The 288,358-nt window shown below is 42.7% G+C and overlaps 2 protein-coding genes across 3 annotated transcripts; one reads left to right on the top strand and one right to left on the bottom strand.

Moving 5' to 3' along the window:
• Positions 1-47,276: 47,276 nt before the first annotated feature.
• On the bottom strand, positions 47,277-284,038 carry SCFD2 (sec1 family domain containing 2). 2 transcript variants are annotated; one of them, XM_058192242.1, is made up of 9 exons: positions 282,521-284,038; positions 277,366-277,534; positions 245,357-245,484; positions 237,976-238,151; positions 190,546-190,795; positions 110,560-110,708; positions 103,121-103,255; positions 78,706-78,825; positions 47,277-47,633 (listed from the first exon to the last, which is right to left on the bottom strand). In XM_058192242.1, exons 1-9 carry the CDS (start codon positions 283,368-283,370, stop codon positions 47,577-47,579), a joined length of 2,034 nt encoding a protein of 677 aa, XP_058048225.1. In that variant the 5' UTR covers positions 283,371-284,038; the 3' UTR covers positions 47,277-47,576. The 2 variants fall into 2 exon arrangements, with proteins under 2 accessions (XP_058048225.1, XP_058048224.1); XM_058192241.1 differs by lacking the exon at positions 47,277-47,633 and adding an exon at positions 67,374-70,401 and having other exon boundaries at positions 282,521-284,037.
• RASL11B (RAS like family 11 member B) lies at positions 59,700-66,591 on the top strand. Its single transcript, XM_058192256.1, has 4 exons — positions 59,700-59,923; positions 62,738-62,794; positions 64,675-64,751; positions 65,678-66,591. The coding sequence occupies exons 1-4, from the start codon at positions 59,806-59,808 to the stop codon at positions 66,143-66,145; spliced, it is 720 nt and encodes a 239-aa protein (XP_058048239.1). The 5' UTR covers positions 59,700-59,805; the 3' UTR covers positions 66,146-66,591.
• Positions 284,039-288,358: the final 4,320 nt, after the last annotated feature.

Below are 288,358 nucleotides of genomic sequence, written 5' to 3'. Positions count from 1 at the left end.
ACAGCTCCGTAGGCTGCTGACAGGCCACAACACAAGTCTTACTCCTTTGTATATGATGCACACACAGAAGGGGCCAGGTCACCCATCTCCACTGCCTTGCTGATTGTGACCCCACTCTAAGCGGTTTACAGAATCAGCCTATTGCCCCAGGAGTGGGTTCTACTTACCTTTACTACTGGTTCGCATCGTGCACTGAAGATGGTCAAGAAAAGATTGGACAGCCATTTGTCCAGAATGGTACAAGGTCTCCTGCTTGATTAAGGAGTTGGATTAGAACAGGGGTCTTCATCCTTAGCAACTTTAAGACTTGTGGACTTCAACTTGGGTTGAAGTATACAAGTCTTAAAGTTGCCAAGGTTGGAGACCCCTGGACTAGAAGACCTCCAAGGTCCTTTCCAACCCTAATATACTATCTTCTATCTATCTTCACGTTTCAACCCCATTGCAATGAAAATAATTTTCAGTGGCTTACACCGAATATAAATAGAATGCAGTAAATGAAAATGTTCACAGTCACATAATGTTTATTTCCTTTCCTAATGATCTCCGATATGCAATTTGCCTTTTTTTCATGACAGCTACACACCAAGCTGACACTTTCAATCAAATTACCCAGAAGGGACCAGGAGACTCCTTCTATTTTTCCTGGTAGCTCAGAATGCTAACTAGGACATAAATGAGGATTCATTTGGAAGGCAAGTCATAGCTTCAGATGAGACAGGCAATTTATGTCTAGAAAGAACAGTGAGGGGAGTTGGAATCAGGAGAGGCAGAATTAGAAGGAGAAGAATTCCCAGCCAGCCATTTGAGGCATCTTCAGGTTTCAACAGCTGTGTTGTCCAAGCTTAGGGTCTGCCTAAGAGAGTTCACACCCACCCTGCAGACAGACCAATCAATTAGAATAGAGCTGGAAGGGACCTTGGAGGTCTTCTAGTCTGACCCCCTGCTCAAGCAGGAGACCCTATACCAGTGATGGCTAACCCTTTTCTCTTTGTGTGTCAAAAGCATGCACATGCGTGACAGCAATGGGCAGCCTGTTCATGCACATACGACCCCTCCACAACCCCCGCACATGTGCACATAATCTGCCCGCCCCCCCTGTGCATGCACACACAACCCCTCGCGCCTACTCAGCCTCCTGCGCCATGGCGGCGGGGGGGGCGTTTTTACGATTTACGGGCTCATTTCCGGATTTCCAGAACTACCAGCAGGGCAGGCCCATTTTTCACCCTCCCCAGGCTCTGGAGGCTTCCCTTAAGCCTGAAGGAGGTTGAAAACAGCCTCCCCTGGGCTCCAGAGGCCCTCCAGAGGCCAGAAATGGGCTTGTTTCTGGACTTCTGGAAATTCCAGAAGGCCTGTTTTTCGCCCTCCCAGGCTCCGCGTGGGGCCTGCACTTACCTGGTATCCAAAATGGGCTGCGTGGAGACTCCTAGGAGCCTCCTGGACCCAAAAACAGACTGTCAGGGAGCGCATTGCTCCCCCCGTGCTCCGGTCCTGCGCATGTGCACATGACCCCCCCCACCCCTGTGCATGCACGTGTGACCCTGCGCATGGGCATGTGACTCCCCCATGCATGCATCTGCCTCTCCCACATACACCCCACCCCCTGCGCGTCCCAAAAATCAGCTGGCTGGCAGAAGGCGTGTGCACGCCTGCGCAGTGGAGCAGAGCTGAGTGATGGCTCGCGTGCCCACAGAGAAGGCTCTGCATGCCAGCTGTGGCACGTGTGCCATAGGTTCGCCATCACAGCCCTATACCATTTCAGACAAGTGACTGTCCAGTCTCTTCTTAAAAAGTGATGAAGCACCCACAACTTCTGAAGGCAAAGCTGTTCCACTGGTTAATTGTCTTGACTGTTGAAGTTTCTCCTTAATTCCAGGTTGCTTCTCTCCTTGATTAGTTTCTATCCATTGTTTCTTGTCTTGCCCTCTGGTGCTTTGGAAAATAGATGGAAACTGCCCCCCTCTCTTCTTTCTGGCAGCTCCTCAAATACAGGAACATTGCTATCAGGTCCCCCGTAGTCCTTCTCCTCTCTAGACTAGCCATACCCAATTCCTGCAACCATTCCTCATATGTTTTTGTCTTCAGGCCCTTAATCATCTTAGTTGCTCTTCCCTGCACTTTTTTTAAAAAAAGTCTTAACATCTTTTTTGTAACGTGGTGACCAAAACTGGATCCAGCATTCCAGGTGTGGCCTTACTAAGGATTTTCAAAGTGATACTAATTTATAAAGAGGTCTATCTCTAGTCACATCTCTCCACTAAGAAAAGATCAGGGGTGAAATGCTCCAGGTTTGGACTGGATTGCCCGATCTGGTAGCGATGGTGGTGGGTGGTTCAGAGAACTGGTAGCAAAAATTCCTGCCCACCCCCCCATGCACAGCTAAGCCGTGCGATCATCAGAGGGTGTTTTTTTTTACTTTTAAAAGCATTTTTTCTTCAGCTGAAAAATGCTTTTAAAAGGCTCTGACAATCCCAGCTGAGTTGCCTGATCTTCAGAACCTTCGGTAGAAAAAATGCTTTTAAAAGGCTCTGACAATCCCAGCTGAGTTGCCTGATCGTCAGAACCTTCGGTAGAAAAAATGCTTTTAAAAGGCCCTGACAATCCCAGCTGAGTTGCCTGATTGTCAGAGGCTTTTTTTTTCTTTTAAGGGCAAAAAAATGCTTTTAAAAGAAAAGAAAAGCCTCTGACAATCAGGCAACTCAGCTGGGATTGTCAGAGGAGCCTTTCACAAGCATTTTTTCTACAACCTCTTCAGCCAAAGAGGTTGTAGAAAAAAAATGCTTTTAAAAGTTAAAAAAAAAAAGTTGGCCATGCCCACCCAGTCACATTACACCCCCACCAAGCCACACCCACAGAATTGGTAGTAACAAATTTTACATTTCACCACTGGATAAGATGCATTGATGCTATTTAGAATAGCACTGAATAATTTGCATCTATACATACCCATGGCCATGTGGACATTTTATGGCATTGTTGCCTTCCTTTTTGGCTTACGGGGGTCACTAAACCCACCGCCACCCTCCAACCAGATGCAGCTGGTTCCTGCAAGCATCTTCGACGGCTGCCTCCCTTCCTTTGAAAGGCATGACTTTGCATTTCTCTTGGAATGCTTGTTGGCTTATGACTTCATCCAGTCATTCCTTAGTCAGGAAATTTCTAGACACTACCGCTTTGGCCTGATGTTAGCCAATAAAGAAGATTTATTAACGAGCATCCAAATGCTGGCAATTTGAGAGGAGATTGCAACTCTGCCCTTCATGGTCTTATATAAAACCCGAGGTAAGCATAATCAAGTACTAGATTTAGAAAAAAAACAAATGCGGTAAGCTCAGAGAAATATTCAGTAGAAATGTAGTCAGATATATAGTATTAATGGGAAAGGTTTTCAAGATGGATAAAGATAGTCCAAAAAGTATAATTAAAAGGACAATCTGTATCTATCATCTGTATATCTATCTATCTATCTATCTATCTATCTATCTATCTATCTATCTATCTATCTATCTATCTATCTATCTATCTATCTATCTATCTATCCATCCAGATAGACGGATAGATGGATAGATGGATAGACAGATAAGAGATAGATATTGTTATGTATTCATGTATGTACCTTTAAATATTTGGGCGGGAAATCAGCACGTTGCTGATTGGACGAAGCCACCAGTAGAACTGTATAAAAGGAGAGGTTTTCCCCCAGCCTGTTGCTGGGTTCACCCTATATTAAAGAGCTGTTGTCACTACCCTGGTCTCCAGCCTCGTTACTTCCAGAACTTAACACTGGCGACGAAGGTGGGATCTCGAGGCTAAGGAGAACCAGAACCGAGCTGAAGCACGATAGACCCGAACCGAGAAACGCGACAAAGAGAACCGAGACGAATGCGGAAGCTGCGGAGGTCAACACCAGCGCCAACGCTGTAAGTTTAAGGACGCAACATGTTGGCGGTGCGGAAAGAAAGGGCACCTAGCTCAGGTTTGTCGAGCAGCCCAACCTTCCCGCCGAAAATTCAAATCGGCCAATCAGAGCGGGGAATCGGCAAGGCGACCCGCGATTGGCTCAAACAAAAAAGGCGCGGATTCAAACCAAACGACTGTGGTCATAGGCCGCGCCTCGACCTGAGTGGAGAAGAAGATCTTCACCAAACCCAAAATAGAAGGAGTACGGTGCCGGCTCAAAGTAGACACGGGATCAGCGATCACCATCATGTCCTGGGACACTTTGGCGAAGTCGCTGCCGTCAGTCGCGAAGCGCCACCTGCAAGCACAACGGCTACGAGTCCACGACTACCAAGGGAATCGCATCCCTGTTCGAGGGACCACCTCCGTCCAAGTCGAGTACGGACCACACAAGAAGACCCTACCCATCACGATCGTCGAAGGGACCCTGCCCAGTTTGTTGGGACTAGACTGGTTTCGTGCCCTGGGCATGGGAGTGACTGGCATCTACCGAAGTGACTGTAACCTGAAAGACATTCTCTTGAACGAGTTTGAAGATGTCTTCAAGGACTGCCTGGGCAAGTACAAGGGGACCCCTATTTCCTTCAACTTAGACCCCCAGGTTGCTCTCATTAAGCTAAAGGCGAGGAGAGTCCCTTTTGCCCTTAAACCAAAAATTGACAAGGAGCTAGATAAGCTCATAAATCAGGGAATTTTGGTACCAGTCGATCACGCAAAGTGGGAGACGCCAATCGTCACCCCAATAAAACCAGACGGGTCAATTAGAATTTGCGCTGACTACAAGGCGACGCTAAACAAAGCCTTACAGAAAAGCGCTTACCCGGTTCCCGTGGTGCAACACTTGCTGCACTCTTTGGGGCGAGGGCAAGTCTTTGCAAAGTCGGAAAATAGGGCTTTGAAGCAGTAAAGAACCTGCTCTCGAGTGACAGCCTGCTCATACAATATCATAACTCATTGCCCCTAGTGTTGGTTTGCGATGCCTCCCCTTACGGGGTGGGGGCTGTACTCAGCCATAGACTTCCAAACGGCACAGAAGCCCCTATAGCCTTTTACTCTAGAACGATGTCCTCCCCAGAGAGGAACTACAGCCAATTAGATAAGGAAGCACTAGCCATTGTGTCAGGGGTGAAAAAATTCCACGAATATGTTTTTGGGCGGGATTTTGAAATTGTGACTGACCACAGACCGCTACTAGGGATACTGGCTGGCGACCGCCCAACGCCTGTGGCACTTTCGCCACGTTTGACCCGATGGACTATTTTCTTAGCCGCTTATTCGTACAAGCTGCAGCATCGACCAGGAAAAGAAGTGGGGCATGCGGACGCGTTAAGCAGATGCCCACTACCAGGGGCCATCGAAGACCCCACGCCGGGGACGCCCATCCTGCTTATTGACTCTTTGGACTCTGGCCCAGTCACATCTAAGGAAGTGGCTCGGGCATCATACCGGGACATTATGTTAAGGACTGTACTCGGTTGGGTACAAAGAGGGTGGCCCGCTGCGCCGGGCGAACGGTTTAAGGAATTTGTTAAAAAACGTGATGAGCTCTCGGCTCAAGGGGGGTGCCTGTTATGGGGTGATCGTGTGGTAATCCCGGATAAATTAAGGGGAAAGGTACTGGACCTCCTCCACGAGGGCCACCCAGGGATCGTCAGGATGAAGGGGCTAGCGAGAAGCTATGTGTGGTGGCCACTCATGGACTCAGAGATTGCTGAGAGGGTAGGGAAATGCCAGGCTTGCCAGAGTCCAGACCCCTACCCCCAACGGCCCCAGTCAGGGAATGGGAAAAACCCCAAGGGCCATGGTCAAGAATCCACATTGATTTTGCTGGCCCTTTCCATGGCCAAACTTTCCTAGTGGTTGTCGACGCATTCTCTAAATGGTTGGAGATCATACTCATGAAATCCACTACGGCCGAGGCAGTAATCGCAGCCCTCGCCACCTATTCGCAACCCACGGGTTGCCTGACACTCTGGTGTCCGACAACGCCCGCAATTCACGGCAGCCCAGTTCGAAGAATACTTGGCAGAGGAGGGCATCCGACATGCCCTCTCTGCGCCTTTCCACCCTCGTCGAATGGCCTTGCAGGCGTTCCGTCCGGGCGCTAAGGAGGCGTGTCAGGCTCAAGCCAGGTGACTGGCAAACAAAGATAGACTTCTTTCTGGCCGTTCAGCACAGAACCCCAAGCACTGCTACAGGCAGAAGCCCAGCCGAATTGTTGATGGGACGGAAACTCCGGTGCCCACTTGACCGTTTGAGTCCCCATTACACACCAGAGGGTTACAAGGGGGAAATAGACAAAACAAGGGAATTGGGCATAGGCGACCGAGTGTGGGCCCGCAACTATGGGGACGGCCCTAGTTGGCTCGCAGGGGAAATCATAAAAGCAACCGGTCCAAAGTCATACTTGGTCGAATTACAAGACAACCGAGTATGGAGGCGCCACATAGATCAGATAAGGAGACGAATAACTGAACAAACCGAGCCACATGAAACAAATCAGGACCACTCCTTGTTTGAACCCACAGCTGACCATGACCCGGGGGAGGCGCAAGACTTAGCTGAGGTCCCGGAGGTCCAGCGACGCCATCAGGTTCCCGAGGGAAACGACAGGGAAAATTACAAAAGTAATCCAAGGCCGGATGGCCAAGAAAAAGAGCCTGCAAATAATCCAGGGCCCGATGGCCTAGAGAAAGAGCTGGGAGGAGAAAACAGACCCTCCGAACAGCTCAAAACACCACCCAGGACTGAACCGCGCAGGTCTGAAAGAATTAGGAGACGCCCAGGTTATTTGCGTGACTACGTCGAAAAATAACATGTAAATAATATGTAAATAGAGGCAAAGTGTTTTCTGGGAGGGGAGGAGTGTTATGTATTCATGTATGTACCTTTAAATATTTGGGCGGGAAATCAGCACGTTGCTGATTGGACGAAGCCACCAGTAGAACTGTATAAAAGGAGAGGTTTTCCCCCAGCCTGTTGCTGGGTTCACCCTATATTAAAGAGCTGTTGTCACTACCCTGGTCTCCAGCCTCGTTACTTCCAGAACTTAACAGATATGAATAAAGATATAGATGATATATAGATATATAGATATGTAGATAGATATAGATATAGATTATGACTTAATTTGACTAGATGTTGGGGTGAAATTCAGCAGGTTCTGACAGGTTCTGGAGAACTGGTAGTGGAAATTTTGAGTATTTCGGAGAATCGGCAAATACCACCTCTGGCTGGCCCCAGAGGTTTTTTTTTTTGGTTTTTTTTAAATTTGCATTTATATCCCGCCCTTCTCCAAAGACTCAGGGCGGCTTACACTATGTTAAGCAATAGTCTTCATCCATTTGTATATTATATACAAAGTCAACTTTTATTGCCCCCAACAATCTGGGTCCTCATTTTACCTACCTTATAAAGGATGGAAGGCTGAGTCAACCTTGGGCCTGGTGGGACTTGAACTTGCAGTAATTGCAAGCAGCTGTGTTAATAACAGACTGTCTTAGTCTGTTAAGCCACCAGAGGCCCTCCAGAATGGGGTGGGAATGGAGATTTTGCAATATCCTTCCTCCAGGAGTAGGGAGGGAATGGGAGGGAATGGGAATTTTGCAGTATCCTTCCCCTGCCACGCCCACCAAGCCACGCCCCCAGTAAAATAATTTGAATTCAATCACTGCTAGATATGACTTGATTTAAAAACCTCCAGGAAAGACAAAGTGGTAGATCAGAAAGTTCAACTAAGGTTGAAAAGTTGCCAATAGTATTTTTTGCCATCAATTTCTCTGGCATAGTAGTAGTAATAATCTGATCAGGAATGGTAAGGAATCAACAATATTAATAAAATAAACATTAATGTTGGTTTCACAGACATAGACTACTTGCGTCTTAAAACACAGAACTTAGAATCATTAGCAGATATTTTTTTTTTACATTCTTTTGCAAAATTCCTGGAAAACGTATGATGCCAGAAGAAGGGAGAGATGGAAAAACAGCACAGCCTCATCTTCAGAAATAAGGAAGAAAAGATAAGAAGATCGAGTAACCAAACAAGCAATGTTTACATTTCCTAGCACAAATGCCCCAGTTGGTTAACTAAACGAGAGAAAATTGTCCTGTTTCTGCGAGAGATTTTAAAAGCAAAGAGGGTGTTTACATTTTTTCTTAAGAGATAGCAGTAGTCCTCGAGTTACAACCACCATTCAGCCTCAAATTTCTGTTGCAATGTGAGGCGTTTGTTCAGGGAATTTTGTCCCATGTTACATCCTTTCCTGCCACAATCGTTAAGTGAATCACTGCACTTATTCAATTAGTAACCCGATTGTTAAGTGAATTTGGCTTCCTCATTGACTTTGCTTGTCAGATGGTGGCAAAAGGGGATGACAAGACCCTGGGATACTGCAATCGATATTTTTTATTTATTTATTTGTTTGCATTTATATCCCGCCCTTCTCCGAAGACTCAGGGCGGCTTACACTATGTTAGCAATAGTCTTCATCCTATTTCGCCGCGAACTTAAAACCTATTTGTTTCATCTTGCTGGACTGGCTTAACTTTTAAAAACTTTTAAATGGATTTATTGGGGTTTTTAAATTTTAGTGATTTTATAGGGTGTAATTGTATTTTAGCTTGGCCAATTGAATAAGTTTTTTAGGGGTAGTTTTTAATTATTGTATGGGTTTGTTTTGTATTTTAACTGGCTGTTCACCGCCCTGAGTCCTTCGGGAGAAGGGCGGTCTATAAATTAAAATATTATTATTATTAGTAGTAGTAGTAGTAGTATTAGTATTAGTATATTTATATACAAAGTCAACTTTTATTGCCCCCAACAATCTGGGTCCTCATTTTACCTACCTTATAAAGGATGGAAGGCTGAGTCAACCTTGGGCCTGGTGGGACTAGAACCTGCAGTAATTGTAAGCAGCTGCTGCTAATAACAGACTGTCTTAGCAGTCTGTTATGTGAGTCAGTTGTCAAGCATTCAAATCAGTGGTGAAATCTGAACCGGTTTCCTACCGGTTTGCTGGCTGCGCATGCGCTCAGCTCGCCAAATGCACGCTGTGCGCATGCAAGCACAGTGCGCACCACACGCCAAATGCGAGGTGCGCATGCGCAGTGCACACCGAAAGGAGGGCATAGGGTAAGTAGAACAGCACGAGGGGGTGTGTGATCAGCTGTGGCGCGCAATCTTTTTTTTTTACTTTTAAAAGCATTTTTTACAAGCTATTCGGCGGAAAAAAACATTTGTAAAAAAATGCTTTTAAAAGTGAAAAAAAAGGCTCTGACGATCGCATGGCTCAGCTGTGGTTGTCAGAGCCTTTCTTTTACCTTTTAAAAGCATTTTTTTACAACCTATTCCTACCATTCGGGCAGAAAAAGCGAGCGAGTCGGAAAGAAGCGGCAAGCAGGCAAGCGGGCGACCGGGCAATTCGGTGGGCATGGGCCGGGGGGGGGGAGGGATTTTTGCTACTGGTTCTCCAAACCACCCGCCACCATTGCTACCGGATTGTCCAAAACCGGGAGCAGATGACGTGTCCCACTCTTCCTCTGACGGCCGGGTCTGGGAAGTCTGTATCAAGCGTGGCCACGAAGCTTCTGCAGCTTTGCCAAATTTCTGTCAGTTCTCAGGGCAGGCAGGAATCCAAGGTGTGACTTCAGCAACCAGATGAGACTTTGCCTGACTCAAGGAGTGCCAAAAAGCAGATCCTTTATATAGGCCATGGGGTGTGGCTCCATGACTCAGCACTTATCCAGGCCTGCCCCTCCCTTCCTTTTGCTGACGTCTCCTCTCCATTCTCCGGAAGCGGGGATCTGTCCACGTTTTGTCCTCCCGCTCAGCTGCCAGCAATTCTAGCTCGTGGCTGGCTTCTTGCTCACACGCTGTAGGAGGGAGGTTTGTTTGCTCATTCTGTCCGGGTATGGTGCCAGGGCCGGGTGCTGGAGGCATGCCAGACCATTCTTCTTCACTATCAGTCTCTGGCTCAGATAGCAGGAGACGGGAGGGGCCCGGCTGAGGAGAGGAGGGCGGGCGAGGCACAACAGCATTTCACCCCGATTCGAATGTTAAAAAAATCACATGACCATGTGAAAAACGGTCATAAGTTACCTTTTTCAGTTCCGTTGTAACTTTGAATGGTCACTAAATGAACTGTTGTAAATTGAGGATTACCTGTATTTGTTGTATAGCTAATCCTCAGTGGTCTCTCCAACCAATAGTCTTCTTAATCCACACAAAGTCTCACAGCCACCTGCGTCTCGTGCCACCACCCACTGGAATGGTTTCTATTCTTTTGCATAACAAACTTTCTAATTAATAATTGTGCCTGTATCGCTAGATATACAGTAAAGATAAAACGGCTTTCTCTGCAATAATCAGTTTAGCAAAGCTTCTATGAATGAATTCTGATAACAGAAAGTAAATATTGTAATTAGCTTTCTGTATAAAACAGATTTTCCTGTCTATGGGTTCCCCAGACTCCAGGACTGGCCCAAGTTCCTCCCCAATCTCTTCACTGTCTGAATCTGCTGCCAGCTCTGCTCGACCGCTGGTGGCCCACAATACTGTTTTCCTTTTCTATGGATGATACCCAAAGAGAAAATTCCACGTTTGCAGAACATTAGTTCCCTTGTGAATGTCTATTAGGTTTAAACTGGTGCAAAAAATACTTGGTAGAATACAGTACAGGTGAAAGAGCTAAAGCAACTTTTAAATATCCTTTATTTCACAATATAGCTAAGTTACAAAAGCTTTACCAGTAACATTTTTTTCTTCTGCTGAAAGAATTATTGCCCTTTGGCAAACATAATAGGACCTCTTATTAAGTCATGGGTTTTCCTGGTGGCTCAGGGGCTAGGACATTGAGCTTGTCGATCGAAAGGTCGGCAGCTCAGTGGTTCGAATCCCTACTGCTACCATGTAACGGGGTGAGCTCCCGTTACTTGTCCCAGCTTCTGCCAACCTAGCAGTTTCGAAAGCACATAAAAATGCAAGTAGAAAAAATAGGGACCACCTTTGGTGGGAAGGTAACAGCGTTCTGTGCACCTTTGGCATTTAGTCATGCCGGCCACATGACCACAGAGACGTCTTCGGACAGCGCTGGCTCTTCGGCTTTGAAACGGAGATGAGCACCGCCCCCTAGAGTCGGCAACGACTAGCACGTATGTGCGAGGGGAACCTTTACCTTTTTACCTTTCCTGCCAAAAGCTCATCTGGTGGTGGAGCTTTCTCCATGTAGAATTTTTTATTTTCTCATATTGCATCAAACTTTCTTCCTAATGTACTTTTTAGAATACAGTACAGGTGAAAGTTGGACCACAAGGAAGGCTGAGCGCCAAAGAATTGAGGCCTTTGAACTCTGGTGCTGGAGAAGACTCCTGCGAGTCCCTTGGACTGCAAGGCGATCAAACCGGTCAGTCCTAGAGGAGATCAACCCTGACTACTCTTTAGAAGGCCAGATCCTGAAGATGAAACTGAAATACTTTGGCCACCTAATGAGAAGGAAGGACTCCCTGGAGAAGAGCCTAATGCTGGGAAAGATTGAGGGCAAAAGAAGAAAGGGACGACAGAGAACGAGGTGGCTGGATGGAGTCATTGAAGCAGTTGGCATGAGCTTAAATGGACTCCAGAGGATGGTAGAGGACAGGAAGGCCCTGGAGGAACGTTGTCCGTGGGGTCGCAATGGGTCGGACACGACTTGGCAACTAACAACAACAACAGTTGAATGAGTTAAAACTTCTTTTAAATGTCCCTTATTTCACAATATAGCTAAGTTACACAAACTATTTTGCACCAACCATTTGAATGGTTGCATTTTGCAACAAAAATAATTTGCTGTTTTATTTCTCTGTTTCAGGCCAACTGGTGGTCATGTGAAACATAGCAACTCAGATATGATAACCTTATATGAAGTCAAGCTTATGAAGCATATCCTCAATGGGCTCTTTTGGTATGATGTCAGCTCTTTGAGGTAGAACCAGGCTCAGAAATAACTCCACAAGTGGCTAATGTCAGGCCTGGAAACCATACTAGACTTTAGGGTTCCAGACGCTGCCACATTTTTCCCCTGAGGGGAAGAAGGGGGGCTGAGGGGTATGGTAACATTCTTCAAGCGGTCAAGGTCGGATGGTGTTCACATCTGCAGGAAGAGTGGCGGGAAGATATTCGAATGAACTGGGAGAACGTGGGACCATGTGACCATCAAAGGGGTCAGGGGGGTGGGAATCTTGGGGTTTGTATAACTGGGAAAAGAATCCGGAAGTTCAGTTTTGGAATTTCACTCATCGTGTGCCAGTTTCCTCATGCTAGTAAAGAACTCTGAAAAAACAATGGCTTCTGAGTTTTTTATGCAGAAGAGGTTTTTCTGGAACCTTGACAGCTAAAATATTACAACAGAATCTTGCAAGCTTGATTGTATTGTACCTCATCCTTCTTCTAATGCTAGTTCAACCAATTAGGGAAGTGCTTGTCTGAGCCTCTTCCAAATACTACGTGTTTTTTTTGGGGGGGGGGCGCCATAGTGGCGCAGTGGTTAGAATGGAATATTGCAGGCTAATTCACTGTTCACTCCAGGAGTTCGATTCTGAGCACCTGAAGGTCGACTCAGCCTTCCATCCTTCCAAGGTCGGTAAAAATGAGGACCCAAATTGTTGGGGGCAAATATGCTGACCACTTAGAGAAGGCTGTAAAGCAATGTGAAGTGGTATATAAGTCTAAGGGCTATTGCTATTGCTATTAACAAAATCCTTACTAGCTGACATTTCCCCCCCCCTTCTGCTGAAAGAATTATTACCTTTTGGCAAAAAATAATATGACCTCTTATTCAGTCATGCTTTTTCCCGCCAAAGGCTCAGCTGGTGGATCTTTCTCCATGTGGAGTTTTTCTTCTGTATTGTAGCAGACTTTCTTCCCTTCTATGGAACTCCCACAGAGGAAAATATTGACAATTCAACAAAACTTCTTAGAATGCAAAACAATTAGATCCACGTCAGTGGTGGGTTGCCCCCAGTTTGGACTGGTTCAGAAGAACCGATAGTAAAACCGGAGGGAGGCTCTGCCCACTGACCCGGACGTCATCAGGAAGCTTCTACGGCATGCGGCCCCGTTGTGAACCGGTAGTAAAAATAAGTAGAACCCACCCCTGATCCATGTTCAACCCAAGTTTAAGTCCAAGTGAAGAAAACGCACACAAAACAGCAATTCTGAGACAACATACGAAGGCGGAAGACTCTCCGCTCTTGAGTTTTTAAAGAACATTTCCATGCTCGTTAAGGTACTATTTAATAATTGTGTGAGGTGAAGCAAGCATCGGTTTCTAGACGTGCATCTCCCAAGCATGGTAACTGAAAGGTTTCCATTCCGAGCCAACGGTGCTATTTGCAAAAACCTCCTATCCAAAAATAACTTAACAGAGGTCTCGCTGTGAAATGACCTGCAGGCTGCAATCTTTTAAACAAGTTAACGCTGGATTGGATCAGCAGGGACCTCATAAACATTTGAGGACTTCACATTATAGGAGTTGTAACATTTCAAAGGGATACTGGCTGCCTGGAAATTGCTGCACAGTTGGAACCACGTAGGGGCCACCCTGTTCTAATGAAGGTACATGCGGTCTCGTTTCCAAAGTTCTCTTGCCTATCTATTTATTTTTCTATCAGGACACACTTAACTCTGAGGACAGAATTTATACATGATGTGGGAAGATAATGGTATGTCCTTGCTAATGGACAAAAAAGCAGGACGTACCGTATTTTTCAAACTATAAGACGCACCGATGTATAAGACGCGTCAAGATTTCAAAGAGGTAAGTAAGAAAAAAATAGTTTTTGCCCTCCCTGGCCCTCAGGAGCACTGCAGGCCTCCCAAACCCTCTGCGCACACCGTTTTTTGCAAAAATAGGGGCGTTTTTGCCCTCCCCCAGCCCCCAGGAGCGCTCTGCAGGCCTCCCAAATCCTCTGTCCACCTCATTTTTCACAAAACAGGCCCGTTTTTGCAAAAAATGAGGTGCGCAGAGGATTTGGGAGGCCTGCAGAGTGCTCCTGGGGGCTGTGGGAGGGCAGAAATGCCCCCATTTATGTGAAAATTGGACGAAAAATGGGCCCGTTTTTTGCAAAAATGGAACAAGCAGGGCAGGACTTCGGGAGGCAAAAAATGGCTGTTTTCAGAGTATAAGAGGCACCAACATTTCCACCTTCTTTTAGGGGGGAAAAAGATGCATCTTATACTCCGAAAAATACGGTATTTTCCATCATGGAAGAAAGGTGGTTCGGGGAAAAAAATAGAGGTTAGGGGTCCCCATCACCACAAACTTTTTAAATACTGAGTTTATTTTCCCTTATCTTTATAGATTTGCATCTTACTGTATTTTTATTTTATTTTATTTTATTGCATTTATATCCTGCCATTCTCCGAAGACTCAGGGCGGCTTACACTGTGTTAAGCAATAGTCTTCATCCATTTGTATATTATATACAAAGTCAACTTATTGCCCCCCCAACAATCTGGGTCCTCCTTTTACCTACCTTATAAAGGATGGAAGGCTGAGTCAACCTTGGGCCTGGTGGGACTAGAACTTGCAGTAATTGCAAGCAGCTGTGTTAATAACAGACTGTCTTAGCAGTCTGAGCCACAAGAGGCCCCTGGTGTTAGTCAGTCACTCTTGTTGGACAATCTTAGTCTGCTCTCTGCCCTTCCCTCTTACATGTTCTCAGAAGGTAACTCAAAATCAGTGTCGTACAAAGTACCCCTAGATCTTGCTGCCCAAAAGGCGCCTACAAGGCCACTCAGGTAGTCATCAAGTTACAACGGTTTATTTAGTGACCATTCCAAGTTACAACAGCACTGAAAAAAGTAAGTTCGGATCCTTTTCCACACGCGGCATACCCATGGTCAGAGGTGGGTTTCAGCAGGTTCTGACCAGTTCTGGAGAACTGGTAGCGGAAATTTTGAGTAGTTCAGAGAACCGGTAGTAAAAATCCTGACTGGCCCCGCCCCCATCGATTCTCTGCCTCCCAATTCCCAACTGATCGGGAGGAAATGGGGATTTTGCAGTATCCTTTCCCTGGAGTGGGGTGGGAATGGAGATTTTACAGTATCCTTCCCCTGCCACGCCCACCAATCCACGCCCACAGACCCATTAGTAAAAATTTTTGAAACCCACCACTGCCCATGGTCACATGATCACAATGCAGAGGCTCGGCAACTGACTCATATATTTATGACGGTTGTAGTGTCCCGAGGTCATGTGATCACTTTTTGCGACCTTCTGACAAGCAAAGTCAGTGGGAAAGCCAAATTCACTTAACAACTATGTTATTAAGTGTTTTTCCGGTGAAACCGGTCTAGCAGGGCAGTCCGGTTTCACCGGAAAAACATTTAATCTCTCCCCTGGTATAGCTGACAAAGCAAGGAGAGCCCATGGCTTAGAGGTTAATACATCTACCTAATATGCAAAGTAGCCTGGATTCAAATCCCAGAAAGGATATGGCTAGCTGATGAGAGCTAAATAGATCTATACATTTGTTGTTGTTAATTGCGAAGCTGTGTCTGACCCATCGCGACCCCATGGACAATGTTCCTCCAGGTCTTCGTATCCTCTGCCATCCTCTGGAGTCCATTTAAGCTCACGTTGACTTCGTGCTCTGTCGTCCTATTCTTCTTTTGCCCTCAATCTTTCCCAGCATTAGGCTCTTCTCCAGTGAGTCCTTCCTTCTCATTAGATGGCCAAAGTATTTCAGTTTCATCTTCAGGATTGGGCCTTCTAAAGAGCAGTCAGGGTTGATCTCCTCTAGGACTGACCGGTTTGATCGCCTTGCAGTCCAAGGGACTCGCAGGAGTCTTCTCCAGCACCAGAGTTCAAAGGCTTCGATTCTTTGGTGCTCAGCCTTTCTTATGGTCCAACCTTCACAGCCATACATTGCAACTGGGAAAACCATAGCTTTGACCATACGTACTTTTGTTGGCAGGGTGATGTCTCTGCTTTTTTGTAAGCTATCTAGATTTGCCATAGCTTTCCTCCCCAGGAGCAAGCATCTTTTAATTTCTTGGCTGCAGTCCCCATCTGCGGTGATCTTGGAGCCCAGGAAAATAAAATCTGATCTATACTAGCCTCCCTTTATTTTTTTGTCGGTAAAATATAAATTCAACAACTATGTTATTAACTTAATTTAACTGCAGTGATTCACTTAAACAACTGTGGCAAGAAAAGTCGTAAAAACTTAACAAATGTCTCAATTAGCAACAGAAATTTTGGGCTCAATTGAGGACTATTTGTATGGATGTGTTCCATTTCCTGAAGTTCTATAAATATTAACAGTCTATTCTGTTTCTCTTCGCCTACCCATTCTAATGTACCAACATGAGTTTTTAAAAATAAAAGTGCAATGGAACCAGGGGTGAAATCCAGCAGGTTCTGATAGGTTCTGGAGAACTGGTAGCGGAAATTTCGAGCAGTTTGGAGAACTGGCGAATACCACCTCTGGCTGGCCCCAGAGTAGGGTGGGAATGGAGATTTTGCAATATCCTTCCCCCAGGAGTGGGGAGGGAATGGGGATTTTGCAGGATCCTTCCCCTGGAGTTGGCTGGGAATGGGGATTTTGCAGGATCCTTCCCCTGCCACGCCCACCAAGCCACACCCATAGAACCGGTAGTAAAAAGATGTGGATTTCATCATTGAATGTAACATATCACACACGCCTCCTATTACAATATTTACATTGTAATAAATCTTAGGGGTGCCTTTCCTAGCTGAAAAGCTTACAAGTAGGTAAAAGAATTTCAGAGGAGCGTGAGACTGAAGTGACATGACATCTTCTTGATCTGAGACACTCAGAGGTGAGGCCCAGGTCACCATCAACTCTAGGAATGTGGATGGTGCGCTCCCCATATCGTGCGTGGAAAGCCGATAGACTTTGATAGCTCCCATCTGTAAGTAATAATGTCTCGAAATGCCAAGACCCGAGGATGGGGACTGGAAGACGGACTGTCTCAATTTTCTAGGTTCTCACATTTTATCAGAAAAGCTTGCAGGTGATTGGCTGCTGCAGAACTTGGGAATTCTGAAAACAAAAGCCAAATTCCTGCCTAGAGTCATAAAGGAAAAGAAAACAGGTAGGAGAGAAAGTTCTTTTTCTCATAATTTGCCCTCTTGACGCCTGCATGAAGTAGGTCTTCCTGTAAATTGGACGGAATGGGGAACATAACAGGGCTGAGCAATCTCCCAGTGTCCCATGGATTCAAATAGGCTTCTTCACACACTGAATCACTCTGCTAAACAAATAATTCCCTCAATACTGTCGAACTAATTACTAAATGTGCACTACTATTAATCTTCTCATCGTTCCCGTCACCCGGTCTCATGACTGTATGACTGTGACCTTGTTGCTTGTATCCTTACGATTTATATTGATATTGTTTCCTGATTGCTTATTTGTACCCTATGACTATCATTAAGTGTTGTACCTTACGATTCTTGTTGAATGTATCTTTTCTTTCATGCACACTGAGAGCATATGTACCAAGACAAATCCCTTGTGTGTCTAATCCCACTTGGCCAATTAAAAAAATCTATTCTATTCTATTCTATTCTATTCTATTCTATTCTATTCTATTCTATTCTATTCTATTCCATTCCATTCCATTCTATTTTCATTCATCCTTTCCATATTTATCCTTCCGCAATAGAATAGGGGTTTCTCAATAGTTATATCCGAAAACATGAACAGTTGTAGTGAAGGGAAACATGTCTCGTATCAAGATATTCTTCATGAATCATACAAATTCACCCATCGAAACATTGGCTTAAGGCTCTGCATTGTGAAATGCATTGAAACAATTTTGAGATTCCAGTATAATTTAAGGCAATGCTGTCCCAGGTACCAGATGTTGGGAAAGTTCAATACCAAAACCGTTGTTTTCATAATATGGGAATTTTTTTTTTAAGGGAAAGATCTGAATAACCATGGAACTAGAATTGTGTGCAGCCAGGGCCAGCAGGGCAAGGAGACATGGACTGGGCACGTGGAAAGCAGGAAGTCCTCACATTAGTAATGACCATAATGGCCATATTAAATTTCTTTTAAACTGGTAACAGCTAAGACGTTACACGAAATGTGTTAAGCAAAGTGATTGCTGAGTGAAACTACAATTACGTTTATAACCTTTCGCTTTGCTTTACTGACCTGTGAAGGTCGAAAACATGAGGATTGATGGCAAAGCGATTTTTTCCTCACCTTCCTAATCGCAACTATCATTAAATGAGGCAGTCACTGAATGAGGACTATATGTAATACCGGTGGAATGCTGATATTGTGCAATCTAAAGCAAAAAGTTCACAGCCTGAAAACTCGGCTACAATGTTCAGAGATCCTCAAAGGTAGATAAAAATGAATAACAAATGAATAATAATGAATAATGAATATTCATTTTCATTGTGATCGAAAATACAATGGACAAAGACTGATGCGACACACTAATAGGAGCATTTTAAAGACCTCTAGGCTTTCTTTTCTCTAGATTAGGTAAAGGTAAAGGTTCCCCTCGCACATACGTGCTAGTCGTTGCCGACTCTAGGGGGCGGTGCTCATCTCCGTTTCAAAGCCGAAGAGCCAGCGCTGTCCGAAGACGTCTCTGTGGTCATGTGGCCGGCATGACTCAACGCCAAAGGCGCACGGAATGCTGTTACCTTCCCACCAAAGGTGGCCCCTATTTTTTCTACTTGCATTTTTATGTGCTTTTGAAACTGCTAGGTTGGCAGAAGCTGGGACAAGTAACAGGAGCTCACCCCATTACATGGCAGCACTAGGGATTCGAACCGCTGAGCTGCCAACCTTTCGATCGACAAGCTCAACGCCCTAGCCCCTGAGCCACCCAAATCCTGCAACAGTTCTTCATATATTTTAGTCTCCAGGCCTTTAATCATCATCACACACACACACACACAAACGCACACACGCACACACATATATACATAGCATATGTACACACTGTGTATCAAAGATCAGCCCTTATTCCCATGGCAATCTTCTCTGAGTAATGTTAATTTAAGTACTTGGAACATCAGTGCATGTAGCTTTCCAAGAAATGTAAGTGCTGCCTTTAGTCTTCATAATGTAATCTAGGCTAAGATGGGAGTTTCCAAATTTCAGAATACAGTTCAGGGAAGAAAAATAATCTATGCCCAATATTACATTATGTACTTCCTGAGTCAATTTTGAAATCACCAGCTTTTTTTTTTCATTTCTAGCCTTATTGTGATGATGCTTGTTTGCTTATCTTCCCTTTCTTGATAACTATTTCCTAATAGTTAATCAGCCACAAGTTACCCAAGAGCCTTTCAATCTATGTTAATTAAACAAATAAATAGAATTTAGAATCCCTTTTCCCTTGTAATATTCCCTGACAATATCACACTTCTAACAATGATCTTAAAACATTTCGCATACTGAGGCTTATTAGAACACTAGTTGCTGCAACTTTGCTTGGAATTAACTGCTTATCTGTATTTATTATACAGATAAGCAGGGTAGAATGCACAGGTACCGTATATGTGGTACCTTGCTCAATAGTAGTAACTGTGAGAGGGATCTTGGAGTCCTAGTGGACAACCATTTAGATATGAGCCAGCGGTGTGCTGCACTGACGAAACAGCCAACACAGCTGCATTAACAGAGGGATAGAATCAAGATCACCTGAAATGTTAATACCTCTTTATAATGCCTTGGTAAGGCCACACTTGGAATATTGCATTCAGTTTGGTCACCACCATGTAAAGAAAGACATTGAGACTCTAGAAAGAGTGCAGAGAAGAGCAACGAAGATGATTAGGGGACTGGAGGCTAAAACATATGAAGAACGGTTGCAGGAACTCGGTATGCCTAGTTTAATGAAAAGAAGGACTAGGGGAGACATGATAGCAGTGTTCCAATATCTCAGGGTTGCCACAAAGAAGAGGGAGTCAAACTATTCTCCAAAGCACCTGAGGGTAGAACAAGAAGCAATGGGTGGAAACTAATCAAGGAGAGAAGCAACTTAGAACTAAGGAGAAATTTCCTGACAGTTAGAACAATTAATCAGTGGAACAACTTGCCTGCAGAAGTTGTGAATGCTCCAACACTGGAAATTTTTAAGAAAATGTTGGATAGCCATTTGTCTGAAATGGTGTAGGGTTTCCTGCCTGGGCAGGGGGTTGGACTAGAAGACCTCCAAGGTCCCTTCCAACTCTGATATTATTATTGTTGTTGTTGTTGTTGTTGATTATTATTATTATTATTATTATTATTATTATTATTATTATTATTATTATTATTATTATTATTATTATTATTATTATATTTAGAATTTATCCAAAAAATGTAAGTTCCTCAGATAAGCACCTCTGAGTGTGCAACGTTGACATGGCCGAGGGAAGAGCTGTGACTCTTGGCACCCTCTGTGGTGCCATAACGCCCGCTGATTGTGTGTCATGGCTGCTGCTACAGCTATTGATGTAATCGGTAGCGGAGCACAGAGCAGGAAATAGGTATAAAAATACATAGCAGAATTAATTTTTGGCAACAATGATGAGGAAAGATCAATATTCTGATGGCTAAAGGCTCCATTTAAAACACTTATGCAGGGATGTGGAGCCAAGACAATTCACCATGGCCAATTCCCCACAGCCAACTTGTTGTGGCCAACTCACCATAAAACGACTCACTGCAGGACAAGAGTTACACTAATCTCAAAGAAATAGTGGACTAGAATGTGAATGACAAAAAAATTTAAAAGTATTTTAAAAGTATTTTAAATTATTAAACTGAATTATTGAAATGTCCTGCAGAGTTGGCCTATGGCGAGTTGGCCATGGAGAATTGGCCGTGTAAGTTGACCATGGTGGATTGCCTGCAGTGAGTTGCTACATTCCCGATAAAGAGTGATATCCTAGAAGTTAACAAATACTGGAAATTCCAGAGCCAGAGGCAGGTGGAATATCTATCTTCGTTTTTCCAGGATTTCGTATAGAAATGTGGTGTGGTATGCAGGGTTTGTGGGTTTATCAATCACTTATAATAATAACATCAGAGTTGGAAGGGACCTTGGAGGCCTTCAAGTCCAACCCTCTGCCCAGGCAGGAAACCCTACACCATCTCAGACAGATGGTTATCCAACATTTTCTTAAAAATTTCCAGTGTTGGAGCATTCACAACTTCTGCAGGCAAGTCGTTCCACTTATTAATTGTTCTAACTGTCAGGAAATTTCTCCTTAGTTCTAAGTTGCTTCTTTCTTTGATCAGTTTCCACCCATTGCTTCTTGTTCTACCCTCAGGTGCTTTGGAGAACAGCCCGACTCCCTCTTCTTTGTGACAACCCCTGAGATATTGGAACACTGTTATCATGTCTCCTCTGATCCTTCTCTTTATTAACTAGACATACCCAGTTATTCTGGGGTCCAGTCCAAGTCACCCTAAATTCAAGATTGTCTTTCTTCCTGCTACATGCGGTGTCTAACTTGTTTTGATTCCTCAAAACATTTGCTAGGAAAACCAGCATCACTTCCCCTAAAACGTTCAGCATGCCATTCCAAGATATCTTCCCCCACCTCCCCCTGTTCCTTTTGTCTGCCAAACTAATTTGAAATGTTTGATGATTAAGCTACCTTTATTCTCTCCCCCACCCCAGTGCGCTGAATTTTTCCTAGGCCTCAAATCTGTCCATTAGTTCTGCCCCACCAGAAGGCTCCTGGTATGTCGGCTCTTTCCTCACAAAGGACGGCGAAGGCAGGCAGACTTGGCAGGCAAACAAAGGCCATTTGGAAATTATAAGGCCTTTTTGGAATGTTAACTCTAATTCAGACTGCAACCCTTAAAATATTCCAGCAGCTCTCCTGCTGAGAACAGCGTAATACCCACGAGTCTTTGCTGTGTAATTTTACAAAGCAACCTTATGGAATAGACTACAGTTCCTGCTAGGCCCAGTTACCAAAATTCTATTCTATTCTATTCTATTCTATTCTATTCTATTCTATTCTATTCTATTCTATTCTATTCTATTCTATTCTAGAATTTTTAGAATTTTTTATTGGCCAAGTGTGATTGGACACACAAGGAATTTGTCTTGGTGCATATGCTCTCAGTGTACATAAAAGAAAAGCTACGTTCATCAAGGTACAACATTTACAACACAATTGATGGTCAATATATCAATATAAATCATAAGGATTGCCAGCAACAAAGTTACAGTCATACAGTCATAAGTGGAAAGAGATTGGTGATGGGAACGATGAGAAGATTAATAGTAGTGCAGATTTAGTAAATAGTTTGACAGTGTTGAGGGAATTATTTGTTTAGCAGAGTGATGGCCTTCGGGAAAAAACTGTTCTTGTGTCTAGTTGTTCTGGTGTGCAGTGCTCTATAACGTTGTTTTGAGGGTATTCTATTCTATTCTATTCTATTCTATTCTATTCTATTCTATTCTATTCTATTCTATTCTATTCTATTCTACTGGGGATGGTGGAAACTGTAGCCCCAAAAACATAAGGCATAGATATAGCCCTATATATGCAGGGCGTACCAACCCATGTTGTGTTAGGTCTTGTAAAAGTTGTAGTGGATGAAAACATTTTAGCAATATCTGAAATAACTTAAGGGGCTCTTCCAAAACAACACAACAAGGATCAGAAATAAATGAAAGGAAACATTAGGATAGGAACGGTAGGCACTTTTGTGCTCTTATGCACGCCCCTTATAGTCCTCTTAGGAATGGGATGAGGTCAATGGTAGACAGTTTTTGGTTAAAGCTTTTGGGAGTTTGAGAAGAGACCACAGAGTCAGGCAGTGTGTTCCAAGCGTTGACAACTTTGTTACAAAAATCATATTTTCTGCAATCAAGAGTGAAGCGGTTAACATTACGTTTGAATCTATTGTTTGCTCTTGTATTATTGCGATTGAAGCTGAAGAAGTCTTTAACAGGAAGGACATTGCAATAGATGATTCTGTGTGTTAAACACAGGTCTTGTCGGAGTCGGCGGAGTTCTAAATTTTCTAATCCCAGGATTTTAAGTCTGGTGGTGTAAGGTATTTTGTTGTTTTCAGACTTAAAGACTTGATCGGTTCAATGTGTTAAGCCAGTGTCGACGAACCTACGGCACGCATGCTGGAAGAGACACACGAAACCATCCTGCGAAGAATGCGCGGCCTCGCTGGCTCCTATTCTGCGTTCCTGTGATCACACATGTGCTGGTCAGGCAGGAGTGGTGGAACCCAGAAGAGCGGCGTTTTGGCACACATGCGCAGGCCGGCACCCGACCTTCTGGGTTGGCATTGTGCGCATGTGCAATGGCCAGCTGTTTGTTGGGTGCGCTTCCATGCCGGTATCTGGGTGTTTGGGTGCCAGCTCGTGCATGCGCGATGGACCACCGCTCTTCCGGGTATCGGCGCTCCTGTGCGTGCGAAGGCCAGCAGGGCTGTGCATACCTCACGGGATGATTTCACGTACCATTTCTGGCATGCAGGCTGGCATGCGGGCACATCAAAGGTTCGCCATCATGCTGTTAAGCAAACAGCACAACACAAAAGGTGTTTATTTTTGGCCCTTCTTCCCTGTAGGCTTTCTATCCTCATGCTCCAAAGAGATAAATCCAACCAGCCAACCAAGACATTCATACTTATCGAAGTGTTTGCAACTGTGGCAACAATCTTCCCCAAGCCTAAGCCAAAAAAATAACAACTCAATAATAGGTGACAACTAAGTGGCTCAGATGTGTCAGTCCTTTTTTTTAAGGACACTATTAACAAAATGATTTTTAAGCATAAAAAAGAATAAAGAAAGAACTCCAAACAAATTAAAATTCAAACTAAAAAAGAAAAAAGAAGAGAAAATCATCTTATTTTTTATATTTATCAATACTTGCTAGTTTACCAGTAAATACCCTGATACGAACAATACAAAATATGATTGTAAAGTACGACAGACTCTCTGCCATAGTGTAATACAAATTGCTGGAGCCATTAAATGGTAGAAAATGTTGTCTTTTCCATAATAAATCATTCACACATTTCCAACAACTAATCCTTGGCATCTTGAATGATATTAGACTTCCAGTTTCTCAATATGATTCTTTTTGCCATTTCCTATGCTGGATGCAATCATAAGTCATGATAAGCAGTCAAATTCCAAAGTGTTGGTATATAGTCCAAGAAATAGGCCAGTCTTGTGTAATCACATTTCCCTGTTTATATTTCCAGTATATATCCCAATTGTTACTAAATAAAGCTTTTAAAGAATCTAGAGATACAAACCCTAACTTATCATGCAGATGCAGATGGCAGATAACAGATTAACAGAGTTGGAAGGACCTTGTAGGTCATCTAGTCCAATCCCCGCCCAAGCAGGAGACCCTACACTATTTCTGACAGATGGCAGTTCAGTCTCTTCATGAAAGCTTCCAGTGATGAAGTTCCCATGACTTCTGAGGGCCACTTCTGTTCCATGGGTTGATTGTTCTCACTGTCAGAAAATGTCTCCTTATTTTTAGGTTGATCAGTTGCCATCCATTATTCCTTGTCTGGCCTTCAGGTGCCTTGGAAAATAGCTTGACCCCTTCCTCTCTGTGGCAGCCCCTCAAATCTTGGAACACTGCTATCAAGTCTTCCCTGGTCCTTCTCTTCACTCGACTAGCCATGCCCAGTTCCTGTAACCATTCTTCATATAAGGGGCATGTGTAAGAGCACCAGCGTGCCTACCGTTCCTGTCCTAACGTTCCCTTTGATTGTATCAAATTCGTATGGTTATTTCATGCTTATACTTATATATATTGTTGTGTTTGACAAATAAATAAATAAATAAATAATTTTTTTAAATTTGCATTTATATCCCGCCCTTCTCCGAAGACTCAGGGCGGCTTACACTATGTCAAGCAATAGTCTTCATCCATTTGTATATTATATACAAAGTCAACTTATTGCCCCCAACAATCTGGGTCCTCACTTTACCTACCTTATAAAGGATGGAAGGCTGAGTCAACCTTGGGCCTGGTGGGGCTTGAACCTGCATTAATTGCAAGCAGCTGCTGTTAATAACAGACTGTCTTAGCAGTCTGAGCCACCAGAGGCCCAGTCTGAGCCACCAAAATAAATATGTTTTAGTCTCCAGTCCCCTAATCATCTTGGTTGCTCTTCTCTGCACTTTTTCTAGAGTCTCAACAACTGTTGCCTAACATTATATATGCCCCTTAGTGCGAGTGGGCAACATAGTACCCTACTACTATGATTTTCAACTACAGTTCCCTTACCATTAGCCAAGATAACTGGGAAGTCCAGCTTAGGGCTCTAGGCTCTAGGATCCCTACTCTTAATTGTTGGAAGAAATATCCATCTGGGTTCAGTTCCAAGTGGGGACAAAGACATTGGAAACATGGAGGCTGCTTGGAAAGATGGTTTAATGGTGGTCAGGATCACATGGCTTGAGATCCTGAACAGAAAAGGGCTGAGATCCTGTGTGCTCCCTGGTTTTATGCTTTTTCTGAGCTTTGAACTTTCTGGGGCACAGGAAGAGTATCCTGATTGGTTGTCAAACTCCCAGGTGGTCTAGGGGTCTTAGCTAATGTTGTAGGTTGTCTCAAGCTTGCTTGAGCCTTGCCATGTGGTAAGATTCTGTTGCTAGATGGGTAGGGGCTAATCCTATCTTTGTCATGTAGACAATGGACTGGCTCAGGCCTTAATGGCCCATTGACAAAGGTGGGGGGAATGAGTGAGCTTAGCTGAGGCTTTTAATGGCCCATTGACAAAGGTGGGGGGGAGTCAGGAAGCTGCTTTGTCTTTAAAACATGTTTCTCCATTTCTCATCCAGGGAAATATATTCTGCCTTTTAAATATTTTCTAAAATATTTCATTCTTCTAGGAGGGGGGTGGGTGCTAAATTCCTACATAATGATATAGTATAACTGCTTAAATAGTTTTCTGGTTACTTGATTCAGAGAGCCAAGCAATCCTAGCACCAAGTTTATTTAATGGGAGCCAGTTGTGAGTATATTCCTTTTGCACTTAATGCCAGTAACTGCAAGAGGGAGCTTGGCAGCAACCAAAAAAGCCAATGCAATCCTAGGCTGCATTAATAGAGAGATAGAATCAAGAACACTTGAAATTCTAGTACCGCTTTACAAAGCCTTAATAAGACTACATTTGGAATACTGCGCCAGTTCTGGTCACCACAATACGAAAAAGATGTTGAAAGTCTGGGAAGAGTTCAGAGAAGAGCAACACAAATGATTAGGGGACTGGAGAATAAAACATATGAACAGTTGTAGAAATTGGGTATGTCTAGTCTATTATTATTATTATTTATTAAATTTTTATACCACCCTTCTCCCGAAGGACTCAGGGCGGTGTACAGCCAAGGGTAAAAAACAAAATATATACAATTAAGATAACAATTAAAACAAAGCAAATTATAAAGGCTGATAGTTAAAAATTAGATTTAAAATTTTAAAATAGTAAGAAAACCCAATTAAAATCCAACACTAGTTATGCCAGTCCCGCTTGAATGAATAAATGTGTTTTGAGCTCACAACGGAAGGTCCAAAGATCAGGCACTTGACGCAGGCCAGGGGAAAGTTCGTTCCAGAGCATCACTGCCCCCACAGAGAAGGCCCTACTCCTGGGGGCCGCCAGCCGACACTGTTTGGCGGACGGCACCCTGAGAAGACCCTCTCTGTGAGAGCGTACGGGTCGGTGGGAGGCAAAGGGTAACAGCAGGCGGTCTTGTAAGTACCCGGGTCCTAAGCCATGGAGCGCTTTAAAGAAGGTAACCAAAATCTTGAAGCGCACCCGAAAAACCACAGGAAGCCAGTGCAGACTACGGAGCAGCGATGAGTCTAATGAAAGAAGGACTAGGGGTGGCATTTTAGCGGGTCTTCCAATTGTTGAGGAGCTCCTAAAAGACAATACAGTCAAACTATTTTCCAAAGCACCCAAAGGCAAGACAAGAACAATGGTTGAAAATTATCCAAGGAGAGAAGAGCAACCTAGAACAAAGGAGAAATTTCCTAACGGTGAGAGCAATCAACCAATGAAAGGGCTTGCCTTCAGAAGTTGTGGGTACTCCATCACGGGAGGCTTTCGAAAGGAGACTCGACAACCATTTGTCCGAAATGGTATGGAGTCTCCTGCTTGAGCAGGGGGTTGGATTAGAAAATCTCCGAGGTCCCTTCCAACTCTATTATTCTATGTTCTTATGTTTTCTTCTGTTCAAACATGTCCAGTGCTCAGAAGTTGCCTGGACAAGTTTCTTGGCAAGGTTTTTCAGAAGTGACTTGCCATTGCCTCCTTCTAGGGCTGAGAGAAAGTGACCGACCTAAATGGCTTTGTACCAGGGGCGAAATCTAAAATTTTTCCCTACCGGTTCAGTGGGTGTGGCTCAATTGGTGGGTGTGGCCAATAACAATAAATAATAAAAATAATAAACAAAGTACACAAAACAATAAGAGGTACCAAAAACCAACTTTCACACTTTACACACACACACATATACACACACATCACAACACAACTGACTCACACACAATGTAAAAGCAGCCACATTTCACCCAAAATGGCTCCTGCAACAAGCAGGAACCTCACGCAGCCACAAAAAGCCCAAAAACCAACTTTCACACTTTACACACACACACAACACAACATAACTGACTTACACACACACACAAAATGCCACATACAGCTTTGTGAGATTTTATGTGTTTGTGTAGTTAGAGTGAAACACTACAAAAACACACAAAATCTCAGAAGGCTGCACAAATATTTTATTATTTTATTTTATTTATATTTTTGGATAAAAGCAGCTAAATTTAAAACTTCCTTAACTTTAAATTCAAATTTAAATTTAAATTTAAACTCACTGGAGAAGAGCCTAATGCTGGGAAAGATTGAGGGCAAAAGAAGAACGGGGACAACAGAGAACGAAGTGGCTGGCTGGAGTCACTGAAGCAGTCAGCGGGAGCTTAAATGGACTCCAGAGGATGGTAGAGGACAGGAAGGCCTGGAGCAACGTTGTCCATGGAGTCGCGATGGGTCGGACACGACTTCGCAACTAACAACAACAACTTTAAATTTCTTTTAAAAAAAAAACTAAAAAAAAAACTTCAATTAACTATTTTTTTAAAGCTCCCCCCCGAAAAAACCCCAGTTACTTACCTAATTCAAGGGACAAGGCAGGCAGATTGAGTTGCTCCCTATGAGATGGATTGCAGGCAGGCAGATTGAGTTGCTAGCTGATGCAATTGATTGCAGCAGCCGAAGCAAGGCAGGAGCGAGCCCAAAAGAAGCAGCTAGCTGCCAAGTTGGCAAGTGGGGACCTGGCGATTGGGTGGGCGTGGGCAGGGGGGGTTGGCCAGGGATTTTTGCTACCGGTTCTCCGAACTACCCACCCCCATTGCTACTGGATTGCCCGATCTGGTCCGAACCAGGAGCATTTCACCCTTGTAGCAAAGACAGGACTTGAACTCTTTATATCCCAGTTTCTAACCTGATACCTTAACTTGCTCCACCAAACTGGCTCTCCAAGCGTGTAGCATTTAAGCAGCTTTGAAACAAAAACCAATGCTTTGGCTGACTTCTGATTCATTCATCTAAACTCTTACGTTCTGGCATAGCAACAACAAATAAACAGTGGTATAAATTATATTCCAGGAAGCAAGGCTCTGAGAAAGCATAATTTAGCTCTCCCAATTGGTGTCTTTCAGGTGTGTAATAACAAAATAAGAAACAATGCTTCATTGACCCCGTTAACTTAAATTGTAACTATAATGACTTTTTTAAATTTTATTTTATTTAAAAAAAGTTTTTTACAGAAGCAAAATCAGACTTCTTTCTACTGGATATCATAGAGGGCAAATACAACAAGAGCGCAATTTACCTAACAGTTTTTCCCCGAACGCCATCACTCTGCTAAACAAATAATTCCTTCAACACTGTCAAACTATTTACTAAATCTGCACTACTATTAATCTTCTCATCGTTCCCATCACCCATCTCCTTCCACTTATGACTGTATGACTGTAACTTTGTTGCTGGTAATTCTTATGATTTATATTGATATTGATTGTTTCCTGATTGCTTATTTGTAGCCTACGACTATCATTAAGTGTTGTACCTTGATGAAGGTATCTTTTCTTTTCTTTTATGTACACTGAGAGCGTATGCACCAAGACAAATTCCTTGTGTGTCCAATCACACTTGGCCAATAAAAATTCTATTCTATTCTATTCTATGTTACATATTCTAACAGCACCAAGATTAGCTTTTGCACAAAAATGGAAAAACAAAGAGAATGAATCAGAGTATTATGAAATCTGGAACAAATTTTATTATTGGCTGGAAAGGAGGACAAATACTGGGATATAGGACCATTGACGAGTAAAATGTTTGGAAGTTTTTTATGCTAATTTGTTATGGTAGATACGATTGAATTAGATATTGATATAACCTATCTGGATGAAAGAATATACGTATTTGAAGTGTGATAATTAGTGTAAATATGTATAGAGATAAGGAAGTGTATCAATTATATTAAAAAAGTTGATGAAAATGTTTAAACTGGAGATGTCATGCTAGGTCCATTGTTTTTAATTTGTATAATAATTTATTTTGAAAACTTTCCAGTCTCAGATTAGAAAACGTTTTTGTTATGTTCGGGTATTGACGAGGCAGGAGACCAGGTTAGTGACAACAGCTCTTTAATATAGTGTGACCCAGCAAAACTCTGGAGAAAAACCTCTCCTTATATACACTTCAGCCTGAGGCTGCAACCAATCAGGAACGAGATATTTCCCGCCTAAAACTCCCGCCAAAACTTACAGTAATACATTACACTCCTTCCCTCCCAGAAGGCACTTTGCCAATATTTGCATATTACTTCTCTACGTAGTCCTGCAGGTACGTGCGTCTCCTGACTCTCCCGGACCTCGCAGTTCACTGGAGTTGAGTCGAGCTTGCGGAGGGACTTTTCGTTCCTCTGAGCTCCTCCTCCCGCCATCCGCCCTGGATTATTCGCTGGCTCGGATCTGCTGTCCTCTCGAGGGGCCTGAGGGTGTCGCTGGACCTCGCCTGGCTCAGATAAGTCTCTGTTTGGTTCTATGCTTTCTGTTTGTTCTCGGTTCCAGTCAGCTGTGGGGTTAATTAAATCATAGTCAGGGCTCGTCTCGCCTAATTCTGCCTTATCGCTCAATCTGTTTCTTAATTGATCTATGTGGCGCCTCCAAACTCTGCCATCGTCTATTTCCACTAGATAAGATTTGGGGCCCGTTTGTCTATGACTATCCCCTCTTCCAGTTTGGGCCGTCGCTGTAATTATGGGCCCACACTGAGTCTCCTATGTTTAATTCCCGGATTCTATCTGGTTTTGTTTTGAACCCGTCCTGCACGTAGTTCGGTGTAGCCGGTCTAGCGGGCACCTTAGCTTCCGCCCCATTAATAGCTCGGCTGGGCTGCGGCGGTGGCCACACAGGGGTCCTGTGTTGGACGGTTAGGAATCGTCGATTTGTGCCTGCCAGTCTCCGGGGCTGCCGTGATAGCGCTTCTTCGCACTCCGAACAAAGCGTTCAGCAAGGCCGTTCGGCGCAGGGTGGAACGGCGCTGAGAGGCATGTCGGATGCCCTCTTCAGCCAGGTACCCTTCAAATAATGCTGCGGTGAACTGTGGGCGTTATCGGACACGAGGGTGTCCGGTAGCCCGTGCGTGGCGAAAAGGTGTTTAGTGCTGAAATGACAGCTCCGCGGTTGTGGATTTCATTAGGATGATCTCCAGCCATTTGGAGAATGCATCCACCACAATTAGAAATGTTTGGCCGTGGAAGGGCGGCAAAATCAATGTGTATGCGGGACCAAGGGCCTTGGGGTTTCTCCACTCCAACACTGGGGCCGTGGGTGGTAGTGGTCTGGATTCCTGACATACCTGGCATCGGCCAACCCTGTCACCGATTTCCCTGTCCATTAGGGGCCACCAGACATAGCTCCTGGCTAGCCCTTCATCCTTACAATTCCTGGGTGACCCTCATGCAGTAGTTCCAGGACTTTTTCTCAGCTTCTCTGGAACTACCACCCTATCCCCCAGAGCAGGCACCCCTTGCACAGACAATTCCCTCTTTTCTTTACAAATTCTCTAAAACGGTCGCCCGCACAGCGGGCCATCCCTTTGAACCCAACCGATTACAGTTCTTAAAACAATGTCCCGGTAGGAGGCCGAGCCACTTCCTGCGATGTGACTGGCCCAGAGTCCCAAGAGTCAATTAGTAGAGCAGGGGTGCCGGAGTAGGGTCCTCGATTTCCCGGGCAATGGGCATCTGCTCAGTGCGTCCGCATGCCCCAGCTCTTTCCAGGTCGATGCTGTAGTTTGTAGAGTAGGCGGCCAAAAAATAGTCCATCTGGTCAGCCGGGGTGAGAGTGCCACTGGCGTTGGGCGGTCGCCAGCCAGTAATCCCAATAGCGGTCTGTGGTCAGTGATAATTTCAAAGTCTCTCCCAAAAGCGTATTCGTGAAATTTTTCACCCTGACACTATTGCGAGAGCCTCCTATCTAGCTGGCTGTAATTCCTCTCAGCCGGGACATCGTTCGTGAATAGAACGCTATAGGGCTTCAGTGCCGTTTGGGAGTCTGTGGCTAAGTACAGCTCCTACTCCATAGGGGACGATCACAAACCAATACTAACGGCAGCCTGTTGTTGTATTGTATTAACAGGCTATCGCTTGATAGCAAACTTTTACTGCCTCAAATGCCCTATTCTCTGACTTCCCCACGACCAAACTGTGTTTTTCCAAGCAATTTATGCAACGGTTCAGCAACGGTTGCCTTGTCTTTTAAAAACACGGCGTAAAGTTTACCAGACCCAGGAAAGCCTGGAGTTCTGTCTTGTTTTTGGGTGCTGGGGCTCTCTTTATCGCCTTGACTTTGCTCTCAGTGGGGTGAATCCCTTTTTTGTCTATTCTATAGCCCAAAAATTCAACAGATTCGACCCCTATCTGACACTTGCTTGCTTTAACTTTTAATCCTGCCGACCTAAAAATGGCCAAAACTTTCCTTAATCGCTTCCCTAGTTCTCTTAAATCTTCCCCTGATACCAACACATCATCGAAATAGGGCGACTCCGGTAACCCTTGTAGAGTCGCTCCATCAAATTTTGGAATAGCCCGGGCCACACTCACCCCAAACTGTAACGGGTGCACTTAAAGGCACCCCGGTGCGTTACAATGGTCTGGGCTTCAGCTGTGCTAGCATCTACGGGTAGCTGTTGGTACGCTTGTGCCAAGTCTAATTTGGCGAAAACTTGTCCGTGCCCTAGTGAGTGCAATAAGTGTTGCACTACTGGAACTGGGTAGGCGCTCTTTTGCAATGCTTTGTTCAAGGTAGCCTTGTAATCAGCACAAATTCTTATGGACCTGTCTGGTTTTATAGGGGTGACGATTGGCGTCTCCCATTTGGCATGGTCAACTGGCACTAGTATCCCCTGGCTGACTAATTTATCTAACTCTTTGTCGATTTTAGGTTTGAGTGCAAAAGGAACCCTCCTTGCCTTTAACCTAATGGGAGCTATTTGGGGGTCTAAATTGAAGGATATAGGGGTCCCTTGTACTTGCCTAAACGGTCCTCGAATCGTCTGCAATTCCTCCATTAGGGCGTTTGCAGGTTGCATCCGCTCCGGTGGGCGCCAGTCACCCCATTCCCAACGCCCGGAACCAGTCTAGCCCCAGCAAGCTTGGCAAGGTTCCCTCGACTAACGTGATGGGCAGGGTCTTTTCGTATGTTCCCGTACTTGACCTCGACAGTCGTTGTCCCTCGAACAGGGATGCGGTTGCCCTGGTAATCCTGCACCCGGGCCGTTGTTTCTGTAGCTTGCGCTTTGCGATGTGCGGCAAGGCTTTCACAAAAGTGTCCCAGGACATGATTGTGATAGCTGATCCTGTGTCTACTTCCAGTCGGCACGGTACGCCTTCAATTGTCGGGTTTGTGAAGATCTTTTCTTCGATGCGGGTAGCTGCGTGGTCTATGGTAAGTCATTCGGTTTGACTTCGCTCTTTCTTTCCTGGCCAATCGCGGGTCGCCTTGCCGATCTCGCGCTCTGATTGGCTGGTTTGAAATTCGGCGGAATGTGGGGTTTGCATCTCTGACTCAGAGCCGCTCTGATTGGCCGATTTGAATTTCGGGCGGGAAGGTTGGGGTGCTCGGCAGACTTGAGCCAGGTGCCCTTCCTTTCACACCGCCGGCAAATGGCGTCCCTGAACTTACATCTTTGGCGCTGATGTCGCCCCCCGCAACTTCCGCATTCCTCCGGGTCTTCCTTGTCGATTTTCCGGTGTAGTGGACTTCTTCCTCCTCTTCGCTGGTTGACTCACGATAGGTTTCTTCGTGGTGGACTGTGCTCGGCTTTGCGCCCGCCATCGGCGTGAGTCGCTTTTGTAAGGTGTCTGCTGCATGGTTGGACATCTCATGGGCTCTGGCTTCGTCCAGAGCGTTTGCCAATGTCAGGTTGCTCTTGGCTAGCAACCGTCTCCTCAAACGGATGTCTCTGACCCCCCGTATAAGTTGTTCCAGCAGCTCTTCGTCCAGATCGCGGTACTCGCAATGCTTGGAGGCTTGTCTCAGGGCTGCCATGTAGTCGCTGATAGACTCGCCTTCTTGTTGCCTGCGCCCCAAACTCGTACCGTCGAGCGTATTTGGACGGGCTGGTGCGTAGTGATTCTTCAGGAGGTCTGAAGGGTCTGCCACGATACGGAGTGTAGCGGTGTTGGCTCCGCTAGGGCTTCTCTGACGGCGATGACTGCGGACCCACAGTGGCTTATGAAGTAAGCCCGTTCACGGTTGTCGGAGACTCCTGTAGCACGTTTGCCTCCAGGAAACTCTCGAAACGGGTCATATATATTCCCCATGTCTCCTGGGCCGGGTCAAACGGAGTGGGTGGCGTGTAGCCGGTCATCGCTGCATTCGCCGTCACCTTGCTGGGTTTGATTCTCGTAGTGAGTTCAGCTCTGTTCTGGTGCTCTGCCTCAAGATCCCACCTTCGTCGCCAATGTTATGTTTGGGTATTGACGAGGCAGGAGACCAGGTTAGTGACAACAGCTCTTTAATATAGTGTGACCCAGCAAAACTCTGGAGAAAAACCTCTCCTTATATACACTTCAGCCAGAGGCTGTATCCAATCAGCAACGAGATACTTCCCGCCTAAAACTCCCGCCAAAACTTACAGTAATACATTACAGAGAGAATGCTAACTTTTCTTCCTCCATTCACAATGGAACTGCTGCTCCCTTTATGGTTCCCTCCTGGCCCCCTCCCTCCTGGGGACTACCTTAAAGGGACAGGCTGGAGCAGCTCCATTCTGAATGGAGGGAGAAAAGTTAGCATTTCTTTGCTGCATTGAATTTTATGGAATATGGAGTGACCAGAAGAGGTGAGCAGTGACCGGCCAGGTGTGGGTTGGGCCAAGGAGGGGTAATGTCTACCAGTTCAGTGAACATGCCCATAATCCCTAGCAGTTTGCCCGAACCGGTCCAAATTGGTAGGATTTCACCCCTGGTGCATGGGTAGCTGTTTGTTATACCCCACTCTAGAATAAGTGCAGAGAAGAACAAAAAAGATGATTAGAGGACTGGAGGCTAAAACATGAAAAACGGTTGCAGGAACTGGGTGTGCCTAGTTTAATGAAAAGAAGGACTAGGGAAGACATGATAGCAGTGTTCCAATATCTCAGGGGCTGCCACAAAGAAGAGGGAGTGAAACTATTCTCCAAAGCACCTGAGGCAGGACAATAAGCAATGGATGGAAACTAATCAAGGAGAGAAGCAACCTAGAACTAAGGAGACATTTCCTGACAATGAGAACTATTAATCAGTGGAACAACTTGCCTGCAGAAGTTGTGAATGCTCCAACACTGGAAGTTTTTAAGAAGATGTTGGATAACCATTTGTTTGAAGTGGTGTAGGGTTTCCTGCCTAAGCAGGGGGTTGGACTAGAAGACCTCCAAGGTCCCTTCCAGCTCTGTTATTCTATTCTATTCTATTCTATTCTATTCTATTCTAACCTTGAGTAGGAGCTAGGGGGAGGGGTTTTGCATGATTGGTCCACCCCAGAATGGCCAGTGAGAGGGACCAGTTGGGACAGAGGAGAATGTGCTTGTTATGGGTTTTTGGAAATAACTTTTCAGTTATCTTCATTTTTTCCCCTTAGTAACACATTTTGACCCAAGTAAATCAAAGTATCTTATACATTTTGTTTTCTTTCCTGGATCTTTAACTCCTAACTTCACTAATAGTCCATCCATGCACATTTCATAATGAAGGCCATATTCATTTATCTCGGATTGCTTTTTAGATTATTTCTTCAGTATAGAGAAAAGTCTTCTGAACACCAGTATGAAACTGAGCAATCCAGAAGACCAGCAGGGAGGTGAACCACTTTTGTGAATTTATGTCTTGAAAACAATTTTCTCCAGTTTATTCAAGGGTCTATTCATAGTGACTGTTATTGATTTTCTTTCTGATATGGTGATCAGATGCAGAGATCTAAATTTCCCACTGGCAGCTAAGGACTTTAAAGTGGGGGGAGAGAATTCAAGGAAAGCATCAATTTTATAGTGGGGGATTTGACAATATGGAAATAAAAGTGATAAAAGTGTATACAGAATCCACTCTTGAGAGTGGAAAACATTGCAATGATATGCAACAAATCACATCATGATGTAGCTTTCTCCAGGAGAAAAAATTATACATATGTCTAGGGGCTTCGGCCTTATTGAGCAGTACTTTCATAAAGAATTTTAAAACCCTAGAATAATGTTCTGCAATATGAAACTAGGGCTAGACTTGCAAAACTATTTCTGTCAATAGATTTCCTAGCTAATACATAAGAAAATGTATTGAACCAATAATCTTCCTACCACAAGCTTCAAATAGTCTCAGCTGTTGCAGGATCCAATCTGGATCAGTCACCAGAACCAAACTTTCACCAGAAGTTCCCTGAGGATGGGCTCCAGCAGGAGTCCAAAAGCTCAGAAGACCAGACCTCTGGTCCCAGTGACTGACCCAGATTGGATTCTGCAACATTATTCTGGGTCATATATATCTGTCTGTCTCCAATGTGGTTATTTTTCTGCTCATATATTGACCCAATAAGTCTTCAATATTAATGATAATTTAGAGCAGCCAAAGCATTGGCCGAAGTGGGTACAGGTGTAGCTCTGAATATAAATCACAGTTGTTGTTGTTGTTGTTGTTGTTGTTGTTAGTTGTGAAGTTGTGTCACGATCCCATGGACAATGTTCCTCCAGGCCTTCCTGTCCTCTATAATCCTCTGGAGTCCATTTAAGCTCATGCCTACTCTTAGATTCGGGCAATAAAGAGGCAGGAGACCAGTGAGTGACAACAGCTCTTTAGTTTATAGTGAACCCAGCAAAAAACATCCGGCAAAACCCCTCTTTATATACAGTTCTGGCTGAGGCTTCAACCAATCAGCAACGTGCTTGTTCCTTAAATTCCTCCAAAACTTTTAAAGATACATTACACTCCTTCCCTCCCAGAGCATTGTACCCATATTTACATAAAATTAGCATATTATTTTCTCGTAGTCACGCAGGTGACAGGGCGTCTCCTAACTCTTCGGACCTGCAATTCATTCTCTGGGAGTGAGTCGAGCTGGTCGGAGGGACTGTTGTTCCTCCAGCTCCTCCTCTAGCCATCCGCCCTGGATTATTGGCAGAGTCGTCCTGCTGTCTTCAGGAGGAACTGGTTGGTGTCGCTGGACTTCATCGGACTCAGATAAGTCCCCCGTTGCCGGGTTTGAGTCAGCTGTGAATTCAAACATTTGGTAGTCAGGGCCTGGCTGATTTGTTTCTGTTTTACTTGATATTCGTTTTCTTATTTGGTCTATGTGGCGTCTAAACCCGGCCATCCTCCATGTCTACTACATATGATTTGGGGTTATTCCAAGAATTGTTCCTTTTAACCATGTTGGACCTCGCTATAGTTGTGTGCCCACACTGGGTCACCACTGTCATTTCCTAGTTTTCCGTGTGCCCCTTGTACCCATCTGGGGTGTAGGTTGGGTTTAGTCGGTCTAACGGGCACCTGAGCTTCCTGCCCATCAATAGTTCCGCCGGGCTGCGGCCAGTTGTCACACAGGGGGTTCTATGTTGGACCGCTAGAAAGGTATCGATTTTTGTTTGCCAATCGCCTGGCCTTATCCTAGATAGCGCTTCCTTGGCACTCCGAACGAAACGTTCTGCAAGTCCGTTCGTCGCCGGGTGGAAAGGCGCCGAGAGGACATGTCTGATGCCCTCCTCCGCCAAGTACCCCTCAAACTGGGTTGCCGTGAATTACGGGCCGTTGTCGGAAACTAGGGTGTCGGGCAAACCATGGGTTACAAATAGGTGCCTCAGGACTGAGATGACTGCCTCGGCCGTCATGGATCTCATGAGGATGATTTCTAACCATTTGAGTAGGCATCTACTACAATTAAAGGTTTGCCCATGGAATGGGCCGGCAAAATCTATGTGAATCCTGGACCATGGCCCTGGGGTTTCTCCCACTCTCTAATTGGGGCCGTAGGGGTAGTGGCCTTGACTCTTGGCAGGATTGGCATTTCCCTACCCTGTCGCTAATTTCCTTGTCCATTAGGGCCACCACACATAACTCCTCGCTAAACTCTTCATCCTCCACGATCCCGGGTGGCCCACATGCAATAGTTCAATACATTTTTCGTAATTTCTCGGGATAACCACCTATCCCCCATAACAGACACCCCTTGAACCGATAGTTCCGCTCGTTTTTTACAAAGTCTTTGAAATGCTTGCCCGCGTAGCGGCCATCCCTTGTCCTTATTGTAATGTCCTTGTAAGATGCCTAGCCACTTCCTTGGATGTGACTGGGCCAGAGTCCAAAGAGTCAATTAGCAGGACGGGTGTCCCGGGTTGGGTCTTCAATAGTCTCTGGTAAGGCATCTACTCAGGCGTCACATGCCCCAGTTCTTTTCCGGGCGGTGGAGCAATTTGTAAGAGTATGCCGCCAGGAAGATAGTCCATCGGGTCAGCCTGGGTGAAAGTGCAGCAGGTGTTGGGCGGTCACCGCTAAGAGTCCCAGTAGGGGTCTATGGTCCGTGACTATCTCGAAATCTCGTCCGAATACATTGTGAAATTTCTTTACCCGGAGACTATAGCCAATGCCTCCTATCAGCTGGCTGTAAGTTCCTTTCGGCCGAGGACATTGTTCGGGAATAATACGCTATAGGGGCTTCTGTTCCATTCGGTAACCTATGGCTGAGCACAGCCCCACCCGTGGAGATGCATCACAGACTAGTACTAATGGCAGCGTGCCATTGTATTGAATAAGGAGGCTATCACTGGACAAAGGTTTTTACCCTTCAAATGCCTTAGCTTCCACTTTCCCCAGGACCAAACAGCTTTCTTTGCTAGTAATTTGTAGCGGTTCGGCTATTGTTGCCTTGTTCTTTAAGAATACCATAGAAGTTGACAAGACCTAAGAATGCCTGTAACTCCGTTTTATTTTTTGGGAGCTGGGGCCTTCCTGATGGCCCGTACCTTGCTCTCAGTGGGGTGAATCCCTTCCCTGTCTATTCGGTAGCCCAGGAATTCTCTGGACCCTACCCGATTTGGCATTTGTTCAGCTTAACTTTAAGCCCGGCAGACCTGAAAATGCCCAAAACCTTCCTTAGTCGTACCCCCAGTTCCTCTAAGTTTTCGGCTGATACCAATACATCGTCGAAATAAGGTACCACCCAGGTAGACCCTGCAATAGTCGCTCCATTAGGTTCTGAAATAAGCCCTGGGCCACACTAACTCGAACTGGAGCGAGTGCATTTAAAAGCACCCGGTGCGTGACAATTGTCTGCGCCTCGGCTGTGCTGCTATCTGGGTAACTGCTGATAGGCTTGAGCCAAATCGAGTTTGGCGAAAACCTGTCCTTGTCCTAACGAGTGCAGCAAGTGTTGCACTACTGGGACGGGGTATGCACTCTTCTGCAATGCTTTGTTGAGCGTTGCCTTGTAGTCAGCGCAAATCCGGACCGATCCGTCCGGTTTGACTGGGGTAACTATAGGTGTCTCCCATTTTGCATGGTCAACGGGCACTAGTATTCCCTGGCTTACTAGTTTGTCCAATTCCCAGTCAATCTTGGGCTTTAGGGCGAATGGAACCCTCCTAGCCTTTAACCTGATAGGGGCAACTTGTGGGTCTAGATTGAAAGAAATAGGGGTCCCCTCGTACTTGCCCAGGCAATCTTTGAAAACGTCCTCGAACTCCTTCAGCAGTTCATCTTGAGGTCGACTTCATTTCTGAAGACCCGGTCACTCCATGCCCAAAGCTCGGAACCAGTCCAGTCCTAGCAAACTCGGTAGTTCCATCTACTATGGTGATTGGCAGGGTTTTCTTGAACTGTCCATACTTGACTTGGACTGACGTTACCCCTCGAACAGGGATTCGATTTCCTTGGTAGTCCTGCACTCTCAGCTTCTGGGTTTGTAGCTGGCGCTTGCGATGGCTGGCAAGTCTCTCGAGGTGTCCCAGGACATAATTGTGATTGATGAGCCAGTGTCCACTTCCATTCGCACGGCACCCCTTCAATGTATGTCTTGGTAAAAATCTTTTTCTAGTCGGCGTCGATCGAGGCCCACTCACAGTGGTCTGGTTTAACCAGCGCCCTTTTGAATGGACCAATCCGGGCCGCTTCTGCTCCCCGCTCTGATTGGTCGGTTTGAATTTTGGCGGGAAGGTTGGGGGCTCGACAGGCCTGCGCTATGTGACCTTTCTTTTCGCACCACCGACAAATAGCGTCCTTAAACTTGCAGTGTTGTCGTTGGTGTTGGCCCCGCAACTCACGCATTCGCTCGGTCCCTCTCTCCGGCCTCCCGGTGTGGAAAACCTCTTCCTCTTCCTCACCTTCCGACTCGGCCTGGACTTCCTCATTGTGGACCGGTGTTGTTTCGCTCCGGCCCTGTGCGTTCGGCTTTTGCAAGGTTTCTGCCGCTTTGGTAGACATCTCGTGAGCCCTGGCTCGTCCAGGGCTATTGCCAAAGTCAGGTTGCTCTTAGACAGCAGCCGCCTTTGCATCGGATGTCCCTGACCCCACAAATGAGTTGTTCGAGTAAGGAGTCCTCCAAATCTCTGTACTCACAGTGGTTGCGGCTTTCTCAACGCGCCATGTACACGCTTATCGATTCGCCTCGCTGTACCCGCTGCCTCAACTCGAACCGTTGGGAACTTTGAGGGTACCGGTGCGTGCGTCTGTGCCATTTGTAGTGTTTGCCACGGTACCGATTGTACCGGCGTTGGCTCTGAAAGTGACTCCGCGGTATCGAAAACCTCTGGACCGCAGTGGCTCAGGAAGTACGCTCGCTTCCTATTATCCGAAACTCCTTGTAGTTCGTTTGCTTTGAGGAAACACTCGAAACGAGCCATGTATGACCCCCATTTCTCTTTTGCTGGGCCAAATGGCGCTGGTGGTGTGTAGCTGGACATCGCTAACTATCCGCCCTTGAACTGGCTGGGTTCGCGTCTTCCCCTTGCTCCTTCAGCTCTTTTTTCCGATCTCACCGCTTCAGGATCCCACCTTCGTCGCCAATGTTAGATTCGGGCAATAAAGAGGCAGGAGACCAGTGAGTGACAACAGCTCTTTAGTTTATAGTGAACCCAGCAAAGCCATCCGGCAAAACCCCCTCTTTATATACAGTTTTGGCTGAGGCTTCAACCAATCAGCAATGTGCTTGTTCCCGCCCAAATTTCCTCCAAAACTTTTAAAGATACATTACAGAAAGCATTAAAAGTAATAACAGATATTTAATGGATTAACAGAATTGGAAGGGACCTTGTAGGCCATCTAGTTCAACCCCCTGCCCAAGCAAGAGACTCTACACCATTTCTGACAGATGGCAGTCCAGTCTATTCTTGAAAGCCTCCAGTGATGAAGCTCCCACAACTTCCAAAGTCAACTTCTGTTTCATTGGTTGATTGTTCACACTGTCAGAAAATTTCTCTTTATTTCCAGATTGAATCTCTCCTCGATCAATTTCCATCCATTATTCCTTGTCCGGTCTTCAAGTGCTTTGAACAATAGCTTAGCCCCCTCCTCTCTTTGGCAGCCTCTCAAATATTGGAAGATTGCTATCATGTCTTCCCTGGTCCTTAATAATCAATCCAAACTTTCCTGTTTAAGACATAATGTCTTGAGATTATAATGCAAGCTGTTTGAACTCAATCAATCTAAAAACAAAGGAAGAATTTTATGAGGTTTTGACCATTTAAAGCATCTTTCAGGGAAAAGCTAATTGCAACAGTTTCTGATAAAGTTTGAAGTGAATGTTGGGGCCAATTTGTAATTTTTTTAAAACACATAATACTTTGGGACAAGTTACACATTTTTCGATAACCACTGTATTAGAAGTCTTGCAGCATTCTTAAACTTGCCAACTTTTAAGTCTTCAGCTCCCAAAATTCCCCAGCCAACCTTCATGAAATTGAAACTATGCAGTCTCAACTACTTGGAAATCTAATATATAATATGACATGGTTTTATCAACAAGCTTGCATTAATGATTTGTCTGGGGTTGTTTGCTGATTATATGCCTTACTTTTATTGTTCTGTGTTGTTATACAGGTTTTTAATTGATGTTAGCCACCCAGAGTCATGAATCTAGGATGGGTAGCCATGCATATGGAAAAAGGAATAAATGAAATATTTTTCACCATATTAAACATCAGCTTCCATATTTTTCAAAGATGAAGTCTCTTTCAGAATGCACACACATATAGGTAGTCCTTGACTTATGACCACCATAGAATCCAAAATTTCCATTCTGAAGCTAGGCAAAGACTTATAAAGCCCATGGCTGTCTTGCATCTATTAATTTTTAAGGTCATTTTTTAAAAAAACGGTGAAGCATTTAGGAAATACTCCATGGGATTAAATGCGTGAATTTTAATTTTTGTTCTTATTATGAAAGAGAGGACGAAATATTTGCTGGTGCATTTGTGAGCAGCCCAATTAAAAATATTTTCTTATTATACAAAGTCCAGCTTTATACTCTCATTATTTTCAATTTGCTGAATATTTAATCTCCATTCTTTCCAGTGGTTTAATAATGCATCTCAGCTGAAATTGTACCAGACCTCTCACAGATTTCTCAGGTCAACCCAGATTAAAATATCCTGTAGTAATGAAAGCGTATATTAATTCATTTAAAACGTATTAATAACACATTCCATCCAGGTCTTGGATTCTTAGATGTCGCCTTCCTATTGGTCAGTACCAAGCCAATTTATTTTATTTCTGAGTTTATGTTTTTTTAAAATCCGTGTTCAGTAATTTTAACCGTAATACTGATGGCATTATTCTTAGATTTCTCATGCAAAAAAGCAATTTTGCAAATCTAAAGTGAGGTGAGTGATTTACCAGGACCTTAAAAGGCCTATTATTCCAGGACTAATAATTTGGAAGTAAATATGAGTGATTCTCTCAAAGATTTTGGCTTGTATCAGTCTTTATTTCTGCAAATCTGTCAAGTTTGGTTTCTTGCACTTGATGAGTAAGTTAAAAGAATATTAAGACAATTATTAAAATGTGGGCGGAACTAGGAATCTTTACGAGAACATACAGCAAAGAAATAAAATATCTGATCTTACACATTATAACAGCTGCACGACTAACATAGGCACAAAATTGGAAACAGGAAAAGATACCAACAGATGAAGAAGTGATATGGAAAGGTTTAGACTAGAGTGTGCCAAAATGGACAAGTTAACAAAAGAAATTAAAGAGAAAGAAGAGACAGATTATTATATAATCTGGAATAAAAGGTATGAATGGCTTGAGTCTAGAAATAAAGGATAAAAATAAAGGGGAGAAATTAGAATGTACAGAATGTATTTGAAATGTATATATGTAAATAATAAATATATAAGATATAAATTTATATATATAAATATATAAGATATATAAGAAATATATAAGAAGTGTATATATGTATGTAGGAATTTAGCACCCACCCCCCTCCTAGAAGAATGAAATATTTTAGAAAATATTTAAAAGGCAGAATATATTTCCCTGGATGAGAAATGGAGAAACATGTTTTAAAGACAAAGCAGCTCCCTGCAACTTCCTGCCACCCCCCACCTTTGTCAATGGGCCATTAAAGCCTCAACCAAGCTCACTCATTTCCCCCCACCTTTGTCAATGGGTCAGAGGTAGAAATTCAATCCCCCCACCTTTATTAATGGACCATCATTTGCAACACAATAGAACAGAAACTCACCACATGGCAAGGCTCAGACAAGCTTGAGGGACAACTTACAACCTACCCCTAGACCACCTGGGAGTTTGACAACCAATCAGGGCACTCTTCCTGTGCCCCAGAAAGTTCAAAGCTCAGAAAAAGCATAAAACCAGAGAGCACACAGAATCTCGGCCCTTTTCTGTTCAGGAACTCAAGCCATGTGATCCTGACCACCATTAAACCATCTTTCCAAGCAGCCTCCATGTTTCCAGTGTCTTTGTCCCCACTTGGAACTGAACCCAGATGGATATTTCTTTCAACATGTAAATAATAAATATATAAGAATCTAGAAAAGTAAAGCAATTAGTATTAGGCAATTTAATGCAAACAAAGAAAAGGGGATAAGAAAGAAAATAAAATAACAAATGTGATATGGGGGGAAAGGTATAAAAGCGAAAGAAGACCACTAAGAAACGCTGTTTAGAAATAGGAAATATTTATATGTTCTATGTTGTTTGTTTGTCAGATTGTGTATCACATTAAAACAATAAAAAATAAAAAAAATAAAAATAAAATGTGGGTGGAGGGAAGAAAAAGGAAAACAAAGCAAAGGAAAATCGTGTACTTTAAAAAAAAAATTATTTACATTTATATCCCGCCCTTCTCCGAAGACTCAGGGCGGCTTACAGTGCGTAAGGCAATAGTCTCATCCTATTTGTATATTTACAAAGTCAACTTATTCCGCCCCCAACAATCTGGGTCCTCATTTTACCTACCTTATAAAGGATGGAAGGTTGAGTCAACCTTGGACCGGGCTTGAACCTGCAGTAATTGCAGGCTGCTGTGTTTTTTAATATCAGGCTTCTTACAGCCTGAGCTACCACGGCCCTTTTTAACTTTCATATAGAGAAGCAGAGCTTCTGATTTCTCTCTGGCTGTAGAGACAGGTCTTCCAGAAGCTCTTAGCAGATGCTTTTGTAGGCACTTTTCACATTTCAATGGTTTACCACAACAAGTATCTGCTTGAAAGTTAAATGCCGGCCTCCTTCAGATCGTCCTAGGGATTGTCCGAGTTGAAAATGAAGGATGTTCCCTACCAAATATCCTGGTACAAAGCTATTTAGGATTATATACTGTAAAAAAGAGAGAAAAAAGCGTGGTGCAGTAGGCAGTTAGCAATAGCACTTAGATTTATATCCCGCTTCACAGTACTTTACAGCCTTTTCTAAGCGGTTTACAGAGACGACATATTACCTCCAACAATCTGGGTCCTCATTTTACCGACCTCGGAAGGATGAAAGGCTAAGGAGTCAACCAGGGATGAAATGCTCCCGGTTCAGACGATCCGGTAGCAATGGTGGTGGGTAGTTCGGAGAACCAGTAGCAAAAATCCCTGCCCCCCCCCATGCCCAGCTGAGCCACACAATCATCAGAGGTTTTTTGGTTTTTTTTAACTTTTAAAAGCATTTTTTCTTTGGCCGAAAAAATGCTTTTAAAAGTAAAAAAAAAAAAAGGCTCTGATGATCGCGCAGCTCAGCTGAGATCATCAGAGGCTTTTAAAAGCATTTTTTCTATAACCTCTTCGGCCGAAGAGGTTGTAAAAAAATGCTTTTAAAAATAATAATAAGAAAAGTTTGCCACGCCCAGTTACATTACCGCACCCCCACCAAGCCCCCACAGAACCGGTAGTAACAAATTTTACATTTCACCACTGATTTGAACTACAGGTAATCCTCTAGTTATGGCAGTTCATTTAGTGACTGTTTGAAATTACATGATAACTGCCCAAGTATTTACGACACAGACCTGAAATTATGCATGTTGCAGCACCATGGCAGTTGTTCACCCTTAAGAACGACTGCAGAGGCATTGCAACATTCATCCTGCCATTCCCTCCCCACAACTCCCCACAATTGTTCCCCCCCCCCCACCATCCTGCCACACCGGACTCACTTACCATGTGAAGATCTGTCTCCTCTCTGCCAAGGTTTCGCTTCCAGCATCCAATTGGCTTGCAGATGCTTTTCAGGTGCCAAAATGTTCTGGGGGCCGTGATCGTGCACGACTTCAGGGCACCATTCTCTGCAAAAGCGGATGTTGTGGTACGTCAGCAGCTTACGGAGCTGGCAACGGAGTTGGACAGCGATGAGGCTGAGGTGAGGCCAGGGCCGTCGGGAAGTGAGGTGTGGACTCCAGAGTCTCCAGAGACTGAGGAAAACAATGTTGGTATCTTCGTCTTCTGCTTCATCTTTTGCTTCAGCTACGTCTTGCATTTATTTTTGTGACTTTTGAACGTTTGCCAAGAAAGGCCTTTGGCAGTTTGCCTAATTGGACCAAGGTTTACGATAGGACTGAGGAATTTGTGTTGGGAGGCATTTGTTTTAATTTGAGTTGAACGATGCTGGGAATGAAGTAATTCTCAGCTGTTCGAATAAAGTTTTTGTTTTTTCAGAGACTGGGTTTCCTACTACTTACTTGGGCCTGGGTCACAACAGCAGATGGGTGCCTGAATTGACACAGAACCTTTCACTATCAGCATGAAAAGCATTTGCAAGCTGATTGGGTGCGGGAAGCAAAATTGCGTTGCTTCCGGCATCCAGTTGGCTTGCAAAATGTTTTTCGTGTGCCGAGAGTGACAGGTTCTGGGGACTGTGATCTCACGTGACTTCAGGCACCCATATTCTGCAGAAGCAGGTTCCCCCCTGTGAGATACCTCATGTGCTTAACGACCCGCTCATTCGATTGGCGAATGCATGGGCGAAAGCAGGGAGTTCTCATGTTCACTTTACGCGATTCATTCCGTTACATTCGTAACTCGAGGATTACCTGTACAGACTGTCAACTGTGCTTGGTGGAATGGGCAGCCCATAGATTAGTGACCTCTATTCTGCAAAAAAGATTACAAAAAATAAAATAAAAGGGACGCGGTAGGTCAGGGGCTAGGACGTTGAGCTTGTCGATTGAAAGGTCGGCAGCTCAGCGGTTCGAATCCCTAGTGCTGCCGTGTAACGGGGTGAGGTCCCGTTACTTGTCCCAGCTTCTGCCAACCTAGCAGTTTCGAAAGCACATAAAAATGCAAGTAGAAAAAATAGGGACCACCTTTGGTGGGAAGGTAACAGCGTTCCGTGCGCCTTTGGCGTTGAGTCATGCCGGCCACATGACCATGGAGTCGTCCTCGGACAGTGCTGGCTCTTCGGCTTTGAAACAGAGATGAGCACTATCCCCTAGAGTCAGCAATGACTAGCACGTATGTGCGAGGGGAACCTTTACCTTTTATTCCGCAAAATGACTTCTGCAGGCATAAACCTGGTTTACGCATTCAGATTTCCCTTTGGAGACGGATGGTTTAATGATATCTCTTTGCTGATTGGATTTTCCTATGCGCAAAACAACATCTCTAGTTAATTATACCCTGGCTCTTCTTTTGACAGTGTCTTGATACTTGTAAAAGCTTCCAGTGCTTTTATGTTCCTGTAAATAATTCAGGCTTGCAAGACCACATGACTGGAAAGTGCCTGTTCACCTATTTAATTTATAATTACATTCAAATGCAAGGCCTGGTTTTTTTTTAAACTCTTTTTAACGTGTTGTATTAACACACTTGCATATTCATTAGTGCAGCCTGTGGAATTTGTGTCAAGGCAGCACAAATTCTCAGAGCCTTCCGCGAGAAAATCCTGAACTTACTAAGAAGAGAAGAGAAAGACCAGAAAACTAGCCAACTTAGGAATGCCTTAAAATGTGGTTAAGATTGCTTAAGTTTACATTCCAGATGCCATGCGTCTTCACACTATACTCTCTGCAGAAATGACCCTACATTCCAACCTTTGTTGTTTGGGAATTTGCAGGTCCTCTAGAAGCAGAATTCTTTTTAAGCGTTACTTCTATTTTTGGATATGATCTGTTCTTTATATAGAAAACGAGTGCTTCCCCCCCACCCTCCAAGTTGTAGGCGACTGTATGACTCATGTTGTTATCTGAAACCATTATATTCCTCTCTATGTAATCGGGGCAAGATAAAACTGAGAAAGAATATATAGGGCAGAAGTATTTTGATGTAATGCCTTCTCATTAAGTACACATGTTGCTTAGTTTGTCTGCTTCCCGTTCGGGTGTGGACTGCAGTTTCTTAGGCTTGGCCATGAAAGAGGGCCATGGATCTGCATTATATGTATGGAACTGTATGAACAATAGTTATCAGGGGGGACACAAATTCAGTGATAATAAAGGCCAAGGGTTGGGTTTGTTTGTTTTTTTGTCTGTGTGTGTGGCTTCTTTTAATCCCTACAGATTTGGTTCCTTTCAGAGTTTTGTCAGTTCAGGCACTGCCAGCTCTTATTGCCAGGAAGTCAGAGGGAATAGAATGCATTATGTTTATATTTAATGCATTTATGTTCCAGTGTTTGGCGATTTTTCTCCAGGGCAGCTTGCATCTTTTTTGGAATCCTGTCATTACAAAAAAAGAAATAGCGTTTAGAAGTTTAATAATAATCGGCTCACCTCTCAATGTACGGATCTTGTGAGATGTCAAGTGAGAATACTGTGAGATTTCACATATAAATATATATATATATATGGTAAAGGTTCCCCTTGCACTTCCTGACTCTAGGGGGCAGTGCTCATTTCCGTTTCAAAGCCAAAGAGCCAACGCTGTCCGAAGACATCTCCGTGATCATGTGGCCAGCATGACTAATCGCCAAAGGCGCACAGAACACTGTTACCTTCCCACCAAAGGTGGTCCCTATTTTTCTACTTGCATTTTTTACATGCTTTCGAACTGCTAGGTTGGCAGAAGCCGGGACAAGGAACGGGAGCTGACGTGACACTAGGGATTCAAACTGCTGAACTGCCAACCTTTTGATCCACAAGTTCAGTGTCTTAGCCACTGAGCCACCGGGTCATTCATATGTGTGTGTGTGTGTGTGTGTGTGTGTGTGTGTGTGTGTGGTTTAGTACCACAAAAGCATAAATAATCAACATTAAAAGACCACGTCAATATAAGTTTGCCTGAAACTGAAGACGCACTTACGTAGTGAACTATTTTGAGAGGATGTGCAAGATGCAGAGAACCACTGAAAAAAACCCACTAATTGCACTTATAAAGTTTTCACATAGGTGAAGTTCAAGGGTTTCTTCAGATACTGTGGGAGATCAGCATTTGTTAGATTAAAATGGCTGAGTTGCCTCAGCATTCTCTTAGGTCCACTGCCCCATTCAATAAGGACACAATTCAGGAAGTCTCCAATGTCCTTACGAAGGTTGTGGAATCTGGTCAAGCACACATATCGTATCACAACCTTCCATTCTTCGACCTTGTGATACATTATATAGTGCCACGGATGTATCTACAAGATATAGTAAAGAAGAAGTAAGATGGCAGCCACCCTGATGGGATTGAACCTCTCTTTTTTTATGTGCAATACGATCTTGGTTTTTTAAAAAATCCATAGACACCCCTGAATGTAAATTTAAGCAATTGTAAACCACATTTTATGTCAGTCCTATGTTTGCTAGATTTATCATTACCAGACATAAACATAAGAAACTGCAGCAATGAATGTGTAACTGTGTTAAGTAAACAAGTTGGGGAAAAAACCAAAACCAAAACAGGGCATTACATTTGGATGTAATGCTCCAATGAATAACTAAATAAGATGCCTAGGGATTATGCTAATTGTTTTCTGGGATGAAAACATAGATACAAACACAAAACAGGTTTGGATGTAAATGTAAATTACTGACGATCCTCTCATAGTTGTAGTATGTATTTGTTTATCAGATTTCTACCCTGCCCATCTCACCTAAGTGTGTCTGGACAGTTTACAATAAAAGAATAATATCTTCAGGACTTGGATCTGAATGGTGGGTTGTAGGAACCAGAGAAGAACAATGCTAGAGAGAAAGTGTAGGAGGCGCACTCAGAAAGAACTTGGGCAGGAGTTGGAGAACGGAATTTAGACCCCATGGACATCCATATGAATATTTTGTTATGATCTGTATCCCTTCCTTTACTATTAGAACAAAGAAAACTCATTTGGTCTGAAGCCGATTCCTTTTCAATAATCAGATAATCTGGAGCTTCTAGTCACAAGGGCCCAGATTATCTGGAAAGATGCACGAGTGCAAATACTGAACATGCACAAATCCTGCTCTTGTAAACAGTATGTTTTGAAGAACGCAGCAACAGATGGCTTCTGCACATATTCATAGAGCAAAATAGTAGGGCAACTGACCTGCCCAGCCTCAAAGCCTCTCAACCAAGAAATGATTAATGGTTTAGTCTCTCTCTCTCCCTCTCCCTCTCCCTCTCTCCTGCTCTATGGAGTAAATTTGGTGAAACTCGGCATAAATTCTTTTATAAAAGCTTTTCAACTTTCTATCTGCTGGTCTTCTTGAACCAGGTGCGTATGTCAAAAAAGTCCACAATTGAATCCCTGCCCCTTTTTACATGGGTTTTGACCGTCATCTTGATTATTTTTTAACCAGACGGAGTCACAGGGTGGGAAGTGGGTGAGGTAAAGGGTCCAAATGATGAAATCAATATTCATCTGTAAGCTGCACCCCTATAGACACAAGGAGCTGAACTTGGGTCACAACAGCCCAAATATACTTTCATTATTTCTGATGAAAATCTTTTTAGATATCTAAACCAGGGTTTCCCAACCTTGGCAACTTTAAGACATTTATAGACGCCAACTCCCAGAATTCTTGAATATGAAGTCCATGTTGTTGTGGTCCACCAGCAGTCTGCGGAGCTGACAGCGGAGTCAGACAGTGATGAGGCTGAGGAAGAACATGGGCCAGTCCTGGAGGCTGGGGAGGGCCCGGATGAGGGCTCTGCGTCAGAGGCAGAGATGGGGCCAGGGCCATTGGGGAATGATATGTGGACTCCAGAGCCTCCAGAGGCTGACAGTAGTGAGGCAGAGGAACAGGAGAACCCTGTTCCTAGTGCACCCATGAAAAGAGCTGCCAGAAGGCAAGAGCAGCTAAAGCAAAAAGGACGACTCGGGAGTAGGGCCAAGAGATATTTGACCCTCCCATAAGGCTTAAAAAAAGACAAGCAACAGTGTTTGGGCTTTGCCAGAAAACAATGTTGATAGAGTTGTTCCTTGTCATGCTGCATTTATTTTTTGTCGGCGTCTTCTGCTTCTGAACTTTTGCCAAGAAAAGCATTTGGCGGTTTGCCTAATTAGATCAAGGCTGGTGATAAGACTGAAGAATTGTGTTATGAAGAATTTGTTTTGATTTAGTTTGGACTACGCTGAGAATGAGTTAATTCTCAGCTGTTTTAATAAAGTCTGTTTGTTTTTGAACTGATTGCATCTAATACTACCTACTTGGGCCTGGGTCACAACACATGCATGTAAAAGTAGCTTAGGGTGAGAAACTTTGAACTAAACCCGCAGTTTAAGCAAACAAAAAATTTTAAGAAAGCATGATGACATCCCTCATCCAGAGGGATGAGCTGAGAGGCTCAACATTATCCAATGTTGACCTTTCATAGCCGAGGGTGGACTTGAACTGAATCGCCTCAATTTTAGTCCAACCCTTTAAAAACATGAAAGGGTGGCAAAATGATTGTTATTTAGTTTACTACTGGTACATTTTTAAGCCTGGGAGAAGATGCTGTAGCTTGAATCGATCTGGGTTCTCCAGATCCATTCAATCTCCAAGATTGTGATTGAATTCCAATAACTCGATTCCTGGTGTGATTTCATTGACCTTGTATGACCATGCCTTGCTGTGCTGTCTCCTTCTCCTCCATAACCATGTTGACGAATGCCTTCTGCATGTGACAGCGCTGAAAATCCCAGCAACTTGTAGCGTGGAAGGACAAAACCGCCATTTGAACTGATTTTCAGAGTGGAATAGCAGGAGCTAAATAAATATTGTACTTCAGAGCAATTAAACAAGGATGTCCTCACTGTCCTGGTTTTTCACAGCTTTTCTCTGGACTGGCATTTAATTAGGGCCAATGAGGAGGGCTGTTTTCCCCAAATACAGTATCAATTATTACTTTAGGATTTATTAGACTGACATCTGAATTTTTCTTCAGGAATTACAGATGGCATCCATGACGGCCCTTCCTTTCATTTCCACCACCAAACAACAGCCCCGTCCAGAGGGATGAGCTGAGAGGCTCAACATTATCCAATGTTGACCTTTCATAGCCGAAGGGTGGACTTGAACTGAATCGCCTCAATTTTAGTCCAACCCTTTAAAAACATGAAAGGGTGGCAAAATGATTGTTATTTAGTTTACTACTGGTACATTTTTAAGCCTGGGAGAAGATGCTGTAGCATATTCTGCCTCAGGTGTTAAAATAATTACGTAACTTTGTGTTTGTGCAGCTTTGAAAATAATAAAACAAGTTATGATTTCTGTCCATCTTTCCATTGTGTGTGTGTGTGTGTGTGTGTGTGTGTGTATAATTATATGACCATAATGATGGAAAAATCTTATATTTACAAGGATTTCCCCTCAGAAAAAAAGATTATAATAAATAGATGCAATTATGCAGAGAAAAAACATGTTTAATATTTGCTTGGCACGTGCTAGCAGAAAGCAATATTTTCTTTAAACATTTCCTGAGAGAGAGAGAGAGAATAAGCCTTAATATCTTAATGCTTGGAGGAGGTTTTTTAATATATATTTTTTTTTTTGGCATTTTAAAGCAATTTTTAAAACCTGTTGCCTTGGATTCCTTCCCTCAAACTTCCTTAAATTCTTATATAGAAAATGATGGTTCTAAGCAATCCTGCTAGTAAAACAAGCACAGGAATAACATATATATTAGGAAATTTACCTCACAGGATTGTTGTGGAGAAAATGAAAAGAGGAAGGAGTATGAAGTATGTTCACCACCTTGAATCTATATACATAAAAGCGAAAACTACTCACGCTGTAATCACAAAATCTCCAGAACCGTAAAGCCTAAAAACTTGAAATTTGCCACATATGTTCCTCTTGGCTTCTAGGTGCTCACTAAGAAAGGATTTTTCAAAATGACCATCAGAGCATTAGTATTTCCTATATTATGATTAACATGCTCTGATGCTAAGGAGTTCTACTCCCCCTCCCCACCTGAAAGGAAATCTGTTCCAAATGCAAAACACAAGCAGAGGAGAGGAGTTTCAGTTTCAGTTTTACTTTCACAGCAGCAAGCAGGGGATAGGATAGGGGAGGCTTCTGTGGGGCAAGGCTGAGGGAGAGAAGGGGATAGGATAGGGAAGGTTTCTGTGGGGCAAGGCTGAGGGAGAGAAGGGGATAGGATGGGGAGGCTTCTGTGGGGCAAGGCTGAGCGAGAGAAGGGGATAGGATAGGGAAGGCTTCTGTGGGGCAAGGCTGAGGGAGAGAAGGGGATAGGTGCTTCTGTGGGGCAAGGCTGAATGAGACAAGGGGATAGGATAGGGAGGCTTCTGTGGGGCAAGGCTGAGGGAGACAAGGGGATAGGATAGGGAAGGCTTCTGTGGGGCAAGGCTGAGGGAGACAAGGGGATAAGATAGGGGAGGCTTCTGTGGGGCAAGCCTGAAGGAGAGAAGGGGATAGGATAGGGAAGGCTTCTGTGGGGCAAGGCTGAGGGAGAGAAGGGGATAAGATAGGGGAGGCTTCTGTGGGGCAAGCCTGAAGGAGAGAAGGGGGATAGGATAGGCATCTGTGGGGCAAGGCTGAGGGAGAAAAGGGGAAAGGAGAGGCTGATTGTAACTACTCATTAATTTTCAAGCTGTAAGTGTCGATTTATCAAGCCCCATCATATAGTTTTGCAGCGAAGCATGGGTATCCAGCTAGTTATTTATAAAAACATTAAAGGTGGGATAAAGAATGTTCCTCTAACTAACCTTATGGATAGTTGCAATTTGTCAGGGAGGAGATTTTAGGTAGGAAAACCACAAAACCAGATATCTGGATATCTGTCAGAAATAATCAACACCACAAAGGCAATTTTAGATGTGATGAAACTAAATGAATGCATTTGAGTTGCTTTCCTGCTCCGGTGGATGAAAATCAACTGAAATAAAAACATAGGGCATATCTCAAGAGCCAGTTTGGAGTAGTGGCTAGGAGTACACACTAGGAGACTGTGAGTTCTAGGTTTCCTTCAGACATGACAGCGGGCTCGTTGACGTTGGGCCAATCACTTTCTCTTAGGCCAATCTACCTCAGAAGGTTGTTGTTGTGTGGAAAATAGGAGATGGAAGCACTAAGTATGTACAGCGTCTTGAGTTGATCAAAATAAAAATGGGTTAAATCAATCAATCAATCAAACAAACAAACAATCAAACAAGAACTAGCTGCTTTTAAAGTGTATATGTTGCAGCACTGCATGCTAATTCCCAGCAGCAATCTAACCCGGTAGTCTGAGCCATAAAAAGGATTTTAGATTTGTGATTACAGTATTGAAGGTTACATGAACTGAGCCCCATGAAAATGGTAATAATAATTTTATAGCAAATTGGACTTTTTGGTCCACCCTAAAGTCCTTTCCTTCCCTTTCCCCTTCCTTCCTTCCTCCCTCCCTCCCCCCTCCCTCCCCCTCCCTCTCCCCTCTCCTTCTTTCTAAAATCAGACTTGGATATCTGCTTGTTGTTCTGCCTCCAAAAGCCACAGTAAAGTAAGGCCTGTATCGAGGGGTGAAATGCTCCCGGTTCGGACCTGATCGCCCGATTCGGTAGCGATGGCGGTGGGTGGTTTGGAGAACTGGTAGCAAAAATCCCTGCCCGCCCCCCTGCCCAGCTGAGCCGCACGATCATCAGTGGTTTTTTTTTTTACTTTTAAAAGCATTTTTTCTTCAGCCGAAAAAATGCTTTTAAAAATAAAAAAAAGGCCTCTGATGATCGCGCGGCTTAGCTGGATCGTCAGAAGCTTTTAAAAGCATCTTTTCTATAACCTCTTCGGCCGAAGAGGCTAAAAAAATGCTTTTAAAAGGCTCCTCTGACGATCCCAGCTGAGTTGCCTGATCGTCAGAGGCTTTTCTTTTCTTTTAAAAGCAGTTTTTCTGTTGCCTTTAAAAGAAAAAAAACTCAGCTGGGATCGTCAGAGGAGCCTTTTAAAAGCATTTTTTTACAACCTCTTCAGCCAAAGAGGTTGTAGAAAAAATGCTTTTTAAAAGTAAAAAAGAAGTTGGCCACGCCCACCCAGTCACATTACCCTCAAGCCACGCCCACAGAACCGGTAGTAACAAATTTACCATTTCACCATTGCCTGTATCCCATTCTGGGTTTCTGTGACTGAGAAGGGTGGCTGGACGGAGTGTACCTTCGCCCCTCTCTGGCCCAACAGATACACATTGCATAAAGAAGAAAACTGGGACGGTGAAAACGCGCAAGCTACAAAAGCTTGCAAAAGTGATAAAAATCTTAATGTAGTTGCAGAGCATTAGTCAGCCTTTTTCTGTGGAAAGCAGAAGAAAATAAGGCCGCCTTCAGACTGCCTTAAAAGCCACGCGGCTTTCGTGAGTGCCTGTTTTGCTGAGTTCTCTCCGTCCTCCGCCTCCTCATAAACCAAGATCCTATCTCACACAATAAGCTTCAGCCCTGCCTGCCAACCAGCCAATCTACCCCGAGTACAAAGCAAAGTTGACTTCCTTTGTATTTAATTTCTTTTCAGTCCTGGCTCTCATCCTCCTTTGTCCCACGGTTGTTTGAATGAAGCAGCTTTCTGCTAACCACAGCAACTATATAGAGTGGATTTTCTCTCTGGTTTCTGATCTGGCTCAGCTTGGAGAAAGATGCCAGAAAATCCTCATGCTGCTACAACGGTGGACTTTTTTTTTGGGGGGGTGGGGCAAATTATTTACAGGTTGTGAAGAAGCCTCTCCCCACACCCTCTCCAGCAAATGACACAGGAGGAATTGGCCCGTGTGGTGGGTTCAAATCAGTGGTGGGTTTACCCCGGTTCCGACCAGTTCGCACGAACCGGTAATAAAACTGACAGAAGGCTCTGCCTACTGACCCGAACGTCATCAGGAAACTTCTGTGCATGCACACAAGCGCGCGCGTGGCCCCATTGCGAACCGGTAGTGAAGGTAAATAGAACCCACCCCTGGTTCGTATGGCTTCTCCATTAAAACAGAGGTTCAGTGTTCAACGGCAAAGTGCTCGGAAGTGACTCTGAAGAACAACAAGGTCGTTTTTTAATTTTTGCTTATCTTCCAGAAGGTAAGCTCCAGATAGAAATCCTTATCAGATAAATGCAGAAAGCTTAGGACAGCTCAGGACAAATCGTTAAGAGGTGAGTATTAGAATAACATTATGACTAAGTGGGAACCAGGCTTGCCCATATTTAGAGACGGGACTTTACAATTAGAGAAAGAGTTCTCTGTTGTTCCTTATTAAAAGTGTACAGAGTTCACTAGGTGATCGGCTGCAAACACAGCCAGTTACATACAACTGAGCTCCTGCTTTCAGGGTAGTTTGCTTTATGCCAGGGATCTCCAACCTTGGCAACTTTAAGCCTGGCGGACTTCAACTCCCAGAATTCCCCAGCCAGCTTTTGCTGGGGAAGTCCGCCAGGCTTAAAGTTGCCAAGGTTGGAGACCCTTGTTTTATGCCACAGTGATGAAGGACAGCATCCACCTGTAGACACCTGTAGACAGCATCCACCTGTAGACAGCATCCACCTGTAGACAGCATCCACCTGTAGACATGCAGGCTGTTAAACGGAGGATTCCGGTTGCACGGTCCAGCAGTCACCTTAATCTCAGGCAAACTTTGGAGGCCACCTAAACACACACTGAAAATTCAGAAAGCAGGAGGTGAATGCGTCTATGCAACCTAGCTCCCGATTCATGTCATTGGAGCCGATGCAGAAAAACCACCGATTTGTGTCATGAGCATATTAACTGAATTTAGCTTCTTTGCTAACATGCAAAATGCACAGGACACAGCCCTGTGAACATTTATTGGCAGCTCACTTCCATCTATCCAGGACATAGCACCATAAGCGATGCTTAGTCAAGGTCTGTAGGATTATCCGGTACGATACACATCCTCTTCGTGACCCGGTTTCCTTGTTACCTTCTGGAAGCTTCCTGATATCTGAAGCAGAACATCCAGGTCACAGTTTTGTTCCATATAGAATGAACCAGGGGTGAAATGCTCCCGGTTCGGACCAGATCGTGCGATCCGGTAGCAATAGGAGCAGGTAATTCAGAGAACCGGTAGCAAGAATCCCTGCCCCCCCCGCCCCACTTCCCACACCTCACTGTTCCTCTTCTCTATCCCTGAAGCTCTCGGTGGTGATACAGCTGCAAATGGCCTAAAATGACTGCCGCAGCACTTCAAAGGGCCGCAATACAGCTGATCAGCGCTGTAGGCAGCTAGTAGACCGGTGCCTGCCAAAAAAAGGCACTTGGTAGACCAGTGCCTCTCAGTAAAACTCACTTGGTAGACCAGGGCCTCTATTTTTAAAGAAGGTAGACCGGTGCCTCCCAAGTTTTGTATACTTTATTATTTTTATTATTTATTATTATTGACCATGCCCATTCAGTCACCTGACCACCAAGCCACACCCACCAATTAAGCCACGCCCACAGAACCGGTAGGGAAATTTTTTAGATTTCACCCCTGGACTGAACCTTGTGAATATAGCAGCTTCCTCTTTCCGATATGTATTCAAGATGGACAGTGAGATATACATACATACATACATATGTAGGTCTTTGGTTATTCGGGTTTTCTCCCACATAAAATTGGAAGTGTCTTGGCGACGTTTCGACGAAGTCTCATTCGTCATCTTCAGGCTTCAGCTTCGTGCTTCTGGGAGCTGAAGCCTGAAGATGACGAATGGGACTTCGTCGGAACGTCGCCAAGACACTTCCCATTTTACGCGGGAGAAAACCCAATAACAAACAAATACATACATATATATGTGTGTGTGTATGTGTATGATATATGTATGTATGTAGAATAGAATAGAATTTTTATTGGCCAAGTGATTGGACACACAAGGAATTTATCTTGGTGCATACGCTCTCAGTGTACATAAAGGAAAAGATAGGTTCATCAATAATTTATGGTGGCATATCAGTTTCCCTTGCACCTGGAGGAAACTGTCTATCTAGACCCGTTCCAGTCCGGTTTCCGGCCCGGTTACAGCACTGAGACGGCTTTGGTCGCGTTGGTGGATGATCTCTGGAGGGCCAGGGATAGGGGTTGTTCCTCTGCCCTGGTCCTATTAGACCTCTCAGCGGCTTTCGATACCATCGACCATGGTATCCTGCTGCGCCGGTTGGAGGGATTGGGAGTGGGAGGCACCGTTTATCGGTGGTTCTCCTCCTATCTCTCCGATCGATGCATGAGCGGTGTTGACAGGGGGGCAGAGGTCGGCTCCGAGGCGCCTCACTTGTGGGGTGCCGCAGGGGTCGATCCTCTCGCCCCTTCTGTTCAACATCTATATGAAGCCGCTGGGTGAGATCATCAGTGGCTTCGGTGTGAGGTACCAGCTGTACGCTGATGACACCCAGCTGTACTTTTCCACACCGGGCCACCCCAACGAAGCTATCGAAGTGCTGTCCCGGTGTTTGGAGGCCGTGCGGGTCTGGATGGGGAGAAACAGGCTCAAGCTCAATCCCTCCAAGACAGAGTGGCTGTGGATGCCGGCATCCCGGTACAGTCAGCTGAGTCCACGGCTGACTGTCGGGGGCGAGTCACTGGCCCCGATGGAGAGGGTGCGCAACTTGGGCGTCCTCCTGGATGAACGGCTGTCTTTTGAAGATCATTTGTGGCCGTCTCCAGGAGAGCTTTTACCAGGTTCGCCTGGTGCGCCAGTTCGCCTTTCTGAACCGGGATGCCCTGTGCACGGTCACTCACGCCCTCGTGACGTCTCGCCTGGATTATTGCAATGCTCTCTACATGGGGCTCCCCTTGAAGGGCATCCGGAGACTGCAGTTAGTTCAGAATGCGGCTGCGGGTTATAGAGGAGCCCCTCGTGGCTCCGTATGACACCTATCCTGCGCAGACTGCACTGGCTACCTGTGGCCTTCCGGTGCGCTTCAAGGTTCTGGTAACCACCTTTAAAGCGCTCCATGGCATAGGGCCGGGTTACTTACGGGACCGTCTACTGCTACGGATACCTCTCACCGGCCCGTGCGCTCTCACAGAGGGACTCCTCAGGGTGCCGTCAGCTAGACAGTGTCGTCTGGCGGCGCCCAGGAAGGGCCTTCTCTGTGGGGCTCCCACCTCTGGAACGAACTCCCCCCAGGACTCCGTCAACTTCCAGACCTCCGAACCTTCCGTCGCGAGCTTAAAACACACCTATTTATCTGCGCGGGACTGGACTAGTTTTTTAAATTTTCTAAATTTTAAATTTTTAAATTTTATAGGGGTTTTAATTGGTTTTAATATTTATATTATTTTTAATAATTAGGCTTTCTGAATATGTTTTCTTAATGGTTTTCTTAATTTGTATATATATGTTGTTTTATCTGCCTGTGAACCGCCCTGAGTCCTTCGGGAGATAGGGCGGTATATAAATTTGAATAAATAAATAAATAAATAAATAATTCTAAGAAACAACACTTAGTCATAGGGAACAAATAAGCAATCAGAAAACAATCAATATCAATAGTAAGGATACAAACAACAAAGTTACAGTCATACAGTCATAAGTGGAAGGAGATGGGTAATACACATATATAGCACGTGTATGTGTGTTATGTATGTGTACACTTGAGAGCAGGCAACAGAATTTCATTTTTGACACGTGCCGACTGTATAAAATGACAAGGAAAGGTTGTCTATCTATTTAGGATTGATAAAATGTACTAAATTTCTACTCAAGGTGCGGAAGAGAGATGAACTCTTTCTGTGAGGGCAGGAACTTTCTTTAACGTCCCCTAGGCAAGAATTTGAGAATCCGGTCACCCTTTTAAAGCTGCGTTGTAAAACGCCTTGAAACCCAATCAGAAGATACCCGGTTGAACACGCGTCCCCACAGCCAAGACCGGGTCAAACTTTCCCCGCCCACGTGTGTGTGTGTGTGTGTGTGGGAAAAAACAATGATTCACGTTGCCCACGGCAGAAACAGGTCGCGCTGTTCTTTACGGACCCTCCCACCCTGCGCTGAAGGGACTTCTGCCTCTCGCCGAACCGCCTGTCCGTCCATCGGGGCCAAAGGGATCGGGTTCAAATCCGGCCACAGGTCCCACTCCACGGGCGCGGAGGTGGGGAGGGCTTACGAGGGGCAGCGGGAAGAATTAAAAAAAAAGAAAAAGAAAAAGAAAGGGAAGCCGTCGTGCGTGGGGAGCCGCGCTTCCCACCCTCCATGGAGCGGAGGGCACCCAGGCGCTTGCAGCAAAACCTCCCCAGGAACGTGAGCTCGGGAGAAGCTGAGAGGCGGGGCCAAGAGTGGGTGTGACGGTGGGCGGGGCGACCGGGGTAGTGCGGCTGAGACCCTATTGGTGGAAAAGGAAAGAGGCGGGGCGGACCTTTTCCCGGGAAACTGGGGAGGGGGGAGGAGAGGGGCGGAGCCAAGGCGAAGGGGAGAAAAAGGTGTCGGGAGAGGCGAGGCTGGGCATTGGAGCGGCTGAGCTGAGCTGGAGGCGGCGGCGGGCGCTGCTTTCGGCTTCTTCCCGCATCCCTGCCCGGCATCTCTGCCCGCAGCAGCAGCAGCAGCTGCCATGCGCCTGATCCAGAACATGGGGACCATCGCCGAGTATCCCCAGGCGGAGAACGCCACCAGCGGAGGTCGGCTCATCAAGATCGCGGTGGTGGGAGCCAGCGGGGTGGGCAAGACCGGTGAGTATTGAGGACGGATGGGGAGGGGGGACGGGGGTGGGTGCGGGGAGAAGGGGCGCTTGGCTGGAGAAGGGAGTCCTTCTTCTTCTTCTTCTTCTCCTCCTCCTCCTCTCCTCCTCCTCTTCTTGTCCTCCTGTTTCTTTTCCTCTCCTTCTCTTCCTTTTCCTCCTCTTCTTCTCCCTCTTCCTCCTCTTCTCTTCCTCCTCTTCCTTTTCCTCCTCCTCCTCCTCCTCTTCTTGTCCTCCTGTTCCTTTTCCTCCTCTTCTTCTTCTCCCTCTTCCTCCTCTTCTCTTCCTCCTCTTCCTTTTCCTCCTCCTCCTCCTCCTCTTCTTGTCCTCCTGTTCCTTTTCCTCTTCTTCTCCTCTTCCTCCTCTTCTCCTCCTCCTCCTCCTCTTCCTTTTCCTTCTCTTCCTCCTCCTCCTCCTCCTCCTCCTCCTCCTCCTCCTGTTCCTTTTCCTCCTCTTCTTCTTCTCCCTCTTCCTCCTCTTCCTTTTTCTCCTCCTCCTCCTTTTCCTCCTATTCTTCTTCTTCTCTTCCTTTTCCTCTTCTTCTTCTCCCTCTTCCTCCTCTTCTTCTCCTCCTCCTCCCTCCTCTTCCTTTTCCTCCTCCTCCTTCTTTTCTCCTATTCTTCTTCTCTTTCTTTTCTCCTCCTCTCTTCTTCTCCTCCCTCTTCTTCCTCTTTTTCTTCTCCTTCTCCTCTTCCTGTTCCTCCTCCTCTTCTTCTTCTCCTTTTCCTCCTCCTCCTCCTCCTCTCCCCTCCTTCCTTTTCTCTTCTTCCCTCCCCTCCCTCTTCTTCTCCCTCTTCTTCCTTCCCCTCCTTCTCCCTCTTCCTCTCCCTCTTCTTCTCCTCCCTCCTCCTCTTCTTCCTCCTCTTCCTTCTCCATCATCATCTTTTCATCCTTCCTGTTTCACCCAAAGGAAATTCCTCCTCCCGCAGAAAACGCCTTTCAAACTTCAAAGGGAACAAACAGACACTCCCACTTTGTATTTGATTCCCCCACACACACACACAAAAAGGGGAGGCAGAATGTAGCCATTTGAATTAACATTAAACTGATAAGGCAGCTCTGGCTTGTCCTACCCATGTTCCCCATGCACCTGCTGCCGGATTTGGGGTGGACATAGTCAAGAGAGAGAGAGAGAGAGATCACACGATATTGAGACCCCACCCCAGCATAAAAGGATGATAGGTTCATATTTATTAGATTTTTTGGGCTGATTCCCACTGGGTTTTTAAGAGTGGGCACCCCAGTCACCTAAACCTACAGGTTTAAGGTGACAGAAAGCTAGAAAAAAATTAGGAATTTAACTTTGTTGCTTGTTTCCTTACAATTTATATTGATATTCATATATACTGTTGTGACAAAATAAATAAATAAAAATAAATAAAAATAAATAAATTGTTTTCTGATTTCTTATTTGTACCCTATGACAATCATTAAGTGTTGTACCTTAGAATTCTTGATGAACGTATCTTTTCTTTTATGTACACCAAGAGCATATGCACCAAGACAAATTCCTTGTGTGTCCAATCACATTTGGCTAATAAAAAATTCTATTCTATTCTATTCTATTCTATTCTATTCTATTCTACTCTATTCTACTCTATTCTACTCCATTCTACTCTAGTCTAGTCTATTCCATTCCATTCCATTCCATTCCATTCCATTCCATTCCATTCCATTCTATCTTTTATATATTCCATGCACCAAGACAAATTCCTTGTGTGTCCAATCACACTTGGCCAATTGAAAAATTCTATTCTATTCTATTCTATTCTACTCTACTCTACTCTACTCTACTCCACTCCATTCTATCTTTTATGTATTCCATGCACCAAGACAAATTCCTTGTGTGTCCAATCACACTTGGCTAATCGAAAAATTCTATTCTATTCTATTCTATTCTATTCTATTCTATTCTATTCTATTCTATTCTATTCTATTCTATTCTACTCTACTCTACTCTACTCTATTCTATTCCATTCTTTTCCATGCACCAAGATAAATTCCTTGTGTGTCCAATCACACTTGGCCAATAAAAAAATCTATTCTATTCTATTCTATTCTATTCTATTCTATTCTATTCTATTCTATTCTATTCTATTCTATTCTACTCCATTCTACTCTAGTCTAGTCTATTCCATTCCATTCCATTCTATCTTTTATGTATTCCATGCACCAAGACAAATTCCTTGTGTGTCCAATCACACTTGGCCAATTGAAAAATTCTATTCTATTCTATTCTATTCTACTCTACTCCTACTCTACTCTACTCTACTCCACTCCATTCTATCTTTTATGTATTCCATGCACCAAGACAAATTCCTTGTGTGTCCAATCACACTTGGCCAATCGAAAAATTCTATTCTATTCTATTCTATTCTATTCTATTCTATTCCGTTCCATTCCATTCCATTCCATTCCATTCCATTCCATTCCATTCTACTCTACTCTACTCTACTCTACTCTATTCTATTCCATTCTTTTCCATGCACCAAGATAAATTCCTTGTGTGTCCAATCACACTTGGCCAATAAAAAATTCTATTCTATTCTATTTAAATTTACCTGAACCTTCACACCACTCTTAATTATTCTACAGCCAGTTGCCCTGGCTTCCTGGAGTTTTTCCTTGAAGGACTAAATTCCTTTGGCTCCAAAGCTTATCTTCCACTTGCCTGGGTGCATATGGGTGGGGAGGGGTGGGGGGCAGTGGACAGCAGTGGGTTTTTAATAAGCCTTAAAATAGTGATGACTTTTTCTCTCCCCTCTGGATAAATGACATCTTTTTTTTCATTTTTGGTTAATTACAGCCCTGGTAGTCAGGTTTCTCACAAAGCGATTCATTGGAGACTACGAACGTAATGCAGGTAAGAAAGGATTCTGAAATACTAGCTTTCCCTTCTTTAGGCAGTGCATTCCCATGCATTTTCATCCATGGGAGAAAAGGGGTGAGGGTTGTGGGGGGGAGCATTCATCATTATAGCAAGAGGATAAAGATTTTTATTTTGCACCCTTGCTTTTTTGGGGGGAAAAAAGGGGGTTTACTTCACTCAAGCTGGGATGCCTGACTTCTGACATATTTTCCTTGGCTTCTGCCACCCACATACATCAGGCGGTAATGAAATGCATTCCAAGCTAAAAGATGTGGCTTTAAGCTCCGTCACTTAGTTCCGCTCCTATCTTTATGTGTAATCAAGGTATTTATGCAAATAGGCTTTGGACTGAACTTTAAAGTGCTTTTTGTTAGGCAAGCAAAGGCAGCGGTTCTGAGGAACTGCAGGGAATTAAATATTGGCAGGTGTGGAGAGGGTTGGGGAGGAAGTCTCTCTGAGGCAGATTAAACCAAATTGGGAAAAAAAAAAAAACTCCAAAACAACCGAGCAGCTTTTTCAATAGATGGTGGAGGCGGGAACAATATTTCCGATGAAATCTCCAATCCAGGTTTGGCGACCGCGAATGCATAGCTAACTTCATCCCTGGAAATGCAGATGAATGAGCATACATGGGTATCCAGAAGATAAGGTCAGGGATGTCGAGGTATCGGCTTCAACTGTATGACTGAAACTCTGCTGGCAAAACAGGTGGAGCTTCTATTATACTCTTGGGGCACCCACCTTGACTTTTGATCACGCCCTGTGGGCACCGCTGGTAGTTTTCATTCACTTAAGGATGCCCACTGGCTTATCCCATAAATCTTCGATCCAATAGTGCCAACAAGCTAAAAATTCTAAAAAACAGGGAAAACAGATCAACTATGAGCGAAATGTGTTTTGCCTTATCACTGGATTTCTACTTGCAAAGTGCTAAAAAGGCAGAGATGTGACTTCCCACACTTTCTGGCAAATAACACAACAATGTAAACTTCATTGAAACGTCTAAAAATCCAAAGTAACTGACCCGGTCCAAAGTTTTTGTCAAAATGCTGCAAAAAAATCCTGAGGTGTGTCCACAGGTAGGGTGCCATGGCAACATTGTGATGACTATAACAAAATAAGCTTCCTGGGCTGCCAAAGGAAAGGAAGAACAACATTTGATACAGATGAGAAATCAATGAAACCGAATCTTTTCTTACAAAAGGCTGATGGGCTGAACGAGAAACCTTCATCATCCAAGTAAAAACATGGCAATCAAAATGCAGCACATCACAATTATTTATTCTTGTGGCAGAAAATGTAAACACATTTTATTCTCCTGGTACAGTGTAATTGTTCCATAAATTTCCTGTTAATTGCCAAGGTGTGCTGTTCCCCTATACTAATGTTTTTCAACCTTGACAACCCAGAAATTGGAGGATTCTGGGAGTTGAAGTCTACATGTCTTAAAGTTGTCAAGATTGAGACACACTGCCCTGTACAAAAAGGCCCAGACAGCTAATAAATTGTTTTGCACCTGGCTCTAGCAGTAACATACATAAAGTTAAGTTTTATAAGAAAGCATGTGTAAAATCATCTGACAATGTCAGCTAATTTTACGAGGGCTTCTGTTGTTTGTTTAGCTCTCCGTAGTTATTCATTTAGGCTGCAATCTTATACATACTTACCTGCAATTTAGTCCCATCGAATGGCTAAATAAGATTGGTGCTAATTATTTTCTCTGATGGAAGCATGTGTCTAATAAAGTTAGAATGGTTTTCCCCACCCCGGTTTCAAAGTACGACATGGCAATTGTATTCACGGCCAATTTTTTAAGAAGTGTCTTCAGTTTTGGTAATCCTTTCTTAAAATTCTGTCTTTATTTCTATTGCCAGGTAATCTGTACAGCAGACAGATTGAAATTGATGGAGAGATGTTTGCAATTCAAGTGCAAGATACACCTGGAGTACAGGTGAGTGCTTTCTTTTGCATTCCAAAATTTAAAAGGCAGCCTCATTGTTGCTGAGCTTCAAGAGTAGGGTTGTAGATATTGGCTGAGAAGCAGGTCGGCTTTAGGCAATGGAGTCACTGCAAATTCTTTTTGTTGCTAGGAATGACTGTAAACAGCCAATGCCAGATAAATGGTCTGTATATAATCTCCTGACAGTAAAAGAAAACAACCCACCATTTCAATTCAATGTTTGCCCACTTGAAAACACAGCACTCGTTTTAAGGAGGCGACCTTTCTAAATAAAACCAGAATTGCTGTTATAATGGGTAAAGAGCTGTTTCTTGGAAAACTGAAACATTTCGTTTTTGTTTCCTGGCAAAATGTACCAGAAATATTTTCATATTTTACTGCCCGCGGCCCAATCAAGTGTCGTTTAATAAACACATAATTGAAACAACTCAACGGTACCAGCAGCTGTACTCATTAAAATTACTTCGGAGTGGATTTTGTATTGTGGAAAGCTTAAACGGATAGACATGTGTAAGGTCAAAATTTGCCTTTTTGAACTGGGCAAGGCTCCAACTCTAAACGTTTCCAGCTCATACCTTTGTTCTCCTCCCCCCCCCCCACCTCCATTCCCCACTGACTGTCTAGCCAGTTAATTTCCCATTCTTTGGCACCACAAATTATTTTACTTTACAGAAAGTGAGGTGGGTCACTTTTCCACTTGAATGCAGCAGACTTCAGAATAACCCAGTTTAGCCTGAGTTTTTTGTTTGTTTAAGCAACAGGAAAGGAGAGAGGAGATTAAACTCCTTGAACCAGGACAGTGTTAACTCATATATGTAAAATGGAATAGAAGCTGTAGCTGTAGCTTTCATTTCGACCTTTGCAGCCGAAATAATTTTCTTATCTCGCCCTTTTTTTAAAAAAACAAAACAAAACAGATGCACAGACACAGCCCGGATTGTCATGAACAGCTGAACAAGTGTCTCCGTTGGGCGGATGCAGTTGTAATCGTCTTTTCGATTACCGATCATAAAAGTTATGAACTCCTTGGCCATTTCCACCAGCATATACGGCAGGTCCATCCCGGCAATCGAGTTCCCGTCGTTATCGTAGCGAACAAAGCAGACCTGCTCCATATTAAAGAGGTCGAACCTCAGCATGGACTTCAGCTGGCCGGCATGCTGGGCTGTAATTTCTACGAAGTCTCCGTCAGTGAGAACTACAAAGAGGTCTTCTGTGCCTTCCACAGCTTGTGCAAAGAAGTCAGTAAGCAAAAACCCGCCGGCACGCCGGAGAAGCGGAGGACTTCCCTCATCTCAAGGCCCAAGTCACCCAACATGCAAGACCTGAAGAGAAGGTTTAAGCAAGCTTTGTCGGCCAAAGTGAGAACCGTGACCTCTGTCTGAAAGGTTGATTGACCTGGATGGAAAAAGAATCTCCACGCTTCCTCTTCTCAGCGAAGAGTCCATTGGTTCGAAGTCGGGGAACGTTTTTGCTGGCACCAAGGCAACCAAGCAAGAGCGGAGAGAGAGAAAGTGTACGTGTTCCTATGATACTGGACTAGGGAGCATAAAGCATTATGCAAAGGAGAAACTCCACCAAAACTTGAATAAGTTCCTAAAGAAGGGAACTTTGCGTGCTTTTATGCTGAAAGCAGGATGTTTTGAATGCATTCAAAACATTGTCATATTCTGTGATGGAGGTTCGGCTAGCTCGGTATTTACTATCCTGTTAACTTTAATTGTAGAAGAAGATGGGAGAAAATACTCAGAATGCCATTTCTTTCATTGGAAACAGATATCCTTATGCTATTGAATTAGGGCTGGTTTCCTTTATAACTCTCACTAGGGCAGGGGTCTCCAATCTTGGTCCCTTTAAGACTTGGGGACTTCAGCTTTGCTGGCTGAGGGACTCTGGGAGTTGAAGTCCCCAAGTCTTAAAGGGACCAAGGTTGGAGACCCCTGCCCTAGAGACCTTTGATGATTATTTTTTTTTTTACTCCAGTTCATGAAATACAAGCATTTCTGTTCCAATAGAGCTGTAACAGTGTTTGGTGTAAAAATTCTGGGCATTATTAAGGGGTTATATTTGATTATAAGTGTAATTTTTACAACTACATAATGTTCTCAAGATTTTAAGATATTCTGAAGATTGTCGGTCATCTGATGCAGTGTTGAATTTTTTTTTCAGATAAATCCAAATTAACTGATCTAAATATGGATTGAAAGTCACTCTGTTTCGGTTCATGTCACTTTTTTGCCAGATGTGGAGCAGGTCTTTCATAGCCGAGCCATATCTCGAGTTGAGGCAGAAGGGGCATTCCACTGTTATATCAATGATCTGCCTTTTTTGATTTAACTAGCCAAATGCTGGGCCATGAGGCTTGTCCCATAAAGCAGAACACGTTTAAAATAAGATAGGCAAACAAAACGTCGATGCCGTTTAACAAAAGGCAACACTGTTCTTTCCCCTTAAGCGGTAACTTATTTATTTTATGTTTCAGAAACATTACCAGGATACAACTTCTTTTATTCTGTGTCATCATTAAATTAAGCAATGTTTTCTCAAGAATTCGTTGTATTTTTCTAACCAGTTGCTAGGCAATGTACATAGAAAAAAAAATGAGGCTGTGTTAGTAAGATTTCTACTGGCTGTGAAGTAAGGAAAAAAAATGTATTACTGGTCGTGTGAAACAAATCATTCATGGGCACAGGTCCGTTGGTTTTTGAGAATGCTACACACCCACCAGCAATTCTCTCGCAAGTATAGATTTCTATACCACAACAGTTGTATAGCTGCTATACAAAGCTACATGCTTCTCAAATGCTTTTCTAACTACACGGTGGCCACTCCCATTATTCAAGAGCTTCTGCTAAAAACCCCATGGACATTACCACTTGGCCACAACTCCCCCAAAAGTCTACCTAGCACAACATATCAAAAACACCAAAGCAGCTGTGGTACCAAGGGCACAGGAGCATCCGTTTGTGTCTGGGTCAAATAAGGCAAGATTAGCAGGCATGACTACCTGGGCAAAGCCTCTCATTTTTAAACATTCCTTGCATGTGGGAAGGAAGAAGGTGTCCATTTTGTTTTTTTCTGGCACCTTCCTCTACTATGGACCATTCCGAATTAGAGGCCAAAACTGTTCTCTACTGGTCAAGGCAATAAAAGATTGTAAGAAGAAACTCTGTGGAATTTTGCATGAACGGAGTGCAGTGCAACCTTACACGAAGTCCCGTATAACTCGGGTCTCCGCAGCCCCCATTTTCGGCCCGTGTTCCAATGCAGTTGTGTACCTGACAAAAGTTGGCCCATGGGGGAATCCTTCATTTAATAAGAGAATTTAGCCTATTAGTTCAATATGACAGATCTGGCCTGGTAACCATGGGGACTGTGTTACCCTTTTCTCTAAGCGCATCAATTAAGTAGTTTTATAGCTCACGCTGGCTTGCCAGCTCATCCACTGATTATGGTCATGAGTAAAATGCTCAAAAGTTGGCCCTTTTCCTCTGAGGCATGTCTCACAAAGTGGCCGTTTCATTTGCTGCAGCCCAATTTAAATCATCTTCAACGGGGGGGGGGCATGAAAAGTCTTTTAAAAAGGGCAGTTTTGCAACAAGCAAAACTGCTGGATTTGGCGACGCTGAAGTCTACTTCAGCTATAGTCTACTGCACTATAAAACGGAAATCAAAAGTTGCTGAAGGCAAATCAACTGTGCAATAGCAATATGAAAAGAAAACCATGTCACAAATCGGCTTGGCCGATGAGGCGCTGCTGCCTAATCTTAAATCATGCCACTTTTTATTCAGAAAATGAACTGCATGGCTCTTTGCTTTGAACATGTAAATACACACTCTCTATACATAAACACACTCTGTGTGTGTGATGTTTAAAGAAATGGATAACAATTTTCCCTCTGTGGATATTTCTCTGAATATCCTATATGGCAGGGTTCTCCAACCTTGGCAACTTTAAGTCTGGAGGACTTCAACTCCCAGAATTCTGAGAGTTGAAGTCCTCCAGGCTTAAACATTTCTAAGGTTGGAGACCCCTGCTATATGGGATAGGCTCCATCCACTAAATACCATCAGACTCTCTTCATACTGAAAACACGCATGTCAGAAACATCAGGCAAACATTTTCTCCCAGACAACAAGAGATTTATGCGAAACACTGGATCTGAAGATGGAAGAGCTAGGAGATGCAGTACCATGAATAAGGACGGTCTTCCCACTTGCAAAGTTAGAATCCTGGGCTTTCATAACAATGCGACGTTCTCTTTAGATTATTTCTGAAGAAACTTCACACATTATTATTATTATTTTTGGGCGAGGCATATTCTGGCCAGGGGTAACTTTGGATTGAACAACATCCGTTACCCACCAAAGAGTCTGGGTTTGTTTTTATTGGAGTATCAAGTTTTAAATAAGGGTTAGGGTATCTGCAGCGCTTCAGAGAAATTTGGAGTGTTGTCTGAGATGACTGGTGGATGGACGCCAGAGCGCATGCTAGATTTTTCTGTTTAAACCAGAGGTCTCCAACCTTGGCAACTTTAAGACTTGTGGACTTCAACCCCCAGAATACCTCAGCCAGCAAAGCTGGCTGAGGAATTCTGGGAGTTGAAGTCCACAAGTCTTAAAGTTGTCAAGTTGGAGACCCCTGATTTAAACAGGGGACTGGTTTTCTCTTTGAAGAATGGAAACTGGGGCTCTTGGGGAAAACCAATTAGCTTCAAACTCTTGCCAATTAACTCTTCCCACAGGGGTGTCTCCTGCCTTGTAACGCGGCTACTAATACGTAATCTAGATGGTGATGACGTGAATAAAAAAAAAAAGGCAAGACCGCAGTAACAACATCACCACAATTGAAACCCCAACCTTTTCAGACTTGTGCACTCACAAAAGGGCAATGCTTGCAATTTCACAACCATCAGTTTTGCTTATTTTGACCCACCCTGTGGATGCTGCTGAATCTTGGCTAGTCTTGGCATTGGCTTCCCCCTCCCCATTCCTATTATTTGTCCAGAAGGGTACATTATCTCACGAGATCATAAAGATATTTCCGATCAAATTTGCCAGTCACACATTTTTGTGTGTGTGTGTGCGTGGCGGGAGCTTTTATCTACCTTGCTAAAGAAAATTCGTGAATAATGGTGTTCAAAGCAAATGTAGCAGAAGCTTTGTCTAAAAATGAAGGCCTGGGTTGCTCTCTTCCATGCTTTTACAATGTTCTTTGAATCTTTACAATGCTCTGATACAGTAATGTCCTGCAACCATCATCGCTGCTAATAAGCTGGAGAGAAAAGGATTTTCAGCTAAAAGCAACCTTTCTGCAAGGACAGGGAGCTCAGCGTGACATCCCTCAAAAACGGCTTTGAAGTAACGACTAAAGTAGGTACTTTTCTTCGCGGACATTGAGCTCATCGCTTTTTCCCCGTCTGAAAAATTTCTCATGTTACGGGCAGTTTCAGAGCATCTCTGTTTTAAAGGAATGTTCCTGAAAGGCAGAAGGCAAGAATTTGGTGCGTTTCCCAGAGGTTGGGCCAGATGCCCGCTTTTGGCCACTTCAGATACCAATGTCTGGCTTGAGACGGTCTGTTGCAAAAAGCCGCTCCAGAATATTATGTGGTGTCAGAAGAGTTGTCGAGAGAACAGTTACCTAGAAAGCAAAAGATATATGCATATATGGATAGGATGACCAGCTTTTGCTGCCTCTGTCAGTGATGGAAACCTTCAGTGATGAGGAGTTGTGGTCCTATGAGCAAATAAACTAATATTGCCTGAGGATACAATTCATAGGCAAACTTTCAATTATCGGAATTGAAAGACTGAAAGAATTTCAATCGTCCTAATTGCTGCAATTCACTAAGTTAGTGGTAGGAAGTTGGACATTACTATTATTATTACTATTATTACTACTATTTACTGTTATCTCTTTTATTCATTAAACATGAAACTCAGTCAACTGATCATTTAAAAATGTGTCACAAATACCATTGATACGGGTTGCTGCCGGCGTCCTAGGTATCAACCAAGTATCCCTTTAAAATATATTACTACTATTATTATTATTTGCACAGTCAGCCAAATGTTCAGACTGTGTTTGGCATTTTTGTCTACCTATCGAGTGCTTACCAAAAACCTGGGATAGGCAGATTTGGATGTTTGATGGTGTTACACATATCATCGCAGGATGGAAGCTGTTCCAAGTAAAGCTGCATTCTGCAATTGACTGATGGCAAATTTGTCAATGCCTATGTTGTTGTTGTTGTTATTATTATTTTTAATGAATTTCACTTACAGTTTCCCCCCATCATGTGCTCAGTGGATGGGAGCCAAGGCTGGCCTTTTCCTATTTGAGTGGAAGCTAATGTTGCTTACTGAATGTGCGTCCAGTGTTGTACAATCTGAATGAAAAAGTACTACTACTACATTCACGTCTGGAGAACTAAAGCGCTTCTGGATTGAAAGGCTTGAACAGTGACCTCACCATTGCCTGGGGGATGCCCAGTTGGGGGCTCCTTACCTGTCCCCATTAAATTGCCAACCAAAGTGGTACCCATTTATCTACTCGCAACTGCCCGTTTTCAAACTGCTGGCTTGGCAGTTGCTGGAGTATGTGATGAGAGCTCACCCCATCCCATGGCAACAACCGGGTCTCGAACGTAAGCCTGCTGATCATCAGCCCGGGGTCCTAACCTTGAGAGCCACCGCATGCCTTGAAAAATTTAACATGTGATTTTCTATGCCAACCTTCCTACTGTTCCAAAAAGGAAATTCCAGGGGAATGATTGCCAATTTGATGTCTTCCTAATGAGCCGACACAAGAATGAAAGATGATGCAAGGGAAGTGCATGACAGAAAGTATGAAATTTGCATAAGTTGTGACAAGAGAGAGACAAAATCCATTGCCGAGGCACTGAACAAATAAACCAGACTTAAAGCCGTACAATGGCAGAGATTTACAAAAATGCCTAAGACAGGTGCCCTTCTAATTTGCATGTATTTAAGAGGGAGAAGGAGACACATCCAGACCAGGGGTGGTATTCACTTACCTTCAGTGGTGGGTTGCCCCCGGTTCGGACTGGTTCTATAGAATTGGTAGTAAACTGGCAGGAGGCTCCACCCATTGATCCAAACGTCATCAAAACTTTTCTGTGTATGTGCGGGCATGATGCGAACTGGTAGTAAAGGTAAGTAGAATCCACCCCTGCTTACCTTCCCTACTGGTTTGCAAACGTGCACGCGCGCGAGCCTCAAAAACATGCACATGCGCAGAGCCTCAAAAGCGTGGAAAAATGGGACGTCATGACGTCAGTGCGGGACATCCTGCAGTCACCCTTACCGGTTTGTCCGAACCGGATAGAACCGGCTGAATACCACCACTGATCCAGACTCGGTTATTATAGCCATTCCAATAAAAGTAATTTTAGTCCTAGGCAGTGTTTGTTTCTTGATTGGGTCAACCGTATAGGGAAGGGCTGTCAAACTCAAGGCCTTTTTGCTTGCAGAGGGCTGCAGGAAGCTGTCGCGGCCAAAAATGGGGCCCGGGAAGTCACGCGTGGCCCTCCCTGAGCTCTGTTTTCACTGGCAGAGGGCTAGCAAAACAAACTAAAAACAAAACAAAAGAAGAAATGTTTGCATTTAAGCATGCAAGAAGGGACCGGAAAGGAGAAAGGGGAAGAGGAAAGACAAAGGAAAAGAAAGGAAGATGGGAAGAGAGCAAGGAAGGAAACACAAGGAAAGAGGGGAAAGAAGAAGAATGGAGAAGGAAGAAGGAAGGAAAAAGAAGGAAAGGAAGGAAGGGGAGGGGATGGGGAATGAAGAAGGGAAGGTGGGTGGAAGGGAGGGAAGAAACGAAAGAAGGAAGGAAGGAAGATTATAACGAGAGGGAGGGTCTGAGGAAAGTCCTGCTTTAGCACTTGGCCACCACAGGTGCTCCCCGACACTAGTGATGTCGAGCTGGCCACGCCCACCCTGGCCACGCCCAGCCAGCCCCCCTGTTGTGGCCCTCAATGAAATCGAATTTGAAACCCCTGGTGTAGGGCTATCAGTGACCAACATAATGGAAGAGACTATCACGGCTAATATCAGATAGTGTTGTGGTCCGTCAGCAGCCTGCGGACTTTGCAATGGAGCCAGAGAGCAATGAGGCTGTGGAAGAGCATGGGCCAGTTCTGGAGGCTGGGGAAGGCCCGGATGAGGGCTCTGCGTCGGAGGCTGAGGTGGGGCCAGGGCCATCGGGGAGTGAGGTGTGGACTCCAGAGCCTCCACAGGCTGACAGTAGTGAGGCAGAGGAACAGGAGAAGCCTGTCCCTACTGCACGCATGAGAAGAACTGCCAGAAGGCAAGAGCAGCTCAAGCAAAGAGGACGACTCGGGAGTAGGGCCAAGAGACGATTGGCCCCTCCCATAAGGCTTAAAAGACCAGCAACAGCATTTGGGCTCTTTGCCGGAAAACAACATTGATAGCTTTGTCTTGTTACATTTTTTCGTATTGGTGTCTTCTCAATTTTTGCCAAGAAAGGTCTTTGGCAGTTTGCCTAATTGGGCCAAGGTTGGTGAAAGGACTGAAGAATTGTGTTGGGAGGAATTTGTTTTAATTTAATTTGGACTTACTCTGAGAATGAGTTAATTCTCAGCTGTTCTAATAAAGTTTGTTTGTTTTTACACTGACTTGAGTTTCCTACTACCTACTTGGGCCTGGGTCACAACAGTTATATGCTTATGTATGTTGAGACTAGACATCTCTTAATTATCATCTAGCCTAACCTACAGAGATACAGAGATACTGTACTACAGACTTCTGATGGTCCCAGACAGTTTTTGCTTCTCTTCAGCGCCAATCTGTTCCATTATTTAGTCAATTCACTGATGAGAATCATCATTCTCTTCCATCCAGGCCCTCGGGGAGGGGGGAGGGGATCTGTCACAGGGTGAGGCTTGCATTGGTGTTTCTCCTTTGACAAGTGTTATCAAGAAATACTTTACATGCAGCTCAAATATTCATGATCAAGATTTTGTTTAGGAAGGCTGCCAGGCTACTAAGTACTTTAGTTGATTAAAGCCCTTTTTAATTGATTAAATTTTATACGTTACCAAATCTCAGTATAAGTCCCTCTTGCGATGTGCATGAATTAATAATCAAAAGTTCCCATTCGCTACTAGAAAGTAAAGCCATATCTAATATTTTTCATCGCAGCGATATACGAAATGGCACAGTAGAATGAAATACTAAAAAATGAAAATGTACTTTGATCTTTCTGATTAAAATTTGCCATGCCGACTGACCCATTAACATTTTCACTGAACAAACTGATTAGAATTTTAACATTAATATGAATTAATATTTCATCTAAGGCACAACTGATACATATGTTCTTAATTATTTATAACTCAGTACCGTTATTACTACAATATTCATAGTCATCATTTCGTCTTTGCAGGATCTTCTGTCTCTGAAATACCAACAACAATTGGGCTCACCCCTTTAAAAAGTTGTATCATAAACATTTACGTTATCAGCATGAATCTGGACCTGATCACTATAATGTGAATTACTGTTTGTTCTACATCTCTATAACCAGTTAAAGTTGGTTCTATTTCAGTCACATTTTGGAAGTAAACTATATCTATCAACAACTGTTTCAGTTCTTGCTAAAAAATACTCCAGAGTTACATATTTAATTTAATTTCTGTTTAAAGCAACATTAGTTAATGGTGGATCCAAATCTTCTTAGCTTTCTGGAGGGCTGTGAAAATCATTTGCCAGGTTATTAGATGAATCGCCATGCAGGCATAGTTTGTATGGTCGGTTCTGTTATATAGTGCCTTGCAGTGGTGGGTTTCAAATTTTTTTACTACCGGTTCTGTGGGTGTGGCATGGCTTGGTGGGCATGACTTGGTGGGCGTGGCTTGGTGGGCATGGCAGGGGAAGGATACTGTAAAATCTCCATTTCCTCCACAATCCAGGAGAAGGTTACTGCAAAATCCCAATTTCCTCCTGATCAGCTGGGATTTGGGAGGCAGAAAATAGATGGGGGCAGAGCCAGTCAGAATTCTTACTACCGGTTCTCCGAACCACTCAAAATTTCCGCTACCGGTTCTCTAGAACTGGTCAGAACATGCTGAAACCCACCTTTGGTGCCTTGCCTATATACAATATCTATATCAATATTAAACTGTTTGCTTAATTGTTTAAAACAGTGGTCACCAACCAGTGGTCCATGGATCACTGGTGGTCCGTGAGAAAATTTTAGTGGTCCACAGGAAAATTATTTGCATTTTTTATATTGCACTAAATACTATTTTTCTTTTTAAAAAATCCATATTAGTGGTCCACAGGATTTAAAATTATGAATTTAGTGGTGACCCCTGGTTTAAAACATCTAGCTATCTAGAAACATCATTTAGCACAGGGAGCAAATATTCGGAGACCTAGAGAAATGCAGCTTTAAATGCAGCGACTTTGAAATAGTTTTGCACGAAAGGCCCATATTTATTTATTTTTGTTTGAATTCTCTCCCCCCCCCACCTCCCATTCAAAGCTCTTAAGCCTCTAGTGCGGCGTTTCTCAATCTTTGCTGATTTGTGGATTTCAAAATTTAAGAATTTCCCAGCCGGCCACGCTGGGGATCCACACTTCTTCAAGTCGCCAAGGGTAAGAAACACAACTGCTCTAATGTGTAACATTAGAGGGTAAAAGCCTCCAAATTCTTTCTCCCACAAGCTGACCCATCACTGGGCAGGGTCAATCCCAAGCAAAGCAACTGTCTGTTCAGTGCCATTCTTTTGTCAAACCTCAATCCCGCTCAACTAGGAATCCCAAAACTTGGCTACGGCCATTTTCTCTCTCATCACCCATTAGACCTCGGCTTATCTTTCGAGCAGGAGTAATACATTGGGAGTTTGGATTAACTTGTCCATCATTCCGCCACAAATTCAAGACCTGCCTTAGACAGCGAAGAAGTTGATTCACTACTCTAAGGAGATAATTGGGAGGTTAAGTGCAAAACACACACACACACACCAAAAGACATGTTATCAGATGAAAATGTGTTTCTAGAGAAGTATTTAAATCTCAGGGACAATTAAATGAGCTCTGAAGTCAAGAATGCCATTAAGAGAGAGGAGGCACTTAATCCAGGCCTGCAGGTACTCGGTGGGCCCTCCTACAATAGCTCCATTATTAACAAACGTGTGGCCAGCGTGCTTTACGATACATTCCATATGTAAAGCGTATTTCCTTTAGGATATAAGGGAGCTTAGGTGGAAAGGAAGGATGGTATCTGTCTGAATTCCTGTTGGCAGCACCGGATTTGGAAGAAAAATGATGGGAAACTATTAGTATCTTTCCATAAGGGAGAAAAAGTTTAGTTGGAACCATTGATTTATGCAGAAAACCTATATATGCAATGAAGTCTTTACAAATATAGAATATTGTAGAACAGAACAGAGTGAGCTGGAAGGGACCTTGGAGGTCTTCTAATCCATCCCCCTGCTCAAGCAGGAGAACCTGTACCAGTGATGCTAACCTTTTTGCCGTTGTGTGCCAAAAGTGGGGAGAGTATGGGGGGGGGGTGTCACGCACACGTGTGCCCACACCCATAATTCAATGCACCCCGCCCCCCCTCGCGCATGCGCGCATGACCCCCCTGCGCTCCCCCCGCTTTTGGCACACGATGGCCTGGTGGGCCCGGTAGGCCCGTTTTCCCCCCTCCCCAGGCTCCAGAGACTTTCTTGGAGCCTGGGAGGTGAACGATATCCCGACCCCGCGGAAGCCAGAAACGGCCTGTTTGCTGACTTCTGGTGGGCCTGGAAGGCCCGAAAATCAGCTGGAGCTGAACTAGGGCAACGCTGGCATGCCCACCGATATGGCTCCGCATGCCACCTGTGGCACACATGCCATAGGTTCGCCATCACGGACCTATACCATTTTAGATTCTAGATTCTTTTTAAAAACATCCAGTGATAGAGCACCCATGGTTTCTGGAGGCAAGCTGTTCCACTGGTTAATTGTCCTCACTGTTAGGAAGTTTCTCCTTAATTCCAGTTTCCAACCATTGTTTCTTGTCCTGCCCTCTGGTGCTTTGGAGAATAATTTGACCCCCTCTTCTTTTGTGGCAGCCCTTCAAATACTGGAATACTGCTATCATGTCACCCCTATTTCTTCTTTTCTTTAGACTAGCCAAACCCAAATCCTGCTTATCCGTTCTTCCTATGTTTTTAGTGTTGTGTCTTGCTCGCTCCCCCTGCTGCAGCCGGGCCCCTCTTATCTCCTGCCGGACGCTGATAGTTCGGAAGAATGTCCTGGCATGCCTCCAGGCCCCAGCCCTGGCACCATGCCCGGACAGGCCGAGCAAGACGAAGGGCCTGACGTGCCTTCAGCCCCCAGTCCTGGCACCATGCCCAGGCAAACGGAGCAACTAAACCCCTCCCCCACAGCATGTGAGCCTGAAGAATGTGAGGCCAGTCATGAGCTAGGATTGCCAACAGCTGGAGGCTGGAGAGATCCTCGCTTCCGGAGAGTTGAGAGGCGACGTCAGCAAAAGGAAGGGAGGGCAGGCCTGGATAAGTGCTGAGTCATGGAGCCACACCCCATGGCCTATATAAAGGATCTGCTTTCTGGCATTCTCTGAGTCAGGCAAAGTCTAACTTGGATTGCTGAAGTCACTTCCTGGTCTCCTGCCTGCCTTGAGAACTCTGATAGGCAGAGCTGCAGAGGCACGCTTGATACGGACTTCCCCGACCCGGCCGTCAGCGGAGGAGTGGGACACGACATTTAGTCTCCGGGCCTTTGGTCATCTTAGATGCTCTTTTCTGAACTTTTCCCAAAGTCTCAACCCCTTTTTTGTAGTATGGTGACCAAAATTGGGGGCAGTATTCCAGGTGCGGTCTTACTAGGGGTTTTATAAAGTGGTACTAGTATTTCTCGTGATGTTGATTCTATGCCTGTTTATACAACCCAGGACTCTATTAGCTCTTTTGGCTGCTTATATACTTACATCTAAGTATATAAGATATATGAGAAAAATGGTGGACAATCCACACCCAGAAGCTTGAAAGACAGCCCCACAATGCTGACTCCAAATTCTCCAGAAATTATCCAGCTCACAAGTCCCTGAGGGCAGATGAATAACTTCCAAAGAGTTCAAAAGCCTTAATGTACTTTGATGACTTTAGACTCTTCCCTTCAGGAGGTTTCATGAATTACTTGGCTTCCAAATCTGACAACCCGTGACTTCCTATATTAATCTTAGAGGATTCTGAACTTCTGCTGTGAAGGTTTGCTTCAAAAAACGTCCCACAAGGAAGCTGAACTGCATTACAGACTTTCCAGTATTACTGAAAAAACTTTCCTTCTGATCTCATTACCCATCCGAATGAAGTGGGCATTTCTTAATCCCTTCAATCTTCCTCTATCTGGCAACAGTACAACTGGATTGTCTAGAGCAGGGATCTCCAACCTTGGCACCACCTTTAAAGCGCTCCATGGCTTAGGACCCGGGTACTTACAAGACCGCCTGCTGTTACCTTATGCCTCCCACCGACCCGTACGCTCTCACAGAGAGGGTCTCCTCAGGGTGCCGTCCGCCAAACAGTGTCGGCTGGCGGCCCCCAGGAGCAGGGCCTTCTCTGTGGGGGCACCGACGCTCTGGAATGAACTTCCCCCTGGCTTACGTCAAGTGCCTGATCTTCGGACCTTCCGTCGTGAGCTCAAAACACACCTATTTATTCAAGCGGGACTGGCATAATAGTGTTAAATTTTAATTCGGGGTTTTATTAATATTTTTAAAACTTTAGAACTAAATTTTAATTATCAGCCTTTTTGTAATTTGCTAGGTTTTAAATGTTTTAAATCTATATATATTTCGTGTTTTATCTTGGCTGTACACCGCCCTGAGTCCTTCGGGAGAAGGGCGGTATAAAAATTTAATAAAATAAATAAATAAAATAAATAATACCTCTACTCCAGGCTTGTGCGCTGCGACAAGATCCTTTATCATTCGGACTTCAGATACTGTTACACCACCAACCATGAAGATAACCAGGATAGGATGATCGCTTGGGTGGGGTCGGCTCACCTGATCAAGAAAGAGAATAAACGTTTATGGAATCTGATCTTTAACCCTACAGAAGCATCTTCTCTGGGCTGGTGAGGTACTCCAAAAAAAGAACTGAAAGCAACATATCTCCTTTAAAACAGCCTGCGGGGCAGAGGAGACGAACTAAGGACTTCATCCCATCACTACCGCCATGTTCCTCTCTGTTCAAGATAATGCCTTCCTGCTATAATTACTAGGCACGAATTTCAGAACAAGGCTATTCTGTTAATAGCACAAAATGTTTCTTTCTTTTTTTTCTTTCCCTCATCTTTTATTAAGAGTTCCCAGAGTTAGCAATGTATCTTCTTTAACCTTGATCAAACAAACCAACTTTAAATTCCCTGTTTTTAGCAATCTTAATATATATTTTTTTCTCATTGCTAATTTTGCAGCCTTCGTCCTAAGATTGCGGGCCAGGTCTAAAGAAGAACGATGCTATTCTTCATAGTTAACTCGTTTTAATTCTTCTCCAGCATGGTGAGGAAAAGTAAATAACACAAGTAAGCAAATGTGGTTTGCTTGTTGACCTGTTTCCTTGTTCAACTTTCTTCAGTGAAAAATATGATGTTTATCAAAAGACTTTCTGATTTCTATACAGTATAATACTTCTGCATTACAGCTACTGTAAAATATTGATTTTTTTTAAAAAAAGAACATTAATATTGTCTTGCTATAAAGCTACAGAGCAAACTAAAGCTAAATACACCTAATAATCATCTTGTTGCCTGTTACTAATAATACTGCCTAATATTATTCATTTTGCTGCTAACATTTCCATGATGTAATAAATAAATAGGTTTGATCTTGTAGTTTGGACTGCTTTGTCTCAGATTTTGACAGCTAACGCTAAACTCATGGGAGCGGAATCAGAATCTTAATAAAGTTATGTACCAGAACTAAAATGGCTTCAGAGGACAATTATGTTAGAACCGGCTGCAGGAAACCAGATCAGATATAGATTTGTTGCATGTTCCTGATAAGATGATAAACAACAACTGCTCTCATTTCTAAAGTGGGAATAACTGTGACCTATTTACAAGGTTTATTAAAAGATGGTAATGTGCTAAAACACACCGGTTAAAATCCAATGCAGACCTACATGCATGTCAGTTTATTGATTTTAAAGGGCTTGTCTGTGCAAAAAGTGTGACAAAGAGAAAAATATAATTACAGTTTTTTTTATTTGAATTTATATCCCGCCCTTCTCCGAAGACTCAGGGCGGCTTACATTGTGTAAGGCAATAGTCTCATCCTATTTGTATATTTATATACAAAGTCAACTTATTGCCCCCCCAACAATCTGGGTCCTCATTTTACCTACCTTATAAAGGATGGAAGGCTGAGTCAACCTTGGGCCTGGTGGGACTAGAACCTGCAGTAATTGCAGGCAGCTGTGTGTTAATAACAGGCTGCATTAGCCTGGTGAGCCACTTCCCAGCCACTTCCCATTAGCTTGGTGAGCCACTTCCCAGTCAAGGTGGGTTTTTGTTTGTTTGTAGCAGACTGTTGATATTTCAAGAATGTGGCAATTAACCCATTTTACAGATGAGATCGTTTTATTCTGGCATTGTTGAGCCTTTCCAGGCCAAGTGGGAAAAAAATTCCTCTTGAAACCTTCTCGTAAGCTCAAGATTCAGAAAAAAAGGCAAAATGATAAAAAAATCCTTGCCTTTGCAGCAAAATAATCCCTTATTTTGAGGATAAATGCCTATATTTTAAGAACTCTCAGTCATTCCCCTCAGAATGATACACATCAGACCTATTTGACACTGAGGTATCGGTTTGAAGTTGGTGTCGCCTCCTTTCTTATCCCTTATCTATTCTTTCCTTCTTTCTCTTGGGCGTTCAGGAGATGATGAATAATTAGGCATTTGAACGATAGACTGTATGAACAGATAACACGTCACTTATTTCTCTTGAAAGAAATCAATCGACAACATCTTTCCTTCCCTCTGTTTAATCATAAAGCGACTGTCAAAAGGGTTTACACGCAGCTACTAGAAATGGCTGCATATATCCATAAGACCACCAATAGAGAGAGAGACCAAACATCTAAAACTACCATATGGTGGTCATCTGGAGCAGGGCTCTCCAACCTTGGCAACTTGAAGACTTGTGGACTTCAACTCCCAGAGTCCCTCAGCCAGCAAAGCTGGCTGAGGAACTCTGGGAGTTGAAGTCCACAAGTCTTCAAGTTGCCACGGTTGGAGACCCCTGATCTGGAGTATGGCCACCAGATTTGGTAGCCCAAAATTATATCTCCCACCCTTTTTACTCTGTACAAGATTCTACTGCATCTCTAAATTGTCTGCCTCCACACATTCTCTTAGCTTTTTGGACTCCTTCCTCATAAGGAAATGGGAGGTTAATCCTTGATTTGCATTCTAACCAAACAACAAATGTGTCTCATCACATCCTCGTGCTTGCCTCTATGATACTGCTAGAGACCTAATGCACACATAATTTGGAACACACATTCCAAAGCACCAGAAGGTAAGACAAATGTTGTGACCCAGGCCCAAGTAGGTAGTAGGAAACTCAATCAGTGTAAAAACATACAAACTTTATTCGAACAGCTGAGAATTACTTCATTCAAGTTCAACTAGATTTAGTTCAACTAAATTAAAGCAAATTCCTCCCAACACAAATTCCTCAGTCTTATCACCAACCTTGGTCCAATTAGGCAAACTGCCAAAGGCCTTTCTTTCAAAAGACAAAATAAATACAAAATATGATACAAAATAAATGCAAGAAGACGAAGCTATCAACGTTGTTTTCCGGCAAAGAGCCCAAACGCCGTTGCTGGTCTTTTAAGCCTTATGAGAGGGGCCAATCATCTCTTGGCCCTACTCCCGAGTCGTCCTCTTTGCTTGAGCTGCTCTTGCCTTCTGGCAGCTCTTCTCACGCGTGCACTAGGAACAGGCTCCTCCTGTGACTCTGCCTCACTACTGTCAGCCTCTGGAGGCTCTGGAGTCCACACCTCACTCCCGAGCCTCCAGGACTGACCTACGCTCTTCCTCAGCCTCATCGCTGTCTGATTCCGTTGCCAGCTCTGCAGGCTGCTGGTGGACCACAACAACAAGAAACAATGGATGGAAACTGATCAAGGAGACAAGCAACCTGGAGTTAAGGAGAAACTTCCTAACAGTGAGGACAATTAACCAGTGGAACGGCTTGCCACCAGAAATTGTGGGTGATCCAACACTGGAGATTTTAAAAAAGAGATTGGACAACCGTTATCAACTTTGCTGTTTTTCTCTGTACACTTTCTAGGGTCTCAGCTTGCCTTCAAATGTTGTAGGGGCTTCACCACTGGAGGTTTTTAAGAAAAGAATGGACAGCCACCTTTCTGAAATGCTATAGGGCTGGGATGGCGAACCTATGGCATGGAGCCCTCTCTGCGGGCACGCGAGCCGTTGCCCAGCTCAGCTCCACTGTGCATGCGTGTATGCTTCCCGCCGGCCAGCTGATTTTAGGATCTCTGCCCTACAAGCGGGAGATGAGCGGACATGCGCGGCAGGAGAAGGTTCTGAATACTTATGCCAATGTGCTATTCCAGTTTCTTTTTTTTCTTTTTAATAAATTTACAGATCTTTGTAAAAGTCTGTTTTCACTTTGTCATTATGGGGTACAGAGTGTAGACTAATGAGAAAAAATGAACTGTAGAATCAGGCTGCAGCATGACAAAATTGACAAAAGTGAAGGGGTCTGAATACTTTCTGAATATATTGTAAATGTATTAGAAACATACATGACTATGTTTGCATTAGATATGTATATGTATATGTATATATTTGTTTTCGTAAGTTTTCACGGGTATAGGTATGTAGGTCTTGGCATATTCGGGTCTTTTCCCGTGTAAGGTTGAGAGTATCTTGGCGATGTTTTGATGAGGTCTCACTCATCATCTTCAGGCTGGTGCTTTCGGCTTTGTGCTTGTGCGGGCAAAGCATGGTCGGAGCTGCTGTCTCTCTATAGCCAACTAATCTGCAAACACCCACTCTATCTACCAATCAAAATGCAACCACACAGTCAACCAACCCGCTTACAGCAACACTCCCCACCTCCCCACCAATATTTATAGAGAGACGGCAGCTCCGACCATGCTTTGCTCGCATAAGCATGAAGCCGAAAGCACCAGCCTGAAGATGATGAGTGAGACCTCGGGTTCTGGAGAACCGGTAACAGAAATTTTGATTAGTTCGGAGAACCGGCAAATACCACCTTTGGCTGGTGGGAACGGAGATTTTGCAATATCCTTCCCCCAGGAGTGAGGAGGGAATGGAGATATTGCAGTATCCTTCCCCTGCCACGCCCACCACATCCACCAAGCCACGCCCACAGAACCGTTAGTAAAAAATGTGAATTTCACCACTGTTTGTGTGTATGTATGTATGTATGTATGTATGTATTTGTACACACACACACACACACACACACACACAAAAATGACAATGTGTTTTGTTGTATTTTTTTACTTTTTTATTAGAGCACTTTTTTCTTCTTTTTGACAATGTATCACTATCGTTTTTATGTTTTGTGTTTCTTTTCTTTTTGTTATTGATTAAAAATCAATTAAAGATAAATAAAAATGCATCCAAGTTAGTTTATGTATGAAGAATCCCCAAGACAATACATCTTTTTTAGACTATGTTCCAATTCGGTCTGCACTGGAAAATGCAATGTTATCAGAGGGTTACATCAACTGAGTTGACCACACAATGGTTTTACTTCACCCCGTAATGACACAATTACAAAAGGCCGCACTACTTGGATCCATACATATAATGCATCGCAACATCTGCTTCTGTGCTGAGTACGCATGAAATAAAGATACCTATAATTGGGATAATATTAATACTTGTAGACTAGTACCACTACATGATAGCTCAGGCTGTTAGAAGCCTGTTATTAGAACACAGCAGCCTGCAATTACTGCAGGTTCAAGCCCAGCCCAGGGTTGACTCAGCCTTCCATCCTTTATAAAGTAGGTAAAATGAGGACCCAGATTGTTGGGGGGGCAATAAGTTGACTTTGTAAAAATATACAAATAGAATGAGACTATTGCCTTATACACTGTAAGCCGCCCTGAGTCTTCGGAGAAGGGCGGGGTATAAATGTAAATAATAAAAAAAAAACTTTTGAGATTTTGTACTCTTAATAGGATTTTGTACTCTTATAAGAGCCGAGGTGGCGCAGTGGTTAGAGTGCAGCATTGCAGGCTACTTCAATTGATTGCTAGATGCAATTCGGCAGTTCCAATCTCACAGGCTCAAGGTTGACTCAGCCTTCCATCCTTCTGAGGTCGGTAAATTGAGGACCCAGATTGCTGGGGGGCAATAGGCTGACTCTGTAAACTGCTTAGAGAGAGCTGTAAAAGCACTATGAAGCAGTATATAAGTCTAAGTGCTATTGCTATTATTACCATTGTTTATCTGGAGAGTAAATCACAAAAAAAAAACCCCAAAATCCAATCTCTAGAGGTGCATTTGAAGTTAATATCAAATATGACAAGGATGTAACTATTTAAATCTTATTTTCTTTTAAATAACTTTCCGGATTATATGCCCAGCTGCAGATGTATGTTCCAAACCTAACAAACTCAGAAACATGTCCTAGTTAGATTAATGAATTGCTCTTAATTTAGATCCAGGATTCCTCTATTAACACACTAACAAAATTTATCTAGCAGACTGTCTTGAGAGAATACACATAGTTTTTGACCTACATACTAAATGGAAGTTAGAGCCTTCTGAATTCAAACAAAGATTCTGGATTTTTTTTTTTACTTGGGTCATTCCCCACCAATGGCATATAGTATTTTCTTAAATTGCCAATCTTCACTGTTCAAAATTACATTGGGAGGAAATGGGAGGTACTTAGCTACCTACCTTTATAGAAAGTAAGATTCTTCCCCAGTCTAACGAGAATTTCTGAGGACAGAAATATCCTCAACCAAAGGATAACTCAATTAAGTTGCCTTTTTAAATCCTTAGAGTCCAATTCAGCTCCCAGGTTCTTAAAATGAAGTCTTTCTGAATCTTTTACTCATGGTCCCTATGGGAACTGATGATGAGGCTGTCTTAACTAATACAAGAGGAATGTCCAGAGGTCAGGATGTGGATTTCTCTCATACTATTACGTTAGGTTTCATATCACGCTAATGATGGCTGGCTTGTGGTATGAAGATGCTGCAGGTATTTAATGAGGTGAAGGCCTTAGTTATACACAGCTGTACAGGAACTGTTGTGGCTGCTATTATTGGTAGATCTTGGAGAGACTTCAAAAAGTCCCTCAAGAAATCTCAGATATCAACTTCTGGAAAATCATGTTGTGTAAGCATATTAATAAACCACATTGAATGCAATGAGGATCTCTTTTAAATACATTTTCCTTTTTAAAATAAATATGAATTTATAAATTACTAAATTCATAATTCATTCGTTATTAAATTCAAATTCGTTCATAAAGGCTACCGCAGCAGATTGCATTAGACATCCCAACAGTGATATTTATATATGGTTAAAAGGGGGGGAGGGTTAGGTTACCAAATGAAAAGGCAGGAATGCATATATTATTTAATTGACTGATGGATGGTCATACTAGCATAGCATAGCATAGCATAGCATAGCATAGCATAGCATAGCATAGCATAGCATAGCATAGCATAGCATAGCATAGCATAGCATAGAATTGAATTTTTATTGGTCAAGTGTGATTGGACACACAAGGAATTTGTCTTGGTGCATATGCTCTCAGTGTACATAAAAGAAAAGATACGTTCATCAAGAATCGTAAGTTACAACACTTAATGATAGTCATAGGGTACAAATAAACAATCAGGAAACAATCAATATCAATATAAATCGTAAGGATACAAGCAGCAAAGTTACAATCATACAGTCCTACGTGGAAGGAGATGGGTGATGGGAATGATGAGAAGATTAATAGTAGTGCAGACGTAGTAAATAATTTGACAGTGTTGAGGGAATTATTTGTTTAGCTGAGTGATGGCGTTCGGGGAAAAACTGTTCTTGTGTCTAGTTGTTCTGGTGTGCAGTGCTCTGTAGCGTCGTTTTGAGAGTAGGAGTTGAAACAGTTTATGTCCCGGATGTGAGGGGTAAATATTTTCCCAGCCCTCTTTTTGACTCGTGCAGTATACAGGTCCTCAATGGAAGGCAGGTTGGTAGCCATTGTTTTTCCTGCAGTTCTAATTATCCTCTGATGTCTGTGTCTGTGTCTGTCTTGTTGGGTTGCAGAACTAAACCAGACAGTTATAGAGGTGCATAGAAGCTAGTTTAACACTAAAATAGGTTTGCATCTAAATGTATTACCCAAGTCTTCCTCCTTCTCCATGTGTACAATGCAGAAGTTTCCATGCAGAGCAGTGAAATCAGTTTTTCAGTGGCAATAGCAATAGCAACTAGGCTTATATATTGCCCCAAAGTGCTTTACAACATTCACCGGGCAGTTTATGTCAACAGAATATAAAAATTTAATAAATAAATAAATAAATAAATAAATAAAGAATGCCCTCAACAGTCTGGATCCTCATTTTACTGACCTTGGAAGGATGAAAGGCTGAGTCAACTTGGAGCCAGTCAGAATCGAACTCCTGGCAGTGAGCAAACAATACACAGACGCATGTGTGGAGATGTCAGTACCGATTTTGGGTTCGGTTCCTTAGAGAAAGGTCAGAATTAAAACACAGCGAATCTGGAAATAGAAGTGTGGCTACAAGCTTCGATGCAGAACAGAAAGCTCTGCAGCTTTAGAACAGACTTGTCCGATCATACCCAATTCTACCTAAATTCTGTTCACAACCGTGGCTTTAGTGATAGTATTGGACATTCACTACTGCTCATTGTTGCAGTTACATCATTTAAGGTTGAGTTTCCATTTGACACTTGTCATAAATATCTTTAATGATGTGATTCTTCTTCTTCTTCCTCTTCCTCCTCTTCTTCTTCCTCTTCCTCCTCTTCTTCCTCTTCCTCTTCTTCTTCTTCTCCTTCTTCCTCCTCCTCCTCCTCCTTCTCCTCCTCCTCCTCTGTTGTTTTTGCATTCCAAATTAACCCATTGACGTATGAAGGCTCCTTCCTTGGTTATGGTTTCTAATCTACCAAGCTGGTCCTGTGGGCTGATAAATTATCAACTGGCTTCTGTGCAACATTCTTATTATCCTGAATCAATAAACTGCAGGATGAAGCTCTCATCGTTAAAAATTATGGGCTACAATCTACCATGGCTGGTGTAATGTGAGATGGTAAAATGGATAGAATATGTACATGTATATGTTTGCATAAAGCAATAGGAATAGCACTTAAGACTTATATACCGCTTCACAGTCCTTTACAGCCCTCTCTAAGCGGTTTACAGAGTCAGCCTATTGCCCCCAACAGTCTGGGTTCTCATTTTACCAACCTGGGAAGAATGGAAGGCTGAGTCAACCTTGAGTCTGGTGAGAGTCTAACTGGCAAATTGCAGGCAGCCGGCAGTCAGCAGAAGTAGCCTGCACTACTGCATTTTAACCACTGCGCCACTGTGACTCTTATATATATATATAATATATTATGTATAATGTATATTATATATGATTTATATTGATATTGATTGTTCCTGATTGCTTATTTGTACCCTATGCTTATCATTAAGTGTTGTATTAAGCCTTGTGTGCAACCAAAACAATCTGGAACTGAACACACTCAAAACCGTAGAAATGGTGGTAGACTTTAGGAGAAACCCTTCCATACTCCCACCTCTCACAATACTAGACAACACAGTATCAACAGTAGAAACCTTCAAATTTCTAGGTTCTATCATATTGCAAGATCTAAAATGGACAGCTAACATCAAAAACATCATTAAAAAAGGACAACAAAGAAGGTTCTTTCTGGGCCAACTCAGTAAGCTCAAACTGCCCAAGGAGCTGCTGATTCAGTTCTACAGAGGAATTATTGAGTCTGTCATTTGCACCTCTATAACTGTCTGGTTCGGTTCTGCAACCCAACAAGAAAAACACAGACTTCAGAGGATAATTAGAACTGCAGAAAAAATAATTGCTACCAACCTGCCTTCCATTGAGGACCTGTATACTGCACGAATCAAGAAGAGGGCCGTGAAAATATTTGCAGATCCCTCGCATCCTGGACATAAACTGTTTCAACTCCTACCCTCAAAACGACGCTATAGAGCACTGCACACCAGAACAACTAGACACAAGAACAGTTTTTCCCCGAAGGCCATCACTCTGCTAAACAAATAATTCCATCAACACTGTCAAACTATTTACTGAATCTGCACTACTATTAATCGTCTCATAGTTCCCATCACCAATCTCTTTCCACTTATGACTGTATGACTATAACTTGTTGCTGGCAATCCTTATGATTTATATTGATATATTGACCATCAATTGTGTTGTAAATATTGTACCTTGATGAACGTATCTTTTCTTTTATGTACACTGAGAGCATATGCACCAAGACAAATTCCTTGTGTGTCCAATCACACTTGGCCAATAAAAATTCTATTCTATTCTATTCTATCATTAAGTGTTAAATTGTATCCTATGACCATCATTTGTGTTGTAAATGTTGTACCTTGATGAAGGTATCTTTTGTTTTTCTTTATGTACACTGAGAGTATATGTACCAAGACAAATTCCTTGTGTGTCCAATCACACTTGGCCAATAAAAATTCTATTCTATTCTATTCTATTCTATTCTATTCTATTCTATTCTATTCTATTCTATTCTATAAATAATAATAATAATAATAATAATAATAATAATAATAATAATAATAATAATAATATCAGAGTTGGAAGGGACCTTGGAGGTCTTCTAGTCCAACCCCCTGCCCAGGCAGGAAACCCTACACCATTTCAGACAAATGTCTATCCAACATTTTCTTAAAAATTTCCAGTGTTGCAGCGTTCACAACTTCTGGAGACAAGTTGTTCCACTTATTAATTGTTTTAACTGTCAGGCAATTTCTCCTTAGTTCTAAGTTGCTTCTCTCCTTGATCAGTTTCCACCCATTGCTTCTTGTTCTACCCTCAGGTGCTTTGGAGAATAGCTTGGCTCCCTCTTCTTTGTGGCAGCCCCTGAGATATTGGAACACTGCTATCATGTCTGCCCTCGTCCTTCTTTTCATTAAACTAGGCATACCGAGTTCCTGCAACCGTTCTTCATATGTTTTATCCTCCAGTCCCCTAATCATCTTTGTTGCTCTTCTCTGCACTACACACACACACACACACACACATACACACACACACATATGCAATCCCCTGAAAGTTTCTTCCTGATGAATTTTCTTCCAGCACAAGAAATGATATAGCAGATATAGCATTCAGTCATTTTAATGGGGCATACTACCAAATAATATGTGTTTCTTGTTTCTAGCATTATGCTCAAAAGCTGTCTACACATATGTTCTGTTCTACTCTATGCTAAAATAAATATTTGATTGATTGATTAATTGATTAATACAGTTATAATCCCCACCACTGAATTAGAAAATCTCATGATTCAACATTATCTTGTTAGTTGTGAAAATATGCATAAGAAATTAGATTTCCTTTAAAACCAAGTGAAAAGAGAAATGTAGGCAGATGCCATCTAGAATAAGTTACTGAAGCAACTTCATTTCCCGATATAGTGAGTTTTGGGATTATGCATTTTCCCCATCTTTTCTTCTGACATTACTATGAGAGAGTTTGTGTGTGCGTGTATGCGTATGTGCGCATGTGTGCACATGTGTAACAAGAGACTGGATAGCCATTTGTCCAGAATGGTATAATCTCTCCTGCTTGTGCAAGAGATCCATGACTTCCAACTCTGTTATTTTGTTTTTGTTATGTTAAAATACCCTCTTATTTCCATCCATAGATGGATGGATGATAGGTAGGTAGGTAGGTAGATAGATAGATGATAGATAGATAGATAGATAGATAGATAGATAGATAGATAGATAGATAGGTAGATGATAGATAGATAGGTAGATGATAGATAGGTAGATGATAGATAGATAAATAGATAGATATAGATAGATAGATAGATAGATAGATAGATAGATAGATAGATAGATAGATAGATAGATAGATAGACAGACAGATATGGATGGATGATAGGTAGGTAGGTAGGGAGAGAGAGAGAGAGAAAGAGAGAGAGAGAGAGAGAGGGATGGATGATAGGTAGGTAGGTAGATGGATGGATGATAGGTAGGTAGGTAGGTAGATAGATGATAGAGATAGATAGATGGATGGATGGATGGATGATAGGTAGGTAGAGAGAGAAAGATAGATAGATAAATAGATAGATAGGTAGATGATAGATAAATAGATAGATAGAGATAGATAGATAGATAGATAGATAGATAGATAGATAGATAGATAGATAGATAGATAGATAGATAGACAGACAGATATGGATGGATGATAGGTAGGTAGGTAGGGAGAGAGAGAGAGAAAGAGAGAGAGAGAGAGAGGGATGGATGATAGGTAGGTAGGTAGATGGATGGATGATAGGTAGGTAGGTAGGTAGATAGATGATAGAGATAGATAGATAGATGGATGGATGGATGGATTAAGTAGGTAGGGAGAGAAAGAGAGTGAGTGAGTGAAAAGGATGGATGGCTGGATGGATGATAGGTAGGTAGTTAGTTAGATAGGTAGATGATAGATATAGATAGATAGAGACAGATAGATAGATAGATATACAGACAGACAGAAAGACAGACATCATAGATACCAATTTTGAATGTCATGTGGGCTTGATTTAGGAAAGTATGTGCCTCGTAATGGGAAAAATATTTCTGCAAATCCATTATAAGACTACAAAATTTACATAGCAAGCCTGTGTGGTTCAAACACAGGAATGACGTTTTGTGCTGAAGTTTTTATACACATTAGCAATTCCTGAGTAATTCAAGCTGTTTCACATGTGATGGCTGGCAATGATAGTAACTAAGGAAGAAGGGAGAGGTTAAAGAAAAAAAAAAAGGAATTTTTTCTCCCTCTGCAGCATCTTACATTGGATAAGGAGCATGACTGAGTGCTCCCCACTGTGAGAGCGAAGGGACCACGAAAAAGATTTTATACACCAGCTAGGTTCGCACGTTGCATTAAGCCAGGTGTTGTGACCCAGGCCCAAGTAAGTAGTAGAAAACTCAGTCAGTGAAAAAACAAACAAACTTTATTAGAATAGCTAAGAATTAACTCATTCTCAGCGTAGTCCAACTAAATTAAAGCAAATTCCTCCCAACACAAATTCCTCAGTCCTATCACCAACCTTGGTCCAATTAGGCAAACTGCCAAAGACCTTTCTTGGCAAAAGTTCACAAGACACCGATACAAAACAAATGCAACAAGACAAAGCTATCAACATTGTTTTCCAGCAGAGAGCCCAAACGCCGTTGCTGGTCTTTTAAGCCTTATGGGAGGGACCAATCATCTCTTGGCCCTACTCTTGAGACGTCCTCTTTGCTTGAGCTGCTCTTGCCTTCTGGCAGCTCTTCTCATGCGTGCATTAGGAAGAGGCTCCTCCTGTTCCTCTGCCTCACTACTGCCAGCCTCTGGAGGCTCTGGAGTCCACACATCACTCTCCGATGGCCCTGGCCCCACCTCAGCCTCTGATGCAGAGCCCTCATCCGGACCTTCCCCAGCCTCCAGGACTGGCCCATATTCTTCCTCAGCCTCATCGCTGTCTGACTCCATTGCCAGCTCCGCAGGCTGCTGGCGGACCACAGCACCAGGGTTTGGCAACTCACTGCCCAATGAGGTATTGCAAAGAGTCATTCTTGCAATTCTCAAAACAGCCTTGGATCACGCTACTAAAATCCAACGTTGAATTTTTGATCGCTTTTAGGGTCATGGTTTTTATATACATCTGGCCCAAATCAGAAGGAGAGCATTAAGCCACTGCTGGCTTTCCGCCATGAATTTCGCCCCTTAAAAAAAACTCCCCACCTTTCCTGAAAAAGGGTCGAAGAGAAATTGTGGCATGACTTCAGCATTACGAGTCTAAGCACAAAAAGTGTTTGCTTCGCTTCGGGTTTAACGTGTGTATGAATTGTCCAACTGCTTTATGGCTGGAAGAAGCCAATGAAGAGTTGGGTTTGCCTTGCATCCCTTCCCCCTTAAGCTGCAGAGCGGTCTCTCAAAAACATTTTCCTTCTGGCAACACAAGCTGCATTTTCAAGGCTGCCCTCACCACGGAGCCTGTCTGCCCTTCACCAGGGAACTCTTGAGTCAGAACCTGGCTATTCCCTTCTTGGCTAGCTTGCAAAGAGGAGAGGGCCAGTGGTGGGATTCAGCCGGTTCGGGCGAACCGGTAGTTAAATTGCTGGCTGGCCCCTCCCCTCCCTGCCTCTTCCAGGAGTCCTCATGTGCCCCATTTTGGCTTCTGGGTAAATGCAGGGAGGCCTACTAGGCACAAAATGGGGTGTGGGAGTGCGGTGTGGCCCACCCGTGGCCTGTTTTTGCTCCCAGGAGGCTGCAGGGGGGCCTACTAGGCCCAAAATGGGGTGTGGGAGGGGCGGCCGAGTGCTGCCTGTCCTGTGGCCACGCCCACCATGGCCACGCCCACCCAGCCGGTCATTAGGGCAGAGAACCGGTTGCTAAATTGTTTGAATCCCACCACTGGAGAGGGCACCTATAAAAGGAGACAGCAGGGACTGGCGGAAGAGTGGTCTGTTGCGGACGGGTCTGTGACGATTCGCCACAGCCAACTTGCCGCGGTGGAATGGAATCATTCGAGGAAGGATGCAAAAGGATGGCCAGAATGAAATGTGAGTGACAAACATTCAAAATATTTTTAAATTTATTTTGAATAATTAAAGTGAATTGTTAAATTGTCCTGTGGCGAGTTGGCCGGGGACGTAGCAAGTTGTCCCATTCTGGTTGTGAATATTGTCAGAGGAAATGGTCTAGGCCAGGGGTCTCCAACCTTGGTCCCTTTAAGACTTGTGGACTTCAACTCCCAGAGTTCCTCAGCCAGCTTTGCTGGCTGAGGGACTCTGGGAGTTGAAGTCCACAAGTCTTAAAGGGACCAAGGTTGGAGACCCCTGGTCTAGGCTCAAGTCCCAAGACGGCCTTAAACCCATCAAACTAACGCCAGATTTTCTTCAATGGGGAACCTTTTGAAAGTGCTGTCATGGATGCCCCTGGCAGAGAGAGTGTTATCCAAGGCAGGCTTGGATAACATGGTACAGCTTGTTCTTGGAATTGAGAGCGCCCCCTAGCGATTACAGAAGGGTTCACATTTCATTTTTATCCAGGCCTTTAATATTTTTGTTCTATAGGTCTGCACGTGGGCTGCACAGTGCCTTAGAAAAATGGAATGCACATGGATGGATTCCAAATCAGATATTTTTTCCTCACGGGTTCACGTTGTAGCTGTCGACGGTAGCAACACCACCCCAGATGCATCTGCTTTAAAGACATGAGTAACTCTCTCCCCCTATCCAAAGCAGCATTTTCCCTTAAATCCAAAGTGATGCAGACACACAGACAAATACACACACACCACAGAGGCATTTAGGTGTGGGTGGCATGTTTAAAAAGTAAAAGTAATTTCATTATTTGGAAACAATCTCTAAACTCATTCACAGTTTCTGCTTCCAATATTTCAATATCACACTCCCGCATGTGAACTTATCTACTCATGCAGATAAGTATTTGTGTCAGTCAACACAAATGATTTGTGCAGAAAACATGAGGAATCGCTTATCTGGATGGGCTTCTGATTTCAAAACTTCAACGGAGGGAGGAATTAAGGAGAGAGAGCTCTCACCAATATACAAGAGAAGTAAAAGCTATTTATTGTGACACGTATTTTCTCTGGCTCAAAAATGGCGATTTGCCATTTTCATATAGAAATAACACAAACGGAAATTATGAATCTTTAAAATGGCTGAAGGTTAGCTACTTTTGAGAATTCTAATTACAACGTATGAAAAATGTACTTGTGAACATTATTTAATCTGTAGTAGCATTAGGATAAAACAAAAAGAAGAAATCTGAATGGATGGGAGAGAACGTCCATTTAGGAGCCCAACTGATCCACGAAACCTGAAGCAACATGAAGGTATATTAATATTTCTATTACTGGTTGAGAAACACAATTTACAACCAACGCTGTTGTACAAGGCAGGGCATGGCTTTGCTGGCTGAGGAACTCTGGGAGTTGAAGTCCACAAGTCTTAAAGTTGCCAAGGTTGGAGACTCCTGGTACAAGGTACAGAAGGATCTTGACAAAGACTTGAACCCTGAGCCCTATCCAATAAAATGCAATTCAGTGGTGAGAAAAGTAAGGTCCTACACAGTGGTGATATTCAGCCGGTTTTATCCGGTTCGAGCGAACCGGTAGCGGCAGCTGCGGGAGGCTCCACCCACCTGCCCGGACGTCATCCCATCCAGTTTTTGACGCTCTGCGCATGCACATTTGCGAACCCGTAGCGAAGGTAAGTGAATACCACCCCTGGGCCTGCATATAGGCAAGAAAAACCAAATGCACAAGTCTAGAATAGGTGGGACCTTGCTCAACAGTAGCATCTGTGCGAAGGGTCTAAGTGTCCTGCTGGACCACCACTTATGTATGAGCCAGCAATGTGCTGCAGCTGTAAAAAAAGCCAACGCAGTCCTAGGCTGCCTCAACAGAGCACTAGTATCAAGATCACGCAAAGTGATAGGACTGCTTTATACTGTATAGCAATACTAAGACTCACATTTGCGTCCAGTTCTGGTCACAAAATATATATATATGCTGAGACCAATGGTGGAATTCAAATAATTTAACAACCGGTTTTCCCAGGGTCAGGTTGGTTGTTGTGGGAGGCGTGGTCCATCCCCATCCTCCAGCTCCACCGCACATGCGGGACGAGCCGCCCACGATGGCCAACCTGACCCTGGGAGAACTGATTGTTAAATGACGCCCCCCATCGCTATCAAAGTGGATCCTGGATGCTGCAGTGCAATGGAGAAATGAGCAATGGAGTGGACGGCACGAGGGAAGAAGAAGACCAGGGAGAAGAAAGAGGGAAAATGGCCTTCTCTCGTGTTGTTGCTCATTTCTCCATTGCAGCACAGTGCAGCACCCAGGATCCACTTTGATAGCTGGGGGGGGAGAGAGAGAGTAGTAATTTAACAACCGGTTCATTCGAACCGGGGGGACCGGCTGAATCCCACCACTGGCTGAGAGCCTAGAAAGAGTGCAGAGAAGAATAACAGAGCTGTTGTTATTATAACTGGTCTTTCTTGGTTTGGCTTTATGATGTATTTTTAAATTTAAATCGTTCACAGTCAACCAGTTTATATATTGGATGGACTGATACACTAGTTCAGGGGTCCTCAAACTTTTTAAACAGGGGGCCAATTCATGATCCCTCAGACTGTTGGGGGGCCGGACCTGCTGGGTGGGTGTGGCTAGAACGGTCATGTGACTGGGTGGGTATGGCTAGAATGGTCATGTGACTGGGTGAGCATGGCCAATTTACCAGTCCATTAAACAATACACTCAAACTTTAATTTGTTATGGTCCTGGGGATGGAAATCAGGTTAGTAAAGGGATGTGGCTGCTTTGTTTGTGTGTGTGTGTGTGTCTCTCCCGGGGCCTCCGCGCATCCTTTTTTTGGCCTCCTCAGCCTCCAGAAGGCAGGTGGGAGCCGGCGGGTAGGTGGGGCGATGTGGGCTGGGCAGTTCGTGGTCCCGTGCGGGCCGGATTAATGGCTTCGGCGGGCTGTATCCAGCTCGCGGGCTGTATCTTGACTCCCTCTTCTTTGTGGCAGCCCCTGCGATATTGGAACACTGGTATCTGTTGCCACTAGTTCTTCTTTTCATTGAAGTAGACATACCCCGTTCCTTCCACCAATACCATTGGACACTACATTAATGTTTTTCTAGGTGCAAGAGGAAGTGAATGTCTGTGTAAAAGAGGAATGAAGCATAGAAGCCACAACCTGCCAAAAGAGGCATCTTTAGGGAGAAGAAGAATGTTTCTCTTCCACATGCAGTAACAAGAATGATGGAAATTAGGTCGATACTGCCACCCATCTATTATTAATACTTTTCTGTAGGCCAATAATTTTGCAATTATTTAGCACTAAAGAACAGTCTGCAGACTACGGTCGTTGCCTTGTGACATGCAACGCAGCAAGAAAATATGTTATAGCCCAGGGCACAGCCTACCCTTACTTTTAAATTCATTAAAGCAAAATGATGATATTTAGTAGCAGCAGCTTTGGATGTGGGTATGTGTTCTTAAAATGAAATCCAGATTGATGAGAAGGATTTCGGTAGCATATTTTGCCCCTCTCCATCCTTGCCTTTGAATGCCATAGAGTGGATTCTCGTTATTTCGACTCAAAAAGAGGGAGACACGTACAGTCCGGATTTGGTCCCAGGAGAAACTTTGGCTATAGTTGTAATGAAAAATAGCTGGATGCTATTACACGCTCTTGAAGAAGAGAGAGAGAAATCTTCAGAATTTGGATTTTGCTCCGCTTCTCATTTTTTTTTTTTAATAAAAAGTTTTATTTCCATTTTCCAACAACCTATTCAATGTACAGTCTCTTATTCAACATTAGTCATTAACTTTCATTTGTTACTTATTCGGACCTGCCCAGCTACCACTTCCTTCCTTAACACAACCTTTCCTCCTCCCTTCTCTACTTTCTTCTACTTTCTTCATCCTTCCTCTCCTTCACTTTTCTACTTCCTCTCCTCCTTCCCCACTCTTCTCTTCCACCCTTTCTAACTCTCTCTCTTTCCCCTTTCTTCTTCCTGTCCTTTCCCCCTCTTCTACCTCTCTCTTTCCTACCTACTTTCTTCCTTCATCTCTCCCTTTCCATTCCCTTCTGAAATGGCAGCTGAGCAGCCCCGATTTCATTTCAAATTATTTCTATTTCTTATACATATCTTCAATCATTCTTCTCATTTCTTTGAGCCTTAAATTTGTTTTGCTTAAATGGTTCTTGGCATTAATTTTCTGACGTAATAAGAAGATAGGATACTGATCTTACAAATAAAACTACTTCAGTAAATGCATAATAAATTGAGTACACCAAATAATACAATGGGATTTTCTGCATGCTTCCTGCTAACCTATGCCTTTTTGTAGGCTGATTTATTTTTATTGGGGAGCAATAACTGGAAAATTTAGGTTTTAAAAATACAGTGTAAGTGTCAGCTGACGAAGCGCAAATTAGTTGGAGTTGAAATTTCTCTCACATTCCATACCTGGAACAGATTTCTTATGAGTCAAACCTACCACCCTCTTTCGTGAACTTCTGTTTGGAGTCTACCACTATCGGTTACTTTGTCAAAGGATTTAGAAGAAGGCTTCCGATCTTGCACAACCAGCGGTGTATTTAGTATTTATTAAATTTCTATACCGCTCTTCTCCTGAAGGACTCAGGTGTGGTTGTCCATGATGGTGGTAAGAGGGATTCCAATTCAAGATGGCGGTCATGGCCATGTAACTGAAGCTCTGCAACTTGTTTCACAAGGTTTTATAATGTTTATAACGTTTTAATAAGGTTTATAATGTTTTAATAGGTGATACCTGCGTTAATATGAAGGGAAGATGTTACGGTCGCTGGCATTGGAACTTTGCGTGTTTCACAGTGTTTTAGGATGTTTATGTTTTAATAATACAATGTTTTATATCGTTTTAATGCTTATATATAATGCTTATAAGGTTAATAAGGTTTTATAATGTTTTAATATGTCATAGTTGTATTAATGAAAAAGGGAAGACGTTACAAGGGTTATGTCTGCCGTCTTGGCAGGATTAGTTTGACATGTATTCCCTCACTCTCGAGGAGCTGCCTTCAGCGGCTCCTGTGAGGTATTTCTGGTTCCTGTCATATGTAGATATATACCTTTAATGATGGCTTATTGTGTGTACGATTAAACTATTTGAAACATGGTACCATGTAATAAGGCTGGGGCTTCAATTGCAGACACAGCTTCAGCTTGACTTTTTGGACACTCCTCCCATCCCATGGCTCTCTTACTCCACCTCTGCTCTTCATTGAAGGGTTTATTTGTGTGGGTGTGTGAAACGGATATCCTTAAGTGTGTTTTTGACTCTGGTGACTAGCTGGACAAATTCTCTACAGTTTTCTTTCTTGGCAAGGTTTTTCAGAAGTGGTCTTTCATGGCCTCTTTCCTAGCACTAAGTGAGATGGAGTGGTCCAAGGTTACTCAGCTGGCTTTGTGCTTAAGGTTGCACTAGAACTCACGGTCTCCTGATTTCTAGCCTGGTGCCTTGACCGCTAGACCAAACTGACTTTCTCTTCATGAAAGCCGCCCGATGTTTTTCAAGCTTCTGATCCAGCCTGAAAACAGATGGCATCGCTTTAAGGAATCAATTTGTTGAAGTGAATTTGATTCTTAAAATAACCATAGCACTTCTCTCCACCCTCCCTTCCTTACCGGTTTTGCAGAAGCATCAAGGAAGCAGGATACTTTAATAATCAGCAGAGACCTAATGCCGTGCTTGAAAGCATTTCTGAATAATTTTCAAAGGGAACATAAATCTAGAGGAGAGCATACCCTAAAGGCTCTTCTTCTGGTCCCAAAAAACAAAGCTCTTGAAGGCAACTAGAGTAGGGCCAAGTTGACTTAACATAGGCAGAGCAAAATAAGTGATTCACACTTGGCTAAAAGATAAACAACTTTTTCATTTCTAATTTGGAAACATCTAGTTTCTAGTTGATTTGTTTTTCTCTGCTCAGGAAAGCTATTTTGAGAAGTCTCTTGAACAAAGCCATTACTGCTTACAAATCATCGTCCAATTCATTACTCTCCATGCCTGTCTTTAAAAGCTTAAATCTTTTTCGTACACGCGAGCGTTGCTTAAAATATTCACCGCTTAAAATACACTGCAGTTTCTTTCACCCCAGCAGGCCACAGTGATCCGTGATGCCAGGAATATTTTTTGTGACATCGATGAAATGCATGGGTACCAACTTTGTCCTGTTTTTTGGGGAAGAGGGGAAGTAGGGGAGAAGGAAGTAGTGTTGTCGTCCACTAGCAGCCTGCGGAGCTGGCAAGAGAATCAGACAGCGATGAGGCTGAGGAAGAGCATGGGCCAGTCCTGGAGGCTGGGGAAGGCCCAGATGAGGGCTCTGCGTCAGAGGCAGAGATGGGGCCAGGGCCATCGGGGAGTGATGTGCGGACTCCAGAGCTTCCAGAGGCTGACAATAGAGAGGCAGAGGAACCGGAGGAGCCTGTTCCTAATGCACGCATGAGAGGAGCTGCCAGAAGGCAAGAGCAGCTCAAGCAAAGAGGACGACTTAGGAGTAGGGCCAAGAGATGATTGGCCCCTCCCATAAGGCTTAAAAGACCAGCAATGGTATTTGGGCTCTTTGCCGGAAAACAACGTTGATAGCTTTGTCTTGTTGCATTTGTTTCATACTGGCGTCTTCTGAACTTTTGCCAAAAAAGGCCTTTGGCAGTTTGCCTAATTTTTTTTTTTAATTTGCATTTATACCCCGCCCTTCTCCAAAGACTCAGGGTGGCTTACACTATGTTAAGCAATAGTCTTCATCCATTTGTATATTATATACAAAGTCAACTTATTGCCCCCCAAAAATCTGGGTCCTCATTTTACCTACCTTATAAAGGATGGAAGGCTGAGTCAACCTTGGGCCTGGTGGGGCTTGAACCTGCAGTAATTGCAGGCAGCTGTGTTAATAACAGACTGTCTTAGCAGTCTGAGCCACCATTGGACCAAGGTTGGTGATAGCACTGAGGAATTGTGTTGGGAGGAATTTGCTTTAATTTAATTTGAACTACGCTGAGAATGAGTTAATTCTCAGCTGTGCTAATAAAGTTTGTTTGTTTTTACATTGACTGAGTTTCCTACTCCTTACTTGGGCCTGGGTCACAACAAGTAGACAGAAGAATCTTTCAACACTATGCTTCTTTATCTCCACCCTGTCAGTTTTGGAAAAAGAATAAGGGATGCTTTTTACATTTTGACAGCCCCGTACAAGCTTTCACAACCGCGTTCAACTTGAATGGTGACAAATGTAACAACGGAAAAACTATACACTTATACTTGGGGAATACATGTGGTGGTCAGTGCAGCAGCTGCAATAAGAAACATGTCAGAAGGGGGCAAGTCAGCGTATTGCAAATGACCCACAAACGTTTTCTGGTTTGAAACCAGCTATGCAAACATGTGTTAGCAGGGGTGAAATGGTCCCGGTTCGGACTGGATCACCTGATCCAGTAGCGGATCCGGTAGCAAAAATCCCTGCCCCCCCCCAGCTGAGCCACGTGATCATCAGAGGGTTTTTTTTTTTACTTTTAAAAGCATTTTTTCTTCAGCCAAAAAAAATGCTTTTAAAAGTAAAAAAAAAAAAAGCTTCTGATGATTGTGCAGCTCAGCTGGGTGCTAGTCAAAAAATGGGGGGGGAGGGGCGGGGGGAGTCCACTTTTCCCTCCCAGCAGGCTCTGCTAGGCAAACCCAAAAAACGGGATGGGGGTGGAGTCCAATTTTCCTCCCAGCAGGCTTCAGGGAAACTTCAGGGAAGCCGCTGGGAGGAAAAACAGACCAAGCAGAGCCTGCTGAGAGGAAAAACAGGGGGTGGGGGGGCTCATTTTTGAGAGAGAAAGTGAGAAAGAAAGGAGGCAGGGAAGGAAAGGAAGGAAGGAGGAGAGAAAGGAAGGAGTACAAACCTGGCACTAGAGGCAGCTTCAGAGGATAATCCAGGTCTGGAAGGGACCTGGAGGTCATCTAGTCCAACCCTGCTCCAGCAGGACATCACTAGTGAGTTTCTGTCTTTTAATCCCCCAGTCACATGGACCCCACCACCACCAAGCCACGCCCACCAAGCCACACCCACAGAACCGGTAGCAAAAAAAAAATTAGATTTCACCCCTGTGTGTTAATCTGTCTAATGGTCAAAGAGCGGCTGTAAAAGGGGAAGGTAACATTTATGTATCTGAGATAGGAGAGAGATTGTACAACGTCCTATATGTCCCTGCATTAGATCATAATTGGTTAAGTGTATCCAGGTTAGAGAGGCAGGGTTATGAAATACTGTTTGCAGGAAGGCAGTACTCCATCAGGAAAGGTGGAAGGATATGTGCACGAGCGGTTAAGAAGGATGGCCTGAACGTCCTGGGAAGGCAGGAGAATAGTTGTGCATGTGCACGTATGAACGCTCCTACACATGACACTCATGTACATTTGTTGCGTAGGGGAGTGGACCTTCTGCCGCCGATTGCCTCCCAACGACCTGTGCGCTCCCACAGAGTGGGCCTCCTCAGGGTGCCGTCGACCAAACAATGTAGGTTAGCGGCCCCCAGGGGGAGGGCCTTCTCTGTGGCGGCACCAGCCCTGTGGAACGAGCTTCCTCCGGGATTACGACAACTCCCCGACCTCCGGACCTTCAGACGTGAACTGAAGACTCTATTATTTCAGTGCGCTGGACTAGCCTAAGAATAAAATGTTTTAGCAAATTTTAATGGGGTTTTTACTGGTTTTTACTGCTTTAGTGATCAGGCCATGATAATATTTATTTTTAACTGGGTTTTAATGCTTATTTATTATATTGTTTTAATATGCCTGTGAACCGCCCTGAGTCCTACGGGAGATGGTGCGGTATATAAGTATGATTAATAAATAAATAAAATAAATGCGAGTTTCAGAGGGCCGCAGAAGATGCCAGGCCTAGTTAGGTGGCATAAGCCACAGCAAAAGCCATAGCAGTGCAAGATGTATGTGGAGTGCGCTGTTTGTAAGGAGAAAAAATACAGGGTGTATCCTGTGAGTAAGAAAAACCCAAGGCAAACAAACAGAGGTTTACCCAGGAGACCTGAAGGGTATAATAAGGGTTTACTGGTGGGGTTAGAATTAATGGTATTCATAATGAACCCAATGGGTCATGGTCAGTGTCCAAACTTGGCCCCTTGAAGAGTGATGGACTTCAACTCCCAGAATTCCCCAGCCAGCATGAGCTATAAATATGAGCAAGTTGCTGGCTGGGGAATTCTGGGAGTTGAAGTCCACTACTCTTCAAGGGGCCAAGTTTGGACATCCCTGGCCTAAAGAACGATGAGATAAATGGAGGAGGCCGGAGTTAAAGAAAATGTCAGGCAGGTAGATAAACCAAACTGAGGTAACTGAGCCAGTGGAAAGAAAAAGTAAAGGTATCCAGGCAAGAGATGGTAAACAGGATGTAATGGAGATTTAATGAGACAAATTGTACAGAGCCGGTAGATAATGACCACCACGATGTAAACACTCTGACAAAACATGTTTTTTTTTTCCTAGAGCAAAAGGCTCAGAAAATTCACAGTACCATATTGCAAATAACATATATTCACTAATCTTTCGATTAAAAACAAAACAAAACCCTGCATCACAAAGCATGCAGAAGTACCTTGACATCTCCTTGGTGGTTTTATTTTTTTTAAAAAATATATATATTCTTGTCTTTTAATTCATGGAAAGATTTAGTACTTGGGAAATGAATGCTTTCTCTCATTTAATGACAAGGAGAAAAACCACCTACTTGCCACCTGTAAACTGCAGGAAGCCGCCTAAGCGACACTACGGATTTGTTGGAAGTAAAATCCGGGCCGGTTCCAAGCTGGGAGAAAGATGCGGGAGAAATAAGTTTGGAGGCAAGCTGCAGGAAAGGAGGTCTCCATTTATTTAGGAATCAGAAGGTCTTTGGTTATTTGGGTTTTCTCCCGCATAAAATTGGAAGTGTCTTGGCGACGTTTCGACAAAATCCCATTCGTCATCTTCAAGCTAGGTGTTTACAGCTTCGTGCTTCTAGGAGAAGCCCACACCCAAACAGGACACACCCCCAGCCAATCAGAGCACAAAAAAACCCCCATCCAATCAGAGCACAGCCAAGCTCCTACCCACTCAGTTCAAACCCCCACTAGCAGTTAAAAGGAAGAAACAGCTGCGATCACACATTTCTCCTAGAAGCACGAAGCTGTAAACACCTAGCCTGAAGATGACGAATGGGATTTCGTCGAAACGTCACCAAGACACTTCCAATTTTACACAGGAGAAAACCCGAATAACCAAAGACATATATATATATGTCTTCATACTTTATATAACTTTATATACTTTATAATTTATAATTTATACTTTTGGGGTGACATTGCAAGAAGATCAGTGATAATATATATATATATATATCAGTGATAATATATATATATTTTCTGCTTCTTAATACAATTCTGCACTTTTTAATCAGATGTCATTGTGATCAATACGTAAGATTGCTTTACCTTCATAAACATGCTGAATCCCGTTTTCAGAAGTTCGGTCAGCCCAGAAGACATGTGTTCAATATCAACAGGATCAGGTCGATCAGGATTATAAATTTCTTCCACCACTTGCTTCATCAATGGTTTATAAGATGCCTTAAAAAAACAACACCCCTATTTGTTAAAATTAAATACATTACATTTTTCAAAGTGAACATGATAACTAATGAACATATGGGCAAAGAGCAAGTTTTTTTCCTCCAGGAAATTGAAAGATTGTGCTTTGTTGGAATTTCTAATAAAAAGATAGTGAGTCAGAGAGGTTATGCTTTCAATCGATGTTTAAATGGTGCTTCCAATTTGTGGGGAACTAATTCATATTTGTTCTCCTACTTTGTATTGGGGAAAAATTAATCTCTAAGTGATAGTGATTTAAAAGGGGTCTCCGGCTATCGGTTTCAATATTCACTTCTACCAGGTAGCGCTGTAAAAAATACATTTGCTCAGCTTCTCTGAAAATAAAATAAGTCTCTTCAACTTGAAATGAAACCTGAAGAGGAAAAAACTGCATAGAAAGAATATAGTCTGAAATACCATATTTTTCAGAGTATAAGAGGCACTTTTTTCCCCAAAAAAGAGGGTGAAAATCTGGGTGCGCCTTATACTATGAATGTAGCCCCGCCCATCCCAGCTTCTCAAATGGAGATTTCAGAGGCTGAAAAAAGCATCAGAAAAGAAGCTTCAGAAAAGAAGCCCACAAACAGAGCTTCAGAAAAAAAGCCTCCAAACAGAGCTTCAGAAAAAAAGCCTCCAAACAGAGCTGCAGAGGCTTTTTTTTCTTAAGCTCTGTTTCGGAGGCTTTTAGAGGCAGAAAAAGGTTTTTTTTCTGAAACAGAGTTCCAGAGGGAGAAAAACAAAACAAAAAAAAGCAAGACCCAGAGCTCACAACCAAGGAACCTGTTGCTAAAATTCACCTCTGGGAACAGCTGATTGGGGGCATTCCGGGAGGCCGATCCACCCGCCAATCAGCTTTTTTCTTATTTTCCTCCCCAAAAATGAAGGTGCGTCTTATACTCTGAAAAATACGGTAGCTGCCTTTGCTCAAAAGATCCATCTGAAATAGCATTCATTCATTCATTCATTTCATTTCATTTCATTTCATTTCATTTCATTTCATTTCATTTCAGCCTTATGCAAGACTGGTATTAAGTTGGCCTCTTACTGTCCAGAATGGGAATACATTACATCACTCTCCTGCAGTATCAGGAGAGTGAATACCATCCATAATTCAGTTTTTTACTCAAATCCATTCATCATATACTCAGGTTTTAACAAATATAAATGACAGATTTCAGACAGCACGCAGTAAGAAGCAATTGCTTCGGGATAAGCTACTTGAAAGGGGTCTAAGACAACTCACCACCATGGCCAACTCACTGCAGGACAAGTTACTGTAATATTGAAGAAATAGTGGAATAGAATCATTAAAGAAAGGGAGGACAAAATGAAGTGTGACTGACAAAAATTAAACTGTTTTGAAAAATTATTTTAAATAATTGAATTGGTGAATTGCCCTTGATGAGTTGGCCGCATTGAATTGGACGTGGCGAGTTGTCCAGTGGTGGGATTCAATTTTTTTTTACTACCGGTTCTGGGAGTGGCTTGGTGGGCATGGCAGGGGAAGGATACTGTAAAATCTCCATTCCCTCCCCAGTCCAGGGGAAGGTTAATGCAAAATCCCCATTTCCTCCTGATCAGCTGGGACTCGGGAGGCAAAGAATAGATGGGGGAGGGCCAGTCAGAGGTGGTATTTACCAGTTCTCCGAACTACTCAAAATTTCCGTTACCGGTTCTCCAGAACTGGTCAGAACCTGCTAAAACCCACCTCTGGATTTGTCCCATCTCACCTTGAAAGGCTCAGCCCGAGTCATCCCCGAATCCTAAAACAAACAGTCATGGGTTTTAATCAAACTAATGGTTCACTATGGGCCAGATTTTCCAAAAGCTGAAAGAAAACACCAGTTTTTGGTAAAACCATCATAAAAATCCAGTCACGTCACCAAAAGATACTGCAAAGGTTGTAACTGCAGCCCGGTTGCTGAGGGCCCAAACTGTAGTTACATGACTCTTTCTGTGTGCCATACATATGTGTGATGATCTGGAGTTTTGACTCTGGATTGTAAGGTCTGTTGGAACTTCAAATGCTCTCTAAGCCAGGGGTCTCCAACCCCTGATCTGTGGACTGGCACTGCCAGAAACCCCATCCATGGGATGCAGGCCAGTGATGGGTTTCTACCGGTTTGGCCTGGTTCAGACGAACCGGTAGCAGCGATGGTGAGCTGACAGCGAACTGGCTCTCTCTGATGGTTAGCTTGGCCCTCCCTTATACCTTACATTCAGTAGTTTTTAGCCCAGCTTAAAGGCACAGCAGAGCGAATTGCTGTGTCTCAGCTGTCCTGTAATACACTGCGCTCGTGCGGAGCGCATGTTTGTGTGCATGAACTGCGTGAATCGCGTGCATGAAGTGAACCGGTGGTAACACCGGTTGAAACCCACCATGGATGCAGGCAGCATACAAAATCACACACCCTCTGGTCCGTAGAAAAACCTCTCTCCGTGGAAACCGTCACTGGTACCCAAAAGGTTGGAGGCTACAGCTCTAAGCAACCGGATGGAAGTCAAGGACTATCTGTACTTACAAAGGCCATGGTGGTGCAGTGGTTAAATGCGGTATTGCAGGCTAATTCTGCTGACTGCCAGCAGTTCGATTGTCACTGGCTCAAGGTTGACTCAGCCTTCCATCCTTCTGAGGTTGGTAAAATGAGGACCCAGATTGTTGGGGGCAATATAAACCACATAGAAAGGGCAGTAAAGCACTGTGAAGTGGTATATAACTCTAAGTGCTATTGCTACTAGCTGTGACAAATGGATTTGGATTTCTTCGTACTTTAAATATCAGGATATAACCTGCAGATCCTGGGCAGTGCGTAATTTCCCCCGACCCCATTAAAAAAATACAATGAATGGACCCTCCAAAGGCGGGAGGAAATTTTTAAAAATCTTTTAAAGTGACAGAAAGAGAAAATCAATAATTTATTGAGAAACTCAATGGCAGTTGAGTGAATTCATTGGGACAGATCAAAGATTAAATTAAATTTAAATATAAGTTAAAGTTCATTTTGTCCCCTGGACCTGCCTACCGAGGCAACTGAGGTGTGAGTGCACATAAGGGAGGTCCCAGTGGAATCAGTGCTATCTGTTGTGACTCATCCTCCCTCCTCTCCTCAGCCGGGCCCCTCCCGTCTCCAACCGGTCCTGTTATCAGACTCCGAGTCTGATAATGAAGATGAACGGCCTGCCATGCCTCCAGCCCCCGGCCCTGGCCCCATGCCCGGAGATGATTCCAGGAGTGGAAGGACAAATCTCACTCATACAGCGTGTGTTCCTTTGGCTCAGCCGTCAGAGCAGGAAAACAGCCAGGTATTGGAATTGCTCGGGCCTACTCCTTCTCACCCCTCCCTTTCCCAGAAGCTGCCAGCAGATCCAGCTGAAGACAATTCAAAGTGGGAGGACCCTCACTTCCGGAGATCTGAGAGGTGATGCCAGCAGAAGGAAGGGAGGGGCAGGCCTGGATAAATGCTGAGTCATGGAGCCACACCCCACAGCCTATATAAAGGACCTGCTTTTGGCATTCCAACCTTGAGTCAAGCAAAGTCTTATCGAGTTTGCTGATACCGGACCCTATCACTGAAGTCACAACTTGGACTCCTGCCTGCCCTGAGAAACCTCGGAGGAACTTGGCAAGCTGCAGAGGCTTCATTGCCAAATTGGTTATGGACTTCCTTGACTCGTTCGTCGGAGTGGGGGGTGGGACACGACACTATCTCAGTACAACGTCCAGGATTGAAATCCATTCCTTCTTCTAAAAGGGAAGGTTGGAAACTGAACAAAAGAAAAATCAGCACGGTTAGGTCCAGCGATGCCTCTTGGGGAGGAAGCAAAGCAGAGGTGGGTTTCAGCAGGTTCTGACCAGTTTTGGAGAACCGGTAGCGGAAATTCTGACTGGCCCCGCCCCATCTATTCTCTGCTTCCCGAGTCCCAGCTGATCGGGAGGAAATGGGGATTTTGCAGTAACCTTCCCCTGGAGTGGGAAGGGAATGGGAATTTTTATAGTATCCTTCCCCTGGAGTGGGGTGGGAATGGAGATTTTACAGCATCCTTCCCCTGCCACGCCCACTAAGGCACACCCACAGAACCGGTAGCAAAAAAATTTGAAACCCACCACTGAAGCAAAGCCCCACCTCTTTCAAAGCTAGAAAAATCACTCACTTTCCCTTGAAGACTGTTTACCTGAACATCCCAAATGTTCCTTCCACAAAGGCATATTTAAATGTGAAAACATTATACTGAGATTTAACAGAATCACGTCTGGAGTATCTCTCACAGGAAAGTGCCATTTAGTGGAGACAAAGGCTGAGAAAATCTGGCTTTTTGACCGGTTTGCTGACTTCCCACCTGTGCAATTCCTCCCTCAAGCGTAAGAGATTATATGTGCTAATTCTAAACCAATGGTCACCAACCAGTGGTCTGTGAGAAAATGTTGGTGGTCCACAGAAAAATTATTTGCATTTTTTATATTGCACTAAATACTATTTTTTTTTTAAAAAAATTCATATTAGTGTTCCACAGGTTTTAAAATTATGAATTTAGTGGTCCCTGAGGTCCGAAAGGTTGGTGACTAAACAAATAATACAGATGGCGGTTAGGTAAATAATTTCACTGATATTACAGAATGCCCTTCTTTCGTGATATTCTTCAACTACGCTGCATTAATCATTACTGAAGTTGGATGGTTTGAATTCTCAGAAAACCATTGTAGAAGACTACATATTTGAATAGCACTCTACCCGTGCTTAAAATAAATAGCTGTTGTGATACAAATGTATACGTTATTAGAATGATGCAGAGTTAAACCGCAACATAATTAAAAGCTTTTAGTGAAAAAAAACTCCCCTACCATATTCAATTTTAGGGGTTTATGCAATTACTATACTGTAAATCTAAAGTATTAAACGATAGTAACAACAATTTAAGTAGGAAGCTTATAATTTACAAAAATTAGTGGCAGGCAACATTTCTTACTTTTGCTATTCCAGGAAAGCCCCTTTCTAGTTTTCTTAGAAAACTCATGTTGAATCAAGCTATGGAAATTATAAACGGAAGTGCCACTTATCTTAGGGGGAGGGAAATGAAAAACAAATGAGAAACTAACCACTTAATCTGAACAACTTGAAAGTAAAATTATTTTCCAAAGCAATTACGTCCATCAACATTTATTTCCTCATCCAGCCTTTTGGAACATCAATGTCCTTTTTTTCTTCTACACAAGCACAAAAGAAAATTCGATGCACTAGCCAAAAACGTCCTGATCACACATTTTTACACTCATGCTAGGAGATGCAACTCCTTACTGTACTGCTCGTTGCTGTGAATTCAATCAGAAACATATTTATGCAATATGAGGTATTTGAATAAGATACCAAAACAGCAAATGTATGGAATTAAGAAGAATAACTTATTTTTCTGAGGTAATGAAGAACAGTTTGGAAGGCAAATCATGTTTCACAAATGGAACATATTAACAGTGATTTATCACTGAGGCCACAACAGTTGTTTAACTATCCATTAAGGATGGTCATCTTTTCATATACAGCTTGAGCATAAATTATACAAAGACTAACGTAAGCCTAAGAGCTGTGGTGGTGCAGTGGGTATTAGAATGCAGTATTGCAGGCTAACTCTGCCCATAGTCAGGTGTTTGATCGTGACCGGCTCAAGGTTGACTCAGCCTTCCATCCTTCCAAGGTCGGTAAAATGAGGACCAAGATTGTAAACCGCTTAGAGCACTGAAAGCTAACCTATTTGCCATCGTGTGCCAGGAAGGGGGTGGGTGGGGGGTTTTGTGTACCCATACCTGTAATTCTATGCACCCTACCCCTGTGCACGTGACCCCCCGCTCCTCCCACTCCTGGCACGGGATGGCCTGGTAAGCCCATTTTTCTCTCTCACCTTGCTCCAGAGCCTCTCTATGAGTCTGGGGAGGGCAAAAATGGCCTTCCCCACCCCCTCCGGAGGCCCTCTGGAGGCCAGAAATGGTCCGTTTGCCAACTTCTGGGTGGACCGGAAGTGGCTTTTTGCTGTCCCCAGCCTCCAGAGACTCCTAGAGATGGCCTACGTCAGTGGTGGCAAACCTTTTACTCACTGAGTACCTAACAGTACCAAAGAGTACCTCTTTGTGTGCATGTGTGCTATCTGTGCTAACACGTGGGTCCTTACCATGTGCTGCGCACGCAACCGCACCATCTGCGCATGCGCACGGCTTTTGCCTGTGCCCGTGTACTACACGTGCAATCACACCATCTGCACATGTGCGCAGTTTTTGTGTGTGCAATCGACATGTGCAAACGCCACCTATGCAAGTACTCTCACAGGCATGCGCAAATGCACGCACATGCGCAGGGCAGCTCCGAAGACCAGCTGGGTCCCCTGAATTGCGCGCATGTGCACCGGAGGGCCGAACACCAGCTGGGGCGCATGCAGGTAAGTTGAGCGACAGCTCTCGTGCCCGGAATGATGGCTCTGTGTGCCACCTCGGTCACGCGTGCCACAGGCCGATGTAGAAATTTCAGTCCGTGTAGAATGCAGAGGGATCTTGGCTGCAAACTGGGACAGGGAACAGATCTGCATTGGACATGATTTAGGGCATTGCTTTAAGAGCCCTGAAAAGTTGAGGACCTGACTATTCTGCTCCACAGCTCTCGTTATGAATTTATGATGTTAATAAGATCAGCAGGAGAGGTCCTTTGGAACATGTCCCTACTGGGAGAGATCTGTCTTTTGGGCAGGCAGGGGAGACGCCTTCCCTCGGTTGCTCAAAAGGCTATGGAATGTACTCCCTCCTAGGTGGGTTTCACATGTGCAGGGGTTAGAACATTTGTAAAGACACGTCTCTTGACTTGTCTTTTAATTGTTTCAATCTGTATTCGTTAATGCATATGTAATTATAACTTTTAATACTCCGTTTTTTAATTTTAGATTTTGAAGTCGTAGCAAGTGTTCATCAGACCAGAAAGGCAAGGTATGAGAGGGAGGGAGGGAGGAGGGGGGAGAGAGAGGGGGGGGAATATTTTATTCTGTAATCTGTAGGCTTTCAGTAATTTATGGAAATACTGCTTGGATGTCAACTATAAAGCGGCCATCATTCAAACGAATTGCTTCAGTTTTAGCAATTACTCTAAAAAACCCCAAAACCCATGATGGCACATGGAGGCAAGATGGATTCTAAAAACTCACTTATATCCAAACATCACACAATTGGTCACGTTCAGGAAAGTGTAGTTTTGGTTGCCTGCCAGAGCGAAAGAGATGAAAAGTGATTAGAAAAACACATGTCAACTTGCCTGTTGGCCGTGGGTTCCCGGGATATGTACAGAATTAAACTGTTTCATGTGCGTCCGAGCTCGCGCAACGTCCCGTAGGCTCTTAAAGATCTCATTCACTGCAGCCGTGGCTTTTTGAAATGTAACCTTGGTGGTGGAAGACTCACAACCTGAAACAAGGGAAAATGAGTTAGGGGGAAAAATTAAAGCCGGCATGTTCCTTACGACTTGAGGTTTTCTTTGTTCTCTTGCTGGGGACTGGCAAACTTGCCAAATGCCATTAAAAAAAAAAGCCATCAATTTGAACACCACATTCGATAAGTTACAGCAGAGGACTAAAACCAAATCTCTCTACTTGGTCTAGAGTTTTTAAAGGCTCACCAGTTTATGTTATTCAGCTACAAAATACATACATACATACATACATACATACATAGAAATCGAGTTATAAGAGACATTATGAGTTTTACCCTGAGAAACAGTACAGCCTGACACTTACACAAAAGACATTTTAGTTTTCTTTATACTCCAGTTTATAAAACTGTCACACAAATATTCATAAGGTCTTTCTGTCTAATTTTAGCATCTGCCACTGATTTTCTTTTTAAAAACCTACCCAGGTTGCTGAACATACAGTTAAATATGTATTGGTTAATGTATTTTCCCACAATTAGTGAGTGACCAAAGTATTTTGCTTTAAATACCGTATTTTTCAGAGTATAAGACACACCAGAGTATAAGGCGCACCTTAGTTTTTGGGGAGGAAAATAAGAAAAAAGCTGATTGGCAGATGGATCAGCCTCCCAGAATACCCCCAATCAACTGTTCCCAGAGGTGACTTTTAGAAACAGGTTCCTTGGTTGTGAGCTTTGTGCCTTGCTTTTTTTTCCTGCCTCTGAAAGCCTCTGAAACAGCTTCAGAAAAAAAGCCTCTGAAGCTCTGTTTGGAGGCTTTTTTTCTGAAGTTCTGTTTGGGGTGCACTAATATTAATCTTCTCATCGTTCCCATCACCCATCTCCTTCCACTTATGATTGTAACTTTGTTGCTTGTATCCTTACGATTTATATTGATGTTGATTGTTTCCTGATTGCTTATTTGTACCCTATGACTATCATTAAGTGTTGTACCTTAGCATCCTTGATGACTGTATCTTTTCTTTTATGTATACTAAGAGCTTATGCACCAAAGACAAATTCCTTGTGTGCCCAATCACACTTGGCCAATACAACATTCTATTCTATTCTGTTCTGTTCTGTTCTGTTCTATTCTATTCTTCTTGTAATGACCCCATAATCCCTTGTGGGGTAGAGTCTGGGCAACTCGGTGGCTCAGCGGCTAAGACGCTGAGCTTGTCGATCAAAAGGTCGGCAGTTCAGCGGTTTGAATCCCTGGCACTGTGTAAAGGAGTGAGCTCCCGTTATTTGTCCCAGCTTCTGCCAACCTAGCAGTTTGAAAGCACATAAAAAATGCAAGTAGAAAAATAGGGACCACCTTTGGTGGGAAGGTAACAGCGTTCCGTGCGCCTTTGGCATTGAGTCATGCCGGCCACATGACCACGGAGACATCTTTGGACAGCGCTGGCTCTTTGGCTTTGAAACAGAGATGAGCACCACCCCCTAGAGTCGAGAATGACTAGTACATATGTGTGAGGAGAACCTTAACCTTTACCTTTACCTTTTACCAGGATCGAACTCACAGCCTCCTGATTGGGAAGTGAGAGCTCCATCTCTAGGCCACTGCACCACTCATTCTCTGTATCACTTATACATGACTGAAATCTCCACAGATTAGGTACATTATGATCCTTAGAGACAGTATACTTTTTAAACACTGGATAGGAGATCACATCTCGACATTCTTTTCTTCCCCTTTTTCTAGAACCTCCTATTCATGAAAAGGTATAATATCAGGATTCAGATTCTTAAAAGTAAGTTTTTCTCATGCTAGCATTTCATAAACAAGCATCTGCTGAGACCATCATGTCTTTAATGCAGGGAAGGGCCTGCAAAGAAAATAAGATACTATATTTGAGATGGGGCGTGGTGGCTCAGCATAGAAGGAATTTGTGGGGTGTCAGGTATTTTCTGGGAAAAAAACCACATTTGTCCAATGTTGATGGATGTTTTGCTTAAATCGCAGACAATTAAAACAGAAGTCGGTCATGCAATCGTTTTCAGTGAGTTCATTCTTGCTGAACTCAGAACCTTACGTCAGTCAGGGAATAAAATGAGCCAATCAGTGTCCACTCCAACTGGCCAAACATTGGCTGTTTTGTAAAATGAACCACAATTAAAACATGAGTTGTTATGCTAGGAAAGCTCCCGTGCTGTCTAGACCAGGGGTCAGCAACCCACAGCTCTGAAGCTGCATGTGGCTCTTTCATCCCTCTGCTGCGGCTCCTTGTTGCTGGTCGGCTGCACAATTGATAGGGCTTTCAGTTAGGACAGGTAGAAGAAAAAGGATGCCGTGCTAGGAGATGTTGTGCCTCGCCCGCCCCCCTCTCTGCAGCCGGGCCCCTCCCATCTCCTGTTATCTGAGCCAGAGACTGATAGTGAAGAAGAATGGCCTGGCATGCCTCCAACCCCCAGCTCTGGCACCATGCCCGGACAGACTGAGCAAATACCCCCCCCCCCCCACAGCGTGTGAGCAAGAAGCCAGCCACGAGCTAGAATTGCCGGCAGCTGACAAAACGTGGACAGATCCCCGCTTCCGGAGAATGGAGAGGTGACGTCAGCAAAAGGAAGGGAGGGGCAGGCCTGGATAAGTGCTGAGTCATGGAGCCACACCCCATGGCCTATATAAAGGATCTGCTTTTTGGCATTCCTTGAATCAGGCAAAGTCTAATCTGGTTGCTGAAGTCACACCTTGGATTCCTGCCTGCCCTGAAAACTCTGACAGGAATTTGGCAAAGCTGCAGAGGCTTCGTGGCCACACTTGATACAGACTTCCCAGACCCGGCCATCAGAGGAGGAGTGGGACACGACAGGAGAAGACTCTACGGTGGGGGAACCGGATTTCCAGTCAGCAGAGGAAAAAGAACGCCACGCTAGGAGGAGACTCTATGGTGGGGGAACCGGACTTCTGGTCGGCTCCAGGATTGAACGGGGGCTTCCGGTTGGACCTTTGTGGCTCTTTGAGGTTGCTGACCCCTGGTCTAGATACATTTTGAATTCTTTTCCATCTAAATTTCCATGGAAAGCTGAGGTGATAGCATAACATTATAGTGATGGAACCTGATGGTTTTCCATACTGCATTTAGTGTGGCTGGAGGTTGTATATAAGTCTCTGCTTTTCACAGGAAGTGGAGTGGGGAGAAGGAAGACTAGGAAGAAGGCTAACGCAATAAGTTGTCACGTCCTGCTCATATCAGTAGGGAAGAGCCAACTTTGTTGCAAGGATTTGTGGATTTGATTACAAAAGTACCAAGATGGGTTCATTGATAATCTACGAGAGAGCTCCACGTTTAGAGAGGTGAACTAAGAGTCCTCAAAAATCATAACAAAGCACAAACTCAGCCCAAAACCCCTTTGGAGCTGGAAGAAAACCAGCTTAGCTGATTAGGAAGGAAGCTGACGTGATGGGTATGCTGAGCTACTGTAAGACATCTCCCCACATTTTTTTTTTTTTTTGCTTTCATGTCTACGGAGATTCTCTGTCATCCAGGTCATGGTTGTCCTAAAGTCTTCTGACCTTCCTTAGAAAGTAAACAGCACAAACTTAGTTCCGGCAAACCTCTTTAATTCAAACGGCTGTGAATTACTGTCATTCCCAGTCCGAAAGGCTTCTCAAACAGTCTTTCAGGGGAGTGTTTACAAACACCCACCTTATCTCCCTTGGAATGCTGCCAGAGAACTAATTGCCACACGCAGGGCAAGACCAAACATAGCACAGAGTCAAACAGAGCTTTTTCCGACCAGATGAACTAATTGCTTCCTGCAAAAGCTCATGTCCCATTCGCTTTTCTTTTATGTCTTATGGGAGGTGCCAATCATCTCCAAGCCTTACTCCCAAGTCGACCCTGTTTCCTTAATCGTTCCTGTCTCCTGGCAGCTCTGCGCATGCACACACAAGGAAGAGGCTCAGGTTGTTCTTCTGCCTTGTTGATGTCAGACTCCGGAAACTCCAGAGGCAGCAAATAACTACCAGATGGCCTTGGCCCCCTCTCTGCCTCCAACTCAGAGCCCTCATTCGAGCCTTTCACAGACTCCAGGACTGGCCTATGTTCTTCCCCAACCTCCTCACTGTCCGAATCTGCCCCCAGCTCTGCTGGTTGCTGGCGGGCCACAACACAAAGGTGCTTTTTAAAAAAAAGGGAATTGGACTTTCTGGTTTCTCTTTGAAGATGTTTCGCTTCTCATCTAAGAAACTTCTTCAGCTGCTGAAGAAGCTTCTTGGATGCGAAGCAAAACGTCTTCAAAGAAAAAACAGAAAGTCCAGTTGCCTGTTGAAAAAAAGCACCTCTAGGGCAATTTTGCTTCCATGTTTTCCCATCTTTTTTTCCTACAGAGAAGCTCTGATTTAATAGAGCCAATGCCATCTATCTTTCTACATGTCTTTCACATTAACATGTTCAATATGTTACTAACAACTGTACTGGTTGGGAATATAAGAAAATCCCATATACAAACTAACTCTATTCATGTAAGGGGAGCCTTATGAAAACCATACCCTATTTTCTTTTATACTGCATTCTTTATGGGGACATCCATCCACACTATATAGTTCTTATTAATAGTTAATTTGTTTAAAGTGCTCAGGCTTATTTAATCCTTAGAACCTGTTAATCAGATCAGAAAAGTTTGACTTCTCTAATTGTCACTGCAGTCTGCTGTATTACATGCAGCATTTGTATAGTCAACTATCCACTGTTCATGTTTTATTGACTTTGTAAGGTTTAACGATTTCATTATTATTTTTTTATTTGTATGGTATTGGTCCTTCACTGTAATTGAATTCTCTATACCATTGCTACATCATTTTTCATGGCATCTAGGACATTACTTCCACAGGAAAGAACTTTTCAAATTTGATTCCATGTGTTCCTTTTACAAACCTTTTTTCTCTCCCTTACTATTAAGTACTATTATGTGGCCTGGAAGAGTTCTTTATTTGAATACTGCCTTCCTCTAATCAATCCCTCATTTCCACTTTCAATTCAGAAACAGAGTACAGAGGCAGATCTTGCCAAATACAGTAGTGGCCAAAATTGTGGAAACCTTTTGGGAAAAGTGTATTTTCTAAAACTAGCTAATAACACCACTTTTTTTTTTGGGAGTACCATAAAATTATATATCCGTGGAAAGATAATTTAATCAAGAATGTAATGAAATAACTTTTATGAAGGATTTGCTATTAGAAGAGCAGTTACAGTATAAAGAAGAAAAGTGAAACATGTAGAAAAAACGAGATATACAAAAATGATCACCATGTCAGTTAATACTTAGTTGGGTAACCTTTAGCATGAATTACGGCCTTACAATGTCTTCCCATGGAATGAACTAGTCTTTTAGTTCTGCAGGGGTTATGTTGAATGGTTGCTCCTATTAACTGGGTTTTATTGCTGGGTTGCTTCTAACTAACAAGTTTCTTTAGTCGGCTCCATAGATTTTCAATTGGGTGAAGGTCTGGGCTATTCCCAGGCCATTCCAGCAATGGAATATGATCATTTTGAAACTCCCCCCCAAAAAAGTGGTGTTATTAGCCATCAAACCTCAAAAATACACTTTGAGGAAATACCAAAGCAAGCTGAAATTATTAAGAAAATAATGGAATGTGCAGAAATGAGTAAATTGACATTTGAAATTAGAGAACGGGAAGATAAACAATACTATAAGATATTGGATTTATTTTATCAATGGCTAGATAAAAAATAGGTTGAAGTTTGACAGAGATATTTATAATGTAAGAATTGTTGAAACAAACAAATATAAAATATAAATATGGGGCTCTGGTGGCGCAGACCGCTAAGACAGTCTGTTATTAACACAACTGCTTGCAATTACTGCAGGTTCTAGTCCCACCAGGGCCAAGGTTGACTCAGCCTTCCATCCTTTATAAGGTAGGTAAAATGAGGACCCAGATTGTTGGGGGAAATAAGTTGACTTTGTAGATAATATACAAATGGATGAAGACTATTGCTTAACATAGTGTAAGCCGCCCTGAGTCTTTGGAGAAGGGCGGGATATAAATGCAAAAATAATAATAATAATAATAACGTAATATCATTGGTTTGAATTAAGAAAAGGAAATGAACGATACAAATATGATTAATGTAAAATTTAGTACAATCTATATAAGGCAAGGGAAGAAACATTTAGAGTTACACAAAAGATCAACTGATTAAAATATTTGGATGTGTATTAGATTGGTAAAATGCAAAATAAAATAAATTACATGTTATGAATATGGTGAAATTGCACAAAAGCTTTGTAAACCACCAACCGACACACTGTTTGTATTTTGATTGAAGATGTTTTTATGTCTGTCTGTCTAAAAAAAAATAATAATCAAAAAACAAAACAAAAAAACAACCACCACTTTTCCCAAAAGGTTTCCATAATTTTGCCCACTATTGTACTAGAAAATCTAACATAGTACAGATAATTAAAATGTATTCACCGGTATGTTTTTAAAAAGGGCCAGTAACCAGTGATGGAGCTGCCATTTTGTTGAGTATCATCACTTTTCCTGTCGCCATACCAACCACCCAAGTATTTATACAGCAACTGCAGGATGAGGAGGAGGAAATGTTAAAATAGCACCGGGTGGGGGATAAATTTCTTCCATTAGTTCTAACACATGACATTTTATAAAATAATAAGACTAAAATGTTCAGACTGCCCAGGACCTTGGCAATCTACTGAATCATTTATCAGGACAAAAACAGAATTGCCTCCATTCAGCGACAGCAGCGGCAGGAGCCGGCTTCGGCTAGTTTGGAAACAAAGTCTTGGAAAACAAAGTCAGAACTTTTCTGGTCTCTTCGTAACAATGCTATACAAGTGTTTATTGGAACTTTTATAGATGCCATAACTCTCTCGAGCTATTTTTTACTTTGGAGAGCCGAGTTGAAAACGCTGTTCTCAAGAAGGAATAAATTCACTATCACTGCAACCTGTGGGTTGTGTAAATATAAAATCAGTCTCCTGCTAATTATATGTATATGTATATGTATATGTATATGTATATGTGTGTGTGTACATTGAAAAGGGTTGATGCAGATGGTTGCTGGGCATCTCCTGTAGTTATTGGTTGATCCTGATTTTCTGGAATTATTGTAATACATCTTTGGAAGAGAAAGCTTGGTGTCTCTGGGATTTCTCTCAAAAACAACACTTGGTCTATCTGTCATTGCATCCTTCTGCACAGATTGAAATCAGGGGTTGTCAGCCTTTTTATACATACCTCCCACTTTTGTATCTCTGTTAGTAGTAAAATTTTCTAACCACCCACCAGTTCCACAGTAATGCGCTGTGTATCATCGTCTGTGCATGCCTCTCGCACATCATGGATTGGGTTTGGGGGGGGCTCCGGCTACCAGCTCTGCTTGTCTGTTACAGCTGGGTGGTGTGGGGGGAGATGCACGAACTATTCTGGGACGAGGCTCTTTTGTTTGCGGTCGCACTATAGCGCCATTTAGTTTCACTTACGTAATGTGAACTAAACTTATGCACGGGCTATACAAATAGTATATTTTCAGAAATTTAAATTGTCACGGGGAATTTTATGAAAACCTAATGAAAATGTTTTTAAATAATGCTATGATTTTTTTTTTAAAGTCAATTAAATTTTAAAAAAGGAAAGTGCTTCAGTATCGGACAAAACCCCTACCACCCACCATGAAAGCTGGAACGCCCACTAGTGGGCGGTAGGGACCAGGTTGACTACCACTGGATTGAAATGGTCCATTTCCTACTTGGATGGGTGGTTCTAGGAGGCAGAACTATGGCAGTACCAAAGGGGCAAAAAAATGAGGACAGTGGCCGCAGCAACCCAATCACCACACAATGGGTGCAGTATGATGTAGATGGATATATACTGCAGTTCTAGAACCGAAGAAACCTCTTGGATGAGGAGCGAAAAGTTTTCAAAGAAAAAACCCCAAGGAAGTCCAGTTGCCTTTTGGAAAAAGCACCTTTGGGTTTTATCTTAGCAATAGGCATAAGAACTAACCCACCAAATGAATCTTTTCATTATATTTAATAATAAAAATCAAGGAAGCAGAAGCCAATAAATCCAGAACATGTTTTAATCCCAAAATTTATTCCATCAGAAATTCCCTATATAACCAGCCCAAAGGTTATCACTATTTTAAAAATGACCAAAAAGTATCACTCATTTACGGTATACATAAGGATCCACAGAGCTCAAAAAACCTGAAACCTAACACTAGTTTCACTCTAATCCAGGGGTGAAATCTACTTACCTTTCTTACCGGTTTGGAAGTGTACACGCCCCGCGTGTGCAGACTTTCTGCCCATGCACAAAACCTTTTGCGCATGCGCAGAAGGTAAAAAACACATTACTTCCTGGTTAAAACCAGGAAGTAATGACACCCGGGCGGGTAGGCGGAGCTTTGCTTTGCCATCGCTACCGGATCGCCGAACCACCAGCCATGATCCCTACTGGATCGCCAGATCCGGTCAGAACCAGAAGCATTTCACCCCTGCTCTAATCCCAATTAAAAAGAAAAAAGAAAAAAATATATCCTGAAAGAGTCTCCATTGATAATACGAGTTTACGATTAAGCATAAAAACTGACTTAAAAGATAACCCTGTCATTACATTTAACCACAGAGCTCAAGGAAGCTAACTCTCATGTCACCCTAATTGCAATGCAAATTTTTAACACAAAAAGTTATCTTATTTTTTCTCTTCAAAGAGATGATTGGGGTGGAGGAGAGGAGTCAAATGCTCTGGGTGCTACCATAGATCAGTCAAGGTAGGCTGATTTTTGTATGGACAAGAATGGACAGATTTTGGAAGATGGTTATGTTTGTTGGAATGTTGGATTGTGCTCTCCAGTCAATTCAAGTTGATGCATGGGGAGAATGGATTGGCAGCCTTCCAGTGATAGAGATAGGCACCTGGCTCTGTTTGGTATATTTTTACTGGTACCGGGGAGATAAAAGTCTAGCTCATCATGATCACAGAGGACTGTCCAAAGCTGTACGATCACTGTACAACACTGTACAACAGTACAACTACAAAAGGTAGTCAACCTTTTTATACCTACCGCCCACTTTTGTATCTCTGTTAGTAGTAAAATTTTCTAACCGCCCACTGGTTCCACAGTAATGGGCCATGTATCGCCGTCTGCGCATGCCTCTCGTGCATCGTGGATTGGGTTTGGGGTGTGTGTGCCAGCTACCAGCTCTGCTTGTCTGTTACAGCTGGATGGTGTGGGGGGAGATGCACGACTATTCTGAGACGAGGCTCTTTTGTTTGTGGTCGCACTATAGCGCCATTTAGTTTCACTTACGTAACGTGAACTAAATTTATGCGTGGGTGATACAAATAGCATATTTTCCGAAATTTAAATTGTCATGGGGAATTTTATGAAAACCTAATGAAAATGTTTTTAAATAATGCTATGAAATTTTTTTAAAAAGTCAATTAAATTAAAAAAAAGGAAAGTGCTTCAGTATCGGACAAAACCCCTACTGCCCACCAGGAAAGCTGGAACGCCCACTAGTGACTACCACTGCTGTACAATCATGTTTAGGAACCAGAAATGTGCAGCAGGAGCAAAAAAACCTAATACATTAATAGATTAACAGAGTTGGAAGGGACCTTGTAGATCATCTAGTCCAACCCCCCTGCCCAAGCAGACCCTACACCATTTGGGACAGTTGGCAGTCCAGTCTCTTCTTGAAAGCCTCCAGTGATGGGCCAACCACAACTTCTGAAGACAACTTCTGTTTTATGGGTTGATTGTTCTCACTGTCAGAAAATTTTCCCTTATTTCTAAGTTGAATCTCTCCTCGATCAGTTTCCATCCATTCTTCCTTGTCTGGCCTTCGGATGCTTTGGAAAATAGGTTGATATCCTCTTCTTTGTGGCAGGTCCTCAAATATTGGAAGACTGCTATCATGTCTCCCCTGGTCCGTCTCTTCACTAGACTGGCCATGCCCAGTTCCTGCAACCGTTCTTCATATGTTTTAGCCTCCAGGCCCCTAATCATCTTTGTTGCTCTCCTCTGCACTAGTTCCAAAGTTTGCTTAGAGCTCTTACTCAGCTCACCAACTTAGGAGCAATAAACATTCAGTAGCATCTCTTATTTCTTTGGTTCCTGTGGTTACATCAGATTAAGACTCACCACTTTGGAGTATTTTCATGGAAAACGAAGGAGTTGTATAAACAATAACCTAATAAAATTGTTAAGCTTAGTCACATGCTCCAGTCAGGTGAAACAATCAAAAACATTTCTCTAAATGGCCTGCTAGAAAAACATTGGAACTATTTCTAGAAATCCTTTACTCCTGAATATGCACCAGATTTGGGCAGGATTATTTGACAGTTTTACTGAAAATAGACAAATTTCTTTTTAAAAAAAGTGAATTGCAAATTCTGCTGTTGTTTAAATGTTGCTATGGATGAATACCGGTGTTTTTACTCTGCTACTTAAGAGACCCTTGAAGATAAATAATTCAGAGCTCTAGAGTCTAGGTGGTTTCCAGAGCTTTATAAGATATACAAATATAGAACATATCGAAGTCTGAATGGCGCAGGATTCTCTCAAAATTCATTTCCCATCAAGCATGCCCATTTCTCCATTCCCTGAACACTTAAAACAACACCAATCTTCACAACATAGTCATTGGTAATATAACAGTTAAGACAATAATTCTAGAGTGTAGGAACCACTTCCTCTGCATATTAAGGGGTAGCAATGTAGCTATCTATCTTCTTTCAAATGTGAGAGTACCCTGCATTTCCTGGGACTACATTCTTCTTAAACGATCTCATTTCTTTATAATCCATATTTTCTAGCACCACACTGTTACTTTCCCACATTTAGACAGTGAGAAGGTGAGGCTTATTAATTGGGGACAGAAATGCTATATGCTGTTTTCAAAACTGAATCTTTGGATGAGCCAGGGATGAATTCTATCATTTAAGTCAGATTCCGTGGATCTTGGCTCATAGGAAAATCAAAGGGTGAAGGGGCAGAAGCTCTTGCTATCCTTTCTACCTTCCACAATGTACTGCAGGGAAAATCAACAGACTTGAAGGCATTTGTAAGTGTAAATCAAAACCTAAGTTCTTGTCTGCTCAAAGCCTGCCATCAGATCCAGAACTAGGCAGTCACAGAAAATAGCTTTCTGGGAGTTGAAATCCCTACAAAATGAATATCTTTTAAAGCAGGGATGAAACATGTGTGCATAGATGTATATTGTTTTTTTAAAAGGCAAGCACTGCTCTACTGCCCTCTAGTGTTCATTTGTAAAAAATAAAATGCAAATGCAGGTAGAGTGCTCCATTCTTTTAGTGGAGCTAACTTCAGTGATCAAGTATAATGCCAAAAAAGGGAGATGTTAAAACTCAGTCCCACAGCACTGACTTCTTTGCAGGTCCTGTCGCTTTCTATTCTGCATTCAGCCACACTGGTCACGATGGAACACAAACAACCACTCCATATACAAAACATGTGGAATACAATCAAGATCAAGTGAGGTACTAGTATCACTCTATTAAGTTAGTAAGACCACACCTAGAATACTGCATCCAGTTTTGGTCACCACACTATAAAAAAGATGTTGAGAATCTGGAAAGAGTGCAGAGAAGAGCAACCAAGATGATTAGGGGACCGGAGGCTAAAACATACAAAGAACGGTTGCAGGAACTGGGCATGGCTAGTGTAGTGAAGAGAAGGACCGGGGGAGACATGATAGCAGTCTTCCAAATATTCGAGGGGCTGCCACAGAGAGGAGGAGGGGGTCGAGCTATTTTCTAAAGCCCCTGATGGCCAGAAAAAGAATAATGGGTGAAAACTGATCAAGGAGAGATTCAATCTGGAAATAAAGAGAAATTTTCTGACAGTGAGAACAATCAACCCGTGAAACAGAAGTTGCCTTCGGAAGTTGTGGGAGCTTCATCACTGGAGGCTTTCAAGAAGAGACTGGACTGCCATGTGTCAGAAATGGTGTAGGGTCCCTTGTTTGGGCGGAGGGGGGGGGGTTGGACTAGATGACCTATAAGGTCCCTTCCAATTCTGGTTAATCTGTTAAAAACCAATCAGGACCCTGTATCTGGGGGTGGTATTGTTCTGAACTTCCCCAAACCCATCAGGAATTCCAGACTTCATCTTGGGAGCCAACTCAGCTGGCTCCTAAAGTTCGGAGCTACGACTTATTCACCCCAATTTATTTTAATTCGTGAGAAGCCTGCAAGCTAATAATGAACAGATCCAAGACTGTGTACCGTAGACTTATACTGAATCTCTATTAATGTACAAGCTGGGTCAGTACTTATTTTACATTTGCTTTGGGGCAGGTTTCGAGAATTAAATATGAGGCTTCTGGAGAAGCCTCAATCAGCAGAACGAATGTCCCTGAAGAAGACGAGATGGCTTTGCTGAAGAAATTTGGGGGGTTGGGGGGGGGAGATGGTGTATTACAGGTAGTCTTCAACATATAACAGTTCATTTAGTGACTGAAATTACAACAGCACTCAAAAAAGTGACTTATGACTGTTTTTCACAGTGACGACCATTTCACCATTTCCATGGTCATGTGATCATGACAGACAATTGACGACTGACTCATATTTATGACGGTTGTAGAGTCCTGGGGTAATGTGATCACCTGTTGTGGCTCCAGCCCCCCCCCCCCCGGGCCTGGCCCCCTGCCAGAAAGTGACTCAGAGAGTGAGGGGGAAGGACCGTCGGGGCTCCCCTCTGCAGGGCCGGCCTCTCTGGCTCAGCTCCAGGAGCCAGAGGCAGGCCAGGTGGAGGAGGTGACGAGGCCTCTGTCTCCTGTATCTCCTCCCACCCAGGCAACGCTTCCAGACCCAGCTGTGGACAATCAGTCCAGGTTAGATCCCAGGTTTCGTAGACAAGAGAGGCGGGAACAACAAAAGAAGGGGTGGGGCAGGCCTAGGGAGTGCTGAGTCATGGAGCCGCACCCCACAGGGTATAAAAGCAGGAGGGACTGCTCTACTACTTCGTGACGGACAAAACAAACTGACTGGAAAAAACTTGAGCTGAACTATTTGACCGAGCATTTGGCCTGGATTGCTGTTTGTTCCTGATTTCCTGGTTGCTCCGGTAACAAGCTTCTGTGATGCCGGCATCAGTGAAGATAAAGAAAACCTTGGCAGATGTTCGCTGGTCTGCTGCCAGAGCTGATAGCTGCTGTGGACTAAATCGCTGGCTAATAGAGTCAGTTCACGTGTCTCCCGGACTGAAGTGGGGGGGACAGAACATCACCTTTTGATATAATCTGTCACCAGGGAATGAGGTGCTATCAGTATGCTGATGAGACTCAAGTTGATGTCTCCATCCCAGTGAGCCAAATGAGGCTGTTGCTGCCCTTTCACAGTGCCTGGAGCTGCTGGGGGTCTGGATCAGGGACTACAGACATAGGATGAATCTGGTCAGACTTAGTAGGTTTTGGGCGGATGGAGCGTCCAGCTTGAGGACTTTAGCAACTTTAGTTCTGGATGTTGTGGTCTTCCAGCAGCCTGCAGACCTGGCAGCAGAGTCGGACAGTGAGGAGTCTGGGGAGGACAATGGGCCAGTCCAGGAGTCAGGGGAAGGCACGGACGAGGGGTCTGCGTCGGAGGCAGAGATGGGGCCATCTGGGAGTGATATGCGGACTCCGGAGCCTCCAGAGACGGACAGCAGAGAGGCAGCCTCCGGAGCCTCCAGAGACAGACAGCAGAGAGGCAAAGGAACAGGAGGAGCCTGTTCCTAGTGCATGCATGCGAAGAGCTGCCAGAAGGCAGGAGCAGCTGAAGCAAAAAGGACGACTTGGGAGTAAGGCCAGAATATGATTGGCCACTCTCATAAGGCTTAAAAGAGCTGTTGGGTTCTTTGTAGAAAAGCAACATTGATTCCGGTGCTTCTTGTCAGCATCTCTTGAACTTTGTGAGGGTTTTGCCAAGAAAAACCTTTGCCAGGTTGTCAACATCAACAAAGGTTGGTGATAAAGCCAAGGACCGTTTATGAAGAATTTGTTTTGAACTAACCTGAGAATGGATTAATAAAATAAGTTTGTTCAGGACTATTTGTGTTTGGTAATCACTACTTGGGCATTGCACTACCCCAGATAGACCGGTGCACAATCTGGGTTAGTGACTCCTGCTCGATGAGCAGGTAGCAGTCACGGCTAGGAGAGCCTTCGCAAAACACTGTGAAGTGGTATATAAGTCTAAGTGCTATTGCTATTCTCAGCTTTATAAGCCATGATTTATTTATGGGGGTTGGATTGTCTTTCCTATTTTCTTACCTTTATGTTTTAGGCCAAAATGTCCCATCGTTTTATTCTGAAGATATATAGTATTAAAAAATAGCAATCACCAACTCTTTCTTCTTTTAAGAAAAAGGAATGAAAGAACACTTTTCTACATATAATAAACAGATTGCCAGTAGAGGCAGGATGTAGGAGGCCAATTAGTTGTTTTTCTACATGGTTGTTGCCATTAGCACAGTAGGGGTGGTTTTATGACAAACGAGCTTGAATTTACCTGAAAAGGCCTCTAACTGCACGTGGCAGGTTTTAACTAAGTGGGATATTAATTGTTAACAATACCACAGTTGTTGCTGTGATTACTGCTGCACGCCCACACTATGTGGGTGTGATGAGATTGAGAACTTGAGTGACTTTTTTAAATACACAAGCATTTTATCTTGTTTAAGGTGAACATACCCAATTTGACCTCTGCCGCTGAATAAATACCCCTCTCAATCAGCTATCTATTTACTTGCCCGTCTATAAGCTTCTATTGCAGGGGTATCAAATTCAAGGCCCAGGGGCCGGATTCAGCCCATGGGGTGCTTAGCAGGGCCTGCAGGGCTGCCCTGGAAATAGCGAAGGACAGGCCCGCGGTGCCTCTGCTAGTGAAAACGGAGCACGGGAAGGCTATGTGTAGCCCTCCCAAGCTCCGTTTTTGCCGGCAGAAGGTTGCAGGAGGCCGTCGCAGCCAAAAACGGAGCTCAGGAGCCCGTTTTTGTTGATCGAGCGATCGGGCCACCACAGGCACCCCCAATACAAGTGACGTCAAGATGACCACGCCCCCCAAGATCAAACACAACCCTGATGCGGCCCTCAATGAAATCGAGTTTGACACGCCTGTTCTATTGCCAAACTGATCACAGAGTAACTTGGAAATCATGTGATTTTAAGCAGGGCATATCTTGCCAAAACGTCCAATCGAAGTTTTGGGTTCTGTGAGGCCTGCCTTTTGCTGATTACAAATTGGCTTAATTTGCTTCCAGCTCTACCTGCATCCCATGTCATTTCTTTAAATTACCGTATTTTTCGGAGTATAAGACGCACCGGAGTATAAGACGTACCTTAGTTTTTGGGGAGGAAAATAAGAAAAAAGCTGATTGGCAGGTGGTTTGGGCTCCCAGAATGCCCCCAATCAGCTGTAACCAGAGGTGAATTTCGCCGTGAGCTAAAAACACACTTATTTATTCAAGCGGGACTGGCATAATAGTTTTACTATTTTAAATTGGGTTTTTTATTGTTTTAGGGTTTTGAATTTTTAAATTTTAAATTTAAATTTTAATTGTTGGCCTTATTTGTAATTTGCTTTGTTTTAAATTCTGGTTTTAATTGTATATATATTGAGTTTTATCCTTGGCTGTACACCGCCCTGAGTCCTTTGGGAGAAGGGCGGTATAAAAATTTAATAAATAAATAAATAAATAAATTTTAGCAATAGGTTCTTGGTTGTGAGCAATAGGTTCTTGCTTTTTTTGGCTTTTTTTCCCCTGCTTCTGAAACTCTGTTTCAGAAAAAACTTTTTTCTGCCTCTGAAAGCCTCCGAAACAGAGCTTCAGAAAAAAAGCCTCTGAAGCTCCGTTTGGGGCTTTTTTCTGAAGCTCCATTTGTGGCTTTTTTTCTAAGCTCTGTTTGGGGGCTTCTTTTTTGAAGCTCTGTTTCTGATGCTTTTTTCAGCCTCTGAAACCTCAGTTTGAGAAGCTGGTGGGGCTACATTCAGAGTATAAGACGCACCCAGATTTTCATCCTCTTTTTTGGGGGGAAAGGTGCGTCTTATACTTCGAAAAATACGATACCTATTTATGCTTCCTCCATCCTAGTGACTGCAATGGTGAATTCTGCCAGCAGCAGTCTGGATTTTTTCTTATCACTTTTCATCCCTGAACTGTCTCCTTTTCCAACAGGATCAAGGAACAGGTGTTCTTCAACACTTTAGAAATGCATTTGTGACATTTTTCAGAATATGAAAACTAATCAAGGAGAGATGCAACCTAGAACTAAGGAGAAATTTCCTGACAGTTAGAACAATTAATCAGTGGAACAACTTGCCTGAAGAAGTTGTGAATGCTCCAACTCTGGAATTTTTAAAGAAGATGTTGGATAACCATTTGTCTGAAGTGGTGTAGGGTTTCCTGCCTGAGCAGGATTTTGAAGACCCTTAAGATCCTTTCCAACTATGTTATTTAAATATAATTAAGTAGATAAAAAAAAGCTATGATAAAGAGCTATGATAATCAACTGATGACAGTTACTATCCTATGTCTGCTAAAACAAGTTTTCTGAATTGAGTGAGATTAATGTGTAGATATGGAGAATGAAACCAGTTTTATATTTTAACAGTTTAATTCTACTGCATCACACACACACACCCCACACCACAATCAATTACATGAATGATGGGAATTAACTCATCAAGGAGAGATGTCGGGAGGAAATTACTACATAGTTCATTATCCATCACATATTCACTATAAAAACCTGGAAAATGGAAGGAAGCAGAATTAACACAGGGGGATTTAATATGGGACTAAACGCATTACTCACTAATAGATATTTCAGATATCAAGCAACACCTTAATATCTTGGGATGGAGAAGTAACAGTTGACTAGTTCTGAAAACAAAAATCGCTTCAGTCTCAGAAGATATTGATTTCAATATGATTCTAAAAAGTAGGCTTTTATTTCTCGTGGACCTCAACTCCCAGAATTCTTGCCTGATGAAGAATTCTGGAGAACTCAAAAGCTGCTCATGGCTTTCTCGTATTTCAACTGGTCCAAATAAATTGAAGATGTGATATTTCTATCCCCCCCCTACACTTCCTAAAACAACCTTACTTTGGGATTAAAACACATACACACACTATACATTGTGCCTTTAAACAGAACCAGAGATTCTGAGGCAGTGGTGGGATTCAGCCAGTTCGCACCACTTTGGGAGAACCGGTTGTTAACTTTCTGAGCAATTTGGTGAACTGGTTGTTGGAAGAAATCATTAGGGCAGAGAAGCGATTGTTACATTATTTGAATCCCACCACTGCTCTGATGTTACATTGAATGTTCCACTGTTCAGCTGATCACTGTTAAGGTGGGGAGAAAATATTTCTATTTATTTGTTAACGATTTGCAGCCTGAAGAAAGTTCTCGGGAAAAAAGGATGGAAATATGGGTAAATGGAGAGTCTTTGATGAAGGAGGATTCTCTTGTAATATGTTTTATCCATTAATCAAAAGTACATCCTATCTTTTATTCAGTTGCTCAATGCAGTTCATGCAGAACTTGTTACACCCTGGATTAATCAAATATCTCCTTCCCATAACCCTTCCATGACTAAAGGCAACCTATTCATAGTCCTACTCTCACTCTCTCTGTCTGTCTCTTTCTCTGTCTGTCTGTCTGTCTGTCTCCCTCCCTCTCTCTGTGTCTGTCTGTCTCTCTATCTGTCTCTCTGTCTGTCTCTCTGTCTCTCTTTCTCTCTCTGTCTGTGTGTCTCTCTCTGTCTTTCTTTCTGTGTGTCTCTCTCCATCTCTCTCTGTGTCTGTCGTTCCATCTCTCTTTCTCTGTGCATCTGTCTCTCTCTCTCTCTCTGTCTCTCTCTCTCTCTCTCTCTCTCTCTTTCTCTCTCTCTCTGTGTCTCTCTCTGTGTGTCTGTCTGTTTCTCTCTCTCTCGTTCTCTCTCTCTCTCTCTCTCTCTCTCTCTCACACACACACACACCTGTATTCTTATTTTCTCCACCCCCACCCAAAAGCATCATAGACGATTCACGAAACAAAACAACAATTCATCTTTGGTTAGCGTTTTCATTTCTTTCCCAACTGAAATTTTGAGGAATTTGAGTGGTTTTAGGGGTCATTTCTATGACTCTGAGATTTTGTCTTTACGATTTTATTGTGCTTGTTCTTCAGTGCCCTGTCTCTTTGAAAGTCCTATTATTCAAAGGCATCTTAAATGTTGACCAGTGGGAATTGGTGAAAACATTGGTGCCTAAAAGAGGGATTTGTCGGTCCTTGCCTGTCTACATGGTTCAAATCTGAGTGGAATTGAATGCTTGCATATTTTTACCACCAACTCTGGAGAGAGATCCTCTTACTGTAATTATCCTAAAGGGATTTTGCGAAGTACACAAAACATTGAGTCAGAGATCATGAACTCCTAAGGCCTGAAGCAGTGCACAATGAGTTTGTTCCACACATGTGGAAATGAGCCATCGTAAACATGATTTGAGTTGATCAAATGTCAATTGCACAATCCTTTTGTAGCAATAAAAAGAAAAAACCGCATTTGCTCAAAGCACGATTGAGGCAGATAGCATAGAATAGAATAGAACAGAACAGAACAGAACAGAACAGAACAGAACAGAACAGAATAGAATAGAATAGAATAGAATTTTTTTTATTGGCCAAGTGTGATTGGACACACAAGGAATTTGTCTTTGGTGCATATGCTCTCAGTGTACATAAAAGAAAAGATACGTTCATCAAGAATCATAAGGTACAACACTTAATGATAGTCTTAGGGTACAAATAAGCAATCAGGAAACAATCAATTTCAATATACCATTGAGGCAGTTGTTACAAATGCAAAATGTAATAAGATGGGCGTCCAATAAATTTAGGATAGAATAACAGAGTTGGAAGGGACCTCGGAGGCCTTCTAGTCCAACCCCCTGCTCAGGCAGGAAACCCTCTATCATTTCAGACAAATGGTTATCCAATCTCTTCTTAAAAACTTCCAGTGTTGGAGCATTCACAACTTCTGGAGGCAAGTTGTTCTACTGATTAATTGTTCGGTCAGGAAATTTAATAAATAATTTTATTTTTTTTAAAAAAAGCAACTGTTTCAAAAGTTGGAACTGTTTGTGTTCAGAAAGTTTGGTATGATACAACTAATCCATTTTTTGACCCATACATGTATTTTACCTACCTCTTTACCTATACACAGATACAGAGAAGAGGACTTAAAAATCTACTCTAACTTGCATCAGTATTCTTCAAAACACTACCTTGCAGCTGCAACTCTTTATTTATTGGCCACCCATCTCTAGTGGACTCTGAGCAGCATACAAAACTATATAAAAAAAAACATAACAACAGTTAAAAACAATAAACCTTAGGGTTGGAAAGGATTTTGGAGGTCTTCTAATCCAACCAGCTGCTCAAGGCAGGATCAGACAGCCCCGATTAAAATAACCTCATAAATAACAAACCCAACAGAACAACACGGGGACCACTGAACAAATAATAAACGTCAACTCCAGTCCTGGGACCAAATCAGATTTTATATTCTAGGAGTAAGTTGTACGGAATGGGAATCAACTCAGTAAGGTGTTTTTTTTTTAAACCTCTTTCAGAATCAAAGTAAAAATAGACCCAAGTAGGATTATATACAGTCCTACCGATTTGGGGATAGTCTGGGAATAGTCTGGATTAAATAAGCAGTGTCTACTTCCGAGTACACTTGGATAACTCTGACCTGCAAGTTGATTATCCAGAACCACATGTTAAATCCCGTCTCACCCCCACACCCCCATTAAAGTCATCATTCCTAAATCACAGTAAACATCTGGAAAAAAATGGCTCCCATGGCATGTCCTAGAGCAGGGGTCCCCAACCCCCAGCACATGCCAAAAACCAGCCCGTGCAAATAAGTGAAGCCCCATTTGTGGGATGCAGGCAGCACACAAAAACCACAGCGGTCCATGGCAAAAAACCTCTCTCCATGGAACTGGTCCCTGGTGTGCCCAAAAAGTTGGGGTGGGGTGGGGGGCACTAGAAAAAAACAACAACGAAAACTTAGCTTTTCCATAAGACTGTTTGCTAGTCTTACTAGATATTTGAGGTTTAAAAATCATGTCCGATTCTTTCCTTTTTGGTTTTTCTCCCCCCCAAAATAAAAGTGTCGAAACCCACTCCATCTGCATTACCATCTCCACATCATTGGGGGCGGGGCGGGTATCTGGTCATTAAACTTGCAGATTTAAGTTTTTGAGCCTCTTATGAATTTCACTGCATCTTTACCCAGATTCCCCCCCCCACACACACACTCTCCCCAGATCTTTTAATAATAGCAGCCAATGGTTCCAAGTTTCCACAGCTGCAAAGGTTACGTCTCCTCAGAGAGTTGAAGCCGTCCAGCTCATGCTTCCAATCAAAACAGTGACACAGTCAATGTGATTTATCGTCTAGAGAGGTCTGATTAGAGAACAGTATGCTACACAGAGAAAGGGCAGGCGAATTTTAATCTTCAGCAGTTCATTTGTAATAACAAAACGGCATGCCCCCACCCCCAAACCAAAGGAAATCAAAAGGCAAATTTAAAAGGACTCTTCCACTCTTGCTGAACTTCTGATTCAGTTATTTTTGTCCCATCAATAAAAGGGGCCCCTTAAACCATGTTAGTTATGTTCTTTAACACCACGTGGAATGTGAATTTAAATGCCACAAAATAAGACAAAATTCATAACCCAGCAGAGGGCTAAAGTCACCTCTCGCCTAGAATCGGCAACATTTTTTCAATTAAATTAGTAGATTAGTACTGTTTCCCAAAAATAAGACCCAGTCTTATTTTCTTTTGGGCTCCAAAATAAGCAGGAGGGCTTATTTTCGGAGGATATCTTATTTGTCGTCCCATATACTGTATTTTTTTCACCCAAAAAAGAGGGTGAAAATATGGGTGTGTCTTATACTCCGAATGTAGCCCCACCAGCTTCTCAAACGGAGGTTTCAGAGGCTGAAAAAAGCTTCAGAAAAGAAGCCCCCAAACAGAGCTTCAGAGGTTTCTTTTCTGAAGTTCTGTTTCGGAGGCTTTCAGAGGCAGAAATTTTTTTTTTTTCTGAAATGGAGTTTCAGAGGCAGAATTTTTCAGCAGGTTCTGACCAGGTTCTAGAGAACCGGTAGCAGAAATTTTGAGCAGTTTGGAGAACCAGAAAATACCACCTCTGGCCCCAGAGTGGGGTGGGAATGGAGATTTTGGAATATCCTTCCCCCCAGGAGTGGGGAAGTTGTGGAGATTTTGCAGTATCCTTCCGCTGGAGTGGGGTGGGAATGGAGATTTTGCAGTATCCTTCCCCTGCCATGCCCACCAAGCCACACCCACCAAGCAACACCACATCCACCAAGTCACACCCACAGAACCAGTAGTAAAAAAAATTGGATTTCACACTGCCTAACCCCCGGTCTGTGGCCCAGTGCAGTCTGCGGCCCCGAGTCGCAGAAGTGGTGGGCGACTTGAGCGCACAATGCTGCATTTGTGAAAGCAGTGTACGTACATCCCCTCTCTTCCCCGTGCCTCCGCCAGCTCCCCAAGTCCACTGAGCTGGAAAGTTTGGAGACCTTGAGTGAGTAGGCGGCCATATAAATTTTCTAAATAAGTACATTTTTTAAAAAAGCCTGCCAGTTAGAACACAACTCTCAGTAACTCCAATATGACCGCAGAAAATGAAAGAAGCCAAAGTATTAAGTTTCTAGACACCCTTGGTTTTAATGGAGAACTTTTAGCAACGTGCTTCACCCTTCATCAAAAACTGCTGAAAATTAAGGCTGATTTGAGCTCCGTCATTCTTCTTATATCATTCCCCCCCCCCGCCCAAGTATTGAAAGGCTCTTATGTCCACCAGGATATTTATCTCCCTGCAATTTCACTGGACTATTAAAAATACTCCATCCTCTTCCCTAGGCTTCTTAGCAGCACGTTCTAAAGTGAAGGTGTCTTGAACACATTTAACAGGACTAGCTTATTCTGATTTGGCTCAAATGTTAGAAACTAATGGCTTAAAAAGCTATTTGGCTGCGGTTTAAGTTCTTGCAGCCGTGAGCATTGATGTAACAGGCCATCAGTGCTCACTCAGTTCAAAATACGCCTCCGATAAGAAAACCTCCGTCAGGATTGGCGCCCCTCATTCAACTGAGGCTGTCCCATCAGCATGGCGAACCCCACTTGACAATTTAAAAGTGTGGTAAGCAAACAGAAAGTTCTAGTCGTGCTGGACACACAAGGAGAAGGCAGATTAAAAAAAAGTACTTTTCTGACCATAACCTTTAAACAAAATAAGGGTCTTGTTTAACATTCGAGTCTGAATTTATTGCATACGTAAGTGACTCCGGCATTAATTCCATTTTAAAGAAAAAGATTGATAGTAATCATATGATCTGCGCATGGAATGAAAAAGTGGCCTTGCTACAACTTCAGCTTGTTCCCCCATTACACAATTTACACGTAATATTTTGCAAGTTTTTTCCCCCCTTTCTTTCTTTCAAAGCAAACGCTCAGATCCCCACCAAGAAAAAGGTTTACTCCTGTTTTAAGTGTTTTAGTTTGCATGCATGAATGCCTGAAGTGGGCTGTTGCCTGTTTTCAGCTCTACAGTAAAAACACATCTGCATCGGTCGGGTTAATCGCCTTCTTATTAATTTTTCTGGGGCTCTTCCCTTCCCCGCTCCAAGAGAATCCTAATGAAAACCATGTTTGTGTGCTGTAAGGCACAGAGGAAATTCATTACTCTGAGGAATAACTGCACTGTGCAAGGGAAATGAAAGTGATCTTATTTATGACAGGAAGAGGCCTGAACTCCAACACACTTGGGTTGATACTGGCGGCATGAAAAGCTGCAAAGCTGTAGAAACCTATTCTCAAATAGAAGTCTTATCTTGGCAACTGACAGATTTTTTTTTTAAAAAAAATTCTACAAAGAAAGGGGGGGAAAAATCCTTTGGTATGCCTTCGGTAGCAATATATTTGAACTGAAAACTCCCCACTTACTTTAAGCTCCCTTCTATAGCACAGATTTTTCTGCAGGTTTCAAGAGGAAGATCCATATCTTCCTTCCAGAGATATATAAGCATACAGGTAGTCCTCAGCTTATGACCGGTTGCTTAGTGACTGTTTGAAGTTATGACGGACCTCCCTGGGGCCATTTATGACCCAGGTTCAAAGTTACACAAGTTACACAATGCCCCGGCCCCTTCCCCCCAGTCTTATGGCTGCCTTTGGTGTTGTGATTCAGACAGTGAGGAGGTTGGGGAAGAACGTGGGCCAGTCCTGGAGTCTGGAGAAGTCTCGAATGAGGGCTCTGAGTCGGAGGCAGAGAGGGGGCCAAGGCCATCTGATAGTTCTTTACTGCCTCCGGAGGCTCCAGAGTCTGACATCAGCGAGGCAGAAGAACAGCGGGAGCCTGTTCCTAGTGTGTGCATGCACAGAGCTGCAAGAAGACGGGAACAATTAAGAAAACAGGGTCGACTTGGGAGTAAGGCTTGGAGATGATTGGCCCCTCCCATAAGACATAAAAGAGAAGTGAATGGGATGTGAGCTTTTGCAGGAAGCAATTAGTTCATCTGGTGGGTAAAAGCTTTGGAAAAGCTCTGTTTGACTCTGTGCTAAGTTTGGCCTTGCCCTGCGTGTGGCAATTAATTCTCTGGCAGCATTCCAAGGGAGTTAAGGTGAGTGTTTGTAAACACTCCCCTGAAAGACTGTTTGAGAAGCCTTTCGGACTGGAAATGACAATAATTCAGAGCTGTTTGAATTAAAGAGGTTTGCTGGGACTAAGATTGCGCTGTATACTTTATAAGTAAGCCTAGGTTAGAACATCTGGGCATTCGGCAACTGGCCCGCATTTATTTCCGCAGCATCAAACTGGCCCATAGCAACGACCTTGGTGTTCGCTTATGGGCTGCTGCAAAGAAGGCTGTAAAACTGGAGTGGTCTTGTGGGTGGCCCAATTGACGACTGTCGTGATTTGCAACAGTAACGGGCAGTTTTCCATTAACAGTCATAAACTTGAGGACGACCTGCACTGCACTGGCAAATGTCCTTATTATCAGAATGTGACATGCACCGTGTTGATTAGCAGGTAAGCTTTGCTCAATGCATTAATGTGTGTAGGAAGAAGCACTAAAGTGAGAAATATAAACTTTTGTAAAAGGAAGTTTACTTGAGATCGGTGCTTGTGGGAAAGTAATTAATAACATTTATGTAGGAAATAACTGAGGAAGAAAAGCTTGTGCTATTTAATTGTAGCTCCAGGTCACAAGTTTTGTTCTCCTCGGTTGTGGAGAAGGAATACGTCAAGGAGAAGTTCAACTCCACGAGTCAGAGAAAGCTTTGAGTTTATAACTCTAAAAAACAGCTGTATACAGGTCCATAGGGACATGGTGGCTCAGGGGCTAGGACGTTGAGCTTGTTGATCGAAAGGTCAGCAGCTCAGCGGTTCGAATCCCTAGTGCTGCCGTGTAATGGGGTGAGCTCCTGTTACTTGTCCCAGCTTCTGCCAACCTAGCAGTTTCAAAAGCACGTAAAAATGCAAGTAGAAAAAATAGGGACCACCTTGGTGGGAAGGTAACAGCGTTCCGTGCGCCTTTGGCGTTGAGTCATGCCGGCCACATGACTATGGAGATGTCTTCAGACAGCGCTGGCTCTTCGGCTTTGAAATGGAGATGAGCACCACCCCCTCGAGTCAGCAACGACTAGCACATATGTGCGAGGGGAACCTTTACCTTTACCGTTACAGGTCTATGGAGATTCTCAGTCATCCAGGTCATGGTTGTCCCCAAAGGTGCTTTTTCAAGAAGACGTTTCGCTTCTCATTCAAGAAGCTTCTTCAGCTCTGACTGGATGGTGGGGAATGGAAGTCAGAGCTGAAGAAGCTTCTTGGATGAGAAGCGAAACGTCTTCAAAGAAAAACCAGAAAGTCCAGTTGCCTCTTGAAAAAGCGCCTTCGGGAGAGCTACATAAAGGCATGCAGGGTAACCACTTTCAGATAAGAAAAGCAGATAAAAGCCCAGTTAGTCCTCTGCTAACTACCTCCATAGGTGTACAATGACCACTAGTTCACACAAAATTGAAATTTGTAGCCTTTACTGCTGATTATTCCACACTGCTGAAGATCTGGCTTTTGTCTGAGCAGCTGATAAGCAGTTATCTTTAAAACAAATGGAAGGAAAAAAAACTGATCAAGTAGATGCTGGATCCAACACTATATATATATATATATTTAAATGGCACTGATGTAGCAGACAGTATGGTTTTTGTGAATGTGTTACTCTATACCGTGTTTCCCCGAAAATAAGACATCTCCTGATAATAAGCTCAATCGGGCTTTTGAGCACATGCGCTAAAATAAGCCCCCGGGAAAATATTTAAACGCATGCGCAGCTGGTCCCCGCCATTTCCTCTGGTTAGGGTTAGGGAGACAGAGCTGGAAATCAGACAAGATAGCAAGACGATCCCCATCTTGCTCCACACACCCCAAAATAATAAGACCTCCCCAAAAATAAGGCCAAGCGCTTATTTCGGGGTTCAAAAAAATATAAGACAGGGTCTTATTTTCAGGAAAACATGGGTAACTAGAGTTATAGATGCTCATCATGTAAGCATGTCCATCGAGCCTCCTTATCTCCATCAACCATAATATTAGCATCTCTTTTTTTTTTGAATCAAGTTTTACTGATTTTTTTTTCTTCACACCCCCACCCACATATTTTATGAACAGAGTATTGACCACATCATATCTTCTACAATTAGTCTTATCCAAATGCATTTTACTTAGTTACAATTTCTGTCAAAATATTTTTTTCCCCATATTTTTAAATCATCCATAATATTAGCATCTTCGGGGCCTTTCAATGTGAAAGCCTGCAGGAGAAGATTTGCTGAAGAAATGATTCTGCTGTTTGATAAGTAGTATATATAAAAGATTATAAATAACAATTGGGAGATAAAGGGTTTAATCTAAAGGAAGCAAGGAAAGTGGGGGGAGAGAAGTTGATAAATGACTAGAATTAAGGGTGAAGGGTAACATTAGATATACAACATAATTAAAAGAAGGAAAATAAAAAATGAGAGAAAATATATTAATGTAAGCATATAAAACGTGTTGGAAGAGAACTGAAAGTTGTATGAATATGACCTGGCCAACATACTGTTCAGAAAAAATGCATTGTATGTTGATGTGTGTGTGTGTTAAAAAAAAACAATATTAAAAAAAGAAGATTTGCGTGTATACTGTAGTTGTACCCATTAGCTTTAATCAGCACATGAAAAAAACCCTAATATTCCTTTTTCACAGGGAACCAAGGTGTATATGCAAGTAGGTGTGCAAAGTTTTTCCCCCTGTAGACAAATCCCTTCTGTATCCCCGACTATCTGCAGGCAGCTGATAGTGAGTATTTCAGTTTATTAAAAAGCTTCAAATGGCCTTTTCAAAACTTTAGAAGGAATTCTACCCCCTTTTCAGGTTATCATCTTAACTGACCTGCTTGCCAGACCTATGACTTATGTTCAGGAAAGCCAATTGCTTGGCAGGGAGAAGAATATTATCCAAAATCTCGCATTGCAAGCATTTTAATATTACTAGATCTGTTTTAGCAGAAAAAAGGAAAAAGCCTTTTTGTGTGTGTGTGTTTTAAAGCCGTTGTTGTTTCCAAGCAGCATTGACTCAGGATGGCCACAAGAGGGCACCCTACACTAATAGATTAAAAAAAAGAAAATTTGAACACATCTTGTTTGAATGAATCTGTTGATGAAGTTTTCTGTAAAATATATGAAGCTTTCTCTAATCAAATTAAAATAATTAGCCTCTCTGGGATAGAGGCTAGCCAGATAGTTTACGTGCTTAGCAGCTGTTTATATGGATCACTGGATAAGAATAAAATTTATTTCTATTCCTGTGCTTACTTTGCTCAGAGATTATTAGTAACTACGTGCATAATAGAGGCAATTAAAACACAAATAGTTTATGTGATCATTACTTTACAGTGGTGAAATGTAAAAATTGTTACTACCGGTTCCGTGGGCGTGGCTTGGTGGTGGTGGTGGTAATGTGACTGGGTGGGCATGGCCAACTTTTTTTTTTTTACCTTTAAAAGCATTTTTTCTACAACCTCTTCCGCCGAAGAGGTTGTAGAAAAAGTGCTTTTAAAAGGCTCTGGTGATCCCAGCTGAGGCTTTTTTTTAAACTTTTAAAAGCATTTTTTCAGCCGAAGAAAAAAATGCTTTTAAAAGTTAAAAAAAACAACCCTCTGATGATCGCGGAACTCAGCTGGGCATGGGGGTGGGGGCAGGGATTTTTGCTACCGGTTCTCTGAACCACCTGCCACCATCACTACTGGCTCGGGCGATCCGGTCTGAACCAGGAGCATTTCACTCCTCTTACTTTCCCATATAGCTTTGCAAGGTATGTATTTTCCTATATGGGTAGTCCTCGACTTACGAGCAGAGGTGGACTGCTGCTGGTTCGGACAGGTTTGGGTCAACCAGTAGTTCCAACTATCAGCTGGTGGGCCCACCCACCCACCCTGGCTCTATCCTGTCCTATATATCTCACTCTCTGGCTCGCTCACCCCGCCCACGCAGCCCTTGCCCCATTTTATGTCCTTTCTTGCCACAGTTGTTAATCACTGCAGAGTTAGCAACAGTCACATGATTGTTATTTGCGACCTTCCCCGCTGTCTTCCACAAGCAAAAGCAATGGGGAAGCTGGCGAGGAAGGTCACACAAATCACTCCTGCAATTCGCTTCTGTCGATCACCCTCCTGCCCGCCATTCTCCGTGGTGGCACAGTGGTTAGAATGGAGTACTGCAGGCTTAATTCTGCCGGCTGCTTGCAATTTGGCAGTTCCAATCTCACCAGGCTCAAGGCTGACTCCTCAGCCTCCCCATCCTTCCAAGGTGGGTAAAATGAGGACCCAGATTGTTGGCGGTAATATGCTGACTCTGTAAACCCGCTTAGCGAGTAAACAGTGGTGGGATTCAAGTAATTTAACAACCGGTTCTCTGCCCTAATGATTTCCTCCAACAACCAGTTTGCCAAACTGCTCACAAAGTTAACAACCGGTTCTCCCGAAGTGGTGTAAACTGGCTGAATCCCACCACTGGCTGTAAAGCACTGTGAAGGGGTATATAAGTCTAAGTGCTATTGCTCTCTAGCACCCTCCCCTCATGGCACCCCATCTGCAGCAACCCTGCCCTCTTGCCTGGGAGTCCCTCCTCGCTGCTTAATGGCCCATGACACCATAGGGTTATGACTGCAACCAGGACTGCTGGGTTGCCATTGGTGAGCCACATGATCATATGACAATGCATTATTTAGCGACAGCAAACCCGCTCCCAATTGTCTTCAGCATCCAAAGTCTACCTGTATATGAATTCAAACTATATTAATGCACATATTTTGCACAGTTATTTTAATGTAAAATAGTTACACCACAAAATAGTACAATGTTTTAAGTCTAACTATTTTACACTTAAAAACCATATGCGGTGCCAACCTCAACCGGTCTCTAAAGACCTTCCAAAACGATCAGGTCTTCATGAGTGAGGTTTGGTTTTGCACATTTCATCGCAATTTCTCCCGTTTAGAAATGCTTCATCAGCATTTAGCAAATGAGAGGTATGATGAAATAAGAAAACTGGACTAGAGCAGAAGTCCACGGAGACACTCTGATTGCGATACCTGGAAAACAAAAATGGGAAATAAAATGCCTGTCCATCTACGGTATAAAAATACTGCATTGCCAAGCTAAAAATGAAACCCCGCTAAACCTAAACCAAAAAGTAGCCAGATGAATAACAAAAGGACTATCAAGTTACTTTCATGGTGTGATTTAAACTTATTGAGCTGTAACTTGATGTAGTGAGGGTTTGAAAGGAATTTCATCATGTATTCCGGTGGGATTGAATTTACCGTATTTTTCGGAGCATAAGATGCACTCCCCCCGCTTCTCTTTTTTTTTTTTTTTTTTAATTGAAAGAGTTTTTAAAAAAACAAAAAACATTTTTCCCCCTTTTTTCCCCCTCCCTCCCCAAAAAAAACAAAACACCCCCCTCCCTCCCCCACCCCCCGGCTTCCCGGGTCAATCACAAGGTAAAGTCCAATCCAAATAACCACATCCAAAGCTTTTCGTCTCCCAGCCCCCTCCCCATTACATAAAATAACTTTCTAATTATTCAAAGGCAATCTGATATTTCTTAATCTGATATCTGTTTTGTAGATAATCAATCCATTTTTTCCATTCAATTAAATATCTTTCCTGCGTATTGTCTTTTAAAAACGCTGAGATTTTAGCCATCTCAGCCAAATTAATAACTTTCAATATCCATTCTTCTATTGTAGGTATCTCTTCTTTCTTCCAGTATTGTCCAATCAACAGTCTTGCTGCTGTTATTAAATTCAAAATCAATTTAGTCTCAATCCCTGTACAATCCATTATAATTCCCAAAAGGAAAAATTGTGGCAGGAACTTTATCTTCTTCTTCAGTACATTTTGAATAATCCACCAAATTCTTATCCAAAAGACCTTAATTTTCTTGCAAGTCCACCAAATATGAAAATATGTAGCATCATCACAATCACACCTCCAACATTTCGCTTGGATATTAGGATACATACATGAGTGCTCCCACACTCTGGAACGAACTTCCCCCGGGTTTACGCCAAATACCTGACCTTCGGACCTTTCGCCGCGAACTGAAGACACATCTTTTTATTTGCGCGGGGCTGGCTTAAATTTTATGGATTTTATAGTTTTTATTATTAATTTTAAATGGGGTTTTAATTTCTATATATTTTAAATTTTTAGGCAAATTATAATAAGTTTTTTAATCTTGCATTTTATAGAATATTGTCTTGTCTGTTTTTATTTGCCTGTACACCGCCCTGAGTCCTTCGGGAGAAGGGCGGTATAAAAATCAAATAAATGAATGAATGAATGAAATGAAAAAAAAAATGGGTGGAAATATCTGTGCTTCTTATAGAGCGAATATTGTGGTGGGGGGTGGGGGTCGGTTGGTGCGGCCAATCAGCTGTTCTAGAACAGGCCATGGCGGTGGCGAATAGCCGCGGTGGCGAATGGGCTGTGGCAAATGGACCACATGAATACCGGATGGATGCTGCGAGGCAGAGGCAGATGTTTTTCACTTTGTTTTCCTCCCCAAAAGCTAGGTGCGTCTTATAGTCCGAAAAATACAGGTATACTGTTTTGCTCTCAGAACCATGGTAGAATTAAGGCTAGCAAAGGAGGTAATCTAACTCATGGGTCTCCAAGCTTGGCAACTTTAAGTCTCCAAGCTTTGCTGGCTGAGGAATTCTGGGAGTTGAAATCCACAAGTTTTAAAGTTGCCAAGCTTGGAGACCCATGATCTAGCTAACATTTGACTTTACACAAAGGAAAAAATGGTTCTACTTTCTGGAATGTGTGATATAATTTGGGATTTTTTTTTCTTTTCACTTTAAAAATCTCCTATTATCCATAGAGGCAGCTTCTGTTTTGCAAGAGAAATGAGAACGTCATCCCAATCTTTTTATTAAACAACTGGACAGATTGACTGGAATGAAGATGGGTAGTCAATTTGATTACATTGATTACAATACATGACCTGAATTTAACTCATAGAATCATCTGCTACAATGTCCTTCCTGTTGAAGACTACTTCAACTTCAATCGCAACAATACACGAGCACACAATAGATTTAAACTTAAAGTGAACCACTCCAATCTTGATTGTAGGAAATATGACTTTAGTAACAGAGTTGTTAATGCCTGGAATACACTACCTGACTCCGTGGTCTCTTCCCAAAATCCCCAAAGCTTTAACCAAAGACTATCTACTATTGACCTCACCCCATTCCTAAGAGGTCTGTAAGAGGCGTGCATAAGAGCACCAGCGTGCCTACCGTTCCTGTCCTAATGTTCCCTTTGATTGTATCCAATTCGTATAGTTATTTATTGCAATCCACATATCTTTCACTTTGTATCTGTGTTGGCTTGTGGTGTGTATATCCACAAATACATATACAGATACTTGTGGTAGTTCTTTACATGGATCTTAAGAGAAGCCGCTGTTTGAAACCCTGGATGAACATCACTGCTGAACATTGCAGGATAGACAATGTGGACATAGGTAGATCAATGGTTGGACTCAGTACAAAAATCTATAGGAACATCCTGGGAAATTAATCTCAATATGTTTTCTTAGGCAAGCCAGAACCGGTTTTATTTATTTTTGTTACTTCTTCAGGCTTTTCACCGATGGCCACATGACATGAAGAGAACTTAATGCTGAAAACTAGCCAAACAAAAACAGAACAGAACTGTACAAGAAGTCCATTGTGAATTTTTATTAAAACAGAATGCTGTTACCAATCTGTTTTCTCTGTGAAACTTAAAACATTGGATGGGATTAGAATGTATTCTTTCAGGATACAGCTGCCAAGATACTAGGTAGGGGAAACGGTCTCATTTCTTTTTTACTTTTTAAAGGTCTTGATTGGATTTTCCCTTTTAGGACAGACTATCAGTAGCAAACACTTAACGTACAAACTAGCACTTGATCGAGGGCGGTGAAAGAAAATGTCTTCGGATGCTAAAATGCGTTTAAACCTTCAAAGATCAAACTCTGCTCGCAACGGTTTTTTCTCCGCGATGGTTTCTTGAAGTGAAAATTGGATTTTGAGAAGCAGGTCGAAAAAATATCGATGCTTTTATTCTTTGGGTTGGGAGAAAAGACTCTTGAGAATCCCTGGACAGCCGAGAAAACAAACAAATGGATCATCAAAAAAGGTCAATTCAAAGTTCTCACTCGAAGGACAAGTGAGGAGGGTCAAAGAATCAAATTTTGAATGCCTTACTGTACACAAATGCTGGTTCCTTTGAACAGTCCACAATATTGAGAAAGATGGAAGGAAAAAGAAGATGGCCAGCGGCAAGGTGGATGGACCCAAGTATAGTAGCAATGGATACTGTATTTTTCGGAGTATAAGATGCAACTTAGTTTTTGGGGAGGGAAATAAGAAAAAAGCTGATTGGCAGGTGGATCGGCCTCCCGGAACACCCCCAATCAGCTGTTCCCAGAGGTGTATTTTAGCAACAGGTTCATTGGTTGTGAGCTCTGTGCCTTGCTTTTTTTTGCTTTTCTTCCTGCCTCTGAAACTCCACAAAACTTTTTATTCTGCCTCTGAAAGCCTCCAAAGCAGAACTTCAGAAAAAAAGCCTCTGAAGCTCTGTTTGGAGGCTTTTTTTCTGAAGCTCTGTTTGGAGGCTTTATTTCTGAAGCTCTGTTTGGAGGCTTCTTTTCTGAAGCTCTGTTTGGACGCTTTTTTTCTGAAGCTCTGTTTGGAGGCTTTATTTCTGAAGCTCTGTTTGGAGGCTTTTTTTCTGAAACTCTGTTTGGGGATTTTTTTTCCTGAAGCTCTGCTTGGGGATTTTTTTTTCTGAAGCTCTGTTTGGAGGCTTCTTTTCTGAAGCTCTGTTTGGAGGCTTTTTTTTCTGAAGCTCTGTTTGGAGGCTTTATTTCTGAAGCTCTGTTTGGAGGCTTTTTTTCTGAAGCTCTGTTTAGAGGCTTTATTTCTGAAGCTCTGTTTGGAGGCTTTTTTTCTGAAGCTCTGTTTGGAGGCTTCTTTTCTGAAGCTCTGTTTGGAGGCTTTTTTTCTGAAGCTCTGTTTGGAGGCTTCTTTTCTGAAGCTTCGTTTCTGATGCTTTTTTCAGCCTCTGAAACCTCCATTTGAGAAGCTGGGCAGGGCTACATTTGGAGTATAAGACGTAGCCAGATTTTCACCCTCTTCTGTGGGGGAAAAAGATGCATCTTATACTCTGAAAAATACAGTACATCATGGGAAGACCCGAAGGGCCAAGATAGGAACAGATCATCCTGATAAAGATTATTTATTACAATTTTATTCTAACTTTCAAAAAGAAGTGGTGAATGGCTGCTTTGCTACTGCTCAGGGACTTCATAGAAATAAGAGCATACGTTGATTTTGAACGATGGCATTCCAGTGGTTCATACTATGGATTCAGAACACAAAGAGTTACGTGGTCACCTTTTGATTATTTTTCCATTGCAGACTCAAGCAAGTCACTAAGAAGACGCTGATGTTAGATTGCCAGTCTTCAGAGCAAGGATGTAGTTAGTACTTCAATTCCCAGTCCCAGAGCTGATAATGAAAAATGCTTGGAGCTACATTTTGTTCCTCTTCTTGAAAACAGCTGCCTTCCAACATAAGGCAGCCACGTTTCCTTGTACTGTTTTTGATTAGGTGCCACTAAGTTGTCTATGGAGATTCTCAGTCATCCAGGTCATGGTTGTCCCAAAGGTGTTTTTTCAAGAGGTAACTGGTCTTTCGACTCAGTTGGTGTTGGTGCCAACTCATAGCAATTACATATCATAGATAAATTTCGTTCAGTACATTCTGTCCCCAGCTTGGTCCCTCAGATATTCCAATGGTGCACCAATTGTTCTTAAATGAGTGCATCCTATCTCACTACTGATCATCCGTTTTTTTTCTTTCCTTCCATTGTAGCAGTGATGGCAAACTTTTTTGCCATCGCGTGCCAGGAAGGGGGAGGCGGGGGGGGGGGGTCACGCGCATGCATGCCCACACTCATAATTCTATGTGCCCCACCCCCACACATGCGCACGCAACTCCCCCCCCGATACGCGATAGCCCGGTAGGCCCGTTTTTCTCTCTTACCTGTCTCCAGAGCCTCTCTATGAGTCTGGGAGGGTGGAAAATAGTCTTCCCCATTTCCCTGGAGGCCCTCCGGAGGACAGAAACGGCCCGTTTACCAACTTCTGGTTGGACAGGAAGTGATGTTTTTTGCTGTCCCCAGCCTCCAGAGACTCCTAGAGAGACTCTGGGGGGCTGGGGACAGCAAAAAATGTCATTTTCTGTCCAACCGGAAGTTGGTAAACGGGCTGTTTCTGGCCTCCGGAGGGCCTGGGGAGGGGTGAGAAGGCAGTTTTCCATTCCCCCAGACTCCTAGAGAGGCTCTGGAGCCAGGTAAGAGAGAAAAACGGGCCTTCCCCACCACCCCCCAGGCCCTCTGGAGGCAGGAAACAGCCTGTTTCCCTACTTCTGGTGGGCCCAGAAGGCCCGAAAATCAGCTGGCCAGTGTGCGCATGTGCGCATAGCTCGTGTGCCCACTGATATGGCTACCCGTGCCACCTGTGGCACGCGTGCCATAGGTTCGCCATCACGGCATTATAGTCTTTCAGACTGCTTAAGTTTTCATACTAGGTATTAAATATATGATAATAACCTGGTAGTTTATGGCTCATGAGTGAGAACTGTTTTTTTTTAAAAAAAGTTTTTTAGTTTATAGACAAACATACATTTAAAACATCAGCAATTCCTTCCGTGTGATGTCTCAGTGTTTTCTTCCTGGCTCCATCATTTTGTTGTTTCTTCTTTCTTCACTTCAATTTAAACTATTACCATTTTTCCACAAATACATTATTATCATTTTCTTACATAATTATCCATTGCTTATCTGTACCTTCCTTCTAACCAATGGTAAAAATTATCCCATATCTTAAAATATTCTGAATCCTGTCTTTCTTTAATCATTAAAGGTAATCTGTTCATTTCTGCACAATCTAAAATTTTTCTCTGCTTTCCAACTTTGCGCAAAAACAATTCCTGCTGCTGTAATTACATGTATAAGCAAATAAATATTTTCTTTACTAGTTTTCTCTGGTAGGATCCCCAGTAAAAACAACTCTGGTTTTGAATCAATATGTTGTTGGGTTATTTCTTCTAACCAACCCTTTATTTTCTCCCAATAGTTTTTGGCTTCTGGACATGTCCACCACATATGATAGTAAAATCCTGGTAACTGATGACATTTCCAACATTTAGCTGATTTATCTTTAAACATTTTCGCCAGTTTCTCAGGTGTCATCTATAAAACATTTTATATTGATTTTCTTTATATGCAGTGGACATCGTTTATTTATAATTCCTCTCCCATAACTGTTGCCATTTGTCTAGGTCTATTGAATATCCAACCGTAAGTAGTTCTGCAATCCATCTTCTTGTTTTGTGGCCACCCATGCTATTCTTAAAAATCTTCTCCAAAATCAACATTTAAAAGCGTCAATCTATTCTGCTTCCCTGAAGACCAATTTTCACTTGCACAGTGTGTCACAAGGAAAATCAGTCCTTGCATGATTCTTGATCTTTGGGGTAGGTCTGTCTGTCAACTAGTTTGATGCTCTGGCTCGTCTCTTGAAGATGGTTTTCAGAATTTGGAACAGGATACTTTCCCCTGTTGCACTGCTTTAATCAACTCTATCTTAAAAAATAGACTTTGGAACGAACTAATGTATCACATAAAACATATTTTATCTTCTTGGGCTTCTTGTTATTGTTGTTGTTAGTTGTGAAGTCGTGTCCAACCCATCGCGACCCCATGGACAACGTTCCTCCAGGCCTTCCTGTCCTCTACCATCCTCTGGAGTCCATTTAAGCTCACGCCGACTGCTTCAGAGTGTAAATGCTACATTCTGCGTGGTTTTTTTTAAATACACTAATACAGTTACTTCTATATTATATTTTATTGTTTAAAATATAAAGCACAATGGGGTCATTGGTGGAAAAGTAAAACACATACTTTAAAAATAAGTAAGCATTAAAAGTAACTATGAAATTAATATTAACCTTGAAGTAGTCATATTAATTCATTCTTCCATTTATTGTAATGAAATTCAAGCTTTTAATGGCCCACATTATTTATTCATGCAAGACATCAAAGTAGATTGATTTCCAGAAGAAATATTGAAGCTTCTTTTTAGTAGTACTGCTGATTCTTCAACAGTAGCAATCAAAATAAATAAATAAATCTGAAGGCCTGTTGTGTGTAAAAAGATGAAAGAATCTGGGCTGGGCCATGAAGTAAAACTCCATTTAATTCAATGCTATCTTTCCAAGAGCAGCCAGCCAGATATCTTTATCTGTTTCTTTACTATGGGATAATGCTACAAAACTGTTTTGCATTATAATGCTGTTTTCCTTGAGTAAGGGGGGGGGGGAATAGTGTGACTGAGAGTCCTGCTATTTAAAATACTCACACACACACATATACCATCTTTCCCCATAAATCAATGCAATCTTGTTTTGCTAACATAAAATAAACTTTGCCAAGAGATGAAATGGATAGCATACTCCTTTGCAAAAGTCCCCCGTCTTGGCTCTGTGAACTATTACACAGAGAAACTAAATGACACCTTTTGGCTAATGGTGCCGAGTCAACAGCTGGAACGCATTACAGAACGAGGATAATGCTATTCAAACACTTGTTCGCCAGGATCCCAGGGTAAAAGTAAAGAAAGGTTAAAGGATAATGTATTGTATAAAACATGAACTAATACGTCTTTGCAGGCGGGAGAGTCCATTACTTAAAAGCAATTTTGGTGACTTTTGGAAATGTTTCTAATTTTGTATGATTGCTGACACTAAAGCAAAAGCTCTTTGCACACGTGCACGCAGAAATTAACCCTCAGTGAACGTTAAGAAAACCAGGTAAATTGGGATGTAAGAATATGGAATAGTGAAGCTTAATTGTACATCATGTTTTTTTCCCTCCAAAATTAAGACAGTAAATGTATTGTAGGACTTTCAGTTTTTTCCCCCTTTGTTTTGTTTTCAGTTCATTCGAAATCTAGCAAACCAACTTGTGTTGCTTGAGAGTTTGGTGGCAAATATTTTAAATTTATTATTATTATTATTGACTGCATTGCTAACATAGCTATTTCCTCAAGCAAACCAAATATTCTTAAACTCCAAATTAATCCAGCACCATTTTAGGAGTTTCAAGGATATTGAATAAGAAAAAGACCTTGGAGTTTTTATGTCAAATGATCTAAGTGCCAAAGCCCACTGCAACTACATAGCAAAAAAAGCTCTAAGAGTTGTAAACCTAATCTTGCGTAGCTTCTTTTCCAAAAACACCACACTACTAACCAGAGCATATAAAACATTTGCTAGACCAATTCTAGAATACAGCTTGCCTGTTTGGAACCCTCACCACATCTCTGACATCAATACAATTGAACGTGTCCAGAAATATTTTACAAGAAGAGTTCTCCATTCCTCTGAAAACAATAAAATACCTTATCCCACCAGACTTGAAATCCTGGGCTTAGAAAACTTGGAACTCCGTCGCCTTCGACAAGACCTAAGTTTAACTCACAGAATCATCTATTGTAATGTCCTTCCTGTCAAAGACTACTTCAGCTTTAATTGCAATAATACTAGAGCAACTAATAGATTTAAACTTAATGTCAACCGCTTTAATCTAGATTGCAGAAAATATGACTTCTGTAACAGAATCATCAGTGCTTGGAATACTTTACCTGACTCTGTGGTCTCTTCTCATAATCCCAAAAGCTTTAACCAAAAACTTTCTACTATTGACCTCACTCCATTCCTAAGAGGACCATAAGGGACGTGCATAAGCGCACAAACGTGCCTACCGTTCCTGTCCTATTGTTTTTCTTTTCTTCTTCCTACATATATGCTTATACCTCCTTATATTTACCCATATAAGTGTTTATATACTATATAATCTTTTTGTATGATACCTACATATATTGTTGTGACAAAATAAATAAATAAATAATAAATAAATTATATTTATCCCCCAACTAGACTTTTGTTAAATTATATCATTTGTCTGTTCTGAATGATGATGGTACCAATGTGTATAAGCTATGTATAAGGACGTCACAATATGAGCTCTGCCGTTTTGTGCTTGCATTGTCGATCCTATATAAATACATAAGGGTTAGAATTTACCTCACAAAGTCCCTACAGGTAGCCCTTGACTTACAACTATTTATTTAGTGATCATTTGAAGCTACAACGGGCGCTGAAAAAAGTAATTTATGACTGTTTTTCACACTTATGACCGTTGCAGCATCCCTGTGGCCACGTAATTTACATTCAGATGCTTGACAACTGACTCATATTTATGACGGTTGCAGTGCCTTGGAGTCACGTGATTCCCCCCCCCACTTTTGCAACCTTCCGACAAGCAAATTCAACGGAGGAAGCCCGATTCATTTAACAACCATGTTACTCGCTTAACAACATCAGTGATTCACGTAACAACTGCAGCAAGAAAAATCATAAAATGGGGCAAAACTGACTGAACAAATGTCTCACTTAGTGACATAAATTCTGGGCTCCATTGTGGTCGTAAGTCAAGGACCTGTATTTATCTTTCTGGTCCGAGCCACAGTAAAGTACAGGTGGTCCTCAACTTACAACAACAACAGGGGCCGAAGTCAAATAAGTCGCGCGTGATTTTACAACCTTTTTTTTTGCTACGGTTCTTAAAACAAATCAGTTGTTAAGTGAATCACGTGGTTGTTAAGTAAATCGGGCTTCCCCCACTGACTTTGCTTGTGGAAGCTGGTTGGGAAGATCACAGGAGGCTCAGACTTTTATAAATAGATGCTGGTTGCCAAGTACACAAATTTGGATTACTGCGGGCATGCTGGGATGGTTGTAAGTACGAGAACCGATTGTAAGTCGCTTTTTTTCAGTGTCGTTGCAAGTTCAAACGGTCGCTAGACAAATAGTTGTAAGTTGAGGACAACCGGTACCAGGCAGCCAAACAGAATGTTTTAGATACGCTTGCAAAGCTATTTCTCATTCTCAATGCTAAGCTACTTAACAAAAGGATCCATAAATACCACCGTATTATTTTTTTTTTCATATTTACAATAAATCTGGGAAGTAAATCCTGTGGCAATAATTACGCAAATCTCAGGTAAAATTAAATTAAAATAAGAGCTCTTGTTTGTATGTAGGTCAAGAACCAGCAGAGTGAGAGCCCACATTTCATGAATGTAAGCAATGCCAAGTCTGTTTATACAGGGGGATCTCAAGATCACCTCATAAAACAATATTGTCCAACACAACCCTCCAAAGTGAGTGCCTGGGACAAGCATAGAATAGTTCAACATCAGCTGCCTGCTCTATTTTTTAAATACAATCCCCTGTTTCCCCAAAAATAAGACATCCCCTGATAATAAGCCCAATCGGACTTTTGAGCACATGCCCTAAAATAAGTCCCACCCTGAAAATAAGCCCTCCCCGAAAATATTTAAATGCACGTGCAGCTGGTCCCGGCCATTTACTCTGGTTTCTTCCACATGCCCCAAAATAATAAGACCTCCCTGAAAATAAGGCCAAGTGCTTATTTCGGGGTTCAAAAAAATATAAGACAGGGTCTTATTTTTGGGAAAACATGGTAGAAATTGGTATAACAGAAGCGGTTACTGTATTTTGAAGAGAATTAGCAATTAGTCCTTGTTTTCAACCCAACCCAGCAAACATGGAGCTATGTAGAGAAACATATTTTGTTCTGTCCCCCCTCGCCTCCGTTCGAGCGATGGCTTAATTAGCTGGCATTATCAGTTCTGGCAGCTAGATAGCGAGTGTCTGTCAAGTGTCTCTGTCATCTCCCTCGACGCCGATGAGTCACCCAGGAACAAACAGTACTTCAGCTCTTCGTTAAGCAGTTGATTTGCCTGCTACGAAGAGGCACAGCAGCTCTTGCTGCCTTTATATCCTGTGGGATGTGGCTCCATGACTCAGCACTTCCTAGGCCTGCCCCACCCCTGCTTCTGTTGTTCCCGCCTCTCCTGCCTACGAAACCTAGGGTCCAACCAATCCTGATTGCCGTCAGCTGGGTCTGAAGGCATGGCCTGGGGGGGGGAAGAGTCAGGGGACGGAGGCCTCGTTATCTCCTCCACCTGGCCTGCCTCTGGCTCCTAGGGCTGAGCCAGGGAAGCTGGTGCTCCCGAGGTAAGTCCTGACGGGCCTTCCCCCTCACTTTCCAAGTCACTTTCTGGCAGGAGGCCCGGCTTGGGGGGCGCAGACACAACACATTTAAGAAAAACATGACTAACCACAACGGTTGAAACGTGTACTTTCAAGCATTTAACTCCGTGTAGCAGCTGATCAGTGTTTTCAAGGAATGCTTTTGATTCACACCAGGAAATGATTGGGAGAGTTAGGTCTATATTGATTCTTCTCAATTTAAAAAAACAACAACAACACACAAGACAGCACTAAAATCCTTGGGAAGTGTTTGGCATGTTTGTAGGGCCTGAAAAGACAAACATGAATCCCACACAGTGTGGAAGGCCTGACAGTAGGAATTGTCCTTCATGCCAAACCATTGGTTCATCTATTTTGATGCCATCAAAAGTAATTGGTAGCAACTTTTCAGCCTTCCTCCTCCTTAGATGGGTACCCAGCCTTTTAATATACGTGTTACAGCTGGTTTATTATTATTTTTTTATTTGAATTTATATCCCGCCCTTCTCCGAAGACTCAGGGCGGCTTACACTGTGTTAAGCAATAGTCTTCATCCATTTGTATATTATATACAAAGTCAACTTTTATTGCCCCCAACAATCTGGGTCCTCATTTTACCTACCTTATAAAGGATGGAAGGCTGAGTCAACCTTGGGCCTGGTGGGACTTGAACTTGCAGTAATTGCAAGCAGCTGTGTTAATAACAGACAGACTTAGTCTGCTGAGCCACCAGAGGCCCAATATATATGCTATTGTTGTTTATTCAGAATAAACAACAATAGCATATATATCTCTATCTATCTATCTATCTATCTACACACAAACATACATTCTTGCATGTAAATATAAAATTCTGAAATTGTACAATTCCTGTCAAGATTTTCAGTTAAAATAATTTCAGTGTTACATAAATTGTAATGCCAGTCAACTGTAATAAAAAAATTAAGAAGTTAGGGTTTTATGTTTTTCTTAATTTAACAGTTCTTCCAGATGTGACTTTTATCTGTAATCTATGGATGGCTCATTTGTAGAATTTTACAGGGAATCTAGACTTCATTTGATTTGCAACTTTTCTGTTCTTTCCTACTCTTTCATCCACTTTTTGTTCTTGCAAGAGACGGAAAATAATCTACTAAGGAAGAAAACAGGAAATAGTCGCACAACGCCTTTTAATTGACTGAAGTATGAACCCACTGCATTTAAGCACCCAAATACTCCTGCCCTGGACATCGGACCCTCCTATTTCTATCCCATTTTTAGAAACAGTTTAAGAAGCCATTTAATTTTTTTTATATCACCACTATCTACTTTAAACTTTTCCTCGTGGCCAGTATCTTAAATTCAGTTCTCTCTTAGAAGTAAAACTGCAACTCTTGAGTTATATAAATCGTAATATAGAAATCTTCATTATCATCATCATCATCTCGTCGTTGTCGTCATCATCCAATGCTTGGATCTGCACATATATTGAGAAGAACTCAAGGAGAATGAAGGCTAAAGAATGGTATGGTATGTAGAATGGAACGGAATGGAGCAGAATAGAATAAACAGAGTTGGAACGGACATTGGAGGTCTTCTAGCCCAACCCCCCTGCTCAGGCAGGAAACCCTGTATCATTTCAGACAAATGGTTGTCCAATCTCTCCTTAAAAACGTCCAGTGTTGGAGCCTTCACAACTTCTGGTGGCAAGTTGTTCCACTGATTAATTGTTCTAACTAACTAGGGAAATTCTTCTTGGTTCTAGGTTGCTTCTCTCTCCTTGATTAGTTTCCACCCATTGCTTCTTGTCCTGCCTTCAGGTGCTTTGAAGAATAGCTTGACTCCCTCTTGTTTGTGGAAACCCCTGAGATATCGGAACACAGCTATCAAGTCACCCCTAGTCCTTCTTTTCATTAAACTAGACAGACCGAGTTCCTGCAACCGTTCTCTATATTTTTATCCTCCAGCCCCCTAATCATCTTGGTTGCTCTTCTCTGCACTCTTTCTAGAGTCTCAACATCTTTTTTTTCATTGTGGCAACCAAAACTGGATGCAGCATTCCAAGTATGTCCGTCAGTTGTGATGTAACGTGACGTAATGTAACGTAACATAACAACATAATACAATATAATATACCAGAATTGAGAGTGCAGTAACAGACAACAAATGCCACCTATACAAAGCAAATGCAATGCAGAACGCAAGAACAGGTGGGATCACAAAATAAACAAAATAAGAGAAAATGAAGAAGCTAAAGTGCTCTGGGATTTTAGAATTCAAACAAACAAGCACCTGACACATAATACCCGAGACTTAACCATTGTTTATAAGACAAAAAAAGTCTAGTTAGTGGGCGTGGCAGCAGCTAGGGATTGCAGAAGAGAAGAGAAAGAACTGGCGAAAATCACAAACTACAGACACAAAAAGTAGAATGATTGTGGACAACCAATGAAATATGAGTGTGCAGCAGCAGCCAAAAAAGCCAATGCAATCCTAAATTGCATTAACAGTGGGATACAATCAAGATCAAGTGAGGTACTAATATCACTCTATAAAGCCTTAGTAAGACCACACCTAGAATACTGCATCCAGTTCTGGTCAACACACTATAAAAAAGTTGTTGAGACTCTAGAAAGAGTGCAGAGAAGAGTAACCAAGATGATTAGGGGATTGGCAGCTAAAACATATGATGAACGGTTGCAGGAACTGGGCATGGCTAGTCTAGTAAAGAGAAGGACCAGGGGAGACATGATAGCAGTCTTCCAGTTTTGGTGGGGGGCTGCAACAGAGAGGATGGGGTCAAGCTGTTTCACAAAGCACCTGAAGGCCAGACAAGGAATAATGGATGGAAACTGAACAAGAAGAGATTCAACCAGTGATGGGTTTCAACATTTTTTACTACCGGTTCTGTGGGTGTGGATTGGCGGGCGTGGCAAGGGAAGGATACTGTAAAATTTCCATTCCCTCCCCACTCCAGGGGAAGGATACTGCAAAATCTCCATTTCCACCCCACTCCAGGGGAAGGATACTGCAAAATCCCCATTTCCTCCCGATCAGCTGGGATTTGGGAGGCAGAGAATCGATGGGGGTGGGGTCAGTCAGAATTTTTACTACCGGTTCTCCGAACTACTCAAAATTTCCACCACCGGTTCTCCAGAACTGGTCAGAACCTGCTGAAACCCACCTCTGGATTCAACCTGGAAATAAGGAGAAATTTTCTGACAGTGAGAACAATCAACCAACGGAATAGCTTGCATCCAGAAGTTGTGGGAGCTACATCATTGGAGGCTTTCAAGAAGAGACTGGACTGCCATATGTCAGAAATGGTGTAGGGTCTCCTGCTTGGGTTGGGGGTTGGACTAGATGACCTACAAGGTCCCTTCCAACTCTGTTAATCTGTTAAAAGGAAATAAAGTTAGCACCAACAGTAAAAGGTGCCTTGAAGGTAATTTCAAAACATCTGGAGTGTCACCTGAACACCATCGGCATTGACAGAATCACCATCTATCAATTGCAAAAGGTAGCTTTATTTGGAACAGCTTACATCATATGATTTACCTTTGACACCATTAAACAACAGTTTCTGTCTTCTCCAAATCCTTGGGAAGACTCGATAGGTGGACAAAAATGCCAAATCCAGTCTAAACATCAGGCCGATTGTGCAAGCGAGCGCCGTAATGTGAGCGATCAAAATGCTGGATGAACGAAGAAACCACTTTTAGGGGCTGTTTGTGTAGTTTAACAGAATGTTTACACACATTTTGACCATGAAGTCTACAGGGTCTCTTGAATTCACCCACAGAGAAGCTGAAGAAGCAGTTCATAACTCTTGCTCCTAACAGTGGCAAAACTACGGCTCCAAATATCAGTGAAAACAAACAATTCCAGCCAAAAACATTCACCAGGGGAATTTGTGACCAGCAGCCCCATCCTGTGCTGTCCTCCTGGGCCCTCTTTTGAGAGAGATCTGGCCTCTTCCACTGATCTCTGCAAGACTCTTCCAAGAACAATCCCTTCCGGTCTTAAGATTTTGTCATGATTTAAAGCTGACCAGCCCTTTAAAATTGAGGATGAGTCAGCAGGGTTACTGCCCTTTAAGATATAGTGACCAGACGTCCCGCTTTTGGTGGGACAGTCCCGCTTTTTAATAATTTGTCCCTCGTCCCACGGCAATTCCAAAAAGTCCTGATTTTTTTTGTTTCGCTCCCATTCTGAAAATGGGAGGCGGCAACGCAAGAGGAGGAGGCGGAGAAGGGAGAGTGGCGGAGAAGGGGGCGCGAGAGGGAGGAGAGACGCCGCTTGACTTCACCCGAGAGGAAGAGAAGAGCGGAGAGGAAAGCCGAGGAGAGCCGAGCCTGCCTGGAAGAGCAGAGAAGCAGCAGCCGCTCCTCCTCCTTCAGGCAGGTGGCAAACTCAGCGCGCATGCACAGCCCCCCCCTCCCCCCCCCGGTCAATGGTGTCCTGCTTTGCCATCGCTAAAATCTGGTCACTTTACTTTAAGAAGCTGCCTATATAAGGGAGGCCATTAGAGGGCATCTCTCTCTCTCCTCATGTATCACTCTCCTCGTCATGTGTATCTGCACTGTAGTTCTCTGTGTAGAGCTGAAAAAGATTGATTGCTTGCCTGCCTACCACGTGTATGTCTGTATGTAGCAGCTTGTATATAAACCACTGTTTGTAATGACAAAACATGTGTGTCCTGTATTTTGCTCCTGGGTTGTCTCAAAATAGTCACACTGTAAGCACTCTGACAGACTTTTTACTCCAGGTGTGCCTCTAGCTTTTCACTTTCCTCTTCATCTCTATAAATCTGGACTTTTTGTTATTTGTTTTACTGCTATAGGGTGAAATCTACTTACCTTCCTTACCGGTTTGGAAGTGCACACACCCTGCGCGCTCTCTCGCTTCGCTCGCTCACATCACATGTGCGCAGATACCTTCTGCGCATGTGCAAAGCCTTCTGTGCATGCGCAAAACCTTCTGCGCATGTGCAGAAGGTAAAAAACATTACTTCCTGGTTAAAAGTAATGACACCCGGGTGGGTGGGCGGAGCTTTGCTCCGCCATCGCTACTGGATCGCCCAACCACCGGCCACACTCGCTACCGGATCGCGAGATCCAGTCAGAACTGGGAGCATTTCACCCCTGATAGGTAGGTAGGTATAGGTGGACTATATTCTCATCTGAAGTTCAAGCTTATTTTTGCATTGATTTCTTTTCCAGTCATTTGCATCTTTCTCATTTTCCACATATTTCTTTAATATATAGAAGAGCGTCATACGAAGATGGGACATGCTTCCCCTTTTCTGACAATTTCTCTCTGCCCAGAGTTCCCAACGTTACCTATTATTGAGGAGCAATGTCCCCTTGGTCATGTTCCTTGTCCCTCCTGGCCATTTACCTTTTAAAAAAAGAAAAAGCCAACTTGAATGAATACAAATTGTAGGCCAGGAGGCTGCAGAACAAAAGACTGGCTTCCAACCTCATTTCCTATTCTCCCTGGTCTCATCAGTTCAGTTGGCAGATCTGAGAAGCGGCTATCGTGTTCACTTAAAAGATGAATGCAGCTCTGTTGCCTAATTCTGATTCTCATTTATGGGAGTCCTAATTTCACACACACCAGTTCATTTTGTTAGAAGTGTACAAACTCAGCCAATGTTCCATTTCTATTCCCTGAACGCTTCTCTTCCAGCAATTCTAAAAAGAAGGGTGAGATTGGAAGGACCGAATGGCTTAAGGTGAGCAACTACAGTAGCACCGAGAGAAATTGGCTTTTCCCTTCTTAGCCAAAATATTGACAAATTCAGGCTATTTGTGCATATGAATAGAATCTAAATGATACAGTTGATCTTCCTCCATCATGGACATCTCTCTCCCTCTCTCTCCTTCTCTCTCTCTCTCTAATCTTGCGTAGCTTCTTCTCCGGTAATATCACACTACTAACCAGAGCATACAAAACATTTGCTAGACCAATTCTCGAATACAGCTTGCCTGTCTGGAACCTACACCTCATTTCGGAAATTAATACAATTGAGCATGTCCAGAAATATTTCACAAGAAGCGTCTTCCACTCCTCTGCTCGCAACAAAATACCTTATGCTATTAGACTCGAAATTCTGGGTTAAGAAAATTCAGAACTACGCCGCCTTCGGTATGACCTGAGCATAGCTCATAAAATCATCTGCTACGATGTCCTATCTGTCAATGACTACTTCAGCTTCAACCGCAACAATACACGAGCACACAATAGATACAAACTTAAAGTGAACCGCACCAAACTTGATTGCAGAAAATATGACTTCAGTAACAGAGTTGTTAATTCCTGGAATGCACTACCAGACTCTGTGGTCTCATCCCCAAATCCCCAAAACTTTAACCTAAGACTGTCTACTGTTGACCTCACCCCAATCCTAAGAGGTCTGTAAGGGGCGTGCATAAGCACACCAGCGTGCCAACCGTCCCTGTCCTAATGTTCCCTTTAATTTTATTCATTTTATGTATTCAATTCATGCTTATACTTACATATATTATCTAATATGTACTCGACAAAATAAATAAATAAAATAAATAAATTCTAAAAAGAAGGGTGATATTGGAAGGACCAAATGATTTAATGTGAACAACTAGAGTAGCACTGAGAGAAATTGGCTCTTCCCTTCTTAGCCAAAATATTGACAAATTCAGGCTGTCTGTGCATATGAATAGAATCTAAATTATACAGTTGATCTTCCCGCACCATGGATATCTCTCTCCTCCTCTCTTTCCCTCTCCCTCCCTCACCATCCATCCATCCATCCATCTCACATACACGATTCTGAGTGGTATACAAAGTTTAAAAAACTACAAAAATCAATTTAAAAACAAGAAAAAAACACAATAATTTGAAGGAGTTCCCGCTTCGTTTTCCTAATAGTACAGGAACTTTACAGGCTCATATTATGCATGATCTCAGATTCCTAAGCTATACTAAACAAAACCAAGTTTTCAGGCCCTTCCAAAGGCCAACAAGGCCTCCTGACGTCAACGGAACAATATTCCAAAGGGTGCCACAGCATAAAAAGCTTCCTTCCTGGATCCTGTCAGTTAATATTCCTTTTTAGACAGGACCCACAACCTGCCCTTCCACAATATGAGTGTCCTATGCTACTGAAAGCATCTCCCCAGGAAATTTCTAATTAGGAATTTTATTTTTTCCTTCAAAAGTTACAAAAAAAGAAGGGATGAGTTTCCTTTCAATATCTTCATCCCAACCATTTAATCTTCAAATCAAAACGTCCTGCATATTTCCCCCCCGCCAATTTATTTTTCAAGCAACATTTTAAAAGTCTCTGCGACTTTTAAAGCATGCAACTGATTTCCAAAGTAAATTTGTTTTTAGCGTCACACCCACATTGCGTAATTTTCTATTTTATTGAGGGTTTCCCCCCCCCCAGTATCCCACTAGCCAAAAAAACAATTTTAGGGCCAAACAAAATAATTTTTATCGTTCTTCGAAAAGTTGTGCACTACAAAAGTGAATGGTTTAACTGCCAGAATTTTTTATAGCAAATTCCAAGGCAAACCATTTTGCTGTTTGTTATGGGGGTGCCAACAAATCTCCCCAAAATTAAGCAGTGTGCACATTGTGACTTTCCTGGACCAAGATGGAACTTATCTCTTTGCTAGGTTTGTAACTCTAATATGTCTCCACCTTGAATAAATGTATTTATGAATAAACCTTTCACTGAACTGTTCTGCATAGACTTCTACGTGTATAGAAAGCATATCTGGAATTACAACGTTCTAAGAAATCGCAAAGCTGCGCTCATTCGTTCCTGCCATTTCAAATGTCTCCCACTATATCTCCTAAACATCTAACTTTCAGCTCAGTGACGGATGAATTCAGGAAAGGGGGGAAAAGAGAGAACTATGGGTTTCCCTGCCCTCCAGGAATAGAGTGACAGAAAGACTGATGATAAACAAAAGGGAAAGATTGATTTATTCATCAAGTCTGAATGCCGCTTCCTGAAGAGATGGTACTGGTTGGTTGTAGTGGAAAAGGAGAGATCTACTCAAGGGACGAACCCAGGGGTGAAATGCTCCCGGTTCATATCGGATCACCCGATCCAGTAGCGATGGCGGCGGGTGGTTTGGAGAACCAGTAGCAAAAATCCCTGCCCCACCCCACCCCAGCTGAACCGCACAATCATCAGGTTGGTTTTTTTTTACTTTTAAAAGTAAAAAAAAAAACCTCTGATGATGGCGCGGCTCAGTTGGGTGCTAGCCAAAAAACGGGGGGGGGGGAGTCCTTTTTTCCTCCCAGCAGGCTCCCTGAAGCCTGCTGGGAGGAAAAATGGACTCCCCCCACCTCGTTTTTTGGTGTGGCTAGCAAGCTTCAGGTAGGCCAGGAGGAAAAACGGGGTGTGTGTGGGGGTTTTTGAGAGAGAGAGAGAGAGAGACAGAGAAAGAAAGGAGGGAGGGAGGGAGGCAGGGAACAACACCAAGTGCTGTTACATATGTGAATGGGTTTCCTTAGTTTGACTATTTCCTATACAATTGATTTTACATATCCCATTCAAGGTTCCTTTTATATTTAATACTGATCCTCTTGTACTTATTTCTCCTATTGGAAATAATATAAGAAATAGATTTAAGAAAGCCAGTCATAAGCCAGCCAACTCAAGAGAGCAACTATGCTTGAGCCTTTATAAAAAGAGATATGCCTTAAACATCTGGCCCTCCAAATTAATTTTATTGGAGAGAAACTATATAAAAATAAATAGGAAAAGATGAGCCAAAGAAATCTTGTTTATAAGAAGAGAAGATAAAAACAAGACAGACATGGGTTGCATTGTTAAGAATAACAGAGTGAATCCTATCAACTTTAAAGCCCAGGAATTTAGTGCAACAAAACCCATGTGCTCTAAACAACCTGTGCTAGATGGTCATGGTCATGAATCAAGCTACATGCAGCTGGGCAAGATCAAGAAATCAAGAATATAGACTTCAACAAAGTAAATGCCCATTTAGAGTGAGTTAATCAAAGTGGACTCTTGCTGAATGTTTGACTTAACATGCTTCTTCCCATATTTCTTGGCAGTTGGACTAAGTTGCCATTTATGAGATAAGCTATCAACTGACCCGCCTGCTGTCTCTTCATTGTTTATGTCTACTCTCTCTTCCATTCCTTTCCCAGCCTCTCCACAATCTCTCACATCATGAAGAATTTAGTATTAAATGCATCTGAATAAGTGAAACATCTGAGTATCAGAAGGCCTTTTCATAGTTCCTGCATTTCCCTTTCCCAGATAAATAGCACCCAAACCATGTCTGTCTGTCTGTCTGTCTGTCTGTCTGTCTGTCTATCTATCTATCTATCTATCTATCTATCTATCTATCTATCTATCTATCTATCTATCTATCATCTACTTATCTATGTCCAACCGTGCATAAGAGCACAAAAGTGCCTACCGTTCCTGTCCTATTGTTCCCTTTCATTATATCTAATTAATATAGTTGATGCATACTTTTGCTCATATATATGTTCTTTTCTTTTATGATGTGTTGTTGTTTTATGTCGATGTTTACGTATACTGTTGTGACAAAAATAAATAAAAAAATAAAAAAACCTGTTACTGTAAAATACTGGAAGATCCAGCAGGAACTCCTCCATAACAGACAAAGAAGAAGAGAAGAACAAACAAAGCAATGTTGTCATTCCATATGTTACACCATATGGAATACTGAGAATCCGGACCAGGAGCAAACTTAGTTTGTGCCCAAAAATAATTTTGTGGATCTCAGCACAGGAAGCATTTACAGAAGAGAAAGGAAATTAAACACAAATGGTTAACTAATTCTGACATATTACAATTTTTCATGGAGAATATAAAACAAAACTGAAAAACCACACGAAATGTCTTCCAATTTATGCTGGAAATGTAATCAACACGAAGGGGTGGTTTATCGTGCTTTGTGAATGTGTAAAAAGTCAGAAAATGTTGCACTCAATTGCATCTAGTAATGTAGATTTTAAAGATTTATAAACAATTGAAACCAGAGAATGGAGTGATGGAAAAGTAGTTGGGAAAAATTGAATTTTCTTTCTGTATATGACAACTGTAGTGAGACTATTTTATGCACAAAGTTGGAAAGGGGCACCATGGAGGAATGGATGGTGAAGATAAGGGAACTTGCTGAGATGGTTAAACTGACATCTTTAATAAGACATTGTTTAAGTTCAGCGCTGATTGGCTTTTTGTGTGAAACAGGAAAAATTAAATTATGATGTATGGGTTTGATGATTAGAATAGAATAGAATAGAATAGAATAGAATAGAATAGAATAGAATAGAATAGAATAGAATAGAATAGAATGCACCAAGACAAGGAATTTGTCTTGGTGCATTCGCTCTCAGTGTACATAAAAGAAAAGATACATTCATCAAGGTACAACATTTACAACACATATGATGGTCAATATATTAATATAAATCATAAGGATTGCCGGCAACAAAGTTACAGTCATACAGTCATAAGTGGAAAGAGATTGGTGATGGGAACGATGAGAAGATTAATAGTAGTGCAGATTTAGTAAATAGTTTGACAGTGTTGAGGGAATTATTTGTTTAGCAGAGTGATGGCCTTCGGGAAAAAACTGTCCTTGTGTCTAGTTGTTCTGGTGTGCAGTGCTCTATAGCGTCGTTTTGAGGGTAGGAGTTGAAACAGTTTATGTCCTGGATGTGAGGGATCTGTAAATATTTTCATGGCCCTCTTCTTGATTCGTGCAGTATACAGGTCCTCAATGAAAGGTTGGTAGCAAATGTTTTTTCTGCAGTTCTAATTATCCTCTGAAGTCTGTGTCTTTCTTGTTGGGTCACAGAACCGAACCAGACAGTTATAGAGGTGCAAATGACAGACTCAATAATTCCTCTGTAGAACTGAATCAGTAGCTCCTTGGGCAGTTTGAGCTTACTGAGTTGGCGCAGAAAGAACAATCTTTCTTGTCCTTTTTTGATGATGTTTTTGATGTTAGCTGTCCATTTTAGGAAAAAAAATAGTTCATAGAAAAAGTGTAAGCACAGAGTAAGTGGTTAATTTACATTTATACTTAGAACTGCTGTAAAAATACAAGAATATATATTCTTTGTATTCTTCTTTTTTTCCCTACATTTCTGCCTTCATTCTTCTCTTACGTCTTTCTTTCTTAGTTCTTGTTAGTGTTTATCTTCTGTCTTACATTTTATACGTGCATGCACGCGAAATACAACTAACAATAAAATGACAGTGTGGAAAGAATTCCCTGAAAGACATTGCTGTAAAAAAACACAGAAAACTCAGTTGGAACCAGTGGGTAAATTCTGGCCCAAATAAAACATGCAAAGTTCCATAGTATATTGAAGACCAATAACGATACCCTGAATTAACTAACAATTTGTATTACTCTTACATTAAATAGCATTAAGTGTGCCTTAGCTATATAAACTAACATAGCCATACCTATGAAGCTCCATCCATCCTGGCTGCCAAGAAACCACAAAGGAAAACAGACGGTCCATGAAAAACTTCACCGCCCACCGAAAAACACACAGCCAGGCCCAATTACAAAAAGCTTTGAAAGAACCAAAACACTAGTTACGGGAACCAAACTATTAACTACACTGGCAGAGGGAAGCCCCAAACCATTAATTTTTGGTTGTTCCGAGGGATAGCATATTATCTGTGCCGACTTTAAAGTCATGTTCATCAGAATAAACCTATCCCTTTGGTCAATCTATAAACAGGATAATAAATACTTAGCCAAAAAAAAAAAAAAAAAGGGACCGCCATGGGGAAAAAGCCACAAACTTCTTGGATATTCTCCCCCAATTCATTTCTTACTGTTCCACTTAACTAAAGGGCACTACTAATAGCAAGGGAAGTTATTAGCGTACTTCCAGATTCTAACTTACGGTCTTTGAAGTATGGCCAATTCACAGGCGGTCCTTACTCGTTCCTCCCCGCCCCTGAAAAGGGTACTTAACTAAAGAGAGCACTTTTTAATCATATTTATTGTTAAACTAGCAAGAGGCCTGTTTTTTAGGCAGCTATGTGCATTACTGGGAAAAAGCATTATTTTAGAGTGCAAAATATAATTTTAAAATAGGTGTTCTGTGTACTAAATACATAACCGCTGGGAGGGGGAGGGAAGGAGGGAGGGAGGACACAAACCCACATTAGTTCAAAAATTGACCCCAGGCATTGCTTTTGACTCCATCATTGCAATTCCCTTAGTGGCATCATTTATAGAAGCTTGAGGGTTGGCCCCAACATTGAGTGCAATGTACAATGTCACCCTCATCTAGGGTGCTGTTTTTTTTGTTTTGTTTACATTTATATCCCGCCCTTCTCCGAAGACTCAGGGCGACTTACAGTGTATAAGGCAATAGTCTCATTCTATTTGTATATTTTTTACAAAGTCAACTTATTGCCCCCCCAACAATCTGGGTCCTCATTTTACCTACCTTATAAAGGATGGAAGGCTGAGTCAACCTCGGGCCGGGCTTGAACCTGCAGTAATTGCAGGCTACTGTGTTCTAATAACAGGCTTCTTAACAGCCTGAGCTATCTCGGCCCTGTTGATGGCTAATTTATTTTTATTTATTTTATTTTGTCACAACAATATATGTAGGAATCATACAAAAGATTATATAGTATATAAACATATATGAGTAAATATAAGGAGGTATAAGCATATATATAGGAAGAAGAAAAGAAAAACAATAGGACAGGAACAGTAGGCACGTTTGTGCGCTTATGCACGCCCCTTATGGTCCTCTTAGGAATGGGGTGAGGTCAATAGTAGAAAGTTTTTGGATAAAACTTTTAGGATTATGGGAAGAGACCACAGAGTCAGGTAAAGTATTCCAAGCACTGATGATTCTGTTACAGAAGTCATATTTTTTGCAATCTAGATTAAAGCCGTTTACATTAAGTTTAAATCTATTAGTTGCTCTAGTATTATTGCAATTAAAGCTGAAGTAGTCTTTAACATTACAATAGATGATTCTGTGAGTTAAGCTTAGGTCTTGTCGAAGGCGACTGAGTTCCAAGTTTTCTAGGCCTAGGATTTCGAGCTAATGATGAAGAAGGGGAAGATATTTCTAAGTGGTTTAGCTTATATTGTCTCCAACTTCTTGTTGAACTATTTAACTGTAGATACCAGAACTAAATAAACATATGACTCTAATCTTTCTTTTATTACAACCTTTGATCTCAATAAACTGTATCATATAAACACATACATATATCTAAATACATACACACACACACTATAGATACAAACAGTAAGCATAGTATATACAACAAAGTAATATAGTATGAATGTTTTAATAAAATTAAATAATAGTGGTGATCAGTAAGATTAGAACTACTGGTCAATTGTTAGTGATGTATAGAATACATATGTATGAATGTGTTCTCTCTCTCTCTCTATATATATATGGCTAAAGAGAAGTTTCCTGAAGATGGGCTCTAGCATAAGTCCAAAAGTTCAGAAGTCAAAATCTCTGGTCCCAGTGGCCTACCCAGATCGGATCTATACCTCCCCCCCTACCATATCTCTATCTCTCTCTGTAAAGACTTCTGCTCAGATTAAATAGCTTCATAAATTACGGTAGATTGTATAGTAGATATATTATAACTTGTGATGCAAACACAAGCCCCATTAAACGAAATAGGATTTATTCCCATGTAACTGAATATAAGATTATAGTCTTAATTGAAAAGCTCTGGAGCTGAATTCAGAGTAACCACATATGTTTCCCATTGACTTCTGAGCTACTGTCTTTGGTTAATCTCATTAGTATGAATAAAAAAAAGCAAACGTTAAAAAGATACACTGCAAAAGCAGCAAATATTGGATATCTGCAAAGGTTTTCTTTATGACGAACTTTTCATATCAAAATATATTCATATAAAACTTTCCTGTCTCAAAGTCACCTAGCTGGTTTTCATGGTGAGAGTGTGGGATTAGAACTCATGGTCTTTGGCTTTCTGGACTGGTACCTTAATCACTACACAAAATAGACCTGTTTCCTGAGTAACTGATTCAGTGATAAAGTGTGTCACATGTCACATGACTGCACCGCTTGGCGAAGGCACTTCCAGCGCTTCTGGTTGCTGCAATTAAGCAAATACCACACTGTTGTTAGGCGTGATATTACATGGTTGCCGCTTGCGATTTCCTGCTGGCTTCCCCACTGACTTTGCTTACTGGAAGTGATCAGTGAAGGTCGGAAATGGCGATCGCCTGACTGTAATGTAACACTGTAATTGCAAGCCAGTCACTGAGCACCCAAATCGCAATCATGTGACCATCGGGATGCTGTGATTATCCAATTTGAGTATCAGTCGTAAGCACCATTTCCAATGCTACTGTGACTACAAATTGTTGTAGAATGAGTCATAGTTAATGAACTATAGTTAATGAACCAGTTGCTGGTCCCAATTGTGGTCACTAAACGAGGACTTTGTTTCTGTTAGTTGCAAAGCCGTGTCCGACCCATCGCAACCCCATGGACAACGTTCCTCCAGGCCTTCCTGTCCTCTACCATCCTCTGGAGTCCATTTAAGCTCACGCCGACTGCTTCAGTGACTCCATCCAGCCACCTCGTTCTCTGTCGTCCCCTTCTTCTTTTGCCCTCAATCTTTCCCAGCATTAGGCTCTTCTCCAGTGAGTCCTTCCTTCTCATTAGGTGGCCAAAGTATTTGAGTTTCCTCTTCAGGATCTGGCCTTCTAAAGAGCAGTCAGGGTTGATCTCCTCTAGGACTGACTGGTTGGATCGCCTTGCCGTCCGAGGGACTTGCAGGAATTTTCTCTAGCACCAGAGTTCAAAGGCCTCAATTCTTTGGCGCTCAGCCAAAATGAGGACTACCTATAGCTTACTGATTTTCCATGTGAAATGGGATTTGGGATTCAAACTGACTCCCTTGATTGCAAACTCTGCTAAAAAATCTCCACTTTGTCCCCCTGCCTCGCCCTAATGAAGAAAGATTGAATCCTATATGCAAAAACTAATGGTTGTCTATAGTGTTAAAATCTGGGAGGATGCTTATGAGGAATTTGAAAATCCACCTAAGAATTATATCCTGATGTTGAGCTAATTGAGAAGCCTATGAATCCTTAACAATAATGCAGGAATCATATGGCAATCCTACTCTTTTGCTCTCTAGTGACCAAAGGCCAGAGAATGAACCAATGTAGTTTTCAAATTCCAATATTTTCTTAAGGTAGAAGGGGTATGCTTTTGGCTGATAGTAAAATAACTCCGCACAAACCCTTGTTATCAATGAATAGTTTCTCCTGTGTAGTAAACAATGATTCTCCTATTTTCCAATGCAGCTTTTTGTTTAGGAATAAAGAAGCATTTGCCTTAATCTCTTTAATCAACTACATCCACATTGCTGCTTTAATATGGCTGCTTATATTTCTGTGTTTCAGACTGAATGGAACTCGAGTTTAAAACAGATATGAAACTGATAAGTGACCTTAACAATAAAACTGTGTTCCTGGGTTATAATGGTATTGCAACCTTCGAGAAACCATTTAAAAATTCCCAGCAAAATGTGTTTATTTCAATTCCAAATTAGCTGCCTGAAAGTCTCCTTTTGCATGGGCAAAAAATGTTGGTTACACAACAGAATTAGATAAATGGCAGAAATTGTGGGACAGGAACAGTGGTGAAATCCAAATTTTTTTACTACCGGTTCTGTGGGCGTGGCAGGAGAAGGATACTGCAAAATCTCCATTCCCTCCCCACTCCAGGGGAAGGATACTGCAAAATCCCCATTCCCTCCCCACTCTGAGGCCAGCCAGAGATGATATTTGCCGGTTCTCTGAACTATTCAAAGTTTCCGCTACCGGTTCTCCAGAACCGGTCAGAACCTGCTGGATTTTACCCCTGGACAGGAACTACAAATTAACGATGTCAACTACATATAAAGAAAATCTGTATAAGATGTTTTATAGACTTTGCACTGGCGAGGTTGGCAAAGATGTTCAGAGATAAGTCAGCCAAATGTTGGAAGTGCCACCATTCCCTATTATCCCATTATCATATGTGGTAGACATGTGTAGAAGCAAAAAAAATATTGGACATAAATACATACGTGGCTGGGAAAGATGATAAAGCAGCACACTGATTTAAAATCAGAAATATTTTACCTGAAACTTATAGTAAAGAGAACTAATATTTATATTAGTTATAATATTTACTTATAGTAAAGAGAACTAATATTTAATTAAGCAGGTATTAACCGCATCTAGAATTGTATTTGCATAAAATTGGAAAAGTGAAGAGATCCCTACTGATGAGAATGTAGTCAGGAAAATATTAGAATGTGCAGAAATGAACAGATTAACGCTTGCAATTAAGAAGAAAGAACAAACTGAATATTATATGATATGGGAATTATTTTATCGACGGTTAGAGAATAAAAATGGAAGTTGGAAATAAAAGAAGGAGATTAGAGAAGCGTAGAAAATATGTTAGGATAGAGATGTAAACAATACGATCGTTATTGTTATGACTACTAGGATTATTATGCTTAATATTATTATTATTATATTCTTTTTAGAAGATATGTTAAGAGGGAAAAATGAGGTTCGATACTGCAATTGTAAGATCAGAGAATTAATATCAATGTAATGAATACTGTCTCCTTTGTTTTTTATTTCTGTTTTTGTCGGAATGGATTTATATTGGGACTAAATTGCTTAAAACACCTGAGTCAAACTCAGATCTCCCATCCGCTGCTTCCCAGATAGATGGGAAACTCTAAGGGCTAAACACTGAGCATCTATTTTAATCTTTAAACAAGACACTGTGGCTGGCAGGGTCGAAGGAAGAGAGAATAGTCAGCGCTTCTTCTCCGCAAGTCGCCTTTAACTTCAGACGGATGCTAATGGTACAAAGCCAGCGAAGTGATAAATAGGTTCTGGCAGGCACTTCTTCCTACCTTGAGCCGCACTCCAGTTTATCGTTAATTTTAGCTATTCAGGACAGGAAATAGGAGAAGAGGAGGAGGTTGCCTCAGTGTAAGTTCACAGATATTTCTTTGGCAACTGCTCTGCCTGCGCTAAAAAAGCATAAAAAGTGGCTTTATTTCAGGGGCAGATTCATCTCCAAAGATTTACTGGGAGGGGGGGGGAGACCCAGAAAAAGGGGAAGCTAAGGCTTCAGTCAAAATAGCCAGTGTATTTGCTTCTTCTCCGGGAACAAAGACGCTGACTGATTCCCTAGGAAAGACACTGGCGATTTTTTTTTTTTTTTAACACTGTGGGAAACATCGCAGATACTTAAGATACAAATTAATAGCAACTGCCACTCTAAATCAATTGAGGATTAAAATGCCCCTCTTTGTAAGCGGAGTCCTTCTGCTTCATGACTGCGGTTAATAGGAATGTTGATGAGTGAAGGGAAAACTGAAACGTAAATAAATTTAAATGCTAGGCGTGCTGGTATCCTTACCTTATACCTGCACTCTAAACAGATTTATAAGTTATTATTATTTACTTTATTCATTAAACATGAAACTCAGTCAACTGAACATTCAAAAAGGCATCACAAATACCACTGACTGGTGCTGATGGTTGATACGGGTTGCTGCCAGCGTCCTAGGTATCAACCAAGTACCTTCTGAAGATGTACGATGTTCCAAGTAGCGCAGTTTTTTGCAGTTCTGCTGGTGTTATTGCAGGAAGCTGCAATTTGTTGATATATCTTATAAAATTCTTGGACAGGGTACCAAGTGTCCCGATGACAGTGGGTATCACTGTTACATGTTTCATCCATAGCTGTGTTGTTTTGATGGCCAGGTTGTGAAATTTCATGGTTTTTTCCAGTTCTTTTTCTTCGACTCTGGCATCTCCTGGAAGCGCGATGTCAATAAATTGTACGTTTCGGTTTTCCACAACTGTGATATCTGGTCCCACAAGATCTTTACCTTCTCATTTTCTAAAACTTTTTCCACTTTATGTTCCCGTGACTTTTTGGATACAGGCAAGTCGTATTTTTTACATAATGGCCAGTGGATTAATTTAGCAACTCGGTTGTGTCTAGTTTTGTAATCAGTTTGTGCGATTTTGCTGCATTCACATATTAAATGTGAAACAGTTTCGACTTTGTTGTTGCAAAGTCGGCAGTTTGGATTGTCGGGGGATTTTTGTATCTTTGCTTTCATGGCATCATCATCATCATCATCATTATTATTATTATCATCATTATCATTATCATCTTTATTGTCATTGTATGCATATACACAGAATACCCATGCAACCAAATTCACATAACACCCAAAGGCCAGGCCCAACACACATAACAATCCCCAAACACATTCCCAACCACCCACCACAAATTCCCCACCCTGAACCAACCAAATCTCCACAGAGCAGATGAAGTAATGCACACTTGATATGTAACCAGATGGGCACCCAAGATCTGGTACCTTTCACTCTATTATTGTGAGGGAGCACCATCCATGTCCTTTATTATTATTTATTATTATTGTGAGGGACCACCATCCATCTCCCTCAACACTGTCGAATTATTTACTAAATCTGCACTACTATTAATCTTCTCATCGTTCCCATCACCCATCTCCTTCCACTTATGACTGTAACGTTGTTGCTTGTATCCTTACGATTTATATTGATATTGTTTCCTGATTGCTTCTTTGTACCCTAGGAATTATTGAGTCTGTCATTTGCACCTCTATAACTGTCTGGTTCAGTTCTGCAACCCAACAAGAAAAACACAGACTTTAGAGGATAATTAGAACTGCAGAAAAAACAATTGCTACCAACCTGCCTTCCACTGAGGACCTGTATACTGCACGAATCAAGAAGAGGGCCGTGAAAATATGTACAGATCCCTCGCATCCTGGACATAAACTGTTTCAACTCCTACCCTCAAAACGACGCTATAGAGCACTGCACACCAGAACAACTAGACACAAGAACAGTTTTTTCCCGAAGGCCATCACTCTGCTAAACAAATAATTCCATCAACACTATCAGACTATTTACTAAATCTGCACTACTATTAATCTTCTCATCATTCCCATCACCAATCTCTTTCCACTTATGACTGTATGACTATAACTTGTTGCTGGCAATCCTTAGGATTTATATTGATATATTGACCATCATTTGTGTTGTAAATGTTGTACCTTGATGAACGTATCTTTTCTTTTATGTACACTGAGAGCATATGCACCAAGACAAATTCCTTGTGTGTCCAATCACATTTGGCCAATAAAGAATTCTCTCCCCTCCCCTCCCCTCCCCTCCCCTCCCCTCCCCTTCTATTCTATTCATTTATTTTCACAATGTCCAGTCACAGGATTAAGTTCAGGTATCCTCACATTCCAGAACTTTCCCTTTTGATAGAATAGTCAGAATAAGTTCCAATGGATACAGATGCCTAGAAAACACACTGACGTGAAAAGAATCCAGACGATGACAAAAGGAAGGTATTTTGAAATAAGCTCGCCTTGGACTGAAGCATCTCCAAGATCAATCCCTTCGTGGAGGTAAAGTAAAGCAGGATCCACGGGACTGACTTCCAAGGTTTAAGATCAGAGATTAGAAACACTGCATCTAGTTTTGGTCGTCACGACATAAAAAAGATGTTGAGACTGTAGAAAGAATGCAGAGATGAGCAACAAGGCGGCTGGAGGCTAAAGCATATGAAGAATAGTTGCAGGAATTAAGTATGTCTAGTCTGGAGAAAAGAAGGATTAGAGATGACATGATAGCAGTCTTCCAATATCTCAGGGGCTGCCTCAAAGAAGAGGGAGTCAAACTATTCTCCAAAGCACCTGAGGGTCGAATAAGAAGCAATGGGTGGAAACTAATCAAGGAGAGAAGCAACTAAGAACTAAGGAGGAATTTCCTGACAGTGAGAATAACTAATCAATGGAACAGCTTGCCTCCAGAAGTTCTGGGTGCTCCATCACTGAAGGTTTTTAAGAAGAAATTGAACAATTATTTGTCTGAAATGGTATAGGGCCGTGATGGCGAACCTATGGCACGCGTGCCACAGGTGGCACAGGAAGCCATATCTGTGGGCATGTGAGTGTTGCCCTAGCTCAGCTCCAGCGTGCATTGGCCAGCTGATTTTCGGGCCTTCCGGGCCCACTGAAAGTCGGGAAATGGGCTGTTACCGGCCTCTGGAGGGGTGGGGAAGGCCTTTTTCACCCTCCCCAGGCTCCAAGAAAGGCTTTGGAACCTGGGGAGGGCGAAAAACAGGCCTACCAGGCCCACCGTGAGCCAAAAGCAGGGGGACAGCAGGTGGAGTCGCGTGCGCATGCACGGGGTGGAGCGCATTGAATTATGGATGTGGGCACACGTACCTGCAACCGCCCTGCACTCCCCCCGCTTTTGGCAAAAAGCTTAGCTATCACTGGTATAGGGTTTCCTGCCTGAGCAAGGGATTGGACTAGAAGAACTCCAAGGTCCCTTCCAACTCTGTTATTCTGTTATTCGTAATGAAATGAAAGACTTAAGAAAAAGAATCACAGAGATTTTTTAATCATTTCCAAGGTGTGTATAAGGTGCAGATATTGTCGTGTCCCACTCCTCCGCTGACGGCTGGGTCCGGGAAATCCGAATCAGGCTTGCCTCTGCAGCTCTGCCCAAAGTCCTAGCAAAGTCCTCAGAGCAGGCAGGAGACCAGTAAGTGACTTCAGCAAGATAAGTTTGACTTTTGCCTGACTCAGAGACTGCCAGAAAGTAGCTCCTTTATATAGGCCATGGGGTGTGGCTCCATGACTCAGCACTCATTAAGGCCTGCCCCTCCCTTCCCTCTGCAGCCTCCGCCTCTCCAATCTTCTGATGCGAGGGTCACACCAATCAGCTGTTGGTAATAAACCCTCCTCAGGCTCACCTGCTGTGGAGGAGGGGGAGGGGTCTAGCTGCTCCGTTTGCCTGGGCATGGAATCAGGGCTGGGGCAGGGAGATTCTCCTTCTGCAGTTTGTGTGGGCATGGAGCCAGGACTGGGACCGGGAGGCATACATTCCTCAGTGTGCGGGAGCAGGTAAGAAGGCCCCGGCTGCTCTGAGGGCGGGCAAGACACAACAGATATGTATATGTATGTAAGAAATTAGCTGGATCTCGTGTGGTTGACATTTTAGTTGTTTTGATATCCCATCGTCCAAAAAAGGCAGATAAGCTTCACGACGAAGTAGCAACAGTTGTTGTAAAACTTCAAACTATCGACAGTGTGCCTCCGATAGCTCTGTGAGTTCTTTATTTAATGTCAGATGTAATGCGGCGGAAAGAATATAAAATAGTTCCGAACTGATATGATAAACATTAAAAAAAACTCTCCACGAAAGTTGGTGTCTGTCTTTCTTTATAAAGTCCCGCATGGAAAGTTTACTTGAAGAAATTGCTTGTCTTCCATAACACCTGTCCAGTTGATTTGATCCTGTAGGATGGCACATTCTGGATTCCTTTGATTAAAACCAGAGGCCTTCAAACTTGGCAGCTTTAAGACTTGTGGACTTCAACTCCAAGACTTGCCAACTTCATAGCTGGCTGGAGAATTCTGGGAGTTGAAGTCCACAAATCTTAAAGCTGCCAAGTTTGAAGACCTCTGGTTTTAATCAAAGGAATCCAGAATGTGCCATCCAGAAATCCACAAGTCTTAAAGCTACCAAGTTTGAAGACTCTGGATTAAACGATGCTATCGGTTAAGATCATGGATGTGTACCTCCTCTGTAGTAACGCCTGCCCTCTGGAATCAGGTTCAAGTCCCCCCACCAAAACCTGAGCTGTTGTCCCAAAGATGCTTTTTCAGGAGGCAACTGGACTTTCTTGTTTTTTCGCTTCTCATTCAAGAATTCCCCACTATCCTGTCAGAGTTGAAGAAGCTTCTTGGATGAGAAGCAAAACGTCATCAAAAGAAAAAAAAAAAACAAGAAAGTCCAGTTGCCTCCTGAAAAAGCACCTTTGGGACAACCATGACCTGGATGACTGAGAATCTCTAAGAGACCTTTAGCTCTACAATTTGGGATGGACACCCTTTGAATGGTGTGGGAGTAGGAATGGATTTCCAGAGGGAAAAAATTGCAGACTGCAGGAACTAGGAGCGCTACTCAGGTGACCCTGAGGACACAGATAAACCTTCAAGTGCTTCAAGGACCTTCTAAAAGGAGGCAAATGTGAATCGGCCCACATTTGTCAAGAGTTGGTCAATGCACATTGTTCATAAATTAACAAGAAGAACATTGTCCCATTCCCATGCCTTATTCAAAAGACGATGGTGGCGGTAGTGATGATGGAAATTTTTAAATTGCAAATATGCTTGATGCACAATATGCAGTTTTCAATTTAATGCCTTTATCAGAGCTTCAGTTAGCAAAACCCCTTCTCCTCCAACCCCCCCCCCCTTGCCTTTCACAGCTGCAGTGTTTCAAAGCTGCAAAGTTCCTGTTGATGTTCAAGAGGCCTGCTTAATATTATTTGTCTTTACAGCCCAAAAGGGTTGATCTGAGAGTAAGGCAGCAGAAGACTCCCAACTGCAATGGGGGAGAAGGACAACCTGGGTCTTAATATCGCACTTCGTCTTACTCACAGAGGCTGTCAGCTGTGTGCAATACAACTTGCAAAGCTCATTTACATAATGGCAAATAGAGCCCACAGTCCAGGAGGGTGGGTGGGAAATTCTGGCAATGATGGGATGTTGCTGTTTCTGGATCATTAATGATATTAGGCAAAGGTAAAGGTTCCCCTTGCACATACGTGCTAGTCGTTCCTGACTCTAGGGGGCGGTGCTCATCTCTGTTTCAAAGCCGAAGAGCCAGCACTATCTGAAGATGTTTCCGTGGTCATGTAGCCGGCATGACTCAACGCCAAGGGCGCACGGAACGCTGTTCCCTTCCCACCAAAGGTGGTCCCTATTTTTTCTACTTGCATTTTTTACATGCTTTTGAACTGCTAGGTTGGCAGAAGCTGGGACAAGTAATGGGAGCTCACCCTGTTACACGGCAGCACTAGGGATTTGAACCGCTGAACTGCCAACCTTTCGATCAACAAGCTCAGTGTCCTAGCCCCTTGAGCCACCATGTATATTATGCTTGCATATATGTCTAAAGGTGTTCTTGAGGTTGTGCTATATATCAGAGGTGGGTTTCAAATTTTTTTACTACCAGTTCTGTGGGCGTGGCTTGGTGGGCGTGGCATGGCTTGGCAGGGGAAGGATACTGTAAATATCATTCCCACGCCAATCCAGGGGAATGATACTACAAAATCCCATTTCCTCCTGATCAGCTGGGACTTGAGAGGTAGAGAATAGATGGGGGTGGGGCCAGTCAGAATTCTTACTACCATTTCTCCGAACTACTCAAAATTTCCGCTACCGGTTCTCCAGAACTGGTCAGAACCTGCTGAAACCCACCTTTGCTGTATATCCACATTTTAAGCTCCTTTCTGCTATCAAGACTGTGGTTTGAGCTTGTCATCTCGCAGCTCCAGATAACGCTCCATTGCTGTGTAACCAGTGGTGGGATTCAAATAATTTAACAACCAGTTCTCTGCCCTAATGACCAGCTGGGTAGGTGTGGCTCGGTGGTCATGTGACCATGTGGGCGTGGCCAACTCAATATCATTCATGTCGATGGGCGCTTCTCCTTAGCTGTTACAATGTAATAAGGGTCAACCAGAGAGGCAGTTTCTGTAAGCAGGGCAATAAAGATTAGGCTAGAAATACCAGAATGTTTCCTTCCTGCCTTCCTTACAGGATTAGTCCTGTAAAGTGGAAAAAAAACAAAAAGAGATTTCTTCCAAAAACTGGTTCTCCGAACTGCTTAGAAAGTTAACAACCGGTTCTCCTGAATAGGTGCGAACTGGCTGAATCCCACCACTGTGTGCAACACTAGTTTCCATGTTGCACAGAAGTCTAACTTTCCAGACATCATAACCGGATCAACAAATGGTTGCAAAGCAATTAAAATGAAAAAAAAGGGGGGGGACGGTGAACTTTAAGCCTGGTTCTCACCCTAAGCGATCTCTAATTGCTATCAATTAAAATCTCATGTCTCGGGGACACATTTTCAGCTGGAAAACAAGCACTTTTTTTTTTGGCCTCCGATTAGAGAAAAATTCCATTTGTTTGCTTCTGGCTAAGGGGGAAAGCTAGACATTTCAGATTTTTATTTTTTTTTAAAAAGGAGGTGCTCTCAGCAGAATCTGCGTTGATGAGAACCATACCCTGAACAGGAAGTTCAAAAGACAGAGAATGGCATATAAGAGCCGCTCCATCTGTTCGGGGAAACATAGAACTGTACAGCAGAGGCCAAAACTACTGACAAAGTCAAGTCATTATTCATGGAGAGACTCTGAACACAGCCATTTGTCAAGACCTCAACCGCTGGGTCCATGAGCTCGCAAGCATCTCACTCAGACTATACGGCCCTTGTAACCGTCACACAAGGAGGTGAGACTGAATATAAACCGCTGGAATTTCAGAACAGGGGCAGAAATAAGATGCAGCCATGGAGGTTGGCCTCCTTGATCTGCACTCGCGCACATTCAAAAACATCCAAGATGCCTCTTGACTGCAAAGCAAGCGGACATAAAAAAGGGAAGGGAAAAAAACCCAAAAAACACCAGCGGAAAATCTCTTTGGAAATGTTTCTGCCTGTTGAATGGGAAGTGGGGCGAGTTTTCAGAAGTCACACGGCTCCTGTGGACATCAGGCTTTTTATTTATTTATTTATTTGCATTTATATCCCGCCCTTCTCCGAAGTCTCAGGGCGGCTTACACTATGTCAAGCAATAGTCTTCATCCAGTTGTATATTATATAAAAAGTCAACTTATTGCCCTCAACAATCTGGGTCCTCATTTTACCTACCTGTTGTGTCTCGTCCGATCTCACCACAGCCGGGGCCTTCTTATCTGCTTCTGAACACGGAGGAATGTCCTAGTATGTCTCCCGGCCCCAGCCCTGGCTCCATGCCCAGACAGGCTGAAGAGGAGGAAGTATCTCCAGCCCCCAGCTCTGGCTCCATGCCCAGGCAAACGGAGCAACTAGACCCCTCCCCCTCCTCCACAGCATGTGAACCTGAGGAAGGTCAATTGCCAACAGCTGCAGACTGGAGTGACCCTCGCGTCAGAAGACTTGATAGACAGAGGCAACAGAAGGAAGGGAGGGGCAGGCCTGGATAAGTGCTGAGTCATGGAGCCACACCCCATGGCCTATATAAAGGACCTGCTTTCTGGCATTCTCTGAGTCAGGCAAAGTCTAAACATATCTTGCTGAAGTCACTTTCTGGCCTCCTGCCTCCCCTGAGGACTTTGCTAGGACTTTGGCAGAGCCGCAGAGGCACGCCTGATTCGGATTTCCCTGACCCGGCCGTCAGCGGAGGAGTGGGACACGACACTACCTTATAAAGGATGGAAGGCTGAGTCAACCTTTGGCCTGGTGGGGCTTGAACCTGCAGTAATTGCAAGCAGCTGCTGTTAATAACAGACTGTCTTACCAGTCTGAGCCACCAGAGGCCCTTGAAAGCTTGAATGGAAGCAAAGCGGTCAGCGAATGAAACCAATAGGAACAGGCTGTGAGAAGGCGTGAATTCCGCATACTTAAAATGCTTGAATTCTGCAGAAAAAGCTAATGGGAAGGAGTAAATTGGCCTCTGGAGGGGGGCCCGCAACAAAATTATTTTAGAATAGAATGTGCTGGAAGGGACCTCGGAGGTCTTCTAGTCCAGCCCCCTGCTCAAGCAGGAGAATCTACACCCGTGATGGCAAACTTATGGCATGTGTGCCCGAGGTGGCACGCAGAGCTATCTTTCTGGGCACGCGAGCTGTCACCCAACTCACCTGCAGCTGCGCATGCACACGCCCCCCAGCTGGTGTTTGGGCCTCCGGTGCACATGTGCGCAATTCCAGAGATCCAGCTGGTCTTTGGAGCTCTCCTGTGCATGCGTGCGCGTTTGTGCATGTCCGTGTGAGTACCTGCACGCAGTGTCTGCCACACGCAGACACAGATGGTGCAACACAGCACACGGGGGGAGCCGCACGAAAGCCGCACACATGCGCAGATGGTGTGGTTCCATGTGCAGCGCACGGGGGGAAGCGGCACATAAGTGAAGCGCGTACCTGTTTGGCACTCAGTGAGTAAAAGTTCGCCACCACTAACCTACACCATTTCAGATAAGTGGCTGCCTAGACTCTTCTTTTAAAAAAAAAAGTTTTATTTCCATTTTCCAACAACATATTCAATGTACAGTCTCTTATTCAACATTAATCATTAACTTTCATTTGTTACTGATTCGGGCCTGCTCAGCTACCACTTCCTTCCTTAACACAACCTTTCCTCTTCCCTTCGCTACCTTCTTCTACTTTCTCCATCCTTCCTCTCCTTCACTTTTCTACTTCCTCTCCTCCTTCCCCACTTCTCTCTTCTTCCACCCTTTCTAACCCTCTCTCTTTCCCCTTTCTTCTTCCTCTCCTTTCCCCCTCTTCTACCTCTCTCTTTTCCTACCTACTTTCTTTCTTCGCTCTCTCTACTCCTCTCTCCTTTTCCATTCCCTTCTGAAATGGCAGCTGAGCAGCTCTGATTTCATTTCAAATTATTTCTATTTTTTAATGACATATCTTCAATCATTCCTGTACATTAATAATCCTTCACCTTCCAACCCCTTCCCCTCCCTCCCCCATTCCCCCCCGAGACTTTCCAGAACAAAGTACAGGGTATAAAATTAACAATCATAAATTAAAATACAACATAAATCATAATCCATAATAGACTCTTCTTAAAAACGTCCAGTGATGGAGCACCCGCGATTTCTGGAGGCAAGTGGTTCCACTGTTTAATTATCCAATGATAGAACCCTCTTAGAATGGGCAAAGAGTAAGGAAGAGGCATGAAAAGAAAGCAGCGGGCCAGGAGAGGCCAAAAAGGATAATTAGAACATGGAAATAATCAAAGACTGGGCCTCTGGTGGCTCAGGCTGCTAAGACAGTCTGTTATTAACACAGCTGCTTGCAATTACTGCAGGTTCAAGTCCCACCAGGCCCAAGGTTGACTCAGCCTTCCATCCTTTATAAGGCAGGTAAAATGAGGACCCAGATTTTTGGGGGGGCAATAAGTTGACTTTGTATATAATATACAAATGGATGAAGACTATTGCTTAACATAGTGTAAGCCGCCCTGAGTCTTCGGAGAAGGGCGGGATATAAATGCAAATAAATAATAATAAAAAGATAAAGGGAGGAAGAAGGAGCTTTGTAGTGGAGAAGTAAAACGAGGGGAAAAAGTCAGGCAACGTAAAGAGATACAACACCAGAAATAGTTATGATAGAACTTCTCGAGATGGCTGAAGGCAATGCCAAAATAACCGGCCATATTTCAAGTAAAATTCATTGTCTTTTAGCCCAACGTCATAGGCAGATGGAAAAAGAAAGGAGAGAACAATGAACAAGGATAGAGCTTTGAAGCTTACCTCTCTTTTACAACTTGGTGTCTGAGAATTTAACTTAGGGCTCTTTGTTCACATTGAGCAGTTGCTGTCATGTATGCCGCCAATTCCACTAGTTTCATCTACGCAACAGCAAAAAGCCAACATCCGCCACCTTCTGCAATGCCCATAATCTTCTCCAGCCAGTTTTTACGGACGCTGCCTATAGATTCTTTTCTAGTTACAAGGCCAGGAACCAGCTGCTAAAAATTTCTGGAAAATAATTGAAGTCTACCGTGGCAATAGTCACTAAATGAACATTCATATCCATGGTATAATGTTTTTCTTTCTACTTTTTAGAAAAAGTAGATTGGAGCGGTTGCTCATAGGAAGCGTAGAGTACCTTTTCCCATCCTGGATTTTAAAGATGCTAAGGAATTCTGCGTGTGCCTAGAATACCGGATTCCTAACACATCTGGAAGCTGACGGTTGCCATCTAAGATGCTGAAGCAGCAGAATGAGAAGCATCCAGAAACTTCTGGATCAAACCAAAGACCTTTCTGATGGTAATGAAAAAGTACCTATGGGTAGTACCGTATGTTCACCGTTGCTCCCCCAGCCACTGATATTCTGGTTCTGATGCTGAAACATCCCAAGGACATCCCAAATCACTCTGGCCAACTTGTTAAGTGATACTATCTGGGTTGACCTTCAAACTACAAATGTTCAAATCCAGCTCTCAAATGGACAGCAAGAACCTCCCATTTGAATACCTACACCAGAAAAGTAAAGCTTTAGAAGAGCTTTATAGTTTTGCATCAAATACATATCATATTTTTCGGAGTATAAAACACACCTTTTTCCCCCCTAAAAGGGGGTGAAAATTTGGGTGTGTCTTATACACCGAATGAAGCCCCGCCCACCCACTGACCCCCACTTTTTGGCCTCTGCCTCCCAGCGATTTACCTCCTTGCAGCAAGCAGCAAAAAGAAACAGCCTGTTGTGACTCGTCCTCCCTCCTCTCCTCAGCCGGGCCCCTCCCATCTCCAACCGGGCCTGTTATCAGACTCCGAGTCTGATAATGAAGATGAACGGCCTGTCATGCCTCCAGCCCCTGGCCCCATGCCCGGAGAGGATTCAAGGAATGAAAGGAGTAGCCCGATAAATCTCACTCATACAGCGTGTGTTCCTTTAGCTCAGCCGTCAGAGCAGGAAGCCAGCCAGGTGTTGGAATTGCTTGAGCCTACTCCTTCTGACCCCTCCCTTTCCCAGATGCTGACAGCAGATCCAGCTGAAGACAATTCAAAGTGGGAGGATCCTTGCTTCCGGAGATCTGAGAGGTGACGCCAGCAGAAGGAAGGGAGGGGCAGGCCTGAATAAATGCTGAGTCATGGACCCACACCCCACAGCCTATATAAAGGACCTGCTTTTGGCATTCCAACCTTGAGTCAAGCAAAGTCTTATCGAGTTTGCTGATACCGGACCCTATCGCTGAAGTCACAACTTGGACTCCTGCCTGCTCTGATAAACCTCGAAGGAACTTGGCAAGCTGCAGAGGCATCGTTGCCAAGTTTGTTACGGACTTCCTTGACTCGTTCATCGGAGTGGGGGTGGGACACGACACAGCCCATTTCAGCTTCAGCACAGCCTGATTAGCACAAGTTGATTGTCTGTTGGATCGGCTTCCCGACTCTCAGCTGTTTCAGGCTGCAGGGATTGCCATTGGCTATTGCTGTGTGGGTTTCTGCTGCTTGCTGCAAGGAGGTAAATTGCTGGGAGCAGATTTTTTTTTCTTGTGCTAATCAAGCTATGCTGAAAACAAAAATGAAAGTAAAGCAGGCTATTTGCTGTTTGCTGCAATGAGGCAAAATTGCTGGGAGGCAGAGGCAGATTTATTTTTCTTGTTTTCCTCACCAAAAAAGGTAGGTCCGTCTTACAGTCCGGAGCGTCTTATACTCCGATAAATACGGTAAATGTTTTAGACATTTATGTAAATTATATTTCTTTGTTCAATGTACCAGTAAATACAAAACCCAAACAACAATATTGTAAAACAATATAGAATGGAATTATAAAAACCAATTTATTTACAGAAGAAAACCAATTTATTTACAGAAGAAAACAAAGTATCACCTCCCGTTTTAGGCATCTTGTGCTGTGGCAAATATACTATTTAGTTCTTATCTCTTTTCTTTAATGCCATCTGAAGGCACATTTTTATAACAATTCCACAAAAATTTTTTCACAGAACCTCCATGGTCACGTGATCTGATCTGAGCCGCGGTGGCGCAGTGGTTACAATGCAGCACTGCAAGCTAATTCTGATGACTGCCAGCTGCCTGCAGTTCGATTCTCACCGGCTCCAGGTTGACTGAGCCTTCCATCCTTCCGAGGTGGGTAAAATGAGGACCCAAATTATTGGGGGCAATATGCGGACTCTGTAAACCATTCTCGGTATACATACATCTCAGCGTATATACAAACAACAAAGTGATAGGTGATAGATCATAAGATACAATCAAAAGATACAAACGGCAAAGTGATAAATCGTAAGATGCCAACAGGAGAAGGTAATAGGAAAGATGAGGAGGATAACAGCAGTACAGCCTTACTACATGGGTAAATACTCTTAGGCATAAGACAGTGGGAATTACGTGTTCAGCAGAGGGATGGTACGAGGGAAAAAACTGTTCCTGTGTCTAGTTATTTAGGCATGTAATGGTCCTGAGGGCAGTTGTTGAAATAATTAATGTCCAGGATGTGAGGGCGCTGTTGTAGATATTTTCTCAGCCCTCTTTCTGGCTCGTGAAGTCTACAGGTCCTCAATGGAATGTTCTAGATCAGGGGTATCAAACTCGTGTCATCACAGCGTTGTCACATTGACCTATCGGGACTTTCCCCCCCTTACTAAACTGGGCAGGGGTGGGGTCAGCACGTGACACATATATTTTTTTTAAAAAGAGAGATATCATAAATTATTACTCTACTAGACACATCTTACTAATCTTTCATTTAAAGTAATACATCAAGGTTATAAATGAGACATCTTAACTCTATTGATAAAACAAGGATCAGCCCTGATAGACAGCTTCCTTCCCCTCCTCCCTCCTGTTATTTTGTTGTAAAATGGTAAATCATTATTGATTTATATGACATAAGAAAACATGCCCGTGATTATCAATCAGTCTTTGTAGTGGAAGGGGGAAAGTGTTTAAACCTTTTGTCTGTCTTCCACTAATCGCATCTTGTTACAGATTTAACTTGAACGAAAGACAAGTGAAGCTGAGGAACATTATGTAAGATTTTAGAAACGTACTAAGACGATTTAGGCATCAAACTGTGTTTTTTTTTACTGGTAGAAAAGCAACTCATTGTTACTCTACTAATATGGCACCGTGGAGACCATATCCACAGAGCCTGCTTGTGGGGCAAAGATGTCTCATTAAATATCCCAGAGGACGTGTCATGTCTCTGCCTCAGCTCATCATTAGATAGCAGTTGAGCAGCCTAAAGAAGGCTTCAAGTACTCCATTTGGGGTTGCTAATGTGATTTGATGTTTTATAGGTGGCACCTCTCTCGCACAAGATTAACAAGAATTAATAAGGGAAATTCTTCAACGTGCTGGAAGTGCGAGGTGGCCCCGGGGAACTTCTATCATATGTGATGGGAATGCCCAAAGGCAAAAAAATATTGGAATCTGATAAAGAGTTGGTTGGAAGAAATTTTGTTAATAAATATAGAAGTCAAACTGGAATTTTTCCTTTTGGGAATGACAAGAGGGCAAATACAAGAAAGACATAAATTATCTATTACTGCATATACTTACAGAGGCACAGATAGCTTTTGCTCAGAAGTGGAAAGAGAATGATACCTCAACTGAAGAGGAAATACTACTAAAAATTTTCAACTGTGCAGAAATGGATAGACTCACCTTGGAACTCAAGGATAAAAGCGAAACATTGTACTATAAAATCTGGGTAAAATTCTATGAATGGTTAGATAAAGAGAGGATAGCCGAGACAAATGTGTACTGTTAGACAAGAAATATATACGCTATTATAGATAAATGGGTATGTGAATTGTATAGATAGGTATATGTATGTATAGATAGGTATAATTGTATAGAAATAAGGTATACATTATTATTATATTATTATATTATGTGTAAATAACATATAAGCTTTAAGAAACGTATTATTATATTATCATTAGTTTATTATGTATTAGTTTAAAGTGTTGGAAGATGCTTGGAACCAGTGATGTCATATCTATGTCCAATGTTTTTAATTTTGAATTATTAATAAAAAACTTTAAAAAAAAGTACTCCATTTGGGAAGTGGTGTTTTCCCTCTTACATGAACTCAAGCTTGTCCTTCTGGACTATCCACAGAGCATGGAGAAGAAGGTTTGAGATGATATAGTCACGAGGAAGTGATATGTTCAGTTCCAATTGTTCTAGACAGTTTGCTGTGGGATTATTCCCATCAGGGGTGAGTTTCACTGACCTTTACCACCGGTTCACCCCACACACTGTCTGCGCATACGCCCGGCCTTCCATGCATGTGCTTTGCTTGCTTGCATGACTTCCGCGCATGCGCCCGGCCTTGAAAACGTGCCTACATAGCACAGCTTAGAGGTGGGGCGGGTGGACCCACCTGCGATCGCCGCTACCGGTTCACTTGAACGGGTGCAAACCGGATGAATACCACCTCTGATTCCCATCTGTCCTGCCCCAGGGCTCAGCGCCTATTCTGCAGGAGACCAGAATACCAGCTTCTGCAACCACTTTGTTTTTCAAAATATTTTTCTCTTTCTGTCCTGGCCACTTTTTATAAAGGCATGATTGAGAGTGTTTTAACAAGCTGCATCCCTGTTTGGTTTGATGGCAGCAGTGCCTCAGATAGAAAGTCCATATAGAGAGTGGTAAGGACAGCCGAGAAGAGTATAGGAAGCTCGCTTCCTGTTATTCAGGATACTGCTTATAAGCACTATTTGTTTAAAGCTCAAAGCATTGTTAGAGACCCCACACACCCACTTCTTGGTTTGTTCCTGTTGCTCCCCTCTGGGAGGAGGTTTTGGAACTATTTTTAGCAGGACTACCAGATTCTGTAACAGCTTTGTTCCTTATGGTATCCATCTGTACACTTGCAAGATTTGTTTTTCTCAGCATGTACATGTATACATCCGAACTAGACTGTGTTGTTTTTCTGTGTCATATAATATATGTGGGTATATTCATATTTATTTATTTATTTAGTCATGTTTATGTAGTGTATATTGGAGGTGGTGACTGTGAGCTGTATGCAACAAAATTTCATTTTAATATATGCCGATTACTGTACATTCAAAGTGACAATAAAGTTATTCTAAGTCAAATGGATTGGTTGACAGGTTGACCTAGAGAGGTTGAAAATAGACCAAAAGTAACTAGTTCATCCTTGAGTTAATGCATATAAGTGAAAGGCTTGGCTATGATAATTCTATATTTTGCCTGGCTAACATCCTTCTCAATGGTCACTCCTGGCAGAGAAGTGCCTACTTTCCCCACGGGTTTTTAGTTTATACAAATCCCCACAACTAATCCCCACAACTAACTCTCTTTCTCAGACAATCTTTTCAACAACACATCTACAGAAGCATTTTGGTTGCACAAATCTGAATGGCCAGTAGATGCCAGTCAAAAGAATAAAAAAAACTACATCTAAATCAGTCAACATCACAATGAGAAAGAAAAAACTGAAAAAGAAAAACATCGTGGCCAGATTAACCGGACCACACTGCACATCGATTGAAACAGGGTTTCTTATGGGGGATGATGTTAGGGGGTCCTGGAGGAAAACCATCAATCATAGTCAAGTTATAAAAGTTTGTTGCAATTTTCATCAGGTTCTTCATTTTGATCAAACTCGAATGAAAGAATGACTCAGCAGAATGAAAAATCAAAGCTACATATCATTATAATAGTAAAAAAAAGATGCACTATTAGTGGTTGTGATGAGACAACAATGAAAGGCTGTAGTTCATAATCTTAACAGTTCAAAGATTCCACTCTGCCTATAAACTCTTTCCAAGAAATAAATAGAATAACCTAATAATATTTAAATGTCTTCAATACAGTAGAGTAGAGTAGAGTAGAGTAGAGTAGAATAGAATAGAATAGAATAGAATAGAATAGAATAGAATAGAATAGAATAGAATAGAATAGAATTCTTTATTGGCAAAGTGTGATTGGACACACAAGGAATTTGTCTCCGGTGCATATGCTCTCAGAGTACATAAAAGAAAAGATACATTTGTCAAGAATCATAAAGTACAAAACTTAATGATAGTCATAGGGAAAAGTCAATATAAATCTTAAGGATACCAGCAACAAGGTTACAGTCATACAGTCATAAGTGGGAGGAGGTGGGTGATAGGAACAATGAGAAGATTAATAGTAATGCGGACTTAGTAACTAGTTTGACAGTGTTGAGGGAATTGTTTGGTTCTTGTAGGTGGTGAACTTCTCATACTATCATAGTGTCTAAATGCACAATAAATAATATACAGCAGGGGTGTCAAACTCTTGGCCCGATGTGTCACGTGCTGGCCACACCCATGCCCGGTTTAGCGAAGGGGAAACAGTCGCGATACGTCACGTGACAATGCGAGTTTGACACCCCCGATATACACCATGATACCAAGTACGGTAATTAATATTCCTATTAGTGTCCATTTATTCAAAAGCTGTTTGTGATGGTGGACAACGGGGATAAATACACTTGCCCATAACATGTATTCCATACAACATGCCATTCAGGCTCAGTTTAAATGACATGCAGGAGCAATAGACTTCCTGTCTCCATAAATATGTAATTTGCAGTGGGAATTATCTGGAAAGCAGCTTTTTTTTCTTTCTTTTTTTACACTAAAGTAATATGCTGATCTGAGATCGCTTTTATTCTTGCACTTCCTGTGACATGGCGGGATTTTGGCAGTCTTCAAAAGCTGGGGTGATTAAATTAATAAATTAAGATAAATGAATCCCTTTATTGGGGAGAGGAAAAATTCCAGGATTGGTTTCAACAGGAATTGGCCGCTCTAGATGTATTTATTTTATAGAATTTTATCAGCTGATCCAATCTGAACCATCGCTGGGAAGAAAAACTGGGCACTGAATAGGATTTTTCACCTTACTTTATTTTCTTTCTCTTATTCCTAGATTTGGGCAGATCATCTTATAGGTAGACTCGGCCTCCTTTCATGTAAATCTTGTTGCTTTAGCATAAATACAACAACCTTTAACTATTTATGCTACTTTTTCTCAAAACGGTTATTTCAGGCACCTGGAAATGTGATTTCCATACCCTGTCATTTTGGATACAGCAGAAATCACTAGGCAGAGATTTCCTAGTTTTGTTCCCCAGTTTTTTTTTTATTTGTTTGTCATAACAATATACATAGGCATCACACAAAAGATTATATAGTATATAAACATATATATGAGGAAATATAAGGAGGTATAAGCATATATATATATATAAGAAGAAAAAAAGAGAAACAATAGGACAGGAACGGTAGGCACGTTTGTGCTCTTATGCACGCCCCTTATGGTCCTCTTAGGAATGGGGTGAGGTCAATAGTAGAAAGTTTTTGGTTAAAGCTTTTGGGATTATGGGAAGAGACCACAGAGTCAGGTAAAGTGTTCCAAGCACTGATGATTCTGTTACAGAAGTCATATTTTCTGCAATCTAGATTAAAGCGGTTAACATTGAGTTTAAATCTATTGGTTGCTCTTGTATTATTGCAATTAAAGCTGAAGTAGTCTTTAACAGGAAGGACATTACAGTAGATGATTCTGTGAGTTAAACTTAGGTCTTGTTGAAGGCGAAGAAGTTCTAAGTTTTCTAAGCCTAGGATTTCAAGTCTGGTGGGATAAGGTATTTTGTTGTTTTCAAAGGAGTGGAGAACTCTTCTTGTAAAATATTTCTGGACACGTTCAATTGTATTGATGTCAGAAATGTGGTAAGGGTTCCAGACAGGCGAGCTTTATTCAAGGATTGGCCTAGCAAATGTTTCATATGCTATGGTTAATAGTGTGGTGTTTTTGGAAAAGAAGCTACGCAAGATTAGGTTTACAACTCTTAGAGCCTTTTTTGCTATGAAGTTGCAGTGGGCTTTGGCACTTAGATCATTTGGTATGAAAACTCCAAGGTCTTTAACAGGGTGGGGGTCATCTGTAAGGTAATGTCCATCAAACATGTACAATTGTTGTTCAACAAATAGCACAGCTGTCTCTGCACATCCACGAGATTTTTACTCTTTGCACATTTGCTCTTTGAAAAGTAGCTTCTACTATAGCGCTAACAACTCGTGTAAAAAATTTACTGTGATCAGGGGAAAGATAAGGTGTTTTTTATCAGGGCAACCTGGTCTACCCAATTGTAGAATGGAGCAGATAAAAAAACCCCGATTAAAAAAACACTCTTCCAAAATGCAAAATTGCCCTTACATCTCGCCTATATGTGGTTAAACCAAGTATTATTGCTGCTCAATGAAGGCTTAATAAGCCTTTTCATCGGAAAATTGTTGCCAAATGAACAGATTTGCAGTACTGCAAAGACTTGTGCATTAATCATGTGACAGGATAAACTTCACTGCACTTGGGGTTGTTGTTTTTTTTTCATACAAAAATGTGGAGCCTGCCTAAATGCTGTTGAAAGAACAGCTGGTTCAACTTAATCTGTCTCCCACATTAATTGCACAGTCAATTTCTCCAATTGCTTGAAGGAGAATGGAGAAATGTGCTAATGAGAAAAAAAACCTTTTCATAGATTAATGAAGATGAAAGGACAAAATTTGGTACGAGGCTGCCATTCTGCATGTTCTAATATGCACTAATTATAATTCTAATATGTTCCCAAAAATGTCTCACGTGCAGGAAAGTTTAACTTTTATTCTGAAGTTCAGGTACAACGAGGAAAAAAATTCTACGTACCGGTATGTATCAGAAAATTATTCCATGAAAGCTGTGTATTTTAACTTTTTTTACATACCAGCTTTTTCCGATATGATGTAAACAATCCAGTTAATATTGTGTACGTGTAAATGTTGTTTATAGGTCTTTGGTTATTCGGGTTTTCTCCCGTGTAAAATTGGAAGTGTCTTGGCGACGTTTCGACAAAGTCTCATTCGTCATCTTCAGGCTTCAGCTTCGTGCTTCATTGCTCCCAGAAGCATGAAGCTGAAGCCTGAAGATGACGAATGAGACTTTGTCGAAACGTCGCCAAGACACTTCCAATTTTACGCGGGAGAAAACCCGAATAACCAAAGACCTACATACAAATACCCGCAAAAACCTCAGAAAACAAATGTTGTTTATTTTATACTTTCTGTATAAACAACTTCATTGGATTCTCTCTTATTCAAATCTGGCAACATTTACAAGTTGTTATAAGTGAATATCTACCATCCTATGGAAAAAAACTTAATAATGACTTACCAAATCCGTATTGTTGGTCACAGACTCTCTCCTAAATTAAAGCATTTGCAATAACAAACATATAAAACCTTCTTGTAAACTTGGCTGTAAAACGTTCCATCTCTCCTTCAAAGCTTTATGTTATCTAACTAGAATTTAATAAATATATACAAATATACTGAGTAGAAAGATAAGCTTAATAAATTGCAAACCAAAGAAGGTCAACAGAAAACCCTTTCAATTAGTAGTATTTATACAAGAAGCCTAATGGATCTCTGAGTGAAGAGAAGTCTACAATCACATGAAAAAAACTAATGATCTCTACGGAGTATGTAGATAAACAGTGGGCACTTTCCAAGGGATCTGCTAACTTCTTCAATATTACTGTATAGTTCTATTTTTTAAACTAAATGAAACTAAAACACAGACAAGGACTTAATGCAGCTCCCCTTTTAATTAGCTAACACTCATATTAAATAAATAAAGCAGTCTGTTTGCATTGTAACATATTGGTAGAAGATTTTATTCTTCTGGAGCCGTGATGGCAAACCTATGGTATGCGTGCCCACAGTTCCATTGCGCGCATCGGCACCAGCCAGTTGCTGTCTTCCAGGTTCCGGCGTGCACATGAGCACCAGCCAGCCAGCTGTCTGGCATGAATCAGACCTCAGAAGAGAGCAGCTGGCCAGTGCGCACGCACGCCGGGCCAGTTGTCCAGCACACATGTGCGCGATGGACCCCAGAAGAGCATTTCTGGAAGAGCTGCTCTCTTCCAGGTTCCAGTACTCTGGTGCGCGCACACGTGCTCCAGTTTTGGCATTCAGTACCAAAAAGGTTAGCCGTCACTGTTCTAGAGTTTTTGTGGGGGGGATCAACAAGCAACAAAATTGATCATGTTCTTTCACTATCTTATTTTATTTTATCTATCTATATCTATAGTCTATAGATTATCTATAATTTAAAAGAAGAAAACAATTCAAGATTCTTTCGACTCAAGAGAGCTGCTTTGTTAATCTTGATCTTGCTCACCATCCCCACGAAACAGCTCTCAATCCACTTGGTAAGACTTCCTTATCACGTTATTTTTGGTACGTGAAAAATCCATTTTTTCCTACTATTTAAAAGATTCCTCAAGCAAGCTGAGGGTACTTGAAGGAAAAGTACCTTTGGCTTACTTGAGGAATCTTTTAAATATCAAGATATCTCCAAGTATAAAATACGGATTCAGACAGCTTTGCTGCAATGGTAGGTTTCAATTTTTTTTACTACCGGTTCTGTGGGTGTGGCTTGGTGGGCGTGATAGGGGGAGGATACTGTAAAATCTCCATTACCACCTCAATCCAGGGGAAGCATACTGTAAAATCCCCATTTCCTCCCCACTCCAGGGGGAAGGATATTGCAAAATCCCCATTTCCTCCCGATCAGCTGGGACTTGGGAGGCAGAGAATAGATGGGGGCGGGGCCAGTCAGAATTTTTATTACCAGTTCTCCGAACTACTCAAAATTTCCACTACCGGTTCTCCAGAACTGGTCAGAACCTGCTGAAACCCACCTCTGCTTTGCTGTATCCCATATACCCCTCTACCAGACTGCTTCAATTATAAATCGCTTGTGTTTCTTGCATGTAAATTGGGAGATCTCCCCCTATGCCTGAAGATAAAAGTTTTCATTCAGCATGTGCTACCTGTTCTAACATATGCTGATGAAACATGAACACTAACCACACAATCGATTCAAAAGCGCAAAGAGCTATGGAAAGATACATGCTCGGCATCACAAGACAAGATAGAAAGACCTGCAGATGGGTTAGAGAACAAACAAAAGTATATGATATCATCAAGAGAGTAAAAGAACTGAAATGGAAATGGTCACATAGCAAGAAGGGACCTCTGTGGCTCAGACTGGTAAGACAGTCTGTTATTAACAGCAGCTGCTTGCAATTACTGCAGGTTCAAGCCCCACTAGGCCCAGGGTTGACTCAGCCTTCCATCCTTTATAAGGTAGGTAAAATGAGGACCCAGATTGTTGTGGGGCAATAAGTTGACTTTGTATATAATATACAAATTGATGAAGACTATTGCCTGACATAGTGTAAGCCGCCCTGAGTCTTCGGAGAAGGGCGGGATATAAATGCAAATTAAAAAAAAAAAAAGAACTGGTGGCATTTGGACCAAGGCAGTCATAGAATGGATCCCACTTGATCAAAAGCCTCCACCAAAAAGACCTAAAACAAGATGGAGTGATGACATCAGCAAGTATGGCGGCCCCAATTGGCAAGAGAAAGCTCAGGACCGCATTGGTTGGAAACATGCGGACGAGGCCTTCACCCTGCAGTGGATAGACCATGGCTACAATGACTGCGATGACTGATGATGGTGGTGGTGATGAAATTGAGAGACAACTAACCTTCCACTTTCCTTCAGCGTAGAGGTGGTACAAGTTCATGCTCTGTCTGCCACTGCTTTCTAAACGTATTGCAGCCAATCTGATTTAGCAACTAGTCACAATTACAAAGTCAGTTCTGACTCTGGCAATGTTATTTATCCTCATTATATTCGCGGCCTTTCTTAAAAACTGCTACAAAGAGAGGCATTATTCTCTGCTCTTCGTTCAGCAAAAAAAGCAGATAATGCTTATCAGTTGTACTCCCTCACTTAATCCACAACATATTTTCTGTTTGTCATTTTAACAAGGTACACATAGCTGAAGTTCAAATACATTACCAAATCTTTTTAAGTTGCTGTCCCAGACAGGTAGAAATTATGTGAATCAAAATTCCCTCTGAATAGACATGGCTAGAGTTGAAATTATTTTACAATACAACCATTCATACGTTTATTGAAAAATAGATCTTATTAAATGTATTCCACTCCCATGAAAACAGAACTTATTGCATCCTTCAATTGCTGCTGTTGTATTTATTTCTCTATATTAATTACCATACAGTAACCAATACATTTTTAACGCATACTCCACATGCTTTATCACACAAAATCTAATTTAGGTGACAGAATTCTATATTGAAATCCGGTGTGAAAACATTGTTGCTTGAAATAAAAGTTACCTCAGTTGGAGGCATATGCAGTGTTCACTTACCTATTATTTTCTGCAGCAAAGGGGGTAGCTCTGGTTCATCGCAAATAGCTTGGACAAAGGCTTCCTTCACTTGACTTTCAGCCTCATTTAATTCTTTCCCAGTTTTGACTTCTCCCACGATGGAGTAAATATACACCAATAATAGAAGTAACTCTTGGGGAGTGTAGTCATCATCTGTTCTGTTACTGGAAGGCTTGATAATAGGTAGCAGTTGCTTCAGTGCATTAAATAATGTTGACTCACCAATATTCTGAAAACAAAAAAACCCACAAATTTACACTTTAAAAACAGAAAGTCAAGGAGAAATCCTGGGACAAAGGCCTATACATTTTAAACTGATTTTAGGAGGTGCAAATTCAAATGTTGCTATTAAAAACAATAGCCCCCCGAACCTGGCCCCATGCCCAAAAGTGACTCAGAAAGTGAGAGGGAAGGGCCGGTAAGGCTTACCTCGGGAGCACCGATTCCTTTGGCTCGGCTCCAGGAGCCAGAACCAGACCAGTCGGAGGACGTAATGAGGCCATCATCCCGATTCCTCCCTTCCCCAGGCTACGCCTTCAGACCCAGCTGATAATAATAATCAAGCTTGGCTTGACCCGTGCTTCAGAAGATTAGAGAGGCGGCGTCATCAAAAGGAAGGGTGGGGCACCCCACAGGATATATAAGGAGCTTTGGGACTGCTCTCACTCCACGGGAAGCAAAAGTTTAGCTGAACCGTTTCAAAACCAGCTGAAAGTCTTGCTACGTGAATCATTTGTTTGAACTTTGGCAGGCAGCTGCGATTTCTCTGCCAGGACTGATAAGAGCCGTGAATCCACTGGCTGAAGGCCAGCTCGTGGGTCTGAAGTGGGGAAGGAGACAGAACCACCTTGACTCTCTTTATAGTAAACCTTTCCAATTTGCGTTCCCTTAGGTTTTGGACTACAATTTCTACCATCCCTAGCCGGAAGGGTCACTGATTAAAGTTAATACATTTGACCACAACTGAGCCCAAAATTTTTGTTGCTAAGTGAGAAATTTGTTAAGTGAGTTTTGCCCCATTTTACAACCTTTCTTGCCACAGTTCTTAAGTGAATCACTGCCGTTGTTCAATTAGTAACACGGTTATTAAATGAATCTGCCTTCCCCTTTGACTTTGCTCGTCAGAAGGTCTCAAAAGATGATCCCATGACCCTGGGACACTGCAACCGTCGTAAGTACGAGTCAGGTGTCAATATCCAAATGTAAATCATGTGAGTGACCATGGAGATGCTGCAATGGTCGTAAGTGTGAAAAATGGTCATAAGTTACTTTTTTCAGTTCTGTTGTCATTTTGAATGGTCACTAAGCAAACTGTTGTAAGTTGATGACTACCTGTAGTTGTTGCCTTGGAACATAAACATTGTAAACAGTCTTCCAACCCATTTCATCCAGACACAGCAAAATGATTTCACAGAGGAAAGTCTGAGAATGGTGTGCGCTATTTTATATCATTGCTGCCAAATCCATCCATAAAATAACACTACAATAGTCTCTTAACTATTTCAAGGATAGTGTTTAAATATAACGTGATACGACATCTCTTCCTGAAGTTTCATGGCTTGGTGGAGACTGGATATAATAATTGATTTATGTTTTCCATATGGAAGAAAGAAAACTGGACTGTAAAGTGGGGAGGCTGACTTGATTAAAATTGTGACTATTTTTTAATGGTTGCACCCAGAAAACATTTACATTTGGAAGAGAAAACATGCTTTAAAAATTCCATCTCTTTTCCTTCCATCTCTTTCTCTGCCTTTGGATTCATTTATAAGAAGTACCATATTTTTCAGACTATAAAATGCACCTAAATTGCACCTGACTATAAAATGCACCTAAATTTAGAAGAGGAAAACAAACAAAAAAAAGTTTTTTTCCGGCTCTTTTCCAGTCTTTTTCCGGCTTGTTTCCAGGGCTTTTTTTTGGCCCGTTTTGGGGGCTTTTCCTGGCCCATTTTTGAGGCTTTTTAGGGCTGTTTTTGAGGTGTTTTTGGGGCTCCTTTTGGCTCATTTTTGAGGCTTTTTGGGCCCCTTTTTTGGCCTGTTTCCGGGGCTTTTTTGACCCATTTTTAAGGCTTTTTGGGGACTGCTTTTGAGGCTTTTTGGGGCCGTTTTTGAGATTTTTTTGGTCCATTTTTGAGGCTTTTTTCAGACCATTTTTGAGGCTTTTTGGGGCTGTTTTTGAGGTGTTTTGGGGGCTCTTTTTGGCCTATTTTTGAGGCTTTTTGGGCCCTTTTTTCAGCCTCTTTTCAGGGCTTTTTTTGGCTCATTTTTGAGGCTTTTCTGGGACTGCTTTTGAGGCTTTTGGGGGCTGTTTTTGAGACTTTTTTGGTCCATTTTTGAGGCTTTTTTCAACCCATTTTCAGGGCTTTTTTCAGCCCCCCTTTTAAAAAACCGGGCCGAAAAAAGCCCTGAGAATGGGCCAAAAAAAATAAAAAAGCTTTGAAAATGGGCCGAAAAAGCCTCAAAAATAGGCTGAAAAAAGCCCCCAAAACAGGCCAAAAAGCCTCGAAAATGAGCCAAAGAAAGGCCTGAAAAAGGCCAAAAAGAGGCCCAAAAACAGGGCGTGTGGAGGCCAACAAATGGCTGGTGGGTGGGTGGGTGGATGGGCAAGGCTTTGGCAATATTCGGTCTATAAGATGCACAGACATTTTCGCCCCCTTTTGGAAGACAAAAAAGTGCGTTTTATAGTCCGAAAATTACAGTAACATCACTGCTACCTCTTTAAAAGTCTAGTTTTTCTGTCAAGTCACATAATTAAATTTAAATTTATCAGAGTTGTAATCTGACTCTGCCCTTTTCCTCCCCTGAGATGCTGGATCTATTTCAAGGGAAATATGCTGACTTATTGGCAATCTGGATACAGTGGGGAAAAAAATCATTCCAATTGTTGAGCACTTATTCCCCAAATTGGCACTTTCTGTATATATCAGACAGTGGTTGGGCTTGTATTCTTAGCTGTAGACTGTATTTGCATTCTGGAATGTCAAATTGAAGATCTCCACTGAATGCAACCTCACACAGGGATGTTTTGGGAAGAAACTCAAAGGCACCCTTTGTTAATTTTGGGTGGGACCGTCAAGAACACCAAAAGAATTAATTCCGTAAAGTTTAGTGTTGACATTAACAGAGGGTTAGTGAAATAATGCAGAATGGAGCACCAGTTAGTTAATTATTGTTGTTAGTTGCGAAGTCGTGTCCGACTCATCGCGACCCCATGGACAACATTCAACATCCATGGCTTGGGACCTGGGTACTTACGGGACCGCCTTCTGTTACCTCATGCCTCCCACCGACCCGTACGCTCGCACAGAGAGGGCCTTCTCAGGGTGCCGTCCGCCAGACAATGTCGGCTGGCGGCCCCCAGAGGAAGATCCTTCTCTGTGGGGGCCCCCACTCTTTGGAACGAACTCCCCCCTGGTTTACGTCAAATTCCTGACCTTCGGACTTTCCGCCGCGAACTGAAAACATATTTGTTTGTTCGTGCGGGGCTTTCTTAAATTGTTTAATTTTAAATTTTAAATTTTTTCTTTGGTTTTAATTGGGGTTTTAGATTCTTAATTCTTAATTATTTCGGCCATACTGTATAATAAGTTTTTTAATTGTATTTTTAATTGTATATTGTTCTTTTTTTATCCTGGCTGTACACCGCCCTGAGTCCTTCGGGAGAAGGGCGGTTTATAAATCCAATAAATAAATAAATAAATAAATTCCTCCAGGCCTTCCTGTCCTCTACCATCCTCTGGAGTCCATTTAAACTCATGCCTACTGCTTCAGTGACTCCATCCAGCCACCTTGTTCTCTGTCATCCCCTTCTTCTTTTGCCCTCCATCTTTCCCAGCATTAGGCTCTTCTCCAGTTAGTGGTTCTCAACCTTTATAGTGCTGCGACCCCTTTAATACAATTCCCCACGATGTGGCGACCCCAACCGTAAAATTATTATTTTTTAGGCAGCTATCTCAGCATGCCTCAGCTGCCGCAGAAGGGGGAAAAAAGTGGGAAACTGTTTTTTTTTTATTTATCGTGCCTGAAGCCGTATTGGCTAGCGATCAGAACTGCTTGCGATTGCCTTGAGGACGGAGGCATTAAAGCGGAGACTCTTCCCCTATTAAGTTTATCGTGTCTGAAGCCAGATTTGGCTAGTGATTGGGAGTGATTGCAGCTGGCTTGAGAGGGAGAATATCAGAGCAAAGATTTCTCTCTTTTTTAATTCATCGCGCCTGAAGCCAAATTCGCAATTCTTCGACTCGCAAGTATACTTCCCATATTTCCGATGGTCTTAGGCGACCCCTGGCAAATTGTCATTCGACCCCCAATGGGGTCGCGACCCACAGGTTGAGAACCGTTGAGTTAGATTCTCAGTGATCCAGGTTACGATTTTCCCAAAGGTGCTTTTTCAGGAGGCAACTAATTGGACTTGTTTTTTCTTTGAAGACTTTTGACTTTGACTCTTGGCTATACAATTTGGGATGAACACACTTGGAATGATATGGGAGTAGGGATGGATTTCCAGAGGAAAAATTGCAGACTACAGGAACCAGGAACACTACTCAGGTGATCCTGAGGAGACAGGTAAACCTCCAAGTGCTTCAAGGACCCTCTAAAGCAGCGGTTCTCAACCTGTGGGTTGGGACCCCGTTGGGGGTCGAATGACGATCTGCCAGGGGTCGCCTAAGACCATCGGAAATATGGGAAGTATACTTGCGAGTCGAAGAATCGCGCTCCAATGGTTGACTGCACAAGCCAGCTGCAGGCTCTTCAAATCGCTAGCCGAATTCGGCTTCAGGCGCGATGAATTAAAAAAGAGAGAAATCTTTGCTCTGATGTCTCCCTCTCAAGCCAGCTGCAATCACTCCCAATCGCTAGCCTAATCTGGCTTCAGGCGTGATAAACTTAATAGGGGAGGAGTTTCCGCTTTAATGCCTCCGTCCTCAAGGCAATCAGAAGCAGTTCATATCGCTAGCCAAGACGGCTTCAGGCGCGATAAATTAAAAACGAAAATAATTTTATGGTTCGGGTCGCCACATCGTGGGGAATTGTATTAAAGCACTATAAAGGTTGAGAACCACTGCTCTAAAAGGATGCAAATGACCAGCTGTCTGGAAGGAATATAAATCCTTCCATTCCGCACCATCCTATCAGAGCTGAAGAAGCTTCTTGGATGAGAAGCGAAACGTCTTCAAAGAAAAAACATGGAAGTCCAGTTGCCTCCTGAAAAAGCACCTTTGGGACAGTTAGTTAGTAAGTTAGTTTAGTTTATTGATTAGCCCATAAGCCATATCAAAATACAGAATTCCATTTTATTACTAAAATCCTGTAAAAACAATTCAAAATGAAATTGGGATAAAATTTATATACATAAATAAGATAAAATTATATTTCAGTATCACCCCTACAATCTACCCCAAAATTTCTGTTGTTGAGACGTGTGTTAAGTGAAATTTGTCCCCTTTTACCTTTCTTGCCACAGTTGTTAAATGAATTACTGTAGTTGTTAAGTTAGTGACAAAGTTGTGAACTAAATCTGGCTTCCCCATTGACTCTGCTTATCAGAAGGTCATAAAAGGTAATCAGATGAACCCGGGAGACTGCAACGGTCATAAATATGAGTCAGTTGCCAAGTGTCTGAATTTTGATCATGTAACCATGGGGATATTACAATTACTATCATTAAGGATGAAAAATGGTTCTAAATTGCTTTTTGTCAGTGCCGTTGTAACTTTGCATGGTCAAGATGCGCCGCCCTGCTGATCGGGACGCGCGACGGGCCTTTCCAGGCTCTTTTGGGTCTGGGGGGCCTTAATACCATCATAGGCCCCGCCCTGATGGAGGAAGATCCAGCCACCCGTAAATAGGGTGGCTGGGCGCAGCACTCGCGTTGGGAGAAGCCGAGTCACGCGGCGAGTCACGGCGCCTCAGAGGGAATCCTGGCGGCCTAGCGGTGCCGCCGAGCCGCCGCCAGCCTTTTCGGCGGTTTGGCGGCGGCGGCGGGGGGGGGGTAGGGGGGCGTTGGCAGCGCCCCCTGGGCCCCCGCCTGGAAGACTTGGCCAGTGGGAATTGGGGTTTGGAGTTTGGGCGTCTCCGGTGGCGATGGGAGGCCCGGAGGCTGCGCCCAATGAAGATCTGGAGGCCGCCCGGGCCCATCGGCCCTTCGAACCTGCGGTGGCGAGGGCGGCGGCCTGGCCCTTCCCTCTCCGTCGGGCGTTGTCACTGGTGAGCCCTGGGTCTGCTGGCGGATTTGGCGACGGGTGTCCCCCTCTCATCTAGGGGAGCTCCAGTGGCCTGCTCGCGGTGGCGATGGGGGCGTTTCCAGTGGCGATGGCCTGGCGGAGGCGGTGGGCGGCGGCGGCCTGCCCCGGTGCTTTGAAGTGGCGGATGGCCCGATAGGCCCAGGGTGGCTGTGACCTTGCCCTAGTGGCGCGGATATGTGACAGCGCCGGAGGAAGACCCGCGGGTCCAGCGGACACCCCTCCACTATTTACCATCTTTATAACATCCCTACCATCGTGCCTCTCCCCTTTCTTCCTTAGCCCACCCCAGGTCGTTTGTATGGGGTGGTGAACTGACTGAGTCAGCGGTTTTGTCATCTACCGCACATGGATTATCTCGAACTATTTCCCATCAGGACAGACTGGTCATGGTCATTTTATCATCTGTTATGACTTTTGCTGCCAACTTGACCAGCCCAGGATGGGCCTTGCCCGGACCGTCTCAGTGATGCGAACATTTACTGCGGCTGACCTTCTTGCCCTGCGAGATGCCCCTCTCGCTGGGTCTGGCCCTCAGATTATCGAGGCCCACCTTGAGGACGGGCTTTGGAGTCCCGAGAGGTGGCATGCAAAAATAGGAGGCTTAGGGTTTTTAATTGGCTGTTTTAATAGATTTTTAAGGGAGTTTTAAAGGGATTTTAAGGGGAAGGAAACCGACGGGCTTGGGTTGGGGGTGGGAGGAAGGGTGGGTGTTGGGGTAACCCGTCGGGGAGTCCAGTTCCTGCACATGCTCGTGGCGGGGTTGGTGGGTCCGAGGTCATGGGGAGTCGGTGTTCCATTGGTGGAGGTGGTGCTATTTCACGGTAAGGGGAGGCAGATATGGCGGAAGTGGGGCTCATATCGTGTTAGGGGTGCGCTCGATGCTTACAGGCGATCGCGCCCGAGCCTCAAACTTCTCCCGTTCCCGGATGGTCAGGATCCTCAGGGCCCTGGCCTTGGCTGATGTTATGCAATGCACGGTCCGTGGCCAATAAGGCCCCTAATTCACGATCTTATTCAGGGGTGCCGGACCTTATGGGCGTTACGGAGACCTGGTTGGGCCCAGAAGGGGCGTGCCTTGTTCAGATGTGCCCACCGGGTTTCCGAGCATTTCATCAGCCGAGGGCCAGGGTAGGGGTGGTGGGGTGGCGGTTGTGATTAGAGAGAGTCTAGAGCCGAGGGAGACCACTGTACCTCAGATTGCGGGTGCGAATCCCTCTTTGTGAGATGGGGTCATAGATGTCAGATGGGCTTGCTGGTCGCACCTGGCTCCTTGCTACGTGACAGCTGCCCTGCCCGAGCTCCTGGAGGTGCTTGCTGGGGTGGCAGTTGAGACCCCCAGACTTTTAGTCGTGGGGGACTTTAACTTGCCATCGTCCGGCTCGTCATCGACGGTAGCTCGGGAGTTCATGGCTTCCATGACGGCCCTGGACCTGGCCCAAGAAGTTGATGACCCTACTCACGTTGGGGTGGCACTCTGGACTTGATTTTGTCTCTGGTCAGTGGTTGAGAGATCTGGACTTAAAGGAAATAGTCATTGAACCTTTGTCATGGTCAGATCACTCTTCTTCGTCTGGACTTTCTGACCGCCATTCATCACCGCAGGGAGACGGAGCCGACACGTTGGTTCCGTCCCAGGCGCCTGATGGACCCGGAGGGGTTCCGGACGGAGCTTGGGCCATTTCCTGAGGGTCTGGCACACGGCTCGGCTGAGGAACTTGTTGCGGCCTGGAACGGGCGCGCGCGGGGCCTTAGACCGGTCGTGCCTTTGCGGCCTCTGACCCAGCGCAGGTCCCAACCAGCCCCTTGGTCCCCCGAGGACCTGAGAGGGATGAACGGCGGGAGAAGACGCCTAGAGAGTTCCTGGAGGTCTAGCCGTTCAGAAGCTGATCGGACACTAGTGAAGTCCTATACTAGGGCTTACCTAGTGGCAATGAGGGAAGCGAGGCGTACCTACGCCTCCTCCCTCATTGCATCGGCAGATAACCGCCCAGCCGCCCTGTTTCGGGTGACCCGCTCCCTCCTACATCAGGGGGAGCGGGATGACCCGTTGCAGGGACGTGCTGAGGAGTTTAACGGTTATCTATACGATAAAATCGTTCAGCTTCGGGATGGTTTGGACCAAGATTGCGGTGATACGGGTGAGACGGCTGAGGGCGGTCTTGGTGACATTGTATGGGATGAGTTTGACCCTGTCGCTCCCGAGGACATGGACAGGTTGTTGGGGAGGCTAAATGCCACCACATGTTTACTGGACCTGCCCCTCCTGGTTGGTGCTGGCCACGCAGGAGGTGACACGAGGCTGGCTCCAGGCGATTACGAGCGCTTCTTTGGTGGAGGGAGTCTTCCGCCGCCTTGAAAGAGGCGGTGGTGAGGCCCTCCTCAAGAAGCCTTCCTGACCCGCTGTTTTAGGTAATTATCGTCGTCTCCAACCCGCTCGCGAAGGTTGTAGAGAGTATGGTGGCATATCAGTTTCCTTGCACCTGGATGAAACTGTCTATCTAGACCCGTTCCAGTCCGGTTTCCGACCCGGTTACAGCACGGAGACGGCTTTGGTCGGGTTGGTGGATGATCTCTGGAGGGCCAGGGATAGGGTTGTTCCTCTGCCCTGGTCCTATTAGACCTCTCAGCGGCTTTCGATACCATCGACCATGGTATCCTGCTGCGCCGATTGGAGGGATTGGGAGTGGGAGGCACCGCATCGGTGGTTCTCCTCCTATCTCCGACCGTCGCAGTCGGTGTTGACAGGGGCAGAGGTCGGCCCGAGGCGCCTCACTTGTGGGGTGCCAGGGTCGATTCTCTCGCCTTCTGTTTAACATCTACATGAAGCCGCTGGGTGAGATCATCAGTGGTTTCGTGTGAAGTACCAGCTGTATGCGGATGACACCCAGCTGTATTTTTCTACACCGGACCACCCCAACGGTTATCAAGTGCTGTCCCGGTGTCTGGAGGCCGACGGGTCTGGATGGGGAGAAACAGGCTCAAGCTCAATCCTCCAAGACGGAGTGGCTGTGGATGCCGGCATCCCGGTACAGTCAGCTAAATCGCGGCTGACCATCGGTGGCGAGTCACTGGCCCGATGGAGAGGGTGCGCAACTTAGGCGCCCTCCTGGATGAACGGCTGTCTCTAGAAGATCATTTGACGGCCGCTCCAGGAGAGCGTCACCAGGTTCGCCTGGTGCGCCAGTTGCGCCTTTCTGGACCGGGAGGCCCTATGCACGGTCACTCACGCCTCGTGACGCCTCGCCTGGATTACTGCAACGCCTCACATGGGGCTCCCTTGAAGGGCATCCGGAGGCTACAGTTAGTCCAGAATGCGGCTGCTGGTGATAGATGGAGCCCTCGTGGCTCCCGTGATAACACCCATCCTGCGCAGGCTGCACTGGCTACCTGTGGCCTTCCGGTGCGCTCAAGGTTTTGGTGACCACCTTTAAAGCGCCCATGGCATAGGGCCGGGTTATCTACGGGACCGCCTACTGCGACCAGATACCTCTCACCGACCCGGCGCCTCACAGGAGGGACCTCAGGGTGCCGTCAGCTAGGCAGTGTCGTCTGGCGCGCCCAGGAAGGGCCTTCTCTGTGGGGGCTCCCGCCCTCTGGAACGAGCTCCCCCCAGGACTCCGTCAACTTCCGGACCTTCGTACCTTCCGTCGCGAGCTCAAGACACATTTATTCATCTGTGCAGGACTGGCTTAGATTTTAAATTTTATAGGGGTTTTAAATTGATTTTAATATTTATATTTCTATTTTTAATGATAGGGCATTGGAATAAGTTTTTTAAAGATTATTTTAATTTTGTGTATCGATGTTTTATATGCCTGTGAACCGCCCTGAGTCCTTTGGGAGATAGGGCGGTATATAAATTTAAATAATAAAATAATAATAAAATAAATCAGAGCTGAAGAAGCTTCTTGGATGAGAAGCGAAACGTCTTCAAAGAAAAAACATGGAAGTCCAGTTGCCTCCTGAAAAAGCACCTTTGGGACAGTTAGTTAGTAAGTTAGTTTAGTTTATTGATTAGCCCATAGGCCATATCAAAATACAGAATTCCATTTTATTACTAAAATCCTGTAAAAAAAACAATTCAAAATGAAATTGGAATAAAATTTATATAGATAAATAAGATAAAATTATATTTCAGTATCACCCCTACAATCTACCCCAAAATTTCTGTTGTTGAGACATGTGTTAAGTGAAATTTGTCCCCTTTTACGACCTTTCTTGCCACAGTTGTTAAGTGAATTACTGTAGTTGTTAAGTTAGTGACAAAGTTGTGAAGTAAATCCGGCTTCCCCATTGACTCTGCTTATCAGAAGGTCATAAAAGGTACCGTATATACTCGAGTATAAGCCGAGTTTTTCAGCACGTTTTTTGTGCTGAAAATCCTAAACTTATACTCGAGTATACGCTTATCGAGGTTTTTTCCTTCTTTTTCACATTATACGGATGGCGCAAACTTGGCGGGCTTTTGCATTAGCGGAAGCCCTGCGGTGCAGTGAGAGGGCGGGCGGGGAGCCGCCAGCCTTCTCGGCTGAGGAGGAGGTTTCCTGACCGGTAGCTGCCTCATTTCCCTCCCTCGGCTTATACTCGAGTCCCCAGTTTACCCCAGTTTTTTGGGGTAAAATTGGGGACCTCGGCTTATACTCGGATCGGCTTATATTCGAGTATATACGGTAATCAGATGAACCCGGGAGACTGCAACGGTCATAAATATGAGTCAGTTGCCAAGTGTCTGAATTTTGATCATGTAACCATGGGGATATTACAATTACTATCATTAAGGATGAAAAATGGTTCTAAATTGCTTTTTGTCAGTGCCGTTGTAACTTTGCATGGTCACTAAACGAACTGTTGTAAGTCAAAGACTACCTGTATCTGCACACAGGGGCCTGGCTACGTCTGTTAGAACAGGGGTGTCAAACTCACGTCGTCATGGCGGCATATCAGGAGTCTTTTCCCCTTCGCTAAACTGGGCATGGGCGTAGCCAGCACGTGGGTGTGGCCAGCATGTGATGCATCTGGCTCGCGGGCCGGGACTTTGACGGCCCTGTGTTAGAATGAAAGAACTTAAGGCAGATGTAACTGTTGTGACCCAGGCCCAAGTAGGTGGTAATAAACTTAGTCAATGGAAAAACAAACTTTATTCGAACAGCTGGGAATTACTTTATTCCCAGCATCGTTCAACTCAAAGTAAAACAAATGCCTCCCAACACAAATTCCTCAGTTATCTCACAAACCTTAGTCCAATTAGGCAAACTGCCAAAGGCCCTTCCTGGCAAACGTCCAGAAGTCACAAAAACAAAGACATATACAAAGCAGAAGACGGCGCTGAAGACGCAGCTACAACGTTGTTTTCTGGCAAAGGCCAAATGCCGGTGCTGGTCTGCTTTAAGCCTTATGGGAGGGACCAATCATCTCTTGGCCCTACTCCTGAGTTGTCCTCTCTGCTTGAGCTGCTCTTGCCTTCTGGCAGCTCTTCTCATGCGTGCACTAGGAACAGGCTCCTCCTGTTCCTCTGCCTCACTATTATCAGTCTCTGGAGGCTCTGGAGTCTGCACCTCACTCCCTGATGGCCCTGGCCTTGGCTGATGTTATGCAATGCGGTCCGTGGCCAATAAGGCCCCCTAATTCAGGATCTTATTCACGTGGGAGGCGCGGACCTTATGTGCGTTACGAGCACCTGGTTGGGCCCAGAAGGGGGCGTGCCCCTTGTTCAGATGTGCCCACCGGGTTTCCGAGCATTTCATCAGCCGAGGGCCAGGGTAGGGGTGGTGGGGTGGCGGTTGTGATTAGAGAGTCTAGAGCCGAGGAGACCACTGTACCTCAGATTGCGGGTGCGAATCCCTCTTTGTGAGATGGGGTCATAGATGTCAGATGGGCTTGCTGGTCGCGTACCTGGCTCCTTGCTACGTGACAGCTGCCCTGCCCGAGCTCCTGGAGGTGCTTGCTGGGGTGGCAGTTGAGACCCCCAGACTTTTAGTCGTGGGGGACTTTAACTTGCCATCGTCCGGCTCGTCATCGGCGGTAGCTCGGGGGTTCATGGCTTCCATGACGGTCTTGGATCTGACCCATGTAGTTGATGGCCCTACTCACGTTGGGGTGGCACTCTGGACTTGATTTTTGTCTCTGGTCAGTGGTTGAGAGATCTGGACTTAAAGGAAATAGTCATTGAACCTTTGTCATGGTCAGATCACTCTCTTCTTCGTCTGGACTTTCTGACCGCCATTCATCACCGCAGGGAGACGGAGCCGACACGTTGGTTCCGTCCCAGGCGCCTGATGGACCCGGAGGGTTCGGACGGAGCTTGGGCCATTTCCTGAGGGTCTGGCACACGGCTCGGCTGAGGAACTTGTTGCGGCCTGGGAGCGGGCGGCGGGCCTTAGACCGGGTCGTGCCTTTGCGACCTCTGACCCAGCGCAGGTCCCAACCAGCCCCTTGGTTCTCCGAGGAGCTGAGAGGGATGAAGCGCGGAGAAGGCGCCTAGAGTTCCTGGAGGTCTAGCCGTTCAGAAGCTGATCGGACACTAGTGAAGTCCTATACTAGGGCTTACCTAGTGGCAATGAGGAAGCGGCGTACCTCGCCTCCTCCCTCATTGCATCGGCAGATAACCGCCCAGCCGCCCTGTTTGGTGACCCGCTCCCTCCTACATCAGGGGCGGGATGACCCGTGCAGGGGCGTGCTGAGGAGTTTAACGGTTATCTATCGATAAAATCGTTCAACCGGGATGGTTTGGACCAAGATTGCGGTGGGTGAGACGGCTGAGGCGGTCTTGGTGACATTGTATGGGATGAGTTTGACCCTGTCGCTCCGAGGACATGGACAGGTTGTTGGGAGGCTAAATGCCACCACATGTTTACTGGACCCGTGCCCCTCCTGGTTGGTGCTGGCCACGCAGGAGGTGACACGAGGCTGGCTCAGGCGATTCTGGCGCTTCTTTGGTGGAGGGAGTCTTTCCGGCCGCCTTGAAAGAGGCGGTGGTGAGGCCCTCCTCAAAGCCTTCCTGGACCCGGCTGTTTTAGGTAATTATCGTCCGGTCTCCAACCTTCGCGGCGAAGGTTGTAGAAATATGGTGGCATATCAGTTTCCCTTGCACCTGGATGAAACTGTCTATCTAGACCCGTTCAGTCCGGTTTCCGACCGGTTACAGCACGGAGGCGGCTTTGGTCGCGTTGGTGGATGATCTCTGGAGGGCCAGGGATAGGGTTGTTCCTCTGCCCTGGTCCTATTAGACCTCTCAGCGGCTTTCGATACCATCGACCATGGTATCCTGCTGCGCCGATTGGAGGATTGGGAGTGGGAGGCACCGTTTATCGGTGGTTCTCCTCCTATCTCTCCGACCGGTCGCAGGCAGTGTTGACAGGGGCAGAGGTCGGCCCGGGCGCCTCACTTGTGGGGTGCCGAGTCGATTCTCTCGCCCTTCTGTTCTTTATCTACATGAAGCCGCTGGGTGAGATCATCAGTGGTTTCGGTGTGAAGTACCAGCTGTATGCGGATGACACCCAGCTGTACTTTTCACACCGGACCACCACAACGAAGCTATCGAAGTGCTGTCCGGGTGTCGGGAGGCCGTACGGGTCTGGATGGGGAGAAACAGGCACAAGCTCAATCCCTCCAAGACGGAGTGGCTGTGGATGCCGGCATCCCGGTACAGTCAGCTAAATCGCGGCTGACCATCGGTGGCGAGTCACTGGCCCCGATGGAGAGGTGCGCAACTTAGGCGTCCTCCTGGATGAGCGGCTGTCTCTAGAAGATCATTTGACGGCCGTCTCCAGGAGAGCTCTACCAGGTTCGCCTGGTGCGCCAGTTGCGCCTTTCTGGACCGGGAGGCCCTATGCACGGTCACTCACGCCCTCGTGACGTCTCGCCTGGATTACTGCAACGCTCTCTACATGGGGCTCCCTTGAAGGGCATCCGGAGGCTACAGTTAGTCCAGAATGCGGCTGCGGGTGATAGATGGAGCCCTCGTGGCTCCCGCATAACACCCATCCTGCGCAGGCTGCACTGGCTACCTGTGGCCTTCGGGTGCGCTTCAAGGTTTTGGTGACCACCTTTAAAGCGCTCCATGGCATAGGGCGGGTTATCTGGGACCGCCTACTGCGACCAGATACCTCTCACCGACCCGTGCGCTCTCACAGGGAGGGACTCCTCAGGGTGCCGTCAGCTAGGCAGTGTCGTCTGGCGACGCCCAGGAAGGGCCTTCTCTGTGGGGCTCCCGCCCTCTGGAACGAGCTCCCCAGGACTCCGTCAACTTCCGGACCTTGCCTTCCGTCATGAGCTCAAGACACATTTATTCATCTGTGCAGGACTGGCTTAGATTTTAAATTTTATAGGGTTTTAAATTGATTTTAATATTTATATTTCTATTTTTAATGATAGGGCATTGGAATAAGTTTTTTAAAGATTATTTTAATTTTGTGTATCGATGTTTTATATGCCTGTGAACCGCCCTGAGTCCTTTGGGAGATAGGGCGGTATATAAATTTAAATAATAAAATAATAATAAAATAAATCAGAGCTGAAGAAGCTTCTTGGATGAGAAGCGAAACGTCTTCAAAGAAAAAACATGGAAGTCCAGTTGCCTCCTGAAAAAGCACCTTTGGGACAGTTAGTTAGTAAGTTAGTTTAGTTTATTGATTAGCCCATAGGCCATATCAAAATACAGAATTCCATTTTATTACTAAAATCCTGTAAAAAAAACAATTCAAAATGAAATTGGAATAAAATTTATATAGATAAATAAGATAAAATTATATTTCAGTATCACCCCTACAATCTACCCCAAAATTTCTGTTGTTGAGACATGTGTTAAGTGAAATTTGTCCCCTTTTACGACCTTTCTTGCCACAGTTGTTAAGTGAATTACTGTAGTTGTTAAGTTAGTGACAAAGTTGTGAAGTAAATCCGGCTTCCCCATTGACTCTGCTTATCAGAAGGTCATAAGGTAATAAGTATAAGCCGAGTTTTTCAGCACGCTTTTGTGCTGAAAAACTCTATGAGTATATGCTTATACTCGAGGTTTTTTCCTTCTTTTTCACATTATACCGATGGCGCAAACTTGGCGGGCTTTTGCATTAGCGAAGCCCTGCGGTGCAGTGAGAGGGCGGGCGGGAGCCCCCGGCCTCCTCGGCTGAGGGAGGGAGGGTTTCCCTGACCGGTAGCTGCCTCATTTCCCTCCCTCGGCTTATACTCGAGTCCCCAGTTTACCCCAGTTTTTTGGGGTAAAATTGGGGACCTCGGCTTATACTCGGATCGGCTTATATTCGAGTATATACGGTAATCAGATGAACCCGGGAGACTGCAACGGTCATAAATATGAGTCAGTTGCCAAGTGTCTGAATTTTGATCATGTAACCATGGCGATATTACAATTACTGTCATTAAGGATGAAAAATGGTTCTAAATTGCTTTTTGTCAGTGCCGTTGTAACTTTGCATGGTCACTAAACGAACTGTTGTAAGTCAAAGACTACCTGTATCTGCACACAGGGGCCTGGCTACGTCTGTTAGAACAGGGGTGTCAAACTCACGTCGTCATGGCGGCATATCAGGAGTCTTTTCCCCTTCGCTAAACTGGGCATGGGCGTAGCCAGCACGTGGGTGTGGCCAGCATGTGATGCATCTGGCTCGCGGGCCGGGACTTTGACGGCCCTGTGTTAGAATGGAAGAACTTAAGGCAGATGTAACTGTTGTGACCCAGGCCCAAGTAGGTGGTAATAAACTTAGTCCGTGGAAAAACAAACTTTATTCGAACAGCTGGGAATTACTTCATTCCCAGCATCGTTCAACTCAAAGTAAAACAAATGCCTCCCAACACAAATTCCTCAGTTATCTCACAAACCTTAGTCCAATTAGGCAAACTGCCAAAGGCCCTTCCTGGCAAACGTCCAGAAGCCACAAAAACAAAGACATATACAAAGCAGAAGACTATGCTGAAGACGCAGCTACAACGTTGTTTTCTGGCAAAGGCCAAATGCCGGTGCTGGTCTGCTTTAAGCCTTATGGGAGGGACCAATCATCTCTTGGCCCTACTCCTGAGTTGTCCTCTCTGCTTGAGCTGCTCTTGCCTTCTGGCAGCTCTTCTCATGCGTGCACTAGGAACAGGCTCCTCCTGTTCCTCTGCCTCACTATTATCAGTCTCTGGAGGCTCTGGAGTCTGCACCTCACTCCCTGATGGCCCTGGCCTCACCTCAGCCTCATCGCTGTCCGACTCCGTTGCCAGCTCCGTAGGCTGCTGATGGACCACAACAGTAACATGGCTTACAGTTTGATTAAACATAAGGACACCAGGCACATGAGGGGGAGAAAGAGAGAGCCCGCAAGCTTGTGGGGCACCTGAAAAAGGGCAGACATTTTGCTACTTGGAGGTGTTAATTACCCTCGTCTCCCTCCTCTTGGTTCCTGAAGTACAGCAGGAAAGAGAAACAGGATGAATTTATTTTTCTTGCTCCCACTGGCTCTTGGGAGTGAAGAACTCTTTGTTAAGACAGTGGCAGCCCACACAGGCCCAGACTATGTGATATCTAGAGGGTGCCAGGCTGGAGAAGAGTGAGAAAGAAACCCAGTTGTTTCATTAGTGAGGTAGTTAGTGTGTAGACCAGGTCAACTTCCAGTCTCTTTAAAGCTATCATTTATATTTACACTTAAAAGAGAAAATAAGAACCTGCTTTATTGCCTAAACAAAGGGGCTACCAGGATAAAGGGCTTGTGTTATAAGCAGGGTCTTAATCCTTGCACTTTGATCATCTTCTGTGGGTAAAAGTTTAAAAAAGAAGAAAGAATGGCAATCTCAGCTGTAGACTATAATCTGGTTTAAGATTCCCGTTTTTAAAGAATTAGCATCGTTTTTCTTAGAACAAAATAAAGGATCCTGAAACTCAGATTTTAATCCCCTTCAAACAGAATAGAACTGGAAGGGACCTTGGAGGTCTTCTAGTCCAACCCCCTGGTCAAGCAGGAGACCCTATACCAGTGATGGCTAACCTTTTGCCATTGTGTGCCAAAAGCGGGGGGAGCGCAGAGGGGTTGTGCGCGCATGTGCCCATAACCAAAATTCAATGCGCCTCACCCACCCACGCATGCACACGTGACCCCCACGTGACCCCTGCTTTTGGCACACAATGCTATGGTAGGCCCGGTAGGTCCGTTTTTCATTCTCCCCAGGCTCCAGAGCCTTTCTAGGAGCCTGGGGAGGGCAAAAACACCTTCCCCACCCCTCCAGAGGCCGTAAACAGCCTGTTCCCCAACTTCCAGTGGGCCCAGAGGCCTGAAAATCAGCTGGCTGGCACACACATGCGCACCGGAGCTGAGCTAGGGCAGCGCTCGCGTGCCCACCGATATGGCTCCGCATGCCACCTGTGGCGCCCATGCCATAGGTTTGCCATCACGGCCCTATACAATTTCAGACAGGTGGATGTCCAGTCTCTTCTTAAACCCTCAAGTGATGAAGCACCCACAATTTCTGAAGGCAAGCTGTTCTATTGGTTAATTGTTCTGTTAGGAGGCTTCTCCATAATTTCAGGTTGCTTCTCTCTTTGATTAGATGCCTAATTTTAATCTTAAATGCCTAAAACGTCTTTTTCAGATATTCATAATTCTAAACAAATTAATTAAACTAATATATTAAATATTCTTCTGAATTAATGCTGAGCACCCTTATTACCAAGACAGCTGTCCCTGGAGAAAGTCAAACTTCTTTCAAGTAAAAAGGATTAAAATGTTTTGAATTGCATTTTAAAACAAAATAGTAAATAAGGAATATAAACACTAGAGAAGGGGTCTCCAACCTTGGTCCCTTTAAGACTTGTGGACTTCAACTCCCAGAGTCCCTCAGCCAGCAAAGCTGGCTGAGGAACTCTGGGAGTTGAAGTCCACAAAACTTAAAGGGACCAAGGTTGGAGACCCCTGCACTAGAGGACAATTACATTGGGTTGTTGTTTTTTTTGCAAAAGTAGCTAAAGAAGCAGAGAAAGTGACTGGGAAACCATGATATTTATGAGGGATCCATGTTTTAATCATTGACCTAGAATCAAACAGGGATAATGAGAATTCTTCACAATATTGAGATCTTGAACGCTTCTTCTTTTGATGTTAGCTGCTGTTATTGCTGGCTGTCATTCTCTTCTTCCTTTTGTAATTTTGGGGGGGAAATATTTTATGTGAGGAAGCCCACTGAGCTATAGAAAAAAAAATTAGAACAGTCAATAAACCAGCTCTCTTAAGAGTGCTGTGAACACCAGAGCGAGCAAGGAAATTTGCCTCAAACAAAACCCATCTAGCAGTTTGTCATTAACTAGTCATCTCTAATGATTTAAGAGCTTTCAGCGCAATTACAAATCAATTAATTACTCTGACGAAATAGCCCCTAAAGCACCAGATTTAAAAAAGGAACCAAATTTCCTGCTGGTCAGGTTGGTTAGATTTCTTTACCTATCATGAAGAGGTCCAGTAAAAGTAATTTAAAAAAATCTCAATTCTGAGGTTTTGAAAATGCTTGCATGGCTCCAAAGAAGACTAATACTTTCTTTCACTGATAACCTCTAGTAAATTTCCCTCCTTTTAATTACCTTAGTATTGTCTTAAAATGGTAAGATGACTAATGGAAGGGAGAGAAAATTCCTCTTAAAATTTTTTTCTTACCCTAGATACCATCTTCCTTCCCTTTTTCTTTCTCTCTGTGTGGGTTTTGTTGGAGGTAAAAGAAAGAATAATCTGTGATAAGTAGTGATATCAATTTGCAGACTTCTGCAGACTCTTTTGGCCAATTGCTAGATATAAAGGAAAGGATATGAATACACTTTTTCCTAAGTAAAAGTGGCATTATTTTACATATGGCATGCTTCATAAGCCATTCTGATTAAGACATTGATTTCCCTTCAGTTCTGCAGAATGTAATTTCAAATTAAGAACTGACAAACCATTTATGCAAAAGAAGCATATATTTTTGCTTACCAGAAGTTCAGCAGTAAGTACATGATTAAAAACTGCCCTCTTTTTTTAGTTGGGAGATGAAAAATTTTCACATTAAAATTTTCACATGAAACATCAGACATTCTCTTTGGAAGTAGTTCTACTCTTGGCATTACCTCTACACAAATTTTCTAATTCTGAACCAACATTAGAAAATGAAACCGTTACACTTCGAAATAAACATGAGACGGACTCCCGTGAAAAAGGATAAAATTACTCTGTTCCTGAAAACAAATTAACTGATTTGTTGTTGGGATGGATATCTAGGGTGGGTTGATGTGACCTGATTGTGTATTAAACAACAGTTTTCAATTAGGGTGGGTTACAATTATTGCCATCTCAATCAATCAGTTATTCTACTTTGGAATCAAAGTTATATTTCATAGGTTTCATATTTAATCTCCACTCTCTGGTGTTATTAATATAAACATAAGCCCCTGTTTCGTTGCTTATCCCATTGGTAATGAATTAATTCCAACCCAGTTTTATATTAGCTTGGTGTTCCTAATAAAAACTGAATGAAGATAAATGCACTGATTTGTGTTTAGACAAGCTGGCATTTTCCAAATAAAAACTACTTAACTTGCTAGGGTCTTCTGATCTACATACTTCTCTGTTTCCCCTAATTATTTCCTTCAATTCATCTCGATTTATTTACATGAATGTTCCAACTGCTATTTTAAATTAGAGTAGTTCATGAATAGTTACTTTCCATGCAAATGTGTCTATTCACTATCCTTAATATGAGTATTATATCCTTGTACTTTATTAAAAAAAAAGATACATATATGCCAAAACAAACTTCAGCAATTATTTATTTTAAGTCAGGAAATGGTGGAGGTGATAGTCTATTGTAATTTTCCATGTTGTTGTTGTTATTCGTTGCAAAGTCGTGTCCGACCCATCGCAACCCCATGGACAACGTTCCTCCAGGCCTTCCTATCCTCTACCATCCTCTGGAGTCCATTTAAACTCATGCCTACTGCTTCAGTGACTCCATCCAGCCACCTCGTTCTCTGCCATCCCCTTCTTCTTTTGCCCTCAATCTTTCCCAGCATTAGGCTCTTCTCCAGTGAGTCCTTCCTTCTCATTAGGTGGCCAAAGTATTTCAGTTTCATCTTCAGGATCTGGCCTTCTAAAGAGCAGTCAGGGTTGATCTCCTCTAGGACTGACTTATTTGTTCGCCTTGCAGTCCAAGAGACTCGCAGGAGTCTTCTCCAGCACCAGAGTTCAAAGGCCTCAATTCTTTGGCGCTCAGGCTTTCTTATGGTCCAACCTTCATAGCCATACATTGCAACTGGGAAAACCATAGCTTTGACTATATGCACTTTTGTTGGCAGAGTGATGTCTCTGCTTTTTAGTACGCTGTCTAGATTTGCCTTAGCTTTCCTCCCCAGGAGCAAGTGTCTTAATTTCTTGACTGCAGTCCCCATCTGCAGTGATCTTGGAGCCTAGGAAAATAAAATCTGTCACTACCTCAATTTCTTCCCCATCTATCTGCCAGGAATTGAGAGGGCCGGATGCCATCATCTTAGTTTTCTTAATGTTGAGTTTCAAGCCAACTTTTACACTCTCCTCCTTCACCCGCATCAAGAGGCTCTTTAGTTCCACTTCGCTTTCTGCCAATAGCTTTCTGCCATTAGCATTATCATCTGCATATCTGAGGTTGTTGATATTTCTCCCGGCAATCTTAATTCCAACTTTTGATTCATCCAGCCCCGCCTTTCTCATGATGTGCTCTGCATATAAGTTAAATAGGCAAGGCGTTAGTATACAGCCTTGCCAGACTCCTTTCCCAATTTTGAACCAATCAGTGGTTCCGTGTCCAGTTCTCACTGTTGCTTCTTGACCCGCATACAGGTTTCTAAAGAGACAAATAAGATGGTCTGGTACGACCATCTCTTTAAGAACTTGCCACAATTTGTTGTGATTCCACAATCAAAGGCTTTAGCATAGTCAATGAAGCAGAAGTAGATGTTTTTCTGGAACTCCCTAGCTTTCTCCATGATCCAGCGTATGTTGGCAATTTGATCTCTAGTTCCTCTGCCTCTTCGAAATCCTGCCTGTACTTCTGGTAGTTCTCTCTGTTCAAAAAGTTTTTATTGGTCAAAAAAGGTTTATACAAATACATATCAGGTATGGTAAATTTTCATTTTTCTTATCCAGGATAAGAATTTTGCTCAAATTTTTTAACACATACAACAGCCATATGGCAAGCAGGTGACACGAAGTAGCTAAGTTTACAAATCTTACATACACAATAAAGAAGGGTCAAGAATAAACAGAATATCATACAAAAGAGAATAAGGAAAACCAACACAATACCAAATATCTTTATCACTTCCTAGTTTTGGATCTCAGAACTCTGGGTTCAGCCTGACCCAACTCAGGGTCAAGAACAGGCAGCCGCCACCGCCCATGGTCTATAACCTCCCTTCTTCAATTCCTGGGTCATCTGATTCCAGGAGGGCTTTAGTTCCTCTTCGCTTTCTGCCATTAGCGTGGTATCATCTGCATATTTGAGGTTGTTGATATTTCTCCCGGCAATCTTAATTCCAACTTTTGATTCATCCAGCCCCGCCTTTCTCATGATGTGCTTTGCATATAAGTTAAATAGGCAAGGCGTTAGTATACAGCTTTGCCGGACTCCTCTCCCAATTTTGAACCAATCAGTGGTTCTGTGTCCAGTTCTCACTATTGCTTCTTGACCCGCATACAGGTTTCTCAAGAGACAAATAAGATGGTCTGGTATTCCCATCTCTTAAGAACTTGGCACAATTTGTTGTGATCCACACAATTAAAGGCTTTAGCATAGAAGTAGATGTAGAAGTTTTTCTGGCACTCCCTAGCTTTCTCCATGATCCAGCATATGTTGGCAATTTGATCTCTAGTTCCTCTGCCTCTTCGAAATCCTGCCTGTACTTCTGGTAGTTCTTGATCCACATACTGCTGGAGCCTAGCTTGTAGATTTTTAAGCATAACCTAACTAGCATGTGAAATGAGTGCAATGGTGCAATAGTCTGAACATTCTTTGGCATTGCCTTTCTTTGGAATCGGAACGTAAACTGACCTTTTCCAAACCTGTGGCCACTGCTGAGTTTTCCAAATTTGCTGACAAATTGAGTGTAGCACTTTTATTGCATCGTCTTTTAAGATTTTGAATAGCTCAGCTGGAATACTGTCTCCTCCACTAGCTTTGTTGTTGCTCAGATTTCCTAAGGCCCATTTGACTTCACATTCTAGGATGTCTGGCTCAAGGTCAGTGACCACCCCATCGTGGTTATCAGGGATGTTAAGCTCGTTCTTGTATAGTTCTTCTGTGTAATTTTGCCACCTCTTCTTAATCTCTTCTGCCTCTGTTAGGTCCCTGCCACTTTGGTCCTTTATCATGCCCATCTTTGCATGAAACGTTCCCTTCATATCTCCAATTTTCTTGAAGAGATCTCTGGTCCTCCCTATTCTATTGTTTTCTTCTATTTCCTTGCACTGTTCATTTAAGAATGTATTCTTATCTCTTCTAGCTATTCTCTGGAATTCTGCATTCAACTGGGTGTATCTTTTTCTTTCTCCCTTGCCTTTCGCTTCCCTTCTTTCTTTAGCTATTTGCAAAGCTTCCTCAGATAGCCATTTTGTTTTCTTGCCTTTCTTTGGAATCGGAACGTAAACTGACCTTTTCCAAACCTGTGGCCACTGCTGAGTTTTCCAAATTTGCTGACAAATCGAGTGTCGCACTTTTATTGCATCGTCTTTTAAGATTTTGAATAGCTCAGCTGGAATACCGTCTCCTCCACTAGCTTTGTTGTTGCTCAGATTTCCTAAGGCCCATTTGACTTCACATTCTAGGATGTCTGGCTCAAGGTCAGTGACCACCCCATCGTGGTTATCAGGGATGTTAAGCTTGTTCTTGTATAGTTCTTCTGTGTAATTCTGCTACCTCTTGTACAATGTTGCGAACCTCTGTCCATAGTTCTTCAGGCACTCTGTCTATCAGATCTAATTCCTTAAATCTATTTGTCACCTCTACTGTATATTCATCAGGGATATGATTTAGTTCATACCTGAGTGGCCTGGGGCTTTTCCCTACTTTCTTCAATTTAAGCCTAAATTTTGCAAGAGAAGCTCATGATCTGAGCCACAGTCAGCTCCTGGTCTTGTTTTTTTACTGACTGTATAGAGCTTCTCCATCTTTGGCTGCAGAGCACATAGTCAATCTGATTTCTGTGTTGACCATCTGGTGATGTCCATGTGTAGAGTCGTCTCTTGGGTTGTTGGAAAAGAGTGTTTGCTCTGACCATCCTATTCCATAATTAAAATTAAATAAATCAGAACAGAATTTTGGCTGAAATATCAATCAATCACTTGAACAATCAAAGTATAAAAATTCAGTATGATACTATATGTAAAAAAAATAAACTATTCTTTAAACTATCCCTTACTTAACCCTAGAGAATCATACCAGAATGTGAATAAATCTGAGTCAGATGCAAAGGACAATTATCTTCTATATCCTTAAAAAAAGATAATAAAGCTAAGGGAAAGGACCGTTATGAAATTCAAATAACTTTAGAATATGGAGGCGTTGCTTGAAATAGGCCATCTTTCCTATTGCCCGATTTAAAAATAGGGTTGGGTGTCTAAATTAATAAGTCACAAAAACTGAATTTCCTTATGAAGGTGAAAATGTGTTTTTCTTAAAATGGGTAATTCAGCAAGGATATATATCAGAAATGTTTAATTTTCATTTTCTGGGTTATTTCAGAGATAGAGAAATCCTCATCGTTCTCCCCTCCCTGCTCTGTCCAACAGCTCTCTACACATTCCTCAAGCTCCATCTTTCCTATTGCCCGATTTAAAAATAGGGTTGGGTGTCTAAATTAATAAGTCACAAAACTGAATTTCCTTCTGAAGGTGAAAATGTGTTTTTCTTAAAATGGGTAATTCAGCAAGGATATATATCAGAAATGTTTAATTTTCATTTTCTGGGTTATTTCAGAGATAGAGAAATCCTCATTGTTCCCCCCTCCCTGCTCTGTCCAACAGCTCTCTACACATTCCTCAAGCTCCATCTTTCCTATTGCCCGATTTAAAAATAGGGTTGGGTGTCTAAATTAATAAGTCACAAAACTGAATTTCCTTCTGAAGGTGAAAATGTGTTTTTCTTAAAATGGGTAATTCAGCAAGGATATATATCAGAAATGTTTAATTTTCATTTTCTGGGTTATTTCAGAGATAGAGAAATCCTCATCGTTCTCCCCTCCCTGCTCTGTCCAACAGCTCTCTACACATTCCTCAAGCTCCATCTTTCCTATTGCCCGATTTAAAAATAGGGTTGGGTGTCTAAATTAATAAGTCACAAAAACTGAATTTCCTTCTGAAGGTGAAAATGTGTTTTTCTTAAAATGGGTAATTCAGCAAGGATATATATCAGAAATGTTTAATTTTCATTTTCTGGGTTATTTCAGAGATAGAGAAATCCTCATTGTTCCCCCCTCCCTGCTCTGTCCAACAGCTCTCTACACATTCCTCAAGCTCCATCTTTCCCTTTGAAAGGCCTCAGTTAAACTTTCAGCCATTCGTCTGCTCTGGTTTCTTCTCAATGAAATTTGTCAGATTCTGCTGTTGATTTTATTATGCCGTAAAAGGAAGGCTTAAACAAAAATGACCCCCACTCCAATAACAAATTAGAAACCTATAATTGCCAAGCCTTCTAACACGCACCCTCAATCCACCAAGTTTCTCAAGCTGTCCTAGCGGTAAGTTTGGGGCCAAACAAACATAATTTTTTTTCAGCTGTTTTGCTGCTTCAGCTGTTTTGCTGCTTCAGCTGTTTTGTTGCCTTGCTGGCAGGCCAACAAAAATAGGATGTTAAGCTTGTTCTTGTATAGTTCTTCTGTGTAATTCTGCTACCTTTTCTTAATCTCTTCTGCCTCTGTTAGGTCCCTGCCACTTTGGTCCTTTTATCATGCCCATCTTTGCATGAAACGTTCCCTTCATATCTCCAATTTTCTTGAAGAGATCTCTGGTCCTCCCTATTCTATTGTTTTCTTCTATTTCTTTGCACCGTTCATTTAAGAATGTATTCTTATCTCTTCTAGCTATTCTCTGGAATTCTGCATTAAACTGGGTGTATCTTTCTCTTTCTCCCTTGCCTTTCGCTTCCCTTCTTACCTCAGCTATTTGCAAAGCTTCCTCAGACAACCATTTTGTTTTCTTGCCTTTCTTTTTCTTTGGGATGGTTTTAGTTGCTACCTCTTGTACAATGTTGCGAACCTCTGTCCATAGTTCTTCAGGCACTCTGTCTATCAGATCTAATTCCTTAAATCTATTTGTCACCTCTACTGTATATTCATCAGGGATATGATTTAGTTCATACCTGAGTGGCCTGGGGCTTTTCCCTACTTTCTTCAATTTAAGCCTAAATTTTGCAAGAGAAGCTCATGATCTGAGCCACAGTCAGCTCCTGGTCTTGTTTTTTTACTGACTGTATAGAGCTTCTCCATCTTTGGCTGCAGAGCACATAGTCAATCTGATTTCTGTGTTGACCATCTGGTGATGTCCATGTGTAGAGTCGTCTCTTGGGTTGTTGGAAAAGAGTGTTTGCTCTGACCATCCTATTCCATAATTAAAATTAAATAAATCAGAACAGAATTTTGGCTGAAATATCAATCAATCACTTGAACAATCAAAGTATAAAAATTCAGTATGATACTATATGTAAAAAAAATAAACTATTCTTTAAACTATCCCTTACTTAACCCTAGAGAATCATACCAGAATGTGAATAAATCTGAGTCAGATGCAAAGGACAATTATCTTCTATATCCTTAAAAAAAGATAATAAAGCTAAGGGAAAGGACCGTTATGAAATTCAAATAACTTTAGAATATGGAGGCGTTGCTTGAAATAGGCCATCTTTCCTATTGCCCGATTTAAAAATAGGGTTGGGTGTCTAAATTAATAAGTCACAAAAACTGAATTTCCTTATGAAGGTGAAAATGTGTTTTTCTTAAAATGGGTAATTCAGCAAGGATATATATCAGAAATGTTTAATTTTCATTTTCTGGGTTATTTCAGAGATAGAGAAATCCTCATCGTTCTCCCCTCCCTGCTCTGTCCAACAGCTCTCTACACATTCCTCAAGCTCCATCTTTCCCTTTGAAAGGCCTCAGTTAAACTTTCAGCCATTCGTCTGCTCTGGTTTCTTCTCAATGAAATTTGTCAGATTCTGCTGTTGATTTTATTATGCCGTAAAAGGAAAGCTTAAACAAAAATGACCCCACTCCAATAACAAATTAGAAACCTATAATTGCCAAGCCTTCTAACACGAACCCTCAATCCACCAAGTTTCTCAAGCTGTCCTAGCGGTAAGTTTGGGGCCAAACAAACATAATTTTTTTTCAGCTGTTTTGCTGCTTCAGCTGTTTTGTTGCCTTGCTGGCAGGCCAACAAAAATAGGATGTTAAGGCAGCCCCAGAAACTTACAAAACAAGACTGGGTATTATAACACGAATATGTGCAAAAGTGACAGCAGTTTAGTTGGTTCCACTAAAAATCTTTTGAGACTGAACTGGAATCGAGAGATTTCCGGGCTCGTAATCAACCTACTCAACTCGTAAACAGGTAATTCAAATTTTATTTCACTCCCGTGTAAACAGTCAACAAATGCCACCACTAGTGGGGGGTTTCAAATTTTTTTACTACTGGTTCTGTGGGTGCGGCTTGGTGGGTGTGGCATGGCTTGGTGGGTGTGGCTTGGTGGGCGTGGCAGGGGAAGGTTACTGCAAAATCGCCATTTCCTCCCAATCAGCTGGGACTCGGGAGGCAGAGAATAGATGGGGGCGGGGCCAGTCAGAATTTTTACTACCGGTTCTCCGACCTACTCAAAATTTCTGCTACCGGTTCTCTAGAACTGGTCAGAACCTGCTGAAACCCACCTCTGGCCACCACCATTTTCCTAATAGCCGACAATACAGGTAGTCCTCGACTTATGACCAACATTTCTGTTGTTAAGGGAAACATTTGTTAAGTGAGTTTCATCCCATTTTACAACCTTTCTTGCCCCAGCTGTTAAGTAAATGACTGCAGTTCTTAAGATAGGAACACAGTTGTTAAGTGAACCTGGTTTCTCCATTCACTCCAGGTCATTAAAAAGTGATCACGTGACCCCAAGACACTGCAACGGTCATAAATACGAGTCAATTGCCAAGCATCCGAATTTTGATCACATGATCATAGGGATGATGCAATGGTCATAAGTGTGAAAAACAGTCATAAGTCACTTTTTTCAGTGCTGTTGTAACTTTGAACAATCACTACACAAACTGTTGTAAATCGAGGACTACCTGTATATAGCAATAGCAATAGCAGTTACTTATATACCAATTCACAGTGCTTTACAGCCTTCTCTAAGCGGTTTACAGAGTCAGCCTCTTACCCCCAACAATCTGGGTCCTCATTTTACCCACCTCGGAAAGATGGAAGGCTGAGTCAACCTTGAACCTGGTGGGATTTGAACTGCCAAATTGCAGGCATCCAGCAGTCAGCAGAAGTAGCCTGTAGTACTGCACTCTAACCACTGCGCCACTGAGGCTCACATGAGATACACATGCCTAGTTACAGGTAGCTCTTGACTTAGGACCATAATGGAGCTTGCCCATTATGATAGTAAATTGACTATCATAAAACTGGTCACCTACGAAACTGATCTGATTTTATTATCTTTTTTTACAGAGATTGTTAAGCAAAACCCACGGTTGCTAAGTGAACCAACTGTTTGCTAGTGGCCAGTTTTACCCAAAACTGGAAATACATTCTAGCAGTTGTGCTACTCATCCTATCATGAGGGGATCTTTTGGAAGATCTGAAGCAGAAGCTGGAGCCTTGGTGGCTGTGCTAGAAGACTAAGGGCCCTAAAGCATCTGAGACCCTGCTCCTGGGGTGAGACCCTGGGAACGGTTTGTGTGTTATAGGTCAGGGGTCTCCAACCTTGGCAACTTTAAGACTTGTGGACTTCAGCTCCCAGAGTTCCTCAGCTAGCAAAGCTTTGCTAGCTGAGGAACTCTGGGAGTTGAAGTCCACAAGTCTTAAAGTTGCCAAGGTTGGAGACTCCTGTTACAGGTGGATGCTTGGAGCCCTCCACCCAGAGTGAAAATCAGGTGGATGCCTTGGGTGAGTCTACCCTCTCTGACTGGCGGGGGGGTCTGCTTAGGACAGTGATGGCGAATCTTTTCAGCACCGAGTGCCCAAACCTGAATGCGTGTGCATGTGCGGTGAGCCGGAGCGCCGGAAACTTGAAAACCAGCTGGCTGGTGCACATATGCCTGTTTTTTGGGCATTTTGGGGGCTGCTTTCAGGTAGTTTTATGGCCCTTTTTTGGGCGGTTTTTTAGACCTGAAACTGCCTGAAAAATGATCTGTTTTTTAGCCGTTTTCAGGCCATTTTCTGGCGCTCCGGCATCCACGAAGACCAGCTGGCAGGCGCGCACATTCCTGGTTTTTTGGCCAGTTTTTTGGCCGCTTTCAGGTAGTTTTTTGGGTTGTTTTTCAGGCTGTTTTTTTGGACCTGAAACTGCCCGAAAAACTGCCTGAAAAATGGCCTGTTTTTTAGCCCATTTTCTGGTGCTCCAGAAAATGGGCTAAAAAAAGACCAGCTGCCCGGCACGCATGTGCATGTCAGAAACCAGGAGAGCAGCTGTCAACAGCGCGTGTGCCCACAGAAAGAACTTTGTGTGCCACTTCTGGCACGCAAGCCATAGGTTCACCATCACGGGCTTAGGAGGAAGGACGTGTGTATGTCAGGGAGGAAGGTGGGAGGCCTGTTGAAACTGAGCGCTTGAGCTATAGCGCCATACTCCCTTCCTCATCCAGAAGGTCTGAGGGAGTGAATAGAGAGGTTGAAGGGGAATGGCAGAGCCCTCTGCCCTGGTTTTCGACAAAAATATTGTAAAACCGGTCACATGACCTCAGGAGGCTGCAAATGGGCTGGTTGCCAAGCATTTGAAATGTGGTCACATGACTCCGGGTGGGGAGGGCAGGGAGCAGCCACCGAAACCACGTTGTAAGTACTACTGTGGATGTAACTGTGAATGACTGTCAAGGCATTGTGTTAAGTTGAAGACTAACCCTTAAAAAACACCCATCCACACCGATACACAATTACGGGGGGGGGGGCTGGGAGGGGGGCGGAGAGGGTGGGACTGCTATCTCTATTCTCTGCCTATTCTGCAGATGTCAGATTTGAATATTTTCGGCAAGCGAATAAAATCAGCAGTAGGTGGTCTCCTATTCCGGTGCACACACAAAAAAAAAAAGGAAAAAAAAAAGAGGTTTTAATTAACCAAGAACTCCGAAGCAGATTGTTGTGCAAATACTGGCAACCCTTCAAACGAGGGGACGTGCTGCCCTTTCTTCAGAATGAAAAAAAGTTTCTTAAGAGAGATTTTGATAAAGATTCGCCTTCCTCCTTGCGGGCCTTGCATTGGTCATGTTTATGTAAGTGAGGGATATAAATCTTTTTTCCCCCCCCCTCAAATGAGCCCCGCTGTTCTCGAACCAGAGTGCTTGTTATAAACAGCCTGTTTCCGTTTTGCCTGCTCCGGCAACTAAGGCACAGCTTTGCCCTGGACAACACTGGAACTAATTTAATGTCTCCCAGCCTTGATCCTCGTCCCTCCCTTCTCCCAGCTTTTATGAGTAGATTTTACACAGTGGATTACCGCTGACTTCAACTGATGATTCATGTGAAAAGAGGGGTTTGACTTGGTTGGCCATTGCAAAAAAAGGATGCATCCCCAGCAAAAAAAAAATGGGCCATCCGTGGAGGTTGAAAGGAAAACCATCCTCGGTTTAAAACACACACACACACACTAATTATACGAGTCTCATGCCGAACTAAAACTTGTGGGTCTTGTAAGAAACTGGGCAAGAGGTTTTGCAAATGACCTTGGCCGCAGTTGTGTAACGCTCTGTGCAACTCAATCTTATTTTCCTGTGCAAATGAATATAAGAGACAACTACCTGGAATTACAGTTTTCTGTACTGCTGGCCATTCTGTTCCTGTTATCTGAACAGGGCAAACCCCCCCCCCCACAAGCCGGTTAATCGCACAAGCTGGCACATCACACACGCGTGTAATGTAATGCAAGGGATGTCAAGAATAATACTTTTTTCCCCCCTTGCATTCTTTAACTTTTCCCCATGACTTATTTTTCCTTTGTGCAAGTGAATTATGTGTACTTGTTACGGAAGCAAGCAAGCAAGCAAACAAACAAACAAAAAGCCGTCATTGGAAGATGACTGAATCCTTTGTCTTCCTTAAAAAGTAAAAGAGTCGGGAGATGGCAGTATTGCGCCAAGTTGCTGACATGACAAAGTTGAGCTCAAGGAAGGAAAAACATTTCTTTATGTTAAATTTCTGTTGCAGCATAATTTTCCAGACATAATAAACTTGACGTTAAATTTCAGAAGGAGCACATTTTTTTTTTCTTGCTTTCACGAATTCTTTACTACCTAGTGTTAACCATAATGGGCGAAAGGCATTAGTCACTATTGGGCGACCAGTATGAGAATACACATCCACACAAACACAGGCACAATCACGTTCTTTCTGACTAACACCAGCCACACAGCAGTAAGGATCTGAAAATGATTTCTAGTACAGACATACACACACGCAGATATACAAACACACTGCATATGCAGCCTTTGAAATTAAATACGTCCTTTATACTGTAAGGGGATGGAGAGAAACTTGCAAAAGATTTTGCACAGGCAAATATTTATAAGCGCCACTATTTTCTTCCTCCCGGAGAGTTTCTTATGCTTTTATGTCCCTTGGCAGAAGTGAAGAAAACGAATTGGCAGAAGCAAGCACTGCCATCACAAATGCTTTTCATTCCCTTTGAGGACGAGGGGGGAGTGAAAAATCCCCATTGCCACGTCTTCCCGATAACTAGAATCAGTCTACTGATGGCTCTCCATAATGGACAAAGGGCATATGTTCTGGCAGAAACAGTAATGCTTAGTTGTGACTTCTGTGGGGCTAATTGGTGATCTCTTCCTCGGTCTTGGATTCCATTCATGGATTCTGTCCAACGTAGGGAGGATGAAGGAGAATTAACGATTGTACTGTGAACCCATCATATAAACCTAATTAAAGTTTTGTGAGCGTCAACAGTTTAGAAGATAATTAAGGAAGAAAAAAGTTTGTTTTTTTAATGATGTTGGGTCACTGTGTATAATATAAAATAGGCATTAAATTATTGTGGGTATAATTCTCCGGCAACAAACGGTGGGAAGACTATTGTCATGGGGAATGACAGTACGTATCATTGCCAAGAAATTTTTGTCAATGCTGTTTTACTCAGTCCCATGGAATTAATGGAGGTAAAACAGAACATTTGAGCAAATGTCACTTAATCACATGTAGCTGTAGGTCACTTCCCGAACGCCATCACTCTGCTAAACACTGTCAAACTATTGACTAAGTCTGCACTACTATTAATCTTCTCATCGTTCCCATCACCCATTATGACTGTATGACTGTAACTTTGTTGCTTGTATCCTTACGATTTATATTGATATTGTTTCCTGATTTGTATCCTATGACTATCATTAAGTGTTGTATCTTAGAATTCTTGATGAACATATCTTTTCTTTTATGTACACTGAGAGCGTATGCACCAAGACAAATTCCTTGTGTGTCCAATCACACTTGGCCAATTAAAAATTCTGTTCTGTTCTGTTCTATTGTATGGTCATCAAAAAAAAAAAGAAACAAACAATCAAAAATCAAAACCAAACTTTTGTTCAGGAACTGAAGGAGCCATAAATAGCACCTCTCCTATTTTGTATCCCAGCCATGCACAACTAGAGACATTACTAGCAGGATTTAAATGGAGACCTTGATCCCATGTCCTTGCAAGGATAGTAATGCAAGAGGGAGAGAGAGAGAGGCTGTATTTGCAGCAAAAGGTCGGCAGTTCAGTGGTTCGAATCCCTAGTGCCCCATAACGGAGTGAGCTCCCGTTCCTTGTCCCAGCTTCTCCCAACCTAGCAGTTTGGAAGCACGTAAAAAAATGCAAGTAGGAAAAATAGGGACCACCTTTGGTGGGAAGGAGCAGCGTTCTGTGTCGGGGTGAAATGCTCCCGGTTCGGACCGGATCGCCCAATCCCACAGAGATGGCGGCAGGTGGTTCAGAGAACCGGTAGCAAAAATCCCTGCCCCACTCCCACCCCCGCATGCCCAGCTCAGCCGCACGATCATCAGAGATTTTTTTAAAAAATTTTAAAAGCATTTTTTCTTTGGCTGAAAAAATGCTTTTAAAAGTAAAAAAAAAAAGCCTCTGATGATCGCGCGGCTCAGCTGGGATTGTCTGAACCTTTTAAAAGCTTTTTTTCTCAATCTCGTCGGCCGAAGAGGCTGTAGAAAAAATGCTTTTAAAGGGTTCTGGCAAACAGGCAACTCAGCTGGGATTGTCAGAACCCTTTAAAAGCTTTTAAAAGGCTCCTCTGGCGATCCCAGCTGAGTTGCCTGATCATCAGAGGCTTTTAAAAGCATTTTTTTACAACCTCTTCGGCCGAAGAGGTTGTAGAAAAAATGCTTTTAAAAGTAAAAAAAAAAAAAGTTGGCCACGCCCACCCAGTCACATTACCCCCCCAGCAAGCCACGCCCACAGAACCAGCAGTAACAAATTTTACATTCACCCCTGTTCTGTGTGCCTTTGGCGTTTATAGAGCACTGCACACCAGAACAACTAGACACAAGAACAGTTTTTTCCCGAAGGCCATCACTCTGCTAAACAAATAATTCCATCAACACTGTCAGACTATTTACTGAATCTGCACTACTATTAATCGTCTCATAGTTCCCATCACCAATCTCTTTCCACTTATGACTGTATGACTATAACTTGTTATCCTTATGATTTATATTGATATATTGACCATCAATTGTGTTGTAAATGTTGTACTTCGATGAACGTATCTTTTCTTTTATGTACACTGAGAGCATATGCACCAAGACAAATTCCTTGTGTGTCCAATCACACTTGGCCAATAAAATTCTATTCTATTCTATTCTATTCTATTTAGTCACGCCGGCCACATGACCACGGAGACGTCTTCGAACAGCGCTGGCTCTTCGGCTTTGAAACAGAGATGAGCACCGCCCCCTAGAGTTGGGAATGCCTAGCACATATGTGCGAGGGGAACTTTTACCTTTTACCTAGACAAGAGGGATCCATGCCCTCTTGACTCCCATTCGTGCCAAAAATGATGAATCATGGATTCTAAATGATGTCCCAGGTAGCAATCCCTGAGTTGCCATCATCATAGTCATACTGCCATCACTAATCGAGTGACCTCATGAGCTGAAGATGCTCTTTGAATGTCTTTTTTTTAAAAACCCAAATCAGTTGAGACCGAGTTAGAGACACCTACCTGGAGGAAAAGATAAGAAGTTTTGCAATCCTGGATGCTTCTCCCTTAAAACATTTTGTAGTGGAAACTGAATTGGATAGGAATTCAGAGCTCAAGGACCTCTTATTCCTTTGCAGTCCTACTCAACCTTTAAGGCAGGGGTCCCCAACCCCGTTTGTGGACCAGTACCGGGTCGCAGCATGGCAGAAACCGGGCCACACAAACAAGTGAAGTCCTATTCACAGGATGCAGGCCGCGTGCAAAACCACATCCCTTCCGGTCCACGGATAAACCTTTCTCCACGAAATTGGTCTCTGGTGCCCCAAAAGGTTGGGGGGCTTTAAGGGAACAAAGTGTAACCTCTTCTTGTACAAACCGTTAGCTAAATGGAGCAAAACTTATTTATTTTATGACCAGAGAAACAGTTTATCTTAGGAATCGTAGGATACCACTTAAGGCAGCGATGGCGAACCTTTTCGGCACCGAGTCCTGAAGAGGGAGGGCATGCTCATCTGGGCTGCAACACAGAAGAGGAGTTGCCCAGGGCGCATGCACGCGCCTGAAAATGAACTTCCTGTTTCCGGCAACCTAGTCTTCCAGGCTTCTGGCGCACATGTGTGCGTGACGATCAGCTGGCTGGCACACATACTCACGCAGGAAAATGGAAGACCAGCTCTTCCAGTTTCCGGCAATGCTGCATTGTCGCACAGGCATGCCCGCCAGAAACTTGGAAGAGGAACGGGCAACGCCGCACATGCCAGTCGACATGGCTCTGTGTGCCACTTCGGGCACGTGTGCCGTAGGTTTGCCATCACGGACCTAAGGATTCCTTATGCTCTTTCCTACATCTGATATTCAGACAAATCTCAGGCCATAAAATCTGTTCCTTTCATTTATCCGTTTCATATTTTCAACGATTTATTTATTTATTTATTTATTTATTTATTTATTTATTTATTTATTTATTTATTTATTCGAATTTTTATACCGCCCTATCTCCCGAAGGACTCAGGGCGGTGTACAGCCAAATAAAAACATAAGAATAATACAAATAAAAACAACAATTAAAAAACTTATTAATTAGGCCAAAATTAAAATATCACTAAAATAGTATAAAACCCCATTAAAACTAAATTTAAAACTAAAAACCTTAGGCTAGCCCTGTGCAAATAAATAGATGTGTCTTAAGCTCGCGGCGGAAGGTTCGGAGGTCAGGAAGTTGGCGCAGCCCTGGGGGAAGCTCGTTCCAGAGGGTGGGAGCCCCCACAGAGAAAGCCCTTCCTCTGGGTGTCGCCAGTCGGCACTGCCTGGCGGACGGCACCCTAAGGAGTCCCTCTCTGTGAGAGCGTACGGGTCGGTGGGAGGCAATCGGTGGCAGTAGGCGGTCCCGTAAGTAACCCGGCCCTATGCCATGATTGATTGGATATGGATATTAAATAAATAAGCACGAATCCTTCAGAGACATAACCTTGAGATCAACTCACTAACAATAAAAGAAATACAAGTGACAGTAATGTAGCATTTTCCGGCCCAACAAATGTTCTTCTGTTAGCTTTTCAGCTCTTCTTATATCCTTTTGAAGTAGACCATCTATATCTAGTTCCGAATAATTATATTTGGCATTGACACTGTGCATTAATTTACATATAAACATTATAGATTGTAGAATATGGCAATCTAAAAGCTTGAGTCCAACAGTCATGCAGCACAAGGACACAAAAGCACCACAGACTTTCATTCCTAATTATATAAAATACATTTCTGTTATCTTTTGAAGTTTTGCCATTTCAAAATATTATCCGAAGTAAAAGTTAACTCAAGATTATTAAGATACACTTAAGCGTGTAATTTTTTCCCCAAAAGTCAGTAGATGTTTACCAGATGTAATGCGTATGTATCTATTGTAAATCAATGTGTCTATAAAGTGGACTGTCCCAAAATTATATGTTAATACTAACTAATCAGTCTTAAAAATATACAAAATCAATAGAACCAATTATTCAAATTACTTTCTCTTTCTTAAGACTAGTGATGGGATTCAAGTAATTTAACAACCGGTTCTCTGCCCTAATGATTTCTTCCAACAACCAGTTTGCCAATCTGCTCAGAAAGTTAACAACCGGTTCTCCCGAAGTGGTGCGAACTGGCTGAATCCCACCACTGCTTAAGACCAATAAACGTCTAGCCTTTCAAGACAATCCCCCTGCAAAATAAATGATTTTTCCGCTTAAATATTACTAATTAATTAATTACTATACAAGATGTGACCTATTTGGTCACAGTTTAAGAGATATTATCTTATCAGATTCTTTAATGTTTTCAACAATGGCAGAATTTCTAATGTACTTGAAAACGTCTTAAAAAATTAGTGAGCTATTGCAGAGATAATTACTCTTGAAAATAGTCTGTGTTGAACTGTGTAGTACAGTCCAAGATCAGCACAGAAAATGTTTCATGAGAAAACACAGAAAATGTTTCATGCTTTACAATGTTTTTATGTAATAAACTGTTTTATTAAATTTGCAAAATTCTGATTCCATGGGAGTCATGTGTCCCAGATTTTGCATGCATTCTGTAACTTAGCCCATTTGAGGTACAAGAATTGTTGGCCTATGATGCACTGTTTTACTCAAGTTACAGAAACAAGTTTTAGTAGAAGACTGAAGAGAAAGAGCAACAAAGATGATTAGGGGACTGGAGGGCCAAAATGTATAAAGAACAGTTGCTGAAATTGGGTATGTCTTGTTTAATGAAAAGAAGGACTAGGGGAGACATGATAGCAGTTTTACAAAAACTAAGGGGGTGCCATAAAGAAGAGATGATGAATCCTACTCTCCAAAGCACCTGACGGTAGGACAAGAAGCAGTGCATGTAAACTAATCAAGGAGAGAAGGAACCTAGAACTAAGGAGAAATTTCCTGCCAGTTAGAACAATTAATCAGTGGAACAACTTGCCTCCAGAAGTTGTGGATGCTATGAATCAAGAAGAGATTGGACAACCATTTGTCTGAAATGGTATAAGGTTTCCTGCCTGAGCAGAGGGCTGGATTAGAATACCTCTAAGGCAGGGGTCTCCAACCTTGTCAACTTTAAGACTTGTGGACTTCAACTCCCAGAATTTTACTGGCTGAGGAATTCTGGGAGTTGAAGTCCACAAGTCTTAAAGTTGAGAAGGTTAGAGACCCCTGCTCTAAGGTCCCTTCCAACTCTGTTCTTCTGTTAGTAGCATACAGATACATTGCTGATAGGGTTGATCCACGAGGTGGCAATGCCACTTGCTGCTTAGTGTCACTAAATGAGTTCTTTGATCTTGCCTGTAACACAAATATGGCACTTTAAGCCAATATGGAAATGGTGGATGCCAAAGGCATTGTTTCACCATCAATTAAGGATGACATTGTTAGGTTCTGGGAATCTCAGGGGAAGACATTCAGACTGACCTCTTGCCCAACAACTGAATACAAACCATCTGCCTTTCCTCCTCTGATGTCCTTGAAAAACAAGACATTGAATTATTCATCAATGTCCGCTCAATTCCATTGGTACCAGCTACCCCTAAACATGCTTACGTCATTGGAAATCTGCCACAGCCTGAAACAGCAACTGGGGGCAGGAGGTATTATCATAAAACACCCACAATCCTGGCCTACCAGATTCCTCCTCTTCTTATGCCTCTGGACCTGTTTCACCAATCAACCAAATAAAATCTTATACCTTCTACCAAACACTGGCATTTTCTCCACATGTAAGGCGTAATTTTTTAAACCATAAATCCCAGCTCCAGACACAATATTTGACACACCTCTTAAGCTGGTTTCACAGAGGACCCAGGGAAAATATTCAGTACCTGTGTAATTTCTACCATTTATTCCAATTCCACTAGATATACCGGATCACAGCTTTTAATCCATTTATTCCAAAAAGTCCACAACTTCATCTACTGCTTGTTGTGGCCTGCCAGCGGCCAGCAGAGCTGGTGCCAGACTCAGACAGTGAGGAGGTTGGGGAGGAACATGGGCCAAACCTGGAGTCTGAGGAAGGCTCTGATGAGGGCTCTGCGTTGGAGGCAGAGCTGGGGCCAGGGCCGTCCGATAGTTCTCAGCTGCCTTCGGAGTCGGATATCAGTGAGGCAAAAGAACACCTGGAGCCTGTTCCCGATGAATGCATGCGCAGAGCTGCCAGGAGAAAGGAACAGCTAAGGAACAAGGGACGACTAAATGGCCCTTCCCATAGGGAATAATGAGGAGCGAAGGGGGGGGAATTTGCGGGAGACAATTAGTTCAATTCATTGGGGTGAAGATCTGTTTCTGACTTCTTGCCAAGCAATGTAACCATAATGGGTGAAATGCATTAGTCACTATTGGGCGACCAGTATGAGAATACACACACACACAAACACAATCACGTTCCTTCTGACTAATACCAGCCACACACAGTAAGGATCTGAAAATGATTGCTAGTACAGACATACACACACACACACATACACACACAGATATACAAACACACTGCATATGAAGCCTTTGAAATTAAATTTGTCCAATCACACTTGGCCAATAAAACATTCTACTCTACTCTTCTCTTCTCTTCTCTTCTCTTCTCTTCTCTTCTCTTCTCTTCTCTTCTCTTCTCTACTCTACTCTACTCTACTCTACTCTATTCTATTCTTGTTGTGTCTCGTCCAATCTCACCTCAGCCGGGGTCTTCTTATCTGCTTCCGAACACGGAGGAATGTTCTAGTATGCCTCCCGGCCCCAGCCCTGGCTCCATGCCCAGACAGGCTGAAGAGGAAGAAATACCTCCAGCCCCCAGCTCTGGCTCCATGCCCAGGCAAACGGAGCAACTAGACCCCTCCCCCTCCTCCACAGCATGTGAGCCTGAGGGAGGTCAATTACCAACAGCTGCCGACTGGAGTGACCCTCGCGTCAGAAGACTTGATAGGCGGAGGCAACAGAAAGAAGGGAGGGGCAGGCCTGGATAAGTGCTGAGTCATGGAGCCACACCCCATGGCCTATATAAAGGATCTGCTTTCTGGCATTCTCTGAGTCAGGCAAAGTCTAAACATATTTTGCTGAAGTCACTTTCTGGTCTCCTGCCTGCCCTGAGGACTTTGCTAGGACTTTGGCAGAGCTGCAGAGGCACACCTGATTCGGATTTCCCTGACCCGGCCGTCAGCGGAGGAGTGGGACACAACAATTCTATTCTATCTCATGAAAGACTGTTTGCTGGGACTTTGCTGGAGAGGAATTTCCCTTTAACCTAAATAAAAGAGGTTTTATCGGGACCAGGAGTCTGCTTCATGCTCTTGGGAAGCCTAGGTCAGAACACTACCACTGAGGAGGATTGATTGGGTGAACCTCAACCCCCATCCAAAGCGGACCATAATGCCCAACAGACAAATTCATCTCAATAGCATAACATCCTTCAACAGGCATAACATCCTTCAACAGAACTGCTGGCCCAATCCTGCAGTCATCTGACTCCCTGAGAAATCAAAGGAGATCACCTCCCTTATTTCTTGAAACATCATTGGTTGGAAGGTCAAAAAGGACAATAGTAACTTCTAAGTCTTGAACTAGGGTTTTGTTGTGGCCTAGGCTCACTTAGGCATAAAAGACACACTTAGTCTTAAACACACCTATTTTATTATAGCAGCTGGGAATTACTTCATTCTCAGATTAATCCAAATTAATTCCAAAACAAGTCCTTCAGAAAAAGTCCTTCGGCCTTATCACAAACCTTTGTCTTCTTTGGCACCCTGCCAAAGGCCTTTCTTGGCAAAGCCCCACGAAGTTCAGAAACAGGAGATGCCGAATAGAAACAGATGTAGCAACCTTGCTTTCCTACAAAGAGCCCAAGAGCCGTTGCTGCTCTTTTAAGCCTTCTGGGAGTGGCCAATCATCTTCTGACCTTACTCCCGAGTCGTCCTTTTTGCTTCTGCTGCTCTTGCCTTCTGGCAGCTCTTTACATGCGTGCACTAGGAACAGGCTCCTCCTGTTCCTCTGCCTCTCTGCTGTCTGCCTCTGGAGGGTCTGGAGTCCACGCATCACTCACAGATGGCCCTGGCCCCATCTCTGTCTCTGATGTAGAGCCCTTGTTCGGACCTTCCCCTGACTCCAGGACTGGCCCATTGTCCTCCCCAGCCACCTCACTGTCCGACTCCGCTGCTAGCTCCACAGGCTGCTGGCGGACCACAACAGGTTTGATTTCATTACAGAAGACTTTGTCTTGTATACAAGGGTATTTGACCCAATCCATTACTGTTATTTCCATTTGACAAGGAATTTTGCCTGGTGTCTGTGCTGGTTGATGACCCTAATAACGTTATATTCTATTCTTGCCTGGTGTTTGAACACCGACATCAAAAAGTTGATTTCTCCCAAGTACACAGCTAGAATCATATAAGTGCATAGAATTAGCTTTTAGATCAGCTTAATTAGTTAGATGTCTGTTAAAGAGGACTCTGCCTTCCCCTATGCTGATCATATAGCCATTCACTTCTTAGACGTCTCTGGGCTCTGATAGACTACTAGGTACCTGAAGGAAAGATTCAAAGCTAACTAATTCTAAAACCCAAAATCACAACTTCTCAAAGAGATTTGAATGCCACCAACATTAATGGCAGATAAACGATACTAGTATAGGCCCAGCTTTCTCTTTCCAATGTCTCGGCATCACATTACAACCCTCTGGAAACTGGCACAAACAAAATAAGTATCTTTCTGATAAGGCCAAGAGAAGTCCCAACGCTAAATTGAGGTTTCTTTCATACTTAAGAAGAAAAGAAGATACTTCTGTCCTTATAACCAAAAAGCTGTTATACATCACCAAGCCAGCTCAATTTCTGAGGAGTGCTATTCCAAAGTACTTTGTGACAGTTTGAATACAACATTCTGTTAAAAGCAATTTTTTTTCTGCTAGTCAGTAAGGTCTGGGTACGACAGCTCTATTTTTGGCGCCAGCTTTATTTTTCCAGTGAGTCCACAGTCCACCACGATCTCTCTCTCTCTGTGAAATTTATCTTCCTTCTTGAAAACTAGAATTTAGAATTACCGACGCTGGTGCAACTTCTTATGTAAAAACTCCGTTTATGGAATGATCGAATCTTCTCCTCTTCCTTCTCCCTTCTTTAATGTGGAGAAGTGTGAAAATTTTGCGTAAATAAACAAACGCCCTGCACAATTTTAAGTACTGTGCTTATTCATTACTACGTTCAAGGCAAATAACAGAAGCAAAATGATGCAAGGCAACTACGTGCATCTCGCAATATCGGTCAAAATGCCCCTTTTTCCTGCTGATGCTGCTCCTGCTAACAGTTTATATTCATAAGGAAGTTTTCTGGGACCCCTGAATTTTTTTAGAGGCAGACTATTCAATTACTAAGCTGGATTTTTTTTCTTCTTCTTCTTTAAGCCACATGCTTCCCTACTCTAGTCTCGAAATAGCACCGCATCCTACTTCAGAACATAGAAAATTGCAAGCCTTATGGGTCATGTTAATGCAATGTTTGACTAAAGAAAATGAATGTGTATACAAGAGATAATTACAATGCTGAATGGGAAAGCTGACTTCAGTTGCAATTCCTGGCCTATTAAAAAAAAAAATTGAAACATAATGGGTATAAATCCAGAGACAGATGTTTAGGAAAGGATTTGGTCCTTTTTTTCTTTTTGTTTATTTTTCTTCAGTGTTAAATGCAAGAACACTATTGTTGGGTTGTTTTAACTGTTTATGCAGTACTGTGTGTTTATGTTTGTTCAGATAAAATTATAAACAGAATACTCATACTTCAGACACCATTAGCATGGTCTAGCCAAAACCAGGCAACCTAATTCTATGCATGGATTTTGGGGGAAAAACGCTCTTTTTAAGTTCCAAAATACTTAATATAGAACTGCAGGCTGAGTTGGATGGATTTTAGTGGTAGGGATTTAAGTACAAGCTTAACTCTCCCACTGAGTTTAATTGGACTTCAAAGAGATTTACCTAGATGAGATTGGATCCAGTGGTTGTTTTCTTATAGAAGCAAACTTGGGGCCTGGATAGTATCTTGATGATAGATTGTCTCGCCAAGTATATTTTTATGTAGTGCCCTGTGGCAATTTGAAATCAGCCCTGGACCAGCCCGTTCTCACAATATTGGCAGAGTCTTTTACTTTATTATTTATTAATTAAATCTTTAATTTTTTTCCAGTTTTTTCCCCGAAGACAATCACTCTGCTAAACAAATAATTCCCTCAACACTGTCAAACTATTTACTAAATCTGCACTACTATTAATCTTCTCATCGTTCCCATCACCCATCTCCTTCCACTTATGACTGTATGACTGTAACTTTGTTGCTGGTAATCCTTATGATTTATATTGATATTGATTGTTCCTGATTGCTTACTTGTACCCTATGATTATCATTAAGTTGACGGCCGTCTCCAGGAGAGCTTTTTACCAGGTTCGCCTGGTTCGCCAGTTGCGCCCCTTCCTAGACCGGGATGCCCTTTGCACAGTCACTCACGCTCTCGTGACATCTCACCTGGATTACTGCAATGCTCTCTACATGGGGCTTCCCTTGAGGAGCACCTGGTGGCTTCAGAATGCGGCTGCGCGGGTGATAGAGGGAGCCCCTCGTGGCTCCCATGTGATACCACTCCTGCGCAGACTGCACTGGCTACCTGTGGCTTTCTGGGTGCACTTCAAGGTTTTGGTAACCATCTTCAAAGCGCTCCATGGCTTAGGGCCGGGCTACTTACGGGACCGTCTGCTGCCACCGATTGCCTTCCACCGACCCGTACGCTCTCACAGGGAGGGACTCCTTGGGGTACCGTCCGCCAGGCAGTGCCGACTGGCGACACCCAGGGGAAGGGCCTTCTCTGTGGGGGCCCCCACCCTCTGGAATGAACTTCCCCTGGGACTCCGTCAACTGCCCGACCTTCGAACCTTTCGCCGCAAGCTTAAGACACATCTATTTATTTGCACAGGACTGGGCTAGGATTTTAATTTAATGTAGTTTTAATGGGGTTTTATTATTTTAATTATAAATTTTAATTCGGCCTTATTTAATAAGTTTTTTAATTAGTGTTTTATTTTGTATTTATATTTGTGTATTTGTGTTTTTAATAGGCTGTAAACCGCCCTGAGTCCCTTGGGAGATAGGGCGGTATAAAAATGTGATTAAATAAATAAATAAATAAATAAATAAATAAATAAATAAATAAATAAATAAATAAATAAGTGTTGTATCATTAAGTGTTAAATTCTATCCTATGACCATCATTTGTGCTGTAAATGTTGTACCTTGATGAAGGTATCTTTTCTTTTATGAGAGCATATTCACCAAGACAAATTCCTTGTGTGTCCAATCACACTTGGTCAATAAAAAATTCTATTCTATTCTATTCTATTCTATTCTATTCTGTTCTGTTCTGTTCTGTTCTGTTCTGTTCTGTTCCATTCCATTCCATTAAGTCTTGTAATTTGCAGGATCAATTGGAAGAAACGTGAAAAGAAAGAAATAAAAATACAAGGCAGCATAGTAGACACAATCCTGATGGCCTACAAAGGGCACCCATAACTCCTTATGCTGCAGCTTCCCCAAGCTTTTTCAAGGGCAACCCCATGTGCAGCACACTGCAGTAGTCTAGACAGGACGGGAGGAATCATTTATGAATTTTGCCGTGCAAAGGGGCTTTGGCTGAATCTCATTTCTGTTGCAACACCATCTAGAAACAGCTATGGTGGAAGGAGGAAAAACAGTGCAACACCATGGTGGTTCCCACTGCTAAACCTTGAAGCTGAAGCATGAAGATCTCAATGCCACCAACATTAATGGCAGATAAACGATACTAGTATAGGCCCAGCTTTCTCTTTCCAATGTCTCGGCATCCCGTTACAACCCTCTGGAAACTGGCACAAACAAAGTAAGTATCTTTCTGATAAGGCCAAGAGAAGTCCCAACGCTAAATTGAGGTTCCTTTCATACTTAAGAAGAAAAGAAGATACTTCTGTCCTTATAACCGAAAAGCTGTTATACATCACCAAGCCAGCTCAATTTCTGAGGAGTGCTATTCCAAAGTACTTTGTGACAGTTTGAATACAACATTCTGTTAAAAGCAATTTTTTTTCTGCTAGTCAGTAAGGTCTGGGTACGATAGCTCTATTTTTGGCGCCAGCTTTATTTTTCCAGTGAGTCCACAGTCCACCACGATCTCTCTCTCTCTCTCTGTGAAATTTATCTTCCTTCTTGAAAACTAGAATTTAGAATTACCGACGCTGGTGCGACTTCTTATGTAAAAGCTCCGTTTATGGAATGATCGAATCTTCTCCTCTTCCTTCTCCCTTCTTTAATGTGGAGAAGTGTGAAAATTTTGCGTAAATAAACAAACGCCCTGCACAATTTTAAGTACTGTGCTTATTCATTACTACATTCAAGGCAAATAACAGAAGCAAAATTATGCAAGGCAACTACGTGCATCTCGCAATATCGGTCAAAATGCCCCTTTTTCCTGCTGATGCTGCTCCTGCTAACAGTTTATATTCATAAGGAAGTTTTCTGGGACCCCTGAATTTTTTTAGAGGCAGACTATTCAATTACTAAGCTGGATTTTTTTTCTTCTTCTTCTTTAAGCCACATGCTTCCCTACTCTAGTCTTGAAATAGCACCGCATCCTACTTCAGAACATAGAAAATTGCAAGCCTTATGGGTCATGTTAATGCAATGTTTGACTAAAGAAAATGAATGTGTACACAAGAGATAATTACAATGCTGAATGGGAAAGCTGACTTCAGTTGCAATTCCTGGCCTATTAAAAAAAAAAATTGAAACATAATGGGTATAAATCCAGAGACAGATGTTTAGGAAAGGATTTGGTCCTTTTTTTCTTTTTGTTTATTTTTCTTCAGTTTTAAATGCAAGAACACTATTGTTGGGTTGTTTTAACTGTTTATGCAGTACTGTGTGTTTATGTTTGTTCAGATAAAATTATAAACAGAATACTCATACTTCAGACACCATTAGCATGGTCTAGCCAAAACCAGGCAACCTAATTCTATGCATGGATTTTGGGGAAAAAACGCTCTTTTTAAGTTCCAAAATACTTAATATAGAACTGCAGGCTGAGTTGGATGGATTTTAGTGGTAGGGATTTAAGTACAAGCTTAACTCTCCCACTGAGTTTAATTGGACTTCAAAGAGATTTACCTAGATGAGATTGGATCCAGTGGTTGTTTTCTTATAGAAGCAAACTTGGGGCCTGGATAGTATCTTGATGATAGATTGTCTCGCCAAGTATATTTTTACGTGGTGCCCTGTGGCAATTTGAAATCAGCCCTGGACCAGCCCGTTCTCACAATATTGGCAAAGTCTTTTACTTTATTATTTATTAATTAAATCTTTAATTTTTTTCCAGTTTTTTTCCCGAAGACCATCACTCTGCTAAACAAATAATTCCCTCAACACTGTCAAACTATTTACTAAATCTGCACTACTATTAATCTTCTCATCGTTCCCATCACCCATCTCCTTCCACTTATGATTGTATGACTGTAACTTTGTTGCTGGTAATCCTTATGATTTATATTGATATTGATTGTTCCTGATTGCTTACTTGTACCCTATGATTATCATTAAGTTGACGGCCGTCTCCAGGAGAGCTTTTTACCAGGTTCGCCTGGTTCGCCAGTTGCGCCCCTTCCTAGACCGGGATGCCCTTTGCACAGTCACTCATGCTCTCGTGACATCTCGCCTGGATTACTGCAATGCTCTCTACATGGGGCTTCCCTTGAGGAGCACCCGGAGGCTCCAGTTAGTCCAGAATGCGGCTGCGCGGGTGATAGAGGGAGCCCCTCGTGGCTCCCATGTGATACCACTCCTGCGCAGACTGCACTGGCTACCTGTGGTTTTCTGGGTGCACTTCAAGGTTTTGGTAACCATCTTCAAAGCGCTCCATGGCTTAGGGCCGGGCTACTTACGGGACCGTCTGCTGCCACCGATTGCCTCCCACCGACCCGTGCGCTCTCACAGGGAGGGACTCCTTGGGGTGCCGTCCGCCAGGCAGTGCCGACTGGCGACACCCAGGGGAAGGGCCTTCTCTGTGGGGGCCCCCACCCTCTGGAATGAACTTCCCCTGGGACTCCGTCAACTGCCCGACCTTCAAACCTTTTGCCGCGAGCTTAAGACACATCTATTTATTTGCGCAGGACTGGGCTAGGATTTTAATTTAATATAGTTTTAATGGGGTTTTATTATTTTAATTATAAATTTTAATTCGGCCTTATTTAATAAGTTTTTTAATTAGTGTTTTATTTTGTATTTATATTTGTGTATTTGTGTTTTTAATAGGCTGTAAACCGCCCTGAGTCCCTTGGGAGATAGGGCGGTATAAAAATGTGATTAAATAAATAAATAAATAAATAAATAAATAAATAAATAAATAAGTGTTGTATCATTAAGTGTTAAATTCTACCCTATGACCATCATTTGTGCTGTAAATGTTGTACCTTGATGAAGGTATCTTTTCTTTTATGAGAGCATATGCACCAAGACAAATTCCTTGTGTGTCCAATCACACTTGGTCAGTAAAAAATTCTATTCTATTCTGTTCTGTTCTGTTCTGTTCTGTTCTGTTCTGTTCTGTTCTGTTCTGTTCTGTTCTGTTCTGTTCCGTTCTGTTCCGTTCCGTTCCGTTCTGTTCCGTTCCATTCCATTCCATTCCATTCCATTCCATTCCATTCCATTAAGCCTCGTAATTTGCAGGATCAATTGGAAGAAACGTGAAAAGAAAGAAATAAAAATACAAAGCAGCATTGTAGACACGATCCTGGTGGCCTACAAAGGGCACCCATAACTCCTTATGCTGCAGCTTCCCCAAGCTTTTTCAAGGGCAACCCCATGTGCAGCACACTGCAGTAGTCTAGACTGGAGGACGGGAGGAATCATTTATGAATTTTGCCGTGCAAAGGGGCTTTGGCTGAATCTCATTTCTGTTGCAACACCATCTAGAAACAGCTATGGTGGAAGGAGGAAAAACAGTGCAACACCATGGTGGTTCCCACTGCTAAACCTTGAAGCTGAAGCATGAAGATCTCAATGCTATCAAAAGCCAGTAAGAAACCAAGAACAGCTCCGACATACAGTACGCGTTTCCTCTGTCCCAGTTATCTAAAATTTGATCAATGTTGTATCATGTTGTTTGTCTGAAACTTGACTGGAAGGAATCCAGATAAACCGTTACATCCTGGATCCTCTCTACATGAGCCCTCACTTAACAGCCATCTGTTTAGACCCTATCCTATCCTATCCTATCCTATCCTATCCTATCCTATCCTATCCTATCCTATCCTATCCTATCCTATCCTATCCACACCACTCCATCTTCTCTTCTCTTCTCTTCTCTTCTCTTCTCTTCTCTTCTCTTCTCTTCTCTCCCTTCCCTTCCCTTCTAGATTCTACTCTACTCTACTCTACTCTATTTAGTCCAGGAGTCACCAACCTGCGGCTCTGGAGCCGCATGTGGCTCTTTCATCCCTCTGCTGCGGCTCCCTGTTTCCACCACAATTTTGGGAGGAGCTTCCGGTTACGGGGAGGAAAAGCACAGCAAACCAGGAAGAGACTCTATGGCAAGGGGCGGGTTTTCCAGTCAGCTCCATAATTGATAGGGTTTTTCAGTTAGGAAATTTTGCTTTTTAATTAATTACTTAGTTAATGATTACCCACACATCAGGAGTAAAATAAGCGGCATAAGCAATGTCTACTCCTAAAAATAGTTACAAAGTTCAGCTTGTACGGTACCTGTACAAATAGCCGTTCAAAGGCTAAGAAGTTGTCCCATTTGGCATTCTGGGGGTCTTTTAGAGTCTGCACAACAGCCAGTGCGATCTGCAAAAGCCCACAATGATTTTCCAGTGCGTCAAATTTTTTTTTGAAGAGCTGGATATACGAGTGAAGCTGTTCTGGGGTGACTCTCCCTGTGATGCAGGAGAAAATATATATGTATTTATATATTACAGCCGCTCTCAAGAGCATAGGAGGAAAGCAAATGGAAAATGTAACTCACGTCCTGATATATTTAAGCAATATTTTTTCATGCAGAAAATAATATTTTTCATTTGTTCAATATAAGATTTCCCCCCCACGTATCGTCATGGCTCTCTTGTGACACTATAACAACTTCATTCCTTAATAATTATCAGATGATTTTCAAGATATAAATCAGTGCGCATCTCCCAAAGCCCCTTCATTTTTTAAATTATAATAAGCCACCTGTGGATGGAAGGGAGAAAGGAAAATGAAAGAAAGGAGGGAGGAAGAGAGGGAAGAAGGAAAGAAGGGAGGGAGGGAGGGAGGAAAATGAAAGAAAGGAGGGCGGGAAGGAGGAAGAGAGGGAAGGAAGAAGGGAGGGAGGGAGGAAAATGAAAGAAAGGAGGGAGGGAGGGAGGAAGAGAGGGAAGGAGGAAGGGAGGGAGGGAGGAAAATGAAAGAAAGGAGGGAGGGAGGGAGGAAGAGAGGAGAGAGAGGAAGGAAGGAAGAGAGGAGGAAAATGAAAGAAAGGAGGGAGGGAGGGAGGAAGAGAGGGAAGGAGGGAGGGAAAGTGAAAGAAAGGAGGGAGGGAGGAAGAGAGGGAAGAAGGGAGGGAGGGAGGGAGGAAAATGAAAGAAAGGAGTGAGGGAGGAAGAGAGGGAGGAGAGGGAAGAAGGAAGGAAGGAAGAGAGGGAGGAAAATGAAAGAAAGGAGGGAGGGAGGGAGGGAGGGAGGAAGAGAGGGAAGGAGGGAGGGAAGAAAGTGAAAGAAAGGAGGGAGGGAGGAAGAGAGGAAGGAGGAAGGGAGGAGGAGGAAAATGAAAGAAAGGAGGAGGGAGGAAGAGAGGAGGAGAGGGAAGAAGGAAGGAAGGAAGAGAGGGAGGAAAATGGAAGAAAGGAGGGAGGGAGGGAGGAAGAGAGGGAAGAATGGAGGGAGGGAGGGAGGAAAATGAAAGAAAGAAGGGAGGGAGGAAATTAGAGGAATCAATCGGGTGGCTAAGGAGTGGTCTGTAGATGGTCCTATGCAGATTAGAAGCTGGGAAGGAAGGAAGGAAGGAAGGAAGGAAGGAAGAAAGGAAGGAAGGAAGGAAGAAAGGAAGGAAGGAAGGAAGGAAGGCATACACTAATTTAGTCCAACAGCAGAAAGCTGTGAGTTCATTAGTTCATAAGTGATGATTCTCAAGGACAACAGATGGATGAACTCCGTAAAAAAACCCTGCTTTTGGCGTTCCAAAATGAATAAATCCAGAGTCATATTACAGTTGGGTTTGTTTCTTGATATTTTATTGCCTTTTATTTTGCTTAAATATTATCCAAAATCTTAAAGAGTTCATTTTGTTCTGGCAGCCCAAGTAGGAAAAGTTAATAAGATTGCAAGGAACAAAATGCCTTGATTGTCCTGGTGCACACACATTTCTATTGCCTAAATTAAAGACAAGGGTGGGCACTCTTCTACTAATTAGGTTAAAGCTTATTTACTATACAATTTTGTCTAATTAACAAGCAACCCACCTGCCTACAAAATCATTAGGAAAAACCTTTGAAATGATTTCATTTATGGATTGCAAACCTTATCCGATATTAAGTTAACCTTGTTTAGGCCAATCTTGAATACAGCCAAGACTTACTAAGTCCTTGGTTAAAGTCTTTAAAAAATCCTACGGCTATCGCTTGAGTATCGAGTCTTTTTCTGCTATTTCTCTTCTTACCCATTTCTTGCCCAACCCTGTACACATTGGATTCCAGAAAATGGGCATTCACTCATTATTCCCCAATCAATTTATTTAATATTAACTTTCCCATAAAACTGGTACTAATTGTCTTTCCAAATCAAAACCTTTGTTTCCTTTATGGACTCAAATGGTTTCTATTGAGAAAGATCTTGAATATTTTATTCAGGGAGCAGATCAGTAACCTGAGAAGTTGGCAATGGAGTCGGACAGCGATGAGGCTGAGGAAGAATGTGGGCCAGTCCTGGAGGCTGGGGAAGGCCCGGATGAGGGCTCTGCATCAGAGGCAGAGGTGGGGCCAGGGCCATCTGGGAGTGATGTGCGGACTCCGGAGCCTCCAGAGGCTGACAGTAGTGAGGCAGAGGAACAGGAGAAGCCTGTTCCTAATGCACGCATGAGTAGAGCTGCCAGAAGGCAAGAGCAGCTAAAGCAAAGAGGACGACTCAGGAGTAGGGCCAAGAGATGACTGGCCCCTCCCATAAGGCTTAAAAGACCAGCAACGGTGTTTGGGCTCTTTGTCGGAAAACAACGTTGATAGCTTTGTCTTGTTGCATTTATTTCGTCTTCTGAACTTTTGCCAAGAAAGGCCTTTGGCAGTTTGCCTAATTGGACCAAGGTTGGTGATAAGACTGAGGAATTGTGTTGGGAGGAATTTGCTTTACTTTATTTTGGACAACGCTGAGAATGAGTTAATTCTTAGCTGTTCTAATTTATTTGTTTGTTTTTACACTGACTGAGTTTCCTACTATCTACTTGGGCCTGAGTCACAACAAAGATGGCCACCATGGCCAAGAAGTTTGCATAGGCAAATCTAGTGCACCAGTTGCGTCCTTTCCTGGGTGCTCTTCAGACTGTCACTCATGCCCGGTCACACCACAAATGGACTATCGTACTATGCCAGTGGCATCAAACTCAATTTTATTGAGGGCCGCATCAGGGCTGTGGTTGACCTCGGGGGCGTGGCTGTGGCAGACTGGGGGGCCGTGGCCAGCTAGATGCCACACCCCAAACTGCTGGCATGTTTCCTCTTTGCTCTGGGTAGACCAGCTGGAGCCACACTGGCCCAATGTTTCTTCTTCGCATTGAGTAGACTGGGCTGAAGTGATGCGGGTCGGTCCCTTACATTTTCCAGGTCAGCCCCGTGGGCCGGATTCAACCATATCATGGGCCATATCTGGCCCATGGGGCTTGTGTTTGACACCCCTGTAATATGCGGTTCATGGGGCTACTCTTGAAGATCACTTGGAAGGTATATGTAGGAGATGACCAGACTAATCCCGAAGGAAGGGTCAAACATATCATCAGTCATGAATCTCTTCACAGCTACAAGAGGTCCAAGTCTAATCCACCTTGAATTGCTGTGACTCTTATCTACCACCAATTTGCTTGGGCCGTTCAGCTTGCAATAAACATTTATACCCATTTGAACTGCCTGGATCTCCTCATTTCCTTAGCGCTTGATGGTCCAGTGGTCGAGAATCCAGTTGTGTGGGCAGTAGGTGTGCATGCTTTATTATGCTCCTGTGAGCCATTGTTTATTAGCAGTCTTCCAGGTACAGTTCAACATGCTAGTTATCTCCTATAAGCCCTTCATGGCACAAGTCCAATTGATTTGAGGGACCACCTGTCTCCAGCTGTCCTATGAGATTGGACAGAGTGGGCATGCTTTGAGTCTCATTGGTTAAACAATGACGCCTAGCAGGAGCCAAGGAGTATACTTGGTTATAGTACCTGCCCTCTGGAATGATAGCTCCCCCCCCCGCCCCCCGGCCCAAGATTTGGATGGTTCCCACCCTGATGATATTCAGGAAGATCTGATTATTCTCCTAGGCTTGGGTGTGACCTGAAGATGGAGCCCTGTTGAATAAACAAAGATTGTTTATTACTCTATGTCTGATTCAGGACACTTAAGATTTTTTCAGTATTGTAAAGTTGCCAAGACTCAAGAGAGAATCGGCTCCAAACTGCTAGAATGAACAAGCAAAAAAGAAAGAAAGAAAGAAAGAAAGAAAGAGAGAGAGAGAGAGAGAGAGAGAGAGAGAGAGAGAGAGAGGAAGGAAGGAAGGAAGGAAGGAAGGAAGGAAGGAAGGAAGGAAGGAAGGAAGGAAGGAAGGAAAGAAGGCAGGAAGGAAGGAAGGAAGAAATTATTTTCCTACAAGTCTATGCACTGAGTCTATTGATTTAGTTCCATGTTTTGGCATAACTAGCTGCCAAATGTAACTACTGTATCAGGGAATTTTTAATCATGCTTGGAGCAAGAAGCAGGAAACCCCTAATAATAATTTACTATGGGCTGCATGTAATTGTTACAAAATTCTGTACAGAAAACTCCTTCCTGACTTCTAGACAGCTACGGAGCATATTTCTCTAGGTTTTAATTTATTTGGCTTCATATACATTTTAGCTCAAAACATCAGATCCTTTGAATTGTCAAAAACTAAAGCCATCCTGTAGAGCACTTCCTACTAGATATGGTTACTCAGTGCTTCTGCTCTCTTTATCTACTTATTTGATTTATGCTTCTATCTTCACTAGCACCAAGCTTCCCACATGTGCTGTAATAAAGGCATATATAATAAAGAGTTATAAAAATAACAAAAGGTAGCCAACACACACAACGCTCCTTCCTCCTCCTATTTTCCTCATATGAACCCTATGAGGTGAGTTGGGCTAAGACAGTGTGACTGGCCCAAAGTTACCCACCAGTGATGGGTTTCAAATTTTTTTACTACTGGTTCTGTGGGCGTGGCTTGGTGGGCATGGCAGGGGAAAGATATTGTAAAATCCCCATTTCCTCCTGATCAGCTGGGACTCGGGAGGCAGAGAATAGATGGGGGTGGGGCCAGTCAGAATTTTTACTACCGGTTCTCTGAACTACTCAAAATTTCCACTACCGGTTCTCCAGAACTGGGCAGAACCTGCTGAAACCCACCTCTGTTACCCACCCAGTTTTCATGTCTAAGGTGGGACTAGAACTCACAATCTCCTGACTTCTAGCCTAGTGTCTTAATCCCAAACTGGCTGTTTTGTGCGCTCTGACATAAAACTTCCTTTTTACGAGCCTGTAATCCATTAATTCGGGGTAGAATCGGGGTGACTGGATGGAGCTGAGCATTTATTGGCCGGATGCCCTTCCTGATGCCATGCAGAGTTCACAGTAGATATTTTTTTTTCTTTGTGTCCTAGGAGAGAAACATCTGCCGCTACCTAGGACTCAACCGTCTCAGTGAGAGGCGAGCATCTTCACCGCTAGGTCACCATGCCATTCCTTTCTGACATATGACTCCAATATTTCCCCAGCAAGAAGAGGACAACAGCAGCAAGGTAGATAGATCAGCTATACCAGTGAACTTTTCAGAAGGAAAATCATTATGGTTCCTATAAAGATACGTGTCATTAATCGATTATAGTTCTTTCATAGTCTCAACGAGGACACAGTCTGAAGCCATATTGCTCAACCTTAGCTATTTTAAGATGAGTGGACTTCAATTCCAGAGGTAGGTTTCAGCAGGTTCTGACCAGTTCTGGAGAACCGGTAGTGGAAATTTTGAGTAGTTCAGAGAACCGGTAGTAAAAATTCTAACTGGTTCCGCTCCCATCTGTTCTCTGCCTCTCAAGTCCCAGCTGATCGGGAGGAAATGTGGATTTTGCAGTAACCTTCCCCTGGATTGGGGTGGAAATGGAGATTTTACAGTGTCTTTCCTCTGCCATGCCCACCAAGCCACGCCCACCAAGCCATGCCACACCCACCAAGCCACACCCACAGAACCGGTAGTAGAAAAATTTGGAGAATGCTGGAGAATTCTAGGAGTTGAAGTCCACCCATCTTTAAAGTGGCTAGGTTTGAGAAACAACAGGTTAAAGGGACAACATTTATTTCACTCTCAAATGCCTAAATGGGGTTTGTGTGACGTTCAAACTAAATTTCCAATATGTATTCCCCCATGATGGATGTGGTACAGAGATAATTGAATTCCAACTCAAACATTCAAAACTGTCGGGAATATGAGGCTCATATAAGTGTTTTCTTATGTCTCCCTTTCCCAATGTCCAAACATGGTCAAATTTCGTTCCTTTGTCATATCTTGGATGTTCTTTCATGTTCAAAAACACCTTATCTCCATAAATCTGTTCTTTCCTTTGAAGTTCTTTCCATCCCACCACCCTCCCTATGTACTTACTGTTTGAGGGATTTACAGTAGCTTTACTCCTGCCTCTCGAACAAAGGCTGCTGTACCAAGTATATTGTTACTATAGGCTAAATCTGCCTGGGGCTTTTTAATGAGACCCCTTAGCCTTTCGGGATTTCATTCTGTGTCGTTTACTAAGGAGGCCCTTTTCCATTAGTGGAGGAGGGAGGCAGCAGAAAGGAGCACTGGTTTCTCAGGATAATTAGAACTGCACAAAAAACAATGGCTACCAGCCTGCCTTCCACTGAGGACCTGTATACTGCAGTCAAAAAGAGGGCTGTGAAAATATTTACAGACCCCTCACATCCTGGACATAAACAGTTTCAAGTCCTACCCTCAAAACGACGCTATAGAGCACTGCACACCAGAACAACTAGACACAAGGACAGTTTCTTCCCGAATGCCATCACTCTGCTAAACAAATAATTCCCTCAACACTGTCAAACTATTTACTAAATCTGTACTACTATTAATCTTCTCATCGTTCCCATCACCCATCTCCTTTCACTTATGACTGTATGACTGTGACCTTGTTGCTGGTATCTTTATGATTTATATTGACTATTTCCTAATATGAATTGATTGCTCATTTGTACCCTATGACTATCAAGTGTTGTGCCTTATGATTCTTGATGAATGTATTTTATTTTTCTCATGTACACTGAGAGCATATGCACCAAAGACAAATTCCTTGTGTGTCCAGTTACACTTGGCCAATAAATAATTCTATTCTATTCTATTCTATTCTATTCTATTCTATTCTATTCTATTCTATTCTATTCTATTCTATTCTATTCTATTCTTCATTCCATTATTCTATTCTATTCTATTCTATTCTATTCTATTCTATTCTATTCTATTCTATTCTATTCTATTCTATTCTATTCTATTCCATTCCATTCCATTCCATTCTATTCTACATCCCAGGCAAAAAATTCGTTAATACAATTTCTGATACATTTATTTCAGCATATTATTAGTCATGCAGTTTAATGCAATTGTGTAACTATTCTAATTCCATTACAAAAAAACAAAACAGAAAGTTGACCGCTTGTCTGCAGAATCCACAGAAATGGTCTCCATGTAACAAAGGCATTAAAACCCTAATCACTTCAGAAAATTTAGCTTCCTGTCCAATGAGAATAATCTCAACTTATCAAATGAATAATAATTAGGAAGTCATGCCACTTCTAGTGCATTCGCAGTAGAGTTAGTTCATGCCGTGCGGGCTCACCCATGCTCATCTTGATAGGCAAGTTTTCTCGGCTTGCAGCTTCCACAAGGTGTCTTCTAACTTCCATCAAACCTTCCTTCTGTTTTAGATTCATTAAGGACTCCCACAGAGTTCTGGCAGCTGGTTCTCTGTTAACAAAAGGAAAATTGACCAAGTTTAGACCAGCATCTGTTAAAATCAAACCGGTTTGTCCTAGCTTAGTGATATCCGTATTACAGAATGCCTAGATATTTTAAAGTGCAGAAATATTGGTTCAGCTTTTAAAATAATAGCCGTCCCTTTTTTGTTGGTAAGAATCTAGGAATTGATACCATATCTATAAGCATGGTTTTACTACAAACTGAGCATTTCGTAAGAGCAGCTGAAGCCTGAGGTCAGGTTGAAAAAACCAAACCAGGTAGTCCTCGAGGTACGACCACAATTTGAGCCCAAAATTTATGTTGCTAAGCGGAACATTTTGTTAAGCGAGTTTGTCCCATTTTACGATTTTTCTTGCCACGGTTGTGAAGCGAATCGCTGCATTTGTTAAGTTAGTAACACGGGTTGTTAAGTGAATCTGGATTTCCCATTGACTTGGCTTGTCAGAAAGTCGCAAAAGAAGATCACGTGACCCCAGGATACAGCAATCGTCATAAATACAAACCAGTAACCAAGTGTCTGAATTTTATTTTTTTTTTAATTCAAAAAGTTTTACAAAAAAATCCCCCCCCCTTTCCCCCCAACCCCCCTCCCTTCACTAATCCCCTCCCCCCTCCCTCCTGACTTCCCGGAACAAGCACAGGGTATAGTTAAAAATAAAACAAACATAGGCTAAGAAAATTTTTCCCCAAAACTATTATACCAATTTTCCCTCTCTAGCTCTGACTTCCTCCTAACATAACCAAAATCCTTCAAAAAAAAAATAACAATTAACAGTAATAAGATATGTAAAGCAATAGAACAAATTAATCCTAAAGTATTTAAAACTAAATACTAAAAAGCTAAAGCATAAAAATCCAATCCCATTCAGAGAATATCTCCCTTATAGCTTCTATAACCATATAATTTTTCCCCCAGGTCTTTCTTACATAAGATCTTTCGAGAATATTCAATTTAAAATTCAGTACAACACATTATAAAATTTCAATACAGAAAATTACAATATCTATTCAACTTTAGTCCTTCCTCATCAAAATCCAGTATAAATCCAAATATCTAGTCTTTTATGATAGATATAAAACATATAATCAACCCATTTCTTCCAGATCTTCCTCACATATTGTCTTTCAGGGACACTAATATTTTTGTCTGAATTTTGATGACATGTTCTCTCACATCCAGGACATAAACTGTTTCAACTCCTACCCTCAAAACGACGCTATAAAGCACTGCACACCAGAACAACTAGACACAAGAACAGTTTTTTCCCGAAGGCCATCACTCTGCTAAACAAATAATTCCCTCAACACTGTCAAACTATTTACTAAATCTGCACTACTATGAATCTTCTCATCGTTCAAATCACCAATCTCTTTCCACTTATGACTGTAACTTTGTTGCTGGCAATCCTTATGATTTATATTGATATATTAACCATCATTTGTGTTCTAAATGTTGTACCTTGATGAACGTATCTTTTCTTGTATGTACACTGAGAGCATATGCACCAAGACAAATTCCTGTGTGTCCAATCACACTTGGCCAATAAAAAATTCTATTCTATTCTATTCTATTCTATTCTATTCTATTCTATTCTATTCTATTCTATGATGCTTGCAACGGTTGTAAGTGTAAAAAACAGTCATAAGTCACCTTTTTTCAGTGCTGTTGTAACTTTGAACGTTCACTAAATAAACCGTTGTAAGTTTTTTTTTTAATTTGAATTTATATCCCGTCCTTCTCCGAAGACTCAGGGCTCAGGAAGTTGAGGAGTACCTGTAATTTTGATTTACTATCCCTGTTCTGAAGGGACGTGGTAGCTCAGTGGCTAAGATGCTGAGCTTGTCGATCGAAAGGTTGGCAGTTCAGCGGTTCGAATCCCGAATGCCGCGGAACAGGGTGAGCTCCTGTTCCTTGTCCCAGCTTCTGCCAACCTAGCAGTTCGAAAGCACGTAAAAAATGCAAGTAGAAAAATAGGGACCACCTTTGGTGGGAAGGTAACAGTGTTCTGTGCGCCTTTGGTGTTTAGTCATACTGGCCACTTGACCATGGAGATATCTGCGGACAGCGCTGGCTCTTTGGCTTTGAAATGGAGATGAGCACCGCCTCCTAGAGTCAGGAATGACTAGCACATATGTGCGAGGGGAACCTTTACCTTTTTATCTCTGCTTTACTTACTACTTAAAGACTATTTTCCTAATTTATATTGTGCCAACATTTCTAGGAACTTTCTTAAGGATACCCATTTGAAAAATGAAAACACACCAGACCGCCGTTTCCAAGCATATGTGCTGCTTGGAAACATAAACATCACATTGTGAGGATTAGAGCCAGGATCTTTCTACAGCACCTTTCTGGAAGAGTGAAAAAGCAAATAAAAACTTTCCAGCAAACATTTGGCTTTTATATATGAAACGGATTTTTTTAAAAAAACATCTAATTTCCCTCTTGCTTGTTTTCATTTTTCAAAGACGTGTACAATCCAGTGAAAATGGATTTGAGAAGGAATCCCAGTCAGTCTTGCTTACAAAAGAAGTCACACATGTTCACACTTAACTTTTGGACTCATCAGCAAATATCAATCCCTGTTTGAACAAATTATGTGTGATACTTAATTTTTTTTTTTAAAAAAAAGGCTTATACGCTAACAACATAATTGATTTTTGGACCGATGAACAGACTACAATTACATCCATCTCGAACGCTATCTCAAATTTATTCCAACAGGCAAAATACCACATAATTATCTTTTGCAACTTCTTCGTTTTAAAAAAAGAATATTTGAAAAGAAAATAATTCCAGCAAGGAATATTGATTTCAACTACGCTGACTGTTCTGAAGTGAATGGTATTACCCATAGTGTGTTCTGTTCTCCTTCGCCTCTGTCTGAGTGATGGCTTAATTAGCCGGCACTATCAGCTCTGGCAGCAGAATAGCAAACGTCTGCCAAGTTCTCTGATATCTCCCTCGATGCTAGTCAGTCACTTCAACTCTCAGTTAATCAGTTGATTTGCCAGCTATGAAGAGACACAGCAGTGCTCACTGCCTTTATATCCTGTGGGGTGTGGCTCCATGACTCAGCACTTTCTAGGCCTGCCCCACCCCTGCTTCTGTTGTTCCCGCCTCTCCTGCCTATGAAACCTAGGGTCCAGCCAGGCCTGATTGCCATCAGCTGGGTCTGGAGGCGTGGCCTGGGGGGGAAAGAGTCAGGGGACGGAGGCCTCGTTATCTCCTCCACCTGGCCTGCCTCTGGCTCCTGGAGCTGAGCCAGGGAAGCCGGTGCTCCCGAGGTAAGTCCTGACGGCCCTTCCCCCTCACTTTCCAAGTCACTTTCTGGCAGCAGGCCCAGCTCCAAGTCACTTTCTGACAGGAGGCCCAGCTCGGGGGGCGCAGACACAACATAGTGGCTTTGTTTACAGTAACTCTTAATTAATCAGCGAGAGAGATTTCTATGTGCTTCAGATCAGGGGTCCCCAACCTTGGCAACTTTAAGCCTGGTGGACTTCAACTTCCAGCAAAGAAGCTTTGCTGGCTGGGTTATTCTGGGAGTTGAAGTCCTCCAGGCTTAAAACTGCCAGGGTTGGGGACCCCGGCTTCAGATAACTTGTTAAAATAGCAATTCTGAACACAGAAATGGGGAATAAGCCTTGTGAACTTCAGTAAGATAGTTTTGAATTAACCAGCTATTTGCAGCAATTCTTCTGTGTTAATTTGTAAGGTCTGTGGTCAAGCTTTAGAGGTTTCAATTTCATTTTAACATAACATAACATAACATAGCAACAGAGTTGGAAGGGACCTTGGAGGCCTTCTAGTCCAACCCCCTGCCCAGGCAGGAAACCCTACACCATCTCAGTCAGATGGTTATCCAACATTTTCTTAAAAATTTCCAGTGTTGGAGCATTCACAACTTCTGAAGGCAAGCCGTTCCACTTATTAATTGTTCTAACTGTCAGGAAATTTCTCCTTAGTTCTAAGTTGCTTCTTTCTTTGATCAGTTTCCACCCATTGCTTCTTGTTCTACCCTCAGGTGCTTTGGAGAACAGCCCGACTCCCTCTTCTTTGTGGCAGCCCCTGAGATATTGGAAGACTGCTATCATGTCTCCCCTAGTCCTTCTTTTCATTAAACTAGACATATCCAGTTCCTGCAACCGTTCTTCATATGTTTTAGCCTCCAGTCCCCTAATCATCTTTGTTGCTCTTCTCTGCACTCTTTCTAGAGTCTCAACATCCTTTTTACATCGTGGCGACCAAAACTGAATGCGATATTCCAAGTGTGGCCTTACCAAGGCATTATAAAGTGGTACTAACACTTCACGTGATCTTGATTCTATCCCTCTGTTTATGCAGCCCAGAAAATTTTAATTGGCTCTTTTTACCATTGAAACAAATGCTTTGTCAATTCCTGGGCATAAAATCCCAGCTATTTCGTAGCAACAGAATTTATGCATCTTTATATGCAGACATGCAAGCAACCTTCGCTTTCCAGCTTGCCAGTTCAGCCCTCCCAACCAGCACATTCCAAGTAAATAATCTACAAAATAGACAAGAAACAGTCTGATGGAACGTATCACTTGAATTTCGCTTTTAATGTCTCAGAAAACTCGATTTGCACTATGAGAGGTGAACTGATCGTTACTCTAAATCAGGGATATCAAACTTGATTTCATTGAGGGCCGCATCAGGGTTATGTTTGACCTCCGGGGGTGGGCAGGGGGGGCGTGGCCAGGGGGGCATCACTCGTGTCAGAGGTGCCTGTGGTAGCCTGAGTACTCTGCCAGCGAAAACTGACTCCTGTTGTGTCTGCGCCCCCGGAGCCGGGCCTCCTGCCAGAAAGTGACTCGGAAAGTGAGGGGGAAGGGCCGTCAGGACTTACCTTGGGAGCACCGGCTTCCCTGGCTCAGCTCCAGGAGCCAGAAGCAGGCCAGGTGGAAGAGATAATGAGGCCTCCGTCCCCTGTCTCTTTCCCCCCCACACCACGCCTTCAGACCCAGCTGATAGCAATCAGGCTTGGTTGGACCCTAGGTTTCGTAGGCAGGAAAGGCGGGAACAATAGTAGCAGGGTGGGGCAGGCCTAGGAAGTGCTGAGTCATGGAGCCACACCCCACAGGATATAAAAGGCAGCGAGAGCTGCTGTGTCTCTTTGTAACAGGCAAATCCACTGATTGACTAAGAGCTGAAGTTTGTTCTTGGGTGACTCACCAGTTTCCTGGAAGATAACGGAAGCTCTTGGCAGACGCTGGCTATTCTGCTGCCAGAGCTGATAGTGCCAGCTAATTCAGCCATCACTCGGACAGAGGCGAAGGAGGACAGAACAGCTCCCGAGCTCTGTTTTCAGCTGCGGCAGCCTCCTGTAACCTTCTGCTAGCAAAAACAGAGCTCGGGAGGGCTGCCCACTGGCAGAAGTACCGCAGGCCAGTTCTTCGCTGTTTCCAGGGCAGCCCGTGGGCCAGATCTAAGCACCCCATGAATCAATCCAGCCCCCGGGCCTTGAATTTGACATCCCTCCTTTAGAAGACCCAAAGGCTGCGCATCTGTATTCTGATTGACTTTACTGGAGCAAATTGACTCTGGCTATAGAAGAATTCTAGAGGACATCTTACTGGGGGAAAAGTTTTCAAAGTAAAATTCTGAAAGCACAGAAAGATTATTTTTCAGAATATTTGCCAAGTTCTGAGGTCATTAACGAAGTAAAGGGGATTCAGCCCAGGAACATTTTACCAAACGATAGTGAATAGTTCCCAAAGATTTTAAGGATGTTTTCCGAAGATTACAATGCGTTACGTCAACTTTTGGTCTTGGGCTTTATTTCAAATTATGTCCCCCGCCAACAAAAGTTCTAAGTAGCATCAAATTTCTAGGTTCTACCACATCGCAAGATCTAAAATAGATAGCTAACATCAAAAACATCATCAAAAAAGGACAACAAAGAATGTTCTTTCAGCGCCAACTCAGAAAGCTCAAACTGCCCAAGGAGCTGCTGATCCAGTTCTACAGAGGAATGATTGAGTCGGTCATTTGCACCTCTATAACTCTCTGGTTTGGTTCTGCAACCCAACAAGACAGACACAGACTTCAGAGGATAATTAGAACTGCAGAAAAAACAATTGCTACCAACCTGCCTTCCACTGAGGACCTGTATACCGCACGAGTCAAAAAGAGGGCTGTGAAAATATTTACAGATCCCTCACATCCTGGACATAAACTATTTCGAACTCCTACCCTCAAAACGATGCTACAGAGCACTGCACACCAGAACAAATAGACACAAGAACAGTTTTTCCCCGAAGGCCATCACTCTGCTAAACAAATAATTCCCTCAACACTGTCAAACTGTTTACTAAGTCTGCACTACTATTAATCTCATCATTCCCATCACTCATCTCCTTCCACTTATGACTGTATGACTAACTTTGTTGCTTGTATCCTTATGTTTTATATTGACATTGTTTCCTGATTGTTCATTTGTATCCTATGACTATCATTAAGTGTTGTATCATTAAGTGTTAAATTCGTACCCTATGACTATCATTGTGTTGTAAGTGTTGTTCCTTGATGAAGGTATCTTTTCTTTTATGTACACTGAGAGCATCTGCACCAAGACAAATTCCTTGTGTGTCCAATCACACTTGGCCAATAAAAAATTCTATTCTATTCTATTTTAAATAGAATTTATCCTGATTTGCACTAAATGGAAACTAACAGCAAGCTCCAGTTGAAAACTTACGACAAATAGAATAGAATAGAATAGAATTTTATTGGCCAAGTGTGATTGGACACACAAGGAATTTGTCTTGGTGCATATGCTCTCAGTGTACATAAAAGAAAAGATACGTTCATCAAGGTACGACATTTACAACACAATTGATGGTCAATATATCAATATAAATCATAAGGATTGCCAACAACAAGTTATAGTCATACAGTCATAAGTGGAAAGAGATTGGTGATGGGAACGATGAGAAGATTAACAGTAGTGCAGATTCAGTAAATAGTCTGACATTGTTGAGGGAATTATTTGTTTAGCAGAGTGATGGCCTTCGGGGGAAAACTGTTCTTGTGTCTAGTAGTTCTGGTGAGCAGTGCTCTATAGCGTCGTTTTGAGGGTAGGGGTTGAAACAGTTTATGTCCAGGATGCGAGTGATCTGCAAATATTTTCACGGCCCTCTTCTTGATTCGTGCAGTATACAGGTCCTCAGTGGAAGGCAGGTTGGTAGCAATTGTTTTTTCTGCAGTTCTAATGATCCTCTGAAGTCTGTGTCTGTCTTGTTGGGTTGCAGAACCGAACCAGACAGTTATAGAGGTGCAAATGACAGACTCAATAATTTCTCTGTAGAAATGGAAACTGTTTTAGTGAAAAATGGAGTTAGGTGCTGAACACTGATTACCATTTAATGAAATGTAAAACAAAATTGTTCTAGGGAAATACGTTTAGATCCCTGTGAAATGAACTTTCCAAAAAGAAGTAGGACATATGTGATTTCTGGCCTAGGCTTGTCATAGTGACAGATCTGCATGTCTTGGTCAAAGTAATAGATAAGAAAGGGATCACGATAATAAAATACCAAAATACAGCCCTGTCTGCATATACATTTCCAATATTCTGTCCCGCTGCATTGCGGCCAAGAAACAAATAGCGAAGAGGCCTTTCCGCTTAGGAAGAGGTTTGATTCTTAATTAATCTAGCAAAGCAAGGAATGAAACTGGTTCACATCAAGCATCCAAAGTGACAAATGCAGGCTTTTCATTTCACTAATCAAGGCTAATGGTTGCTTGGTATTTCTTTGGAACTGTACTGAAATGCGGGTAACCTTTTTAACTGCATAAAATCATTAGGAAAAAAAAACCAAGTATATTTCCGCTACCGGTTCTCCAGAACCTGCTAGATTTCACCCCTGGTCTGGGCTATACCCAGGCTATTCCAACAGTGGAATAGGATTATCTTGAAACTCCCCCCACACAAAAAAAGTGGTGTTATGAGCCATCAAACCTCAAAATACACTTTTCCCAAAAGGTTTCCATGATTTTGGCCACTACTGTACATATACTGTATACACACACATATTCTCCCTCTCTCTCACTTCCCACCTTCCCTCCCTCCCTCTCTTACACCCTCATGTATATTCTGAATAAAATAAAATTATCCAAAAGAAATTTTAAACTTCTCTTGCACTGTTAAATCTGAGAAACAGGTAGTACAATAGCTGACCTAGCATGTTCACCCCAAAGATGGATTAATCTTGAGCCTAAGCCACTTCTGGCTATCCATACTCAGGCAGGTTCAATTGCTCTAAGTTATTCTTTGCTTGACTATCACATAAAAGCTGTCATGTTTATCCCACAAAGGGGCTCAATTCAGAAGTGCCTTAACACCAGGCCGCCACCAAAGCTAAAATAAAAGCCCAACAATCAACCCGACATTATTAAAAATGTAAACCACCTTTCCTAAAAAGCAATTATGGTTTACACCAGCAGCCCCCAATTTTTGGGGCACCGGGGACCAGGTTCCACGGAGACAGTTTTTTTCCACGGATCAGAGGGGGGGGCGTGGTTTTGTGCGCTGCCTGCATCCCGCTTAGCTTGTTTGCGTGGCCCCGTTTCTGACATGCCGCGGATCGGTGCCAGTCCACGGACCATGGATCGGGGACTCCTGCTTTACACAATGAAATGTTAAGAGATGTTTCTGCGAGAGCAAATAATTCAACACAACACAGTTAGCTTGAAATGGTATAGATAAAAGTAGAAAGCCCTCTTAAAACATACAGATCACCCTTGATGTTGTTAAATTCACATTCACCTTGCACAAAATACTCCAAGGAGCACTGGGCCATCAGTCTATGTCATCTTTATTTGTGACAGTGCATCAAACCTGCAAGCTATCTGACAGGAGGAGGTCTGGCTTCCATCAGGAGGCACCTCCCGATGATAATAGTTGTTGAGAGTTTGAGGAGCCTTAGACCCAACACATCTGGAGGACATCAGCTCCTTCTGTGACAAGGCAACCCAGAGGCCCTTGCTTAAGATACATATATCTGATGAGAAAACGGAATATTTGTTAGATAACCTGCTGCCTTCCAGATGTTTTGCCAACCAAAATAAGGGACAATAAGGACGATGACGCTAAATGCTGGAAATGCCTTTTTTTTTATTATTTACATTTATATCCCGCCCTTCTCCAAAGACTCAGGGCGGCTTACACTATGTTAGCAATAGTCTTCATTCTATTTGTATATTTATATACAAAGTCAACTTATTGCCCCCAACAATCTGGGTCCTCATTTTACCTACCTTATAAAGGATGGAAGGCTGAGTCAACCTTGGGCCTAGTGGGGCTTGAACCTGCAGTAATTGCAAGCAGCTGCTGTTAATAACAGACTGCATTAGCAGCCTGAGCCACTCAAGGACCCTATAAGATACCAGGATCGCATTATCATATGTGGTGGACTTGCCCAGAATCGAGGGACTACTGGATTAAAATTAGAACATGGCTAGAGGAAATGATACAACAACGTATCGATTTAAAACCTGAACTGTTCCTATTGGGTATTTTACCAGAGAAATATAGTAAAGAGAATACTTATTTGATTATACATATTGTAACTGCAGCGAGAACTGTATTTGCGCAAAATTGGAAAGCAGGGGAAATCCCTTTAAGAGGGAGAAGTAATTAAGAAAATACTGGAATGTGCAGAAATGAACAGATTAACAATGGTAATTAAAGAAAAGGAAGTGCAGGACCTATTTCACAGACAAAAGCCAGGAAAAGCTCCAGGCCCAGACAAGATAACTCCTTCTTGCTTAAAAGTCTGTGCTGACCAATTGGCCCCCATCTTCACCCATATTTTCAATAAATCACTAGAGATGTGCTATGTTCCTTCTTGCTTCAAACGCTCTACCATCATCCCAGTGCCGAAGAAGCCCACCATCAAGGAACTGAATGACTACAGACCAGTTGCTCTAACATCTGTAGTCATGAAAACCTTTGAAAGGCTAGTGCTTTCCTACCTGAAAACCATCACGAATCCGCTCTTAGACCCCTTGCAATTTGCATACCGAGCAAATAGATCAACAGATGATGCTGTTAATATGGCTCTGCACTACATCCTACAACATCTTGAGTCTCCAAAGACCTATGCAAGGGTCCTTTTTGTAGACTTTAGTTCAGCATTCAATACCATCATTCCAGACATTCTTCTAACTAAGCTAAACCAGCTACAGGTACCGGAACAGACTTGTAAGTGGATCACAAGCTTCCTAACAAACAGGAAGCAGCAGGTGAAGCTAAGCAAGATCACATCAAATACCTGTACAATTAGCACAGGGCCCCCCCAAGGCTGTGTGCTCTCCCCACTTCTCTTCTCTCTGTATACCAATGACTGCATCTCCAATGATCCATCTGTTAAGCTACTGAAGTTCGCAGATGACACAACAGTGATTGGTCTCATTCGAGACAATGACGAATCCGCATATAGGCGAGAGGTCGAACAACTAGCCTTGTGGTGCAACCAAAACAATCTGGAACTGAACACACTCAAAACCGTAGAAATGGTGGTAGACTTTAGGAAAAACCCTTCCATACTTCCACCTCTCACAATACTTGACAACACAGTATCAACAGTAGAAACCTTCAAATTTCTGGGTTCTATCATATCGCAAGATCTCAAATGGACAGCTAACATCAAAACATCATTAAAAAGGACAACAAAGAATGTTCTTTCTCGCCAACTCAGTAAGCTCAAACTGCCCAAGGAGCTGCTGATCCAATTCTACAGAGGAATTATTGAGTCTGTCATTTGCACCTCTATAACTGTCTGGTTCGGTTCTGCAACCCAACAAGAAAAACACAGACTTCAGAGGATAATTAGAACTGCAGAAAAACAATTGCAACCAACCTGCCTTCCATATGTTTTGCCAACCAAAATAAGGGACAATAAGGACGATGACGCTAAATGCTGGAAATGCCTTTTTTTTTATTATTTACATTTATATCCCGCCCTTCTCCAAAGACTCAGGGCGGCTTACACTATGTTAGCAATAGTCTTTATTCTATTTGTATATTTATATACGAAGTCAACTTATTGCCCCCAACAATCTGGGTCCTCATTTTACCTACCTTATAAAGGATGGAAGGCTGAGTCAACCTTGGGCCTAGTGGGGCTTGAACCTGCAGTAATTGCAAGCAGCTGCTGTTAATAACAGACTGCATTAGCAGCCTGAGCCACTCAAGGACCCTATAAGATACCAGGATCGCATTATCATATGTGGCTATGGCAAACCTCCTTCCCAGGCTGAAGGTAATCAACAACTGGCAGATGACCTGAATGAGTTTTACTGCAGGTTTGAAAGGAAACTACAGCCACCTATCTCCACAACCCCCATCTCAGACACACCAACAACAGCCAAGCCTCCTACAACTGACCCCATTTCATTGGGTTCACAACCCCTAGTGATCACAGAAAAGGAAGTGCAGGACCTATTTCACAGACAAAAGCCAGGAAAAGCTCCAGGCCCAGACAAGATAACTCCTTCTTGCTTAAAAGTCTGTGCTGACCAATTGGCCCCCATCTTCACCCATATTTTCAATAAATCACTAGAGATGTGCTATGTTCCTTCTTGCTTCAAACGCTCTACCATCATCCCAGTGCCGAAGAAGCCCACCATCAAGGAACTGAATGACTACAGACCAGTTGCTCTAACATCTGTAGTCATGAAAACCTTTGAAAGGCTAGTGCTTTCCTACCTGAAAACCATCACGGATCCGCTGTTAGACCCCTTGCAATTTGCATACCGAGCAAATAGATCAACAGATGATGCTGTTAATATGGCTCTGCACTACATCCTACAACATCTTGAGTCTCCAAAGACCTATGCAAGGGTCCTTTTTGTAGACTTTAGTTCAGCATTCAATACCATCATTCCAGACATTCTTCTAACTAAGCTAAACCAGCTACAGGTACGGAACAGACTTGTAAGTGGATCACAAGCTTCCTAACAAACAGGAAGCAGCAGGTGAAGTTAAGCAAGATCACATCGAATACCTGTACAATTAGCACAGGGGCGCCCCAAGGCTGTGTGCTCTCCCCACTTCTCTTCTCTCTGTATACCAATGACTGCATCTCCAATGATCCATTTGTTAAGCTACTGAAGTTCGCAGATGACACAACAGTGATTGGTCTCATTCGAGACAATGACGAATCCGCATATAGACGAGAGGTCGAACGACTAGCCTTGTGGTGCAACCAAAACAATCTGGAACTGAACACACTCAAAACCGTAGAAATGGTGGTAGACTTTAGGAAAAACCCTTCCATACTTCCACCTCTCACAATACTTGACAACACAGTATCAACAGTAGAAACCTTCAAATTTCTGGGTTCTATCATATCAAGATCTCAAATGGACAGCTAACATCAAAACATCATTAAAAATGACAACAAAGAATGTTCTTTCTGCGCCAACTCAGTAAGCTCAAACTGCCCAAGGAGCTGCTGATCCAATTCTACAGAGGAATTATTGAGTCTGTCATTTGCACCTCTATAACTGTCTGGTTCGGTTCTGCAACCCAACAAGAAAAACACAGACTTCAGAGGATAATTAGAACTGCAGAAAAATAATTGCTACCAACTTGCCTTCCATTGAGGACCTGTATACTGCACGAATCAAGAAGAGGGCCGTGAAAATATTTGCAGATCCCTCGCATCCTGGACATAAACTGTTTCAACTCCTACCCTCAAAACGACGCTATAGAGCACTGCACACCAGAACAACTAGACACAAGAACAGTTTTTTCCCGAAGGCCATCACTCTGCTAAACAAATAATTCCCTCAACACTGTCAGACTATTTACTGAATCTGCACTACTATTAATCGTTTCATAGTTCCCATCACCAATCTCTTTCCACTTATGACTGTATGACTATAACTTGTTGCTGGCAATCCTTATGATTTATATTGATATATTGACCATCAATTGTGTTGTAAATGTTGTACCTTGATGAACGTATCTTTTCTTTTATGTACACTGAGAGCATATGCACCAAGACAAATTCCTTGTGTGTCCAATCACACTTGGCCAATAAAAATTCTATTTTATTCTATTCTATGTGGTGGACTTGCCCAGAATCGAGGGACTACTGGATTAAAATTAGAACATGGCTAGAGGAAATGATACAACAACGTATCGATTTAAAACCTGAACTGTTCCTATTGGGTATTTTACCAGAGAAATATAGTAAAGAGAATACTTATTTGATTATACATATTGTAACTGCAGCGAGAACTGTATTTGCGCAAAATTGGAAAGCAGGGGAAATCCCTTTAAGAGGGAGAAGTAATTAAGAAAATACTGGAATGTGCAGAAATGAACAGATTAACAATGGTAATTAAAGAAAAGGAAGAATCAGAGTATTTTAAAGTATGGGGGGCAATTATATCAATGCTTAGAGAAGAGATATATTAGAACTGCAGAAAAAACAATTGCAACCAACCTGCCTTCCACTGAGGACCATGTATACTGCACGAGTCAAAAAGAGGGCTGAGGAAATATCTACAGACCTCTTACAACCTGGACATAAACTATTTCGAACTCCTACCCTCAAAACGACGCTGCAGAGCACTGCACACCAGAACAAATAGACACAACAACAATTTTCCTCCGAACGCCATCACTCTGCTAAACAAATAATTCCCTCAACGTTGTCAAACTATTCATGAAGTCTGTATTACTATTAATCTTCTCATCGTTCACATCACTCAGCTCCTCCCACTTATGATTGTATGAGTGTAACTTTGTTGCTGGTATCCTTATGATTTATAGTGACTGTTTCCTAATATGATTCGATTGCTTAATTGTAGCCTATGACTATCATTAAGTGTTGTATCTTATGATTCTTGACAAACGTATCTTTTCTTTTATGTACACTGAGAGCGTATGCACCAAGACAAATTCCTTGTGTGTCCAATCACACTTGGCCAATAAAGAATTCTATTCTATTCTATTCTATTCTTCATTCCATTATTCTATTCTATTCTATTCTATTCTATTCTATTCTATTCTATTCTATTCTATTCTATTCTATTCTATTCTATTCTATTCGTTCTATTCGTTCAACCTGGGTCTCTGAAAATGCCTATGTCTCTTTCTTTTCCCCCTTTCTAGTTGATGTAACCATTCCCAATGCATGCTGTAGCTTTATAGTTACAACAGAAGATTCTGGATGATTTTCCAGTAAAGATTATTGTAATGCTCTCTACATGGGGCTCCCCTTGAGGTGCACCCGGAGGCTTCAGTTAGTCCAGAATGCAGCTGCGAGGGTGATAGAGGGAGCTTCACGTATCTCCCACATAACACCACTCCTGCGCAGACTGCACTGGCTACCTGTGGTCTTTCAGGTGCACTTTAAGGTTTTGGTTACTACCTTTAAAGCGCTCCATGGCTTAGGGCCTGGGTACTTACGGGACCGCCTGCTGTTACCTCATGCCTCCCACCGACCCGTACGCTCACACAGAGAGGGACTTCTCAGGGTGCCGTCCACCAAGCAATGTCGGCTGGCGGCCCCCAGGGGAAGAGCCTTCTCTGTGGGGGCTCCCACCCTCTGGAACGAGCTTCCCCCGGGCTTACGCCAAATACCTGGCCTTCGGACCTTCCGCCGCGAATTGAAAACACATTTATTTATTTGCGTGGGGCTGGCTTAAATTTTATTGGTTTTAAATTTTTATTATTAATTTTTAATGGGTTTTAGTTTTTATGTTCCAAAGTTTTAGGCCAATTATGTAATAAGTTTTTTAATTCGTATTTTAAATTGTATATTACATTGTTTGTTTTACCTCGGCTGTACACCGCCCTGAGTCCTTCGGGAGAAGGGCGGTATAAAAATTGAATTAATAATAATAATAATAATAATAATAATAATAATAATAATAATAATAATGACCACAGATGGGAATTTTGCTCACCAGACACAGAGGTGCTCCCCCCCCCAAGAGGCAACTGGACTTCCTGTTTTTTCTTTGAAGACATTTCGCTTCTCATCCAAGAAGCTTCTTTAGCTCTGATTTGGATGGTGGAGAATGGAAGGATTTATATACTCCTCGCAGACTGCTGGTCATTTGCATCCTTTTAGCTGAAGAAGCTTCTTGGATGAGAAGCGAAACGTCTTCAATGAAAAACCCAAAAGTCTACTTGCCTCTTGAAAAAAGCACCTTTGGGACGAGAGGTAAGGTTCTGCATTCAGCCCATATTTATTGGGTTACCAGGCAGAATCTCAAGAAAGTCACAGGTCATTACCTGGCACAGAGGACAAAAGATATGGAAGTGTTAAAAGACTTGGGACCATGACAATGGCCGTTATGAAAAAGACAAAAGACCAAAAATATTTGATGGTATTGTTTTCACAAGCTTTACAAAAACTTCCCACTGGCAACACATTATCATCTTGTGATTAATGGTGTTTAAATTCCCACAAGCTTACAAAACAAAACATGCCAATCCATATTCTAAAAAACAAAACAACACCCAGTCAACATTAAAGAAAGACTAAAGGTTTTATTAAAAAAAGTAATTTAAACTTATTCCCCTATTTTATTCTAACCCCCTCAAGCTGCTTTGATAAGAGACTCAACTTTAGCTGTTTATTTTGGCACACGCAGAGGACTAGTGATTATGGTTTGATGCAAATGCCAAAAATCAAGAGTTACAGCCCAAAACCAGAGAAATGCTTTCAGACTTTCTCCCCGAGAGATTCGTAGCAGCTTTTTATTTGGCTGAGCTGTGCAAATTATTTCCCAGAGATATTCGTTAGTAAACAGCTTTTACTAGGCTTCTTGCCTCCAATAAGGTAGCCCTTCACTTACGACCGTATGGTGACCACAGCAAGAAAGGTCGTAAGATTGGGTGCAACTTGTTTAGGGTCCAGGAGAGGACTACCTGTATCTGGGCTAAAAATAATAAGAAACTGTATCATTAGGATTAGTAGAAGGCTGATGAGTAGACAAAATTACTTTGGATTAAACCAGGGGTCTGCAAACTTGGCTCTTTTAAGACTTGTGGACTTCAACTCCCAGAGTTCCTCAGCCAGCTTTGAGTTGAAGTCCACAAGTCTTAAAAGAGCCAAATTTGCAGATCCCTGGATTAAACAATGTAAAAAAATGTTGGTAATTTGAGTTATAAATCACAGACGTGTGTGTGTGTGTGTGTGTGAGAGAGAGAGAGAGAGAGAGAGAGAGAGAGTTTGACTAATGCAACAGTTAATCTGAGATATATATGGAACACAGTATAAGTTCTTCCAATTTTAAATATTTTACTGGCCATATAATTTGGTATATACAACTTTAATTCTATATAGAAGGTTTTTACTGGTTGGCAAGTTCTTCAATTGCAAGTACATAAAATCATTTTTCCAAACGAAGAGATTTTCAAGAAAGTTGCAAATATTTTTCAACATTGAAACTATTTATAGATATTGCCCTATTTAATAAATTGTAAAACAAGCTAACAAAAATAAAAACAAGACAATACAGGTGGTTTTCGCTTACAACAGTTCATTTAGTGACCTTTCAAAGTGAGAACGGCACTGAAAAATGTGACTTATGACCGTTTTTCACAGTAACGACCTTTGCAGCATCCCCATGATCACATGATCAAAATTCGGATGCTTGGCAATTGGCTCAGACTTATGACCGTTGCTGTCTCCGAAGGTCATGTGATCCCCTTTTACGACCTTCTCACAAGCCAAGTCAATGGGGAAGCCAGATTCACTTAACAACCAGGTTACTAACTTATCAACGGCAGTGATTCACTTAGCAACTGTGGCAAGAAAGGTCACAAAATGGGGCAAAAATCACTTAGCAAATGTCTCACTTAACAGCATAAATTTTGGGCTCAACTGCGTTTGCAAGTCGAGGACGACTGTCATTAATTCTAATTTCAATGACACTGAATTTAAAAAAAATCAGAAATTCTAAGCAAGATCTGAAAATGCTTGCTGCATTACGAAACGTGTCTGAAATGACATTACCGAAGATATTTTGAGGGCGAAAGAACTGTGCTACGTTGATCTTACACAAGAAAGATCAGTTGCCCTGAACAATTCTGGCAAGGATATAATTTCCCTTAAAAGATAAAGCTAATCTTAAAAAAAAAGAGCTTGCAAAAAGCAAAATAAAAATAAAAATATATTTTCCAGAAGAGAATAAAGATTTCACAATCTTGCACATTAATTGGCTAAACAAACTTAAGTTTTGCTTTAGAGATTTCAATGATTAATAGCCGTAACTCTCCTTCATAGTTTAAAAAGGTCATTTACCGAAAGAAAAGATACATACATGATCACTTACTGATTTCTAAAATCGATGATATAGTAATCAACAATTTATTGATAGTTTATGTGAAGAGAAGCTTACTGAGAAACAGAAGGGAGTTGCATCAGTTGACCTTAAGATACCGTACTTTTCAGATTATAAGACGAACTTCATTTCCCCTTAAAAGAGGGTGGAAATGTTGGTGCGTCTTATACACCGAATAAAGCCATTTTTGGCCTCCCCAAACCCCACCCCGTGCGTCCTGTTTTCACCAAAAAAGGCTGTTTTTTCACAAAAACAGGATGCGCAGAGGGTTTGGGAGGCCTGCAGAGTGCTCCTGGGGGCCGGGGAGGGCAAACACGCGACACATGGGGAGTTTGGGAGGCCAAAAATGGGCCCATTTTTTGCAAAAACGGGATGCGCAGAGGATTTGGGAGGCCTGCAGAGTGCTCCTGGGGGGCTGGGGAGGGCAAAAATGCAACAGGTAGGCCAAAAATTGGTCCGTTTTTTGCAAAAACGGGACACGGAGAGGGTTTGGGAGGCCTGCGGAGTGTTCCTGGGAGCCGCGGGAGGGCAAAAACTGGATGCACGGAGGCCCAAAACTACTTTTTTTTTCTTATTTTCCTCTTCGAAATCTTGGTGCTTCTTATACTCCGGTGCGTCTTATAGTCCGAAAAATACGGTAACCAAGGGTCTCAATTTCTTCTCTAGGGTAACCTTTTTTTTTCTTTTTTTAATATAAAGGAATAAAATGGCTAAGACATAGGCTTCCAGGGATTCATGTTTGCAGACAGTGGGTTTTCAACTGAAAACATCTGGGTTATATCCCAAGGCTATATATTATAACATTCCTGGAGTTCTTCCAGACTCCAATGCTAACAATAGCTTGTATGCTTGGAAGGATGTGTGTGTGTTGGGAAGAAGTATTATTTTTTGAGTGGAAGGTAAAAATGGATTCCTGAAGCAAAAGCCAGCTTCTTTAAGTTATACTAACGCACTGTGATTTGTTATCTCAAGAGAATGTGCTTTAAATCAAGGCCAGAGGGAAACTTTTATAAAATTCCCACAATTTCTGTTAAATATTGAATATTCTTGGTAGGCAAGACAATGCTTGTACTTTACTGATTAGTGAAACAAACTAGGAAATTGCTGGGCCAATAAATCTTTCCTACTCAAGAGCAAAAAAAAAAAAGGTGCTCAAGGAAGAAAGATTCCTGTCTTGATGGGTAGCGATGACCATCCAAAAACTATGGATTGCTGTTATTTGACTGCATTACACTGTGGGGGTGAAACACAATCCTTTTCTCTCTGCTCTTTGAGGCAGGCCACGTCAGGAAACAGATACAAGAAATACTAAAATTCTACTTTACTACTATAATGGCAAAACCCTAGAAAGCCTGAGAGTATTTTCACTTCCCTCCCTCTTATAGAATAGAATAGAATAGAATAGAATAGAATAGAATAGAATAGAATAGAATAGAATAGAATAGAATAGAATAGAATTCTTTATTGGCCAAGTGTGATTGGACACACAAGGAATTTGTCTTTGGTGCATATGTACATAAAAGATAAGTTCATCAAGAATCATAAGGTACAACACTTAGTGATAGTCATAGGGTACAATAAGCATTCGGGAAACAATATCAATATAAATCGTAAGCATACAAGCAACAAAGTTACAGTCATACAGTCATAAGTGGGATGAGATGGGTGGTGGGAACGATGAGAAGATTAATAGTAGTGCAGATTTAGTAAATAGTTTTAAGTGTTAAGGGAATTATTTGTTTAGTAGAGTGATGGCGTTCAGGAAAAAACTGTTCTTGTGTCCAGTTGTTCTGGTGTGCAATGCTCTAATGTGTCGTTTTGAGGGTAGGAGTTGAAACAGTTTATATCCAGGATGTGAGGGGTCTGTAAATATTTTCACAGCCCTCTTTTTGACTTGTGAAGTATACAGGTCCTCAGTGGAAGGCAGGTTGGTAGCAATTATTTTTTCTGCAGTTCTAATTATCCTCTGAAGTCTGTGTCTGTCTTATTGGGTTGCTGAACCAAACCACACACTTATATCAAAAAGAATCGAGGCGAAGCCACCTTGAGTTCCTTTCTCACATTATTTTGTTTTCCTGGGCTAAGATCTAGTTAACTAATTATCATCAACTTCTTTTAATGAGCTCATAATCCCTTGCAGGGTGGAGTCTGGGCAACTGAATGGAGCTGAGTACTGGCCGGATGCCCTTCCTGTCGCCAATGCGGAGTTTTATTCAGCAGATACATTCTCATTGTGGCCAGAGAGAGAAATATCTGCCTCTACCTAGGATCAAACTGGTTAACTCGTGGTCCCTACATATCTTCTCCAAAATGATCTCTGTGGTTCCTCTAGACTTTTCTTCCTCATTGACAGCCAGGTTTGTCACAAGAAAGAGATTTCTGAAGCTGTGTTATTATTTCAGGAGACCAAAACAACCGTGGAACTTCCCCCTGCCCCCGCTTTCAATTTTGGGGAGAAAGGTACAGAAGGTTTGCTTATTGTGTGGCTGAGCCAATCCAGTTAATTCATATTTAGTGTGAAGCTGCAAACAGGAAAGACAGATGCTTCCTTTTTTAATATAATTTTTAAAAAATGTTTAACAAACAAACATACATAAAATCATCATCAATCCAAATACATTGTGTCGGTGGGTTGATCCCCTACCCTGTGTGCCCATATACATTCCAATTAATTTATCTAAACTTGCATTTGATCAATCTGATATGTATCTCAACTATAATCAAATAATTTCCAATTAATTACAACATTTCAATTTCTCCCTCAAAATCAACTTTCCAAATTAATGTTATACATCTTCAAATACATTCCCTAAAGACAATTATATAATTTAAACATTTCCCTATATTCTAACCTTTCTTAATTCCTTTTAACATAATTCCCCTTCTAACCATTGATAAAAGAGATCCCATATCTTATAGAATTGTTTGTCCTCTTCTCTAATTTCTAGAGTCAATTTACTCATTTCTGCGCGCTCCATCATTTTCCTAATAATTTCATCTGGATGCTTCCTTAAGAGTGGTGGTTCACATCGAACCTCTAAACAATTAGAGAGGAATGATCTCTTCTAGCTTCCATCCAGAAATGAAGAATCATCGTTTTTCCTTACATTCAGAAGGAGAAAAGGAAGCATTTCCCATAGTAATCTCTAGGGGCAAGTGAAATGGTCGATTACTGTCTAAATCATTCACTTTTTGTGTCAAAACAGTGAGCCGATATATAGCAAAATACACCTTAATCACAAAAAGATATGATGCTTATAAATGACAGATGCCAACTTCTGGGTAAGTTCCTAATTGTGACAAGATGCAAAGTGTACAGCTGGAGTTGTCTTCCAGGCGCATAGCTCTGTAATGCTGTGGTCAACCAATCTCCAAAGTACTACTTTAACTCAGCAAATCCACAAAAGGAAAACACATATCTTAAACCTGTAGCAAGCATTTCGTGCAACCCAACATCTTATAGCAAAGGACAAGTCCCTGAAGGCTATTTAATACCGACTTAAAACGAAGAGCCACCCATAAGCACAATTCAGATAAACAATTGCCAAGCTATCGTCTCAATTCAGGACACCATATATGCAATTTTAAGACACGCTTTAACATCCGTGATAACAAGACATTTATATCCTTAGTGGTGGAATGTGTGAAACAACTCAGCTGCTCAAAAATTAGCTGAGGAAGGAAAAATATTTTCATCTTTGCCGGCTGAGCAATACCAGAAGTTGCTTCTCACGGCCAGTTTTGAGAATCTCCATTGGCCCTAAAGTTAGGAAATGTAACTGATAATAGTTAACTTAATAAACCTCAACTTTTTTAGATCCTTCCTTATATCTGTTTCCTTCCCCCTATTCTTTACAAGACTGAAGCAAATCTCTATTCCAAGAAAACTGATAACCATACAGGACTTGTGTTCAACCCAGCTGACCGAAGGCTTTAATAACCATTAAGGAAAGTCACGGGATGCGGTAGTTCAGTGGCTAAGATGCTGAGCTTGTCGATCGAAAGGTCGGCAGTTCAGCGGTTCGAATCCCTAGTGCCGCGTAACAGGGTGAGCTCCTGTTACTCGTCCCGGCTTCTGCCAACCTAGCAGTTCGAAAGCACGTAAAAAATACAAGTAGAAAAATAGGGACCACCTTTGGTGGGAAGGTAACAGCGTTCCGTGCGCCTTTGGCATTGAGTCATGCCGGCCATATGACCATGGAGACGTCTTTGGACAGCGCTGGCTCTTCGGCTTTGAAACGGAGATGAGCACCGCGCCCTAGAGTCGGGAATGAGTAGCACGTATGTGCGAGGGGAACCTTTACCTTCACGAAAAATCTGACTTTTAGGTTTGCAAAGCCAAAAGGTTAAGGACAGGCAACTGCAGATACAGGTATTCCTCGACTTACAACAGTTCATTTAGTGATGGTTCAAAGTCAGAACAGCACTGGAAAAAGCAACTCGTGATGGTTTTTCACGCTTACGACCTTTCCAGCATCCCTATGGTCATGTGATCAAAATTCAGAAGTTTGGCAACCGGTTCGCATTTATGACCACTGCTGGGTGATGGGAACTGCTTTTGCGACCTGCTGAACAAGCAACGTCAACGGGAAAGCAAAGATTCACTTAACAACTGAGTTACTAACTTATTAACTGCAGTGATTCACTGAACAACTGAGGCAAGAAAGGTCCGCAAAATTCACTTAACAGCAGAAATTTTGGGCTCAATTGTGGTCGTACGTACGTCTGTATTAGGATATACTCGTTTTCTTTATTTGCAGGGTGTTGTTGTTCTCAGTAGATGGCAGCATTCCCCAATGAACACACAATTCGCTCTCCATCTTGTGCCTGTTTATATTCTGTGCAAGCAGCGCTTCAGGATCCTTTGTTCCTCTTTTACAGGAGATAGAAGACTTAAAAGGCATGGGAGTGACCAAAATTGTGGAAACCTTTTGGGAAAAGTGTATTTTTGACGGTTGATGGCTAATAACACCATTATTATTTTTGGGGGGAGTTTCAAGATAATCCTATTCCACTGCTGGAATGGCTTGGGAATAGCCCAGACCTTAACCCAATTAAAAAATCTATGGAGCCAACTAAAGAAACTTGTTAGTCAGAAGCAACCCAACAATAAAACCCAGTTAATAGAAGCAATCATTCAATCTTTGTTTCACATGATAACAGCTGCAGAACTAAAAGACTTGGTTCACTCCATGGGAAGACAGTTGTAAGGCCCTAATTCATGCTAAAGGTTACCCAACTAAGTATTCACTGACACGACTATATTTTTTTTATATCTAGTTTTTTCTCTGGTGATCATTTTTGTATATCTCATTTTTTCTATGTGTTTGACTTTTCTTATTTATACTGTTACTGCTATTCTAATAGTAAACCCTTCATAAAAGTTATTGCGTTATATTCTTGATTAAATTATCTTTCCATTGATATATAATTTTGTGGTACTGCTCCAAAAAAAGGGGTGTTATTAGCTAGTTTTAGAAAATACACGATGTCGTGTCCCACTCCTCCGCTGACAGCCGGGTCAGGGAAATCCGAATCAGGCGTGCCTCTGCAGCTCTGCCAAAGTCCTAGCAAAGTCCTCAAGGCAGGCAGGAGACCAGAAAGTGACTTCAGCAACATATGTTCGACTTTGCCTAACTCAAGAGAATGCCAGAAAGCAGATCCTTTATATAGGCCATAGGGTGTGGCTCCATGACTCAGCACTTATCCAGGCCTGCCCCCCCTTCCTTCTGACGCCGCCGCCTATCAATTCTTCTGAAGCAAGGGTCACTCCAGTCGGCAGCTGTTGGTAATTGACCTCCCTCAGGCTCACATGCTGTGGGGGAGGGGGAGGGGTCTAGTTGCTCCATTTGCCTGGGCATGGAGCCAGGGCTGGGGCCGGGAGGTGCTTCCTCCTCCTCAGCCTGCCTGGGCATGGAGCCAGGGCTGGGGCCGGGAGGTGCTTCCTCCTCCTCAGCCTGCCTGGGAATGGAGCCAGGGCTGGGGCCGGGAGGCATATTAGGACATTCCTCAGCGTTCAGAAGCAGATAAGAAGGCCCCGGCTGCGGTGAGAGCGGGCAAGACACAACACACTTTTCCCAAAAGGTTTCCATAGTTTTGGCCGCTACTGTATGTTATGTAGGGCAGTCCAATACTGCTTTGTCAGCAAAATAGAACGAATGGATAAAAAGAACAAGCAAAGTGTGGAGGTGAGTAGCTCTCTATCCCAGGTGTAATCCGCAAATAGTAGTAAAAGCCTGCCTATATGTTGCATTTCTCTTAATATTTTGCTTGTTCGTTGTGGCAAGTTGGCAAAGGGTAATGCTGGAGGAGAGTAAAGTTTGCTAAATCAGAAGCAGAAGAGCTAGATCAGTGGTAGTCAACCTGGTCCCTACCGCCCACTAGTGGGCGTTCCAGCTTTCATGGTGGGCGGTAAGGGTTTTGTCCGATACTGAAGCACTTTCCTTTTTTTTAATTTAATTGACTTTTTAAAAAAAATCTTAGCATTATTTAAAAACATTCCCATTAAGTTTTCATAAAATTCCCCGTGACAATTTAAATTTCTGAAAATATACTATTTGTATCGCTCGTGTATAAGTTTAGTTCATGTTACGTAAGTGAAACTAAATGGCGCTATAGTGCGACTGCAAACAAAAGAGCCTCGTCCCAGAATAACTCGCGCATCTCCCTCCACATCACCCAGCTGTAACAGACAAGCAGAGCTGGTAGCCGGTGCCCTCCCCCCACCAACCTAGTTTATAAATCACCATTACTGTGGAACCGATGGGCGGTTAGAAAATTTTATTACTAACAGAGATACAAAAGTGGGCGGTAGGTATAAAAAGGTTGACTACCTGTTGTGTCTCGTCCAATCTCACCTCAGCCGGGGTCTTCTTATCTGCTTCCGAACACGGAAGAAGAAATACCTCCAGCCCCCAGCCCTGGCTCCATGCCCAGACAGGCTGAAGAAGAAGAAATACCTCCAGCCCCCAGCTCTGGCTCCATGCCCAGGCAAACGGAGCAACTAGACCCCTCCCCCTCCTCCACAACATGTGAGCCTGAGGAAGGTTTATTACCAACAGCTGCCGACTGGAGTGACCCTCATGTCAGAAGACTTGATAGGCGGAGGCAACAGAAGGAAGGGAGGGGCAGGCCTGGATAAGTGCTGAGTCATGGAGCCACACCCCATGGCCTATATAAAGGACCTGCTTTCTGGCAGTCTCTGAGTCAGGCAAAGTCTAAACATATCTTGCTGAAGTCACTTTCTGGTCTCCTGCCTGCCTTGAGGACTTTGCTAGGACTTTGGCAGAGCTGCAGAGGCACACCTGATTCGGATTTCCCTGACCTGGCCGTCAGCGGAGGAGTGGGACACGACACTACCTCTGAGCTAGAACATAACATCTGAAAACTCACCACAGATTCTAACTGTAAAAGTAGATCTGGCCTTTGTATTGCTTGGTATTGGCCAGTGATGGCAAACCTTTTGGGCACCGCATGTGCGTCTGGGCCGCAAACTGGAAGAGGAGCTGCATGCGCACACCCGAAAATGAACTTCCGTTTTCAGTTACTGAACTGCCGGTTTCAGCCAGCTACTCTTCCGGGTTTCTGGAGTGTATGCACACATGACGATCAGCTGGCGGCCACGCATGCTCACTCAGGAAAATGGAAAACCAGCTCTTCCAGTTTCCGGCACTGCCTCCTGCAAAAAGGCCAGCTGATCATCATGCACGCATGCGCGCCAGAAACCCGGAAGAGGAACAGGCGACGCTGCGTGTGCCAGGCGACATGGCTCCAGCTTGCCACTTTGGCCAAGCGTGCCATAGGTTCGCCATCCCGGGTATATGCATATACATAAAAAGTAGATGCAAGTAACTGTGGAGACTGAAGAAGAGAACTGTCCGCCAAGCAACTTAGTGTTGCATTCTGTCCCTAACCATCTTGAGGCAGACTAAAATAAGATCTTGGAGTTCACTAACTTTATAGGGTGCCACATGTTGACCATCTGTGAACAATGGAGCGTGGGACTCACAAACAAGGCAAACAGAACAATAGCTAAGTTCAGGAGAAGGACATGCACCACGTGGAACTGTAACATGGTAGGTTCGTTTTTGGCTTTAGCACGGTCTTCCACATTTTGTATTTTGGAAGAGACCACCATGTAGGATACATTGTCAATTTTGCTAGAGGTAAAATTTCCCCTGTCAATCATGTCCAACTTTGCTCATCTCTGTCTCTTGGCCAAGGGAGCCAGTGTTGTCTGAAGACAATTCCCACGGTGATGTGGCCAAGATGGCTATTCACCAAAGGCGCACAGGATGCTGCTACCTTCCCACTGAAGTGGTACCTATTAATCTACTTGCATCTCCATGCTTTCAAACCGCTAGAGGCCAGGAACAGGAGCTCACCCCATTGCACGGACCTTGGGTCTTGAACCCGGGCTATCAACTCTCCAGCTGACAAGGTCAGCGTCTTTAACCACTGAGCCATCACACCCCTCTCAATTTTGCTACCATCCTACTCTTTCACAGCTACCGTATTAGTCGCTACAACCCCTACAAACAACACTGTTTACTGAAGCCAGGGCTACAAACTGTTCTATCTAAAGAAAAAGGCATTTTAAAATAGTTTTTCAAACAAACCGAGTCTGCTTGCAGAACAGTGCAACAGTAATTTTAATTACTGTTAGAAATGTAACAATATTCTTGTCTTATTTGTTTTTTGGTCATCTTAACAGTCCAATATCGTTGAAAACACTCAGCACTTTTCTGGGTTTAAGGAAAGATTCTGGTTTATATCACTATTCTAATCATAAATATTCATCCAGCTTATTTTTATTTATTTCTTTATATAAGTAATTCCAGATGTTTTAGATAGAAATCAGTTTTTTAAAAAGTTAAAATGTATTAAGTGGTCGAAAAGAAGCCACCGTTATTGGCTATGGTCATGGGGGGGGAAAAAGTACAATATGGTTTAACGTATCAGGACATAGTAAAAATCATCTGGTCTTTAGCAGTTCTTAAAAGTAGATAAATACAATCTCAGATGAATAGCAACCGCTGACATACCCTGTTTCCCCCAAAATAAGACATCCCCTGATAATAAGCACAATCGGGCTTTTGAGTGCATGGTAATAAGGCCAAGCGCTTATTTTAGGGTTCAAAAAAATAGAAGACAGGGACTTATTTTCGGGGAAACATGGTATTACACTATGTCATCATTTATTTTACAATAAATTGCATCCTGGATCCTCTCTACATGTAGTCCTCACTTAACAGAATAGAATAGAATAGAATTTTATTGGCCAAGTGTGATTGGACACACAAGGAATTTGTCTTGGTGCATATGCTCTCAGTGTACATAAAAGAAAAGATACGTTCATCAAGGTACAACATTTACAACACAATTGATGATCAATATATCAATATAAATCATAAGGATTGCCAGCAACAAGTTATAGTCATACAGTCCTAAGTGGAAGGAGATGGGTGATGGGAACTATGAAACGATTAATAGTAGTGCAGATTCAGTAAATAGTCTGACAGTGTTGAGGGAATTATTTGTTTAGCAGAGTGATGGCCTTCGGGAAAAAACTGTTCTTGTGTCTAGTTGTTCTGGTGTGCAGTGCTCTATAGCGTCGTTTTGAGGGTAGGAGTTGAAACAGTTTATGTCCAGGATGTGAGGGATCTGCAAATATTTTCACGGCCCTCTTCTTGATTCGTGCAGTATACAGGTCTTCAATGGAAGGCAAGTTGGTAGCAATTATTTTTTCTGCAGTTCTAATTATCCTCTGAAGTCTGTGTTTTTCTTGTTGGGTTGCAGAACCGAACCAGACAGTTATAGAGGTGCAAATGACAGACTCAATAATTCCTCTGTAGAGGAATTCCATTCCATTCCGATGTATAGATTGTATTTATCCTAAATTGGCTAAAATACATAAAGGAACCCCAAATAGTAATTGGAAATGCAACACTCAAATGGGAACCTTTTATCACTTTTGATCAACTTGTAAAAGGGCTAAAAACAATACCAGAGGGAAACTAATAATATAATTCCCCCCAAAATTTGAAAATTAATGTACAATTTAGACTGGAAACTTTTTTGGTAGGATTGATGGATAAAACAGTGGGAAAATCACCGAATGCTTTATCGTTATGTATGATACGAGCAGCAGAATGTCAATAGGCTCAGTGTTAGAAAGATCCTACAATATCCAAAAAAGAAAATGGTTAATAAAGATGACAAAACTGGAAATGATAGCCAAGTTAGTGGGTCCCCCTGTGAGAGCAAAATAACTGAAGAAACTCATCAGTAATTGGAAGCTCTTTGTAGACTTTTGGTAGCAGATGAAGAAAAATCAAATTCTGACATATGTTTATTATTGTTAAAATTTAAAAAGGGGAATTTAAAAAAAATTCTTTTGGGGGAAATGGAAATTTTTATTATAATATTTCAGTATTCTCTGTATTCTTGGAAGAAGTTATTCTTTGTATATATTTGTGTTTTTCTTTCCTTTTTTAAAATACATTTTCATAGTTCCATCCCTGTTCTCTTTTAACTCAACCATTTGTTGCAATTGTTAATGTTTTTACTGTATGCTTTGTAAAATGTAATAAAATTATTGAAACGAAGGAATTAAGAGAAGGCTACTCATTGAAGCAAAGTACATTCTTGTTTAAATTTCAAGTGCATTTTAACAATCCTATGTAATCAGACGACTGCAACTAAGCATTGAGCAAATAATTTCAAATTAATATCTGAACTTTATCTGCATTAATATCTGCACCTCTATAACTGTCTGATTTGGTTCTGCAACCCAACAAGAAAAGACAGAGACTTCACAGGATAATCAGAACTGCAGAAAAAATAATGGCTACCAACCTGCCTTCCATTGAGGACCTGTATACTGCACAAGTCAAAAAGAGGGCTGTGAAAATATTTACAGACCCCTCACATCCTGGACATAAACTGTTTCAACTCCTACCCTCAAAATGATGCTACAGAGCACTGCACACCAGAACAACTAGACACAAGAACAGTTTTTTCCTGAAAGCCATCACTCTGCTAAACAAATAATTCCCTCAACACTGTCAAACTATTTAGTAAGTCCGCATTACTATTAATCTTCTCGTCGTTCCCATCGCCCATCTCCTCACATTTATGACTGTATGACTGTAACTTTGTTGCTTGTATCCTTACGATTTATATTGGTATTGTTTCCTGATTGCTTATTTGTACCCTATGAGTATCATTAAGTGTTGTACCTTAGGATTCTTGATGAACGTATCTTTTCTTTTATGTACACTGAGAGCATATGCACCAAGATGAATTCCTTGTGTGTCCAATCACACTTGGCCAATAAAAAAAAAATCTATTCTATTCTATTCTATTCTATTCAACTTTAATTTGCTGATCTTATGAATCCTTACATACTCTTGGTCTTCTTTACTATTTTGGATTTCTTTAGTTCTTCTACCAGTGCCATCTTTTTTGTTAACAACCATACCCAACTTTGTAGATTTCACACAAGTTGAGCTACAAGTCATATCAACTGCAGCCAGAATATTCACTGATTAAAAATTATAGGCATTATATGGTCTGACAGATCAGAAGGCTATCTGGTGAGAAAAGCTTGTTCCTCCTTCAAAAACCTTTGCTTGGCTCTCGTTTCCTCGGCCTGCTGCTTCTTCAGAGCCATTTTTTCCTTCCCTATCTTTTTCCCACCCGTTCTTTGACATCCGCTTTTCTCTTTTGATCTTAGACTGTAGCAGCTTCCTACTTAACCTGCCTCTGTTATGATTTTAAGGCAATTCAGCTAATTCCTATCTGCATTTTCCTCTCCTGAGGGAAGAGAAATTGCCGAATTCTGTAGCACGATACTGGACGATTTTGTCATAGATCAGGGATGTCAAACACGATTTCATTGAGGGCCGTGTCAGGATTGTGTTTGACCTCGGGGGGGGGGAGCCGGGGGGGGGGTGCTGGCCGGGTGTATATGGCCAGCATGTGGCTTGTGTTGGGGGGCGCCTGTAGTGGCCCAAGCACTCTGCCAGCGAAAATGGGCATCCAAACTCTGTTTTCGGCTTGGACAGACTCCTGCAACCCTCTATCAGAGAAAATGGAGCTGGGGGTGGGGGAACTGATGGTCCTGAGCTCCATTTTTGCTGGCAGAGGCACCGCAGGCCGATCCTTTGCTATTTCCAGGGCAGTCCCGTGGGCCAGATCTAAGCACCCCGCGGGCTGGATCTGTCCCCCGGGCCTTGAGTTTGACACCCCTGTCATAGATGCAAAGGCACTGCCAATCAAAACTAGCCTTATGTTTGGTATGACTTCTTGAGGGCACAGCATTTGAGGATCTAGCATTAAAATAAAGGTTGTCGCAGGAAGCAGACCAAATTATTCACCATCATTACAGAGCTGTGGTAGCGCAGTGGTTAGAATGCAGCATTGCACGCTAATTCTGCTGAGTGCCAGAAGTTCAATCCTAACCGGCTCAAGGTTGACTCAGCCTTCCATCCTTCCGAGGTAGGTAATATGAGGACCCAGATTGTTGGGGGCAACAGGCTGACTCTGTAAAATGCTTAGAATGGGCTGTAAAACACTGAAGCAGCATATAAGTTTAAGTGCTATTGCTAAGTGCTATCATTCAAACTCTGATCCAGTTATTAGAAAGACACTGCAGATGAGATCAATTATTCCAGTCAGTCTGAACAGACACTGTTCTCACAAATTCATATCATCATCTCATCTGATGCTTGCATTTGGCTGAGATTGCTCTTTCTTCAACCTTTCTCTTTGAATAATAAAAAGCAAAAAGTATCACAGTGTTGTGGTCCGCCAGCAGCCTGCAGAGCTGGCAATGGAGTCAGACAGCAATGAAGCTGAGGAAGAACATGGGCCAGTCCTGGAGGCTGGGGAAGGCCCAGATGAGGGCTCTGCGTTGGAGGCAGAAGGAGGGCCAGGGCCATCGGGGAGTGATGTGAGGACTCCAGAGCCTCCAAGCAGTGAGGCAGAGTTACAGGAGTAGCCTGTTCCTAATGCACGCATGAGAAGAGCTGCCAGAAGGCAAGAGCAGCTCAAGCAAAGAGGACGACTCGGCAGTAGGGCCAAGAGATGACTGGCCCCTCCCATAAGGCTTAAAAGACCAGCAATGGCGTTTGGGCTCTTTGCTGGAAAACAACGTTGATAGCTTTGTCTTGTGGCATTTGTTTCGTCTTCTGAACTTTTGCCAAGAAAGGCCTTTGGCAGTTTGCCTAATTGGACCAAGGTTGGTGATAGAATGGTGATGGAATTTGTGTTGGGAGCAATTTGCTTCAATTTAGTTGGGCTACGTTGAGAATGAGTTAATTCTTAGCTGTTCTAATAAAGTTTGTTTGTTTTTACACTGACCGAGTTTCCTACTACCTACTTGGGCCTGGATCACAACAACAGTGAGCATGATTTCAGCTATAGGATTCTTCCAAGCCTATTTACAGAACTATGGAACCTTGTGTGCAGAGTGGTAAAACTGCTTACACTCTAATAAGCAAAGGGTTAAACTCCTCCTTATAAGGAGGTAAGGGAGAAAGTTAACAGAACAAGGGAGAAATATGAAGAGCTAACATGAATTAGTCTACTTTTGGATTGTTCGCTTGTGGTATCTCAAGAACTATTTCCCACAGCAACGTTCAAATTATTACACAATCAATCCCATACTTGATCCATGATAAACAAGAAATCTCTAGCAAGCAAATGCATAAAGTACAGTCAAAATCACAAAGCAGATGCATGCACGCATGAGGTTTCCATTAGCAAGGGAATCTGCATACAAAATTTATTTCTACAACATAAAATGCATATAAAACTTATTTTTGCAATAAAAGAATTGTGAGTCAAAGTTAACTTCCAATTACTACGTTTTCCCGAAAATAAGACCCTGTCTTATATTTTTTTGAACTCCGAAATAAGTGCTTGGCCTTATTTTTGGGGAGGTCTTATTATGTTGGGGTGCGTGGAGCAAAACGAGGCTCCTCTTGCCATCTTACCTGATTTCCAGCTCTGTCTCCCTAATCCTAACCAGAGGAAACGGTGGGGACCGGCTGCGTCGGTGTTTAAATATTTTTGGGGAGGGCTTTTTTTTTTTTTTTTTAATTTATATCCCGCCCTTCTCCGAAGACTCAGGGTGGCTTACATTGTGTAAGGCAATAGTCTCATCCTATTTGTATATTTATATACAAAGTCAACTTATTGCCCCCCCCCAACAATCTGGGTCCTCATTTTACCTACCTTATAAAGGATGGAAGGCTGAGTCAACCTTGGGCCTGGTGGGACTCGAGCCTGCAGTAATTGTAACTGCAGGCAGCTGTGTGTTAATAACAGGCTACATTAGCCTGGTGAGCCACTTTCCAGCCCCGGCTTATTTTCGGGGAGGGCTTATTTTAGCGCATGCGCTCAAAAGCTCGTTTGGGCTTATTATCCGGAAAGGTCTTATTTTCAGGGAAACACTGTATATCCTCACAACCATCCCCTCTCCTCCATTCCCGACCCCACTCCACATTTCCAACAGAGGTACTCACGTTGGTTGTGCCAAGCAGCCGGGAGCTATAATATTGCAACTTGTCTCATTAGTGTGCAGGCTGGTGAGCTCCATCATATTGACCATCACATCATTTGTATGACCTGGTAACTTGGGAAGTATGGAGAGAATCTTCTCTGCTAAGTTGTCACCGTGATGCCCGACAGCGCCTGGGGAAAAAAAAAAAAAGTCACCCCGATGAAAAGTAATCACATATCTCTCTAGTGTAGTGAAATATTTCCTAAAAATAATCTGATCTCAACTGATGGCAAAGGAAATCCATTTTAAAAATGGCCTTTTAAAAACAAATCCACTGTATCAATAAATAAGAAAAACAGAACAAATAAATCTTAAAAGAAAGAATAAAAGAATTTTGAAAGTTTGGCACAGCTTCTCTTTCTTCCATTTTATATCCCAAGAAAACTGAAATGGGGTTATTTTAATTTCTTGCCCAAGCATTTTACTTTTCAGACTTTAATTACTGTTTCTCTATCTATCTCTATCTAACTAAGCTAAACCAGCTACAGGTACCGGAACAGACTTTTAAGTGGATCACAAGCTTCCTAACAAACAGGAAGCAGCAGGTGAAGCTAAGCAAGATCACATCAAATACCTGTACAATTAGCACAGGGGCCCCCCAAGGCTGTGTGCTCTCCCCACTTCTCTTCTCTCGGTATACCAATGACTGCATCTCCAATGATCCATTTGTTAAGCTACTGAAGTTCGCAGATGACACAACAGTGATTGGTCTCATTCGAGACAATGACGAATCCGCATATAGACGAGAGGTCGAACGACTAGCCTTGTGGTGCAACCAAAACAATCTGGAACTGAACACACTCAAAACCGTAGAAATGGTGGTAGAGTTTAGGAAAAACCCTTCCATACTTCCACCTCTCACAATACTTGACAACACAGTATCAACAGTAGAAACCTTCAAATTTCTGGGTTCTATCATATCGCAAGATCTCAAATGGACAGCTAACATCAAAAACATCATTAAAAAAGGACAACAAAGAATGTTCTTTCTGCGCCAACTCAGTAAGCTCAAACTGCCCAAGGAGCTGCTGATCCAATTCTACAGAGGAATTATTGAGTCTGTCATTTGCACCTCTATAACTGTCTGGTTCGGTTCTGCAACCCAACAAGAAAAACACAGACTTCAGAGGATAATTAGAACTGCAGAAAAAATAATTGCTACCAACTTGCCTTCCATTGAGGACCTGTATACTGCACGAATCAAGAAGAGGGCCGTGAAAATATTTGCAGATCCCTCGCATCCTGGACATAAACTGTTTCAACTCCTACCCTCAAAACGACGCTATAGAGCACTGCATACCAGAACAACTAGACACAAGAACAGTTTTTTCCCGAAGGCCATCACTCATAATAATTCCCTCAACACTGTCAGACTATTTACTGAATCTGCACTACTATTAATCGTTTCATAGTTCCCATCACCAATCTCTTTCCACTTATGACTGTATGACTATAACTTGTTGCTGGCAATCCTTATGATTTATATTGATATATTGATCATCAATTGTGTTGTAAATGTTGTACCTTGATGAACGTATCTTTTCTTTTATGTACACTGAGAGCATATGCACCAAGACAAATTCCTTGTGTGTCCAATCACACTTGGCCAATAAAATTCTATTCTATTCTATTCTCCCATCCAAGGCCAAATTTACTTTCACAATATCAGAGATTGGAGCTGCGTGGCCTGAACAGACCATAGAAATGGAATTTTCTTCCGTTTCATTTACTGATGAATTTAATTGATTTATTTATGAATTAGATAATGGATATTCACATTTAACTGTTTTAATAGTTTTGTGGGGAGCTTTTTTGTACTTGATATTAACTGTGTATGCCATCTAGAGTCCAGCAGGTATCAAATAAATGTTTAGAACCAAATATAAGTTGAAATAGAACAGAGTAGAGTAGAGTAGAGTAGAGTAGAGTAGAGTAGAGTAGAGTAGAGTAGAGTAGAGTAGAATAGAATAGAATAGAATAGAATAGAATAGAATAGAATAGAATAGATTAGATTTTTTTATTGGCCAAGTGTGATTGGACACACAAGGAATTTGTCTTGGTGCATATGCTCTCAGTGTACTAAAAGAAAAGATACCTTCATCAAGGTACAACACTTAAAACATTTAATGATAATAATAGGGTACAAATTTAACACTTAATGATACAACACTTAATGATAGTCATAGGGTACAAAGAAGCAATCAGGAAACAATATCAATATAAATTGTAAGGATACAAGCAACAAAGTTACAGTCATGCAGTCATAAGTGGAAGGAGATGGGTGATGGGAACGATGGGAAGATTAAGAGTAGTGGAGACTTAGTAAATAGTTTGACATTGTGGAGGGAATTATTTGTTTAGCAGAGTGATGGCATTCAGGAAGAAACTGTCCTTGTGTCTAGTTGTTCTGGTGTGCAGTGCTCTATAGTGTCGTTTTGAGGGTAGGAGTTGAAACAGTTTATGTCCAGGATCCGAGGGGGTCTGTAGATATTTCCACAGCCCTCTTTTTACTTTCTCGGAGTACATAAAAGAAAAGATACATTCATCAAGAATCCTAAGGTACAACACTTAATGATAGTCATAGGGTACAAATAAGCAATCAAATCATATTAGGAAACAGTCAATATAAATCGTAAGGATACCAGCAAAAAGGTTAGTCATACAGTCATAAGTGGGAGGAGATGGGCGATAGAAATGATGACAAGATTAATAGTGGTGCAGACTTAGTAAATAGTTTGACAGTGTTGAGGCAATTATTTGTTTAGCAGAGTGATGGCGTTTGGGGAAAAAACATTCTTAATGGCAACAAATTAGTGCTGGACAAACATTTGATTACTTAGGGATAATATATTCCATTCATCTGGTTGGAGAAATGTTGATTTAGATTAAGAGCAATGGTTATTTTAACCTTTTTCTATACTAAGGGAAGATATTCATTCCTTACTTTACTCAAATTATTTGAGGCAAGACTAAGGCCTGGTTATTATACGATAGGCAAATAAGTTCCAACTTTTGTTTTCAGAGAGGGAGCGATCAAAATTGTTGAGACCATTTTGCAAGCTACCAAATTTATTTATTTAGAAAATGAACATACAAGCACGCAACTTAAATCAGTAACTCCGGGCAATTACAAGGAACCCCAAAACCAATTAAAAATAAAACAACAGAAATGTACAATTAGAGGCAATCATGATAGAATACAAGAGCTAAGACCCATCACAAACTACTCACAGTCCCCAAAACATTCATATCAGACTCCACTAGTAGCCTGGATCTAATGTTTGAGGTTCATGCCTCCCTCATTTGGAAGCCAACAGAGTCAGCGATATCTAAGTATGATTCTAATGGAGTCATAAGACTGGATGCCCAGATTAGATACAATTTTTATTACTTGTTGGAAATGATGTTTAGTACAACCTGCCTGGTTGCCCTGTTAAGAGAATATCTCTTCTTCATGGAATGAAAACATTAAAGATGCACATTTATTAATTTTTATCCCATCTTTCAATTTTTTTAAAATAACTCAAAATGGTAAATAGAATAGAATAGAATAGAATAGAATAGAATAGAATAGAATTTTTATTGGTCAAGTGTGATTGGACACACAAGGAATTTGTCTTGGTGCATATGCTCTCAGTGTACATAAAAGAAAAGATACCTTCATCAAGGTACAACACTTAGAACACTTAATGATGGTCATAGGATACAAATTTAACACTTAATGATACAACACTTAATGATAGTCATAGGCTACAAATAAGCAATCAGGAAACAATCAATATCAATATAAATCATAAGGATTACCAGCAACAAAGTTACAGTCATACATACTGAACATACTGAATAATCCTTCCTCCTATTTTCCCGCAACAACAACCCTGTGAGGTGGGTTGGGCTGAGAGTGACTGGCCCAAAGTGACACAGACAACTTTGATGTCTAAGGTGGAACTAGCATTCAGTCTTCCAGTTTCTAATCTGGTGCCTTCATCACTAGACTTGGATGTTTATGATTGTTGGAATACAGAAAACTAGAAACCTTCTGAAACAAAAAATTCCGGATATAAAGTAGCAGCAACTGATGTGTACAAATCCAAGGTAATTGAACTTGTCAGAGTACTCCTATAGTACCTCTTCAGCTGACAACTGCCAGAAATCAGAGCATTTTCTTTAGGCTAGTTTGAAATATTAAGTTTCAGCTGCTATTGGCAATAGATGTCATAAGAATATTTCTGCCTTTGTGGGTCTCATGCAAGGGAAGTTCTAGTCCATGTTTCATTATTCTTCAGCCTCCTTAATTACACTTCTTCTAAAAATAGCAATAAAGACTTTACAGCGCTCTGTAAGCAGTTTACAGAATCAGCATTTTACTGACTTTAGAAGGATGGAAGGCTGAGTCAATCTTGAGTCAGAATCGAACTCTGGGCAGAGGGCAGTTAGCTGGCAGTACAGGTAGTCCTCGACTTACAACAGTTCATTTAGTGACCGTTCGAAGTTACAACGCACTGAAAATAATGACTGATGACCATTTTTCATACCTATGACCGTTGCGGCATCCCTATGGTGGTTTACGGCTTGACAACTGACTCATCTTTATAATGGTTGAATGGTCACTAAATGAACTGTTGTAAGTCGAGGACTACCTATATGGTCTGGGATGCTACACATCCTCTCAGTGACTGGTTTTCTTTGTCCTCTTCTGTGGCTTTGCAGTATCCGAAGCAGAACCACTAGATTCTGTAATAGCTTTATACCATAGAATATCAATCTTGTTAACTCTCAAAACTCCCTTTTTTCTGCTATGTATTCTAGATGGTCTGTGATTAATACGTGTGTGTGCATGTACATATGTATAGCATGTATGTATGTATGTATATGTATATGTTCCCGCATGAGTATATTTATATTTGGAGAGCAGGTATCAGAATTTCATTTTTTAATGTGTGCCAATGTGCTCGCAGAAAAAAAGTGACAGTAAAGGCTATCTTATCATATTATGATGTCTTTACTTTTAAAATGATTCTAACCTTTTTTAAAAAAAGAAATCCTAAGTCGTATCAAAATACCATAATTCCCGCATCAGCTTGACAGTACCTTTAAATAAACATCTGGGTTCTTACCTGTCAAATCTAAAGTCCGATCCACAAAAACGATAGCAGCTTTATTTTGTGCATTTTTCCTCCTGATCTTAGCCTGGGAATAATTTGCCAGATCCCCTGCAATAATCTTGCTCAGCGGTCCAATGGCAAAACATTCCTCCCGAATGCTAAGATACTCCAATAAGATATGGAGATCCGACACCAGGGATCTGATGGCAAGCTGCAACTCGGAAGGCAGGGAGAAGAAATCCACATCACTCAGGTGGCTGATTTTTTTCTTCTCTGGTCGCGCACTATTGATCCGCGCCAAATCCTCCGCCATCAAAGGGAAAAGCGTGGAAAAGGCCGGCATCACAAAGAGGTGGGGTAAGAGAGGGGCCAGAAACAAAGCAGCGTGGTACACCTCTGCCGTGTAGTTCATGTTGCCCATCCATTGGCAAAGCTTCTCTTCGAACTGTTCGAAGACCACCAGGTTGGAGCTTTCGGTCTCGGCGCCGGGGGGAGTGTTGTACGCTTGCAAGTGCACTGTGTGGTTGACCCCTGTGAAAACCACACAGTACTGGAAGTTGCTGAGGCTGACGATGTCCCGAATGACGTCCACGGCCCGGCCTTTCAAGACGGTGCTGACCACGAAGACAGCTTTAGGTTGCTCCGCCTGCCCGGATTCAAAGCTGGAGAACTCCTTGACGTTCTGGGCTCCGGCTTGCAAGAGCCCGTCGATGCCACCGCACGCCCAGTGAAGGCTTTCCGCGCAAGCCGAGTCCATGAACACGATGGCGCGCTTCACCTTGGCGAACACCGGTTCCCAAGCTCGCCGGCAGAAAGCAGGCACCCCGGCTGGGGGTTGAGGAGGGACGGTGGCGGCGCACATCGTCCTGCCCAGATATTTGGGGGAAAAAAAACCCTTTCAATGGAAGCTGTCCAACCAGGGGTGAAATCCAGCAGGTTCTGGAGAACCTGCAGCGGAAAATTTGAGAAGTTTGGAGAACTGGAAAATACCACCTCTGGCTGGTCTCAGAGTGGGGTGGGAATGGAGATTTTGCAGTACCCCTGGAGTCGGGTGGGAATGGAGATTTTGCAGGATCCTTCCTCCAGGAGTGGAGTGGGAATGGAGATTTTGCAGTACCCCTGGAGTGGGGTGGGAATGGGGATTTTGCAGGATCTTTCCCCCAGGAGTGGGGTGGGAATGGGGATTTTGCAGTATCCTTCCCCTGCCACGCCCACCAAGCCACACCACGCCCACTAAGCCACGCCCAGAGAACCGGTAATAAAACAATTGGGATTTCCGCACTGAGTCCAACCGTCTGTCCCAGGGAAAGCGGCCACCACCTGTGGGCTAGCAAGCGAGGCGATCAGCAAGGCAAAGAAGCCCTTTGGCCTCCATGGTTTGGGAAACCGGGCCGAGATTAGCGGATAGAAAGAGACCCGGGATCCCCTCTAAGTCTCGGGATCAGGAAGAGATCGCAGCCCGGAGAGCCACGGCATCACACCGGCCGCAACACCCACCCATGCCTCTCTGCAAGGCGGGCGCGGAGCGATGACGTCGCTGCGGTGGGCCTCCTCCTCCTCCTCCTCCTCCCCCCCCCCACGCTGATTGGCTGTTCAAGGGTGAGCCGAGGACTCTGAAGTTGGGAGCCCGGAAAGTTAACCCTTTAGTCCGCGGAGAGAAGGGAGGAAGGTATCATCAGTGCTTGGAACACTTTACCTGACTCTGTGGTCTCTTCCCATAATCCCAAAAGCTTTATCCAAAAACTTTCTACTATTGACCTCACCCCATTCCTAAGAGGACCAGAAGGGGCGTGCATAAGAGCACAAACGTGCCTACAGTTCCTGTCCTATTGTTTTTCTTTTCTTCTTCCTATATATATATATATATGCTTATACCTCCTTATATTTACTCATATATGTGTTTATACACTATATAATCTTTTTATATGATGTTGTGACAAAATAAATACATAAATAAATATGAAGAAGGATCGTTAGAAGTGGGCGGCGCGGACAGTTGTTCGGGGTTGGTCAGGCGCAGCTGGTTATTCCTTTGTCTCTGGTCCGTTTCATGGCCTTTTTTTGCCTTCACTTTAAGCCTCCGCTTTTCTTAATCTGAATTCACGTTCTAACGGTTACCTAAAACTTTGCACATGAATAGAATAGAGGAATGAAGAATAGAATAGAATAGAAAAGAATAGAAAAGAAAAGAAAAGAAGAATGGAATGAAGAATGGAATGGAATAGAATAATGGAATGACGAATAGAATAGAATAGAATAATGGAATGAAGAATAGAATAGAATAGAATAATGGAATGTAGAATGGAATGGAATGGAATGGAATAGAATAATGGAATGACGAATAGAATAGAATAGAATAGAATAGAATAATGGAATGTAGAATAGAATAGTGGAATGAAGAATAGAATAGAATAGAATAGAATAATGGAATGAAGAGTGGAATGGAATAGAATAATGGAATGACGAATAGAATAGAATAGAATAGAATAGAATAGAATAGAATAGAATAGAATAATGGAATGTAGAATAGAATAGTGGAATGAAGAATAGAATAGAATAGAATAGAATAGAATAGAATAGAATAGAATAATGAAGAATGGAATGGAATAGAATAGAATAATGGAATGACAAAGAATAGAATAGAATAAAATAGAATAATGGAATGTAGAATAGAATAGCGGAATGAAGAATAGAATAGAATAGAATAGACTAATGGAATGAAGAATGGAATGGAATGGAATAGAATAATGGAATGATGAATAGAATAGAATAGAATAGAATAGAACAGAACAGAATAGAATAGAATAATGGAATGACGAACAGAATAGAATAGAATAGAATAGAATAGAATAGAATAGAATAGAATAGAATAATGGAATGAAGAATAGAGTAGAGTAGAATAGAATAAAATAAAATAGAATAGAATAGCTTTATTGTCACTTTGAATGTACACTAATAGGCATACATTAAAAATGAAATTTTGTTGCATATACAGTAGCTCTTAAAGGGTCACCACCTCCAATTTTACACTACGTAAAATGACAAGATAAATACAAAATGATGTATATACCCACATATATTATATGACAAACAACACAGTTTAGTTCGGATGTATATGTATTTATGGCAAGAATACTGTTAGCCCTCGACCTAAAACAGTTCATTTAGTGATCCACGATTTCTATCCAAGAGTCTGTGCTTAAGGGAGGAAAATTGCAGGTGAATATGGATGTGCCATATTCTTTATTTTATTTTATTTTATTTTGTTGAGTACATATTAGATAATATATATAAGTATAAGCATGAATTGAATACATAAAGTGAATACAATTAAAGGGAACATTAGGACAAGGACAGTAGGCACGCTGGTGCTCTTAAGTGCACCCCTTACAAACCTCCTAGGAATGGGGTGAGGTCAATGGTAGACAGTCTTAGATTAACATTTTGGGGATATTGGGATGAGACCATAGAGTCTGGTAGTGCATTCCAGGCATTAAGAACTCTATTACTGAAGTCATATTTTCTGCAATCGAGATTGGAACGGTTCACTTTAAGTTTGAATCTATTGTGTGCTCGTGTATTGTGGTTGAAGCTGAAGTAGTCATTGACAGGTAGGACATTGTAGCAGATGGTTTTATGAGCTATGCTCAGGTCATACCGAAGGCGGCGGCATAGTTCTAAATTTTCTAAACCCAGAATTTTGAGTCTGATGGCATAAGGTATTTTGTTGCGAGCAGAGGAGTGGAGGACTTTTTTTGTGAAATATTTCTGGACGCGTTCAATTGTATTAATGTCGGATATACAGTGCGGGTTCCAGACAGATGAGCTATATTCAAGAATTGGTCTAGCAAATGTTTTGTATGCTCTAGATGCTGTTAATTTGTACTGGAGTCCTTTTGCTTCTGAGGCTAAATGCTGCAGGTGAGACAGAAATTAGCTTTGTTTTAATTATGAATTACTGGGGCAAAACTCACTTAACAAACTTCCCATTTAGCAACATACGTTTTGGGCTCAATTGGGGTCGTAAGTTGAGGACCAGTGGTACCTAATTTCTTTCATATGGTCATGATGGTCCAGCGATAACAGTAACACATGACTGCTTGTGTGTGAGCATGGGATTAATCGCCAGACATAATTGTATTATAGATTCAGTATTTGCAGAATTGTCTTTACTCTGTACTACAAAAGCAGGAGACCTTCATTTCTGTAAACGTGATTTTAATAGATCAAAGGATTTTATTTTATTATTTCATTAGTTATATTCCAGCTCCAAAACACTGATTGACAAAATTGTTTTAAAATGTTGCATAACAAAAATGACACTTGGAGGTTCCAGAGTTTTCAAATATTTCAAATATATTTATAAGTTTTCCCCCCACAACAGATTAATTGACAATGTGCAAATTAGGTAGCAATGTAAATGTATACATCTTTATGGAACAGAAAATATGATTACAAGTAACAAGTGCTGAATACTTACCAAGTCAAGGAGACATGAAGTTTAGACAGATTATCTGAACTACTTTGTGAACTTCCAACTCCCAGAATTTTCAGCAATGGCCAATCTGGGAGTTGAAATCTACATATCTGGAAATTGCCATTTTGGACAGCATGGCCCTAAAAGATTGTAGCTCTTGTACTTTATTAACAGTAAAATAGTCTATAGGTAAGCAGGTTCCACATTTTTATAAGGTGGTGCAAGACTGCCAGTACAGAAATGGTTTTATTTGATCCAGGAGTCATTTCCCAAAGCTAAACTATGATTAATGCCTGGATTTAGCCTTGGAAGGATATAAAGCAATAAAAGGAATGTAAGTATTTACAGAATGTTAGTAACTCATTGTAGTCTGATCATAGTCAAATAATAACATCTGGAGATCTTCAAACCCAGATAATTCAGCCTTTTAGGCAACCTTGAGTTATTTTAGAGAAAAAAATTTTTTTTTAAAAGTTAGGCAGCATGTAAATTTGAAGATGACGACAGGGAGAAAGAAGGGAATAGAAGAGCTGTGGTATACGGAAAGGAGTTTCAGAATCCAAAATTATAAAGGTAAAATTTAAAGGCTAATCAGGTTGTATCCAGTGGTGGGATTCAGCCAGTTTGCACCACTTCGGGAGAACCGGTTGCTAACTTTCTTAGCAGTTTGGTGAACTGGTTGTTGGAAGAAATCATTAGGGCAGAGAACCGGTTGTTAAATTACTTGAATCCCACCACTGGTTGTATCTATATATGAGAAAGCAAAGAAAATTTTGGTCTTAAAAGCATTAGACGTTCCAAAATGCCATGCTGTTGCTTCATAAATATTAAGGGAATTATGAGTGTGGCGAGTGGAAAACTTTTGATAGGTTGTTTTAATTAGGAAAGAAAAACAACGATGCCTGAAAAAATCCACAATATGGGTGGGAAATTGAGAAATTTAATAAATCAAGACCAGTGCACCAATGATATACCCAAGAATCTTTTTTTTTTTGGTCAAGTTTTTTATTTTATAATCCATATGTGATACCGGGGTAGCGTACATTTTGGTACAAGTAGATGTAGTATTATTTATTCATGGTTATTACATTGCATTTTCATTGCCAAGCGTCTTTCTTGAGAGTTAGACCAAACATCCTTGGGGAGCTGATTATCATCTCTATTTAAGTCCCAAAGGTGTTTTTTTTTTTTTTTTCCAGGAGGCAACTGGACTTTCTTGTTTTTTTCTTTGAAGACGTTTCGCTGCCCATCCAAGAAGCTTCTTCAGCTCTGACTGAATGACAGGGAAGGATTTATATATGTGTTGCAAATGTTGTACCTTGATGAACGTATCTTTTCTTTTATGTACACTGAGAGCATATGCACCAAGACAA

Source organism: Ahaetulla prasina, chromosome 8 (assembly GCF_028640845.1).
Source record: "Ahaetulla prasina isolate Xishuangbanna chromosome 8, ASM2864084v1, whole genome shotgun sequence".
In the NCBI taxonomy this organism is placed as follows: domain Eukaryota; kingdom Metazoa; phylum Chordata; class Lepidosauria; order Squamata; family Colubridae; genus Ahaetulla; species Ahaetulla prasina.
This window is presented reverse-complemented; position numbering and strand designations above follow the sequence as displayed.

What these genes read in the sequence shown, in the direction of transcription:
- SCFD2 (XM_058192241.1), bottom strand. Translation starts at nt 283,370, where the DNA reads ATGTGCGCCGCCACCGTCCCTCCTCAACCCCCAGCCGGGGTGCCTGCT. An exon ending in CGGGAACCCACGGCCAACAG is followed by an intron (nt 103,256 to 110,559) that starts GCAAGTTGACAT and finishes TGTTTTTTTAAG; the next exon opens with GCATCTTATAAACCATTGAT. An exon ending in CGCACAAGCCTGGAGTAGAG is followed by an intron (nt 70,402 to 78,705) that starts GTATTATTTATT and finishes TTTGCTTTCTAG; the next exon opens with GTAACTGTTCTCTCGACAAC.
- RASL11B (XM_058192256.1), top strand. Translation starts at nt 59,806, where the DNA reads ATGCGCCTGATCCAGAACATGGGGACCATCGCCGAGTATCCCCAGGCG. An exon ending in AGACTACGAACGTAATGCAG is followed by an intron (nt 62,795 to 64,674) that starts GTAAGAAAGGAT and finishes TTCTATTGCCAG; the next exon opens with GTAATCTGTACAGCAGACAG. An exon ending in AAGATACACCTGGAGTACAG is followed by an intron (nt 64,752 to 65,677) that starts GTGAGTGCTTTC and finishes AAAACAAAACAG; the next exon opens with ATGCACAGACACAGCCCGGA.